At 40.9% G+C, this 266,475-nt stretch overlaps 13 protein-coding genes across 20 annotated transcripts in view; 5 read left to right on the top strand and 8 right to left on the bottom strand.

The window, feature by feature from the left end:
- Positions 1-962: 962 nt before the first annotated feature.
- On the bottom strand, positions 963-6,839 carry crsp7 (cofactor required for Sp1 transcriptional activation, subunit 7). Its single transcript, XM_080439061.1, has 3 exons — positions 6,187-6,839; positions 4,762-4,836; positions 963-4,679 (listed from the first exon to the last, which is right to left on the bottom strand). Exons 1-3 carry the CDS (start codon positions 6,256-6,258, stop codon positions 2,967-2,969), a joined length of 1,860 nt encoding a protein of 619 aa, XP_080295187.1. The 5' UTR covers positions 6,259-6,839; the 3' UTR covers positions 963-2,966.
- A 4,802-nt stretch (positions 6,840-11,641) lies between these two features.
- On the bottom strand, positions 11,642-31,563 carry crtc1a (CREB regulated transcription coactivator 1a). Of its 4 annotated transcripts, XM_080439065.1 has the most exons (15): positions 31,327-31,563; positions 27,020-27,136; positions 26,570-26,707; positions 26,289-26,350; positions 25,936-26,030; positions 24,711-24,796; positions 24,581-24,615; positions 23,993-24,183; positions 22,543-22,685; positions 22,260-22,352; positions 21,066-21,173; positions 17,766-17,870; positions 15,363-15,446; positions 14,922-15,090; positions 11,642-14,138 (listed from the first exon to the last, which is right to left on the bottom strand). In XM_080439065.1, exons 1-15 carry the CDS (start codon positions 31,450-31,452, stop codon positions 13,933-13,935), a joined length of 1,758 nt encoding a protein of 585 aa, XP_080295191.1. In that variant the 5' UTR covers positions 31,453-31,563; the 3' UTR covers positions 11,642-13,932. The 4 variants fall into 4 exon arrangements, with proteins under 4 accessions (XP_080295191.1, XP_080295193.1, XP_080295192.1 ...); XM_080439067.1 differs by lacking the exon at positions 21,066-21,173; XM_080439066.1 differs by lacking the exon at positions 17,766-17,870 and having other exon boundaries at positions 31,327-31,561.
- Positions 31,564-31,706: 143 nt separating this feature from the next.
- Positions 31,707-40,852, top strand: LOC308092925 (uncharacterized protein). Its single transcript, XM_080439072.1, has 4 exons — positions 31,707-31,808; positions 38,188-38,285; positions 39,196-39,534; positions 40,014-40,852. The coding sequence occupies exons 2-4, from the start codon at positions 38,212-38,214 to the stop codon at positions 40,162-40,164; spliced, it is 564 nt and encodes a 187-aa protein (XP_080295198.1). The 5' UTR covers positions 31,707-31,808; positions 38,188-38,211; the 3' UTR covers positions 40,165-40,852.
- Positions 40,853-43,649: 2,797 nt separating this feature from the next.
- Positions 43,650-45,840, bottom strand: gdf15 (Growth differentiation factor-15). Its single transcript, XM_080439070.1, has 2 exons — positions 45,538-45,840; positions 43,650-44,743 (listed from the first exon to the last, which is right to left on the bottom strand). Exons 1-2 carry the CDS (start codon positions 45,800-45,802, stop codon positions 43,962-43,964), a joined length of 1,047 nt encoding a protein of 348 aa, XP_080295196.1. The 5' UTR covers positions 45,803-45,840; the 3' UTR covers positions 43,650-43,961.
- An 8,121-nt stretch (positions 45,841-53,961) lies between these two features.
- On the top strand, positions 53,962-105,094 carry mast3a (microtubule associated serine/threonine kinase 3a). Of its 3 annotated transcripts, XM_080439050.1 has the most exons (28): positions 53,962-54,168; positions 56,718-56,749; positions 64,100-64,188; positions 65,980-66,052; positions 70,043-70,063; positions 70,274-70,352; positions 74,377-74,534; positions 77,862-77,937; positions 78,210-78,419; positions 81,179-81,280; positions 81,513-81,645; positions 83,644-83,714; positions 83,994-84,067; positions 84,741-84,949; positions 85,651-85,789; positions 86,061-86,193; positions 86,725-86,890; positions 87,494-87,595; positions 88,147-88,269; positions 89,796-89,914; positions 90,525-90,706; positions 92,541-92,662; positions 93,497-93,688; positions 96,161-96,384; positions 97,224-97,346; positions 97,475-97,611; positions 99,680-99,864; positions 101,715-105,094. In XM_080439050.1, exons 1-28 carry the CDS (start codon positions 54,130-54,132, stop codon positions 102,605-102,607), a joined length of 4,206 nt encoding a protein of 1,401 aa, XP_080295176.1. In that variant the 5' UTR covers positions 53,962-54,129; the 3' UTR covers positions 102,608-105,094. The 3 variants fall into 3 exon arrangements, with proteins under 3 accessions (XP_080295176.1, XP_080295175.1, XP_080295174.1); XM_080439049.1 differs by lacking the exons at positions 53,962-54,168; positions 56,718-56,749 and adding an exon at positions 60,547-61,029 and having other exon boundaries at positions 99,683-99,864; XM_080439048.1 differs by lacking the exons at positions 53,962-54,168; positions 56,718-56,749 and adding an exon at positions 60,547-61,029.
- A 1,358-nt stretch (positions 105,095-106,452) lies between these two features.
- On the top strand, positions 106,453-171,373 carry pik3r2 (phosphoinositide-3-kinase, regulatory subunit 2 (beta)). Its single transcript, XM_080439223.1, has 16 exons — positions 106,453-106,691; positions 117,633-118,564; positions 132,491-132,583; positions 144,339-144,410; positions 145,168-145,323; positions 155,192-155,402; positions 156,047-156,132; positions 159,544-159,646; positions 159,854-159,952; positions 160,751-160,931; positions 161,226-161,345; positions 161,610-161,752; positions 161,988-162,164; positions 162,660-162,731; positions 163,121-163,294; positions 163,701-171,373. The coding sequence occupies exons 2-16, from the start codon at positions 118,246-118,248 to the stop codon at positions 163,906-163,908; spliced, it is 2,214 nt and encodes a 737-aa protein (XP_080295349.1). The 5' UTR covers positions 106,453-106,691; positions 117,633-118,245; the 3' UTR covers positions 163,909-171,373.
- A 1,064-nt stretch (positions 171,374-172,437) lies between these two features.
- Positions 172,438-176,790, top strand: ifi30a (IFI30 lysosomal thiol reductase a). Its single transcript, XM_080441252.1, has 7 exons — positions 172,438-172,680; positions 173,649-173,840; positions 174,577-174,651; positions 174,860-174,946; positions 175,084-175,236; positions 176,189-176,257; positions 176,489-176,790. The coding sequence occupies exons 1-7, from the start codon at positions 172,558-172,560 to the stop codon at positions 176,555-176,557; spliced, it is 768 nt and encodes a 255-aa protein (XP_080297378.1). The 5' UTR covers positions 172,438-172,557; the 3' UTR covers positions 176,558-176,790.
- Positions 176,791-186,827: 10,037 nt separating this feature from the next.
- Positions 186,828-227,185, bottom strand: LOC308094051 (homer protein homolog 3-like). Of its 2 annotated transcripts, XM_080440500.1 has the most exons (11): positions 226,699-227,185; positions 226,377-226,425; positions 225,291-225,394; positions 220,071-220,227; positions 214,699-214,830; positions 213,481-213,585; positions 210,695-210,825; positions 194,574-194,730; positions 191,037-191,144; positions 190,098-190,178; positions 186,828-188,763 (listed from the first exon to the last, which is right to left on the bottom strand). In XM_080440500.1, the coding sequence occupies exons 5-11, from the start codon at positions 214,798-214,800 to the stop codon at positions 188,578-188,580; spliced, it is 870 nt and encodes a 289-aa protein (XP_080296626.1). In that variant the 5' UTR covers positions 214,801-214,830; positions 220,071-220,227; positions 225,291-225,394; positions 226,377-226,425; positions 226,699-227,185; the 3' UTR covers positions 186,828-188,577. The 2 variants fall into 2 exon arrangements, with proteins under 2 accessions (XP_080296626.1, XP_080296625.1); XM_080440499.1 differs by lacking the exon at positions 225,291-225,394.
- On the bottom strand, positions 201,860-202,676 carry LOC308092783 (kinesin-like protein KIF2C; the record flags this gene model as incomplete). Its single annotated transcript, XM_080438883.1, has 2 exons — positions 201,860-202,407; positions 202,532-202,676. 2 exons carry the CDS (start codon positions 202,674-202,676, stop codon positions 201,860-201,862), a joined length of 693 nt encoding a protein of 230 aa, XP_080295009.1.
- Positions 227,186-229,637: 2,452 nt separating the features above from the next.
- On the bottom strand, positions 229,638-252,116 carry LOC308094478 (regulator of nonsense transcripts 1). Of its 2 annotated transcripts, none has more exons than XM_080441170.1 (24): positions 251,769-252,116; positions 250,551-250,687; positions 248,479-248,568; positions 246,943-247,110; positions 245,484-245,664; positions 243,605-243,784; positions 243,159-243,246; positions 242,729-242,827; positions 242,339-242,447; positions 241,931-242,090; positions 241,294-241,412; positions 240,336-240,500; positions 240,009-240,123; positions 239,710-239,853; positions 238,162-238,375; positions 236,225-236,342; positions 235,859-236,015; positions 235,393-235,535; positions 234,794-234,968; positions 234,433-234,514; positions 233,442-233,603; positions 233,077-233,339; positions 232,661-232,783; positions 229,638-232,437 (listed from the first exon to the last, which is right to left on the bottom strand). In XM_080441170.1, exons 1-23 carry the CDS (start codon positions 251,943-251,945, stop codon positions 232,664-232,666), a joined length of 3,366 nt encoding a protein of 1,121 aa, XP_080297296.1. In that variant the 5' UTR covers positions 251,946-252,116; the 3' UTR covers positions 229,638-232,437; positions 232,661-232,663. The 2 variants fall into 2 exon arrangements, with proteins under 2 accessions (XP_080297296.1, XP_080297297.1); XM_080441171.1 differs by having other exon boundaries at positions 243,623-243,784.
- A 1,332-nt stretch (positions 252,117-253,448) lies between these two features.
- On the bottom strand, positions 253,449-256,963 carry pgpep1 (pyroglutamyl-peptidase I). Its single transcript, XM_080440098.1, has 5 exons — positions 256,831-256,963; positions 256,121-256,173; positions 255,792-255,908; positions 255,351-255,583; positions 253,449-254,492 (listed from the first exon to the last, which is right to left on the bottom strand). Exons 1-5 carry the CDS (start codon positions 256,859-256,861, stop codon positions 254,282-254,284), a joined length of 645 nt encoding a protein of 214 aa, XP_080296224.1. The 5' UTR covers positions 256,862-256,963; the 3' UTR covers positions 253,449-254,281.
- Positions 256,964-260,625: 3,662 nt separating this feature from the next.
- Positions 260,626-262,714, top strand: jund (JunD proto-oncogene, AP-1 transcription factor subunit). Its single transcript, XM_080439224.1, has one exon. It carries the CDS (start codon positions 260,921-260,923, stop codon positions 261,845-261,847), a length of 927 nt encoding a protein of 308 aa, XP_080295350.1. The 5' UTR covers positions 260,626-260,920; the 3' UTR covers positions 261,848-262,714.
- Positions 262,715-263,782: 1,068 nt separating this feature from the next.
- Positions 263,783-266,475, bottom strand: part of rab3aa (RAB3A, member RAS oncogene family, a) — a 9,728-nt gene continuing 7,035 nt past the window's right edge. Inside the window, exons 4-5 of the mRNA XM_080439225.1 lie at positions 266,366-266,475; positions 263,783-266,004 (exon numbers count right to left, since the gene is read on the bottom strand). The exon at positions 266,366-266,475 is cut by the window's right edge and continues 15 nt beyond it. Of these exons, the coding sequence (XP_080295351.1) occupies positions 265,814-266,004; positions 266,366-266,475 (301 nt within the window). The 3' untranslated portion in view covers positions 263,783-265,813. The remainder of the gene's footprint in view (positions 266,005-266,365) is intronic.

Here is a 266,475-nt window from a genome sequence, read left to right as displayed (position 1 = left end):
GGCTTGCTTACTTCAGGATATTCTACCACTGGAGAAAGTCCCCTGTAGTCTACAGACAGTTCTGACTGATTTTAAGCAGATGGTCAAAGGAGCACAAAGGGGGCAAGGATGAAAACACCTGTCTTGCTTTTCATATACTGTATACACCCACCATGGACAATTACACCATACCATTGCACACGCAAGTGTGATTCAGAGTCTGAAACACAGCATTCATGATGTCATGGCGGTACCTCAACTGGACACATCCACCTCCGACAGGGAGTACGCCTTGCCTCACATCACATCCCCTTGGCTTCACGCGATGTGACTGTGTGAGGGTCTCACAGGTGAGCCTACTGATGACACACCAGCCTCTGATGAAACACGCAGCAACATGCAGAAGGCAGGCAGTGACTGAGTCACAGCCACATTGTCTTGATTCAAGATCCCCTCTGTGTTAGAAGGAATAGCATTTTATGACCAAAATAAAACCAACACTGAAAATGCTACGAGCAGCTTTTCACTGGTTCACAGAAGAAAAACAAAATGCCTTTGAACATATGACAAAAAACCTACAGGGACACAGTTAATGAACAATATACTATAAGACTAATAATTGTTAAATATATTTAAAAAAATGTTTGTCTGGGGCTGTTTGTCTGTTATAGACAACAAAATACATTAATTTGCAAGTTTGCTAAGCCATTATTGTAATATGTCTCAATTCTCAGCTAAAACTCTTAGTTGTCACACATCCTCTATAAACAAGAACACATTTTCAACACTACATACAGGATACCAGGCTAAGTGCTCCCCCTTGTGGATGACTCTCTCCATGGTTGGGGAAAAACAAATCGTTCAACAATGCATGATGGGGACAGACAACAAAAATACTAACAAGCCAGCTCATACAGTCAGTTTGACTGCATACTGATAAGATAAAAAATAGAAAGAAAAATAAGAAAAAGAAAAATAGTCAATTGTGCAGAGGATTTAGATCACTTTATTTTTCAAACAAGAGATGTTGTTAAACACTGAACAAATAAAGATGCCCTAATCAAAAAAAAAACTCCTGATTCTTATCATCCATTGTTAGCACTTTCCTTTATTGCGAGCATTGCTGTTGTGCGGTGTCGTCATTGTCTGCAATTTCACCCATACTTAGTGTAAAAAAAGAGAACGGTGCATATTCCAGATTTTATAATCAAACATGGAATTTGGAATTCTCACACATAAACCTAGATCCAAGGACAGGCGTGTTTTATGCGGAAGCAAATCCAGATTTACCATTTACCAAGGCACATTGGTAGGGATGGAAGGGTCAATGAATGGATGGCTGGATGCATGAATGCACTGTTTGCACACCATCTGGTCTTGGGCTCATTACTGTCATTTGTGGGCAACAGTGGTAGTAACACATGAATACAAGAAGAAATAAAGGACTTATGAGATTTTTGTCACATGGAAAATATTGATGATGCACGCAGCTTTCTCTCCCTCTTGGCTCTACACTGGTCGACACATCACTTAGACAAATGATAGTTTTATAAGAGCGACAGGATATCTGGTGTCTATATTATGTACATTCAATTTGAACTTGTGGGTGGTAAAGATCATTCCCTATACACACAGTTATCAAGTCAATAAAATGACCAACAAGTTGTCAACTTATGTACATGTACAGGTCTGAACGCTGTACCCTCACTAAGGCTTGATTTATACATAGTTGTCGCAGGTGTTGTGGGAAAACAGCCGATCTACAAGGTTCACAACAAATTGAAAGCTTGTAAATCAGCTATTTGGGTATTCGACACCTGCACACAACCATGTATAAATTAGACTTAAGGGGCTTTTCTAAACATCATGTGATGGAATTCTTAGCTCTTATTCTCAATATCTTATTGAAATGTATTTTTTTCTGTTGTAGAAGCAGGCTATTGTAGGAGTTAGTAACACGCCGCTTAAACCTCGTAACTTCTTGGAAGAATTGAATTTGACTCTGAGACATGGACACATTGAAGCGCCGTGGTGGCAAGAGAGCGAGAGAGTGGGTGAGGGGTGGAATATGGAATGTTGGTGACCAATCACATTGACCAACCTTAAAGAAAACGGCATGCCTCTTTTGCATTGCAGAACAGGCCAACAACATTATGATGCAAACAGGGATGAAAAAAAGCTCGTTTTTTTGTTTTGTTTTTGAACATCTGTTTTGTTACACCTCCCACAAAAGAACTGGTCAAAATAAATAGATGCATACATGGTAAGAAAATTTATAATTTAGTCTTTTATATCTCACATAAAGCTTCTTGTAACTGCCAAATATGCAACAGTATTCCACACACTGGGCATGCTTGGCTTTACCTGTGCTAGAAGAACTCCTTTGAACACCTTTCTGGGTAACAAGTTAGTGGCCCAGACTGGACAGCTAAACCCTGCCTTCCCTCCAATAATATAGGACCCTGATTTATGATTTCTTCTTAGTAGCTAGAAGGAATATAGGATTTATAGTATTGCCATAGTAAACCACAAATGGCTATGATATATGTACTGTACACTGGCAAATTTCCTCATTTACGATAAGGTTGACCAGATCATTGAAAATTCTGCAAGCACAGGTATCATAGACCGATTTGTGGTTCCTGTGGATGATACTCTCCAGTTGTCCTTTTTACTTCCTAGAATAGTAGCAGCACTCTGCAAACAGGGCCTCATCATTCCTGTGGCTTTCATTTTGAAAAATAGAACAGAAACAGCCCTTAGTTCGACAAACGCAACTTTTTCTTTTATTAAACATCTCTTTTTTTAATCTTTCTATACCAAAACCTCAATAAGATTATCTTTGAAAAGAAGGAGAGGCATGGAGGGAGTTTAGCTGGTCTGGCTTTCCCCAAACTCACAGTGGACAAACAAAATCACAAAGTACCCCATCTCTGTGGAGATGCAGTGAGAAAGGAGTGGAGAGGACAGCCGCCTTCCCGAGCTCCTCAGTCTAGGCATACATATGGCAGGATGTTCAGTTTGCTTTCATCCCCATGAGGGTCCAACGATATGCACTCTGTCCAGTCATACCAGGTGCCGTTGGTGTCAGAACAACCGTTCACCCCCGACCAATGCTGTGTGTTTATCCTGACCATGTCCTCGTCCGTCACCTCTCGGCTGATGCCCGGCTTATCCACAACCGTGCAGTCCGTCTGCAGAACATGAGTCTTCCTTTTCTCCTTGATGTCGTGTTCCTCTCGTTTCAGGTACTCTGACATGAAAAAGTGTGCACTGGGGGCCCGGACCCCTGAGGAAGTGAGCACATTGCTCTGGAGGTTCAAGTAGGACTGAATGATTTCGTTCCTGGAAAGCTCCTTCCAGTTTGTCTGTTGGAAAGGGTTGGATGTGACTGCTTGATTGGAAACAGAGGGCTGCGGCACAGAGCTCTCAGTCCTCTGTCTAGACTCAGCAGGGTCAGGCATGTGGGCTTCCTCTGTGTGAGAGGGTTCTTTTTGTACCAGAGGTTTGATCTGACCTGTTACGGGGTCAAAGGTTATCCTGCGTTCTTTTAATCGTACAGGCTTAGTCATGTCCTCTATTTTCTGGCCATCTAGGTTGACGGAATAGTCTCTAGACCTGTACTTCTTTCTCTTCTTTCGGTCTGAGGAGGTTCCTGCTACTTCCGCATCAAGCTCTTCCCCGGCCACCTTGGGGGACAACAAAGAGGAGGGCGTGTGCAGTTCAGAGTTGTGTATTTGGAGCTGGGGGTGAGAGAGGGGAGGGGAGACTGAAGGGGATTCCAGTGTTGGAGTTGCGTCATGTGGGGCGCAGTGGGGAGGGGCTTCTGAGGAACTAGCCCAGTGCATTGAAGAAGACCTATGAGAAGGAGGCAGCCCATCACCAAAGGGCGTCTGGGCTGGGGAGGTTAAAGGCTTGGACGAGGGCATGGGGGAGCCCCTAGAAGAGGGGCTTGGGATAGATGTCCCTTTTGGTGCACATGTTGAGGAGCGTTTAGACATTGTTTCCTGCTTCACACTCCTTGGACTGTTGGTGGGGCCACGGGGACTTTTGGCTTGATAATTCCCCCCCCCTCCTCCAGCACCACCACCTCCTCCACCTCCACCCCCTTCGTCCATTCGGGCATGCTGTTGCATCACAGCAGCCTTGATCAAAACGGAAGTACTAGGTAGTTTGGCCACTCCAGGGGAGCTGGGGCGAGGCTTGACAGCGTTGATGGGGATTCTGGGGAGTTTATCACTTTCAACGTGTTCTGTCCGAGATAGATCAGGAGACGGCACAACCTCCTTGTCAGGGAGAGCCTCTGGACTGCCTGCGATCCCATTGGTGGGGGGTGTCAAGACAGAGTTATTGTAAGAAGAAATCTTAGAGATTTTGGCTGGTAAGTGAACTCCGCTATCTCTGTTCTCACCCCGACGCTTGCGGCTACTCGATTTCTCTGCTTTGGGTGAATATGTGTTGTGAACATCATTTCTAATTTTGACTTCAGGGAGGCCCTTGACTGGCACTGAACTGTCAGGGGGAGAGGGATCTGTCCTGCAGGGATGGGAACCGCCATTGGTAGAACCAGGGACACTGACAGCCGGCCCCGGCTCTATCAACTTCTGCCAGTTCCGTAAGAGTTTCTTCGCACGCTTGGCAAGGTCTTCATCCTTGGTTTTCTTCCTCACGTCATTGATTAGTTTTCCTAAGCGAGTCTCCTGCATGAATAATGTTAAAGAGAGAAGTCAGCCTATGAAACTTAATTAAGAACCACGCTCACACTGAGTCAAAGTTACTTACCTCTAGTTCTTCTTTGGTGATAGGAACCTTTTCCAGGTAGGTAATTACTTCTAATACAACCACCATATTGGAAATCTGGATGGAGATAAATAATATAAATTGTTATGCAATAGACAACATTACACACACACACAAAATGTAGCTAGGCTGCGATTTTCATAATGCAATAACAGACTACAGCAGAAATGTTGTATATAGCAGGCATGTTTGAAATCACAAGGCTAATAGTATATTAATAATGACAGTAGAAGATTTTAACTCATTATGGAATAGGGTGTTCAAACATCTAAAGTTAAGACACGAATTCAACACTATCCTTCCTTAAAGTGCATTCTTGAAACATATTTGACTAAGAGAAGTCTGCAAGTGAGCGAGCTTACTCACTAGCTTGAGAACCAAAGCGACGTTTAAAAGTGTAGGCTCACAAGTGTCAACTCTAGGGACCCATTTTACCCTTTGACAGCAGCTTGGAATTAATCGAAAAGTTGAACGTAAATGCGTTGTGATTTGGATTTACGCGAGTACAGTGCTAAGAAAGTCAAGCGACTTTTAAACGTTGGGTGATGCATGTACGTTTCGTTTGGCTGCTAACGTTTACGTTCAACTTGGAAAGGGAAAATCCGGCTACTTCCTGAAAGCTAGCTACCGTTGTAACAACTAGCACCTGCCACGATCACTCCGTCAGTGTGAGCAGTGTGCACATCTCTGTATCAGCAAATACAACAATCCTCGATCAATGACAAGAACTTTTTGATGTACATTATTTGTACAGCACAGATTCACAACACACAGCACGTTAACACGCGCATGAGACTTAACGCCACATGAACTTGTTCCTTTCCAGAAAATAGGCCAATCCCTCCTCACTCAGTGAGTTGGCTAAGCTAACAGTTAGCAGGCTCAGATACCAAGGGAAAGCCAATTACGTCACAAACAATAAGGAAGTGTGTGTATTAAGTGTCGCTGGACAAAATTACATTATTTTTAACAGAATAAATACACCCTTTCAGTTAAAAATGTGTCACTTTTTAACGAGCAAAAAGCTCCTGCGACGAAGCACAAAAGGTTGTCTTAATAACTTCACTTAGGGCCCCGTCAATCTGAAGCACTTCCGATCAGACGACGCTTAGTTATGACATCACCGTCGACTCCTCTGTTGGTTCACTCTAGCTAGCGGCTAACGGCTTTAGCTAACGCTGGATAAGCTGTCAACTCAGGAGCCCCGCGTCGCTCCTCTATTTATCAGAAAACATGCGGTGAGTCCTCGTGAAACTGTCAACGTGAAGAAAACAGTAACTTTTTGTCAACATTATCCACGTCACCAGGTTAAATGACTCGGGGGGGGAAGTTTGCTGTTAACAGCAGGTAAACAAGCTAACGGTGGCTACGGCGCTAGCTAACTAACGGGCATCGCTTTCTGCTCACATTGCTGTGACTGTCGATGGCCTGCAGCAGCCGGTCTCTCATCTGCTGCGGAGTTGCGGAGGCCGTTGTCATTGCCCGTTCGGTGTCCGGCGGATGGTTGGGGAGGAATCCTCCTTAAAAGCGAACAACACTGGCTCACTGGATGATGACACTCAGACGCCTTGGGTGAGATGTGCCAGGCGCCACAACTGCATACTTTTCCCCCGTCGTCGCGTGTGCGCTTAGAAGGTTGGTTAAATGTCACATGGAGTCGGGTGTGTGTGCTGTGCTGTGCCGCTGCCTGCTGCCTGCTCGGCGCCCTGCTCTCTGACTACCAGTAGCTGGATCACCAAGAACGGCCTCCTGCTGCATTCTGGGAGGCAATTAATTGGCTTGACGTCCTGCGCGTCGTAGACTAGTAAACACAGAGACCTGCTGCCCACCCACACGACCATGGAAATGTGTGCTTCTGGAACTATTTCATGTCAAAGACCCCCAAAACCCGTGATATGCGACGCCTTGTGAGCTTGTAGGTCGGCTATCTGTTTTCAAATAGGTGATGTAATATATATATATATATATGCTGTGTTGGGCAGAAACCAGCTAACTCCAAAATGTTACATTTTCAGGAAATGAAAAAACTAAATATTAATTTATCAGGAAAACCTTATATATATTTTTTAAAAACAAAGCAATACTGCCTCAACAAAGTTGATATTGTGACTTTATATATTGTCAGATACTTGTGATACTTGATACATGTGTCATTAGATTATCACCACTTTACCCAAATCCAGCTCAAGTGGAGTTTAGGAGGGTTTGTCCATCATTGATTGAGAAGAACAGCTGACAATGGATCTCCAAGCTCACAATGCATCACAACGCGTGAATTAATGCCCTGATGATTATGACACTGCTTATATAGGCCTACAATAATAAGCAGGACTTTAAATATTACAATAGCTTGAAATAATAACAATGAGAAGTTTTAACAAGAGCTTGTGACTAAATAATAACTGATGGATCCATTGGTTATTTTTTCCATTTCCTGAAAATAAACTGTTTTGGACATACAAGGTTTCCACCTGACAGCGATGATATTCTTTACTCTCAGAGGAGACTAATGTTGCATAATTCCCTGCTGAGGCTGAGGTGCAATGGAGCCATTAGAGGGCAACAAATGGCAAGACATGTTGTCAGTTTGTTTTCCCTTCTGTCAACCATGGGGAAACACACAAGGACTGACAAAATATTGTATTTTCATATGAAACTGTGGAGTGGTTAATGGGCAGAGTTGGCTTTAAAATAATGTTCTCTGACAACATGTGCTGTTCTGGTCATGCATTATTTAGTGCAACCTGCAATGTTAAGTTTTATATTGTTTATATTTTTGTGTTTATTTATTATTTTAACATTTTATTAATTACCTACAAGGCCAGGTCCTCCATATCAGATTTACTCACCCCCTATGAGCCATCCTGCAGCCTCAGATCTTTGGGCAAAGCACTGGTCATTCCAAAGTGTCGCTTGAAAACAGAAGGTGACCGTGCTTTTGCAATCACAGCTACGACACTTTGGATCAATGCCCCATCCGAGGAGATAAGGCTTGTTGAGTCTGTGCCCAGTGCCCTGTTTTAAATCCCTTCAGAAAACTCACCTTTATAAAGCTGCTTTTAACCCCCCACCCATCTCTGGCAGATGGAGACCTCCCACCAATTTGTTTCCCCTTATGCTAGGCTATTTATTTTTTATCACTTGCACACAAAATATTCATGTACTCTAAGTATTCTTCAACAGGATAAAAAAGCAATTTGTAAAAAAAAAAGTACACTGGCTCATACAGTATGTTGTCAAAGATTAGAAATACTGCATACCTCGGGGCCAAGGCTCAAAATGTCTTAAAAGTAATCAATAAATTCTAACACAAACAGTCAACTTTTCAGGCCGCGACCCAACATAATTATATTTGAACTGGGGACCCCCCCACCCTGACAAGCACTTGGAATTAAGGAGTCGAAGCATTACATTTTGTTTGACTCGGTTCCACAGATAAATATTGTGAAGATAGTCGATCTACAAGCTCACAAGGCGTGAGCTTGTAGATCAGCTATTTTCACAATTTATGCCTCTTTTTTAGGTGATATTTGACAATTTGGCCAATGTTTGACCATTTTTACATTTAGTATTTTTATTTATTTTTTATTTGAGGTATTAAAAGGGTCTTAAAAGTTCTTAAATTGTCACATTAGAAATGTGCAGATACCCTGTATACACTTATACTGTATGCTAGTTTGTTTACTGTTGAGTGAGAAAACAATGTTGCACATTAAGCAAATCATCTGGGACTGGATTACAACATGGCATCTTTGAGCCAGTAGAACATTTCTGATACAGGTAATGACAAATCAAAGTTCCAGATCAAATTGCGTTTTCAGGTATATTTAATCTCATTTCATTTACAAATAGTAATGCAAAGATACAAAGACGTAAGCTTTCACACAAGAAAAATACGTTAGTTACGATTTGAATAGAAGCTTATTTCATCCTTAATATAGCACACATATACAGCCAACTTGTGTTGTTTTTTTTCCTTTTCTTTTTTTAAAAGTTTTGGTCAGATTTGACATTTAGATGTAGAAAAAGCACAATTTGAAGAACAATATTTGATCCATTCATTTTAAAGGGTTAGCTCAAAAGTACAGGGTTACCAAGCTGTGCTGCAGAATGCTAGATTTTGCATATTTGATGAACATTGTGTTCTTTTGCTGTGAGTACACTAGCGGTGTAGCATACTCTGACATTGCAGTCAAATGCACGTGCAATATTTGGAAAAAGTACTGTTCTTAGAAACACATTTTACAATTTAGCTGCCATTGTATGAGGCTTGAACCAGCAGTGGCCTGTCCTCAAAATGCACACAAAGGACTCATGGTTGTTTGTCCTAAGCGGTTACTCTGAGTGATCACATGTAATAAACTATGAGACCATTTCATCTTTGTGGTTGAGTTTCCCTTTTTTACTTGCTGTGGCACCAAGATAGATTATACATATGGGTCTTTAGGCTGACTGAGCAGGGTTTTGATATCTGCTATTTCTTCTAACGCAGACTATAGTTGCAGAAGACACATACAGCGATACTCACAACTAGACAATTGTTTTTGACTGGAGGTTCAAGAAACCTAGAGCTAAATACTTTATTAAAGCAAAAATATGTCGTTACTTAAGAGACTAGTGTTTTTAAATTCGGTATCATGCAGAAGACATCCCCCAGGCATCGGGCAGGAAATATCAAGTACATCTTTGCTGTTATGCTGCAATTAACAATGTAAATAATTAAATAAATCCATTGTAAGCAATATTTTGGCAACGTCATATGGTATGTATCTAAATGATTTACCCTCATAAAATATTTTTGAATCAAAATGGCTAATGAGTTGCAACAGCTAATTAAAGCCCCATAGGTACCTTGCACATTGGGTTTTTGGTTCACCTGTTGCTTCCACACTGAACGTGAGGGAAAAGCAGTGTCATGACAGATCTACTGTAAAAACTAATTGTGTGGAGTGAAGGTTGTACCATGTCTCATTCCAGTCTCTCATTCAAAAATAGATTAATATTTTTTCACATTTGGATGCTAATCAGCTGTCACTAGGAAATTAACAAATGTAATTTTGGCATGGTGAAATCCTGCAAGTCAAATAAACCATGGGCTTCCAACAAGATATGTCTGCATGTTGAAGGTCAAATGGATACATTTCTTATCGAAAAACTATGGGAAAACAGTAATCGCCTATTAACACTGAGGACTTTTTCTGGACAGATTGAAATTACACAAGTGATATAGTATTACATTTTGAAAATGACATTCTGTAATATAGTCAAACAAAACAAAAACAATAATTTACACTGCAAGTGGTTAATATGTTTTCAGTATTCAACTATGCTGAAGCATTTAGTATGGCAGCGGGGCATTCGAAATTGCTCTGCTCTTTGTAAACGGTCTGTAAACTCTGGCATACAGTAATACCAATGACACATTGGTGCATAAAAAGGTGGCAGTAACAAGACAACACATCCGCATTGCCTATGCTATTACAAAAAGTTAAATAAAGAAGCACCGTAACAGAAAAAAGGGGTCTGTTATATGTATTAAATAACTAATCACCAGGAATCTATGGCGGAAAGGGGGGAAATATCACAATTGCATTTTGCGGTACATAAATTCTCAGTGCGTATTCTCACTTTGACACCAGGATCACATGAAGCACAAAAACTTTGTTCCTACTAAAAAGCAATATAAACAGCTAGATACAATTGTCATGACATAATCAAAGTATGTGGGCGTTGTACAGCACATAAGGACATACTATATTACAGTGTAAAAATGTAAGTACCAATGGATTGCATCTACATGTGCATAAAAGGCAGATTAACATATATCTGGTGCTTTTAGGTTTGACTTGCCAGTTCAATCAATATATTATGCTTAATCAAAGAGACGGAGGACAGCTTTACCAAACATGAAAAACGGAACACATAAGACACAATTCAGCATAACTCCACCATTCACTCTTAGCTTAAGTACATTAAGTCACTTAAAAACAAAAGATGTTTACCATACAGGGAAAAAAAGCCAAGCAAAACAGGGGAAATATAAGCCTTGAAATTCATGCTGTCACAACAGCATTTTTAAGATTTACACACAGGAACCTCTTCAGTCCTGCTCTAGAAACAGAAAAGAAAATATAGGTAACAGATGAGGAAAATGCATCACAAAATCAACAGTAGTGAAGTAAAAACTTTCAGGACGATAAAAGAGGAAAAAAGTAGTTGCATGCTTCAGTAACTCAGCTTCAAGTGATCTGTTTACATTAATCATAACAATACTGGTTCGAATAACGGAGGAATATGCTGGCACAGGATAATGGGATATATACTGGACAGAGCATTTTAGTTAACACATTGCAGCTAGAGACAGCCTAGTCGTAGTGTACATCATCTTTCAAAATATATATTTTAATGTGTTAAAGCACAAAACTCTTCACATTCCTTCAAATTAGGGGCATTTATTTTAAGAAAGGATTGAATTATTAATTGAATTTCTTTGAGATACTTTTAAGTGACTGTTCTGGTCTGATATAGTATGTTTTGTACTGTATCAGAAAAGGTTACACTTCACACTTGGCATATAATATACTGCTCAAAGAAATTAAGATAACACTGATTTGTTTTGAGCAGTTTTCATGAGCACTATATACTGCTCATGAATACTGCTCAAAAACATTAGGTGATCAAACAGTTCCCTTTATTCTTTTGAGGAATATATTTCATCTGTTGAAGTATTTATCTAGAGCCCGACTGATAGATTGGCCAATTATTTGACTTTTTTATCGGTATCTACAATTAAGCAGCCGATGCGTCCCGATTTTCAACCTGGCGTCTCTATTTTGGCCATGGCATTAAGGGCAAAATGTTCTTTATTTTCCTTTTTCTTTTTACAAATAGCCAATCTACTGGATCACGACACGACACGTGAGCTTGTAGATCGCCTATTTTTTTTAATGTTTAAATAGGGCTTAAGTGGTTAAATAAAACAAAGTTCAGTTCATATGTATTTAATATTTAATTGTTTGCTTGTTCATTGTTTAATTGAAGTTACATGTTCATATATTTAGGTTTAAAAAAATATCTATCAAAATGATTTGTTTATTTGTATTTATTTGTTTGATTATAAGTTAACTGTTCTCAAATAATTAATTTCAAGATTTTGCACTTTTTTCTATTTCAAAATATCAATCAGAAAATGGGTAACCAGTGGTCTAGGACTCTCCAAAATCTATATCACATCGTACCCAAAAATTTGACATTGGTCGGGCCCTATATTCATCTGTGACAGTAACGGTTTGATCGGCATGAATTGTGGAATTGTGGACGTGGTTCGTAAACATGCTTCCCAGGGCAGGAAAAGCTACAACACAGGACTGTAGCTGTACCTTATTGTCAACCACACTGTCTCTGCTGATCTCAGGAGGCATACAAAGTTTTGATTGGCTTTCCATAATTGAGGAAAAACTGTGTAACAATATTAGACAGATAACAAAAATATTCACTGATTAAGTAAAAACTCATCTCTTAAATAGACTGTATCTATATAGGATTTTCCAAAAAATATGCTTTCTTTTAGATAATTATATTTGTATATATTATTATATTTTTATGAAGGCAAGTCTGACCAAATATAAGGGGAAACAGGTCCAGTGCACATAACAGTCGCAGGGGGTTGAGAGACAGGCCAACTCGACAAAGACACGGAAGAGGGTATGCGCACATGACCAAGACACACACACAGATACATCATACTAGCGTAGAAGAAGCACACCCCCTTGGACTTTAAAGTGTAGTGAAAAATGGGATAGAGTTGTTGATGTTGTTGTTTGGTCCTACGTTAAACAATAGTTAGAAGCTGGACTGGAGGATGAAGAGATGGAGAGAACATAGTCTACATGTGTGGCCTAAATACATTCTGGTTGTATCTACACTGTTCTAATATAGAGGCAGTTCAAATGTCTTGGAAAAATAAAACTATTTTAGCAATACTGAACTCACATCTATGGGAGTTACACAGGGGAGAGCTTTAATGCTGCAGCACCCCTCATTCTTTTTCTCTTATGACTTACAAGTTAAGCTTACACACTGGCTTCCACTATGTACGTAGGAGTACATTTGTCTGCAGTATCTCATAATCCAAAATAAGTTACTTCAGTTTTGCATAGATATCATTACGCAAAATTGAATAATGTACTGTACATTTGAAATATAAAAGCAAGACCATAAACATCTTATTTCACAAAAAAAAAAGTTTTTCAGTTTTTTAAATGAACGCCTTAATTTGTTCCTTTCATCCATTCAAAGTTCACTGGCATGAATGATGATGAGTATGATTTAAATTGTGAAAATGACAGATGATGGATGAAGACCAGCACATCTTGGAAATGCATCTACACAAATGAAACTGCTTGAATTATATAGGCCAAACCACATTCATAATAGTAAAAATGTTTTAAGTTTACATCAGATTTGTCCTGCCCTGTTGGTTTATATAACATTCAAATCCTTTTCTGAAAACTGAATGTCAATCTATTAAGGCAAAAACAGGTAATCACAGTGTTTAGTGATTTCATGCATAACTGAAAACAGCTGTTTGACTTGAATTCTGAATTTTGCCACAGCAAATTGACACTTGCTATAAATACTGTTAGTAGAAAAATGGTTGTGATAACAAATCGTTTTAGGGTGTATTTGTAACGTCAAATCAGGCCTGTGACAAACCACATGGGAAAGGGAAGGATTATCACTCAGAATGATACTCGATATGTGAGTGTTGATGAGAACAAGAAGCTTGGCACAGAGAAGGAGATGAGACAAAGAGCAGTTTCCTATGAGTCATCATGATAATCTATGGTGTAGACAGGTGAGATGTACAGTTTGCTCTATAGCCATGGTTTCAGTCAACCGTTAATCCTTCTGTCAGCAATCCAATACCATCTTTCTGAAAAGAGATCGCAACCAAGCATTCTTCCAGTGCTCCTCTGTGGGATTGGGTTGGGTCATTGGGTGTGTGGCAACGGTGTAGGATGGACATTCTGCACAACTTGGGCCGCGAATCCCTCCTGCGCCATAGGAGTCTGCCGCTCCTCTTGAATATGGGCCCTCGCTCCCTCAGTGCAGCAGGGTTCACACACCCAAGGTGTGTGAGGGTGGCATAGTTTAGAGCCGGTCAAGGCGGAAGGCATCCTCCGTGGCCGGGTCGGTCAGGACCATGTCAGGATCATTGAGCATGTGCAATCCATCAAGGGTGAGCGGGTCAATCTTCAGATCGTCCAGTGGGAAAGGGCCTTCCATGTCGAAGCTGACATCGGTGGACAGGGAGCTGGTCAGGTCCTTGGGCGGGCTGGGTGGAGATTCACCACTCACTGCCGTGCAGAAATAAAACAAAGGAAGGACATCAGCAGTTTAAATAACCACATGAACCCTAGCGTCCCTATTCTCAGTATTCTGGGCATGTCATATACTGTAGGCATTCTGTGAATTGTGACAATAGGCCAACATTTGGCAAAAATAGTCGATCTACAAGCTCAAAACGCGCCACGTTGCGAAGATATTTGATTTAGAGGGGAAAAAGTTGGGAACCAAGCGCGAACCACTGAGCGACCACAGTCAACGAAGTATATCCTATCCTATATTAAAATTGGCTAATGGGAGGAACAGCCGGCTGGTCACTATGACTCAGCCATAACCATGTAAGGGGTTCCCAATGCAGCTATGCCCAAATATGGAGCGTGTTGTCTAACCTCAATGTGTCGTCATGGCATCAGGTGCAAAAAACATTTTTTTTTTAATATAGCATCACAATAATTTTAACCTTTTATACTTTGGCTATTCAAAAATAGCAGATATACAAGCCCATAGCGCCGCACAGAGTGCCGAGCTTCTGGGCGTCCCTGGAACAACATATTTGAGATGGGGGTCCGCGGCCGAATACATCTCATCTTGGGGGTCCTTGACATGAAAAAGTTTAGCTCTAGTACATCAAAAATGCATTACTGAAAAAAGTTAATTGACTGATTCTACAAAGACATTGAAATTCATATCAATGGCCAAAATCTACAAAAGTGGCTTTCATATGAACTATGTTTCTGAACACAGAGAACTCGTCCCTTATTTGGTTGGAGGGAGCGCCACCCGAGTCACAGCACCTGTGAAAATGATGTTGGGGATGTTGCCATGGCTACTGTAGCCCAGCTGCTGGGAGTCCTGCAGGTTGCCATGGCTACCAGTCAACCCCATCATGGCTGCCTGGGAATAGTTGAGCGTGGAGGCCTGGTTGTACAGGCTGTTGGAGTCAAACATGTTGAACTGCTCCAACTGATATACACAACAGACAAAAGAAATGATCAACAATACAATTCATGAAAATACGTTAGATCAAGAAGTATAGGATATATTATTTTATGAATCTTGCAAGACGGACTGGTGGGGATTTTATAATACCCCATTAAATATTCTTGATGGATGTAATTATTGTTCTTAAAAATCAGTATGTCCCACAAATTTCCTATTCTATATGATGTCTGTCTAAAGTGAATTAAAACATGCACTTTTAGGTCCCTGACTTGAATGCTTGGTACTGTACATACCTGTTGTGAGAGATCACTAGTCAGTCTGGATGTGAGCTGCTGATCATAGAAGTCTGCGAACACACTGCCCAGTATCGAGCTATGCTGCAATAAGAAGCAGACCCGCTCTCTTTGTTAAAACTAAAACACAATGTCAGATACAGAGCCATAAATATGAATCCTATACATATTGTGCTGACAACATATATATTATGGATGTTCTGGTGCAGGGATATGAATGGGAGTCGATGGGTATTTTTTCACAGTACTTTTTGGCTAATTCATGCACCATTTCATAAAGACAAAATTTGTTTCATTTCTTATACTGCAGCCAAAAGTTTATTCTGTTCAAACAAAATGTTTGTTTATAGGCTGTAGGCAACAGAAATGGCTCTACACACGCACACACACACACACACACACACACACACAAAACAAAACAAACATTAACATAGCATAAATGTTCTATATTTGCACTATAAAGCATGGCACATACAGGGCAAACAGTACAAGTTGTGTACGCATGGCTACCGGATGAGTGGTTTAGTGAATTAACTTGAGGCTTATTAGAAAATAAATTATTCATTCATAGAAAATCGCTTCAGATTAAATCTGAGACAGACCATTAGATCAATCACATGGATAACATCCTCCTATTCCTCTAGTGTTTGTGTGGACTGCATGAACATCTAATGGTAGTATACTGTGAATATCATGAAATATGTAGATCAAACGTGGTGCGGCCAGAGGGGGGCGTTCTTTCATTTTATTCCAGAGGAAATGAAATTCACATGAAATGGGGGGGGGGATTGAAAATGTGGGTTATGCTACCAGTATTGGGCTCTTACAGTGCAGAGTAAATTCTCTTGAGGTTTCTTATTTGAATCTTTTGATAGAACTGACAATAGAAATTCTCCTTTTCATCGCAGTCTCATAACGTATTAGTAATTGGATCATATCTCCTCCCTTGCCGTGCTCGAAACCAAATTATCTATGCATGCTGCCAGTCTCCCCGCAGGGCAAAGTGGGATAATAGAGAATAGCCTGTCAGTTGTGGTTTAACCCCTGTATATGATATAACCTCAGGACTGCCAGTGAGCCACTTCAACGGGAAAGGATCAGTGGTTAAAACAAACAACGGGACAACCACGTACACACACACACGCACACACACACACACACTCCCTCACTCCCTCTTCCGCTCTTTCACACGGTCAAACAGTCAAACTCGCACTCAGGATTCATGTACAGAGGAAGTGAAACTGAAGGGGGCCTGCTTCCCTCTGTGAATAAAGGCTAGAGGCGTTATAATAAATTAAATTAAATGCATAATACAGTTTGCTGGAACAAATGAGAATTCTACATTGTTACGACTTCTTTTGTTGTTGCTCAGATTCTGAAAAAAATAGTTTCAAGGTTGTGCTTTGAATGTTTTTGCCCAATCAGAAGGCTAGGCAATTAAAATAGTCAAAGCCATTTACAGTACTTGCTATCTAGTATATCTCCAAATCACCAAACTTGTATACCAGCCCCATCACAAATTATCAAACTGTAAGCCATGTTTACCTAAGGTGCGTTTACCTTAGCTAACAGCATGCACCGCCCTACTAGCAAGCGTTGACTTGTTCCAAGTTTAAAGGCCAAACCGCACCAATGCAACTAGTCGCAACTCCTTGCAACAAAACAGTTTTAAGGTCAACCGCACCAATCCAACTCCTTGCAACTGCCATTGGGGATAATGGTTGCAAGTAGTTGCAAGTTGCAAGGAGTTGCATGGCGAATCATTGGTGTGGAGTGGGCTTAATAACACACAATCACATATACTGTACATACATACAGACATTCTCCATAAAACCAAAGCTCAAAAGGAGGATTGTGCGTAAACCTTTGTAATTTAAATCGTACAATAATCCACACTCACAGTTACAACAAACAGTGCACAAACACTGTTAAGCATCTCTAAACACTGACTCAGATATTAATGCAAGTGACTGGACATACAGTACAGTATCGTATGTGGGGATACAGTGCAGTCACCACAGAAGCAGCAGCAACAGAGGAGGGTGGTCAGGGCCACAGTTACATTGCGACACATCAAGGACAACAAGGGCAGGAGATTACAGAGATTTGATGGTCAGACCTGGGCAAAATAGGAACAATATGCCAGTCAAGTATTTGCAAGAGAGGGGGAAAAGATATTTGATTTGCGATGCTGTCAAGTGTTCGATCAGCTTAGGCTAATAAAATACACGCCAAAAAAACTATGGATTTTAAAATATAATTTTTGCCCAGATCTGCTTTTGGCAACACAAGAGAACAGCTAAGAGAAGACAGCTACTCGGTGACGACCACAGAACTACGGTGCAAGGGACGTTCACGTATATACACAGTGAGCCAATGGTTAATTTGGTTCAACACCCTTACTTGAGGCGAGCCTCCGGGTGAGAAGCCTTGATTGGAGACGGGAGAGGTTGGAGACTGATTGGCAGAGGATCCAATCCTACTGCGGTACTGTTGGAGTGAAGAGGCCTGATACAGGAGGATATGTTGGCATTATTATTCTCTCTCTCACTCAGGTTATATGAACTTGTCCTTATTAGGAACTGAGGTGGAATCTATGGATATAATTTCCAAGATGAAACAAAGCAGAATGTCACCATGAGATCGGGTCATTGGCTCATCGAGCTGTCCTTCAGTTGTGACCTTCCATACCATTTTCCATTGAATGTTGTTGAAGCGTTTGTAGAAAATGTTGGTTATATGTCAAGAACAAGTCTTAGCTTTCATAATTTGTGGCCACATTTTGATGAGAAGTATGGTGTTGACGCTGGTAAATATTTGATTGCACAATAGTGGAGAACAGTTACAGGGTAACAACACATAGCCTACAACCATAGCATCCCTATTCTGGGCATGTCATACTTGGCGAACATGCAGCAAAAATAGGTGAACATTCAGCAAAAATAGCTGATCTACAAGCTCACAATGCATCAAGTGTGCATTGTGAGCTTGTAGATCTGCTATTTTTTGCGAAGAGATTTGATAAAGAGGGGGAAAAGGAGAGGACCAAGTATAGACCCTTGGGGGACCCCGGTCAACGAAGTACAGTATGTAGGGTTTAAGTCGTTTTAATGAGTCCATCAACAGCAAGCATGCCTTTGATGATTAGGCTGATATTTTTCTCTTCATTACCTTCCCCTTTCAGGCAGATACAAAACAAATTGTAGTCACAAATCAATGGGCATAGATAGGATAACAATAACGTGATATCCCACAGGGCTCTATTCTTGGACCACTATACTTTGCACGCATTTGTGACTTATTGTCACAAATCCTTTCACGAATGATGGAAGCAAAAACAGGTTTGCAAGAACATCTACAAAACCCAGTACATAATTAGTTTTGCCAAATTTTCATTGGGGTGAAAAAACAAGTAATACTCTCCTATAACTTGGGTGCCCTATTTCACAGAACAGACTCCCTGTCAAAGGGTAGAATACAATTGATTGATTGATTGATTGATTGATTGATTGATTGATTGATTGATTGATTGAATACTTTATTAACAGTTTGCAAATTGTACAGTGGTACGAATATAAAATGATGCTAAAAGGATAACATAAAAAGCCCTGAGGGCTTGTTTCCATTGTGGTCCTACTTTCCACTGTGGTCCTACAACACACACATGCTTGTGCTAAAACATACAAAGCAACAGGCTCCCTTTTGCTCTATTCCTCTATGATTTAATTTCCCTAAACAACTCCTTGCTGTTTTAAGCCTTGATTTATTATCATCTTTTTGATTTCTTGAGTTCTGTTTGTTTTTGAGGTGCATACAGTATTCTATCCAATCATCTATGAGAGTGTGAATAGATTGTTTTTACGCTACTTCATAAATTGGAGGCACAGGATTCTCATTCCGCTCCCAAAGAGGACCTAGAGATCATAATGAGCCTTTTGTGTTCAGAGTTGGACAATTGTGTGTGATGGTTGTAACAAAGTGTGCTAATAGTGCATTTACTAAAAAGTCTAATAAAATGAATATGAATGTCTTCTTTGACAATCGCTTTCAGATCAATAGTTTTCAGTTAAATCAGTTTCTTAGCTTGCTTTACTACCAAATAATATGTGGGCAAAAGATATTCAATACCAAACACAAAGTCACAGCGTTTTGCAAAGAAAAATACACTTGGCATCAGTGATCATATTTGTGGACAAAAATGAATAGGAAATATAAAATAATACAAATACTAGAGTACAGCTATAACCGAACTCCAGATCTAAAATGGTACAAAAAGATACTGATAATCTGATGGGCATATGAAGGCAGACTAGAACATTCATAATCTATCAAAATACAGAGATTAGAGAAGTGGTAAACAGCTGAAAGTCTCTGAGCAAAAATATAAACTAGTAGTGTGCATTAATGGGTTAGTTCAGATTGTTTGAGTATTTTCTGTAGGAAATACTTACCATTAATGTAGTGGTTGCAAAGGTATTAATTGATTGCCCGAGTCCCGTGGTCAGAGTTATGGTCCGGTTCTGATAAATATGAAGTAGTTCCGGTAGATTAGTAGATTTGGTGAAATTAATTAAAAAAACTAGCGTCATTTGTATTGTTGACCCATTTCTACCATATAAAGCGTTCAATTTCGACCCCTCTGTCACATGGTACTAATGTTTGTGTCCAGCATCACTGCGCCGCGGCAGCCTACTCACGCACAAAATATATGACACAAAAAATAGTACCATGTGACGAAATTGAACGAAACCTGCTCTATATGGTAGAAATAGGTCAACAATACAAATGACGCTAGTTTTTTTTATTAATTTATTTTTAATGAGCGGCCCCCACCAAATCTACTAATCTACCGAAACTACTTCATATTCATCAGAACCGGACCATAACTCTGACTACGGGACTCGGGCAATCAATTAATACCTTTGCAACCACTACATTAATGGTAAGTATTTCCTACAGAAAATACTCAAAAAATCTGAACTAACCCTTTAATGACTGCCACAGTACAATATTCTATTGACCTCAGGTTTCCCAACCTGGGGTCAAGGCCCTAAGGTGCCAAAGATTCCTGTAACTTTAACATAGCTAACTCCCACACATAACATCACTGTGAAGCACAGTAAAACATCGCTAACCACTTTCAACCTGGCATCCCTATTTTGACCATGCATTTGGCCTCTATATTATATTATAATACGCATGTTGTTGTCGTTTGAGAGAACCACTGCACTAGGTCTGGGCAAGTTGTCCTCAATCACTGTTGGGAGCTGGATTTTGGACCAGATTAAGACCTGAGGCCGCGTCTAAAAAAAATCTAAATCCTAACAATCTTTCGGAAAAAAATATAAAAAAATTATTTTCACGATTTTTCAAAAATAGCAGATCTACAAGCTCGTAGCGCGGCACTCGGTGCCGCGCTATGAGCTTGTACATCTGCTATTTTTGAATAGCAAAAGAAATCTAAAGTGACACAGATGCGTTCCAGGTCTTAATGGGTTAAAAACAAACGCCTATGACCACGACAGACCATGGCAGACTCCTCCTTCAGGCAAGAAGACAAGGCTCGTCATTATAGTTTTGGTGCAACTGATTCGGTCACTGCATGGCGACCAGCAGGAAGTTCGCCATGCCACATTTTGAAAGGAAAATCATCTCACATTGCGCTATATGCTACAAGAAGTATAAGTCACATTGTGCACTCACCGTGCTGATGTCCATAGCCATGCTAGTCTGAGGGGAGGTCTGGCTGCCTGGAGTGGAGGAGGAGCTATGGTTCTGGACCAATGAGGAGGACAGCTGGCCTAGGCCTGTCTATTGCAGCGGGAACAGTACAGTATATACAGTATGGTAAATCTAGCAAACCACTGGACCGATCAGTGCCAAATGTACTGTGCACACTCACACTGCCAACTTAGTACCTCCAATCTTTTTCATGTACTGTATGTTTTTGGAGATTATTTTATTATTATGTATTTTGGCTGGCTTCCAGTTTGACTGGCTTCCAGTCAAACACAGAGTTGTGAGTTGCATCCTCCCCCCGATACTACTAGGCCACTAAGATCAGCAGATCAGGGGCTCCTCAAGGTTCCACACACCCGCCTGAAGTCAAAAGGTGACCGTGCCTTCTCGGTCGCTGCTCCAAAATGATGGAACAGCCTACCGCCACTTATCAGGTCTGCACCCTCTTTGGGCATTTTTTAAAAACGCACCTGTTCTCCCAGGCCTTTTAAATAATACCTCCTGCCTTGGAGAAATGGTTGGACACTTGTTTATGTGCTCCTATTTTTTTCGTTTCCTTAGCTATTTGCCTTCCTGTTATGGTTTATATATTGATGCTTTTTTTGTATATATTGATGATCCTTGTTTTGTTTAGTTTTTTTTGCAGTTGTATGTGTATGTATTTGATACTTTTTGTTGTGTGTTTTTTAACCTTGATGTACAGCACTTTGGTCAGCATAAAATGTGCTTTATAAATTAAATTGACTTGACTATTTTGGAGATGTATACTGTATTTTTCAAGATGTATCTGGCAGATTTTTCAGATTCCATTCCGACTGGCTACGATTGGCTTTCAAGTTTGCGGGAAAAATCCCACAAATCACGAAACTTTGCATGCACACACTCCCAGTAGGCCAAGGAAGAACCGCCACCCTAAATCTTTCAATTCGGCCTCATAGTGGCGCTATAAGAGCCCATTTCACAGTTGGGCCTATAACTCTTGATCATATAATAAAAACCCTTTCCCCCTGGATTCCACGCCCCTGCCCGTTTGTGCCAGACTAAATGTTTCAGTTTTTATGTTTTCTTCAAAACAAACATTTTCAAAATTTTCGGAATTTCTACAATTTCAAAAATAGTTTTAAGATTTTATAAATAGAATGCTGGGGGACAACTCACTGGCTGGGTCTGCTGTGACTGGGACGAGGGCTCCTGGGTGAAGAAGGCATACTCGGACAGCTGCTGTTCCAAGGACATGGCATTGATGGCTGCCTGTGTAGGACATACAGAAACAGATAAAGAGTTTTTGTCATACATTCTGCAAATCCACCGCTTTGCTAGTTAGTTAGTTAGTTGAATGGGTCACCGTATCATCTTCACTGTATGGAACAATGATTCATTCATACCTCTCAAGGTAAATTAAATGTAAATTGAAGTTGTGCTGGGTTGTGCTGGGGGGTACCTGAGAGAGGGTGAGTGGTGGGGAGAGTGTGGGGGAGAGAGTGAGGGGTTGGTGTTGGTTGGAGTCTCCTGTCACGTTCAGGATGAGAGGAACCATGTTGTCCTGCCCGGCCTGCATCACCATACCTTGAGAGGTGTTCACTCCTACCAGGTACACAAAAAGTTGATACATATAGTTATCAGAGTAGAAACGGTAAAAATGTATAGTATGTTTCTTTAGTAGTACTATAGTATTTTTCTTCTTCAACTGTTTTAGTTGTTTTTACATTTTTCTCCCCAATTTAGTCATTGCATAGTTCCGTCTCAGCCAACCTCTACTTGTTGGTCTTGGGAAGGGTGTAGACAAACACATGGAGTCTGCTTCTTTTCACCTGACTGATTCACTGGCAGGTCATAATGCGTGCAGAGGAACACGCTATCCCTCCCAGTTATAAGCTACCTGCTGAAAAGGGGCCCGATGGCCTGCCCTGGTCGGCGTCCCACTCACAAACACATCCAATTGTGTTCATTGGCGCGTTTCGGCCAAGCCGGAGGCACTGTGGAGGAATCTAATTCCAGCCTCCACGGTGGTGGACAGGAACTTTACCCCTGCACCACCCGGACAATAGTATGTAAATGTTTAATGAGAAAGACAGATTGTCTGATTTCATAGAAAGTTATAGCCGGTACTGTGCGTGTATCAAAGGTGTTGGTTATTATGGGGTAATTGAAGCAGGGTGACTCATTCTAAGTAAAGCCTTATTTATAAAGCACCTTTCTAAACCAAGATTAGAGCTTCACAATTGGTTACCAAAGAAAAGACACACTGAATATGAAACATAGAATGGACTCGATCAAAACAGAGAAGCGCAGAAGGACACACCACAAATGGGGGCACAAATGACAGAATTAGAAATGTTGAGAGAAACAATCACAGGAGTGTTGTGCCTGAGTGTTGTGGCTGGAGTGAAGGAGGAAGGGACACACTTTATCATGCCATGTTTTGCTAATCAGTGAGTGGCCACCACAGGTGATGTGTCTTAAATAGTATCCATGTCATCTGTCCCCGTAGGGGTAAGTCCCTGTGCGTACGGATTATGTCGGGTTGATAGAGATATCGTCTTGACATGATAGAGCACAAATATATCTGGTAGTGCAAGATCAACCTTGAGATTTAGTTCAAACGAGGTTATTTGTAATGACAAGCTATAACTACCAAGCTAATAGTTACAGGCTCACCACGAGATTGATAAAGTGACCAGTATGCTTGGTCGAAAAGTAGGAAAAGGGAATCAAATCTCCATGACCTTTCCAAAACTTTATAGATAATTCATGATTTTCAAAAAGTCTTCAGACTTGGAAAATGACATTTTCCACATTGTCCACATTACTTTTCCAAGATTGTCATGACTGTGGGAACCCTTTGTTTTATCTGAATACTAGACTAACTCCTGCCCGATGGTGTGTGGTACCTTGTGTGTTATTCAGGTTTCCAGTGCTGTCAGAGGTGCTGAGTGAGGTCGCTACCGCATCGTCTGTGTCCAGTGGCGTCGGTAGAGGAGGGGGGAACTGGATGTTGGTCAAGTCTGGCAGTGAACCACCGGTGTTGTAGGCTGCTGGGATGAGTGAAGTCGTCAGCTCCTGATCCGGGGAGGGGAATATACTGACGAAAAAATAGGAACATGATCGCGAGGATGCTGGGCAGAGTGCAGTACAGTTTAAATCCTGTTACATGGGATCTCAAAAACAACGATAATATGAGGGGTTTTGCTTTGACTTTTTTCATTTTCGGAGATAGCCTGTGATTTAAATTAATCATTAATGTAAGCTAATTCAGGTTACAGTGTGTCGTGTCATCATAAATATAATTAGAACACAAATATATGACAGCTAATGAATGACATTTTTGTAACTTTAGTCATCAATGGATTTCCTTAAAGCCTGACACCACAGAAATAGCCGATCTACAAGCTCACAAGAGGTCACATTGTGATACGTTGTGAGCTTGTAGATCTGATATTTACTGTCTTCAAACTAAGAGTGGGCTGTCGAACACTCACTTGATCCCTGGCACTGGCTTGGACCTTGAGGCATTCTAAAGGAGATAGACACATAATAACCCAGTTAGAATACTGGGTCAGGTAGTAATGAGAGCTGCACTGAACATTCACGTGAGTGCTGAAATCTCACCTTCTTGCACTCCCAGTTCTGTTTTTGTCCGTCCTCATCCACCTCTTGTTTAACGGTCTCTGATCCTGGTACAGTGAGCAAGAGGACTGAAGAGAGAAGCAGGTTAAATAGTTTGAAAATATGACAATGTCAATGCGGTGTTCCATTTAAATGAGTGTATGATAAGCAATGAGCACATGTGCTTATTTCATATGGTCAATGAATAAACAGAAGGATAGAAATCATAACCTCCCAAGACCCAAACAATGACTATTTAGAGGAGTGTATGTCTGTAGAGTACAATAACAGACATATAATCAATCTAAATGTAACTATTTTATTTTATTTTATATTTTATTTATCTTTGGTTTTGTTCTATACAGTTACTCTTATCTGAAGCTCTGTGTTTTACTCTCTTACTACTGTTGCTGCTATGATACCTGAAAAGTGAATGTATCTGAATGTATTGCATCTTATAAAGTACGTTTAGACGACTCATTTAGTCAAAACTAACATTATGCTGCTGTTTACCAAATGCTGATATATGATTCATGAAAGAGAATCACATTCACACAGCCAATAGCAGTAAAAAAAAAACTGTGAGCTGTGAAGTGCTCAGATGGTCCCTGTGTTCTCACAAGTCATTTTTCTTCTCCCCTGCCTTCAAAGCCATGCTCTTTAGAATCTAAACCCTTTTATCTTGTACCAGAGGGCTCTCAGCTCAACAATGACAAGAAAGCATAAAAACACATTTATCAAATATCAACCAAATGTCAGTGTACGGCACACTACGACATACATGATAAGATGGATTTTTTTTCTTGAAATGTTCTCTTTAGTTTTATCTGAACTCCAGATCATTCAAGGTTCAAGGTGTTTACTGTTTGTTTGTTTGTTTGTTTGTTTGATTGAATTAATACTTATTAACACGATTGTTAACAGTACAGTTAGTAAGTACAGTCAAAGGTTATGCTAAAAGCATAACACAAAAAGCCTCAGGGGGCTTGTTCCCATTGTGGTCTATGGTACTCAATTCATCAGTCATACATACATACATTAAAATACAATACAAATACAAATACAAAACATATTGGAATAAAGCTCAGTAGAATCCTGTCACTTACTGTATGCATACAATGCAGTTGGTAGCAACATTATAGTCAGTGAAATTCTTGTACTTCAATATTCCTCAATAGTGTAGATAACAATAAAATAACAAAATAAAATAGGATAGGGTCGTCTGTACCTCGTTTAGGCTGGAGTTCCTGTGAGCCTCCTGCAAAGGCAGCCTGCTGTGCAGGAGTCAGAGTACTCTGATGGAGCGCCGAATCAGAGTTTGTCCTGCAGCATGACAAATTGCACATCACTGAGTGTGATAAATGTAAATAATGGAAGAAGGCATGTTACGGGTTAAGGTGTACGGCACACTGCATGGTCACTGCATGTACAGTACGGTGTACATTCGACACAGTCATTAGGTTCATTATTCTGACATCTGAGCAAATAGGAAATCCAACTTTTGGGTGCATGGGGCAGCAGTCAGGCAAGAATAGTATACACGCTGAAAAGTTGTCTTCTCCGCACAGCGCAAATTCTCACCTCCTCCAACTGGTATCGAGTGGTGGTGACAGGTATACTGCGGCATATGGACAGCTGTCAATGTGAGATCTCAGGTTAAGAAAATAAACCTGTAATTAATGAATTACTCTAATTCATTCAACGAACATGAACAAAAACATGGAACCCTGTAGTTGGTGGTTTTGGAAACGACATGTCTTAGTATGAACAACATTAGCAGTTGCTGGTAGAAAATAGCACACAGACTGGAGCCAGTCAACTTCAAGATGTTGAGAACCAAATAGATGTTGCTGAAAGGATATCTGTCGTCCGTGTTTGTCCACAGACAGGGGTCTGTGATGGGGTGACGTGATGCGGTTGCGGTCCCGGTAGACTCTGTCTACGAGACCATGGTGCCGTGTCGGTCTGTTTGTGTCCAGCCCTGAATTCTGAAATGGAGCCTGATAAAGAACAATACATTAATTACATTATATAAATCATTAATAGATGCTGACATATAAATAATACATTTGGGGGTTTTATTTCTCCTTCACTGAGTTGAATTTGCTTTGTTTTCTGTATTTTTTAATACACAACCCAATAATGTTGTTATATACATCTCATTTGGACCTAGCCATATTTATATGTATTGCTCTATGCAGGAATTGCTATTAATTGTTGTGAAAATCTCAAATCATAAATATCTGATGTTTTAGAGAATTATTTTTCTTTTTCTTAAGACTTTACTTGACCACAAAACCTGACACCCATACCTGAAAAGACATGTCAATAGTGCTGCTTCCAATCTGGTTAACATTTGGCAGAGACCCTCCATAGTACTGGCCACGGTTCTGGCCCAACTGCAAATACTGAGTCTTCTGTAACTGTAACTAGAAGCGTGGAAAAAGAAGAAAAAGAAGAAAAGAAGATAGTGATAAAATCATGAAAACAAATGAATCCATTGTTTTTCATGTTCCACATCATACATTTTCATTATTATTATTATTATTATTATTATTATTATTATTATTATGAGTAGTAGTATGAGTAGTAGTAATAGTAGTATTATGACTACAAATATGCTACTGTCACTGAGTGATGTTTTCTTCATTAACCATCCAAGTGGAAGGTTACTCCTGCCTGGCTGATTGTCAAGTGGGGGAACATCTAGTAGGGATGCCCCTACTAGATGACACCAACAATAGCTCAGAAAAACTGCCACTGACAGTGTTACTAACTTCCAAGTAAAGTCACTAAGTCAAATATGCATGCATTTGATGACAACAAAGAAAAAAGGGTTCAGGAAGGCAGCTTGTCTCTTATAATTTGTGCAACCGATAATTGAACTAATCAATTTAATGAATAATAAAAACGAAAAAGTAATCGATCATTTACAAAGATAATCGATTAATAATCAATCCCTATTTTGGGCATGTCATTTTATATATTACACTACACACACTAAACTAACAAGTGAAAATATAGGCAGCAATTTACAGTGTGCACATACAGTGCATGCATTTTATGACATTTAAAAAAAGGAAAATACATAAATTACATTTTCGAAACCAGTGCATGCCATTAATGTTTCATAGGGACAATGATGAGGTTCAAGGTGCTGTAAGTGATATTTTTGTTAAAACAAAAAGTTTTTGGTTTAAAAGTTAAAAGCTCTATATTTTGATAGTAATCATTGCTATAGATTGTTCAGTAACAGGGGTTTCCCTGTCTTTCCAGCTCTTTAGTAAACAGAAAATACATCTTTAGGTGGGTCAACAATTTCATCCAATCAGGAGACCCATTTATCAGCTTAGATTTTATAGTGTTCCAATTCCAATGTTGTCTGCTCAATAGTGATGTTCTATCATTTCACGGACACTTTGGTCTAATCCTGGGCTATAATTCAGTTGGTCTGCATAGCTTCTGAATTTAAATAAATCCTCTGGCAGGCCAGCCAGAGTGAACTAATGTGTGCAGAGACTAGGTCGAAGCGAAACATCTTCAGTAGCTAATCTTCTTGACAAGAAAGAATACAACTGTGGCCAGTTAATAAGCTTTTGTGGGCAGCTAGCTGAATTAGTGTAAGGTAAACTTAGTAAACCCACATGATGCCCTGTAACCATGTTTATTCCAAAACAATCTCAAGTTCCATTAGACAGACCTATACGGTCCAATTACATTTTCACATACAAGTCCAACATTGATGCAGGGCATGATGCCATAATAATAATAACTAGACGCGTCGCAATTCTGGGAAATTGCAAAGTGTGGTTGCGCCGACGCTGGTCGCGGGTCTCCGCCGCCGGGACTTGAGGAATACGCTTGGAGGAATACCGTCGGAGGCCGCGTGACGTGCCATTCGAATTTGGTGCTGATTGGATCCTGTGTTCGTGATACATGGTGTTTTGATTTTAAGAAATAGGCCCCTCCCACTAAAATAAATAAGCCCCTCCCACAAATGTAGCGGGCCAATGACATCGTCATGTCACTCCTGAGATCACCTGCATTTCAATTTGAGAGGAGTGATCCCCCCAAAAATCATGTTTTTGCATCAAACGGTTACGTTTTGCACAGTTGTGGCGCCCCCTATGGGTCAAAGTGAAAATGCTTTTGGGGATTCGTTGAGTAAGCCACCCTCGACATGTGATTCAAATTTGGGATTGACTGGACGTTTCGTTAGTGATTTGTGGCCTTTTTTGTAAAACGGTTCCCTTCCGCTAACTTTGGAAGCCATTTACGGACGAACGGTATGGACTATCAAAATTCTGTTTCGCTCCAGATTATCGCATGGGTCCAGAGATCATGTGTACCGATTTTTGTGAAATTTGGAGAAAATATGTGGGAGGAGGAGCTAAAAGTGTGTTTTGAAGAAAATTCAAAATGGCGGAAAATCTATCCTGACGCAAATGGGCGTGGCCTATATGGGGAGTTGCGTCATGACCCAAGGAATCTAGGGGAAAAAAGATTTTTATTCTAGGACCTACGGTTCAAGAGTTATAGGCCAAAACGTTAAGTGGGCTGTTATAGCGCCACCATGAGGCCGACTGGTGTAATGTTTTTTTTAAAAATAATTTCGGACTAAATCATGAACCTCCCCACCAAATCTGGTAACTATAGCTCTTACGGTTTCAGAGCAAAAAATATTTGAATTTGAGTTTTTTCACTTTTCCATTAAAGTGGATGGGGACATTTAATGCACTAATAAATCAATATCAATAAAACTCTGCAACCAATCTCTTAGCCTTATACAAGCGCACGATTCCCGGTGAGACACAGTTTGAAATATTGTTTATCTATAAAGAAAGAATAAAGTTTCTGTATAACAATAGTCTGGTTGCCCATTCGGGCAACCACACTAACTATAACTAAACGTGCATTATCAGTGCTGCATGTGACAAGCTTATACCGAGTTCAATACATGTATTCTTGACACAGGATTATGCTACAAATTGATCAGGAGGATCGCCCAGTGAATATACAGTAGCCTAGACCTACTGTAAATTTCTCCACCACAGTCAGAGTTATATAGGCACTGTGAGAGAATGATGGGGTGGACACAAGTTTATACATTTTGTAAAGCTACAAAGAATAAAATAAGTTTTATTTTCAATGGGCTTCAATGGGCTCAATTTATATTATATATATTTTCTGTAGACTGTAGCCTATGAAAACAAATAGCAAGCACTGTCTTGCAAGATGGTTGGTTTAATTTCATAATTTGGATTTAATAACAAACACATTTCCAGGGCTTCATAATTACAGTATAATAAGGAACATTTGCCACTGAGCAGGCTTATACTGACAATCAGACTGACTTGTCTCAGCTCCATTCATTGTAGTAGCCTTGTAGTTATTTTGAGGGCCTGTTTACAATCATCATAATCTGCTGGCTTTATCTTTGATGTGGTTGCTTGCTGCTATTACACAGAGGCCAAGATACCAGTCTGACAAGTTTCAGATCCCAACCTGTGTAGCTACAACGCATATGTATCACCACCACAAAGCCGCAATACGCGTGCGCTACGCCTTGTTTTAGCTTGGCTTCCGATCGGGGAAGTCGACGTGAAATCGATCAAATCTCGATCGATCTGAAAGGAAAGGACGACAGTGAAAACCAAACCAATGCTGCATTTTGATGCGCGCTGTCAACGCATCATGCACGCCCCTTTGATTCCCACCAGTCTAGTCTAGGACAACATGATATAGTGCAACTTTTCCCCACACGACATATCGTTGTCATACGTCTCTCTACACCATAGAACGGACACACCAGACTGTTTTAATACGTTGTCTGTGTGGAAATATGGGGAAAAACAGCTCGTAGCTGGCAGCTATGGAAGCGATCCGTTTGTTATTGTTTACCTTAGCTCTGGTCCAGAGCGTTAGCGCGTTCTCTCTAACGCTCTGCCAGCCGCGCTGCACTGACCGAACATTCCACTACCGTGCGAGGTGTCCAACTTTAGTCAAAATAAACAAAACTATTTCGCTATTCACTGAAACAAAAGGCAGTTTTGTGTTGTTGGAAGTCTATTCTCCAGAGTGGGAAGCCTCTCAGGACCCCACCTTCTCTGTATATTACACTTTTTGAGCAGAAACTAAAACATGTCCGCCAGACGGAAATTATTTTATTTACTCACCTGCGCCCTCTACAGATCTGGTCAAAGGTAATGTATATCGACCAGATCTGTAGAGGGCGCAGGTGAGTCATTAACATAATTTCCGTCTGGCGGACATATTTTATTTTCTGCCCAAAAGTGTATTATACAGAAAAGGTGGGATCCTGAGAGGCTGTCCACCGTGGAGAATAGTCTTTAAGCAACACAAAACAGCCTCTGTTTCGATGAGTAGCGAAACAGCTGTCTTTATTTTTTTTACTAAAGTTGGAGACCTCGCACAGTAGTGGAATTTTCAGTCCATGGGAATAGCACCCGCTCCTAGCGTTAGAGGGAACTCGCTAACGCTCTGGACCAGAGCTATGTTTACCTCCACGAGCAGCAGGCTGCGTGCCGCGCGCTGCACTGCTAGAGAGATGCAGATTTGACAGCTCGCCGAAACGGACAGAAAACAACACGTTTCTCACCCTGGCTGCTCTGGTGATGCTCAGGTCTTTCATCACCTCCTCGAACGCCGCCGTCTCCTCCGCCTGCTTCTGGTTGTGTAAGGCGATCTTCTCGCTGAATTTCCGCGGATTGCTCGAAGTCGCCATGTTTCGCCCTCCTCCTCTTTCCCTTCAATGAGACGCTGCGTGCTCTACGTCCCTGTGTGTGTGTGTGTGTGTGTGTGTGTGTGTGTGTGTGTGTGCGTGCGTGCGCGCGCGCGTGCGTGGGCGTCGTTAACGCGCACCGATCGGGACCGACCGGCCGCACATCTGGACTGTGGAGTGAGTGTGGATGTGGATAGATCCCTGCATTCTCCACTTTTTAACCACTTACACCCCATACATGGGTAACCGGAGTCCCTCGGGGCTCAATACTATGTCTTTTCAGTTATTGTGGGGAAAGCTTAAAATAGCCGATCGACAAGCTCAGAACACTATACCGATGCTGGGGCTAAGTGGTTAAGGTATATCTTCTTTTTTTATACCCTGCCCAGATTAATAGACAGTGTTGTTATATATTATAGCCTACTCCAAATTTAATAATAATTCATTTTGGCACAGAAATGACAGAATAGTACCACTTAGTCTTAGACAGTTGAGGTGAATTCATTGGCTTTGTTTCAAAGCATAGAAACTAGCCTATACTCTGTGTGTGTGTGTGTGTGTGTGTGTGTGTGTGTGTGTGTGTGTGTGTGTGTGTGTGTGTGTGTGTGTGTGTGTGTGTGTGTGTGTGTGTGTGTGTGTGTGAATGAACATGAATGTAAGGCGAAAGTAGTCATTCTTGACTGAGGTATGCTCAACAGCACAGGGTTGGTGGCAGTCAGTGGGTTGACTTGAGTTACATTACATGTCTCTCTCCATAGGATCACAAGAGACCCAGACAGATGCAGAATGCAGAAGCATAAGAGAATCAACACAAAGGTCCCTGCTAATTCAAGAGAAACAGATGCAGGTGTACAATTTGCTGTATTTGATAATAATGCCACAACTGAGATTGCTCTTTTCTTTCTCTTTCTCTCTTACACACTGTATTGTAAACAATGAAACAACATTGCTGTTTTGCCTGCCATTCACAGAAGGGGCGGGGGACTAAATTGGCTGTGTGTGAAGTAACCACCAGGCATCAATTGAAAAGGAAGGCATGCAAGGGAGTCTGTTTGCAGAGCTACCGAAGCCTTATGCTGTAAATGTTGAGGCTAGATAAAACGGTGAAAAACATTGTACATTCTTCTATCCAGCTGTCATTGGACAATCCTTGTTTGTGTTTGGTTTATATAAACACTCTCAGCAGTAACAGTAGCAAGCTGCTGAGTATACATCTCAAAAGCATGAGGCAGCACTGCGGGCATTCCTCTGGGAATACATACTCATCCACTCCATGGCAGGAATTAAACATTTCCTTAAAGTCCTCAGTTTTATTTTCTATCATACATTTTACAGTGATCAGTTGCATCCTAAATTATGGACCTAGCCTGTGATCATACATTTTAAAGGCTTTGACTTTTTACAGGGGCCAGTTCCGAATTGCAGCCACCTGTAAGTGCTCTTTTGCGGTTTTGAAGGAGAGTAAGGATTCACGTGTTTTTATAACTGTTGGTACTTGGTAGGGCATTCCACATTTTTGTCGGATAGCAGTAGAACAAATGGAATCCCTTGTTAGAGCCAAATCTGGGTTGAACATGATTTGTGGAGCTCCATCTGGTGTTGTGATTGTGGACGTCATTGACGTTTTTGAAGTAGTTTGACAGGTACATGGGTGTCTTTGTGGTGTAGTGTATCTTGTAGACCAGGCCTATTGCAAGTTGTTGTACTCTGTTAGTCCTGTAGCAGAGGCCCTCAGATTTTGAGATACCCCCACCCGAGTTAGAACAAAACACAACCATGTTTTTTCTTATCTTTAGGGTCTCCCATTAATGAAATGGATTGTTGTGAAATTTTATTTTGGGGCAAAATTCGTTTTTTTGGCTATTCTTTAGAACTACCCCAAACTCTGAAAAAGGCAAATCCGAATAGGGCAAAGGTGAACAAATATGCTATAACTTGAGAATGCTCACTCTTATCTTCATCAAATTTGCTGAGGTATGAACCAGGTGTCTACCCTACATCACCAAAGAGTCAGAATGCAATTTACATAAAGAAATACTGAAATATAGTCCTTTAAACATACCTTTAGTTTAGGCGGAAATTGTACTTTTGTAGTGAGGACTCCTACTTTCCCTCATTTAGAAAAACAACATAAGTTTGTCAAATAAGCTGTTACTGCATAGCCTAAGATGCTATTAAACAATAACCAGTGGTTGTGTGGAGAGATCTAGTACAGTTTTATTGCAAATGAGACTTCTTTAGACATACCCCTAATCACAGTATTCCATTTGTGTAATGCTTCTCTGTATTGAGGCCTGCAATTCTCAACAAAATCAATTAATCTATGCACCTTTGGTTTGGATGTGTATATAAAAAAGTTCTTACTGAAATCATAAATTCATATTTCCATTAATTAATGACATGGCTTCATGTTGCCCCTGCCACACACAGCAATCATGTGTGAGTTTGATTGAATATGGTGCTGTACTTTGCTCACATACATAATTGCCTCAACATTGCCCAAAATTTTACTGGAACAAGGCTTCAAGATATTCTCAAAACACAACAAAACTAATAGTCACAAATTACAATTTGCAGTAATTCAGAAGGTGGTGGCAGAGAATATTGTCAGTTGATAGATAGTATTGTTTTCAATATTGAAAGGTTTTGGATAGCTCTGTGGATCAAATTTAGCCCAAACTAAATTCATCTTTGACTATACACCCCACCCCAAAAAAAAATCTTGCATTATGAACCAATCTCTCTGCACCCCTCCCCTTACCCACCCAACTTCATAACTCCTCCCCTACATACACGAGAATATATATTTTTTAGCGCAGTGTCATCTTGTAGATACAAGATTTTGAAAAACATTAAATAGATGTTTTAACGCATTAGGAAGGCAATCAGTGTGAGTGTGCAAAGAGGGGTGGGGGTGGTTATGGAGGTTAGTCTAGAGCTGTCAGAACCGAGTATCTACTGGGTGCCTAGACAGAGGGGAGTATGGGGGGTGGGTCTGGTCTAGAGTTTAGTGGGCCTAGGGTTCCCCTCAGGTGGGTAGAGGGGAGTATGGGGGTCACTGGATTGTTCCCTGGGCACTTGGAGCGCAGAAGAGCAAAGTTAGGAGCCAAGGAGACCCTTAGTTTCTCCTCTCCCCCATGCCCGATGTGCAAAATCTCCAACAGAAATTATACGCCATTTCAACGATTTTTTTGCAAACGATACATGAAAGATAAACTTGTATCTTTGCCAGATCTCACTCCAAGTGGCTTAGGGAGCCTGCGCTCTCTTCTTTCTCAGCTCCTCCAAAAGCAAATTAGCATTTGGGATGCAAACGATTTCTAAGTCACGGCACGCTGGAGGACGGAGTGAGGAGGAGGCAGAAATTAAGGTATTGGAATTTAGCTAATGCGTGAGGCTGAGAGGAGTGTCCCTATGTCGCCTGGCTCACTGGATAGTCCCACTGGTCCCAAGTGGACCTCCACGCTGGCTCCTGAGATAGGCTCTCTTGAGTTAGCATAGGTAGTGAGGACAGTCCCCAGTGGTGGTGGTTGTAAGACCTCCACATATTGCAAGACTGTGTCATATACATATGTATGTATGCTGGCCCCAAATGGACCTCCTGGCGGGTTTGGCTGGCTCCTATGCCCGAGATAAGCGCTCGTGAGTGGGCATAGGCGTTCGTGAGGAGGGTCAGCCCCCCCATAGTAGTGGTTGTAAGACCTCCACGTGGTGGTGCATGACTGTGTGTCAGGCAGACAAGGGTGTATGTCGGACTGGCTCACAGGAGAGTCGGTGGTGGCTGACCATTAATATTCCCAGGGGCCCCCACTGACTTATCATTATGGCTCAGAGTGTCCTCTCCCCTCTCCAGAACAGCTCCAGAACAAAAACTTGGTGTTTGCCAAAAGCAATGCTTGTTTGTTGGATAGCAGCAGAGACACAGCCCCTTATGGGTGTGGAGGTCGGTTAGATTGGGATTCTATGGGGAGACTGGAGCCCAGGGCGTCATGGGCTGTCCCCTATACGTACCTTCTTGCTGTTAAAAAAAGATCAAGGTTCAAGCTTATTGCCAGCAGTACTAATCACAAAATAAAGACATGTGAAATTAATTTTGCACTAAAACCTCACACAACTACTAGTCTCAGGAATAAGGAGATGTTTGTGACAAGCACATCTGCACCTTATCCACGCCACACTCCACCACCCCTGCCTAGACACCCAGACACTAGATACATGTTGTGATAGCTCTGTACTGACTTGCACACCCTCTCTAGGCCCATAAGGGGCCATTTCTCTCCACTGTATCCCCACTGAGGAGTCCATCTTCTCCATAGACCAGACAAGTGGCCATCTTTTTTGAGTGTAGCGTTGTGAGCTTGTACATCGGCTATTTTCACAATGTTTGTCTTTTTCTTACCTAATATTTGAGATAATATTGAGTCTTAAGAGTAATTAAATTGTAACTTTAGAAATGTGTAGATACCCTGTATACACTTATACTGTACAGTATGTTGGTTTGTTTACTGATGAGTGAGAGAACAATGTTGCACATCAGGCTAACCATCTGGGGACCCCCCAAAATCATTTGGGGGACCCCCAGTTTGGGAACCAGACACCTTTACAAACAAATTGGTGAAGAAATTTCCCGGTAAGGAATTTCTTCCAAGATTTGTGTAATATTCCCAGTCTATCACATTGGCAGCCATGTTTTTACAAATGTCACAGTACCACCCAGTAATAATTAATTTATTCCTTATTGGTATCAAAAGAAAGCTTCAACAGAATGTGAATTACATGTATAGGTGATGAATTCACCAATCCTGGGCATTATGGCATGTAGAAAAGGTCAAATTACATTGTTAAATATGCTTATATCCAATTGCTTTAATATATAATTGTACTTATAATCACTTGACTATAATTTATATATGCTAATTGGATTCCTAGATCACCAAAACATGGGGTTAGGCACCACAATTACTTGTGTAGGGCAAATAATGAAGGAGTAATGGTCTTTTAAGGAACTGGTGGCGGCCATCTTGGAAATTTGACATTTCTAATGATCAGATTTAGGTAAACTTTTGATATGTTATTAAGTACACCCGATACTACAATAAACCATTGAGAAACCTTTTGTTCTAATAATGTTTGGGTCAAACCATATTTGCACCCGCCTATAATGTTTTATTTCCAGAGAAGGGGTATGTTTAAAGAACTCTAATTTGCAATAAAACTGTACTAGATCTCTCCACACAACCACTGGTTATTGTTTAATAGCATCTTAGGCTATGCAGTAACAGCTTATTTGACATAAATGTATGTTTTTTTTCTAAATGAGGGAAAGTAGAGGAGTCCTCACTACAAAAGTACAATTTCCGCCCAAACTAAAGGTATGTTTAAAGGACTATATTTCAGTATTTCTTTATGTAAATTACATGCAAATTTGATGAAGATAAGAGTGAGCATTCTCAAGTTATAGCATATTTGGTCACCTTTGCCCTATTCGGATTTGCCTTTTTCAGAGATTGGGGTAGTTCTAAAGAATAACCAAAAAAACTAATTTTGCCCCAAAATAAAATTTCACAACAATCCATTTCATTAATGGGAGACCCTAAAGATAAGAAAAAACATGGTTGTGTTTTGTTCTAACTCGGGTGGGGGTATCTGGGGTATCAGGGGTTAAATGAGTTGTAGATGTAAAAGCTGTAGCCTGACCAGTTTACTTTGGGATGCCTGGAGCCTTGTTTTTAAGGCCTTTGTGGTGCTATATGTGGTATATGGTACCATGAGGACGAGGTGCATGCGTAGTCGAAGTGACATTGAATGTGCGCCAAAGAGATCTCTAAATAGCAGTGATGAAGGACTGGGATGGTTCTATAAGCACCATTTTACATCCTATGAAGAATAATAGCTTGGTTGCACAGAGATCATTAAAATGAAAAAAGAATAGAGGAAGGCATCAACCTGGGGCTAAAATGATTCTGTGACCTGGGAGTGACATTGGCACCAGGGGGCAGTGTATGCCCTGCATATACTGACTTACAAAACCTTTTGATTTTCAGACTGTCACAAAGCTGAAAAGTCACACTCACTTTATAGTTTAGGGTCTGGGTTCGATTTTATGAGCTGGTGATTAAATATTGTATGTGTAAAAGGGTCAAAGGTCCTCATCCACACACACACACACACACACACACACACACACACACACGCACGCACGCACGCACGCACGCACACGCACACGCACACGCACACGCACACGCACACGCACACGCACACGCACACACACACACACACACACACACACTCCAAGAAGCTCCAGTGCAAGCCAGATGTTTGTCAGTGTCGTGGTACCCACCTGCTCTGCTGTGCTACGTAACCCTTATGTAATAGGTTTATGTGTAGGGCATCTGAGTCAGTAAATGACATGCATTATTTGTATTTATTTTTATTTTTATTTCTGTTTTTATTATGTGGTGTTGTATATTTGTTATATGGATCTCCCTGGGTTTGAAATAAAGATTGAATTGAATTGATTTATTAGCCATATAGAAAATAAAATAATAATAAATCAATCAATAAAAAAGCAATCCTAGTTATGAATTCCATAATTTGCTGGATTGTCTAACCCCTAAAACACAGATTTCACGGCACAGAATCATAGCCCTTTGCAGCTGGTTATCACCATATACCAATGAGGCCTTTACAGGAAATCTTAAGATAGACTTTCTTTTTCACTAAGTTCCTCTATTTCAGGAAAAGGGGGAACTACAAAGTTGCATGTGGTTTGTTAAAGATGAACTATATCAGACCAAAGACTCACAGCTTCACCCAGATCACAAGAGCTTTGTTTGGTAAGTCTTCATGCTTAAAATGTACCCATTCTTCTTGGTTAAATTGTTATTAACCTCTTAAGTCCTGGCATCCCTATTTTGGGCATGTCATTATACTGTAGATGAAAATGTTCAAAATAGTTGTTTTCGAAATGAGCAGATCTACAAGCTTACAACACATTGTATTGCAATGCATTGTGAGCTTGTAGATCTGCTATTTGAAATAGATAAAGTATAAAATTGGGCTTAAGTGGTTAAAGCAAACAACAGCATAAAGAGTGTGTTGAATTATTGACCTGTATTTTCTTAAATGATCAAACATGGGTCCTTTTTTTAAACTGTTCAGGGCCTATATACTCTGTTAAATAATATGTATTCTCAGTTTTCTTTGCCAACAAATTCATAGCAAGATGTCAATGATGATCTAGTAGTGCTCTTTTACAAATGGGAACTAATACAGTAAGAGTTATCTTCCTTAACCACTTAAGCCCTATTATATGCGAAAACAGCTGATCTGCTACAGTACAAGCTTGTAGATCATCTATTTTCAGAAGACAACGTTAGACTTTTCCTTTCCAATTTTGGGATGCCAGGGTAAAATTGGTTAATCTTTGTTCTTTCTAACAAATGTAAATTTGCCTGAGCACTCTACTGGTTATGAAAAATATTTAATATATATAAAAAATAGAAGTCCGCACACTGTGATTTTGCAAAAGCTCCCAGTCAAGGCTTTATTATAGAGAAACGTTTTGCAAAGTCACAGTGTGCGGACTTCTATTTTTTTATCTTGCTTTAACTCCACTGCTGGTCCTGCACCTGCCATCCAGCGGATGTGCTAGTTTTATTTTTTCTCTGTGAAAGATATTTACCACCATAGTTTCAACTAATTATTGCAATTTAAATAAAATGTCTTCTGCTGTTATTTTGACAGTGAACACATCATGAGCCTCAACTCAACAACTTGTTCCCTTGTCAACGGTACAGAAGTGTGCTCAGTTGAACCCTCCAGCTCTTCTACTATAGCTCTGGCTGTGGGACTGAGCCTGTTCTTTCTGTTGCTTGTGATCGTAGCTGCCCTGGCTGTGTACACACAGCGCACTAGATGTGGGAATATGTCTGGGAGCAGAAGCCACAAGAAAGAAGACAATGATGAGGATAATTCCCAACGTTACACTATGACCAGAGAACAGTCCAGTGGACAGGCTCCTATCTATGAAAACTTTAAGGTTCAAACTTCTGACCAAGGAAGGACAGCAATACACATGAACATGTGAGTTAACCTTGAGTGTATGTTACCATAGTCCAATCAAAGACCAAAAAGTATTAAATTAATGGAAAATTAAAAAAATCCCACTGAAATTTCCATAGGAAAAGCTAACATGTTGTCTGCTTGTCAAAGCAAGTGTTAAGAAAAAGACCACAGCGGATGTAGATTAGGAAATATTGTGCTTATGATTTCCCCATTTTGCACAACACACTGCTGTATTTCCACATTTGACCCATACATATATATAAAAAAACGATGAATCCACTCTGTCAACGAATGACTAAGTTTTGGACTTTTCTCCAAGCCAGAGATGAATGTTGACAACAAGAGGAAGAATAACTGTGCTTGTCAACCATTATTTGTCTTGTTGGCGTAACCGTGTTCAGGGACCTTCATGTGCCATAGCTGTACTGGGACACACATTCTGACATGCATCCTATCAAACTGCACTTACCACCCTGACCCCTGTCTCTCACCTACAGGTCACCCAGTGACCCCGAGGAGGATTTGTACCTGCAGTGTGATTCACCAGATGATGCAATATACAGCAATGACCTGGCCTGCAGGCTTTCCATGCTGCCGCCGGTCGGCCAGGAGGAAGAGGACCTTTATATTGTTCCAGATGCAGTATAAGCAGGAGAACAACAATGGGAAGTCTCTACCAATAAATCAGAGTCTCCAAATTACCTTCACTGTATACCTAGAGTCGTTGTTTTATTGTAACAAAAGAAAGGTGGAGGCAGAAGACTCCACTTTTTACTACGGCTGAGTTATGAGCGGAAAACAGCGTACAATTGTCTGTAGATGTATATAATCTGTACAATTTTTTAATTTAAATTCCATAGAATCTCAGATGAGAAAGGCTAAAAAAAAGTTGACATACAGTACTTTGTTAATATACTTTTGAAAACCACCCCTTTTAAATTATCACTCTGTTAATGATTACATTATAAAAGTTTAACAGCAACAACAACGACAACAGCAATTTGATAATTTTCTCTGTTAGCTTAAAGCTTAAATCCGTTTATGCCTGTTCATCATAGTGAAATTGATGAGTTTATACTTTAAAGCTTCTGCTTTTGTACAGGAATAGCACAGGAATGCATTTGAACACTCGTTCTGACCGCAGGTCATCCAGCGGGATGACGTAAAGTCATGTGTTTTACCGGATTCTAGAGAATCTGATGACCATGTGTGCTCCCGGAGTGGGAAAAATGGACATGGGGTGTCATAACTCACAAAGCCTGTACTGAAACTGATCAAGTGTATATGTATAGGCAATGTTCATTGAAATTATGTTTAAAGTGCTGTTCAAGATCAACACAAATCATTGTATTATGGTTGATTTCATTTTCAGTGTTGGCCCCCTGCCCCCATATAGAGGCTTATTGTTTACTACCTGCTGATAATATTGATAGACCCTGGACTGGTAAATATACATACTACATACTAAGAGAGACAAAAATAGAATAAGCTTTAATTTCTAGTTCACCAAGTTTTCAAGGGAAAGGTACAAGGTTAGAGCCACCGTGTTCAGATAATACTTGCCAAAAGATAAGGGCCAAGTAGCAGTTTGCTGAACACAGTGAAATCCTAGTAAGAGGAACAAAATCCAAGAAACAAGGTGGTCTTTTTTTTCTTCTTTTTTTTTACTTTCCACTTTTCATTTCTAAAGCTTGGTGACCTCTTCTTTCTTCCTTTTTTTCTTTCTTAATTCTTAGTTTCTTTCTTTCGTGCTATACTGTCATTAGTGGCTTGACTCCTTCAATACACATTTCCAGGGAGGCTATTTGAATAGCAGTGCTCAAAACCAGGAGACTGCTGTCTAACTCCTAGCAGAGGGCAGGCTGCCATAGATTACACTTGGAGGAGCCTGACAAATGTTTTTTTATACGTGTATACTTTGGGTGGCACTGCCACTCAAGGCCTTTCAGAATATAAGATTGAGAACGTTTACATCAGTCCGTGGTTGTGTAATTATGGAGGATGTCATCCTTGTAACAAAGGAATGAAGGGGTAGCAACCGGACAAAAACAAATGAATGAACAGTTACTGGCGTGCAGAGAAGAGGTAATATGGTAAACATTTGTGTCTGCAGTTAGCGATTAATTACCCTTTGACTTAGTTACCTTTTTATTTCATCAGTTAGGGTCACTTGAAAATGCCACACCTTTAAATTCATCAACTTTGTTAATGGAAAAACAAACTATATGCTTATATGCATGACCTTTATACATACTTTAACTGAGAATCAGCTGTTGGCCTGGGCTGCTGGCGTAGCGGTCCAGGCACCTCGGCTCAATGTAGCCTGACAGAGAATCAGCTGTTAGGTGTGGTGCCAGTCTAACATTAAAACATACAAATCCTTAAACAAGACTATTTAAAAAATATTATAAATACGGTTCGCCACCTTTTAGAAACATTATTTTCTTCTCCTTAGATCATAAACATACACAGTACAAATCCTCTGTGTGTAAAAATGGACATAAGGGAGTCTAAAGGGTCCAATGCCTGGGTCCCAAATGGACACTTTACACCTTCAGGGTAAAATTAACAATGAGGATTTTACTGTCTAGATATAAGGTTGTTTCTAAGATCCAACTCACTGAAAACAATATAGAATAGTTTTTTTTTCTTCTCATTTTGCTCTTTTTAATGATGCTGCTAATCATTTGTTGTATTCTTTGCCTTGTTCCAGATAAAACTAAGATATGGTGATTACACTTATCATATTATATCTCATATTATTTACCTATAACTTATCTCAGTGGCATTCAAAAGTAATTACCACAGACATAGTCTTTGATAATCTGCAATGAAAATACATTTACAGTATCTTCACAGATAGGTAATCTGAAGTTCTGGGTTCTAGCTTCTGAGTTTACACAGAACACATCTGTCTTGGATGTGTTTTACCAATTACACTTTTCAGTGTATAATTCTGTTAGCTTTGCTCCCTAGGTCAATGACTCAAGGCCGTGCTGGGAACAGCTGCGAGGTCAAGGCTAGGAGACATACTGTTCACTGCCGGGAGGGATATGCTATCATATCTTTTACGCTGTAGGTTCCTGGAAAACTCTGACCGAGGAAAACGTTGAAGTTGAAGTGCTTGTAAATGTTCCTAGCAGTCCAAGAGGTGCACACTGCACGCACATCCATTAGGCTATTATGACGGGTGCTGAATCACATAGGTATAACACTGTAGAGAAAGGAGAAGGTCTGCACACCGTCTTAATGCTCCGAAAATATGTATTTATTTATGTTTTTTACCGCTTAAATAAATACATTTATTTTGGGAGCATTAAGATGGTCTGCAGACCGTCTCCTCTTCTACACTTGGAAATGTTCTTCCAATCATTATTAGTGTTGTTTTTTCAGTATAAAGGATGAAACATAAGATTTGATCAAACCAAATATGTTTATTTCAACATGTACATATTTCTATACATTCGAGTGCAAACATTTTGCATCAATAATGCATTGCATTTTTATTCATCTGATCATATTTAAGGAAATGTATTAGACAGTAAACTAAATTACAATTTAAAAAAGGGTCTCAACAAAGTCTCACAAAATAATGTTTCAAGATCCATTATGAAGGGAATAATACATAAGTATATCAAATATTGTACTGTAACATAAAACCACAATACAACACACATATCGACATAAAAAAAAAGATAACTTACAATAAATATTTTTTCAAAGACAAGGTTGTGTAGTATACCTATTCTTTCAACTAACAAAAAAACAGCATCAGACATACAGTAGTGCTTCTTTTACAGTAACCTTTTGTGTATTTAAAATGCATTTTGTGGTGAACACCAATTCAGTTTAGTTAAGACTATGATGATCTGGCATGTTTAGGCCATGACTATGAACTCAACTAACAATATGCTTGACATACCTACTGCCGACCATTTTCCAAATAATGCCAATGGTTTGTTTGATTTTCAAGGAAGCCATTGGATTATGTTCATTTCAGTATGGTATGAAAATCTATTTAAACTATTGAAACTTAAGATATAGGTAATCCAACACACGACATAACTGTGTGGTTATAAGTTATGTTTTAACCCATTTTAAAGTGCAGGTTGATCTGAAAGGTCTAGCCAAAAATATTGCCTGGAGAAAAGATTCAATTGCGATGAAAATAAATATCAAAAGTTCCTGACCTCTTAAACATGCAATGATCTTTTGCTAACATTGATTTGATTATTCAAGTAAGTTTAGTAACATATTTGAATGATAGGAGAAAATGTAAACAAACCTAAAATCTAAAATGTAATGACGGGAAAATGGTGAATGTTTATGTATGTACACTAGATGACCGAAGCTGTGAATAGGCAATGACATACACTGTATTCAAGTAGTTCAACATTTCTGTTCTAATGTTAATTTGCTCATGCCTGTACTTGCCTCAAAGTGGTTCAGGCACAATGACATTTGCTGACAATCAAGTCGGCAAAGGGAGTCAGCTTCAACCTTCCCCTACTGTCATAATGCATGAGCACCATGGGCTCGTAGGCCGCAGGCACACAACAGGGCTGATGGATCTCTGTACTGGTCATCTGGTGCAGCCGAGATTTTACCTGTGTATGCATGCTAGCCGGTTTATAGTTGTGGGGGCAGGAACCATCGCAGAAATGCATGGTGTAGGTGGTCGGGGCCACCACCCAGTCTGACCAGCCAATGTCTCTGAATGACACGGTAATGGTCTTTCGGCAGCAGCGTCCTTGCTCATCACAGTTATCTTCTCTGTTAGAACGCGGCTGTCTCCTCCTCCCGGCTGGTTTTGGTTCTGTGAGATCCAACTCCAGATCAAGCCTCGGATTTGCCTTTGAGCCATCTCTTTGATCCCAAGGCAGCCCAACATCCACCACCAGCGACTGAACATCATCCCCCCGTCTCCACGTCTCTATCTCAGATTTGACATCCACTGTCAGAGTTTCGGTGGTTGACACATTTGCATAGAAAAGAGGAGTTTTCAGTGGCTTTGCCCCAGAGATTCTCACTTGGATCTTTTGCCTTATTTCAGCCTGATCAGGCACAGATTCATCTAAAATCTGCCTATAAACCTTTAGCTCTGCCCGCACTAGTGTCAGTTCTGTCTGGATGTTAGGGTTCTTTTGGAAAACAGCTCTGTACCATTGGATGTGTTGATGTGATTCTGTGTGTTCCCCCCTGCTGCCAAGATCTTTCACAGGGTCTACTGGAGAAAGAGAAAAACATAATACTGTGAACATTGATGTGGTCATTTCTGTGCCCTCACTTGCTATCTCTGTTTAAAAATGCACTTTGTCGAACAACTTCATGGCATGACATTTTAATTATAAAAAACTGGGGGGCTCCGATAGCTGAGTGATTAAGGCGCGTATCACATAGGCTCGGATGATGCCTGACAGTTTGATTCCTGGGCTGGGCAGACCATTTGTTTCATGTCACTCCCTTACTCTCTTCATATGACTAACTATATAAATTTAAAAAATAAGTAGAAAACCCCACAAATATTGTGATATAGCATGAAAATAACATCATTATCATGCTTTAACATCATAAAGCTTTGATACAATGTTTAGCTGCTCCTACGAAAGGCTGCCGAGTATGACCTCGAAAAGCTCCTTTTGTTTTCTTTGTTTGTTTTAGGGGCAACGGAATCTATTTCTAACGTTCACAAACGTTTAATCTATTCACAATTATGTTCCATACAGTCAGTTGATTCCTATCTTTTGTAAGTGCTGGAACAGACAGGATGGTATTTTTAGCAGAAACCAGTACTGTGCCTATTGTCTGCATCTGCATGGGAGGACTCACACAGCAAGTTTTCTTTTTTTTTCTTTTTACTAATTAAGGGTGAAATTTGCATGGTGCCAGTCCAAAAATAGATTTCTACTTCAGATCGCTCAGTGAAATACTCAGAGAAATACTAAAGTCAGATGTTTAGGGTTGTGTGATGAGGACCAAATCGGCAACTATTTTTCAATATGAAGTAAATAGTTGATTCACCTGTAGCTGGGTAGAGCACAGTGGACATTCTGTGTGGAGAATACTGGTATTCTGTCATCGACTGGGTTGAATTTCCTCTGAGCTCCCTCAGTTTTTCCCTGTAGAGCCAAAACATCCTCTTCAGTTCCGGGTCAGAGGCCTTTTCAGTTGGCCTGGGTTCTCTGTCCATGCCCAATGAGCTCAGAATCCCTGTCTTTACTGCCTCAAGAAGGAGGACTCTCTGGTTCTGCTCCTTGCCTGCATCAGGCGCTCCATCATCAGCCATGTGAGGCCGGCCCTCCCCTGAGCTGGATAATGCGAGAAGAAGGTGCACGCATGTGAGAAAAGAGTAGAGAGTAAGTGATCCCAGCATGATGAGTCAGCCAGGTAGGTTCGGTCTTTGACTGGTGGAGCTCACTAGAAGTGAGTAGTGTGTGGATATGAATGAAACTCTTGACATGCTTTCATTTATAGAGCATCTGTGTTGCCACACCCCTGGTTCGTCAGGTGAGCAGCACTCCTTTGGCTTAAAAACCATTTGTCATTAGAATTTATGCAACGAACATTGTTACATGTTCACAATATGTAATGCTTAATAAGCATCTCATATAAAACTGAATGTTAAACTGAATATTGCACAGCTCATATGAGAATTGAATGTGCACAATAAAAAATACATTCTTCCCATTTTGAAGGCAAATGTTTTTTTTTATATAAATAATAAAAGTCAATGACACAAAAACAGCGGCTCACTGATGTCTTGGGGTGAAGTTGAACCAATAACATGAATACACCTTTGTTATACATGAACATTTAATCAAACAAATGACCATATACTACAAAATCCTGTGTCAATTAATCTCTGAGAGTGTAAAAATGGTCATACATGTACCATATTATGTGTTATGATGATGGCCAGAAATATAAAGTACTGTACCTGTCTTTAGATAATTAAATAACTAAAGTATGCAGTATGCTGGTCACGTAAACCAATTTGATCAATTTAGAAACAGCATGTCTTTATTATATTGAATCCTTCAAGCACTAGCAGCAAGCTGCTCGCAACACAAGGGTGGGGGTCGGGGATGAGGTTAAGTACCTTACTCAAGAGCTCCTCAATGTAATTGATGAGTCAGGTGACAGAATTTCTAATTCACTTCTGCTATTAATGTAACCACATCCTCACATAACTAATAGATGGTGATGTAACATTGTAGAGTCCATCACTAGGACTCTACTGTGTTACATCATTATGACAGAAATGTACTTTCTGTCAAAAATCTGTTGTCAACATATCCTATTTTAGTGACTGGAATAATACAATGTAGAACCAAATTATTTCACTTTTAGTAATGTTTGTTGTTATTTTTGCTGTTTCTACCTAACATATAAATGTAGCCGACAATTCATCTTTTCCATCTCTTAGGTTGCCAAACAGCTGCCAGTGAAATAGAATCAGCGCTCAAGTACGTGTCTTCGTTCTGAATTCACTATCAGTTAACAAGATCAGTACAGTACGTGTTTATGGTGCGGAGTCCCCACCCTATGACGTGTCACACAGGCTAACATTGGACCTTATTCTTTTCACCTAATAATGGCTTTCCCCAATGTTGCCTGATAAGAAATGATGTCTCCCTGTACATATACATCTAGACATAATACTGTCATACAAGGCAGGGGAAAAGACACACAGCATACATATACTGTATAGTAACAATGAACTTCACCTATGACCTTGACCTTTGGTGCAGAATGTTGAGAAGTGCACCAGTTAAAGCTATGTTGCTACTGAATCCCTGTATGAACATTCATTCTAATTGGACCCCAAATTAGGGTGGTAGAGCAATGTCAATTTTCTATTAACAGTAACAATGAATGAATGAATTAATTAATTAATAAATGATTTTTTTCCCTCCGTGGGTCTTGGAACCTTGGGGAGAGATTACTACCCTCCCTCCCCATTATTTTCCTGATCTCTCTTTTCATAGCAGTTAAAAGAACAGTTTATCCCCAGCTGGTCTTCCGAAGTTCTCTTGATTTATTTATGGAGGTTTTCCTGATAGAAAGTAACAAAGCAGGTGTTTTCTAAAGCAGTTCCACTTTTACACTGATTTAACTGATGCTTAGACACATCATTCATATAAAATGGTCATCTAGTGAATTACAATGCCCTTGCGCTAGGATTTTTCTGTATCCAAAATATGAGTGTTATGCTATTTTAACTGTATTTATATGGTCATAAGCCATGCACAGGTTTCCGAACCAGTAATGTGTTTTATGGTTTAAAGGTACTCCAACGGCGATACAAGGTGATAAGAGTTGGAACATAGTTTTGTCCCTGATCCTCTCGCGTGCAGAGAGAGGATTTCTGAGCACTGAATCACTGAGGTGATGAAATAATGGTGCTCAACAGCGTGATCATACCTTGAGGGGTTAAGTGTGTGAAAGGTGTCCAGGTGTGTGATTCAGCCTGTTACTGTAGTTCACATAGACCTGTCTCTTTGCTTCTCTCTCTCATCATTTTAGGATTTGACTGATAATAAGATCGGTTTGTGCTCTAGACTCAAGGCTTACCAAAGATAGAGCCAGGTACGAGAGGCCAGCATTACAGTCCAGAATAAACAGAAAAGGCTCGCACACTGACAAAAGAAATTGAGGCTCTTAAGGGTTCAAAAATGCTGATTCACAAAGTGAATCAGCACTCAGCGTGCTGATGATGGTCTGATGACGAAACATCCACTTGTCAGAGTGTGAGTCTTTTCTGTTTATCCAAGATTTTACTGGTGACTTTCAAATCCTTGCCAGGCCAGGCTCCTAGTTACATTTTAGATAATTATGCTGGTCCCGTATATAGCCACACGTAGCTCCTGAGATAGGGCCCTCTTGGTTGTTCTTAAAACTTTTTTTTTTTGTTATCAATTGTTTTTATTATTATATCGACAATACAATCATGTTCGAATGGATACATTTTTCAACAAAAACAAGATACAAACACATACACAACGTAAAAACAACACAGAAGGTTAATTAAAATAATAATACAAATAATAATAATAATAATAATAAACCCACCCACCCCTCCCCGGACCAACAATGTCTCGAAATGCAAGGGCCAAACACCATGCCTATACCTGTGCAAGGTCACAACACTGTGTACAACACTTAAACCAAGTCTTTAATATATATATACATATATATATATATGCAAAGTTAGACCACATATCAATGTTCCTCTCACTTGCTGCATGTAACCTCGCCGTTGACAGTTCTAAATAAACAATATCTAAAAACGTTAAAGCCCATTGGCGAAATGTTAGGGTATGAGGAGGTTTCCACCTTGTAGCTAAAATTTTTTTTGCAGCTGTTAAGCCAGCAAAGAAGATGCGCTTGTGTGTGCAGTTCAGGTGTAGCCGGGACACATCATTTAAGATAAATACAGATGGAGAAGGTGTGATATCAGTTCCCAAAAGTAATGACAGTTTAGCTGCAACCATAATCCAAAAAGAGATTTGGACATTCCCAAACCATGTGAAAAAAGGTACCAATAACATTTGGAGTACAAAATGTGCAGTTGGGGCTATTTAAAATCCTCATAGCACATAATCTACGGGGGTTGTTCTTAAAACTTAAACAAGGCACCTACTGTAGGCTTTGGAACGCCCTACATGAGGATCTAAGGCTAGCAAAATGCAGTGTCATCTTTTAAATTATTTCTGAAATCTTTAGTTTATTTTATGTTTTAGTTTGTTTTTAATTTGTTTCTAATTTATGTTTTTCAATGGTTTTTTTTATCTTAATTGATGTTAACTGTTAGATCTTTACTTTGTAACCCTGTTTCAAAAAGTTATTTAGAAATAAAGATAATTATTTATTATCTGTCTTTCTCACACTCAATCCCTCTGCGTCTGTTGAGTAAAGACGGAAAAGACACAAAAAACCGCAGACTTCAGTCATCAAGACAAAAAGAAGAGATTTTTGTGTGACAGAAATTATGCAATAGTTTCATCACATGAGCTGGTGACAGAGTTGTTGGTCTTTCCCCATTGAGAGTGCATTCTTCCTTAGCTGTGGCAATGTCAAGGGAACAGAATATGTCACACAATTCACCGTCAAATTTTGTGTGTAGCCTACGTGTGTCCAAATGTTCCTAGAAAGATTAAGAGGTAGGAAAAACTGGAAAGTGAAGATATTTTGAAGGTTCTTGACTCTATTACGGTTATGGTTAAGGGCTGTTTAAAGTTATGTCAATGATTGCCATATTAGCCAAGTATTGGTGAGGGTTATATTTAGGGTTAGCAGGAGTTTGAGTTTGGGGATTACATGAAAAGTCCTCACAAGTAATATTACAAATGTATGCATGTGCACAAGTGTGGAAACACGTCAGAGATATATGCTTGAGCACGTACAGTATGTATGTGTTTGCTTGCATAAGTCCACAAATACAGTACATGCAGGTACAATCCTATGTGCTGTCCCATCATCGGGTATACTGTAGGCCAGGGATTCCCAATTTTTTTAGCTCAAGATCTCCCGGTACCCAAACTTACAAAACATTCATTAGGATTTAACCACTTAAGCAGATCTATGTGACACGTTGTGAACTTGTACATCTGCTATTTTCACAATTTCTTATGTTAGTTGTTTTATTTATGGAAATAATTTTGAAAGATGTCTGAATTTCTTCATAAAAGTCAAGTTTTTTTTAAGATCTTTTGAAATAATAATGAATGGAATTGTAGGAAAACATTATATATACTTATTTGTGACCCAAGAAAATGGGTCGACGACCCGAAAATGGGTCCTGACCCACTGTTTTGGAAACAGTGCAGTAGGCCACTGGTACTCAATGTGAGGGTCCTTGAGGGGGATTTACGGGGTCCCCTGCAACAATGACTGATAGTTACCAAATGGAGCCTTAAGTGTCTGTAACTCTGAGAATGTAGGTGAGGATTTTACAGTGTAGATTGGGTTCCCAGAGATAAAAAACAAAACAAAAAAAGGATCAAACTGGGGCCTTGGAATTAAAAATGTTGAGAACAAGTGCTGTATGGTGATACTCTGCACTCTCACATCAATAACTGTGAGTGCTTACCTCAGTGCTTCTCCACCAGATCTCAGACCCACCTTCAGACCCCACTGGTTGAGATATTCTAGCCAAGACTTTGACATAAGACAGATAGTCAACACAGCTCCAGGAGGCCCTCTAGTGATAATGAAGATGTCACGCACCCTGTGCATGGGGTTAACCTATTTTGGGTAATTTTGTCATTATAGACAAACATTTTTGAAACATTGCAAAAATAGCAGATCTACGAGATATACTATAGAGTGTTTCTCCAGTGACAGTGGTCTCCCTGTCTCTCCAGCTCTTTAGTAAACAGAAATAAGGTTTCCGGGTGGGATACCAGTTTTATTCAATCAGGAGAGCTCACAGGATACAGGATAAACAAGTGATTTTGGAACTGATGAAACCAAAATAATTTGCAGACAAAATTGGAACTGGATCACAAATGTTACTATAAACGCTATAAAAGTTGATACTGATCTTTGTGGAGTTCTCTCTCCTGATTGGTGATTGGATGAAATTGGTGGTGACCTGAAAATATATTTTCTTTTTACTAGAGAGCTGCATGGAGAGTCAGGGAAACCCCTGTTACAGAATAAAAACTCTATAGCAAAGATTACAATAGGAAGCATATAACAAATAATATCACTTACACCCCCTGGGTGTAAGTGATATTAAAGTTAAAGGGGTATAAAGTGTGATGAATTTACCCTAGATGCTAGTTTAATGGCAGTTCGTATTGTGTTTCCTATCATTTAATATATACATATTATGACATTGAATCCTGTGATATAGGACACACAAAGCTCACATAGTTCAATGAACAAGCATTGCAGATGAATAAAATGGAGGGAGACACTGAATGACTGAAACAAAAAGAAGGAAAAAAAGAGGAGAGGCTTTCATGCTTGGCTCCACTAATGAGCACTGATTATTTGAAGTTGACCTCCCCTGAACAGGAATGGACAAATACAGCACTCAACCACACCACTAAATATTATATTTCACGTATTATGTTTCTAAACACACAGTCAAATCCTCAGTGTTATATATTTGTAACTCCAAGAGTGTGCAACTGTTGGGTTACATCTGTACACTCTCTGAGTTAAATTAACACTCAGCATTTTACAGTGTATATTAGGCTACAGGAATTGGCCAGAAATGTATATGACAATATGTCAGACCCTGTTAAAAGGTTTCATGTTCAAAATCTGAATTTAAAATATAGTATTTTCTCCTATGTAGATAGATGTCCATTGGTATTATTATTATTATTATTGTTGCTGTGTATTTTAAAACTTGCAAAAATGTTTCTTAATTATTATTAATACTTTTTGTGTTGATGATCTGTGTACTCCTCTCAAAAAACATTGTTGTGAACACACAAATTACATTTATCTTTGTCACCTTGGGTTGATGGTTCCTTGGAAACCCCACAAGGAAGCTGGTTAGGGCCTTTGGTCATTGATTCTAATCTTGTTTGGTGATGATGCCTGGAAACAACATTGAAGGAAGTTTGATGGCGAAGAAATACAAAAGAAAGCATGTCAAAATGAGGGCGACACTGCCTAACCTAATAAATGATAGCAAACAATTTACTAAATGAAATGTTGAAAACTACAGTGACTGAAAAGTGGAGCAAGGAGCATGGAGCAAGTGCATAGAAATAGGCTGACATGATCTATCAAATCTCTTGACCAAGGCCTATGTGCTCCAATTTGACTTCATTTTGCAAATTTCGTTTTTTGGAGTACCCAGACAGTTTTATAGCCCAATCAGTGGACAAGCCCAAAGGCTTCTCAGTCAGACCCTAAAATGTGCTTAAAACAGAGAACAAGGGTGTATTCATGCTCCAGCCCTCACATCAGTGACATGTGACTCCACACAACAAGACACCGACCATTGTATGGAAAAACACGATGGTACCATTGAGTGACAATCATAAATAAATCACACTGATGCCCTTTGTAGATGACACCAGGCTCCATTATTCTTCGCCCTCTCTTTGGATGTGTATCCTACAGTACAAATACCACATTATTTCACACGATTGGAGAATAGTAGATCAACAGTATTGCATTAAACAGCTAAATGCACTGTACAGAGCAGACCACAACACAACACAACACAACACAACACAACACAACACAACACAACACAACACAACACAACACAACACAACACAACACAACACAACACAACACAACACAACACAACACATGGAGAGACAAGTGGAGAGCATATGCTGGAGGGCAGAGTGCAATAAGGACATGTTATCTTGTAGTTGTTGTTAACAGATGCTGTCTAGACCAGGTCACCAGGGAGTTATAACTACTTTTGGAGTTATGGGTCACATCTTACATGACGTGACAACATCACAACCTGTGGCATCATTGGTATAGCCTTGGAATCCCTGCCAGGAAATACCTGTTGAACGGGTAGCCTATTTCCTTGATGGAAATACCTGTTATGAAATTGATGCATATAGGCCTACAACATACATATGATAGGCAACTAAGCATAGTGGCAGAAGCAGCAGCAGCAAAATGCATGGTTCACCGAATTTTACAGTGGGTGGGATGATGAGTCCCACAGAGTTCAATACGCATGTCCTATCCAAATGAATTCCCTGGCTGCCTGTGAATCAGTGGTGTAAAGTAACTAAGTAAATGTACTCAAGTACTGTACTTAAGTACAATTTTGAGGTATTTTTACTTTATTGGAGTGTTTCCAATTTTCTGTACTTTTCTTCTACCCCACTGCACCTCAGAGACAATAGACAAATATTGTACTTTTACTCCAGTACAACTATTTGAAAACTTTAGTTGCTATAGTTACTTTTCGGTTTTGATTATTAATACAAAACAGTAACCACTTCAGCCCTATATACATTTCGGCTATTTGAAAATAGCAGATCTACAAGCTCACAATGCGTTGCGATGCGACGCATTGTGAGCTTGTAGATCTGCTATTTTCAAACGATTTTTATACATTTTTTACATTTGAAAACTTGTGCAATGGGACATTCTGCATAATGAGCACTTTCTACGTTTGGTACTTTAAGTACATTTTGATACCAATACTTTTGTAGCCTACTTTTACTCTAATTTACTTTAATTAATTAATTTAATTTAATTCCGGACTTTTACTTGTAACAGAGTATTTCTACATTGCAGTATTGATACTTTTACTTAAGTAAAACGTTTTCCACCACTGATGATGGGTCCCACAAACACAAGTCCTAATCTCAAAGGATTCCCTGGCTGCCTATGAATGCAGCAGCAGGGGATGTTGTGGTGGGAAGCTCCTCCCTGTGGTTCGTTCCAATATTCTCTCATTCGATCAGGTGATCAACCCGACTGGCAGACAAGCCATAGTGGGCACCAATTCGGGCAGATTATCATGTGGAAGTGTGGTGTGTGTGGCGTAAAACCCACCGAGACCGCTGTGCGCTGTGTGGTGGCGATGAGGAGGACTCTTTGCAGCGGTTGTGATGCCAGAATGGCTGGTTGAAAACAGCGGGACTTTGTATTGTATCGTCTTCAGCGATGGACGAGCCGAACATTCTGAGACGTCGTGGGCTGCAGGTAAATGATACATAAGAGTGCATTTAAGGTTCTATCCCAGTGGTTTTTAACCCTTTTCATTTCAAGGTACATTATTTATTAGGCATTTGAGCCCACCGTTTGCCCAACGGACCACCGATTGATGAGATTCAGACTAATCACAATATCAGATTCAAGACTTAGAATATTTTGTTATCGTTGGATACGATTTTGTCCATATTCCATGCTGTATTGATGTGGTAGTGGTACCATAGGAGACAACAGGCAAACGTTGATCAAAATAACAATTATTTAATTAAGTAATGCAGATGTTTGAGAATAATTTAACTCTTGAGAGCGTAAAATGAAACCAAATGGACCCCATTTGGTTTCATTGTACAGTGTACACTCTCACGAGTTAAAGATCTATTAAAGGGTCCATTTGGTTACCAACTCTCCATCATTTAGCTGGGGACCACCTGGAACCCCCTCAAGGACCACTGGTGGTCCCTGGACCCCTGGTTGAGAACCACTGTTCTTTATCATCCTTCATAACGCACGCGTTGCATAGCTGCCGCTTTTCAAGGCAAGTGGATTGATAATGGAGGGACAGACAGACTGAGTCTGTCAGTCAAACAGTGATTACATAAAAATGCCGTGCCAGTTCGACTAGCACTTGTAAATGGCACATAAAGAACATTTATCTGGGTTTTTGCCTGGGCGCAGCATGGGGTGGGAGGAGGGGATCTCCTCAAATGTTCCATTCACTCTTGTAACCAAATAATGTCCATTGTTTATTATTCCACTGAGATTTTGATCCGGCGATTATGTGGTATTGTTTTGAAACAGTAATGAATACTATCGATCCGTTTTCACCACACCATGAATGGAATGGTGTCCAATGTATTTGAGTAGGCTGTGGCACCGTGGCAGTGACAGAACCCTGGAACCACAGAGCCACAGACACTTGATAATGCCACTCTTATTTACTTATAGATTAGAATGAGAATATATTATATCAAAATCAAATGGATAATAGGCTACATTGTGATTTGTTTTTTTATGTTAGATATAAACCTAAAAATAACAATGGATAACATCATTAATGGTATATTATCCCTTTTCAATGCTACTTGAAGTAGCCTATGGCATAACATACTGACAAAGCTTGCACAATTGATCTAACAGATTACAGATACATTTTGCTATAGCAATGTCAGTATGTTACTCACAGTAAGTCTCTCTATTTTTAATTTATCTTATTTAAAGCAAGCAAAGCATTATCAGTTAGTTGGCTATTTTGATAAATAATACTTATCTGTACATTACTGCTACCCTGAATACCTTCTGTGTTTATTGAAGTATTCAGAGGTACATGGGTAAAAGACCATCCTTGGTTGCCTTGGTGATAGGAGCTCAAACCCAACGAATCAAGCCTGAGTGGTTGAGACATCTCTGTAATTCTTTCCTGTCTTGTTTATCATTGAGGAATGCCCGGAATGCTGATAAAATGTTTTTTCTATCGATCATTCATTTTCATCCTTAGATTGAATGGAGGAAGCTTGCTTCTCCTTTTGACACAAATGTAAAATAGTAATTTTGGTTGAATTATAGTGGTGGGTCATTGTCCAACTGTACAGCCTAACCTAATGCAATTAAGATTTATGTGCATGAGGTCCTATATTGCAGTATGTTGATGATGAAAGTGAAGGTTATGGTCTGTGAGGCTTTGATATCATTCAGGTTTTTAGAAACAACTCTTATGCTCCCTCAATAAAACACTCCATTTGTGGATTGTTCCGTTTAATGAAAACCCACTGACATCTATCAAGGGTGACCCAATTTTTGCATCTGTCATGATCACCACCAGTAAAAAATACCACGTAACATTATGTTCTGTACTCTGCTGCAATGACCCACCTTCTTATTCTAGTTAAGAACAAGTGAGGTTCTGGCTTGCCCAGGGTGCAAAGTACCCGGTACACAGCCTTCAGCAACTCATGACTGTGATGAGGAGAAGACCCATTTGGCACCTAAGAAAATAGGCCACACTATAGCTAATGATCTTTATGCTGCATGGAAGGAAGGCTGCAGGGATGGAGAGAAGGATTATCACGGGAAGATGAGGATATTACAGCAGCTGCAAAATACATATATTTTATATATTTTTAACCAATGTATAGCATTGGCTACTACAGTATTTGTTTACATGTCATGAATATAAAGCCACATTTATACTCCATAGTATGATCGTGTCACAACAAAAACCCTTAAAATTTGGTTCAGTGAGGAGGCGACCACCAGCCATACTTGGGCATTCATAGTGAGAGGAGCCTATGACACAAACAAGGAGCACCAGTCAGAGCATAATCTTTCCCTAATTCCCTTGTAAGGGAAAATGTTTTTCCTTGCATGTTCTCCCTGACACTGATGTGGAAATGAACCCTTTTGCCATGCTGCAGCAAACGCATCACGCTGCTACAATAACAAAGGCTGACATCTCCATATCAAAGCAATATTGTGGCTAGCTCGCAGCAGTATTGGTTATTATTCTGTTTAATCATGCTTTCATCTTCATTGTTCCTTTCCAGAAAGAGCTGAGTCTTCCACGCAGGGGAAATGTGTAAGTATTACCCCCTTCCTCCCTCTCTGCACATGTTGTTCTAGAGTATAGCACCACTAGAGCAGTGGTTCAGAACGTTTTTATGTCAAGGACCCCCAAATTGATATGTATTATGCCGTGGACATATATTATTTTTATATATTAGTATACCATTTTTCTTTCAAAAATAGCTGTTCTACAAGCTCAGACAACACATCATTTTGCTGGAGACCCCCTGGAACCCCTTCAAAGACCCTGGGGGTCCCCGGACCCCACTTTGTCAGAGTTAGACATTAAACTTAAACATATAATGCTAAGCGCTTCAGAGTCTGCATGTATCTGAGAAGTCAGAATCAGCCTCACCACACAGACAGGTTTTACAGGAGATTCAGAGTCTGCATGTATCTGAGAAGTCAGAATCAGCCTCACCACACAGACAGGTTTTACAGGAGATTTTTCGGTGACATAGGTTGCAATAATAATACTCTGAAATGACAAAGAAAGAAGTCATTTGGACAGGCTATGAAGAACGACAGTGGGAAACCCCACATGGGCCTTTGTGGAGTGAATCTGTGGCCTTATATTTTCTCCTGTGCTTGCCCCTTCCCACGACAAGAGAGCTCATAATCTTGTGCATGCAGGATCACTTAACCACATGGACCCTAGCACCCCTATTCTGGGCATGTTATAATAGGGGAACTTTTGGCAAAAATAGGCGAACATTCTGTGAAAATAGTACAAGCTCATAATAAAGCGCCACAGTATAGGCTCCCGGGATACTCCGGTCAGCGAAGCACAGTTTATTGGGTTCAAAAACTGCAAAAATAGCCTATCTACCAGCTCATAATGCGTCGTTCTATGGTGCGTTATGAGCTTGTATGTCTGCTGTTTTGACTATTTTTTTAAATGCTTGAAAGTTTATAATGACACGCCCCAAAATAGGGGTGCGAGGGTGAAGGTGGTTAATGACGTTTTTTTAAATACTATTAATATTAACATGCTTATTAACAGTACAGGTAGTGCTATTAGCAGGTTATGCTAAAAGGATAACACAAAAATACCCAGAGGCTTGTTTCCATTGTAGATGGTAGACGATCTGTACATGCACAAATGAATTTGATTTGATTTGACATGATTTGTGTGATGTTTGGACAAAATTTGTAGGAGCAATTAAACATTGTTTTTTTGCAGAAATCGGCCTCCTGGTGGCTCTATTATAGGGCAATGTCAAAAGGGTGGCATTTGTTCCTCGGCCTAGTGGGTATGTGCGTGCAAAACTTCACGGAAATCGCACGCTGCGTTCATGATTTGAGGCATTTTGTTCAAAACAGGGCACTCCTGCAAACTTAGGAATCTCCAATCTTAGCCAATCAGGATGGAATATGACAAATCTGAAAGACCCGTTTGTTTAATGACAATAGAGATACTGTGTACCGATTTGCATGATGTTTGGACGAAATCTGTAGGAGTACTGTAAAAATATCCGACTAGGTTGTTGTACCGAGCTTTGTTGTATTCCTGTAAAGTAGGGGGCGCTCGATGACAAAGTCAACTACGTCATTCCTGTATCCAGATCCTTCTAGTAGTCACTGTTTTCTTAAACACTTTAAGCCTGCCGTCCTATTTTGGGTTTGTCATTATAGATTAAAAATGTCTAAATGTGTTCAAAAAGTTGAACAATTTGCCAATCTACAAGCTCAGAAGGGCTTGCCTTAAATGGTTAATGTTTTTGTGGCTGGTTGGATGTATATTTAAACATTTTGATTAGGTGCACATATGGTGTAATATGGGTCCGTGCTCATTTAAGGCTGGCTGGATTAGTCAGACCCACATTTGGTCCATGGGAGTATGTGGTATGATGACCAGTTGTTTTCACTGAGGCTGAGTAAGAGGAAATCAACAGGAAAAGGGGGCAGTAAGTTCAGGTCATACTATCAGTGACTGGTATAGACTTACTGGTATCAGTATCGTAGACTGAGACAGAGGGAATTTACTACTGCTGACTACCAAGGCTATAATCGTTCTCCAAGTCAATAAACATGCTTCAGGCAATACGGACGGGTTTAATTTTAGCCGTGTTGTGAATGTGGTGTAATTGTGGACCATGAGCGTCAGACATTAGGGTCACTACTTAATATCTCTCTCTCTCTCTCTCTCTCTCTCTCTCTCTCTCTCTCTCTCTCTCTCTCTCTCTATGTCCTTTTGAATTAGAGTTTCATTCATTTTACAATTGGATGTTATTGAAATATAAACTGCCTCTAAAAATGTTCAGTGGTGGTAAGTAACTAAATACATGTAGGCTGCGTTGCCTAGATTTGAGGTACGTTTACTTAACTAAAGTATTTCCTTTTATTTTTTCAACTTTAGACTGTCTTCTACTCCACTACATCTCAGAGGAAATTTTTATATTGTACTTTTTAATCCACTACAATTATTTGACAGATTTTGTTTAGATTATTAATACAAAACATACATTACAACATTACTTTAAAAATGATGATTTGTTATAGTTTAAGCCACCAGCAGCACATAAGTAGGCTAATTAAAACAAGCCCCACCTTTACCAGCTGCAACATTAAAGTTATAAACACATTAATGCATTACTAATTAGTCATTACAAATCCCGTAACATGATTGTGTAAAGGGCAATTCTGCAAAATGTGTAGGCCTACTTCTATCTACTGTAGGCCTATTACATGATACATCTATACTTAAACCAATACTTTTGTATTTCCACAAGTAAAATATAGCATACAATACATCATGCCACCAGGCCCGTGTGAAATGAGCCTACATTGCTTGTTTTAATTAATTAGTTGAGGCTATAAACATGTAACTAAACTAATATTATGGAACAGTTGCAGGCAGCTCACATGAACCTACTGCATATGCCTAGAAATAAATCAATATAAACCCCATGATAGGTCGATCATATGTGTGAGCATGAGGAGACAGACAGACAGACAGACAGACAACATCATCCTTAATGACAACTTCCTCTCTCTCACCGGCGCACTACATTAGTCCCTCCTCTCGATCAGTGTTGCCATGTCCGCCTATTATAAGCGACTTTGGGCTTGTTTTTCTGTAAAATTGTTTAATTGGTAGTTGCGGGTCGCTGTTTTTTGGGCTTGTTTAAGTGTAGTAGTTGCTTATTTAGGCTTGTTTACACTTTTTTTTAAATTATTATTTAAACCACTGGTTCTCTTCTTGACATTTTCATGTCAAGAACCCCAAATGTTATGTGTATTTGTCCACGGACCCCCATCTGAAATTAATTTGTGCCAGGGACCCCTGTACCAGATTTGTGTTGATAAAATGTTTCAACAACATTTCACATTTTACACCTTTTTTCTCCACAATTTTTGGGCGGTGTAGCCACCCCTATAAGTGGGGTTGGGACACCTCATTAGTATTAGTTTCCTGCACTGTGATTGGCCCATTAGTAGACCCCTAGCTGTACTGTGATTGGCTGACTCTATTGGCTGACTCTATTCAGCACTGTGATTGGCTAGCGAGACACATGATGACATTAATAACCTATAACTAGGATTATGCACTTCCAAAAATCCATTTTTTTGGGGAGTGAGCTTCCATCACTATGAAGACCACTGTGATGACCACACCGCCCACTTCACACTGGGTGTGATTATTTTATTTTTTGATAAATAGCAGATCTGCTATTTTCAAATAGCCAATTTATTATAGGGCTAAAGTGCTCATGTGGCCTAGTTGCTTCTTTGGGGCTTGTTTTCATAGACCCACTTGTTTCTCTCGCAAAAGCTGGCAACACTGTCCTCGATGCGTTGCTGCTGCCGCTGACACACGATTGCGCGGCCGTTCCATTGCTGGAAAGTTTTGATCACTTTTTATGTGTCGGCGAATAGATCAGTCGATGATGATGGCACGGTGTCCCGCGGAACACGGAGTCCTGTACCGATCATTGTGTTCCTTGTAGGGGAAAGAGAAGAGACAGAGATGATGATGGCAACCTCGCTGGGTTTCTTCTTATCCGCTCTCCCCTGGCTGCGTTGCCAGTTTGTGCCAACAACCCTGAATGGAGTCTCTGCTTTCGGACACGGCGTACTAGGCTAGCCCTTAGCCTAACAACTACTGCTGCCGTATCATTCTAAAAGGAGTTTGATTTGATTTTGGCAAAAGTATAAGATCCTTTACGTGTCTGGATTGAATCGTTTACTCGCCTTCATCGTCATCATGTCGGACCAAAATTACTACTGGACCGTCTTGCCAAGCTACAAGACTAGTTTTGTGACCGGGGCGATGATGAAAAGGACAAAAGGGTAACTATCATGTTTTGGTTCACTTATTCTTCATCTTGATCTTAAAGCGAAGAAGATTCAGGATCAGATGGAGAAAAAAATAAAATCATTTTGTCTCCAGTCGTCACCTCTGGAGTTGTCATCGACTCCCTGCTGTGCAGTGGTGTAAAGTAACTAAGTACATTTACTCAAGCACTGTACTTACTGTACAATTTTGGTATTTTTTACTTAACTGGAGTATTCCCAGTTTTCAGTACTTTTACTTCTACTCCACTACATCTCAGAGGCAAATATTGTACTTTTACTCCACTACAAAATATGTGAAAACTTTAGTTACTTTGTAGATTTGGATTATTATTACAACACATACATTAACCACTTCAACCCGATCTCCAAGCGCACACTCAATGCGTCGCATGAGCTTGTAGATCTGCTATTTTCAAAAGATTTGTATATATTTTATACAATTTGAATACTTTTGTACTTTTACTCAAGTAAATTTTGAATTCCGGGCCTTTTACTTGCAACAGATTATTTCCACGTTGCGATATTGCTACTTTTACTCTAGTAAAACATTTGAGTACTTTTTTTTTTCCACCACTGCATGGTGAGCTCGCTGTCCCCTCCTTGTAATGCCGTTGTGTCCGACAAATAGCAATTTGTTGAACGTTTGTCCAGGGCGATGTCGTTGACGGTTAGCTCAGCAAAACAAATAGTAATCTGTGCTTGCAGAATTGTTATGGCTCAGTCAGTCTGGTGTCCCTTCGTAGGTCATATGATAGCCTGTGTTGGTTATACATCCGCCCTATTTTTTTTTTGTTTCCGACATAGAAACGTGGCCATTGTAGAGCTTATTGTTGTGGGAGCAGCAGCCTATGCATTGTCTGTCTTGCAGAGTTGCCAGCTGTCTGTCGCTTATAGGGACAGAATGTCCCGATCCCGATTTGGATGGACTGGACGTATATGCGTATATTTGTGTGGCAATTTGAAGAGAAAATCAATAACTGTTCATTCCAAGTCATGCCTTTTGATAGGCATATGTCATTTAGATTATAATTTCCCTAACCTCTGTAGGCCACTAACAAGACCCAATTGATCTGACAGATCAACCCATTGCCCACCTTTTTTATTTGGATTTGGGTAATGTCTATGCTTTTTAGAACAGTGATTCTCACACTTTTTAATTTCAAGGACCCCCAGTTTGATATGCATTATGCCATGGACCCTCATTTCCTACAATTTTCAGTCTCTGGGACCCCAATCTACATTGTAAAATCCTAAATCTGAGAGTGTACAGAATGTGTACACTCTCTCTTACAGACCCGTTACTTCTCAAGGACCCCTGGGGGTCCCTGGAGCCCACTTTGAGAACCACTGCTTCAGAATCATGCTTCCACTCTGGCGATATTAGTCACTCAACACATGATGACTTTGAATGGAACAACCAAGTGAATAAATAGAGACGTTTGACTAACAGACATGTAGGCTGTACAGTAGGCCTCTCACTGGCCCACATGCATCACAGCTAAGTACATAGTCATCTGTCAAGTCCTTCCAAACCTCTGTTGTTAGTTCTTCCACAACAAGAATAGCCTTATCACTGCTAAGTGTTGATAAGCAAATCACACATGGTGGTTTGATGTTTTGATGACGTATTGCCAAAGCTACTATATCTACCAATGACAACAAGTCATCCATTTATTTATTTCCTGATAAGGATAAGATGGGATGGTTAAAGTTCATGTCTATACTGGTATCTAGGAGTCTTCTTTAGCCAAATACGTATTGGCTCTCTGCAGTCTGTCTGTGCCAGTTTGCATCACTTTGATTTGAGAGGCGTACACTGTATGACTGCCTGCCCCAGAGCCAACACAGAAATGTCAGGCCTGGTTGTTGTCTAAGCTCTTCAATTATTTTAGGTCACTGCCAGAAAAAGGCAGCATCAATATAATACCCAGGAAGAACACCAGGAGCACAGAGCATGATGATGTGACCCGACTAGAAACAAGACAGCCTCTAATAACAGAGTGGCTTCTCTGATATCATGTTGATAATGTCAGTCTTGTCCAAATATGGAGGGGATGGTGGATCTGAGACCCTTCACAAAAATAATGTGAAAAGTAGTCACACAAAAAGAGGGAAAAAATATCAATGTGAAAAATATCTAGGGATTCATTTATATGGGGCGGCAGTGGCTCAGGAGGTAGAGCGGCCGCTTGGGAACCGGAAGGTTGGTTCCCAGTTCGATCCCGGGCTCCCCCAGAGTTCGTGCTGAAGTGTCCTTGAGCAAGACACTGAACCCCTTATTGCTCCCGATAAGCAGGTTGGTGCCTTGCATGGTTTCCTCCGCCATCGGTGTAGGAATGTGTGTGTGAATGTAATGCACAATCATTTATGTAAAGTGCCTTGGATAAAGGCGCTATAATAAATGCACCATTTACCATTTATGTCCTTAGCCTACTGGCTGCGTGCAGAAGAAATTTGGCGTTGTGGTTTGTGAGATTAGCCATGGACACACACACAGACCCTCTTCTAGGTGGCTCACCTCCCAGGAGCCACCTGACACCATAAAAACAATGAGGAAAATAATCTGAATTCTGCTCTGTAGATTACGCTCTAATCCCTATGGACCAGAATTCATATGGAAGCCATTTTGCTCTTTCATCACCCCACCCTGTCGAGTGAATAAGGTCAATTAGCAGGGAGGACAGAGGCCCTACTCTAACCATACTGACTACTGTGATAAATACACTGTGTTCCTATAGATCACTGACTGAAATCGGGGTTGAATAAAGTTGTCCACTTATTATGAATTATGATGATGTAATTACACTTTCTACTATAGATCTTTTGTTATAGAGCCAACACTCAGGTCATGTCTCAGTCCTTGACAAACTGGCTTCTCAAGAAAATGCCACAAACACTTGCTAAAATCTACTGTGAAGAGTGGCAACTTTATCTTTTAGAAAAATAACAATTTGTTAATGAAAATAAAACTATTGCCATCTAGGCTCTGGGCTTTCATGTCAGGTATTCTAATAACATTGTTTAAAGTAAATGCTTTTCTTTCTTGCTTTCCCCCCTCACATAGCGCCCGTAATAATAAAAGGAGGAGTCTGGCAGTTGGAACCCCTTCGCCCACACTCTCAAGACCTCTGTCACCTCTCCCACTTGCTACAGGTAAAGATGGATTGTTTACACATTTGTCTGCTGCTCTGCACACTGCGCGATAAACAGCTTATTCGTTAGTTTAGTTATTATGAATTACTAGTATTTATGCATGCAGAGAACCACACACAGGGAATAGGCAACCATGTCAAGACAATAAGGGTTGTTGTTTCTCTGGCATGTCACTGGACTAGATGGGTTGTTTAGTGTCCTACATATGACTTGGGTGTGGTATTAGTTTGAATGGGGTTTGTCACAAGACATATATTGTAAGTACAGTACCACCTGTCTGCTGTAGTGTTGCTGTGGTTTAGATTGCAATTGATTATAATCGCACACAGTGCTCATTTCACAGTGCTCATTTCTCAAAATGGTTTCTAATAGGTTTATTTATGCTACACTTACCTTGAAGTTGTTAATATTTGGCAAAATCCGGAGTGTTCGTTTGTAGGTGATTTGCTGGCCTGGTTTTACCTTTCCCTGCACCCACTGATATCTAAACCAGTGGTTATCAAAGTTTATTTTCTATTTCAAGGACCCCCCATAACTCAGAGAGTATACAAATGAAACCAAATGGTACCTTTGGTTCCATTTGCACACTATGTATGTATTTGGAACCCCCTCAAGGAATCCTGAGAACCACTGATCTAAACAGTTGTAATGGGACGGACTACCATTTGTAAACAGAGTATTTTTTATTGTTCAACTACCAGAGAAAGACAGTCACTGTCCAATTCATTCTATTTTGGCTGAATTAAAAATAAAAGGTAATGAATACCAGATTTAATATTTAAGCAAATTGCCTAAGTTAGGCAGTGGGTACTGCCTAACGTAGCGTGCATTGTGGAATGTGGAGGAAGTGCAATCTGTAACGCCACTCGTGCTGATGGTCAACCAGCGAGCTTGATGGCACTACAGTAATTGTGAGTGTGTTAATCAGCAGTTAATGAGTCAATGAGCTGCCCCTGTCTGGCAATTACTAAAGGGCAGCCAGTTGACTTTGTGCCAAAGCACTTTAGGTAGGCCTGTCCACAATTATTACATAATCGTCTCGTCGCAATTATTTGAGATAATCACAATTATTTTTGCATAATCTTCATAATAGTTTCCATGTTGAAAAAATTTCACACATTTTCAAATATTAAAAAAAGCAGAAATAGCAGATTACTAGGCGCTTGTAGATCAGCTAATTCAGCTATTTTTACATGTATACAATTATTTAAATAATGTATTTTTTATATATTTAAGTCATTTGTCATCTGCCTTGTGCAATTCTTTATTACGAAGCATAAAAGGCAAACAGAAATTATTTTCGTTAATGCGTTCCAATGTTCAATGCCAAACAAACATGTTCAACTTAAATTTGTAATCGTGACAGCCCTAACTGTAGGTCAAAAATGCTTGAATCCTCCACGGTGCATCTGGCTTGTTTTCTAACGAACACAATAGGCCGTGTTGGCAGGTACAAAGCCGGGTGGGGAGGGTGATTCCGTCTCTACTGGTTGGTCGCAGAACTGGGGAGGATAGCGTGTTCTTCCACACACGCTACGCCCTCTTGGTAAAACTCCTCACTGTCAGGAGAAGATAATTGGCTGGCATCTCCATGGTTGTCCACACACTATCCTCTAGAACAACAGTAGGGGTCAGCAGTGATGGAGACTGATTGGGGGAACAACAACAAAATAAAGAAAAATGGGGGTAATAAGAAAACTAAGGACACTCAGGATTCATGTATACAAGCCAAGTCAAACCCTTAGAAATATCTTATCCATTTCTTACTGTTTTTGTATTGTGTTTCTCCAGCTGGCAGCAGTCCCTCGGAAAGCCCCAGAAATATCTCTGCCAGCAGCTCTGCCAACTTTCAATTTGCCCGCAGGTAAGAACCAAGTCAACAGTTTTGTCTTGTTTGACTTTAATTGACTTCAGTTTCATGCTAATCCTGTGCTGTTTTCTCCCAGCACCTGGTTTAAAAACAACTACATCTCAGTTTGATTTGATCTGTTTGTTCTGTCAATAACAGTTATGCCCCTTTCCTACTGGACAAACCCCCCAATAACACACACTAACATCTGGCTTTTGTCTTAATGGGAAAGGTTACAATAGGCATTCATTCCTTGGATAAATTACTCATCGATCAGCAGTAATGGATGGAAACTTGACACCCGAGTACTGCGGGTAGACATGCACATTGTTGGCCCTTTTCCAGCACAATGCTATGATATGATGCCCATTAAAGTTCTGGACGTTGTAGTGGTGCGTAAATGGACAGGAACAACATGCAATGACTATTTGTCAGTTCTCATGAGTAAAGAAGGAATGGTCAGATACGTCATTGGAAGCGTTCTACATACCTCCCTGCCTGGCACGTAAACTGTTGGTGATGTGGAATGCAGTTCTATTAAAGTCAATGGAAGCCACAGTGAGAGGTGTACAAATGAACACAATACCGTTGAATTATTTAGACATTTGTCAAATAAATGTTTCAGGAAAATAAAAGAAAACTAATAATTAATAATAATTTCTTGACCTGTTTTTGTGTCTTGATGTGCACATCATTTAATCTTTTCTAGTTATCTAAAGAGTACATCTGACTGTCAGCATGTCAGTTTAGAACGCTTTTCTGTGGACAGTGACCTCTCCTTTAAACACTTTCTACCTGGCGTCCATACTTTGGGCATGTCATTATAGGTAATATTTGTAAAAAATGTTCTAAAAAGTCCCAAACTTGTGAAAATAGCTGAGCTACAACAAGCTCACAAACGGGTCACGATTCATTGTGAACTTGTATATCGGCTATTTTCACCATTCATCGTACGGCAAAGTATATAGTAGTAATTGGTTAATAGTCTCATATCATGCAAAATGCAATATTGGATATTTGGCATTCACACTGGAAACATTATCACCTGGCACAACATTTAATCCCTATCCAAGTGGATCAGATTTAGATTTGGAGTATTTCAAAAAGAAATTAAGCATTGGGATCACTTTGATATTGGATCTGTGATCATAGAATTATCTCAGCAAACATTATGTCAATAAGAAAGTTTGATTAATCAAATAATATCTTTAACAGCCAAAATCCTATTCTGATCCACTCGGATAAGGATTAAAAGCTTTGAACGCTGGGCATTCAAGCTATTTACCGACCCTTTTCTGGCACATTCATGATAAAACGTGTCACACCAGTATAAAGTACAGAAAGGCATAATTGTGAAATGGGAAAGTAGTTAATTGCCTATTTTTAACTATACAAAACTGCATATACATGGCTACTTTTGGTGTAAATTTGGGGTCTCACAACATGAAGTCCAACTGACCTGAAATGGATCACAATGGAAACATTGTGTTATACTTTTAGCATAATTGTTGTACTGCACTACCACCGTTCTCAAACTGTCTAATAAAGTATTCAATCAAAAATATCCAACCTAGACAACTAGAGATGAACAAGTTCAATGCATAAGGAAGAAATAGCCCACTCAAGTGCATTATAGTATATTTTATTGTATTTATTTATTTTATTTTAATTTATTTGTAGTCACCTCACAACAGGGCCAAGTTGGGTTTGCAGATAATATATAATAATGTTTTGCAAAAATATATAAATATAATTCCTAATATTTGGTGTTGGAGGAACTTTTAATGAGCAAGCCCTTTGCTGGTATTTTCTTCACCCTATAGTGGAAACAAGAATATATGAGGCATGCCTAAGCAGCCAAAAGGCCCCAGGGCCACTCACAGGACATAGGACTTGGCATTTGTCAAGCCAATTAAGGCAGGAAGTCAGTTCACACACTCATTACTTGGATATGTTGTGATTATGGAAAAACAATTCATGCATCATACCACAGTCCTCTTGTGCTTCTTCTTGTGGTTACTCAATGCGCTTAAGCAGAACACTAGAAAAGAACTTGAATGCTTTATCACTTGCTATAAACATTGATTTCAAGCCAGTTGGATTTTTAGGCTAGGAATCCACATAACTACACTGGCTTGGCACGATTTATGCATGTTGCTCCTTGGCCAATGAGTTTATTTAATAACAAGATTTTAGACTCCAGTACTAACATGTCGAGCATTTCACTTATAAGTACAGTAAATGCTTCAGGATTTAAGAATTTGCACTTAAGTGTTTCACATGAAGTAGTTTGTAACTAGTTATTGCAATTTCTACTCTGATACTGTATCAAGAGTTTTATAGCAGCACAGTACAGGGTACTACACCATAGGGTTCAGAGATGGGGGCATCTTTTGAAAGCATTTGCTTGGCACAAAGCCGCATGACTCATCTGAATTTATTGAGGCTCTTTAAGCTGCCAGTGTTGGGACAGATGCTGTGCCTGCACTTTTGAGAGCTCCACCGGCACTGGTTGTTATTCACAGCCTATATACCTCTGCTGTTTATGCAATTACTTTTTTGACGTAAACATTCTCATGAAATGGGAATATTTGCTGCAAAGAACCAGGAATGTTGCAAACTAAGGATGGCCATTTGGAGAAATGTACCCGAAACCCGAAATTTACCCGAACAAATTAGTTGGTTGGGAACTCATTTGTAATCGATTAATCATTGCACGCCTATTTATTTTTGTATTTTATAAAGATTTATGTATTGACAATGCACAATGTACACATATTAATTATGTTTCTCTCTTTTTTCTTTTTTTTAAAACAAGACATTATGAAAAAGACAAAGGAAAAAGACAAGATACACGAAAAACACCACAAAAAAAGAAAACCAAAAATATTGCACGCCTATTTCTGACTGGAGAAGGATTTCCAACACTCTGATTCACTGTCATGATTTTCTGTGGCTTTACACCCTAACCACCCGACCCAAACCAGATCCCCATTTTAATGTACGCCCCTTCCTCTTTAAGCTCGCAGGGACCTTAATACCTAAACCTAATGACTGAAGTCATGCATTACATTTAATAATGCATGCTGGATGCCACATAGGTTTGTTATGAAACAGACCACACACACACACGCACACACGCACCTACCTTTAATAAACTGATCTATTAACAGGACTAATCTCCTGGTTCTCTGGCCAACTCCATCCAAACACAGAACCCTTCCAAAATCAATATGTCCCCATCGATTTAGCTATGCGTTGTTCCAAGTGCTTGGCTCTACCAGGCGCTAACCTGACACACATTTGACCATCGGTGTCATTGCATATTGAATCTGTTCTCAGAGCTGTCAACAAAAAGGGGTGTGTATTCTTAGACTGATGCCATGCCGATATAAGATGGGGAATCAGGAGGAGGTTAAAGGAGGAAATGTGTGAACTGTGAGTGACAAGTATAGATTAACCACTTAACCACTTTATGTCATAGGACAAATAGCGAAAATAGTCGATCTACAAGCTCACAACGCGTCGTGAACGCACCACGTTGGATGAGTCGCATTGTGAGCTTGTAGATAGGCTATTTTCGTCTACGTTGGTAGCCGACATTGTCACCTATAATGACATGCCCAAAGTAGGGACTCCACACAAGCATGTGTGGTGTTATTGGGGGTACAGTGTGTATGAATGTATGTATGTTGGTGAATACAGGGGATTGCATGCAGTCTTGTGCACAACAACACATATTGTTGTTAGTGTGTGTAGGTGTCTACCATAGGATGTGTACAGGTATGTACAAATGAATCACAGTGTGTGGGACATGGTACTACAGTATGAGAGCTGCAGCTTGGCAGGTGTTTCAACAGCCCACTGCAGACAACCAGACATAGGGTGTCACTGTCATTAACCACGGTTTGTTCTCTCTCTCCCCCTCTCCCTCTCTCTCTACCTCTTCTCTTTCTTTTCTCGTTCTCTACCTTCCTGCCTCTGCCTCGGTTTGAATCCACATAGCCACCTGGCTCGTACTGAAAGGTAAAGATCGCTTACAATTTCCAACTACAATTTCCAGCATTGTTTAAAAGTTTTGTGTTGGCCTCACTCCCGTATTCCGAACATCAGTTGTTACAATGACAGATGAGAGGACGAATCGCCACTGAAGGTTGAAGAGGGGAGTGTCGCAGACAAATTTCCAGGTTTCTTACAAATCCACTAAAACAACATGTTATTGTATTGTCTCTACAGAGCGGACGGGCGAAGGTGGTCTGTGGCTTCCGTTCCCTCCTCTGGATACTGCACCAACCCACCCAGCTCCTCAGTATCTGTGAGTCCAGTTCTCTCTCTCTCTCTATGTCCGTCTCCATCTCTCTCTGTCTCTGTTCCTCTCCCTCTCCTTTCACGTCATCAAATATTCAACTTCTCTCTAAAACCCTACCATGGGACTATTTATCTCCCTGTGTCGCTAATACTCAGTGTGTCAGTCAGTCAGATGCTCAGTGGTCCACTGTGTGTCGTAAACTTGTGGTCGCTGCTGAACTGTAAATCCTGTTTAATAACATGATGGACTACAGAAAGATACCCATCTATAGACGTTGATTTAATCAGTCAATTCCAAAGGGGGTTGACTTGCCTTGAGTTGTTTCCTTCATGGACGTGTAAATTTACACATCTTAAATTCCAGGTTGTTGTTCTGCTGAATATACATTTTCGGATGCCAGTGGAAGACATGATAACAGTTTGAAATGCACCCAAATGGTCACGGTTGAATACTCTTTTGGTGGCATTCACTCATATTATAAAATATTTGATTGGAAATGGACGATCCAGGATGCACGACTCAGGGATTACAGGACAGATCCGATAACAAGTTGCATGCAGAACCCTTCCTTCCTCTCTCTCTCCTTCATGGGCCTTTCATCATGCTTTTTGCTGCAGGGAGCCATCGGGGGGTGGAAGTGGGGAAGGAAATCAGGATCAGTTTTCTGTTGTTACCAGAGTTATAGCTGCAATAGGGCTGGGCAATTAACCAAAAATATATCGAAACCGTTGTTTAGAACCAATATCCGACTTAATCTTGCTCATGTAGGTTGATCGAATAATCAAGAAGTAGGGCTTTTTTGACATTTTAAAATGTACTTTTTTAATACAGTATATCAACAAATCGGCATGACATGTTATATAATAAACTAAATTGATTATTCTGATTAACCACATAACCCTGTATTATACTTCGTTGTACAATAGTGGCTTACAAAAACAGCGGAAATAGCCGACTCACAACATGTCACGATTCGTTGTGAGCTTGTAGATCTGCTATTTTCACTGTTAAAGAAAAGACTTCATTAATAGTAATCAAGGCAAAAGTTTGAAATAATCATCATATTGATTTGAAGTCATATCGACCAGCCCTAAGCTGTAATGATTTATTCAGCGTCTCAGGATTAAAGAGTAGATTTTTAACTTGGAGGCTGTAAATATTTGTGGAGCAGGGGGCATCTTAAATAAAATCTTTATGAAGTAGCCAGGGTCTAAAATAGGATTTAAAAAATGCTAATTTATCTTTTTAATCAAGTTTTATGTTTTTGGTAGTATGCATAAAGTCTATAGCCTCTACTTATTGTTTGAGTTTTTACTACAAAAAATAATGATTTGTCAAGTTACTGTTTTTGTGAAAGATGCAGAGACAGAGAAAGTTTCGGATGTACGCCATTTAAATCAAGGCCTACTCTGTTCTCCTTCTCTGTATTATGTTCCCTGCTGAGCTGTAACGCCTTGCTGCCCTCGCTTGCCAAAGGAAAATACAGAAATCACTGGGCTAATCGCTACAATAACATTAGACTTGTGGAAAAGCAGCATTTTTCCCGAATGACATCACTGCTAAGCAAGAGACTGGATGACATTGCACATTTCCTTGTTCAACCCTTCCTCTCTGGAAGTCAAATGATGGGCATCCAGCCAGCTAGCTTGCTCGCTAGCTACTGTAGGTACAGTAACACCCATTAGCCGAATGTTGACGAGTACTGCGGTGATAATCTTAAAACCTCGTCTTGAAAGTCTTTGCTGAAAACTGCACCCGGTCATAAAAACAATGAGTGGGTCTTGTGTGCTGGCTGTAATTTTCTACAGCCTAACACATGGCTTGGAGACGGTGAGGTCAGGCCCTTGCACACAATGGCCTTTTTGAAGCCGTGCTGTCAGTGAGGTCTTTATGTTGCGCTTGCTTGACACTGACGCCTCTCCGGTTTCCTCCTCAGGTCTCTCTTTCTCTGGCTCTGTCTGGCTCTGTCTTCTCTCTCTTGTTTTAATTTATGTCCTTTTTTTGTTTCTTTGACAATCTCTTTTCTCCCTCTGACTCTGTTTCTCTATTTTCGTGTTCATTCTCTCATTTTCCTCTCTCTTTATCTCTTTCTCTAGTGTCTCTTTTCCTCTTCTGGTCAGAGGAGCCGCTCTGCCCCCCCTTTGCCCGTCCTTGAGCGAAACCCGAGATCCCTGCCAGACAGGGAGACTTGCTCATACATTCCAGGCCTTGTGTCACACATTTTGGTTCAGGGAAAACGAATGCCTAGCATCCCCGGTGGTCAAGAAACCTTGTATATCCGTATTTCATCTTATGTTGTTGTGCCCTTTTTTTAATACGTTGTCATAATAGTGTCATATAAGAGTAGTGAAAATAGTTGATCTGCAATCTCATAACACTTCTTTAGCTATTTCTGAAAAATTGTGGAAAGAACAGGGACACCAGGATGAAAATGGTTAAGTCTGTCTCTGGATTTTATTAATACTTAACTGAACCTGTTAACGAGAGCTTTTGACTAAATAATGATAAACTACATTGAATGCATTGGAACACACCTTTTTCCATTTCCTGAAAAGTTACAGTTTTGGACATACAAGGTTTCTGCCCGATAGTGACGATAGATAGCCAACACAACAGCCGCGTTTGCCTGCCTTCTGGGCATTCTGCAGAGGGCGAACAAAGAAAGAAATCCATGTTTCTGCAAAGTGGAGCAGGAAAGCTCACTGAATCACTTCTTTAACCTATTCAAACCAGGAACGCAACTGTGTAACCTCTTAAACCATTATTTTATACTTTGGCTACTCAAAAATAAGGCAAAAAAAAAAAGAAAAAGGGAAAGTTTTTGACTCAAATCTTTGCTGGAACAAAATAATTTCAGGGGGGGGGGGTTTGAGAACCACTGATATTATAGCAACATAGGTACAAAAAGAACAAAGCAACATAGCAGATCTACAAGCTCCGAAGCTATGAGCTTGTATATCTGCTATTTTTTTTATAGCCCAAAGAAATCAAAAAATGACACAGATGCGTTCGCAGTTTTAATGGGTTAAGACTGAAGAAGGGATTTATGATGTTGATGCTTCATTGCAGACTGCCGATGTCCTTGTTAACTGTGACATCTAATTTCAAACCATAGAGGAACATGAAAGCCTTTAAGCTTCTCAGTATTAGCAGGCTGATGAATTAGAGAGAGTGTGATTGTAGTCAGAGGAAGCTTTTCAATACAGGATGTCATGTCTCTTCAAAGCTGCAAAAGCAAAGCCTAAAGCACAGTAGAAAAGCAGATTAAAGAGACTAGAAATAATTTACCCAGAACATGTAAATGGGAAATGTGGCTGTCTGTATGTATTCAGTTACATTTTAACCCATTCAAACCGGGAACGCATCCGTGTCATTTTAGATTTATTTGGCTATTCAAAAATAGCAGATATACAAGCTCATAGCGCAAGCACCGAGTGCCGCGCTATGAGCTTGTAGACCTGCTAATTTTGAAAATATAATCGTGAAAATGTGTGCAAATCTTTGAATATAAATGCATTTTTTCAACTCAAATCTTTGCTTCTGGGGGTCCCTGGAACTAAATATTTTGAGATGGGGGTCCACGGCCAAATACAGATCATTTTGGGTGGTCCTTGACATGAAAAAAGTTTGAGAACCACTGATATTATAGCAACATAACATTTATTCCCCAAAAAAATGTTTATTTTTAGAAGACATTTGTAGAATCCCCAGAAGCAAAGATTTGAGTTAAAAATGTTCGCTTAAACATATATATATAAAAAAATGTGCAGATCTACAAGCTCGTGCCGTGCTACGAGCTTCTATATCTGCTATTTTTTAATAGCCCAAAGTATAAAATAATTGCTATAGCTAAGAATCTAAAATGACACTGTATGCGTTCCCGGATTGAATGGGTTAATTAAATGTATGTATTGGCTGTTAGTTATTTTAGCATATTCATCCCCGAAGGTTGCCGTCTTGCTTATTGGATGATCCGTTTATGTCTCTTGTTCACTAACTCACCCTCTCCATCTCTTCCTTCCTCATCCAGTCCTCCTCTTCCCAGGAGTTGTTGCATCACTTGCCGTCCCAGCCCACACAAGATGACCTCCATTTCCTTTTCAAACACTTCCGGAGCACAGAGAGTGTGGCCGACGAGGACGCCGCACACCAGCCGCCGCCCCCCAGGCTCCGCTCCCGCAGTCTCAGGTGCTTTGGATTCAAATGCTACATTTATTTTAATTAACCACTTAAAACCCCATATGGGTAACCAGAGTCCCTCAGGGCTCAATACTAGTGTCTTTTCTGTTTTCTGTTATTGTGGGGAAAGCTTTTGCTGAAAATAGCAGATCGACAAGCTCACAACACGTTGTGAGCTTGTCGATCTGCTACTTTCAGCGAAAGCTTTCCCCACAATACCGATGCTGGGGTTTAAGTGGTTAACCAATTAAACCTGTTGACCAAGTATAGACCACTGGGGTGCCCCAGGGGTCTGTACTTGGTGCCCTCCTTTTTCGCCTCTACACCAAATCTCTTTGCAGGAATATTGCTGATCTACCAGCTCGCAATGCATTGCACTTTACTGTAAAATCTGCTATTTTTGCTGACTGTTCTCCCCCATAATAGGAATGCGAGGGTTCATTTGCTTAAGATTATATTTAGTAGGTAGTTCAGCTTTATTTAGAATTGGACAGGACGCAAGGCACAGAGAGATGGACAAATAGAACAGGGAACATCATGTTGATGTTGTTGACCCAAAAATCGCAATGATAAATGATGATGCGGACACACTCTTGCATGCTTGTTGTGCAAAAACGATTTGATGCCTACCACCGTTCAGCGGCCACAGCCACCATTACAGCATCGTACAAGATCACAAGTGGTTGATGCGCAAACACAGAACCATCACTATAGACATGGAAGTGAGTATTTAAATGTAAACAAATTAGTTTTAAGCCGCGCTTAAACTCACTACAAGCTTAGAACTAGTCTAGAACTTTAGTTGGTGATCCCCCTGGATAAGCTCATGGCATTTACTCATCGCTTACCGTCACCACACTCATTACAGCAGCGATTCCAAACCTGTGGGCCGGGGCCCACTGGTGGGCTGTGAGGATATTGCAGGTGGTCCCTCAAATAATTGGCAAAGCACTAACATTGTATTGATAATATATAATATATATTATCATATATATATATAATAATGTCATGGAATTGTTTCTTTAAAACGTTTGTAAAAAGTTTTCATTGTGATCCCAATAAAGAGGAACTTAAAGTGTACACGTTTTAGTTCCACTGATCCAAGTTGGAGCACAATCGATCGATTGATCATTAAACTAAACATGTTCTGAAAATGCCTGCAGCCCTAAAGTGGTCAGATGGGTGGGCCGCAAACGCTTTTGAGGTGTTCAAGTGGGCCCCTGATCTGGAAAAGACTGGGACCCACTGCACTAAAGCTCACACAGCAGCACTCATCTCAGCAGTAGCAGTGACTGGAGCAGTGCTGAGATTCAAGCCTGTTGAAGACATTTAGGTGGGGCTGTGTGTGGAGGATGGTGGAATGGACTTGATGTGGTTGGGTTTATTTACTATGACGTGTTCCTGCTTGTGTAGGACACACACACACACACACACACACACACACACACACACACACACACACACACACACACACACACACACACACACACACACACACACACACACACACACACACACACACACACACACACACACACACACACACACAGCCTGTGGCTACTAGGAAAAGCTCTAGATTAACTTACTTGCTGCCATAATAAAGCAAACGGGTAGGAGTGTTCTCTTCCAGTATAACAATTGGTGTAAGACACCACAAAATGGTTTAATGAACTGAAAAGGAGTAAACCATGTGCTCTAGTGACCAGATCGCTACACAATTCAGCCCTTTTTCCAAAGTTTTGAACACTACCTTCTGAGGCAGCTCTTTCCTTTATAAATGTACTGTAAGTAAATAAATACATGGTGAATATGCTTTTCAGCTACAGGCTGCTGCATTATGTGTAGCGCACACACACTTATGCACGCACAGCGCACACACACAGAAGCAACTGCACATAGTTTTGAAAAAGTAGCACTATTTTTAAACGCCAGAGCTGACTAGTACGTGTAATTCACCAGCTTAAGAGGCTGATGAATTGGCTGGTGTCAATGTTCCCCGTTATATTAATGCCTAATGGGTCTGCCTTTAGGAAAATACAGAATATATAAATATTGCGAATACGATATAATTATATTAGGTAATAATAGGTTAATAAACAATTTTTATTCGGCAGAGGAGGCGGAACGCTGGTGGTAGTCAGGTGTTGGTGCCTCTGTGGGCCAACAGTGGGGCATACAGAGACCAGCAGATAAGAACAGCAGTTCTGCGTTTGTCTACTAGGGTTGTGATTGGACACCTGATAAAAAGCTAGTGCTCGTGGTAAGCGCCTTTTGGTCATTTCTCATAGGGTTTAATGTAAAAAGGTGCCTTTACAAGCGTAAAATAAAAAGGCGTTTAGCGTGAACATACCCTTAAGGCCCAGCTTACAGATACAAAAATAATGTATCCACAAAGTGCAATAGTTAAAAAATATGTGAGCAATGCCACTTTCTGAACGTATACTATTCGTACATACAGTACGGACCTGTTCATAACGGGAGTCTAAATGGGCCTTTCATCTAAATAAGACCTCCCAGGGATTCTGTCATACTGTTAGATTACGCAGATTATAACATTTATGTAACTGTGGTATCTGGGCCAGCTTTGAGTAACTGCACACATTTGCCTTTGTGAACTACCGCTGTCCTAGAAATAGTAGCAGAGGGTGTGTGCAACAGTTCTTGAGTACTTTCCAATTGCTCATGTGCAACTACTCATGTTGCCACTAAATAATAGCAGGGCGCATGTGCAACTGTTGATATTGCCCTGAACTAGCACCAGACTGTGTGTAACAGGTTGATGCTGTATTTGTAGCATGCAATATTATATGTGGACATACAGTATCACTATTTATATCATTGTTGACATTACATTGATTTATAATTGGTATGCAGTATGCGCACACATTCCCCCTTCTAACGGAACTCTTGAACCCATAGTAGATAAGGCTATGAATGCAGTACGTGAAATTGATCAGTATCATAGTAAAAGTATCAACTTCAAACATGGTACGTTGATGGCTCAAGTGACTAAACATAAGGAAACCATTGGTTGATTCCCGTGAAGCCCTCTGAATTTATTTTATGGAGATAAGAAATTGACATGAATTCGTTTTTTTTACACACACACACACACACACACACACACACACACACACACACACACACACACACACACACACACACACACACACACACACACACACACACACACACACACACACACACACAGTATATGTATGTAAAGTAAAATGAAATGGTAATATATATATAGTAGAACATAACCCATATTTCATCCTACTTTTTATGTATTTTTAAGCATTTTAATGACCATTTTGCATCTCTATCTCTGCATAGCCCTGGGCGGACCTGTGGGACATTTGACAATGAGATCGTCATGATGAATCACGTTTACAAGGAGCGCTTTCCCAAGGTATAGTACGTGCTCCTCTCATTGTTTAAATCTTTTGTTTTAATGTCTCCTGCTCTACTCACTAGATGAAGATATATTAGTGGCATCACATGTCCTGTCCCATATACTTAATTTTCACTGATCCATGTGTAGCCATCAAACAATATTAAACAAGAAAAATACTGTACACGAAGGTGTCGTATGTAACACATGTTTTTCTCAGGTGAAGGTATATCATTTAGTACATTATTTCTCTGTGGTAAATAAACTTTCCTATCTTTGGTATATCTCAGGCAACAGCCCAGATGGAAGGGCGTCTGCTGGACATCATTGCAGATTACTCCCCAGGCAGTGCCCTGCCACTGGCTGATGGTGTGCTGGGCTTCATCCAGCACCAGCTGGTGGAACTCGCAAGAGACTGCCTGGACAAGTCCCATAAGGGCCTGGTCACCTCGCGTTACTTCATGGAGCTGCAGGAGAAACTGGAAAAGCTGTTACATGAGGTGGGTTGTCATTGTTGCTATTAGCTACCTACTAACCATCAACTGGTTAATCAAATTGATTATACTGTACATCAAATGCATAAAAACAGAATATTATTTCCAAACTGTAGAAGAGATGAGTTTTAGGCTGTCTTTTGTGTGGATTTGTCAGAGAGACCGTAGTTTGAAATGTTCCCACCCCACAGATGGTGCTGATGGCTCTGGTTAAAATTCTGTTTTTATTAGACAGAAGAATGCATAAGCCAAGTGGGGCTGCAATTATTAGCAAGTTTTACTATTAACCATGATTTAAAACGTCACAATGAATTAACTGTATTACAACTGTAACTGCATTATTTGGCTACTGTATTGTTTGTGTTTTGAAAGGCAGCATCTGTTAAAATATGCCAGTAGTAATTTTGTGGGGAAAGTGTAATAAAACCTCAAATTTGCTATTTGCTATTTCTTTATACATCCACAGTGCTGTATGAAACTACAGATACTAAAATCGTACCCTCAAAATGTAGACTATAATCATTACATCCCTAAAGCCAAGTTGGGACCAAACCTTCTAAATGTATCATGAGCCTTTTTGGTTTGAGCTTTTCTTTGATCACTTATTGTTATTCATTTCCCTGCTGAGTTACATTTTCAGCTGAAGAATACGACTCCAATATTTACAAAGCAATATACATTATTTCAGTTCTGCATATAAAACAAGGTGACCTTGATTGTTTGGTGATTCTGTGTTTTCTCTTGTAAATTGTCCCACGTACCCCACCCCGTTTTTTTGCAAAAACAAAAGCTTGTTTTGTTTGGCCCATTAAGACATGAGTGTGTTGCTGATTGTTGCATTTTGACCACTGATTGGTTTCTCCCTGTGCTCTGACTCCATCCAGCTCATTAGCCAGTAATGGGGTTGTCATTTTCTATTACTACTTAGACGTTGACATTGCATAATGATTTATTACGTAACTTTCCATAAGAAGAACAATTCCTATCTCAACTACTGCTACTGTTCTATACTCCAGTCTCTACTTTTTCATGTCAAGGACCCCCAAATTAATATGTATTCGGCCGCGAACACCCATCTCTAAACATTTTGTGCCAGGGACCCCCATACAAGATTTGTGTTGTTAAAATGTTTAGAAAATATTCCATATTTTTAACAATTCCTCAAGATTTAAAAAAAATAGCAGATCTTCAAGATCTTTATTAAGATTTAGATCTGTTATTTAAAATTTAGTGGGGGACCACCTGGAACCCCCTCAAGGACCCCTGGGGGTCACCGGACTCCACTTTGAGAACCACTGCTCTACTCTATACTGGACAATGGATTGCCGTTATGGTCCCTGAAGGACCTTTTTTTTCCTGAGTCGATACTATGGCTTTCTTAAGCATTACAGTAGAGTCTTCTGAAAAGAAAGCCACATTTGAGAATCAAGTTATAATAAGATCACAGAGTTCATTTCTAACGACCCCATTGGTAGCAATTTTCCAGACCCTATATGTGCTACCCTCTTCTCCCAGCCCCCCAAATACATAAATAAACAACATTACTATAATTATTTTCAAGTCATGATGGCAGCAAATATGATTTTCCAGCTGGATGGTAGCTTCATTTAATCAAACAATGCTCCCAGTCCTGTTCTCTAAACAATCCCAGCCCAGCCTGGCCCCCTTAGGCCTTGTAGTGGAACAGTGGATACTGTTATATAAAACTGCTTTTATAAGTCAGACTTGTTTTGATAGTGTGTAAGATGACCATTTCTAAGCCCCAGAATCAGAACCAGTAATCGTTAAAGACCTAGAAATGAGCAAAGCTTGTTATGATTTGAATTTCTTATGAACATTCTTCTCCTTTGTTCCTTTGTTTCACTGTCCTGCTCGGTAATTGGTGTTTTCATTTGAGGTTTGATGTTTATGAAAGACTTATTTGGCTTGAGCAGATTTACTGTGATGGTTTTACACCAACCTTTAATAACCTATACACTCGGGACTCTGCAACCTTAGCAACCAATGTTGTAAAAATTTAGAATTGGTTTATGATTGGTCCTGTAAACCTCGTTCTGAAAACTGATTGGATTAGGAATATTAACCAGTAACACCCAAAGAAATCCCAGTGACCTCTTTCCTTTCAGTAGCAGCATTAGAACGCACGCTGATATGGCTGCTATTTGATAACGGAAAGGTAATGCTAGCTTAAGATAGGGGAACATTGTTGATAAGTTTATTCATAAACCTTTCCTAATATTTATTAGACACAGTCACATGGCCAGGCAAAGTGACCAAATGAGTCATTTCCCAGCAGAAAATGTTGGAATATGACTGGGTGCCTTAAGTGTAATGGGTGCCTAGAAGAATATGCCCCAAAACTTCAGTGAACCTACGGTATTCCCAACCTATGGGCCGGGGCCCATAGGTGGGATGTGAGAATATTGCAAGTGGGCCCCCAAATAATTGTCAAAACATTACGAATAATATAAATAGTAAAAAAAAAATATATATATATATATAGTTTTTCAGAAAACTTATGTCAGGATTTAGAAGGCGTTTTTAGAATCGGCCTCAGGTCTAAATGGGTAAAAAAAAATCTTTGATACCGATAAATAGGAACTTTTTATAAGTATACTGCGTCAGTCCTATTGATCCAAACACAATCGATTGATTGATTATTATAATAAAATGCACTTGAAGACGTATCAACCAGTTGGTGCACATGCCACATGAATCACATATCATTTACTTGACAATGTACTTTTTGGTCCTTCTCTCCTCAGGCGTATGAACGTTCCGAGAGCGAAGAGGTCGCCATCATCATCAAACTGGTTAGGAATATTCTCATCATCATCTCCAGGCCTGCCAGGCTACTGGAGTGTCTGGTAAGACCAGCTACTCGCTGCTAGCACTTTAATGACAAGCCATTAACATGCCATTCTCTTGCAGAGTACCTGTCAGTCATCCCAGGTGACTCATACATGGTGACAATATACTGCACTGTCCCAGGTGTAGGGCTGCAACAGTTAATCAAACTAGTTGATTTAATCAATCCCTATACTGTAGGTGAAATGTTTAATGGACTGCAACACTTTTGATTTCTTCTGTTTACTATAGGAGTTTGACCCAGAGGAGTTCTACCATCGTCTGGAGACAGCAGAGGGCCAGGCCAAGGGGAGCCAGGGAATCAAGACGGACATCCCCCGATACATCATCAGCCAGCTGGGCCTCAACAGGGACCCTCTGGAAGGTACCGCATTGATTCATTCTTTATTGTTGACTCATTAAAAAAAGATTTGTTTGTAAAAGACAATGGCTGTCAGCTGGTTTTGCGCTGGGCCCGAATGATTGGAATGTCCCAATTCAACCCAACATATACATTCCTTTATTAAAGGTTGTTGTTTATTGTCTGCAGACCTGTCAGCATATCCCACGATGACCCACTTTTAGGTCCTAGCCCCACTGGATGAAAGACCACTGGTTTACATTAATAGAGTGTTTCTCAATAACTGTGCTCCACTTTTGCCTCTCCGATAGCTTATGCTTCACCGAGCACTGATCTAGGAAACGACCAAGACAATTAGTTCTGAGAAGCTTAATGGTGGTCTACATCATTTTTCTCACAGATGTCATGTCCTGCATTGCATCTCCCTACCTTGCTTCAGAAAACATATTCTCGTGCTCCTGGAGCCCCTCCTGTTATTATGTCAGGATCTGAATTCCCCCTGTGGTTTCCCCAGCTGTGCTTCATGCCCTGCCTGACAACAATACACGGAGTGCTCCACCCCTCTGCTAAGTGTGCCACAGCCCATTTGATAAGGTTACCAACAGGACACCATATTATACTCCTTTGTGCAAGTGTAGAGTACATCTGGCACTCTACTGCGTTGTTAACTGAAAAGTCCTTGGCAAAGAAAAAAGAAAATCTTGCCATTTTCCAAACACGCAATTTCCTGATTGACTGAAATAAAATTGGGGCCTGGGGAAATCAGTCACACATGACACTTTCTCAATACGAACAGGTTATGTAGGTTGTTGGCCATGGTGGTTGTGCAGTATGTCCAGTGGTGGAAAAAGTACTCAAATTCTTTACTTAAGTAAAAGTACCAATACTGCACTATAAAAATACTTTGTTACAAGGATTAAAAATGCGCTTGAGTAAAAGTACAAAAGTATTGGCATCAAAATGTACTTAAAGTACCAAAAGTAAAAGTACTAAATATTTGAAAATAGCAGATCTACAAGCTCACAACGCGTCGCATCGCGACGCGTTGTGAGCTTGTAGATCGGCTATTTTCAAATAGCCTAGGTATAAAATAGGGCTGAAGTGGTTAATGTATTTTTCATTTTATCATAATTTATATCTGAAAAGTAACTAGTAACTAAAGTTTTCAAATAAATGTAGTGGAGTAAAAGTACAATATTTGCCTCTGAGATGTAGTGGAGTAGAAGTAAAAGTATTGGAAATTGGAAATACTCAAGTAAAGTACAAATACCTAAAAATGTTACTACAGTACTTAAGTAAATGTACTTAGTTACTTTCCACCACTGAGTATGTCACCATTGTCAGAAGTGACGAAGAACTGTTACATGTGTTGTTTAAAAAAAGATATACATTATTATTAATTATTTTAGCCTTTATTGACAGCGACAGTGGAGAGAGACAGGAAATAAGTAGAGAGAGTAGGGGGAAGACATTCAGCAAATGGTCCATCCATCCGGGAATCAAACCAGGGACTGGCTGATCATAGTAGTATGCGCCCTAACCACTCGGATATCGGGGAGCCCCAAGCTATGTGTTGTTGAGATGCTGATGTGACTTTGTCTTCTTTGGAACTGCAGCGTGGAATCCAGAGCAAATTTCCCTATGGTGACATTAAAATATATCTTATCTTATTGTCTTAAGGCCAGTCCACACCAATGCAACTCCTTGCAACTCCTTGCAACATGCAACTACTTGCAACCACTTGCAACCATTATCCCCAATGGCAGTTGCAAGGAGTTGCATTGGTGTGGACTGGCCTTTTATGATGAGCAAGTCATTTAAATGAAGCAGTTAAATTACACAATTGGACTTTACGTGACCATTTTGTTTTAGTTGAAAATAAATCATTGTTGTTGCGTGAAACATTGCGCTTGCACGACACTTAGCTTTAGAACCATACATCCGGCTTAAGAAGTCGTCTTGATACACTTTGAATAAAGTGGAACACAGTAGACTGACCTGGTATCTGTTCTCCTTTGTCAGATATGGCCCATTTGGAACAGACCAGCCCAGGCCACGGCGCAGCCAGCAGGGATCCTGATGACAACGGAGAGGTACTGTAAAACACTGAACCCCAAGGGGGCGTCCGTGAACGTTTTGTAAATTGTGGAGGGGGTCCTTGGGCCCAAAAAGGTTGGAGACCCCTGCTGTAAAGGGTTCTGACAGATTTTCCAGGCACGAAAGGAAGAACTACTAAAGGGGCTGAATAAATAAATAATAGTAATAAATAACTAAACTAAGCTTAATTGAATGCTGTGTGAAGAATTGAAATTCACAGGCCTCATACTAACTTACGTAATGTTTTTTGGTTTATATTTGTCTGTGTGTTGCAGGGTCGGGCTCCACGCAGGAAACCACTGGAGAGTGACTTTGAGACCATCAAGCTCATTAGTAACGGTGCCTATGGGTGAGTTTGCCTTTGATTGACTGACTCAGTCTGTCTGTGGAAACTACAGAGCCCTAATAAAAACAGACAATCGTGAAGAAGGGTTTGCAGTTGATTGGTTAGTTTAACATTGCTGTCTCTTTAACATTGTTCTCTCCTCATTTAAAGTTCTCTCCTGTCTATCAGTACTCCCTTCCACCCCTCTCGCCTCTTTTAACCAAGCCCATTAGGATCTCTGTCCAGCCCACCAACCATTTGTCCCCCCCTCACCAATATGCACATACATGTGTCCTACGTATTCTATCACATTGTGATACCCTACACATGAATTGTACTCTTCAAGTTTGACTCAAAGTACAATACTGGTGTCAATGTCATTGTCTATTCACAGCTTCAGCCGTACATAATCATAGACCACGCTTAGATGTTAATGGATTTCATTTTAAATTATGAATGTATTAACATTTTCTCCAGGCATTAAAATAACTGAAAAAAAACGATCACATTTTTGGCTAAAATGTTCAAATCAATCTACAATTGTAAATGCGTTAAAACAATAACGTAACTTTGCCCCAAAAAATAAAGGTGCCAAGAAGGTGTGTATAGTATACCATGAGTCATAGTCATTGGGCTAAACATGCCAGACCGCCAGCCTGGTCCTTTAATTTGACTCTGACTCTGTCTTTCCCTCCAGGGCTGTGTTTCTGGTTCGCCACAAAGACACGCGGCAGCGCTTTGCCATGAAGAAAATCAACAGGCAGAACCTGATGCTGAGGAACCAGATCCAGCAGGTCTTTGTGGAGAGAGACATCCTGACCTTTGCGGAGAACCCCTTTGTGGTCTCCATGTTCTGCTCCTTTGAAGCCAGGAGGCATCTCTGCATGGTCATGGAGTATGTGGAAGGTAGCGTTGCTCTGGATGTGCGTGGGCCATGGTACAAAAGTGAGACTTAAGGCGAGATTTAAATGTCGGTGGGGGCCAGCTTGATATGGGAGGGTGGCTCATTCCATAATTTGGGGTCTACTACCGAAAAGGCTCGGTCACCTCTGGTCTTTAAACGTGTCTTTTGGACGACAAGTTTCAGTTGGTCAGCAGACCACAATGACCTTGGAGGAGTATAGACATGTAAAAGTTCAGAGAGGTGCTGAGTCACCAAACCATTCATTGATTTAAAAACAAACAATTTCATCTTAAAATCAATTCTGAAGCGAATAGGGAGCCAGTGAAGAGTAGCCAGAATCGGTGTGACATTGGTCATGCTTGCTGGTTCCAGTTAAGAGACGTGCCACAGCATTTAAAAGTGCAATGGAGGCCTGGTTTAAGCCAGCATAAAGAGCATTACAGTAGTCCAAACGTGTGGAGATAAAAGCATGAATCACTCGCTCAAAATCATTAAAAGATAGCACAGATTTAATTTGAGCAAGCATTAGCTTAAATGCATTGTCCAATTTAACGCAAATAATAATGAGAAATCTTGGTGCAAGCCTTCAAAGCAAGAAATCTTGCTTTGATCTGTAAGAGCTGGATGTAGGCCAGAAAGTGGACCCGAAACAGCACAACAACAAACATAGAGATAACATGTTATGTCCTCTGGCCATCTCTAGGTGGTGATTGTGCCAACCTGTTGAAGAACATTGGACCTCTGCCCGTGGACATGGCCCGCATGTACTTTGCAGAAACGGTCCTAGCCTTAGAGTACCTTCACAACTATGGCATCGTACACAGAGACCTCAAACCTGACAAGTGAGTCCTCGACCAGACTTTCCCAGTGTCCGTTTGTCAAGAGATCGGTTTACTTTAAAGGGTGACATTCTCTTGCATTTCACAGAGCACATTTTGCATTCTGCTCTCCAGCTTCAGGCAGAGCCTATTGAGGCTATAGGACGTACTGCTAAGCTCCAAAATTCCAAAATTTGTCTCAGATACATTAACGTGTCTCAACGTGTTTGTTGGTTGTTTTTCTTAATTGTTGTGTTTTAGTTTTTCTGAATTGTTGTTTTTTTCTTCTTTTTAGTTTGTTAATCACTTCCCTGGGGCACATAAAGTTGACTGACTTCGGCCTGTCAAAGATTGGTCTGATGAATATGACCACCAACTTGTATGAAGGACATATTGAGAAAGATACCAGGGAGTTCATTGACAAACAGGTGAGCTGCTCCACTCCTCTCCTCTCCTCTCCTCTCCTCTCCTCTCCTCTCCTCTCCTCTCCTCTCCTCTCCTCTCCTCTCCTCTCCTCTCCTCTCCTCTCCTCTCCTCTTCTTGTCTCTATTCTTTTCTTCTCTTCCCCTTTTCTTTTCATTGTTGTCTTTACTCAATGTTCCTTTCTGTCCCAGTCTCAGTTTATCTGACTGTCTGACAGCATCACTTCCACTTGTGCTACACTTAGATCATGAGTTCCGTTAGGGGGCCATAGCTGAATGGGTAGAGAGGCCGTCTGGGAAACAGAAGTTCCCTGTTTCGTCTTCAGGTCCCGGTCTATGTGTCCCTGAGCAATACACCCAACCCCTAACTACTCCCCGGGCGCTGTATTAATGGTGCCCACTGCTCCTAATAGTTAGGATGCAAAAATGTAGAGGACACATTTTAAGTCTGTGCAAATGTTCTGTGACAGAAAATACCTCTAAGGGGTGGGGACCATATTAATATTATTATTATCTTTCATGTCCTCCTCCCTGTAGGTGTGTGGAACTCCAGAGTACATCGCCCCAGAGGTCATTCTGAGACAAGGCTATGGGAAGCCAGTGGACTGGTGGGCTATGGGCATCATCCTCTATGAGTTCCTGGTGGGCTGTGTTCCTTTCTTCGGAGACACACCAGAGCAACTGTTCGGTCAGGTGGTCAATGGTGAGAGATCCATTAGTTTGTTACTTTAGTATGTCTTGCCGTGCCTAGATGAAAGGTTATTTCAAATGTTTTGGTCTTGGGATATTTGTATTTTATACAGGTTTTAATTTCTTGTAAAGGAGCACTAAGTGATCTTTTAGGCCACCTTTTTTATGTTAACAAAATGAAAAGGAATAATATTCTTTAATATGTATTAAATGTATACTCACATGAGATGAATATTCAAATAGTTTCATAGGCTTAGAATGAACTATTTTAGTCTGCACCGTGCGGGTTGCCTTCACATGTAGGCTGCCAAGTTCCCTGCCACGTGCTGACTGGGGCGACGACGTCGTAGAAGAACGTTTTAGCACACAGGGAAGATCACTTAGTGCTCCTTTTTAATTCTGAACCTCTGTATTTGTCCAAAGGCAATATGACATAGAACAGAGACGTTGTCATCCTTTTGGTTTCACTGTGTGGAAAAACAGACGAGATGCACTAAATTCACAGAACACCACAAGACACGAGGACATCACATAATGGAGCCTCCGGTACACACTCATAAATCCAACCTGATTGATGACCGAGTCGACACACAAACTTTGTGTTTCTTTTCCGTAGATGAGATCATCTGGCCAGAGGGGGAGGATGCCCTGCCAGCTGACACCCAGGACCTGATCACCAGACTGCTGAGGCAGAGCCCAATGGAGAGACTGGGAACAGGTTGGTGACCACCTCCTCACTAACACTCTAGTAGACTGTTGTACTACTGGCTGAATGGAGGAAATCATGGATAGATGCTTATAGATACATACAATAGACCCGTGGTTTTCAAAGGGAGCCATTTGGAAAGGAGAGGAATTTGTTTGTAAAATTCAATTAAATTCATAAGATTGTTGGCATCCCTAATTTGGGATTTCTTTTTAAAATTTGGGATTCATTTTTTATTAAAAGAAATAGCAAAAATAGATAATCTTCAAGTTCACAACGTGTCAGTTGATTTGTTGTGAGATTGTAGATCGGCTATTTTTTTGGGTCATTTTGCCAAAGGGGACACTGCAGCCAGAGGTTATTGCTGTTTGGGGATCCTTGGCTAATATTAGAAAAGTCTGAAAATCACTGCAGTAGACTGCAGTAGCCTTGTTGGGAAGTATCCAGCATGTACAGGTAGGGGCTGGAGAGTCACGGTCCACAAATGGGCAAAAGGATTAGTCTTAGCCACCATATGCATGTGGCAGGGAACCACATTCATGCCGGTCTGTTGTCTCCTCCAGGGGGAATCAGTGAGGTGAAGACGCACATGTTCTTCCTGGACCTGGACTGGACCGGGCTGCTGCGGCAGAAGGCAGAGTTCATACCGCAGCTGGAGACGGAAGACGACACCAGTTACTTTGACAGTAGGTGGCACACCAGCTTACATGACCAAATAACGGTTCTGTGCCAGTGCCGTACACACACACACACACACACACACACACACGCACACGCACACACTCTCAGGTGGCTCCCCGCTGAAAGCAACAGATGACACAATCTGCTTTGACAGTGTGCCTCAGCTCCACTAGGATACAAAATGCACATCTGTGTGTGCATGCACATACACACAGAATGTTTTTAAAATCATATTGTGTAACTTTATTTTTGACATAATCTTTTACTGTTATATTTTTCACGTATTTAATTATTTATTTAATAAGATATTTTTGGGGTCTTTTTCTACCTTTCTTTGATAGGAAAGTAGACTGACAGGGAACGGGGAGAGAGATGGTTACGCCAACCGTGCGGGCCGCGTGTTTCATTTTTGACAACTTCTCTAAACACTTATTATACAAAACTGGAAGTGCATTTAACGACTTTAACTTTAAAATATCCTCAGACCCTGCAGCATTACTTTTTTTGAGCGGTACTTCCATATAGACAAACACTATACTGACAACCGAGCTATGAGAGGCGTCACCAAAAAGACTACCGAAATGAATGTTATACAGTATGACTTTAAGTAATGCAATGGATTCCATGCAAGTTCATAGTTGGCAGTAATCTTTGTGCTGAATTGTAAATCAGTCCACACTTCTAGGAAAAGGAACTCTGCCATGGTCTTGAGCATAATGATAATAAATCTTATTCACTGTTCCAGTGTCTAAAAAGCCTTCTTCCAGAGGCAGACCATAAAATGCCTTCTGTTTAACCCATTAAAACCTGAGGCGATTCTTTAAAAAAATCTAAATCTCAACAGTTTTTTGAAAAAAATCTGGAAAATATTTTTTCAAGATTTTTCAAAAATAGCAGATCTACAAGCTCGTAGCGGCGCTATGAGCTTGTAGATCTGCTATTTTTGAATAGCCCAAATAAATCTTAAAATGAGACGCAGATGCGTACCTGTCTTAATGGGTTAAACTGTAGATGGTTTGATTAGCTGCAAAGTTGCAAACCAATCTCAGCTTTATAATTGTGCTAGATTTCTCAGAATGCTAGAGCATTTCACTGCTTTCTGTTTTCATCTGTCCTTTGATGTGATAATATAAAACGCACCCAGCCGTGTTTTATATGTATTTTAGTTGTTAATGCATCCAGCAAGGTTAAAGGTTTCTTCATTGTTAGGTCCTGTGTACAGGTACATAAAAGTACAATTATTTTGTTCTCCATTACATTGTTAGCAAAGTGCTGTCTACTACAGCTACCTATTCAGTCTCTGGCTTTCTGGTTTTCTGTCGTTTTTTTTCTCACTCTTATTATGTCCAGTTTCTGGAAGGAACTGTTCGAGACAGTACATCAATTTTATTAGACCAACAACCTTTTCTGGGCAGAACTGTGTTTTCCTTCTCTTTCCTACCAGACCAGGAGATGATTCTAAATGTGGATAGGGAGAATAAAGTACCAGTGTTTTCCAGGGCCTGTTAACATGTGCCATGTGTTGTTGCAGCCCGTTCGGAGCGCTACAGCCACCTGGACTCGGACTCGGACGACGACGACGAGACTAATGACGACGAGTCGTCCCTTGAGCTGCGGCAGTTTTCCTCCGTCGCCCATCGCTTCAGCAAGGTACAGTAACCCCCGCGTCCGGCTCCACCAACTTTCTTTCAGTGGTGGAAAAAGTTCTCAAATGTTTTACTTAAGTAAAAGTATCAATACTGCGATGTAGAAATACTCTGTTACAAGTAAAAGTCCGGAATTAAAAATTGACTTGAGTAAAAGTACAAAAGTATTGGCATCAAAATGTACTTCCAAGTACCAAAAGTAAAAGTAGTCATTATGCAGAATGTCCCATTTCACAAGTAAAAAAAAAACTAAAATAGCAGATCTACAAGCTCACAATGCATTGTGAGCTTGTAGATCGGCTATTTTCAAATGGCCGAAATGTATATAGGGCTGAAGTGGTTAATGTTTGTTTGGTAATAATAATCAAAATCTACAAAGTAACTAGTAACTCACGTTTTCAAATAATTGTAGTGAAGTAAAAGTAAAATATTTGCCTCTGAGATATAGTGGAGTAGAAGTAAAAGTACTGAAAACTGGAAATACTCCAATAAAGTAAAAATACCTCAACATTTGACTTAAGTACTGTACTTGAGTAAACGTACTTAGTTACTTTACAGCACTGCTTTCTTTATCACATAAAAAGCCACTCATACACACATAATTGTCCATCTAGGTGTACAGTAGCACAGAGTATCTTTCCACCTCCACGCCATCCAATCAGAGCCTGTCTTCATCGGAGCGCAGCCACAGTGAGGAGAAGGAGGAGCGCTGGGAGGGAAGGGGGATCCTCTCCCCCTGCGATGGACACAAACAACCGGGGGCCGGCGACCGGAGGCCTGATGGACACAGAGGGAGGTGAGGAAGAGGAGGGAGGAGTCAGAGGTTGATCTGATGTGCCTATTCTTAACTACTTAAATCCTCTATACGTACTAGTCAAATGGACCCGAGTTGCACCTGTACTAGGTACAGTCTCTTTACACTCTACACCAAATGTCTTCGCCACGCGACCCATTGTTAGCTTGTAGATCGGCTATTTGTGGCTAATGTTCCCCCTAGAATATGGATGTTGGGGTTCAAGTGGTTCAAATAAATAATAATTTCACTTAAAAATACAATTATTTCTTTCCTAATCATGTTGACTGTATACATTCATTTTGGATGGTCGTTATTTTCGTTTTGGTTCGTCTGGACCCTAGCACAAGCCATTAGACATTAACACCAAACTATACATTTATAAACGTGACATCAAACATACCCCAAATCCCTGAGAAGACGAGGGTCAGTCTTTAATTAGACCCTTTGACAAAGTTTATAATGTAGATATTCATCAACGCTTGCACCAAAAGTAAGATAGCGTAATATGGCGCCGTCTTAAAATCACAGATATGTACAGTTGCTGAACAAGCATGCTGGATTTGAAAATAACTTCTCTACTGAATTTAAATATTGATTGTCACACTCGCACACACACATGACTAGGATCTCTTTACTGAGACTATGCTTTATGTCAAATTGACTGTCAACTTGTGTAGCTGTAATATCAATCACATTACAGAGCTTACAGAGAAATTTGAATGACAGAAATCTGAGAGAAAGAGAGTGGTAGACAATGTGCATGAGAGAGAGAGGGGAGGAAGATGGTAGGGATGATGTACAACGGATATTCAAATGCCACGCTACTCTTTCATGGCTATAGGTAGAAATATCACTGCATCACTATAATTAGGGCATGCCTCCTGGCGAAGATTTGCGCTCCACTGGGTGTACCTTTCTAGTTATTATTCCATTATTTTTCTTTTATAGCAGGGGATAAAGAATAATCAGCATATGGATTTTTCTGTCAAAGGTTTCCTCAGTGTAGGACCTTGATTTTCATTGAAATATAGAAATAATAATTTGTGGGACGCCGATAGCTGAGTGGTTATACTACATAGTCTCTGATGCCTGACAGCGAGTCCCGGGTTTGATTCCTGCTGCATGTCAGTTCCTGTCTCTCTTCATATGGTAGGACAGGTGAGATTGATGGTTTCCGAAACATCCCACCCCAAAAGAAAGTTTTGTTTCTGACTTTCTGTACCAAATAAAGGCTATACCCAATTATGATGTCCCAGCTTCAACTTTGTCTCTTCGTGACGTGTATCGCATGTCATCCTTTAATTCTTTCTTCACCCTCTTCTTCCGGTTTGTCTTTACAGTTCAGGGTGATAGTCAAAGTGCCTATAAAATAAACTACCAGAAAATTATAAGAAGAAATGGCAAAACATAAATATCAAGAAGGCAAGGAAAAATATTAGACAGGGGGGATTATGTTGTTGATCATCTGGTTTCTAAGAGACTGTCATCGCTCCAAGCTCAGCCTGCTGTGATGGGAAAACAACACAGCAGAGCCGGTAACACAGGAAAAACACACACGCCTGTGCCAGTTAAACTTTCGTCATTTGGGTAAATGTGTGTTATTAACACTGTTGAAAGGGAAATATGTTGTAGCGCCAACCCATACATAACTACGATCCCAATGAATTGTAAATGAAGTTTGCTATGCTTACACGCATTATAAATCACTGGATATGAGCATCGGCTAAATGCCAAAATCAAAATGATAAAAACTGACATTTTACCAGGGGTTCTACTTTTGTTCAGGGCATTTCTCCAAATAGTATCCTCTCAATTCTGTCTGTTTTCCTTCCAGCTTGCGACCCCGTGCCTCATCCAGCTCTTCCCAGTCAGAGCGCAGTGCCAGCCCTCTGGTGATGAACAGCACCCAGAGCCTGGACACCATGCCTCGTTTCGCCATCTCCGCAGAGGAGGAGGGTAAGGCTGACCGACATACATATGGACACACTAAAATGACTGCATCCTACTGTACTGCAAAGCCATAGATGGACACACTAAAATGACTGCATCCTACTGTACTGCAAAGCCATAGAGAGTACCAGAATGCTGTGCTTTGCCAACAGTGTAGCTGGTATTTAAAGGTAGGGTAAGTGATTTGCGTTGGTTAAAATAATTGTTAAATAGCTCTATATTCTGATAGTACTCATTGCTATAGCGTGTTTGTTCAGTAAAAGGAGTCTCCTTGTCTCTCCACCTCTTTATTAAACAGAAAATGCATTTTCGTTTCAGTTTCAGTTTCATTTCCAATTTTATCCAACCAGGACAGAGAACTCAATCAGGATACAGATTAAACAAGTGAAATTGGAAGTGATGACACTAAGAAATGAGCATGCAAAATTTGAACTGGAACACTATACAAATTAAGCTTAAAAATGGGTACTTTCTCCTGATTGGCTGAGATTTTGACACCTACCGAAAAATTTATTTTCTGTTTATTGAAGAGCTGGAGAGACAGGGAGACTCCTGTTACTGAAAAAACACTCTATACAGCAATGATTACTATCAGAATATAGTATTTTAACCTTTTAACAAAATACTTTTTGTTTTAACCAAAAAATATCACTTACCCTACCTTTAAGTTGATACTTTTTATTTATTTTAAAGGCATGATCTTTGTCTTGATTGTGACCATTAAACAGAAAAAAAGTTATTCCCTGCTTTAAATCTTTGCGAGGATTTATTATTACATTTTAGTTCAGAAGTCGAACCCAGTCACAAAAACACGCTCTCTGCTGCTGCTGCTTCCTCCAGATGGAATGGTCACCAATTTACGCCGCATTCGTTTGAGGAGCAACAGCACAGGCACCAGGCCGTCCTACAGGAGAGGAGCATCCCGACGCATCGCCCACCAGCTGGAGACGCCGGAAAACCCCAGACCCCCTGCTGCCTGCAAGCTCCCCAAGTCAGCCTCTGTCTCTGGTCTGTCCCTCATCATCACACCAGGTACAGAGGATACTGTTACTGCTTCTAGTTGTACTACTGCAGTTATGAATACGCTATTACTATGACTACTACTACTAGCACTACTGCACAGCTACTACTACCATTATTACTAATAACATATACTGCTGCTGCTGCTGCTGCTGCTGCTACTACTACTACTAGTAGAAAAAGCGAGGCTGCTACTACTACTACTACTACTACTACTACTACTACTACTACTACTACTACTACTACTACTACTACTACTACTACTACTACTAATGAAAGGGGTATGAAGTCATCAGAAGCCAGCATAGCCCTTTAATATAGCTGAATGGTATTTTTTTATACCTTTTGAATAAACTATAATTCATGTGTTTACAGTGCCCTCTGCAGCCTGATGTAGCCTTATTCACTATCAAGTTCACACTGACTGTACAGTGCCTACCTAGAGTACTGTTATAGCATAGATATGGCAGGGATTTAATACAGAATACATATTTATCATTCTTTCAGGTTTAAGGTTCCACTTCCTCGTTGCTTAGGCTGATGACATTAGTTCAAATTTGAATAACATTGTGGACTTACTTGACCTTGTTTGTATGACAGCACCCTTGAATGCCATGTTATCTACCCCCGCCCACTAACACTTACACATGCACACAATGGGCCTCATTCACTAAGCTTATCTCCATTTACGCCCCTTTCCACGTTAAGAGTCTGATTCATCAAAAAACAAATGTCTGTGGATTGTGACGGACGTACACTCTTTCTCACGTCTGCTCGGAGGCAGACTTACATGGCACCAAAGCTTGCGTATATGTCATTAGAATACCATGCAAAAACAATTACAATAGTGCCAAACCTCAAATAAAATATTCATGCGCCCAACATTGTCAAGATGTATTTTAAACAATCTATTGCTTGGATGTAGGCTATATGATACATATTCGAACCGATATTTATTTATTTATCAGTTGTATTTAGAGCTGAATTATTAGGTCCCTCAGCATGTTTGCCAGTGTCGGCCACAGTTTCACATAATGATGAAAATATACTATCATGCCTTAACACATTAACCGCCAAGAACGTAGTCCTACGGTCCGTTAAATCCAACTGTTAAGCGCCGAGACCGTAGCCCTACGGTCCACGGTCTTTTCGCGCTAAAAATTTCCGGGTGCACTTTCGGATTTTTTTTGATCCACTTCCGTTTCCGGTTTGATGACCGGAAACGGAATTATTTGGGATCCGGTTTTGACGATCACGTCCGCCCTCGTTCTACAGACGAAACTGAAACTCAATTCTCTTCCTGTAGTTTTTTCTCCTCGCATTTCACTGTTTAACGTAATCCGCTCTAACTACAACATGGATACCCCGTTTGACACGTGGTTTTCACTGGGAGATACAGTGGGATGTCGCGGATGTAAACAGACCGTGTACGGCTCAATCTTAAGGATTTTAACAAGATCTATGGCGACATGAAAAAAACAAAAAAACAACAAAAACACCTTGGCACTGGTGAGTACATTATGAGATTAACCTCTGGCGGTCGATGTGTTAATGTCGCAGGAGGCAACAGACGCGCCTCCAATGTCGCAGTATTATTTTATAATATATTGATCACATGAACGCCACACACAATAGCCTAATAAGTCTTATCATCTGATGAGGATACAGTATGGATGATATCTAGCTTGGTCCAGAACAGATCCATTTCCCATTCCGACGTAGGACAGTGATATATTAATCCAAAAGAGGAATTTCCCCTCAGTAATCAATAAAGCTCTGGTCCATAATCTATCGGATAGCAGCGTTCCACTATGCCCTGGATTCCAGCATCATCTTTTTACCTCAGTAAAGGTGAGCAATGTTCAGTAGAAAAAGCTTATATCATATCCTTTCCACGTTTTATTAGTCTATTTTTTTATTTATATTTTTATTTACATTTTTTGGGGCTTTTTACAGTAGAGGCCTATTAGCCTATTATTTGGTCGTGGCGTTAAACTTTGTAAACTTCTTATTCTCATTACACATGAGAGCATTACTTTATTAACGTTCAGCTGATCCATCGTGCAATCGGGGGATTCGCTCCCGACAGAACAGATGTGCAAGCTGTCAAGGCGGTGCAACACCGACGAGATCTGTTCTTTTTGACAGGAGACAAAGGTGAACTTCAGCATGGTGAAGTTGGTTTCACGTTGGGTGAAGTCAGTTTGAAGTTGGATATTCCCTGTTGCCTTTTATGGTATTAAATGGGGTGTGGAACAATGCAAATGATCTACTCGTAAACGCGCTTCTCTAATACGAGCAGCTGAGATTCATCATGCCATACACCTGCGGTACACACAAATCAAGGCTGTACACTCCCTTTCTTGAATTGCACGTCAGATTGTGCTTGGAGAGTATACACACCACTTTACACACTTTATTTACACACAATTTACGAACATCTTAGTGAATGAGGCCCAATAACTATCCTTCCCTCCAATTCAGACGACTCAGCAGGTCCGCCCACGAGTCCCAAGTCGTCGATGTCCCTGTCCTCCAACCCCTCGTCCCGAGACTCGTCCCCCAGCCGGGACCTGTCCCTCAGCATCAGCTGTCTTCGGCCGCCTGTGGTCATCCACAGCTCTGGGAAGAGGTTTGGCTTTGCACTACGGGCCATCCGAGTCTACATGGGAGACAGTGATGTGTACACCGTGCACCACATGGTGTGGGTAGGTGTTCTGAAATTAAAATGTAGCATAGAATATAATATAATAATATTTATTTAAATTGGTTTTACATTGGTTAAAATATCGGGTAAAAATGTACTGCTATGTTACTAGCAACAGTATGTACAGTGTATAATGGCATAGGCTTTATATATTGTTCACATGACATGTCAAATGTTATATTTCCAGTATCTCTAAAATGGTTGATAATAATTGACCCTTTGTGAAGTCCCGCCCGTGGTCCAGCCCCTTTTCGCACCCATTGGTTGCTGTTGCTTGGTTGGATAAAAATACTCTCTCTCCATCCATTACCATTGATAAAACGTGTTTTAACACATTGAGTGCCAGGGTTTTTTAAAAACAGGGTACAGTCTGCCTGGATTTTTAACCATTTTCGAACCTTTTTCAAGTAGTCACAAAATATTTTCAGTGATCACCGTCCTCACGGTGATCCCCTCATTACACACATAGAGGTCTCGTACAATCGGGGGGGAAAAATTATAAACATTCGGTAATCCGTTCCATAGTTGCAGCCAGTTGAAAATAGTCAAAAATAGTAAAACATTCACAGTAAAAAAAAATAGTACACAGGAGCCGAGATACAGGCTTTTGAAGTCATAAGTTAACCAGGAAGTGTTCTAAATCTTCGGAAAAAAAGTCTAAATCTTAGAAAAATTATATCTCCTGGTCCTTTTTTTTTTTTTTTCAAAAACGGTTATAAGCGTTTTTGGCACACCTCGTTTGGATTATGAAAAACGGTCCGGACCGTTTTTGGCACTCAATGTGTTAATTAGCCTCTTATTGATATTTAATGTATTCTATTCTTGTGTCTTTCTCTACAGTGCGTTGAGGAGGGCAGTCCAGCTCATGAGGCCGGCCTGAGGGCAGGTGACCTCATCACCCATGTGAACGGGGAGTCTGTTCAGGGACTGGTGCACACGGAGGTGGTGGAGCTGCTTCTAAAGGTACACACATCTACAACAAATGTTCCCCTACTCATCCTAAAATACATTTATTACGTATTTCATAATATACTGCTCCTGACAGCATATGACAAGAAAGAAACAGAATCTCTTGTAAATGTTTTCAATAGAGTGGCAGCAAGGTGACCCTGCAGACCACTGCTTTGGAGAACACCTCTATCAAGGTGGGCCCTGCCAGGAAGACCAGTTACAAGTCTAAGATGGCCCGACGCAGCAAGAAGAGCAAGAGGAAGGATGGAGCAGAGAGGTAAAAGCTCACATATTAATAGCCAACCGAATCCTGATGGACTGTCCATTACAGAGACTCGTAAGCTGCATGCATGCAATAGAGAATAAAGTTACGTGAACCAGCAGCAAATAACATAAATACCCCCAACAATCATGCTCACAAATATCAATAGCGTCTGTCCATTAGTACAGAGAAGCATACTGTATGTATGTATGCTGTAAAGCAGTGGGAACCAACCTTTTCAAGCCCATGAGCACTTTTTATTCCAATGTGTATGCCGAGATCTATCACTACCAAAAGAACACCATGAGTAAGACATAATATTTACTTTAGCAATTTCTGACAGGCTCAATCTATCTGCATACACCCACACAAAGGCTAGTGGTATAAATACGAATAAACAAAATGTCAAGACTTGGCTCACAGTTTCAGGAAGGCTGCAGCTAGCCAGAACTATTCATTGAAATTAACGGGTGCCGGGGGGTGTGTCCGTTGCCTCCTCTCCCAATACACAAACCTGTTTGTGATCGACTGTGACGGCTTTGTTGGTGTAAGAGATTCGCTGGGAAAAGCTCTTGTGTGCTTGCTGGTGGAGAGAGAGAAAGTGTGTGTGTGTGTGTGTGTGTGTGCGCGTGCAGTAGTGCTGCACGATTCTTGCTCAAATGTGAATCACGATTTTCCTCCATAAGAATTGAGATCACGATTCTCACACGATTCTCACACATTTTCTTTTTTTTAATTGAAAAAGAGATTGCATAGGTGTCTGAATCGAGATCACGATCTTTTTTCGATTAATTGTGCAGCACTAGCGTGCAGTGACGTGAGGATGTCACAGGTTCTGTGCATATTGGTTCGAGAGAAAATGGAACACAGTAAGAGGGAGCGTGTGTGTGAGAAAGCGAGGCAGCGTGCAACCGGAGAGAGATTCAGAGTCAGACAACTCTTGGATTGAATAATAAATGATTTGCCAACTCGATTTTACAGGGAATGGAATGAAATAGACCACCATAAGGGAATCATAGAAACAGAGCCCACAGGTGGATGCTGGGGTGGTGGTGGGTGCACAAAAAAACCTCATAGAGCAGAGCACAAAGTAGCAGAGCAGCAAGATGGCAGAGCAGCAGCAAGAAGAATGAGCTGTGTGCAGGGAGGTTTAACCCATTAATTTTTTCTAAAAATAGCAGATCTACAGTACAAGCTCATAGAGCTTGTATATCTGCCGTTTATCTGCTTTTTATAGCGAAAGACATCTAAAATTGACAGATTTGTTCCCGGATTGAATGGGTTAAATAGCCCCCCCCAATCAGATGGAGAGAGCCTGTGACTGATCAGCTGATCAGGAATTGGCGCTCCTTTGAGTTGTCTGCCTGAACTAGCTCCGCAGGCTTCACGTACATTATTTTTTTACTTGCATGCAGTATCTAACCACGATGTGAGTTATACAAGCAGTTTATTTATATATTGTGTGCGTAGGGACAGAGAGCAAGAGAGAGCTGTGACCAGAGCAGAGAGTTAGCTGGTCTATGAGCCTGCGCATGGGTGTTATTGTTTCTGTTCATACCAAATACATATTTGAAGGTGCTTTAGACACCTTATGCGAGCATGAAGTACTGAACCCATTACATTAGTCTAACGGGGGAACAGTGGTTCAGGGAGTTGCCTGAACCACTGCTTGGGAATCGGAAGGTTCCAGGTTCGCTCCCCTTGGGTTAGTGTCGAAGTGTTCTTGAGCAAGACACTGAACTGCTTCTGGTTTGTGTTTTGCATGGTTTCCTCCGCCGTCAGTGAGTGAATGTAAAATACTTTGTATAAAGACACTATATAAATGCACCATTTAACAGTCAAATGTTGGCTGGTTACCAACGAAATAAAACAATCAAAATGTATTCCGAAAGAAAAAGTTCAGAAAAGTGTCTCTGCTCCCTACACAGCAAAGTTTGGCTGCATTTCAGACATTGCATGGTTGCATGGATTTATCCCAACTTTACTGTATCCCAGTGGTAGCTATTAGAAGTGAGATAACATTGTGACTGATTAAATGCAAGTAAAGTATGTCGCTCAATTGCATTTCCTCTTCTTTCCTCAGCAGGCGACGAAGCATGTTGAAGAAGCTGACCAAGCACACGCCTCCTCCCCCCATGCAGAGCAGCCGCAGCTTCTCCTCAGGATTCCACCAGTCCTCCAGTGACAGTCTCTCCGGCTCCCCGACACAGAGCCTCTCTCCTGGGCCTTCCACACCCTGCCGTTCCCCTGCCCCGGATCACTCTGGAGGTGAGTGGAGATGACTTGCTAGGTGTTTTGTCCATGGGGAACAAAGAGCCGTAGTATGATTTACATCCCAAAAAAACTGGGAAAGTATGACAACATCTTGTATCAGGAGACTTTATGCTTTGGGAGTATTGTTTTTTTTTTCACCCATAGACCAGTGATTCTCAACCTTTTTTAATTTCAAGTGCCCCCTGATTGATATGCATTAGGACACAGACCCCCATTTGATGACTTTTTTATCTCTGGGAATGCTGTAAAATCCTGTTTGCTGGGGACCTCCTGGAAACCCCCTCAAGGACCCCATGTTGAGAACCAGTGTCTTAGCGCACCGAACCTACCAAAAAAGCACCGCACAAACGCTTTATTGATGGCAGATCTCACGAAGGTCCTACAGTATGTTTACTGGTGCTAGATCCCGCGAGAGTGTGTTATTGAGACAGAGAAAGGTTGTTAACAAAGTAGATTTTCTTCTGATTTCTTCTGATGTGTCAGAATGTTGAGAAGATGTGTGGCTTGTGAAGAATGGGTCCAATATTTAGTTCAGTGTCCATGGGGCTAAAGAAACATTTAGAAACTGTGTTAACGTTCACTCTCCCATTGGAATGAATAGACTCCAACCTACGTCACGCAGATACGGGAAGTAAACCGTAGATCTATTTGTCATGGGCACAGGTTTGCACGCGACTGTTCTTGCCAAACCCGGCCGAACCGAGATGTCTGCTCACCCTATATACAATGTATTTCTATGAGAATACGTGTGGACAAGCTTTTTTTCCCACACAGAGCGGAAAATAAATCTTCACGTGTGCGATCGGAGCTCCCGTGCGCGGCCAGTGAGAACGGCTGCATTCATTAACATGGAGCGGAAGAAAAGCAGCATCCGTGTGCTTATGCTTGTAGCAGCTACAGTCCTGCAGCTGCTGACATTGCTCTCTATAGATGCAGCCATGCTGCTCTCTGCTGGATAAAGAAGGAAATAGGATGTTATTACGCTTGTTTTTGTTTGTAATACATAGTACCACTACCTGTACCATAACACTGCAGGCAGCAGCAACCTAAATAGGGATGTCTTACCATGTCAATTATTTGCTCTTTAGTGTGGTATTATTAATTACATTTTTCATTTTGCCTTTATTTTTGCCAGAATAGTCTCTTAAGATCAAGATCTTTATTGAGAAAGTCCTGGTATGAACCATCAACAGGTTGCATGTTTTATTTGGAGTTTTATTGTCAACATTATAGATTTAAAAGGAACTTAGGTAAAAAAAATGTATATATTATTATACCTTTGCTCTGTCTCATTCCTAGAAAGGATACTGTATATGGGACTAGGACAGTTTCATTACAGTAGGAATCAAAAGTTTTAGGAAACATCAGCTTCCTTGGCTATGTAGGATATCCCATAAGGCTGTGTGGTTTGGCCAGCGACCCATACATCCAGTTATTTTAAAGGTTTATTTTGTTTATTTCAAAACTTCCTTAGCCTCAGTTTCAACCCCTTCCAAATAAAATACTCTGAAACATCGTCCATGAATAATTTTTTTTATAAAGATTTGTCGACCAACGTTGTTAGTTGGTCAGTTCCGTTAAACGCTTGATTAACATGGAAACCGAAGGCACAGCTTACGTAAAATAACATTAGTCACATGATGCTATACCGCTCTTAGTTTGGCTCAATTCATGTAACCTTTTGGACAAAACAGGTACCCGATGAGGAATGTTCCCAACTAGGTTCTAGGTGAAGCAAATGAGACACAGCCCTTATGTTCTAATTACTTTATAAAGTTTAACTGGCATTCACTTGGTAATCTAAACAGACTAACAATGGTTCTGTTTCATTCCCGTTCTGCTAGATTCCAGCTCCTCTCCATGCTCCAGCTCCCCCAACTCTCCAGTGCCGCAAGCCCGTCCCAGTTCCCTCCACGTCCTGGGTCGCTACAGCAAGGCTGGCCGTTGCAAGTCCACCAGCAGTATTCCCCCTTCCCCACTGGCCTGCATCCCCCCTCCCCAGCCTCTGTCTCCCCAGTGTTCACCATCGTCCCTCCCCAATCACCCAAAGGCCCTGCACGGTTTCCATGGCAAGACCCTATCCCCCCCCACCATTGCCCGCCACTCGGTGCGCCCCCGTAGTGCAGAGCCCCCGCGCTCGCCTCTCCTCAAGAGGGTCCAGTCAGCGGAGAAGCTGTCAGGTGGGTACCATGGTGACAAGAAGGCCTACGCCACCCGCAGGCACACTATGGAGGTGCCTTTGTCCGAGGGGGAGGGGCTGGAGGATCTAGAGAGCGACGCGGCTGCCGGGTTCGTCTGTGTGGGCGAGCACGGCCGTCAAGGGCTGTACATTGGCGGACAGAGGAGCCACCGGGATGCTGCCACAGGAGGCAACGGCGGGCAGAGGGGCCACCGGGATGCTGCCACAGGAGGCAACGACCACCACCTCCGCTCACCAGCCACACCACACCGCAGCAGCAACCATAACACCAAGGAAGTGGTGGTGATGAGGAAGCTAGCTCTGACAGAGCGGAGGGACTCCTTCAAGAAACAAGAGGCTGTGCAGGAGGTGAGTTTCGATGATCTAGAAGAGAAGGAGGCAACACCCAGCCCCACGCTTCCCACGACGCAGCCCAAGGCATTCAAGGCATCCTGGATCAACTCAGCCGAGTCCGAGTCCAGTCTTGCGCTGGTGGCTAGAGGACCACAGGGTGAAACGCAACAGAAATCCAAGCCAAAAGAGAAAGAGGGGTCTTAGTTTTTGTTTTAATAGGTCAAAATACAGTCTCATTCAGGAAAGAGATGAAAAATTCCTTTTTAATGACTACGGTCACGCTGACCTGCTACTGTATTTTAATTTTAATGCATTGCATGTGTCCAGAAAACTGTGTCCAAGCCCAAAATTGTCACAAGCAAATACTCGCAGAAGGACAGAAGAACAAAATAATTAGATGTTGTCTTTTTGAGTAACACATGCATCACTGCAACCACACTGTTAACAGAACATGTGCCAAAACTATGTTTACCTTTTTGGTGTTTTGGCCTCCTCTCTTTTGGTTCTCAAATCACTGTGGCACCTATAACTGATGTATTTTGTAAATATCTTCTTTTTTTTTATGAAGAAACTTATTTATGACTTTTTTTATGCTCATTAAATTAGTTTTTGGTTGCTGAAAATGCCTTGATGGTTCAGCTACTTTATTTCAGGAATTGCACAAACTGTATGCAGATGCTCCATTGTATTAATAATTTGCAAACCCGCAGAGAAACGTCTCCGGCGTTTTTTTCTTTTTAACTGTTAGCACAGTCGAGGGTATACAGTTAAATATCAACAGACATGATTCTATAGGGAAACGTAGATCATGACCCGACTCCTGAGTTGTGTGTTCAAATTTGGCCTTTTAAACAGAATAACGATGTTTTGCCTCTTGTATGTACTGTATTATAATGTCAGATGTTATTCTGTCCCGCCCTCTCACAAGAAATGTATGAAATACCGTGGTGGTGATCATTTGTATTCTTAGTTATTCTGAACATGTACTTGTAAAGCAGAAAGTTTTAAATAGTGAAATATCAAAATCAAAATACTTGGAAATCTAGCTGTGGCGCCAAAGCATGACTTAGCCATAGGAACCATTTGGAACAGGTACTGTAGTTGTATATAATTTAAAAGAGGCTTCATGCATGCATAGGCATTATACTGCCACATGCTGTCACACATGATTCAGTGATGCATTGGAACTAATGGGAACCCTGTAATGATTCAAATGACAGAGTGGTCGACAGAAGATGTAGATAAAGAGTTTGTGACTACCTTTGGAAACCACACTGTTGGCTCTGTCCTGTTCTGTCATATCATTGTCTACCTGCTTGTTGAATCAAGCTTCTTGGCCTCTCCTTACAAATCTAATCTAGCTGAAGTAAGTGTTTTGCACAAGTCATTGTAGGGTTATTATAATACATTTGGAGCACATTTATTTTTCAGACTATCTCTCTGGGTTTAAGAAATTGTACAGTGTACGAAAAAAGAAAACCGGCTCCATCGTGTTTTTATAAAATAAAATAAAAGTGTAGTGAATGAATGTTTACATGTTAAAACAAACGTGTTCATGTGTGGATTATTTTTTTGTCATGGTTTCTGATGATAAATTATTGTTTGTGAATGGCATAACACCACAGACCCTGATGAATGGTTGAAGGAATGAGTAGAAACCGTCTCCTTTTTTTGTATATTTTGATATGGAAGCAGTCTTGTTGCAGTACTAAATAACCTATGCTGTTGATGTATATTGTATACACAATGATGGACCTTATAACAGGTGTGTTGGTGGTGTTAAAAAAAAGAAGTGACCTTGTTTGTGTAGATGAGCTTAGAAATGGATGAAAGAGGTGATAAGTACAGTGCAGTATGTCGGGTGACCTGATCATTCTCAAAGAAACTCTTGCACCGCATATCCCAATGCATCACTCCCAATGACTTTTTGTTTTACATCTCTTGGGTTCGGTCATGGGTTTGATGTTGAATTGTTGAGTCTAACCCTAAGTTAAGTTTTGCTAGCAGATGAGGACATATATGGCTTGTTAATGCACAATGCATTTATCTTGTTTTCTTCCTTTTGGATCAACTGTTATTGCTTTCTTCTGTAGCCGTGGTTGATCAACTGAAAATGCTTCCATTCTTCATGGTTTCAAATTTGTTGTTTCATAGAACAAAGACGGTTGCATTTGGTAGTGATATCAAAGAATACTGCCGTCAGTAGTTGCAGGGACAGGAATCGACAATGTTAGAATTTAGAACAGCTGTTTAGCATATACTACTAACACTTCAACATGAGCAATGTGAAAATGAAGGGTTGAAATTGAAATGTCTTGTTCATCTCACTTTGTGGGCATACAATAATGATTCACATGTGACTCATCACAGGATTCTTTAAGGCAATATACATCCATATACAATATGAAGTACTCCTACCTATCTTTATGCTCCTCTCACCGTGTTTCCCTGTTATACCCAAGACATTTATTACCAAGGTGTATCTTGTTATAAAATGAAATTGTTTTTGTTTAGTTTTTTAAGTTCATTTTTTAGTATGGTGAATACTATACAGTATCAAGAAGATCCTAACTAGAAACCCACACAAGGCCAGGTTGGGGTAATTCAAAGAAGGGAATGTACAGATTTGATTCACATGAACACATATTAATCTCTCCTCACCACAACATTAAACTATCATTTTGGAAATGACCTGACTTGGGTTGTCATCCTTCACATTGGTCCAAAAGCTCTGTTTTGTATGTGTGTTAAAATGGTTACCCTCCCCAACCCTAATTGACATCCAGTAATTGGTCTTTACTAATTCCCTAGTCATGAGGTTGTGGTGCAGACTAGTGTGATGTTTCACATTTTCTATTGTCTTAACGGTGCTTGAAATAAATGAATGGCAGAAGAAGAAAAAGTAACGTGTGGTTTATTTTCATTTAACACATGGCATTTTTTTGTGCCACAATCAGATCCAACATGCATATTACTTCATAGGTTATAAGTACAATACATCAGTGGTTCTCAAAGTGGGGCCCGAGGACCCCCAGGGGTCCTTGAACATTTGAACCACACAAATCTTATATGGGGGTCCTTGCCACCAAATATTTTCAGATGGGCGTCCAGGGCCAAATATATTCATTTGAGGGTCCTTGACATGAAAAGGTTTGAGAACCACTGCTATACATAACATCTTCACACTTTCTCATATTATTCAAGAAAGAAACGTGCACACTCACCATAAAATGAAAACAATTTGCTCTGTCATTGTCAATGTATTCCTCCTAGGGGTTGGATAATGGTAAGTGCATTCTTATTTGCAATAGGATCTTGTTTTTTTATTTTATTCTATTTGTGTAATGTTTACAGCAGGGGTCTTCAATAGGGGGTCCGGGACCCCTAGGGGGTCCTCCGAGTTGCTACAGGGGGGTGGCCAAATTTTTGTGTCATAGGAACATTTTTATTTATTTTTTACATTAACCACGTCAACCCTAAAGCATCCCTATTCTGAGAGAAACATTAGCCGAAAATAGCAGATCTACAAGCTCAAAACGCCTGCGCTAAGAGGCGTTGTGAGCTTGTAGATCTGATATTTTCAGCAAAGAGGTTTGGTGTAGAAGGAAAAAGGAGCAAACCAAGTACAGAGCCAAAGGTCAAGTTTACTTGGTATTGAGGGTTTAAGAGGTTAATGTCTGAAAAAAACCCCCAAAAAAAAAACATTGATTAACACAACTGATAATAGTCAACGAAGCTATCTATGAAATCGATGAAAAGGTTTGATCTGCAACACAATTGTAAACAATGTAGTGGGGGTCCCTCATCTCTCTCTCTCTCTCTCAGCTAAGGGGGTCCTTGGGCTGAAAAACGTTGAAGACCCCTGGTTTAAAAGCTTATCTGAAAAGAAGAGAAAACTGCTGATAATTGTCAGTCAGGGTCAAGTTTTCAGCCACTCAATGACAAGTCTAGGAGGAACCAATTCGGTCTTTTCCGACTGGCTTCGTGTGTTTCCGCCTCTCTTCATATTAGTTCCCACGCACACTCTCCTTTTTGCTCCGCCGTGCTGTGCTGCTGGAAAATGGCTGTGTGTGTAGGGAGCTGAGAGTTATGTGCGGTACAAGAAGGAAAGCGAGAAAGAAAGCGAAGCAGAAGTAGTGAACAACACCGCCGGGCTTGGAAAGAAGTTTAATTAATGCACACAGAGACGTTATCGTTGGCGTATATATACGGGAAACACCATTTAGAAATTGTGTCAAAGCAACAGCAGCCACAAGTGAGAAGAAGAGAGGCAAGAAAATATCTGCGGGTGAGTTTTTCCAAGTTATTGCACATTTCCAGGGCTGCCACTGTACTGGAAAATGGTGGAAGCGCTTGCAAGTGTGTCCTGTATGCGCACTCAGCTAAGCGTTGCTGACTTGTGCCCTAGTTTTAAGTTTCAGCACAAGAAAAAGCTTTTTCCCCCCCACATTACGTTTTGCACTTCATATACTAATATATATATTTATATATATTAGTATTTTAACTGTAACCATGTTGCCTCTCGCTTGCTACTCGACGGGTTGACATGTATATCATCCTAAAAACCCGTTACTGTAATTTCTTAAAGACTTTTCATAGTGTTGCAGTTTTTGTCGAGAGATACTTGTTCTCAAATCCCAGTAAAACTTCACATTTCTGCAAAATGTGCAAAAGTTTTCCGAAACCCTGTTCTTGTGGTAAGTTTTATAGCAATTAAAACCAAAGTAACAATACCCCTTATTATATCCTCCTTTTGGGGACGCATTTTATTTTTGTGTCAGAACATGATAATGCACCAATAATGGCAAACGTCTGTGTATAAATTGTTACATATAGACTGAAGTTGCACTGCACTGTATGCAACAGTTCTAAAAAAGAAAAGAAGAAAAAAAAGAAAAATATTTTCAGAACCCATGTCCTTGCCTTGTACACACAAGCAGCCTTAAAAATAATATTATTTACACTTAATACACCTATTGACCACGCTTCTGTTTGTAATACCACTGTAATATTCTATGATATTAATATCTGCAGGCTACAGTTGGTTATGCAATATGGATGATGTGTTGGGATAATAGACCTATCTTCTACAGTATATAATTTGATGAGTTACATCTTAGGCTTGAAGATTTTGCATGCATCACAGATGAAGTAGTGGAACTTATGCTACTTGTGTAATAATAGGCCAAATCATTCAACTGTATGGAGAACCTGCTTACTAATGAATTGATGTTATGTAACTGAATATCAGTCTTGCATTGTACTGTGCTATCAATGTATGACTGGTTGCAAAGGCTTATTCATGCTTTTGAACACCCTATTATGGTTTAAATGACTTCCACAGCTAGTTTCTTGAAAAATAGATTTTCTAATGTTATCTGTTTTTTCCCCTCAGGAGGCTCAGGAAAAAAATGTTAATTTGTAATTCAACCTAATGTAAGATTATTATTTTTTTAAACTTTTCTTTATATATGTTCTTCAGCCCAAAGCCCTACTTGAACTGAACAAGAAAATTAAAGTAGAGCAAATGATTTGATCAGCATTAAGACTAGCTTAGGATGTAGCAGCAGGCTACACTATAACAGCCAGAGTGTGAACCCTGGTTTCTTACCCAGGGAACCAAAGCTCTGTTGGTGAGCCAAAGGATCTTAAGTGGCCAAAGGAGATATATGGAATCAGGGAGGGATATTCAGCTAAACCCAGCTGCTTTAGACTCCCCCACCATGAAGAAATCTGTGCCTGGTTGGGCACGTTACACTCACAAATCTTGGTTCATTACATACAGTGCAAATCAGTGAAACCATAGTCCCTAATAGGATCAGTCTAATACTTTTTCTGATAGTTCAACCTGGTTTTCACCATGTATTCTTTTATCGTGTTATGAGGCAACACAAGGTGTTGCTATCACTTTCATGATGTACAGTATGTCACCAAATTAATTTCCAGAATGCTACATAGGCAGTGGTGTAAAGTAACTAAGTACACAAACTCAAGTACTGTACTCAAGTACAACTTTGAGGTATTTTTACTTTACTGGAGTATTTCCAAATTTCAGTACTTTTTGTTTCTACTCCACTACATCTCAGAGGAAAATTTTACTTTTACCCCACTACAATTATTTAAAAACTTTAGTTACTAGTTACTTTTATTGTTAAATTTGTATTATTTGAAAATATTTTGAAAATATTTTTTATACATTCTAGACATATGATAACTTGTGAAAGGGGACATTCTGCATAATAAGTACTTTTACTTTTGGTACTTGAAGTTTATTTTGAAGCCAATACTTTTGTACTTCTACTTAGAAATTTTGGTTACCCAGACTTTTACTTGTATTTATACATTGCAGTATTGATGCCTTTACTTAAGTAAAACTTTTGAGTACTTTTCCCACCACTGTACATACATAGTTCTTTTCAGTTTGCAAAACGTGTATTTATGATAATAAGACTAGTGTGTTATGACAGACCGATGGACAGTTAAGTCTACAGAATACAAACAAGCCTCTTAGCTTGACTAGCTGAATTAATTTGCTGTAGATGGTAGTTACTCTGACTCTGAAACCGTCGTATATATCCTCACAAAGAAGTAAAAATCTGTCCAGTGGCGGATATCTTTAGGGCTGGTAAATGGTGTTAGTAGTATTTCATTGGACTCACTGTGACTGTAGGGAATAATAGCAGTTGCTACTGCGTGATATTTGTTTATGTTTACGTAGCAGGAATGGTTTTCTACTTTGTGTTTGTACATGTGTGTAGGATTAATGGATATTTTCTGTTCAAAGGGTAGGGGAATGCTATTTTTTAGGGGAATTGCTATGACTCTGTAAATCATGGAATAGAGCAATAACTACTGTGGTACAGTGGTTCTCAAACGTTTTCATGTCAAAGACCCCAAAATGTATATATACATTTTGGGTATATGTATTTGGACCCCCATCTGAAAATATTTTGTGCCACGGACCCCATACCAGATTTGTGTTGTTAAAAATGTTCAAAAATATTCCACTTTTATTCAAAAAAAAAATCAAGATTCTTTGAAAATACCTGATCTACAAGCTCACAACAGGTTGCACTGCGATGCATTGTGAGCTTGTAGATCAGCTATTTTCAAATAGCCAATGTATATGTGGTTAAAATTGTCAAACTGATTTTGAAGCTATATTAACTAATTTAGCTGGGGACCCCCTGAAGGACCCCCAGGGGCCACTGCTGTAGTAGAGCAGCTAAACACTCTTCTGCTAACAGCATAGCCAGTGAGCTAATGTCTGGTAACTAGGCATACTGCAGGATCTACTTATCAGATTGTGTTGCTTTGGTGTTGTGTAATGTTCAGACCTCAATGTGGACACAGGGAATTTGGTTGAAGGTAACTTAACCACATGAACCCTGGCGCCCCTATTCTGGGCATGTCGTAATAGGCGAACATTTGGCGGAAAAAAAGCTGATCTGCAAGCTTACAACGCGTCGCCAGCTTGTAGATCGGCTATTTTCGGCAAAGATTATGTGTAGAGGGGAAAAAGGAGCGGAAGAGTGTAGACTGGGGAACCCCAGTCATAGGGTTTAAGTGGTTAAGTGTTGTTCAGATCCCTCCATCTTGGTTTTAGAGGAAATAAATCTAACGAGTCCCCTCTAATCCTTGTTCTAGCCTATATTACACAGCCTTGTGGTGCTATACACTTTTCAGACCATTGTAAGCCTGGAATGTTAAATTAGGTATGTACAGTATCTGATCTTGCTCCATACCACAGTAAGCTTTTCACTTTCATGTGGAAAGATACAAATTCAGGTGGATACAAAAAAATAAGAAGAAATCATAAATGCCTCAAAGCCTTACAAACTCTTCGTTTGGCCTATGCTCTGGGTCTGTGGCGCAGTAGACTTTTCAGTTCCATGTGGACATATGGCTGCAGGCCAGGCTGCGTGCGTGGTGGCGTCTGTTTCAATTGCTGTTCTGCGTATGGCCAAGATAGATATACAAGAATTAAGGGTGGACGATATGGCCTTCAAATAATATTGATTTGAAGATTGAAATTTAATTTAATTTAATTTCATACAATATTTTATGATTTTATCATGATAATGATATTCTTGAGGATATGTACAAATCATTTTAACTGCCCTTTTGTCTGGGCTTGTTCTGCTTAACTGTCACCCGAACTGTACTGTAGATAGGACAGTTGAGAGCAAGGGGCAGAGAGAAGGGGAATGCAACAGAGGTCTCCGACCCAGAATTAAAGGGATATTGTGTTAGGTTGACACTAACTATGATGATAATAATAATAATAATAATAATAATAATAATAATAATAATAATAATAATAATAATAATAATAATAATAATAATAATAATAACAATAATGATAACAACAATAATAATAATAATAATAATAATAATCTTTATTTATATTGCACATTTATTAACTAGGTTACAAAGTGCTTTGTAGGTTTTAAAAAGAAGATTTAAAAGAGAATACTGAGCTGGCTAATATGAGCTCCTCACAGAGACTGTTCCAGAGCCTGGGGGCTCTGAATGCAAAGGCCGATCATCCCTAACGTCCCTAACGATCGTCACTAACCTGGACCTTACCAGTAAGACTGCATTAGGACTGGACGATATGGACTAAATGAAATATCGCAATATCTTTTTACCAAATATGTTGCTATCGACATTGTGACGGTTGTATTGTATTGTAACGATAACATACATATATATTTATTTTAGTTTTTCAAAAATGTAAAAGAAAAAAGGAAAAATAGCAGATCAATAAGCTCACTACGCTTCGTGATACATGTTGGGAGCTTCTAGATCGACTATATTCAAAAATTTTGAAAAAAAACAAGTGTAAAATAGGGCTTACAGTAAGTGATTAAAACGACAACACTTATGCCATATCACAATATGCAAAATCCCAGTCTCATTTCAGCGTATTTATTTAATATCCATATATTGCGCAACTCTACACTTTATCTGAGGATAACAGATTATGCACTGGCACTTAGGTGGTTAGGGTCTCAGTGAGGTAACTACTGTAGGTGCCAGACCCAACGCAACCAGACCATGACAAGCTTTGAAAGTTAACAATAAAATCTTTAAATCAATTCTAAAATTAACTGGCAGCCAGGGAAGCTCAACTAAAACTGGAGTGCTCATATCTCTTTGAATCAATTATATGCCTTGCAGCCACATTCTGCACCAACTGTAGCCAATGCAGAGAACTTTGGCCGAGGTAGAAGTACAGACAGATGCAATAGTCTAAATATTGAAGAGATGTGGGCATTCATTAACAACTATTCAGATCATCACTGGGTACAGAAGACCTCCTTTTACTTAGCGATGTACGTATCTCAGGTGAAGGTTGAAGATTGAACAACCATCTTCACTTAAGTATTATAACAGGGGCCTGAAATACACCCTGTTTTTTTGCCACTGGTTTCACACTACGACACTATGGGAGCACGCAACTAAGACTTAATTGAATTTGAGAAACTACGTTTCTATGTTTTTGGCTTGGCAATTCATCAGCTTAGATATTTTCTGTTCCAGCATGTTTCGCTAGATCTGATTAACATTACTACATTTACATTACCTGCAAAACAGCTTGCTTAATATTGGAGTGCAACAGTCTGCTGGCCTATTTACTCTTTGATTTTTGATCATTTGGTATTACTGTTCTATATACTGATTTTTTCCCAAAACTGTACATTTTTCTTCCAAAACTGTACATATTTTTGTGGACACATCCCAAATCACAAATCCATCACAAATACTGGATTACACTTTTTCGTAGTCTCACCAAAGCACTTCTCTCCCTACCTGTCTGTCTCCTTTGGTCAGCTAGCTAGCTTCACCTGAGGAAGACAAACCTTGTTTTCTATTTGCTTGTTTCACAGTAAAAATAAATATATTCTAAGGGTCAAGCTGTTAGTGCGACCTTTTATTTTATTCTGAAATGTCCTGCACCAGCGACAGATTACATGGATGTACACAACACTAACTTTTGAATTTCTAGCAGCAGTGCATCTGCTTTGGGAAGGCGTTATGACTTATGAGTATGACAAACATGCGGTGTTCACGGGATTGTGCTCTTATTTGAGGCGGGCATCACAATGTGTGTTTGAGGAGGCATGTGGTAGTTTACTCGGTCCCCAGGCTAAAAGTGGGGGTTGGCATTGACAGGAAGCAGTACCCAGGGGGAATTGGTAGTGACTAAATTGAAGAAAATGTAATACATTTAAAAGAACTTAAAAATAAAAAGATAAATTGACACCCACTGTTACTCATTTTTAAAAGCATTGTTTAAAATATACCAGGACTATTGTGTCACTGTCAGATATGATATCCTATATCCCTTGACAGGAACCTTACATCTATGGCTCAAGTTCGCCCAAATGTCAAGTCACCTTATTAACACCATATTGTATTTTTCTTTAACTTGATTAAAGTCATTTAAAGACAATCATAGTAAATTGCATGCTGTTTCAGACTTTAAACTGTCTACAAATGTGGTGGTGTGTAGTCAGTGGGTGTCCAGAAATGCACGCATGCAGAGATTTTGTGCATTTATAGACCTATTTATAGAACTATTATAGAACTATTCCCATTGGGAACGCACTCCCCTCTGGTTATGCAATACCCCTTATACCCCTTATCAGAATACCCGTTGTACCCATTGCCAGAGTACCCATTGTACACAATGTCAGAGTAACCGTAGTCAGTGTACTTAGTGCAGAACCATATAGTACTTCAAGGACAGTCTATGACGTCAGTACGATGACATCATATCAATGACATCATATGGCCAAAAAAGCCACACAGACAGACAGACGGGTACAATGGGTACTCGACAACAGCTACAACGGGTATTGCATTACCCAGAGGGGCGCATGTTCCCAACAGGCATCATTAAAACGGGCATCAGACTAGTACTGGAGGTTTAATAGCTAGTGGTATACAAAGTACTTAAGTCAAAGTATAGAGCTGAAGTACAGTATAGAGCTCACAACACTTTGCGACGTCGCGATCTGCTATTTTCACTGTTTGAAATTGTGCTTAAGTGGTTAATTTATAACATAATACACTTTCACTTTCTAATACAAGTACACTTTCCCTTCCTAGAAATGTAGTGAAGTCAAAATTACAATATTTGTCTTTAAAATGCAGTGGAGTAGCCAATAATACAAAAGTACAGATATTCACAAAATGTTCTAAATTATAGTACTCAAGTAAATGAACTTAGTTAATGTCCAGTGTCCACCACTGCTAAGAGCTAACATGTTTTGTCTGAAATCAACAGCTGATGACTACACTCTAGCAACTGAAAGAATTCCGTAGAAAATACACTGTTTTCATTAGTTATTACTTGCTTCCCATTATTATTACATTCCATTATTATTACTTTCCATCATAATGATGATGGGGCTATTACAATCAGTATTTCACCTTACAATCAGTATTTAACCTTGCCATCTATCTACTGCAATGAATGTTAAATGTTGTACATATTATTCTCCCCCACTCCCATTTATTTATCCAGACGTGAACAGTGTATGACATGCAGCACTAAAACAGGGTTAGGCATAGAAACAAAAGCAAAATAATCCACAATACCGTACCAGTGCTACAAACTCTTTGGGGGAACAGTCTCTGCTGAACAGTACCAGTAATATGTAATGCAAGATGTTAACCACTTGAACCCCAGCATCCCTATTCTGGGGGGAACATTTGCTAAAAATAGCAGCTCTACAAGCTCACGCGATGTGAGCTTGCAGATCGGCTATTTTTGCACAAGAGATTGTTTTTTATATACGTAGAAAAGCAGTCCAAGTACAGTTGCAACTCAAGTCCGTTTTCACTTAGAGGGTTTAAGTGGTTAATCGTGTTGCATTCAGTTCCAGACTTAAAATATACAGCATTTATGTACAGGAGTTGTTATTTGTCGTTTTTGAGTTGTAGTCTTATACAAATTATGGATATTCTAAAATAAATATGATATAGTGTAAATAAGACTTATAGTTATAGATCTATTAAATATATGACTTATATATTATTAAATATTACTTGTGATTTATAAATAAGTATGTCATAACACCATTTGTCAATATGTGATTGTGTAGTGTCATACGAATAAGACTGCAAACATCTTAGATCATGGAATAGAATAGAATAGGATAGAAAATAATAGAAATGCATTGTCTAAGATGGAAATGTATTTATTTATTTATTTTTGCTTTTGTCTATGAGAGAGTACAACGCACTACACTACGGTTAGGAGCAAATGTGATATGCGTCGCTGGTAGACTTGGATGAATACTAGAACTGACCTAGTGGAATAATGTCCTATTACAGTACATACGTGTATAGAGGACAGGAATATATTGTGTTGTATACACTAATTATGGTACTAAAATCTTTATTTCAGTGCAATCCTCTTGGTAGATTTTTTAAAGAATGTTGTGCTGCATCCTTATAAATAATCAAAATATTCACCTTTATTTCCTTTAACATGTTACAGTAGCTGAGCACCATTTGCTGATTCTTTTAACATTACACTCACTTCACAGTATCCATTTTCTCAATGTTATCCTCATTTTCACTGTCATGTTTATCATGAAACATGACAAGCAATCATCAAGGATTTGAAGATGAAAAAAAGTCAAGCATGTGATAAAAAGGCTGAGTTGTTTGGGTCCGATGCTTGATCACTGCCTAGATACATTTTCTAATATTAGAACATTTCCTTGATTTGCCCGGCTTCAGTGCTGACTCTGGAGCACATGGCCAGAGCAGCAGCCAATGGGAACGCAGGACTTGCTTTCCCTCTCTCTAGCAACAGTGAGTTACTTGCTGCCTATTCATTAATTATTTTCCTGTGGTATCCCACTCAGCCGTTTGGAGTCCGCTGATAGCAAAGTGCGCTGTGTCTCTCTTCTCTCTCTTCTCTCACTCTCCCCTTTTTCTCCCATCTCTTGCTCTCTTCTCGGACTGAATAAAAAGTATTTAAAAAAAAAAGAGGATGGATCCAGTGACAGGGAGCTTGCCAGCTGCCGTTGCTGCCTTGAACTGTGGGTTACTCCAGCACTATCAGACCAGGACTGTAACAGAGATGATTCTCCGTTCAACTCACAGTAGTTGCAGCACTTTTTCTGCCCTGGAACAAAGCAACCCACAGGACTATCAAATCAAAGTGCGGGGCAATTATTCGTCGTCATCTGCTTCTGCGACTACGTCTTTTTCGTTTTTTCCTGCTTTTCGGCAGCAACGTGGTGAACATAAACAAATACAAAATGGCAAGCGGAAAAACACAACTGGACTTTTTCCCTGGGTGAGGACGCAGAGGGGGGGTGGGGGGGGTCAGTTGGAGGCAGGACTGTGTGTGTGTGGGGGGGAGAACAGGCGGAGGGGTGTGGGGGCTATGGTGGTGTGAGGATTGTGGGCTGTGGTTGGGTATGCCAGTGCCACGTGTCTAGCCTGGCACCTCTCGCTTCTTGACTCGGAGGATGTTGGAGCGAGAGTCTGGTTGAGCCTATCCGGCTTCTCTGTGAACCAAAAGTGGGGTGAGTGTTGCACTCTGCTACATCCTGTTATCATGATGACTCTTTAATGTTTTCGGATGACGGCACTCTCGACTTGAGAACGTTTATGGTGAATGTTTACTCGGTTTTTGAATTCGGTGTGTGTATGTGTGTGTGTGCGAGCATGTGTGCGTGTGTGTGCATGTATTGAGGGGGAGCTGGGACGATGTAGGTTCTAATGAATATACCCCCACATTTGAAGATGCGCCACAGACGTGTGTTTATTTTCGTTGACTTTTATTTCATTTTGGCACACGGCGACACAAATTTGAAACCTGGTTCGACGATGAACGTATTTGAAATGATTGCACAACATCGGGCCTCAAAAACTGGGCCTGTAGTTATTCTGATTTGGACGTTTAGAGAAATGGCCCTGAAGAAAAAGCTCATCACTCCTCACATAGAAGGCCAACACTTTGATCCACTTTTCTCTCTTTCTGCATCTCATTCTTTCACTGTCATCCCTACAGAGGTTCACAGAATCATCGTCCTTGATTACGCTTTGGGACCACAGACTTAATCTGAAAACCCTAATCTCTCTCTCTGTCTCCCTGTCTCTCTTTCTGTTCTCTCTCGGAGTAGAGTTGCCATTTTGAGGGTGAACTTGGTATCTTTTTTATTTTCTTGCCTCATGTCTTGCTGAAGGCTCAGAAGGCAAGTGAAAAGGTAAATGAATAAGCGTTTTACCATGGGTGAAGTATTCCAATGCTTTGAACACATTTTTCCCCCCCGAACAATTGTATCTCTTGAATCAAACGAAATTGAACCCACGGATGTTAGTAAGGTATCCTTTGGAATAATTATAAAATTGTTTCACCGTAATAATTTTACATCTACAGTAACACTCGATGATTTATAAGGCCTTGTAGTGAATTTGCCTATTTCCAGTCCATGGGTGACCTTTTTACCATACATAGATAGTATGAATGACTGGATTAATGCCATTAATAACATTATACATGTGCTTGGGTGGTTGTTCGATTGATTGTTTGGTCAATATTGTCACATGCAATAGTTTTGGAACGGAGTTGGCTGCTTTTAAAGAATGCACCCTAAAACATTTGTGGGGGAATAGAGAGCACAGCCTTTTTTTCTTTCCTCACGGAGTGAGAGAGAACCGTTGCAAAGGGTTTAGCATCTTTCGAAATTTTAAGACGTTTGAGAACCATAGTGCAGCGGCATTTTCATTGCACGCACACAGTTTGCGCAGTTTTGTCGCATGAATTTGTTCGGATTCCGATAATTGTTGGTGGAGTCGATTTTGCTAATTTTATTTTATTTTGAAAGTTCCTTGTTTCTGTGAAAGAGGTGATGCGTCAGTTAAGGCTGTGAGTATATGACTGTACAGTGGAGGAAACAGAGGCTCCCGTCCAGGGACCCAGTCTGCTTTAGGTTATGACGCAGCAGCATCATCCGATCCCTCCATCCCAACCCAAGACTGCACAAACGCACTGAGCTGCCGCAGTTCGCCATTTTCATGCTCCGTTTTGGAGCTTTGCTCACATAGACGTGCGCCTCTGCGCTCACGACTCTTTCCGAATAACAAAGGTCTTTGCTCGATACAAATAATCTTATATTTTTAACAATTTTAGTTAAGTGTTGTTGTTATCGATTAGACTTATTGAAAGCTTTTTTTTTACTTTCATGTCCTGCAGGTTGGTCATAATCCCTGTCCAGAACATGTGGGAGCCTGTGAGAAGTGAAGAGGATTAAAGAACCTTCCCACTCTACCGTTCATCGTCCAATCGCGCCACGCGGTTCGAGCGGGGAGAGCAACACTGGTTGATGTTCTAGAAGGCAACGTAGAGCATTCTGGAAGGGTGCTCCGGCAGCGTCCAGCCAGTAGGTTTTTGCCGCTTGAAGGAGCATGTTGCCAATGCTCTCCCTCTGCTCCATCATTTGGCTAAACCGGGGTATCAAGCTGAGGAAAGTCCTCCAGTCCACCAACACTGGTCAGGTCTGAGTCAGCTGCCACAGTAGGCCTATCAGCTACCTACCTTATACTACTTCGGAAATGCTTCTAAGCTTCGGGTGATTTTTCTCCCCCCCCCCCCCTCCCTCTCCTCCCCCCCTCCCCTTTCTGAGTCACCATATCTCTACCAACAATCCCCCAGACAAAATCATCCCAAACCCTTTTTTTCCTCTTTTTTTTTCCTGGCGGTTGAAGTTCTGTGTTGCTGTACGTGAATAGCGTTGCATCGGGACACGGGGGGTCCGCCGTCTTATCCCTGCGTCGGTGGCCATTTTGACTTTTGCTCATCTTTCAAAATGGCGGTGGAGGGCTTCCAGTACCGTGCCCTCTACGCCTTTACCAAGGACCAGGAGGAGGACTTGGACCTGCAGCCCGGCGACCTCCTGACAGTCAGCAAAGCCTCTTTGCTCTCTATGGACAACTACCAGGAGGGGGTTGTAGAGCACCCCGAACGCCTGGGCTGGCTCCTGGGTTTCAACGAGCGCACCAAGCAGAGGGGTGATTTCCCAGGGACTTATGTAGAGTATGTAGGGCCCGTTCGCAAGGCGCTGCCCTCCAGCCAACCCAGGTCCCAGAGGCCCCTCCCTGCTGCTCCCAGGACAGATACGTCTCAAGGTAAGCAACCTTGAAATGTATTCATTTTAGTCTATTGCACCTTTTGTGTGAGCGTGTACATTTGGGGCACAATAATATTAAAGCAGATTTTCAGTAATCAGTAATTTGCTCATCTCACTAGTTTATAACTAAGTTATATAATAAGAATATTTTTTTATTATCACTTCCATAATACAGTGTGTATACATACACAGCACGGCATACATGGGAGCAAAATACCGCTCTCCGTAACTCTTGGTGCTTATCACATTAAAAACAAAAGACACATTAAAAAGAGGCAGAGGTATTAAAAACATAAAAAGAAGAGAGAAAGCAGCAGTAAAATAAGGAAAAACAACATTGGTAAAAGAAAGAAGTGCTTTAATATTGATGCTGAGCAAATGATGCAGTGTTTTGACAGTATCAGGGAACAGAAAGATTTTTTTTTTTTTACAACTTAGGTTTGTGCTACATGTTACTTTCATAAATTATCGTAATAAGATGTATTAAAATGACATTGAGAATAATACAGTGTTACTTCAGCCTGACACTGATACTGAGTTTTTAGCAATGCACATAATCTTATATTAAAATTGGCTTAGTTAAAGGAGAATTCCGGACAAATTAAGTGTTATCTTTGATGTCTCGTTACTCACCTAACGACATGAAAAGTGGCGTTCTTTTTTTCCATATATTCCCCTGTCGTCATTTTTTAAACCCCCTCCGTTGTCATAATGGGAGCGCGTGGGTAAGGGAAATTCGTCTATTATAACCGACGCAAAGTTGTTTTTTTCTCTACTAGCTAGCACTAACACTGGATGCTTGTTTCTTCCAGAACCTGGCAACTCGTGTTGCCAAATTCTGGAAACAAGCAACCAGTGTTAAATCGTTCGCCATTGACGGCAGCCTCGCAGATAGTTTCAACGCATGTTTGACTATCATGAGACTCTACTATGAATACTAGTAGAGAAAAAAACAACTTTGCGTCGGTTATAATAGACGAATTTCCCTTACCCACGCGCTCCCATTATGACAACGGAGGGGGTTTAAAAAATGACGACAGGGGAATATATGGAAAAAAAGAACGCCACTTTTCACGTCGTTAGGTGAGTAACGAGACATCAAAGATAACACTTAATTTGTCCGGAATTCTCCTTTAAGGGAGGACCGGCGGGCCGGCCGGCGGACAACGTCGTCACGCTCATGTCACTATTACTACTTTACTTTATTTGTTTATTTCTGGGACAATGCATGTTAAGGAAAATTCAATACATGTACAAGAAGTGAATCTTTCAACATGATGTCATGTAAACATGCCGGATTTGTCTAGAAGCGAATTTCCATCGGTAGTTCCACATATAAAAACATCACAACAACATGACATAAATAATTAATATGGTTAGTTTTTAATTTTTTCCCCACATATTTGAAAATAAATAAATGAATATATAAAAATTCATGTTTATTTATTTTTATGGACATTTGGCAGTGACCACAAATTGCACCCCCTGTTAAGAGGCGGCATAAGCCTTTCCTCATTGGAAACAGCTAACCAAATTCTATGGGCTGAATGAAGGCCTAATCCAGTTACTGACTGGACTCTCCTTTCCGTGTCTGGTCTTCATTCTGTCCGCCTGTGTGGCCCCCTTTACACCTAACATCAGCATGTGTCTCGGGCATCCAAGTTGCATCTGGAGAGGGCTTATCTGCACAAAAATGCATACCTCTCCTCCTGCATTATATTCAGTTCTTGACCCTCAACTCAACTCTGCTGCATTGTGAGGGGAAACGGGAGAGCTGGGGTGGGGGGTGGGGCAGGGGGTTGCAATAGCTGTGTTCAGCAGTGCAACTATGTGCCAAGACCAAGTTTAGTGATTTGAACAGGGCAACGGCTAATCAGATCTTCACAATGATTTTTGACGCTGAAAGTTAAATCAACACCCCAACAGAGGTGTTTTTTGTGTGGCTCTTGTCAAAGGCTGTGTTTGTGTTTGTGTGTGTGTGTGTGTGTGTGTGTGTGTGTGTGTGTGTGTGTGTGTGTGTGTGTGTGTGTGTGTGTGTGTGTGTGTGTGTGTGTGTGTGTGTGTGTGTGTGTGTGTGTGTGTGTGTGTGTGTGTGTGTGTGAGAGTGTGAAACAAATGGCTGTTGACTAGTGGTGAAAAGTCTCTCACTGATCCATTAGGAAATATTAGTCCAGTGTTCACAAAGTACAATATTGCATTTTTCTCTTAGAGATAAGTACTTTGATCTTTTAAGTCTCTTTGCAGTTTGCACCGCCATGACTTTGAAGCCTGATTTATACTTAGTTGCACACTGGTGTCGCCGCACAGTGGATGTCACACTGACAGTTGCGATCTACAAGCCCACAGCGCGTTGCGCTGCATCGCATTGTGAGCTTGTAGATCAGCTATTTTCAGCTTGCTTCACGATGTGTGACCGAGTATAACTCAGGCTTCAGAACACAGGCCCGATTGATATTAATTCATGATGGTCAAGAGAGGCTTCTTTCAACAGCAGCCACTTCCAAATCAAACATATACTTGGCATGAGCCCGGGCCTACCAAAAAGCAAGGCCAGCTTTAAGCTAAAACTTTTGATTTGCTACCAAAGTTCCTCCACACCCCCAAAGATTTTGTTCATTTCCTCCTCTTTCGAACTCCCTCCGCTTTTCCGCTGCAACCGGCCAATTTATTTCGAGGTAGAGCCACAAGTTCATTGGGCCAAAACGGATAAAAAGATGATATATCATACTGCTTATGTGATTTGTACCGGGATGAAACCATACATTCCTCCCTTGTCAGGATCCATATTCTCCACAGTTCTCCTGTGTTTTTTTATGACAGATAGGCTCAGTACCACTCTGAGCACGTAGGCTGTGAACTTTGAATTACCTCTGGTCGGGCTGATTGACTATTCGTCATGCACAACAAAGTACACTGGGCCTCATTCGCATTCATTAGTTTGATTTCATTTCAATTCACTCCCTTGCCATTTATACTGAGAAGCCTTGATATGCGGGGATGTCTAGTAGCTTCAGTGCAAGATAGAGCATGCATGCCCAAAACTCCCTTGGCTTTGTGTGCCATTGTCAAGAGGGATTTCTCAAAATGTCTGATAGGGAGAAAAATGTTAAAAGAAACAAAATACAAGCGCAACAAAGGAGAAAGGAGTTATGGAGTTATACAGGTAGAGAGGTAGGCTGTAACTAGAACTATGGAGGAATGGAAGCAATAATTAGTACCCAGACACAGTGGTGGAAAAAGTACTCAAATTCTTTACTTAAGTAAAAGTATCAATACTGCAATATAGAAATACTCTGCTACAAGTAAAAGTCCAGAATTAAAAATTTACTTGATTAAAAGTACAAAAGTATTGGCATAAAAATGTACTTAAAGTACCAAAAGTAAAAGTACTAAAATGTTTGAAAATAGCCGATCTACAAGGTCACAACGCGTCGCGATGCGATGCGTTGTGCTATTTTCAAATAGCCTAGGTATAAAATAGGGCTGGAGTGGTTAATGTATGTTTTATAATATAATATTTTGTATCTGAAAAGTAACTAAAGTTTTCAAATAATTGTAGTGGAGTAAAAGTACAATATTTGCCTCTGAGATGTAGTGGAGTAGAAGTAAAAGTATTGGAAATTGGAAATACTCAAGTAAAGTACAAATACCAAAAAAGTGTACTTAAGTACAGTACTTAAGTAAATGTACTGACTTACTTTCCACCAGTGCCCAGACCTAGCCACCTCCTTGCAGTCACCTCAGACTTTCCGACAGTAAAGCCCCCTTTCCACTGCAGCTTAAGCACCACACCACACTACACCACACCACACCACACCACACCGCATCAAAATATCTACCTTTTCCATTACACAAAAGTACCCCCTCTCAAATCCACAGGTATGAGTAGCAGACTCCGGTCATTGACACTCATTTGTAATGTAAACATAGATGGAGGTCATTGCTTTTTGTCTAACAATGTAATGTAAATGAGTGGCCAACTGTCCTGTATACAAATGCAAATCACCTGTGCACGTGTGGGTGAACCATTTGGTTCGGTATGAACCAAATGGATCCTTATAACTGTGATTATAATACAATATAAATTATAATGTATTACAACTATGCTAATTATAATACACTATAATGCATTATAACTGATTATAATACAATATAAATTATTATAATTTATTACAACTATGATATTTAGAACACACTATAATAGATTACAACTGTGATCATAATACACTATAAAGTAGTATAATGTTTTACATATGATAATTATAACACACTATAATAGATTACAACTGTGATCATAATACACTATAAAGTAGTATAATGTTTTACATATGATAATTATAACACACTATAATAGATTACAACTGTGATCATAATACACTATAAAGTAATATAATGTTTTACAACTATGATAATCATAATACACTATAATAGATTATAACTGTGATTATAATACACTATAAATTATTATAATGTTTTACAACTATGATAATTATAACACACTAGAATAGATTTTAACTGTGATTATAATAATATATAAAGTATTATAATGTTTTACAACTATATCCTGTTCTAAATAAAAAGTAAGTGAGTGATCAGTCATTATGAAGTGTTTGGCCCCGCTTGGCCTAGCTCTGGCCTAGCTCAGACCTACCCAGGACTGGGTACTTTTTAGGCACCAGTTTAGTACCACTTACACACCACTCTACCCACTTCATTGTAGTGGAAACCGAGGCACAAGTGGACGGTGTGGTGTGGGGTAGGGTGAGGCCATGCATATGGAAAGCCGCCTTAAGACAGACCAGTTGGGTAGAAGAGGTTTGTCTGTCTCAGTTGGATAGGAGGGGGCAGAGGTACCAAGTGAAGTGCAGAGGGAAGGGGAGAGGCCGGGTAATGGTCGAAGAAAAGTTTGGCCAAGCACCAACAGTGCATTGTAGATTAGATTTGGGTAGGCCCAGATTTTACAGATATCATCTACATTTCCCTGAAGGCAAAGAGACCCTGGTTGTCGGGTGAATAGCACTATTGTCAGTGTGCCCCACTTTGCTGTTCCACAGATTGCAACATTTGGCATTCGGGAGCAACATCGTGGCCTAGTGGTTAGGGACGTTGACCGACGGGTAAGATCTCTGGTTTGATCCCATGTCCCCTGAAGCTCATCCCCCAGCGGTCTATCGCTGCTCTTGCAACAACATACTTTGAATTCTTTTTTCAAGTAGTTTCGATTAACCAACTTTTCAAGTAGGAATTTGTCTGATATCAATTACTTTACTTATATAAGTAATTCAATAGTTTTACTTTCAGTATATTTCAGAACACACAACTTCATTATTAGACGGTCGATTGCTCTCAGGAGACATTGCTTCTGCAGTGAATTGATAACAATGTTAAAGAATTATGCAATAGAGGGCCTTCATGGAAAACATTTTCATTGGTGGCAGAAAAAACACAATCTAATGCATTACTTTGTGGCTAACATACACAAAAAACGCCGGGGGGGGGGGGGGGGGTAGATAGACCTTTATTGATCCCAATAGGGAAATCCAGGTGTCATAGCAGCATGACAAAGACAGAACAGATACAGGTAATAGTACGACTACAAAAAAAAGATGAATACAAATAAATCTAGGTAGATGGGTAGGTCTGACCTAGCCATCTGCTCTTGGAATCCTTACCATCAGCTTGCTGTTTCTCTACACTTTCCTGTCTAATGAAGATAAGGAAAAAAGACTGACCCAAAAAATCTAAATACAAATAAAATAAAAAGTTCAGGATTCTCTGCAGGCCAATGCCTGTTCTCTGATGTAATGTGAATATTTGATCAGATTGATTGCTGGAAAGAGCGTCCCTACATGATCCGGAGCAACTGTCTGTGTGACATCAACTGCGCTGTAGTTGTACCTGCGCTCTGCCGATATGTAGCATGTCACATGTGAATGCTATGTGTAGACTACATATGAGCCTAAGTGGCATGTGCAAAGAAATAGGCCTAAATTCCTTATTACCCTGTGTAATCTGGCAATGAAGTGGTTTAAATTCCCAACCTAAATAGTGCTTCAATAGTTTCTTTCACTATCAAAGTTTGTAAGCCCATCTTCGATTTAGCATTCTGGAGATGAGATTTTAATTTCAGCCAACGAGGAGGTCATGCATGCAGCACGATAACGTTGGCTCCACACACTGAAAACCATTTTCATGGAAGAGATTTTCTGGTGAACTACGGTACTATTTCACCATCTATTTGGTGCATGTTGTCTTTGATTGCAACTTTGATTGATAGCTGTAAATTACACTTTGACAGTCTTGCCAGATTGTGAATGAAATTCAACTCTGTGCCCCTGACACCGAGGTGAAATGTTTCTCAACTCGTGGCGCAGCAGAAATTATTTTACAAACCTAGAGAGGGATTTTTTTCTTCTTTCTTTCTCTCTCTCTCTCTCTCTCTCTCTCTCTCTCTCTCTCTCTCTCTCTCTCTCTCTCAATCCTCCCTCCCTTTCCTCTTCCTGGCCTCACTTTTACTGCCTGCTGAAGTGAACCATGGCTTGGCATTTTTGCAAACTCCTCCCTTCTCCTTCTCTGCCTCACTCACTCTGTCGCTCTCTTCTTCTCTCCTCTCTCTCACCCCCCCCCCCCCCCCCCCGCCTCTCTCTCTTTCCCTCCACTCTGCTTCGCATACATGTCTGATGCTGTCTCGGGGCAGCTATAAACCATGTAGCGGGGCCAGTTCTCAGAAAGGAGAGGCCTCGTCTCACTCTCCCAGCTCCACTCCCTGCTCCTTACCAGGAAAACGCTTTCAAAGAATCCATGGAGGGGGGGGGGGGTTGAGTGAAAAGGAGAGAGATATGGAGAGAGTGAAAAGGAGAGAGGGGAGGGGGGGGGGCTTCAGTGTGAGAGCCAAGGCCTCCCCAGCCAACTGCAAATATAGGAACCAGCTGTATTTGGTTTCTGCTCTATTGTTGCAGGACTCTTTTGGAGTTTAGAAAATGTGGCATAATACACAGCAAACTCTTCAGTGCTAATTTAGAATGTAGAACTAGAGCAACAAGTTAAAGTTACCGAGGATTTTACTATGTATGTTTGTTCATGGTATCAAGGATTGGCAAGAATTGTTAATTCAATAAATTCTATCATAATTCCCTGTTGTTTCTTCAGAACAATTCCTCAATTAAGTATTAACTGCTTGCTCTGATCACTGAAGCAAACAAGAAAGTGCAAGAGAGCGTTAAAATGTTTATAGCATTAGGGGACTGGTATCAAGTTAAGTGACCAAACTGGCTAGTATGGTCTTAAGAAGACCACAACTTGCCAGAATCCCTTGGATTTGCATGCTAGCATGGCAGTTACTTGACCTAAGTGTAACCTAATGATAATTTATTTCATATTTTAATCTACCTCTCATCAGCTGTTGTCTGAAGCACCTGAAAAAGCCTTGTGATGTTTTGCGTTCTCTGTTCCAAATTATTCGACAGATCATTAGGTTGCATTAAGCACACCTCAGCAAGCCTTCTACCAGCACATTTATTTCACTCTGTTGCACTAATAATTAATTCCTCTTGTGAACAGTGGCCTGGGGCTTGTGAAACTTGACCCGGGCTACTGTAAATATCTCTTGTGTTTGACAAGAAGCGAGGGCTCATCTTCTATACATGTGTGGCTTTGAAGCACGTTGTGACAGAAGAGCTGCCGATGTGCTGGGTCATGATATATCGCCAGTCTGCATTGTTGGGATGCTCCGAACACATGTAGTCATGAAACCTGACCAGCCGCCGTACATACGCTGTCTTTACACACACACACACGCACACACACACGCACACACACACGCACACGCACACGCACACGCACACGCACACACACACACACACACACACACACACACACACACACACACACACACACACACACACACACACACAAGCATACATACTGAGGCACAAACTCACTAACCTTGTCACCGCTGTACGTTATGAGTGCATACTGTGTGCCACCAACGTGAGTCCAAAAAAAACTTTTGGCCTTTTATGAATTTTCCATTTGTTTCCATGGGTTTGAAGTTATTATTAAAGGAATGCAATTAGAGGTCAATGAGTCCTTGAGTGGTGTATTCCAACATATAGGAATAATAAAGGTGTTAAAAAAAACTAATTAGAATGGCCTGAAACCTCACTTACCGTAGGTATAACGTTACTGTGAAGATGTTATTTAGTGTTTGCATAGAAATATGGGGGATTAGGGCTTTTAACGGAAAACTACAACCCGATATCTAATACAATGATGTTGCCTAGGGTACAATGTTAGGCAGCAAGAAATCTGGGAACCCAGAACCAAATGAGAAGGAAAAACAGCGCCCTCTGCTGTTTGTACTATCTCACTTGGCTCTGGGACAATGACGACGTAGCACCCGTGCGCAAGGAAACCGGGGTTTTGGTCTGCCTTCAGCGTTTCACTTCCGGTGGTGCGACTATGTTTTACAATATGTCTACACGGAACACTAACACCACTTCTCCCAGAGAACATGGATCGTTTTGGTTATAAGCCCACTTGTTTCTATGATAAAATAGCAAGTTAAAATGTGAATATCTTTTCGTGGTTTTGTCTGCTCCGCAGACGCTATTGTTAAATTAGTTTCGGTTGGTTTCGAGTGGGGAATGATCGGCGGACATGTAAATCCCGCCCACTACATTTGATTGGGTAAAGCGCGGCCTGCTTCCTGATCTGAAGGCACGCCCACTTGTAGCCCAGTGTGTACACGTTATGACGAACCTTCACGACAGATTCCAAGAGCAGAGCAGAATCTGTTCTTGAGAGATTAGGCAGCAAGTACTAGACAATTGCATCACTTGCTCCTTCCTACCACGCAAACTCTTCACCAAAAAGCTAATGGCATTGTGGTCACCAAGCACCAGTAAATACCAAAAGAGTGTCCACCGTGTCTATTATCTTGTTAAGCTTGTTGTCTTGTTGCTGATTTAAATTCCCAAAGCGGATTATGTGAGGCATTTCTCATTTAATAAAACCGTTTCCATTTTAAAACGGGTGACATCTCAGTGTTGTATTAGGCAGTCAGAAATTTGCGCTACACAAAAAAGTCCTGGGGACTTGTTTCCATTGTGGTCAATTCTTCAACATAGCATAAAAATAACACCAAAATACAATATCGTCAACAAATATACAACACTATATGTACAAAGTAGACATTTTGTCATGTCAAATGTAAGCAGTTATCACTGAATAACATGGATAAATTCCAATGCTGAGACATTGAACTACTGTAAAATCATTACTAATGCTAGTATTTCTTTATTTTAATTATTTCATTCTGTTCTACTTTTTCTATTTATTTATTTCCAGTGGTTTAACAGGACCGGCCAGACAGTGTGATCTTTTGAATCAATTATTATTTCTATGGAATTCTGCTATTCTTATTTACTACTATAAAATCTATTCTAATGCTAAGAATGCACTCCATTCTATTCTATTCTACCTTCTCCTATTTAGTTAGATATTTCCAGTGGCTTAACGTGACCCGCCAGACCGCCAGCTCCCAATTCTTATTTCTATGGATGGAGTGACTTCACTCCTGACCTTTGCACGACTATGTCGGATATGGAGGGAGAGAGAGATAGAGAGAGAAAATGAATGTGGGAGCGCCAGCCATGTCTTACATAAGCATTTTGATGGAGCAGATACAGCGGCAATATTTTGCTTCACATACTGTAGAGTCACCTTATCCAATGTACTTCTGCCTCGCCGCTGCCTTGCACTGAGTGGATGAAGTTAGCCAATGCAAACATGCAAGGACCACATCTGCTACACTTTGTCTGACCTTTGATATGTGGGGCTTCCAATGCAAGCATAATGTTCACTTTACAGGCTCATTTAAAATGGCTGAATGCCATCTTCGTGAGTGTGTCTCGGTCGAGTGTTTCTCTCGATCAGTCGTATCTAGCTGTCAAGTTTTAGTTTTTGCTACCATTACTTTATTGGGGCATTTCTGTAGCCTGACACTCAGCCTGAATTTTCATTTCGTTTCACTCCATTATTCAGTCTGAAAGCCCTCTCAATGCAGCGGAGTTCTGAGATGGGGGCGTGGCCAAAGTGGGACTCCACTATGAACCAACGCGATTGGTTCATACTGGATTGTCCCGATCCCGATTCGTCGTACAGATTTTCAACCGAGAAACACCCACCTTCGAAAGCGTCACCAGACCCTGAATGCTAGGCAAAGGATTCAGGGGGTGGAGCCAGGCTAGCATTTCTGAGCAGAAACTGACAACCCTGCCTTATAATCACTCATATACTCATTCAAAGTGCAACAGTGCAAGGCTACAATATACATTATATATACGTACATATACAGTATCTATCTTACTTTTCCTTTCTATAGCTTTCTTTCTCTCTGCTCACTCCCTATCATTCACTCGGTGGCTGTGTCCCAGGACATGTCAAGTCATAGGCCTGTCTGCCTGCCTGCAAACTGCTGAGGAGGTGGTTCTAATTTACTAATGATAAGTTGCTGTTGCTCCTCTCTCTCTCTCCTCTCTCTCTCTCTCTCTCTCTCTCTCTCTCTCTCTCTCTCTCTCTCTCTCTCACTCTTTCCAAAACCCTGAGAGAACTCCAGGACCACAGCTGCTTTCTAAAGGAAAGGAAAAAAAAGAAAGCGAAAATGAACTCTTCCTTTGCACGAAATTTGAAGTTTTGTCTAAGTGTTTTTTCCTTTCTATTAGAAGAGTACAGCTGATATGTGTGTGTGTAAGTGTGTGCGTAGAGAAAGTTCCTTCTCCTCTAGGAGAATCTGGCAACTTCTTATTTTTTTCTTCCCACCCACCTCCCTAACTTTTGGAATACATGTGTTTGGTGGTTTTATAGCCTATATTTGTGCTTATTTCCCTATTTCATTTGATTTCCCTATTTTATTGGCTGCAGCCCGCCCAAACCCAAGTGTATATGAGGTCCATGCAGGCCACGTCTGCGGACGGCGTTCAGCTCGGTTGAATTGAATAATCACTATATTTTACTCTCCAAAGCAATAACTTCTGCATTGTGCTGTTGCACGCCTGGCCTGTGCCTGTATTGTCTGCCTTTATGGCTATCCAGCCTCACTTGGGGCGAGTTTTTAATGAATCTTCATGAGGATTTAATTAAAGAAAGACTCGCTGTGGAAATAAACATAACAGAGTAGGAGGATTAAGTCGGACCATCAGTGCATCTGTCACTCTTTAATGGCTGTGTGTGAAAATAGACAATCTATGAAAATCCTATTCATTCCACCTGTGATCGTGCGCAGTGCACTCTATGAACATGTATTTTTGCAGTGCACACATGTACATGTATTTGTACGCGTATATAGTATGTGTGTGAAAAAGCCCCACTCAGGGGTGTGCTGCCCACTGTTGGTGGAAATTGTAGCCAGCCTAGTGGTGGTTTTGTGTATAGTTTTGTCCTTCGAGCTTGCCATAGTTCTTCGATTTGTTCAGTGCTTGCAAGACAGCAGATGAGAGCATGCTGAATTATCATTTCTTTTGGTTAAACCTTGGTCATATAGGCAGTCATATAAACTGTAAGAAAATTCCTTTATTTTTCTTGTAGTTTTGTCTTATTTTTGTTTTTAAATGTTAGAGTAGAGTAGACTATAATTTACCCCACATCTTTCTCCTAATTTCATGTCAGTTAGCCCTCCACACACATTTCTGTAATGCCACTGCTATTGTACCCTACTGGCTCCACCTGCCCGTGAGGAGCCCCCACCAGGAGGATGTAGCACCTCCGTCCTACTCCTCCCGTTCAACACCCCCAGGTGACAGGCACCATCCCAACCTGTAGGAGTCGCTAGCACAGTGACAAAGATGGTCCTCGCCACCTGGCTTCCCTCCCCCTAACACGGTCAATTGAGTTTGTATAAACGTTCGGCTAAGCCGGATGCACCGTGGTGGATTCGAACCCCAGGAGTCCGCGCTAGTGGACAGGTACTTAACCCCCTATGCCAAACCAAGGGACACATTTTGTTTTATTTAGGTAGTTGTAAGGATGTAAATGCTCATCTAATAATTTATACTAGCTGACTGTTTAAAGGTTAAATGTAAATAGCATCAAGCTAATCAACTACATTGTGTTTTTGCTAGTTGCATGGAATTTGTGTAGACTATGTTTGTTGGAACTGTAGCAGTTTGATTTGAGCTACATTGTAGCTGTTACAATGTGTTTGTAACCGCTACATTTTCTGTATTTCAGTTTTACAGCTTTACCCACGTATCAATGAACAGCCTCTTCTTAACATCGGTTTCATGTTCACTCGAAAGACCATTCGCTATCTGCCAAACTAGCCAGGCAGTTACACCTAGGGAGGTCAGACTTAGGGGCCATCCTGCCAAAATGTCCATGGGCGATAAAGGCAAGGCAGAGGGCTGTCTGTTTGGGTGCTAGCTGGGTGCTAAAGCTAATGAGAGTTAGAGACTCTGCCAAGCAAAGATTCCATGTTTAACAGGATGGCGTGGACAGGGGGCTGAAGAGAGAGAGAGAGAGCGACAGAGAGAGAGACAGACAGTGAAAGATGTCGGGAGAAAGAAAAGTTGGAAAAGAAAATTTATTTAAGAGAGCAAAGGACACAGAAAGAGAGAGAGAGAGATTAAGGCAGGCAGAGAGAAATGTGAGAAAGAACACGAGAGCAAAAGGACACAGTAAGAGAGACAGAGAGATTCTGAGAAAAAGAGAGCTTGAGCCAGAAAGAGACTGAGCGAGGGAGAGGGGGGGGGGGTGTAGCGGAATGTGCTGACGCGGCGTTTCTTGTCTGAACTCCCCAAATTAATAATCAGTGGTGGTTTAGCCGAGCCGTGCCAGGAGCAGCAGCCTGCTGCCAAAGCCCCGGCCAAGAGCAGGACCAGACCCTCCCTGTTCCCAGCCCCCACCTAAACCCCTCCCAGTACACGGGCCCCCAGCTCTGGGCCTGAACGTGGAGGCTCTGCTTCCCCCGACCCGGCCCGGGCCAGGGCCTGAAGCCTGGTCGGGGCCTGGCATGCTGCCATGGGGCTTTTGCTTGCTCAGGAGTTTTGATTAAATCCTTTATTGTACTCCGCTCACGCAAAGGGCCAAGGCGAAACGCTGCACAGGACAGACCAGAGAGAGAGAGAGAGAGAGAGAGAGAGAGAGGGAGAAAAGAGAGAGGGGGGGGGTATGAGGTCTCTTTCTCCCCCTTTCTTTCTTTCTTTCTTTCTCCCTCTCGCTTTCTCTCTGACTGAAAAGATGTTTGATTTAGTCTATGGGGAGCTGTAAAGTAGATACAAAGTTTTAGTTCACATCAGCAGTGCTGGATCTGTCTTCTCCCCCACTCTGTTTTCATTCTCCTGACCGAAGCCCCCGTTCTTTGCCTTTGTACACTATCTTTTGCTTTTCTTGTCTGTTTACTTACTGTACATGTTATTATTACATTGCAAATGGATGTCATCTGTAAAATGTATATACTAATATGTAGTTAACTGTGCATGAGTGTGTGTGTGTGTGTGTGTGTGTGTGTGTGTGTGTGTGTGTGTGTGTGTGTGTGTGTGTGTGTGTGTGTGTGTGTGTGTGTGTGTGTGTGTGTGTGTGTGTGTGTGTGTGTTAATGTCTTAACTTACAGTGTACTGTATTTGTGTTCAGGATTACATTTGGCTAGATACACTGTGAAGTATTGCCGGACAGTTTTACGTTGTAAAAAGACACTCTTTTCACAAAAGGGCCAAAAAGTAACTTTTTTTGTCTAACGACCAGTGAAGCCTATACCTCATACCACCGCTTCCTCTGATTTTGCAGATAAACAACGACTTTCTCTACAGACTGTAGAATATTTGATAAAGTGCCTCTTAGTTGACTGTGCCATTGTCAGAATGGACAATGTGGACTGCTGGAGGCTGCCTGTCAGAAGCATAACTGTGATCTGTGTGGTTGTTAACAGCTGTTCCGGTGGCAGACCTGAGCGAGCAGTTCACACCACCAGAGACGGCTCCCCCAGCCCTCGTCAGCTTCATCCAGGCCATAGAGAAGAGAGGTACAGCCATGAAAACCAGCCAACTTTCTCTCTCTCTCTCTGTTTTCCCGTCTCATCTTTCTGTCTCTCCTTCTGTCTGTCTGCTTTAGTTGCCTTCATGTCCTGAATTCTCACTCTCACGTGCACTCACACTCTTCTTAACCACTTGGGTCTATACTTGGCCCCTTCTTTTTTCCCTCTACACCAAATCTGTTTGCGGAAAATAGCTATTTTTGCCAAATATTCGCCCATTATGACATGCCCAAGAATAGGGAACGCTGGGGTTCATGTGGTGAAGAGTCAAATACCGGCATGTAGTATGTTGGGTCTGGCATGAGTACTGTATGCAGCGGTACAAACAGACCAACAGGAAGACACAGAGGTGCGTCTTCTTTATTCATTGTGTTTTGTAACCCAGGTTTCAAAAGGTTTTCAAAAGGTTTGTGTCACTGCTGTCTGTGTGTCGCTGACAGACAGACACACACACACACTCAGTCTCACTCAATCAATCAGTCACACCAGTGCTTGCAATTGCCAATCATTGCAATCACAGCCACACCCTATAAAACAGAGTCAGTCTGCAGTAGCAGAGTGAGGTGCACACCACTCTGAGGGACACCACTCTGAGGCTGCTGCAGGTCTGTACTATATTCCACCAAACGTTTTCATTTCCCAACTTATTACATTTGATCAATTGACTAAAAACACTTATTGTGGCTTTTAGACTTCCACCCACACTGATCGCAAACTGACTGCTGGCACAACCTGCTGGCTGTGACTGTATGAATCTGATTGAATTGGTGAGTGAAATGTTTGTTTCCCATTTGAACCAAGTTGGTTCAAATGTTTGTTCTAATTTGGTTGATTTTGGTTTGAATGTATTCTTTTTGAAAGTTATGCAATGCTTGTAGATAAGCAGTTTTTTAGTTAATCTGTGATCTTGTAGATCTGCTGTTTTTGTTTATTTGATATTGATTTGGCCTTTTCTATGAATCCAGGCCAGGTTACTTTTCTTGATAAGAAAAAGGATCATGATGGCGAGCCAACTAACCTGAACCCAGCTTTAAATGAAGTTTGTCCTACCAGGAGGGTAGGCCAAAGAGCAGCAGCCACACATTCATATCCCCTCAAGACACATTACACATTACACTGCCCTCGCACTGCCACTTCCCTCTGACTATTGACAATACCTCGACCATCGACAATTACCTACCTGCTTAAAGACTCTGTTGGACTTGGATACTCTTGATACCTTGATGAAAGTTACATTGAACTGTTGTATGTTTTGTTTTATTTTTAACAATACACAGTTTATTTTGCTTCAATCATGTCTCCTGCCTATTTAATTTAATGTTGCCATCAATATAATTTATTCCTCCACTCTTCACCTACCTCTGTCTGCAGTAAACTGGTCCTATAGCTATATTATGCTTTGCCCACTCTAAGCATATGCTACATAATTTTGGCGAGCCAGCTAGGAGGAGGTTTTTGATGTGCAACATTTAAATTAATATCAAGATTGTAATAATCATGGAGATATTTGACAAAATTTGTATAAAAATCCCAAATGCAGTTTTGGTGAATGGTGTAATTGAAACAGAGGATCATGAGGAGGTATTGGATGTTTTGAAGGGATATGGGGCTGTTAATAGGTCTGAAATAATCAAGGACTCTGAATCCGAATTTAACCACCATCTGGTTGTTGAATACTCCTCAGGGCGTGCTTTATTGTCTCTAGAGCCTCTTCTGCCATACAAATATCCCACAGATGACAAAACAAATACGTTCATCATTCAACTTCTGTCGGACATGTATACAGACAGTATAGGCAATACAAAGACCAAATCCTATTTGGCTGATTTTAAAAATGTGGCTCAAGTGAGTGGAAGGGACTACAAGGAAGTTCTTAAGGACATGATGTCTCAAATTGGTGAATCCATTGCTGACCTCAAGTCAACAGAGGAACCAGAGCCAATGAAAACACCCCAAACACTTTCCATTGCTCCTGATGCTCTCAACCCTCCTGAAATCCAGCGTTATGTTGTTGAGCACATAGTCAAAAGTGAGGACAAAGCGAGTCACATGTTTTCTTCTCAACGACAGAGCCTTTTCCGGCAAGGTACCTAGACCCTCTCAGGAAGCTGACTATGATACTTGGAGATCCAGTGTTGATTTAATCATGACAGATCCTGCTGTGTCTGATCTTCTGAGATCCAGAAAGATCCTTGAAAGCCTTCTTCCTCCAGCTGTAGATATGGTGAAGCACTTGAATCCAGACACTTTGCCTGCCATTTATCTGCAACTGCTCGATTCTGCTTTTGGCACAGTCCAAGATGGTGATGACTTGTATGCTAAATTCATGGATACTGTTCAAGATGCAGTTGAAAAACCATCTGCTTACCTGCAACGTCTTCATGTAGTCTTGAACCTCACTGTCAAAAGAGGTGGCATTCCTGTCGCAGAATTAGATAAACATCTTCTAAAACAATTCTGTAGAGGATGCTGGGATAAAGCCCTTCTCTCAGAGCTTCAACTGAAACACAAGAAGGCGGATCCTCCATCCTTTTCTGAGTTTCTCTTGCTTTTGCGTACAGAAGAGGATCGCGAAGCAGCAAAATCAATGCGCATGAAACGGCATCTGGGAACTTCGAAACAGAAAGTGGCATCTAACTGGCAGGTTGCCTCCAGTGACACAGAGGAACAAGGAATGTCTGCTACACTCAAAGCACTCACAAAGCAAATGGCAGAGATTCAAACCCAGCTAGCATCTCTAACAGCTAACCAGCAGAGAGCGACAAATTCCTTCTCTCCAAGGTCAGCTAGTAACAGTAAACCTTTTTGATAAAAAGAAATCGCATGCAACTGCTAAACAATCTGTGCAATCCCCACAGACAAACCCTCAGACCAAAACCCGGATACTGCTTCCGATGTGGAGAGGATGGTCACATTAAACCACAGTGTGACAATGAACCCAATCCTACATTAGTGGCGGAAAAAAGGAAACTATTAAATTCCAAGTGTGAGAAATGGGAGAGACAAAACCCGGACCATTTAAACTAAAAACAGTTCGTTGTGGGACAAACGGGGACTGTAACCGATCAAGGATGTCCTAAACCAAAACGCAAGCAGAGTGCAAAACTACTTAACATGTCAAGTGCAAAGAATTCAGTCATTAAGCTGCCAAAAGGACTAGTCGGTTCCACATGCACAGTAATAGTCAACATTGCTGGCATTGATTTCAACTGTCTTATGGATACTGGTTCTCAAGTAACCACAGTTCCAATGTCCTTTTATAAGCAGAACCTGTCTGATCAACCAATCAAACCTCTTGGTGATCTGTTGGAGGTTGAGGGTGCAGCAGGACAGGCTATTCCATATTTGGGTTATGTGGAAATTACTATTCGTTTTCCCAAAGACTTTGTGGGAACAGATATTGACATACCAACCCTTGCACTTGTAGTTCCATTTGAAACTCCATCTCCAGTTCTAATAGGAACCAATACACTTGATGTCCTCTTTGACCAATACTTTGGTTTCAAGACCATACGTCATCAACCCAGTCAATATGGATACCGAGCAGTACTCAAAACACTTGAGTTACGTCAACAACAGAACCGAGATGGAAGTGTTGGAGTTGTAAGGATGCTTAGTAAGACACCTACCATCATAACCGAGATGGAAGTGTTGGAGTTGTAAGGATGCTTAGTAAGACACCTACCATCATTCCTGCATGCCACAGTGTCATTCTTGAAGGCTCAGCTAAGGTCCATAGTCCATCTGGAGACCGTTGGGTGATAGTAGAGCATCCCACCCAGTCATACTTACCTGGTGGCCTATGTGTCAAGAGTTGTCTCAGCACTCTTCCTTCAAATGCACCTTACAAAGTTCCTGTGATGATTACAAATGAAACTGATCAAGACATTACCATTCCACCACACTGTGTCATTGCAGAGCTGGGCGCTTTCTATTGTATTCTTTCACAACACAATGTAAAAACGTCCCCAGTCTCTGAAAGTCAGAAATCGAACCTGAACATTAACTTTGGTGATTCTCCAGTGTCAGAAGAATGGAAAGAGCATATAACCAACAAGCTTCGTGCAATGCCTGAGGTTTTCGCTTTGCATGATTTAGACTTTGGGTGCACAGACAAGGTGAAACATCACATTAAACTGCATGATGAAACTGTGGTGGACTTCAGCAACCGCATCCTTCTCCCAGATAGTCCATGAGCCAGACAAGATTTCATTATCGAAAGAGTGGGCAAAACCATACCTATATTAAATTGTTCATAGGGTCAATATGAGTAAATAAATATATGATAACCTCTCCACAGGAGCAGCTTTTTCATGGTTATCACACATTTTGTTATTTTCCCCATACGTACAAGACAGGTGAAAAAATGACAATTTAAAAAGGAGTTATCATAATGAAACTTCCTGAGTTGATTACTTACATGAAGACAATGATTTATCGTATTACAAGTTTTCTGAAATTGTATATTTAAATATGCAAATTAGGCATTTAGTCCATGAGCCAGAGCCCCAAAATTGAGCCAGATATTGAATATTCCCTCGTTAAAAACCTTTGACTCCAACATCTTAACAAAATGAAATAAGTATGTTGACTCTGGCTTTGTCCAATGTTGATTCTGGAAAGTTATGCAAATGTGGGCATATTTTCCTAATGCCTAATTTGCATATTTAAATATACAATTTCAGAAAACTTGTAATACGATAAATCATTGTCTTCATGTAAGTAATCAACTCAGGAAGTTTCATTATGATAACTCTTTTTTTTTTTTTTTTTTTTTGACCCGTCTTGTACGTATGGGGAAAATAACAAAATGTGTGATAACCATGAAAAAGCTGCTCCTGTGGAAAGGTTATCATATATTTATTTACTCGTATTGACCCTATGAACAATTTAATATAGGTTTGGTTTTGCCCACTCTTTCGATAATCATTGCTCAATTTTGGGGCTCTGGCTCATGGACTAAGAGGGGAGCAGGGTGAGGAGGCCGTGGCCAGGGTGGGAGGGGTCAGCCATGATCTTTCTTGCCCTCCTCAGCGCCCTGGAGTCATGCAGGGACTTGAGGGAGGGCAGGGGACGGCCAATCACCCTCTCTGCGGAACGACTCACCCGCTGCAGCTTGACGAGATCTTTTGCAGCTGCAGCGGGGAACCAGGTGATGATGGCGTGGGTGAGGATGGACTCAATGATGGCCGAATAAAAACGGGTCATCATAGCCCTCGACAGTCTGTACTTCCTCAGCTGCCGGAGGAAGAACAGTCTCTGCTGTGCCTTTTTCAGTAGGGTCATGATGTTCAGTTCCCACTTCAGGTCCTGGGAGATGGTAATGCCCAGGAACTTAAAGGACTCCACAGAGTTCACCAGGGTGCCTCCCAGCATGATGGGAGGGGGAGGGGCTGCGTTCCTCCGGAAATCCACCACCGTCTCCACTGTCTTTTGGGCATTTAGCTCCAGGTTGTTGCTGCTGCACCAACTACGCAGCCGATCGATCTCCCTCCTGTAGGCCGTCTCGTCCTCCTTGGAGATCAGGCCCACCAGGGTGGTGTCATCGGCAAACTTGAGGAGCTTGACCGACGGGTGGAGGGAAACACAGCTGTTGGTGTATACGGAGAACAGTAGTGGGGACAGGACACAGCCCTGCGGGGAACCGGTGCTGGTGGACCTGGAGCTGGAAATGCTCTTCCCCAGCTTCACACGCTGAGACCTGTTGGTTAAGACATCCGTAATCCACCTGCAGGTGGAGGCAGGCACTTGCAGCAAGGACAGCTGGTGCTCCAGGATAGATGGTAGGATGGTGTTGAAGGCCGAACTGAAATCGACAAACAGGATCCTGGCATAGTTGCCGGCAGTGTCCAGATGTTGTAGGGCGTAGTGCAGAGCCATGTTCACGGCGTCCTCCGTGGATCGGTTTGCTCTTTATGCGAACTGCAACGGGTCCAGCACAGGATCGGTCATGCACTTCAGATGAGCCAGGACAAGGCGCTCCAGTACCTTCATGACCACAGAGGTCAGGGCGACGGGTCTAATAGTAATTTAGGCCTGTGACCTTGGCCTTCTTGGGGACGGGGATGATAGTTGAGGCCTTGAAGCATGCTGGGACATGACACAGCTCCAGTGAGGCGTTGAAGATGTTGGTGAACACCGGGGCGAGCTGGTCAGCGCAGTGCTTCAGGACGGAGGGGGAGACAAGATCTTATCAGAGTTATCTGTTGTTGATATGGTGTCTTGAGTATCATCTGAAAACAGAAGAACTGACTCCTCTTGAGAGCCTCTTTTCCACAGTTTTGGCAAACTCCACCTGGTGTTCCACACTCTCTTCCCTCGGGGGTTTTAAAATCGATGACAGGCATCGCTTGGGCTTTTTTGATCCAACCGTGTCACTGTAACTGTCATTCTGTGCCGCTTCATAATCGGGTTCCACAACGGGCAGTGCTATGCTCTTTGTGGCATTTGTATCCAAGGCCTGCTCCAAATGAGATACAGGTGTAGTGCTGCTGGCCATGGTCAACACTTTACTGGGCTCATTCTTAAGGCTTATACACTTTAACTTGGACTGCAGGTCTGCTAAAGTCAGTCGTTTGGTCTTGGCATCTGCTGAAGATCTCTCAACTGTGTGTAGTGCGGGACCAGAAGCTGATGAGTTCACTCAGGCATTCAAGTAGGCGCAGAGAAGAGCCTAAAAGATTTCAATACTCGCTAAGTTGGGCAACCCTTTTGATTAATGTTGTACAATCTTTATTTCAAAGTTTATCTACAGCATACACTGATGCTTAAAGTTAGAAGGGTGTGCCTAAGTCTTTTCCCAAACAACAAATCCATGTAATGTAACATGCAACGGGACGTGCATGGATTTAGGGGGGGAGGATGTAACCCGGTTTTCAAAAGGTTTGTGTCACTGCTGTCTGTGTGTCGCTGACAGAGACACACACACACACACACACACACAGACACACACACTCAGTCTCAATCAATCAGTCACACCAGTGCTTGCAATTGCCAATCATTGCAATCACAGCCACACCCTATACAGCAGAGTCAGTCTGCAGTAGTAGAGTGAGGTGCACACCACTCTGAGGCTGCTGCAGGTCTGTACTATATTCCACCAAACATTTTCATTTCCCAACTTATTACATTTGATCAATTGACTAAAAACACTTATTGTGGCTTTTAGACTTCCACCCACACTGATCGCAAACTGACTGCTGGCTGTGACTGTATGAATCTGATTGAATTGGTGAGTGAAATGTTTCCCATTTGAATGTTTGTTTGTTATTTGAAATGTTTGTTCTAATTTGGTTGATTTTGGTTTGAATGTATTCTTTTTGAAAGTTATGCAATGCTTGTAGATAAGCATTTTTTTTGTTAATCTGTGATCTTGTAGATCTGCTGTTTTTGTTTATTTGATATTGATTTGGCCTTTTCTATGAATCCAGGCCAGGTTACTTTTCTTGATAAGAAAAAGGATCATGATGGCGAGCCAACTTGAACCCAGCTTTAAATGAAGTTTGTCCTACCAGGAGGGTAGGCCAAAGAGCAGCAGCCACACATTCATATCCCCTCAAGTAACATTACACATTACACTGCCCTCGCACTGCCACTTCCCTCTGACTATTGACAATACCTCGACCATTGACAATTACCTACCTGCTTAAAGACTCTGTTGGACTTGGATACTCTTGATACCTTGATGAAAGTTACATTGAACTGTTGTATGTTTTGTTTTATTTTTATTTTTGAACAATACACAGTTTATTTTGCTTCAATCATGTCTCCTGCCTATTTAATTTAATGTTGCCATCAATATAATTTATTCCTCCACTCTTCACCTACCTGTCTGCAGTAAACTGGCCCTATAGCTATATTATGCTTTGCCCACTCTAAGCATATGCTACAGTTTTCTATACTGTATGATCTGGAGAGAATTTTACAAACTGTATTTTCACTACAGTGCCAGAATTTTTCCAGCAAAGAAATTTGCATAAGTTGCTGGAATGGCAATGGGAGAGACCGTTTTCACGTGCCCTCCTTGGCAGCAAAAGTTCTGGTATTGCCTGATAAGCGACCATTTTTGTTTGTTTATGTTCTAACGGTAGTAACTTTAGACTGGCGCGAGAGGTGACTGTAAGCACGCGAGACTGTAAATTTAATCCATCGAAGGAACAGAGGATAACAAAGGATATTTTCTCTCAATCATTCATTATCACGAGGATAAGGGGGTTAACAGGTGGAGCTGGCAGATATGTTTCTAGCCTAAAATCTCAAGACATATCTTGAATGTCAACTTAATCGATCGTTCTTTTTTTAAACGGCCACTTATTAAATCATATTAAAAACAGCTGTCTGCTGCCTGCAGGTGTTCCGACTTGCGAGCTCTGTGAGCACTGACTCTCTCTCCCTTTTCTCTCTGAGGGAGTGAGACGCTCACACCCACCCTCTGCCTATAACAGAGCTAATTTTACTTACATCGTAGTTGGACAAGCCATCCCCATGCAACATTTAATCTCAGAGTTATGTCAACATTGCTTTGAAGCATTTTTGTCACTGAACAGTTTTGGCAACCAGGTATGTACAGGCAGCCTGTCACTCGCTCGCTCTCTTGTTGAAACCAATGCTCGCTCGACCACGGTGACCGTTGGAACGTTCTCCCACTCGACGCTCTCTCTTTCTCTTTGTCAACGTCATCACGCTATCCCAGTACTTTGATTTCGAGCGTTTTCACAGGGGAAATTTTATTCCGCCAGGCCGCGGCCAGTACATTCCGGAAGAATTACTGGGAAGCTTCCGGTATCTACAAGTCAGACATTGTGCTAGATCACTATTTTCACACTTTCCTCAACTTCCTCCAACCCAGATTTGGGAAGAATTCATCCACCTTGACCCATTCCAAAAATCGCAAATATCAAGGATATATAATGATCTACTGTCTTTGGATGACGCCCCCGACAATAGAGTCAGGGAGGCCTGGGAGGCTGAACTTGGGCTGACTTTCGATGACAGTTGGTGGGATGCTGCCCTAAGTACTTTCCACACAAGCTCAACTTGTGCACGTCTCACACTTATAAATTTTAAAGTACTATTTAGAATTCATTACTCCAAAGCTAGACTATCGCAAATCTATCCTAATGTGACGGACAGTTGTGACAAATGTCATCATCCACCCTGTAACTTAACCCATATGTTTTATTCATGTCCGCTCCTGATTAACCTGGACAAATTATTTTTACACTGTCCAAAATATTCACAATCCCTGTAACCATTTCTCCACATACTGCTATCTTTGGGATTCCAGAAGACTATGCCCGGTTCACTCCCAGACAATTAGAGATTTTGGCTTTCACCTCTTTAATAGTAAGACGCCATCTTCTTCTCCAGTGGAAGTCTGCTAAACCACCCTCTAGTACCCAATGGCTGAGAGAAGTAATGTCCTTCGTAAAATTAGAAAGGATAAGATATTCTACCAGAGGTAATCTAACTACATTTCATAAGAAATGGGATCCTTTCTTGACATTTTTTAACTCCATCTAATCCCCATGCACTTTCTGAATGACTGAGCCCCCCCCCCCCTCTCTCTCTTCTTCTCTCTTTCTACCCCCCCCCCCCCCTCTACCTCCTTTCCTATATCTCTATTTCTATCTGGTCTTTGTTTTCATCTTTTCTGTTCTCAAAAGCGATATTATGTGCCATGCTCTTCTTATTGTTGTTATTTTAAATTGCTCCTTTTTCTTCTCTGATGTCTGTTTGTTATGTTTGTTAAAAAAATTAGAAAACATTTAAGGAAATAGGCAATACGAATGATCATATGCTGAAGATGGGCAGTTCTCTTTTCATGTATGCTTAAAATAAGCTTGATATATGTGATCATACTGAAGTGAACTGATCTTGTACCTAACTTCCAATAAAAATATGAATGGAAAAAAAAAAGAATTACTGGGAAGCATGCCGTAAAATTTCGAACACCAAAACTTCCGCCACACAAGATCAGTGCTTGTTTTCACATGAGATGAATTAAAAAATGTCCACTATACTTCCTTCACTTTGGCTAGTCAAATTATGTACTTAAGCTCTATTTTATACTTTGTTGCATGGCGGTGTCAATAGCAGACCCACAAGCTCACAAAGTAAGGTCTTGTTAGCATGTAGATGTACTACTTTTGGCTTTTTTTTTTCTTTTCTTTTTATAAATAATTTAAAGGTAGGGTTTTACTTTGGGATTTACTTTGGTTAAAATAAGTGTTAAATAGCTCTATATTCTGATAGTACTCATTGCTATAGAGTGTTTGTTCAGTAAAAGTAGTCTCCCATGTCTCTCCAGCTCTTTATTAAACAGAAAATGCATTTTCAGTGCTCTCTCCTGATTGGCTTAAATTTTGTCACCTACCTGAAAATGTTCTATATTCTGTTTACTAAAGAGCTGGAGAGACCCCTGTGACCGAACAAACGCTCTGTAGCAATCATTACTATCAGAATATAGTACTTTAACCTTTTTTATATATATTTTTCATATGAAAATATTTTCCTATGATGACATGGCCAAAATAGGGACACCAAGTTGAAACAACACTGGATTAGATAGTGGCGTAGATAGTTTTTCTTTCTAGGAAGTGCTAGTGTAACTGTAACTCAGCAGCATTCTCAGTCTGGTTTTTGCATCACTGAGTGCCCAGTAGCAGCAGCAGTAGTCCATTCACACTGCTTTATTAACAAATTACACTCAGGAGGACTCCATTCACAGTTTTTCTTTTTTTTCTCCCGCTCTCTCTTTCTCTCACACACACACACACACACACACACACACACACACACACACACACACACAAAGGCTCTTGGATACACAAGAACGTAGACTCAGATGAGTACGTGCACAGTGTTGTACCCCATCACACGCACAAGCTAGTGCATACGGTACAAACATACACACACACTCTACTCTTTTTTTTTGGCCCACAAGAGAAATACATTTGTTTTGGAAGTCATCATATGGCTTTTCTTACAAGGAAGTAGCCCTTCAACTGCACTCTCTCGGCCATTGCGGGTCTTGGGTTATATGTTTTAGGAATACAGAATTTAGACCGAGTGGTCTTGGTATTTAGCAAAATGTTCTCTTAGCAGCACTAAAACGTAAAGTCTCCTCTTCGGTCCCAGAGCTACAGCTGTAGCTAGCTATAGCTCTCCTGGGCGTAGTCATTTGCAGAGACATTTATTTGTATTGTGTCTCAGCTTTCTCAGTGCTATTAAACCACTTAAACCCCAGCATCTCTAGGGAACATGCGCTGAAAATAGCCGATCTACAAGCTCACAACGCGGTGCGTTGTGAGCTTTTAGATCGACTATGTTCGGCGAAGAGATTTTGTGTAGACTGAAAAAAGACCATTAAAATGTTTAGGATTAACCGTTGTACCTCTAAATGTCTGTCATCATGCTACTGCAAGTTATGTAGCCCAAGTCAAGGAGCCATGCATTGAGGAGGGGCCCACTTCACAGGAAGAAGTTTATGTCTTTAGTGTATAGCTTACATTCATGGATGTGTTTCGTCTTCTTAATGCATTGAATGCACAGTTGCGCCTTTAATTCCACATTATTCCTCCCTTCTTCTAGGAACTGTAATGCACTACTCTGCTCAGTTCTTCTCCTTTTCTTTTCTACTCTGCTTTGCTTGATTCTGCAGTTTATTTTTGTACTTTACACATCAAATATATCTAATGTTTTTTTTCCTATTATCTACCCTATTGTCTACCTTTTTTTTTAGGTCTGGACTCCAAAACACTGTACAGGACTACTGGCTCACCTCCAGACAGTCCAGTATACAGCCTGAGTACTGGTGAGTTGACAGTTCCATGGTAACATTACTTCACTAAGATAATAGATCACACTCTACTTTGTAGCCTGTAAATTAGTTTGCAGGTAGTTAATGGGTATAATAAGATAACAATTATTGATTGATAAGCAATACTGAGTTTTGAGTTTTTATATAACAATGAAAGTACATGTTAATTTAGCTTGTTACCAAGTAAACAGATCTACACTGCAGTTACATCTGCTGCGGGTGAGTGATAACTTGTATGGAGATGTCAACTATTCAGTAAAGATATCTGCTAATTGTAATACAATTGCAAGTAAAATGATCAGTAGTTCATTTGTGGCAGTGGTCATTTAAAGATATCGATATCCTGGTCAACTACCCTGTAATACCAATTAAAAAACAGAAATTACAATTTCAATAGCGTGTAACATGCTGCAAAGTTGAATCTGTATACTTTAGTGAACTGTCCTCGACTAATATAAAGCACCAATTACTGTATAAATAACATGTAATTACTCATAACTTAACATTTAACTTTTTCAACTTTTTCTCTTCCATTTTGGGTTAAGTAAGTCAAACCTTTCTGGTCAGACCTATATTGTAATCATTTTCACAACAGAAAAACATGACTTTCTATAAGCCTCTTCATTTATAAGATAGAAATGGCACCATGACAATGCATGCACCTCAATGTATACTTATTATGAATGATTGGTTTAGATTATTAATTGTCACATTTGAAACATGTGTGTATTCGTCTGTGCTGCGTTCACAGAGAGTGAGCTGGCTGAGAATGATATAGGCTACCTGTCGGGGTGCGTCCTGAGCTACCTGAGCGACCTCCCATCACCCGTCATCCCTGCCGCTGTCTACCCAGACCTGCAGGCTGCCGTCACGTTGCAGCAGCAGCAGCTGCTACAGCAGTCTACAGGTCAGTGTTAACCACGTTAACCCATTGAGACCTGAGAAGATTCTAGAAATGTCTTCTAAATCCTAAAAAAAAATTGAAAAAAACCCCCAATTTTTTTTTCCCTCGATTTTTCAAAAATAGCAGATCTACAAGCTCGTAGCGCGGCACTCGGTGCCGCGCTATGAGCTTGTAGATCTGCTATTTTTGAATAGCCTAAAGAAATCTAAAAGTGACACAGATGCGTTCCAGGTATTAATGGGTTAATATATATACCCCTGGCATCAGGGGAATAGTGGTCTAAATGTGCAGTATACAGCGTAGCGCTGGGCGATATGACTTCAAATCAATATCACGATTATTTCCTTTGCCTCCATTACGATTCATAAGTATATGCAGGCCTTAATGTGGTTAATCAGACTAATCGATTTAGTTGATTATAAAAAAGTCAATTTGAACTTTTTAATTTCAATATATTTTTGGTTAATTGCCCAGCCCTAATACCACTTATACCCACCTTTTTAGACCAGTGCCACGCACATGCTCATGCCCGCACATGCACGGGCGTGCACACACGTGTCCACAAGACTGCGTGTTCCCATACTGTCACACCGTTTTTGTTGTTTATGTACTGTGTAAGTATGGGGTGGAGGAGGAGGGTTGCAGGGACTGGGGTAACAACTCAGATTGATAGGGTGATTAAAGTTTTCTATTCACCCTCGAAAACCGGTTCCTCCAGTCTACGATGAACGCGAAAACCATTGCATTTCAGGTGTTAATTGTCTTTAATGTCTGTCTGTCTGTCTATTACAGTACAGTCATTTAGCAGACGCTTTTATCCAAAGCAACTTACAATTGTGTGCATTCAACATAGGTAGGGAACGAAAACTACTAATCACCAGAAGTCTTAAGTGCATTTTCTGCAAAAACAAGCAACCAAGAGTATACCTAGCGCTAAGGTAAAAGTGCAATATATCAGCTACCTATTTCCTTAAACAGATGAGACAAAATAGCTAAATCAAATGAGCAGGAGCTAAAACAAATAATTGTATCGACTAAACAAGATCCAATAACACAATACAACAATAAAACAAGCGTTCGTACAACTAGTTAACAACAAGTAGGCCAGGCAAAGAGGAAGGGGTAGTAGTATATCTCTTTTCTTTTGTCTCTGATCTGCTAGTTTTTAACCTGAATGGAAACCAACTGATTAACTGAAACTAAAATAGAAACAAGTTCAATAAAAAACTAATTGACAAGACTAGAATTACATACAAAACCATCTTTGTTTTTGTTTTTCCACCATCACATCTGTTGACATGCATTCTATTATCTTACCTTTCTTAGCAATCAAGGCAAAAAATTGTCCAACTAAAACTAATTTGCTTATGCACTCATAAATGTAACAAAAATGTATCAAACTAAAATGAATATTTCATAATGCTGGTCGGAGCTAGCCTGCATAAAAATAATAATTTTGCCCTCGGCAGATTTGGTCTGGCCCCACTCGATTGTGATTGGATTTCGCCTCCCCCTAAGTTGTGAGGCACCAATAAGGGCCCAGTATGCAAATGTAGGGCGAGTTTAGTACATCGGTTGCGTTCACCAAAAAACATGTTGTGACGAGTTGTGATTTGGTGTACTGTACAGACCCCTGGGGGCCCCCAGTCACTCAAATGTATACGATTTAAGTGGTTAACTATTAGCATGAGCAAAATATATTCTTTCGCACACATCTTTGTGCTTATGATCAAATACAAGCAAAACTGTGAGCATCCTTTATAGTCCAGGGGCCAAGCCAGATTTTGGTTTTTGCAAGTTTTTGCATTTTTGTCTTCCACATATAGTTTATATTTTGGTATGATAACCCTTCCAATCTTGTAGCTTAATGGCAGTTATCACTACCTACCCCTATAGGAAAATGTGATGTATGTGAATCATTTATATATGACTTCAATACTCAACTCAATACTTTTTGGAAAGCAATGGTCTTTTAAACAGTTGGCCCTAAGGTGATTTTACCAGTAGAATCCATTTCTGCTGAGGAAATGTTGGTATTGTGCATATTTAATGAGATAATTTGCATATTTGAACACATTTGTGGAAATAATTACATAATAAATACAATTACAGCTAGATATTTCAAAAAGTGTGATATATATGTGAGAAAAGAATTGTGGAGATTCGTCTGTGACCTACTGGCAATGTGCACAAGCAATTTGGTGTGGATCGGCCCAATGGTTTGCGAGATTAGCTAGGACAAACTGCTACAAGCTGTAGTTGTAATAGCTGGGAGGGAATATGTAAAACATCATAAAGATTGTGCAATTAGTGACAAGTTTGAGATTTTTGGCATGGTGTTAGGTGAGGGTGTAAGGTTTTCAAAAAACACAGCATAAAAGTTGGGCTGGCCCACTAGTGGCCAGTATGCATGCAGAAACTCCAATATTAGACGGGTCAGTATGGTTGAACCCCAAATAATTGATACAAATGTCTTTTTTTCAATGGATTATGTTACTATTGGGCATGCTAAATAGCATACTAACAATCTAGGATATTTTAAATTCCGGAAAGGCGCCATTTTCAAGATGGCGTCCACGACGGCTGCCGGGAGCTTAAAATGGCTATCTCAATAACTATTCAACTTAAAAAGGTGGTTTTGATGTCTAACCCTAGGGTTTAGGACTCAAGGAATGCAACTGAATCTGTGAAATTACCAAAAGTTTATTATTAATAGCCAAATCCAAGGTGGCGTCCCAAGGTGGTGTCCCATTCTACTAAATTACCCAAAAACAACAAATTAACCTTTCTTATTTTTATTTTGTTATTGAAAATGAACATTATAACTCAAATTCTGTCCCCATTTTAATATAGTCAAGTAAAGGTAAATGTTTTTGGAAGCATATTTATTTTACTAATGGCCTCTACACACTGCCCGACATTTGACCCGATATAGCTCTCGGGGATATTTTTTGGTGATCGCCGAGAAAACCACCGATCTCAGTCCAGATCGGGCGTTCCTCGGCGAGGTGTTGATCGCGCAGTGTGTAAGGTACTCCGAGAAGAAACACCCCAATAAATTGCGCTCGGCGAGCGGTTCCCGATAATTTTACTTTTCTACCATGTTGGATATTTGGGCTTGTCGGACCCGATGAGAGCCGTGCTACAGCCAATCAAAGCACAGTACCAGCCAGCGAGGTAGCTGGTGGGGAAACTATTTTATTATCAGCATGATTCACTGTTGAGTCTAATACAACAGAGACGCACCGTGGCTAGTCCTCCCGCATAGAACCGCAATATTACCGTACAGACAGTCCAGTCCTGCTGTATTAGTTTAAACATGGTAAACAGATTGATAGAGTGAGCGAGCCTGCACGACGATGGGGCTGTTTGAGGAATAGGGCTTGCAGACAGGTGTGTGTGTGTGTGTGTGTGTGTGTGTGTGTGTGTGTGTGTGGTATCTCTGAACAGTATTGCCAGGTTTTGCATGAGAAATAAGCAACCAGGTCTATGAAAACAAGCCCAACAAACTAAGGCTGCATGAGCACTTAAAACCTATATACAAATAAAATAGCCGATCTACAAGCTCACAACGCGTCGCAACTATTTTCAAAGAAAAAAAGCAACATTAAGAAATAAAGCCAAATAAGCCACTACACTTTGGAAATAAGCTAAAAAGAAACGCAACCACCAATATTTTTTTTTACAAGAAACTCTCTTATAATAAGCGGACACGGCAACACTGCTTCTGATCTGAATTGGACTCTGGTTGACTTTTGTTTTGAAACGTTTGTTTCAGAGAGGGAGAGTGAGAGAGAGAGAGAGAGAAATACAGAGAAATTGAGAATTATTTAATGTCAATCATTAGCGTCCTGTCTCGGTCTCGCGCATATATCACGGGAGCCTTTCACGTTTTCGTGAGACGTTTGGAATAAAAACAAATGTATGTATTGGGTCGGGATCACATCGTGGTGAAATATCTTGTAATCAGTGAACCCCTGTCGGCGACCAATCTATCGTGCGAGAATCACAACGATATATTTAGCCCGATTTCAAGAGAGAAACTCGTGCAATGTGAAATGCTTAACGACCTGTTCACTCACCGACCATTTCAAATGTCGGGCAGTGTGTAGAGGCCATAACCACAAAGTCGTCAAGTAATCCAGTAAGCCAGGTTAACCAGCCCATTATGCAGTAAGCACTTGTGTTATGCAGTCACTATTTATCATCATTCTCTGACTCCTCTGGAAGAAACTATTTCTACCGGAAGCGCCATGAAAGACGGCCGCATTCGTACAAGCTCCGTAGCATCGCAACGTTTTTCCATCTTTTTAGTATTTTTTAGCCTTCTCTTTTTTCCCTACACCGTTGCGTGTCTAAGGAGTTATGACAGACAAGCACTTATGGACATCAGCACAGCGATTACACACAGAATTCCGGACTTTTTTGCCGAAAACCTCCCGCTCGGCTGGGGGGGGGGTGGGGTACCCTTTGTTCCGGCCGGATCAACAACATACCCCCGTCGAAAAAGACCGTGGCGGCGAGGCACTAGAGCGGGTCTTCTCGTAAGAACAACAAAACGTGGATATAAACCTGCACTGCCTTCAATCCTGCTAGCGAACGTTAGATCTCTGTGTGAATCAAGAACAGTGACCACTATGGACGACTTACTGGCGCGCGTTAAATACAACGCAGAGACGAGGAGGACCTGTGTTGTTGTGCTAACAGAGACGTGGCTAACGGAGTTAGCATCTGATTCTTCTATCACTCCTCCTGGCTTCACCGCGTATAGGAAAGACAGAGACCCTGTACTGAGCGGTAAGCAACGTGGGGGGGGAGTTTGTGCCTTGATCAACAACAACTGGTGCAAAGATGTTAAAATCCTAGACAGTCACTGCTCACCAGACCTTGAACTTTTAATCATAGCCTGCCGTCCTTTCTACCTACCACGCGACTTCAGCATCGTGATTGTAGCCGTTGTTTACATTCATCCTGGAGCTAATAAGGACACAGCTATGAGGGAATTACACCAGGCGATCAGTGCACAAGAAAATCGCCACCCGGACTGCGCAGTCATCTGCCTAGGCGACTTCAACCGGACAGACTTAAAAAAGGTCTTTCCCAAATTCCACCAGCATGTCGCCTGCAGTACCCGTGGTGACAATATTCTTGACCACTGCTACACGCCCTTCAAGGATGGATACAAAGCTCTCCGCCGCCCACCGCTAGGAAGCTCTGACCACGACGCCATCCAGCTGCTACCTGCCTACAAACAGAGGCTAAAAAGGGAGCCGGTCGTTGAGAAGGAAATCCGAATCTGGTCTGAGGACACAGACGCTATGCTACAATCCTGCTTCTACCAGACTGACTGGGGGATGTTTAAGAACGCCGCTGGGAATAACATCAACGAACTCTCAGACTCAGTCACTGGCTTTATCAGCAAGTGCATAGATGACATAGTCCCAAAAAAGACAGTTCGGATCTATCCCAATCAGAAACCATGGATGGACAGCGGAGTACGTGCACATCTGCATGAACGGGACGCTGGTTTCAAATCTGGCGACGTGGAAACGCGCAACACGACGCGCGCGGCCCTAAACAGCGCCATCAGGAAGGCGAAAAAGGCCTACACAAAAAAGATGCAAGACAAACTCAGCAGTGGCGACATCAGGAGCACATGGCAGGCAGTACACACCTTGACAGACTGCAAAACAAGAACCAGAAGCGAGGTGAACCCGCCTGCCTCCCTCCCCAACGAACTGAACACTTTCTACGGCCGGTTTGAGATCAGCTCCAACCGCGGCAGCCAAGCGGGGCCATCAGCAGCACCAGCAGAGGAGAACCCTCCTCTAACCATCTCGGAGAGAGAAGTGCGTACAGCCTTCACACGGGTCAACATCCACAAGGCAGCCGGACCTGATGGGATTCCAGGCCGGGTCCTTAAGACATGTGCAGACCAGCTGGCGGGTGTCTTCGCTGACATCTTTAACCTCTCCCTCTCCCTGGCTGTGGTCCCTGCAGGGTTCAAAATGTCAACCATTGTGCCCATTCCCAAAAAGGCCAAAGTGACATGCCTGAACGACTGGAGACCTGTTGCTCTCACCCCGATCGTCAGCAAGTGTTTCGAGAAACTGGTGAGGGAATACATCAGCTCCACGCTACCTGCCTCGCTGGATCCGTGGCAGTATGCATACCGCAAAAACAGATCCACCGACGACGCTATTGCCATGGCTCTCCACACCGTCCTCTCGCACATGGACAACAAGCTGCTGAAGGACAAATATGTACGTATGCTGTTCGTGGACTACAGCTCAGCATTCAACACCATTGTCCCAGCAATACTTGACAAAAAGCTCAGACACCTAGGGCTACACCCAAGCATGTGCGACTGGATACAGGACTTCTTGTCCAACCGACATCAGGTGGTGAGAATGGGCAGCATCACATCCGACCCCCTGACCCTCAACACCGGAGCACCCCAGGGATGCGTGCTGAGCCCTCTCCTCTACTCCCTGTACACGTATGACTGCATAGCCACACATGTCTCCAACACCATCATAAAGTACGCGGACGACACGACAGTGATAGGCCGAATCGTCAACAACGACGAGTCTGACTACAGAGAGGAGATCAAATCACTGGCACACTGGTGTCGTGAGAACAACCTCTCTCTTAACGTCGACAAGACCAAAGAACTGATCGTGGACTTCAGGAGGCCGCGGAGAGACCATGCGCCCATCCTCATCGACGGTGCTGCAGTGGAAAGGGTCAGCGAGTTCAAGTTCCTCGGAGTACACATCGAGGAGGACCTCAAATGGGAGACGCACTCCACACACGTGAGGAAAAAGGCTCAGCAGCGACTGTACTGGCTCCGCCGCCTGAAGAAGCTCGGAGTAGGACGTCGCATCCTCAGGCTGTACTACAACAGTTCTGTCGAAGGCATCCTAACAGGCTGTGTCACGGCCTGGTACGGGAACTGCACTGCCCGAGAAAAGGTCAGCCTACAACGAGTAGTGCGATCGGCAGAGCGGATAATGGGAATCGAGCTCCCAGCGCTCCAGGAACTGTACAAAAAGCGGTGCGTGGTCAAAGCCAAGCGCATCATCAAGGACAAGCACCACCCAAGTCATAGACTGTTCAACCCCCTACAACGACCGCGACCGGGCAAGGGGCTCTACCGCAGTATCAAGAGTTCCACCACCAGATTTTGGTGTAGTTTCAATCCAGCCGCTGTCAGAATGCTGAATGGGGCATAAGCCTGGATGAGTTCAGCAGCCTGACAGCAGGCGGCGCAGACTTTTCTGGCTCTTCCTGAACACACCTGTGGATTATACCAGGGACAATGACTTGGACTTTAGCCCCCCCCCTCGGACACACCTGTGGACTACACCAGGTACAAATGACTTTTTGTTGCACTCCCTCATGGAGCTACATGCGGATTATACTAGGGTCAGTCCACTCTAGGTGGACACGCACTGACCTTTTGCACCTTAATCCCTTGTATAACGCACTGACTTTTTTTGGGTCTTTTTATTGTGCTCCTTAAGCACCTTAACGTCCTTGTCTATCATGCACAGTATAAGTATAACATGCACAGTACAATACATTGCTGCTATGCTCAGGCACCTTAGTTTAGTTTTTTTAGTTTTATTTATTATCTCAGGTAATTTGTAAATATGTAGATAACTTGTCTGGCCTTCTGTTGCTCTCTTGTTTTTGATCTCCTTCCCACCTGCCCCCCACCCTCTTCTTCTCCCCCCCCCCTCTTCTTTCTATGGAAACTAACGTTGCGATGGGAACGATGTACAAAAAAGAATTTCACCCACTTTTTTACCTTGTAAACCTGTGATGTGACAATAAAACTGATTCTGATTCTGATTCTGATTCTATTGTGGAATCGTCACATTCCTAAAGTACCAGACAAGTACCAGACAAGTAGTGCAATTTAGAGAAGTTGTGTCCAAAGACCAGCTGATGGCAGTTTTAAAGTGTATAAAATGGACCTTTTAAAATAAATACTCAGACATATCAAGTGTTCTCAGGGGATATTCATCCCTGCTGTGACTGGTTGTGACACAACTTCTCAGATTCTTGGTGTTTTTGGCAAAAAGACTGCTTTCCACAAGCTTGTAAAAGTTGACCCTCCTTCGGTCTAAGATGGTCATAGCTGAATGGGTAGAGAGTCCCCCTGGGAAACTTAAGGTCCCAGGTTTGATATCTAGCTGTAATTGTATTTATCATGTAATTATTTCCACAAATGTGTTCAAATATGAAAATTATCTCATTAAATATGCACAATACCAACATTTCCTCAGCAGAAATGGATTCTACTGGTAAAATCACCTTAGGGCCAACTGTTTATAAGACCATTGCTTTCCAAAAAGTATTGTCTAGAAGTCATATAAATGATTCACATACATCACATTTTAGAACATTAGAACGTTAGAACATTTAGAACGTTAGAACATGTTAACTAATTCACTGCCACGGAATAAATAAATTCATTCCTCCATCTACCGTCCCCTTGCCAGCGAAAACTTTTACTGTACCTTTGAAAAATCATGGAATATTCTCCGTGACCGCCGTCCTCACAGAGATCGGCTCATTACACGCACGGGGGTCCGGTAGAATCGGGAATGTGTCCGGCCGCGATCCTCCATTGCAGAGCTATGGTCGTTTGAATGTGGCTTGTTTTTTGAAAACAAAAAAATAATTACTTTTGTGAATCCTTTAATGTTTGCAAACAAACATTGACAAACATTTCTTTAGCGGAGTCCTGCATCCCTGCCTCCGCCATCTTTAATATTATTTAATGGCGTTACACCTCCCTCTAGTGGTGCACCTGTCGATGTAGTCACGCAATGCGATTTTGTTTGACAGGAAGTAATTAAGGTTGGACTTTTAGTGACATTTGATATGAAAAAAAATAAGCTTAGTTTAGCAGTTATTTTTCTTTTCTTTTTTTCACCATAATGCTAGATTTGTATTAAACAAACCATGATTTAATTGTAACTAGCCATGTAACCATGTAAATATTTCCCTGTCATAGCAGCCTGGTAAAGAAAGCACCGTGTCATGAGTAAACGGTACATCTCCAAGCTCCCGCCTCCCCCCACCACCACCACCACCCACATGCACTCATCAACTTCCATTATAGAATTGCACGGGACTCCTAAAAAAAATATGCCATGAGCTGCCGATGACGTGTTTGTTTTGTGCGGGGAGAATGTCGCCCCTTCATAGCTTCAATGCATCCAATCTGAGTAAAAGGTTTGCACGAGGCCCAGAAATGAGCTCAGCCATGAGCTGCTGCTGCTGCTGACTGAGGAAGGTTGACCCTCTCAGCCCCAGAGAATGGAGCCAAGTGTGGAGAGGCGATGAGCTCATCGAGGCATGTCAGCAATGCTGCAGCTGATTCTCCTGAGCACAGTACACGGCCATTATCCAGTTATACTTGACCTATTTACCTATTTCACCCCGGACAGGGTACATCGAGGATATCATCAGAACACACACCCCGCCTAATACTAATGACTTGAACCCTAGCATCCCTATTCTGGGGCTATTTTGGTTGAAGATATTTAGTGTTGAGCGAAAAAAGGAGGAGGCATAGTATAGAGCCCTTGGGAATCCGGTCAACAGAGCATAGGGTTGCAAATGCCCCTGGTAAGAGCCCAAACGTGTGCGCAGACCTGGCATGGAATACTAAGCGCAAATTCCTAATTTCTTTCTGTTAGGCAATTTGTGTTAGGCAATGCTATTGCAATGGATAAAACACCATCCATCAGGTACTGCCAAGCACTAAAACAATGTTACACCCACCTGCTACTTATATGAATTCAGCGTCATTGTAAGATACCATAAAATATGATTGAAATTCACCCCATGTCAGATGGCGCTGTGGCGGGCAGTCGGGGTCGAGAGGTGAGCCAGGTCCTGGAGAACTCCACCAGCGTGCCGCTCCACCACCACCTCACCCTGCAGTACCTCTTGACTCACCTGGCTAAGGTCACCCAGGGACAAGTCTGCAACGGCCTGGACACACACACACTGGGGCAGATCTTCGGACCACTGCTGATAAGGACAGACCCACCCAGCTCCGGGTGAGTTAGATGCAGTCAGTGTCATCAAGAGACCAGGAACTTAAAGTAACACTTTAGTAGCGGTTTGGGTTGTTTTGCGATGATATAACTCCAAATATTGGCAAATATATCTTCAATAGTTGCTCTGTTGATTCAAAATGGATAATGAAAAAAAAAACTCCCTATTGAGTTACAAACTGCAAACAACACAGGTATCGGCATTGAGTTTGTGAGACGGATCCTATACCATAAAGTGATATATATTTCTGTCGTAGTGTAAAACTACGGTTACGTGTTGTAGTGCAGGGACATGCAACAATGCCCATCTTACGTAAAATGAAGACGGGATGTCTACTTTTCCCAAGCCACGAAAAGGAGCCAAGAAGCACCTTTGTTGCACCTCCAACTCACTCATGTTGCCTTCCCCTCTTTACGTGTACTAGGGTGACATTTCTGTACAGTACTTAAAGTAAGCTCTACCAAAGTGTAATTGTGCTTTAAGGGTGGTTTAACTTTAGATGTCTGGGCTCTCCACCTTTAGATAATCTGTTAGGATGCAGTTGAGGTGGGGTGGGGGGTTAAATTCAGAGTAGGTGTTAATCTGATTTCTCAGGATGTTCTCCTGAAGCTGCTTTAGATTGACTGATTTGCTGATTGATTGGCAGGTTGTCATTGGAGGAGGACTTCCCTGCCCTGGCGGTGGAGAGGCTGCTGATAGAGAGGACAGCAGAGTATGATGTCACCCCCCCAGGTAACATGATGTACAGTAAACCAGAGCAAAATGTGTTTTATGCTACAGTACACCCAGCAATATCTAGGGCTGTCACGGTTATGACATTTTACTTCACGATTAATTGTCAAATAATTGCGATTAACGAATTAATTGCATTTCTGTCGTTAAAAATGGCTTTTAGGCTTTTTTTTTTATATCTTCATTTTTAACCCATTTTTTCACCCAGTGCCAATTGTCTATGTAATCCTGGGCGCTACTCTCCCTCTGCCAGCCTAGGGAGAGCCCATAACTGAGCTCATGCCTCCTTCAATGCATGAGCAAGCCGCTTCTTATCACCTAACGGGGGGGAGTTTCCCTGGTAGGACGTAGGGCGTGGAAGGAACACGTTATTCCAACCAGTTCCTTTCCTCTCCATCAGGTGCCCCGGCTGACCAGGGGGAGGCAGTATAGAGACCAGGATTACTGCATGTTTTTGTGAGGGTACCTACCCTAGGGGACATGGGGAGAACATGCAAACTCCACACAGAAAGGCCCTTTCGGCTGGTTTCGGCACGTTTTGAGCTTGTAGATCTATTTCCACAATGAAATGCTTGAAAATATGTCAACATTTTTAACATGGAAATGATTATGATGATTATGACGATTTATGCAATAAATAATTGTGATTATCTCAAATAATTGCAATTAGGCGATTTATGAAATAATTGTTACAGGCCAGCAAAATCCTGAGTGTTAATTTAACTCAGAAAGTGCAAACATTTACAGTGTATTTCTAGACTTTTAGAGTTCAGTTAACACTCATGGTTCTACTGTGCAGCACTGTTTGACAGTGTAGAGACACAAGCAAAGTAAGGGATAAGATGCAGGTCTCTGAGAGTTGGAATTGAACCAGGGACATTGTGGTTATGTGGTTGGCGCACTAACCCGTTGAGTCACCCGGGCGCCTCGCCAGTGATGCATATAACATGCACTGTAAAATCCTGAGTGTTCATTTAACTCTGAAAGTGTACAAATGTAACTAAATTACTGGTCCATTTGGTTACATTTGTACATGCTTGGAGGTATAAATGGGTAAATGAACACTGAGGATTTTACTGTGTACCCTTCTATATTTTATTACAGCTACTAAACAACCTCCATTTTAATCTGCATTACAAGGGTTCACTCACACCACATTAAATATGTTAGCACGGTGGATGACTCTTAATGATTCATATTTACTTAACACTTTCAACCTGGTGTCTGTTTTTCGGGCATGTCATTATAGTCGAAATCTAACCAAAAATGTCCGTACATTTCAAAGATTTTAAATTTGTGAAAATAGCAGATCTTCAAGCTCACAACACATCGTCATGCAATGCGTTCTGAGCTTTTTTCGAAATTGGCCTTAAAGGGCAAGACCACTTTGGTAGAGGTTTGGGTTGTGTAGTTACCTTGCCATGATGTAACTCCAAAGGTGGGCAAGAAATAAAAAATAATTGCTCCATTGATTAGAAATTGATAATTCAAAATATGCTCCTCATTGACTTACATTGTATGGTAAAACAGCTCTCAAAGACACTCTTTTAGCACATAAACGAACGCAAACAAAGTTGATTCAGACAATATAGAACATCACCAAACCCAGTACTGTTTTTTTTTTAAATAAAAATGTCAACTTCGTACTGATTTTGCCATTTTTAATAAGTAGAAAACCTGGACTGGATCAGCGGATCCGGATCCAGATCTTCAAATAGTAAAATCAACAGGAAGTTGACATTTTTATTAAAAAAACAAACAGTACTGGGTTTGGTGATGCTCTATATTGTCTGAATCAGCTTAGTTTGGGTTCATTTATGGGCTAAAAGAGTGACTTTGAGAGCTGTTTTAACGTACAATGTAAGTCAATGAGGAGCATATTTTCAATTATCAATTTCTAGTCAATGGAGCAATTATTTTTTATTTCTTGCCCACCTTTGGAGTTACATCATGGCAAGGTAAATACACAACCCAAACCTCTACCAAAGTGGTCTTACCCTTTAAAGCCATATTTGGTGAGTACCAAAATAACGATATTTAGCAACCTCTGCTGGTCACTATCGTCATTGCAGGTCTTTAGCTGATTCAGCGGACCCAGAATTCCATTCGTTTTCACCGGAAGGCGGAAGCGTCAAAAAACGTTATTTTTGTTGTTTTATACTATCTGCGGATTGTTTCTCTTAGCCAGTGGAGCTTTAGTTACTGTGAGCTGTGCTTTCTTTTGCTATTGTTTTTCCATCTTCAAATCCTATAAAGCCATAAAAACAGTGTGAAATTCCTTTTTGTTACTAGCGTGGTAGTTCCGGGACAAACACGAAACCGGTGCATTTCCGTTTCCGTTTTCTGGCCGGAGGAGTCATTTTCGCGGGAAAGACGCCCCTGTCCACTTTCAATAGAAAATATTGGCTTTCGGGGGTGAAATTCATGAAATAGGTGTTGTGAAACATTTGCCACTCACAAAAGATCAAAAAATCTAACTTTAGTTTTTTTGAAAAAGTTACCTAGTATTACTTTAAAGTCATACTGTGTTGGGATGTAAAGCTATACTGTTTTATGGTATACCACAGAATCAAACATTGGGTTTTTCCATGTCCACAATGCACAACTAGAACTGTTCACGACAGCTGAGAAAAAATTAAACTAGAGAACATTAATTATCTCACTTACTACCGATGGCCAATCAGAGAGAGAGAGAGAGAGAGAGAGAGAGAGAGAGAGAGAGAGGAGAGAGAGAGAGAGAGGAGAGAGAGAGAGAGAGAGAGAGAGAGAGAGAGAGAGAGAGAGAGAGAGATGAGAGAGAGAGAGAGAGAGAGAGAGAGAGAGAGAGAGAGAGAGAGAGAGAGAGAGAGAGAGAGAGAGAGAGAGAGAGAGAGAGAGAGAGAGAGAGAGGAGAGAGAGAGAGAGAGAGAGAGAGAGAGAGATGAGAGAGAGAGAGAGAGAGAGAGAGAGAGAGAGAGAGAGAGAGAGAGAGATGCGTACAGTTTAGTTTATCAGACTGTCAGTGAAAATACTGTGGTTTGAGACTCCTTCACCAGTACGACTCTCTTTTAAAGCTACATATCACACCTCCGTGATATCCATGGGCTCTGTTTGTAACTGTTTTAAACCTAAAGAGAACGTGCGTGTTATTCCCAAATTGACAATGTCACAAAGCTAACAAGCTAATGGCCTTTGTTTTATGCATCCTAATGTCATTTCATAATTGTGTTTCCTTTGCTTGATATTTTGTGTAAAGCACATTGAATTGCCTTGTTGTTGAAATGTGCTTTATACATAAAATTTTCTTGCCTTGCCTTGGACTGACCCTAATTCAACAAACTTTGACTTCTGTATGATCGCATGGAGCCATTAACTGAGAAACGAAATTACAGTTTTTAACGATTTTCATTTTGTGTGTGTGTAATCATTCAGCTCTCCCAGCCAAGCCATTGAAGTCTAAAGTTACGCCAACAGCCATGACAGAGATATGCAGCCTGTTGAATGAAGCTGAGTGGTACTGGGGAGAGATCTCTAGGTAACACACGCACACGCACACGCACACACACACACACACCTCTTCCCACAATTTCTATTTTGTGTGATATGTTTCTTTTTTCACAAACTCAAGTGTGCTCTATTATATGAGCATATTCTGTCACCCTCATGCAATAAAATCTCAGTTTCCTTCCTTGTGTAATTACTGGTAGTTTTAACAGTATGGTAATGTGGTGTCTGTTTTCAGAGAGGAGGTGAATGAGAAGCTGCGAGACACGCCTGATGGGACATTTCTGGTCCGTGATGCCTCCAGTAAACTGGAGGGAGAGTACACCCTCACCCTCAGGTCAGCTGCACACATTGTTGATGACAGTGTATCTAGTGTCCAATCTGGTCTGCTTCAAATACCTTTGTTGACATTGTCAAGTGTCTTACCCGACACCAGGCTCTATATTTCTAAATGGAAGAGTAGAGAGACTACCTCCAGCCACTGCGAATGTGGCAGTTATATTGTATTAATTTTTTTTTTCCATAAAAATAAGTTCCGGAATGTAGCTCTAAGTGTTCAGTCCAAAATAAGGCATTGATCAGTTGAAAAACTAATGTTTTCTAAATACGCAGCTCTTTGAAGCTTTTGAGATGCGTACACAATTGGTAGCCCTTTTGCGTACCATTTTGACAATGACGAATCATTTACTATTCTCTCCCTAGCTACAGTATATGCATCTAGAATGCCACTGAATTGGCAGAAGTGGACAAAGCACCACTCGGCTCGGGCACTCGCTCGGCTAGCGCATTGATCCGGCTGAAGTCCGCTTCTGACTGCCTGCCTCTTTTTGATGTTTTTAATGGTGTTTATTAAAGTTGAGCCTACATCGTCTGCATTATGTGCCAAGTGACGCGGACTACTAATTGATTCAAAAATCGATTTATTGTGATATACCAGTACATTACCCAGTGACACCAAGTGGGTCCTGACCAAGTTGCATGTACGCCGTAAAACAACTGCTCCTACTTGATAATTCCTTTGTTATGATGTACTATTACTGTTATTATATAAATACAAACCAATTTGACCCTTTTCCGTGTTTCCATCCCTTGCTCATTTGACCTCCTCCTCTCACCTCTTCTTCTTCCCCTGCAGGAAAGGAGGGAACAACAAATTGATAAAGATCTACCACCGAGAGGGCAAGTATGGCTTCTCCGAGCCCCTCACTTTCGTGTCTGTGGTGGAGCTCATCAACCACTACCGCCATGAGTCCTTGGCCCAGTACAACGCCAAGCTGGACACCAAGCTCTTCTACCCCATCTCCAAGTACCAACAGGTGAGGGGGGCTCATACACAGTGCTGGGCCACATCTTTAGATTTAACGGCTCCAGAACTAAAATACTCAAAACTCAAATCTCAGTCTGTGCTGATGAAGTCCATGCAAAGTCATACTTTGTTAGCTTCAGTGCAATGCCATGCACCTTCACGAAATAAGGACGGACATCAAGTTTATCTTTTGTAACTAACACCATCAAAGTCATCTTGCTTTCTGTGCTAATGTATGTGCGCAGACATGCATTCCAATGGAAACTGAGTCATTGTTGTGTTTTTTCCATGATGTGGCCACCAGTTGGTGAAGGAGACCAGCATAGAGGAGGTGGGAGAACAGCTGAAGGTCTACCATGAGCAGTGGCAGGAGAAGAGTCGCGAGTACGACTCCCTGTATGAGGAATATACACGCACCTCACAGGTATCTGAAGTGTCTCTTGCTCTCTCTCTCTATCTCTCTCTCTCTCTGTCTCTGTCTTTCTCTCTCTCTCTCTCTCTCTCACACACACACACACACACACACACACACACACACACACACACACACACACACACACACACACACACACACACACACACACACACACAGCATTCAGGGACTATAGGTGAAATTTAAGACACTATTAAATCTCAATCACATATGAATTTCACTGATCTCTCTCTGTACCTTTACCCTCTTCCGCAGGAGCTGCAGATGAAGCGGACCGCCATTGAGGCCTTCAACGAGACCATCAAGATCTTCGAGGAGCAGTGTGAGACCCAGGAACGCTACAGCCGAGAGTGTCTGGAGAGGTTCCAACGAGAGGGTAACGAGAAGGAGATCCAGAAGTAAGTGAGACAGGGCTTGTACAAAGTGCAGTCACCATGTACTTGACCACACATGTACAACTCATATATAATTGGCTTTCAGTCAGTGTTACAGCTGACATCTATTGTTGTTTTGATTGAATTGAATTGTTCAAAAAACATCAGTCAGGTTGATCTGAGTTTGAAGAGAGCTCAGACTAAACAAAAACACTGATTCTCTGTCTGGAACAAAACTCACTGGATTCTCTCAAATCAGGATCCAGAGCAACTCGGAACGCCTGAAGTCTCGAGTGACGGAGATCCACGACAGCAAGCGGAAGCTGGAGCAGGACCTGAGGCAGCAGGTCAACGACAACAGAGAGATCGACAAGAAGATGAACAGCCTCAAGCCCGACCTCATGCAGCTCCGCAAGATCAGGGATCAGTACCTGATGTAAGCTCGCCTTCGCCTGAAACCAAATATTCGTTTGTAATTTTAAGCCATTTACGAACTGCGCCCACACTCACACACAACGTTGTCTTACAATACAGGGGGAAGACTGTCCCCACTATTCAGTACCTCATGCCTAACTAAGTGTACAGCTACTTACCCAACTTTCACATTTAGCCAAACCTATCCCCATCTTTAAAAGAACGACCTTGAGCGAGTTTTTTTCCTCATATTGTGCTTTTTGTGATGACATTTGGGCATCACTGGAAACACACACACACACACATGTACTTCATTGGTTAAATATTTAACCAATGAAGTATTAACAAGAGCTTGTGACTAAATAATAACTACATTGGATCCATTGGAACCGGTTATTTTCTCCATATCCTGAGAAGTCATGGTTTTGGACATACAAGGTTTCCGCCCGACAGCGCCTATATGTGGTACATAGAGTAAGCCAGTAATGTCTAACCAGTGGTGGACTTCACTTTGCAGATGGTTGACTCAAAAAGGGACACGGCAGAAGAAGATCAATGAATGGCTGGACATCAAGAACGACGCTGACGAGTAAGTGTGTGACATTAACCCATTAAGACCTGGAACGCATCTGTAGATTTGAGCTAAAAAGCATTATTTTACACTTTGGCTATTTTTGAAAAAAATCGAGAAAATTTGTGCAAGTCTTTGAATATATATATTTAAAAAGCGAAAACCTTTGCAAACCTTGTGATCTGTAACTAATCATTTGTCATTTTAACAACTGAGAGATCCAGAAATGCCACTTGAAATTGAAGCACTGTACTCAGCGGGCTTCTGAGTTTGGCTTCAAACTGCCTCCTCGTTGCTGCAAGGCAATGATGGAAATGTCAAGAAGGTGGCAAAACAAGTTTCCTTATCTTGTGTTTATCTCAGGAATCTCAAAATAAATGAATGCTCCTTTGTCTCTGTGTTTCCAGCTCCTACTCGCTGGTGGAGGAGGATGAGGGCTCGCCCCACCACGACGAGTGCTCTTGGTACGTAGGCGACATCAAACGCACCCAAGCCGAGGAGATGCTGAGAGGAAAATCTGATGGGACCTTCCTCATCCGAGAGAGCCAGTCACAGAAGGGCTCCTTTGCCTGCTCTGTAGTGTGAGTTTTTGCAGTTTTCATTTAGTTTATGGAAGTTATGTGTGATCTTTTACTGTTACTCTTTATCACACTTTTCTTCCAATTCCAATAAGTTAACCACTTAAACCCTATATATACTTAATTGTCCGGAGTCCCCCAGGGGTCTATACTTGATCCTTTCCTTTATTTCCTCTTCACCAAATCATTTCGCCAAAAATAGCAGATCTGCAAGTGACCCGTTACGAGCTTGCAGATCTGCTATTTTCTGAAAATGTTTGCCTGTTATTCCATGCCCAGAATAGGGACGCAAGGGTTCCTGTGGTTAAGGATTCAATTTGTAGTATTTGTAGGAATACAACCCAGCTGTGAACACAACAGAAGTAGAGTGTCCATGAAACTGAACAACATTTCTCTCCTGGTTTTCCAGTGTGGAGGGCGACGCCAAGCACTGCGTCATTTACAAGACGGCCACGGGGTACGGCTTCGCCGAGCCCTACAACCTCTACTCCTCCCTCAGAGATCTGGTGCTCCACTACAAAAACGTCTCCTTGGTCCAACACAACGACCAGCTGAATGTAAACCTAGCCTACCCGGTTCTGGCCCGTTCACCCAATCAAAACCAGCACCCCAGATGAGCTACCCCGCCACATCCCTTCCCCCAGCCAGGGTGGGAAGAAAATGTATTTTTTTTTGTTCATTCACATTGAAAAAAAGAATAACAATAATCAACCTATGAACAGTGGTTATCAACCTGTTGAAGTGGCTGCTAGACTTGGAGGATTCACCAGCCATGGCCAGAACTGAGTGACGTTTGGCGGGTGCTTGACGGTGCTTTTCTTTTTTTCCCACTCTGGCCTCGGCCCAGCAGAGGGCGCTCCTCTCCGCTCACAGCATGGCATCAAAACAACATAAAGCACACAAATACCAACAACTAAGCACTGTACGGTTCATGGTGCGCGTGGCGCCTTAGCCAGTACGCCTATACAGTGTCAGTTACAGTATGAGAAAACTGTGAGAGAAGATGTCATTGATATGTACCAACAACAACAACAACAAAACAGCCTACACTAAATGTTGTTAAACAAGGTCACTAAAAGCACACAGAAAACAATTTAAGCCTCAGACTATTGTTTAAAAAAATACACAGATGTAGAGAGATGAAGGTGAAGGAGAACGGGCTGTCGGACGAGGGGGAACGCCAAAACAAAGTAATTTTTTTTCCTGCTTTGGCCTTGCCTGCTAACTTGCTGTAGACAAAGGCCCTGAGCTGTCATCCCCAGACTGCCTGCTAAAGTCTCCTTAGACAAAGGCCTGAGCTAGCTGTCAACCCCCAGGAAAAGGACTGGCTTTTGGCTAACCGGGCTGCTCGCATTGCTTCACACCACCGATGGGCGACTGAGAAACCTTGGACCAGCGGGGGAAGTAGTCACTGGAGCTTGGAGGAACTTGTGTTGTTTGGGTGAGGGGAGGGGAGGGGAGGGGAGAGAATGCTGCGGTTGTGGGAGTTAATTGTGTTAGAGGGTTCTAAACTGTTAGATTCGATTTAAAGCTTGCTTAAGTGCCATAGTAATAGCCTTGACTGACCACGAGCCTGTGTCACAAGAATGAGGGCCTACATCGGGGAACGGATGGAGAGAGGGAAAGACGGAAGGTAGGGGCTTTCTAGAGAAAGCTACAGTGTAAAAAAAAAAAACTGCTTATATATTTTTATTGAATAGATCAAGCTGCTGTGATTGGTTTCTCTCTCTCCCTTTCACTCCTGGCCTCTCTGTGAATTTGTTGATAAGGTACAGCATCATAGATTTACACGGTACAAGCTTTGGTGTATTGTGAGTATACGCACTGTAATCACAATACGCTAAAGAAAATGGTACATTGATGAATGCAGTTGACTAGGATTCAGGTTGAAATCATGGATCATTGAGAGACTCTGCACCAAGCGTGTTTTTTTTTTTTTGTTGTTTAAAACTTATACTTGCTTCTTCTTCTTCCTCTTAAATACTGTAGCCACCTGTAGCCACTGACTTCAGGTATAACTGTTAGTGTTGTTCTAAATGTGTTTATTTCTATATGCTAATGACACTTAAAAAGAGCATCTGTCTATGTGATTCTGATATCTTCAGTACTGTATGTGCTTTGTCTCTAGCTAGGAAGACTGTTTTACTGGTACAACATTCTTTGCAGATGTTTTTTTGTTTATATTTTTTTGGACACAGATTTACTCTCGGTACTTGGCCACAAAAACACACTGCTCTTGACTATTTTTTTTTGTACGCGTGCGAGAGGCCTGATTCACAGTGCTGGAGAATATTGTACAAAGTGAGAGAATTGAATTCTAAGTGTAACGTAGCGCAGGTAAACAGGAGCACGCAGTCAGTACAGTACAGTATGTGACACTGATGCATTTTGATGGCTATAATTTCTTATATTCTATCATTTTGCTATGCTCTCAGATTCTGCTCGGAGGACGCACAGTATCCAGCTAATGTGAGCCAAATGAAGGATGTCTTTTCATGTAGCAAGAGAAAAAAAGAACCTGTCCTTTTGCCATTTAGCACGGCCACACTTGACTGAGAGATTATCTGCTCTGCAGTATGCATGAACTCTATTCTTTTTGGATTTTCCCTTTTGTTTTGTGTTTACTTGGCACCTGTGCTCGATACTCGTGCTGTCTATATTTTCTTTCAGTGCTGTGTTGTGTTTTAGGATTAAGCACAAGACAGTAGTATGTGAATGAGACTAGGTTTTAGATACAGACACACTTCCGAGAGCAACTCCTTCCCCCATGTTCTGTGTTGTAGCAGTGACTTCCTGCTGTTCCTTTATGCCTGATTTATACTTGGCCGTGCATCGTGTTTCACGTGCTGCACGCAACTAAGTATAAATCAGGCTTTATGTTCATGTGGCTGGAGGCAACGCTTCCCCAACCATCTCTTTTGTTCTATCTCTATTTCAAAGCACAGTCCTTTCGCATGGAAATGGAACTATTGAGTAATTGTTATGTGGTCGATGAAAAGGTCACGCCGACAACAGGCATCACGTAATGACATTTACTAAATTTAATCTGGTGGGTTGATTTAAGTGGTGCTTTTTTTATTCCTGGAGATGAAAATAATTAATCTCCAGAGTTTCCCCACTTATAGTTGTCCCAGTTTGCCAAAAAAGAAAGAAAGAATAAAAAAAAGAAAAATGGTATTTTTGTAGAATGTGTGTAGAATAGTTTACAGTAGTCCGGAATGGGAAATTATGAAAAAGAGAGGAAAAAAAAGAATTATTTTTTTGAGAGTTGCATGTTTGGCATTTTAGACTTTCTTTTATTTTGGAGTTGGGTAGGGATGAAAGACATTTTGAGTTCAATCAAAAATAATCAACAGTACTGTACTGCTTTGCACAGTTCTTGGCAAGAAGAAACAACCAAGAATTAAACTAGAAGTGACAGCGGTGTTTCTGACAAGAGAGGGCTTAAAAAAGTTCAATCAGAAAGATTTAGAAGTGCCTTTTGTCATTAGAATTGAGCTCATCTCTTCTCCTCTGTTGTTGAGGCTTTGCTCCTGTAGATGGTGCCATCGCCACATGCTGTGCTCCTTGTTTCATACTGTATTTGTCAGTGATCTAGACTTAGAATAACTCTCAAATGAGCATACGTAGTTGTCGTGTGTGTGTGTGTGTGTGTGTGTGTGTGTGTGTGTGTCCAGGTTGGCATGTGGTTGTGTGTGCGTGGTTGTACTGTATGTGTGCATGAGTATGAGTGAGAGTATTTTTTTAGTTGTGCCTCTTTGTTACGTATTCAATAGCTGTTACATATTCATTTTTTTCATGGTGGGGGCTGTACCATAGCTTGATGGTCATTCTCGTGGAGTACACAAGCTAGCTTTTCTTTGGTGTATTGTTAGATACAGTTCATGATTGAATAAGAACCCACGTTATATAGAAATGTGAATAATACACATCGGTAGCCCAGAGCAGTTTGTTCGAAGCCTAAGCTCATTTGATAAGCTCCCAAGTGATACGCATGCAGTATTTCTCACAGTGTTTCATATTTCAAGTCAGTTCCCTCTGAACTTAATTATCTGGTTGAGCCATCCCCCATTTCTGACACGTGTACGGTACTGTCGGTCGGACCAACATGTTTGTGATTGCACTTTTATTTTCCGTTCCACACACACCCTCCCTGACCAGTGTATCTAACTTCCAACACCGTAAAGACTGACTTTAAGGAGCATCAGTGAAGCTCACTTGTCCATGATAGTGTTTTTGTTTGTTGTGTTAAGTTCTTACTTTGCAGTATGTCATCAATGGTTGACATTCTCACTTTGTCGTTATTAGTGTACACACTATACACCTTACATTTTGTTGGATGTGTGTTTGCCAGCTGTCACGTAGTTCTGGTCCTGTTGAACAAACCATGGCAGAATGATCGCCTCATCCCTAGTTCATTATAGAATTAGTTTTACAGTATACAACTCTCCTGTATAGTGCAAATGACCACATGTAGTAACTGTTCTCAAATCATCAAGAGCTACTGACTCAATGTACAATCAATGTACAATATTTAGTCCCATCTTAACGAGTCATTTAATCTCACATGAAGGCTCTTCAAAGTACAGTATACATTTATTTTAAATGTTGGCAGAGTGAGTTTGTTTCCATGAATCAGAGGTTATTATATTGAAGCAAGTTAAGGGATTTCCTTTATTTCAAGGCATCATCACTTGGTTCAAGAAAACTCTCAAAAGTTCTCTGTGGAAAAATGTAACAGCCATGAAAAGTGAATGGTAGATTTTATACCTTATCAAGATGGATGTTTGTTGAAATGGATTTGATTTGTCTTTGGCCTGTTTTGGATGCATTGTGGAGTGGACTGTACCACTCCTGTAGCCATGAAGCCATGGTTGCATGAGATGGACCCATTATGAAAACGTGTCATTGTGCTTGGACTCTGAGCCGAAATTCTAAGCCTGCTTTCGGTAGCTGCAACTCTCACCCGGGTCATCTTATTAGATAGGTGTTTGTGTCAGAGCTTCTTGGAGGAAAAAAACTAAACAATTTGCTTTTATGATACACCATTAGTAAAATTATTATTTTTTTCACTATCTTCAGTACACACTGTAAAAATATTTTTCTTGAAATGGCGTCAAACATGAAGCACATCTGTCGCTGAATGCAAGGAACAGGCGTACATTTGGTGTCTATTTAGGTGTGAAGAATGAGAGGCGTACTATAAAATAAAATATTTTGAAATATATCTTAAGATATCTATATTTTTGGATTCTATACTTCTGATTTGGATTATGCTTGAAACCAATCAGAAACGGAGGCTTTGATGTGAACGTGATCTGTCGACTTGCTCTGCAGCTGCTTTCATATTCAACAGGTCGAGCAGTTCTTTTTTGAAGCGCAGGCATTTATATTAATCAGCCACGAGCTTCATCCTGATCAGCAACAAACAGATCCAGTTGATCTATGTTAATATAAAGCAATGAGCATGATTATTGAGAGCATTCAGAGGATGAGGCGAGCTCATCTATATATGTTAATATTTACAGAGCTGAGTCTATTTGTAAAACAACAGTTTATTTTTTAATGCGGTCTTGGCTGCTTTGCATTTATTACAGACATTTGAGGGGAGTTGTTGCTTTCTTTCTCTTAACACGAGAATCTATAATTTTAAAATAAATTTCAGCTGAATGATTATAGGTTTGTGTTTGTGATGAGGCAATTTGAAAGTTTCACCGACAAGGTCTACACTTGTGGGTGGAACGAACATGATAGGTTTCCACCATAGAGATGTACCGTAGAGCAGACGCTAATGCTATTATGCCTCATTTTTACTTGATTGCACATCATGTCGTGCACCTTAACTAACAGATCTACAAGCTCAAAATGCATCGTACTGTGTTGTGTTGTGAGCTTGTAGATCTGCTATTTTAGTTGCGCGACACCAGCGCACAACGAAGTATAAATCAGACTTTACATTGTACAACGTACACACAACGTACACACAATGTACAGTAAGCCATTTTTAACATTGCATCCTACTCTGGTGTATTTCTATGGTAACTGTTTTCAAGAGGGGCATTCATTCTGGAGCAATACATTTTAGACAAACCAGCCAATACTAGGCAGATGATAAAACTAGTACAATAATCTGGCCAAACCTTAAATGCAACCGAGGTTCAGAAGCACTCCTTTGAAATACGTAGACCTTTGTACATGGAACAATGATGGCATTAGGAAGTGTTCATTTATGGTGCCTGAGTATTTTTTATTTTTTTTATTTTTGGCTTTTTTAAAAAGCTGATAGATTTGTCTGTCCAAATGTTTTTGTTTGTTTATATCTGTTAATGATAACCTTACAGAACCTATAAAGAAAAAAATAAGCTAGCTTGAATTTTTTCCTCCATACAGAAAAAATACAAATGTTTACGATATGTAATTAACCAAATAGCAAGTATGCATTTGAAAATCAATCTGTCTGTCCCTTAAAGTGGCTGCGATAGATTGATTTGATTTATATTTCTTTTTTTTCTTCTGTCATTTTAAACTTGAAAATGTTATGACTGCTTGTTCTCTTTTCTGTTCTCATTTTTTTACTCATCAAGACAGTGCTCCCTCAATATGACAGCATAGCAGTTGTTATCATAACCAATACATTCAACAAGATGTTCTTTAGAGTGTATGTGGAAGGTAGAATGGTCTACACGCATTGGTCCACCTCGTATAGATGTTTATTCATTCAGTTTCTATATTCTGTTCTGTACCTGACTATTTCATCTTACACTGAGCCTTGTATATGCCGGACTGAATCCTAACTTGGGATACATTTGAATACATCATGGTAGACTTATATGCAAGTTTTCCACTTGACATTGATATACATACAGTAAGTAAGGTGTGGTCTTAAAAAGAAAGAATCAGGACTCAGGCCAGAATTGTTTTCTTTCTTTCAAAATCCCCATGTGAACAGTCAGTAGAGGTTGCATGCTCAGTGAAAATGCCTGTGTATTTTTGGGACAATTCAACTGAGCAGGTATTAAGGAAGAGGCATTCTTTGTTTTTCACAAAACAACAAACCATATCAGAGAAGAACAGGGAGACAAAACAAAATGTTGTTATGTCAGATATTACAGTTCGTTAGAAAACCAAAAATCTTCCCAAATTCTTGACACACCCTTACTCAGAAATCATGATGACTCAGATTCAGACTACACTTTCATTTCCCTCTAGCAGCATTTGTCTAGTCTCTTCAATCACCCCAGCCGTCATGCTGAAAGGTTGCTTGCTTGTTTGATTTGATGTGACTGTCGTAGTATTTCTCACTGGTGTATAGTAGTACATATTCACAAACCCACCCAATACTACAGTATTGACTGGGATAGATTGAGCAGCTTTTTGGACACCACATCCTTGTCCAGGAACATGTCTCTATACTTACATGGCAACATCATTTACGTTTGATATACATACTTTGTATACTTTATTCCATGTCTCAGCTCAAAAGAACAGATTTTCAACCTTCAGTTGAAAATCAGAAAAATATTAAAGGAGCACTATTATGGGTGTATGATGGGAAGGTGGGAAGATCATTGGCTTGCTTCCTGTCTTGACACCCAACTGTTTCTCCTACGTTGTCCAAATATTTGCTCAGTATATCATAGTCTAAACAACACACATACATACATTGTGATGTATGTTTTCTTATTGTAGTGTGATGTGGTCTTCTCTTTGTTTTTCAAAATGGTGAATGGAAAATGAATGGGACAGTCAGATAAAGCTATTCTACACCAAAGTGCAATTGAACTCAGAGGGAGCACTGTCGTTACAGCCTGTGGAGGCCCACTGGCTGTGGTGTGCACAATCTATGTATGTATGATGATTCTTGTTCTCTTCCATCATGTTTTTCTTTCCTCTTTCAGTCTGTTGTTATTCAGATGCATTTCTCTCTCCTGTTCTTTCTTTCTTTCTTTCTTTCTTTCTCTCTCTTGTGTACAGCTTGCTTTGGAGTTGTGTTTGTCCCCAGACAGGTACTCTTACATCTGTACGGTTCTTTCTTTAGGTTGATGCAATGATTTAAAAGACAATAAAAGATGTATAAAATGAGGTCTGGTGTCTGGTGTTTTTTGCTTTGTTCGCTTTATTGTTGTCACCTTATCAGTGGAGCGCTGTAGTCAGGAATCATGTGAGAGTCATCATGTTAATCTTTCATAACTTGTAGAGGCATGAATGACTGATGTGGTGTGCACATCTCATGACTCTTCCTAAGGAAGGTGTTGGGTATCATGTTAACAGTAACAGTACTGAAATGAGGAACATACATACATGCATCACTGACCATCCATTGGCAACGACAATGTTTCTGAATAGACCTACTATATATAAAATAGTTTTCCCCCCCAGATTTACTTCCTCAGATTCACTTCCTTAAAATAGTTTGTGTGCCCCGAACATAATACGTAATGTTAAACAGGTAGTCACATTTGTAACCTAGGCTTGTCATGTTTGTCAATTGTGCACAAAGGCCTTTTCATTATGAGGGTTGGAATGATATAAGTCTAAACTATTAGGCTATTGTTTAGGCAAACAAAAAAACTAAATTGTTTCTTGTTGATGGTAAAAAAAAAAAAAAGCTCTTTGAGATCTTTGGAATCCCTTCATCACACTGTAAAAAGAATTACGTAATTACAAAGACCAGAAATGTTTCCCTTGCAACTTCATATCCTGATTCTGAGGGTTTTCTTTGCCACTGTATCTATATGCCTATGTAGCCTACAGTATGTCAGAAAAAGACTAGTGAGATATAATTTATTGCAAGAATATAATATAATAGCTGAGAGAGAGAAACCCAACAATTCAGCCCATTTTATTTCTATTCAGTGGTGTTAAGGATATATAGGCCTACCAGTGTGTGTATATATTTATTTATATGTGGATTCTATACTTCTGATTTTGATAAATCCAAGTCACCACCTTGACCAGTGTGACTGTCATGTGGTTATATGACTCATTAAAAAAAAATCCAGCCTTTAATGTCAATAACAGATTGAAAAGAATTGTAAAGACACTTTGCTTGCCTGCCGGAGTTAGGTGACGCTGTTGTCACCACATGACCCGACAGCCAATCAGAACACAGGTAACCTCTTCTTAAAGGCAAGCCCCGTACGTAGTTTCTGTTCAAAGAAGTTATCCTCATCCTGAAGTTGTTGTAGCCGACGGTGGTAGATTTTGGAGAGTGTGTTTGCACCTTTATTTTACTGTAGGGTCAGGGGTCCTCCATCGAGCTAGAGATGAAGGTCTTTTTGTTGTTGATGGTGACTCTGTGGTCATATTCGGATAGTGCTCACTGCTCGTCCTGCTCTTACTCCCCGGCGCAGTGGTGCTCATCTCTGGAATCTGCTATCGAATGTGGGGTAAGAAAGTTCATCGTGTGAGTTTGTTTATGGAAATAATGATGTATAGCACCCATAGCACCAACTTCAAAATGTTGGCTCAGCAAACGAGCCGAGAAAAATAGTGCTTTGAGGAAGTTCTCTAGCCTTGGATCAAGAGTCAGACTATCATAGATGTATTTTATCGAGTCTGACTTTTACTTTCGCATCTATGATAGTCTTGGGCTTCAGACATCAGCGCGGAAAGCCCCCCAAAAAAACATATAAAGTGCTGACCCTGTAGCCCCGGATGTAAACTCAACATTAGGAACCCGTATGCACTGTAGAAGCCCGTGTTTTTCAATAGATATGTGTTTTAATCCCGTCTGTGTCGTCTTCTGTAGGAAATTCCCTGTATTCCTCAATGGGCGGTAGTGACGGGGCGCTCTGGTAAAAGCCGGTATTACAGTCAATTTGAACAGGAAGTAAACGAGGGGTAAAATATGGCGTTCAGACACAGACGGGGTTAAAACGCAAAATACGGACTAATACAATGCACAAAGATTCCGAATGCTGAGTTAACACCCGGGGCTACCGGGTAAGAACCTTATATTTTGCATTTGTACATGTTTTGAGAAATGCGGATTTTACGGGTGGATGTCCAGTGACAGCTGGGGGGTAAAGGCCAAGACGATCATAGATATGCAAACGTCACAGCACCAAATTCAAAATATCGACTCTGCAAACGAGCCGAGAAAAATGGACCACCTATTGCTAAATACACGTTTGAGGAAGTTATCAGAATTGCTTCAGTGTCTCAGTCAGAATACACTTAGAGTACTTAGAGTACACTCATTCCTCAATTTACAGACATATAATTATGTTAACATCTGAAGACCCTTCCACAACAGGTCAGCGAGAGACATTACATCCCAAAGTCCAGAGTGAGATAAACATAGAGCACGCATATTATAACTTCACACATGTCTACATGCTCCTGCCTCCTGTAGGTCTTGAAGCAGTGCCTTGAGACCAATTTCACCAGGTCCCGTAGTGATGCACCACCAATGGTCCAGGTGGAGCTGTACTATGAGTCCCTGTGCCCCGGCTGCAGAGGTTTCCTCACTGAGATGCTCTTTCCTACCTGGACCATGCTCAATGAAATCCTCAATGTCACCCTGGTGCCCTACGGCAATGCACAAGTAAGTTGTACACCGAACAAAATAAGAACGGCAAGTATTCATTTAAAGTATTTGAAGTAGGCGTACCAATCACCATGATAGAAAATAGTTTACTATAGTATTTATGCTTACATTTCTTACAGTTTAAAACATATGATAAATAAATGGTATAGAAAACAAAATGTCAATAAAACAAATGCACCTGGAGGTGCAAACAATGCCCACACTATCTTCTATTGTTCTACATCTCTTTCCCTGAGATATATGACATTATGATGCAATTATGACAGTAGCTTAAACATTAGCTATCTCTTCAGGACAGTCAGCTGATTGTTCCAACTAAGCGTCAGGAAAATCTGCTTATGATGCACTTGCACTCTTGCACTTATTGTGTCCGCCAGGCTGCGATTTTTCATAGTCCATCCTGATTGGCGAATTTCAAACATTGCTGGCCCACAATAATCTACCTGACCTGGTCGGAGACCTGTGCTCCGAGGAGCACTTTTTCTAGTTTCTTATAAAATTAGAAACCTGATTCTGAAATTACTGAAATTTTGCAATTTTAAATACTAGGGTGTTTGTTAGTGTGGTTGCCCGAAAGGGCAGCACACTATACCGGTAATACTACTTGGGTGATTTTATTTAATATTCTTATTATAGATAAATTAAAGTTTGTCCCGCTACTCCTCCCACAGTTTTGGCGGCACACACTCGTTATATTTAATGTAATCAATTTTTTGATGACGTGATCCTCCAGGAAACATCTGAAGGACAGAAGCATGTTTTCACTTGCCAGCACGGGCCGGAAGAGTGTCTGGGCAACATGATTGAGGTAAGGGTTTTTCCTCAGGTGCTCACAGTGATTGCTCACCAAATCAAAATGGTAAAAGTCTTACGCTGGTACTCACTACAATAAAGGAGTATACTTCTTTCAACTCGATATACTCAATAATCCATTAGTTTTTAAAACCTTTTCTTTATTGTATACCAGGTAGAAATGAACCTAATGTTGGTATATTTATCCCTTTTCTCCCATTCAGACATGCGTAATGCACCTGTCAGAATATGCCTTCCAGGTCATCTACTGTATGGAAAGTGCTGCTGACGTCATCAAAGCCGCCCAGCCTGTAAGACTGTGTGTGTGTGTGTGTGTGTGCGTGCGTGTATTTGTGTGTATTACTGGTGGTGTGTTTGTTTCTCTGACATATCCCTCTATAGCAGAAGTTGATTAAGGTTTATTCACCCTCTTTCTTTTGGTTTTCAGTGTGTGGCTCTCTTTTCCCCTAAACTGTCATGGGCCGACGTGATGAGCTGTGTGAATGGAGACCTGGGCAACCAGCTGATGCATCAGAACGCCTTGAAGACCCAAAACCTGAAGCCTGCACACGAATATGTACCCTGGATCACTATCGATGGGGTAACCAATGCTTGTTTTTTTGCCAGAGTGTGCAACTAAAACTAGGCATGTTGGCTGCACGCGAAGGTTGCAAAGGACATCACGCACCAGGCCATTTTTTAAATCAATGCACAGCACACACCATTGTAGTTATGGCCACACAAAGGGATCAACCCCGCCTCCCCCAGCCCCACTGGTCAATTGCCGTAGGGTTTTGCCAACAAAATATTCATAAAAGCACTAGAGACATCAACGTTCAGGTTCATATGATGCACACTTGTGGAACTTGTTTGTTTGGCTTGTCAAGCCAAACAAACATGGTTACAACGTTGTGCTTAGATTAGCTTTATTGAAAGTCATGAGTTGGCAAGCTTCATGAGTCGGGCCAATCTTTATTTATAGAGCACATTGTTTTCGACAAGGAAGTTAATTATTCTCCAAGGCTTTGCCTTTGTTGAACTCTTTTATTTGCAAAAATTTGGTCCTCAAATAAGTGTGGTCCTGCAGACCGAGAGTACTGTTGGATTTCATTCTAGCCACTTAATCAGGGGCTGAATTAAACATGGTTTGGGACACTAGGTTATACCAGCTACTACCTAGTACCTGGTATAATAGAATAGTATCAGTATCACGGTTGAAAATGAGTGCTCTCTACTAGGTATCTGTGCACATTCCAATGTTATTGTCCTGTACACTGTAGATGGTGCCATTTCCCTGAATCTCAAGCTCAAATCAAGTCGATCACATTCTTTTATACAAGGAACCAAAGATAAAAGGAATGTGTTTAACAGAAAGGGGGGGGGGACAGCACCAAAAAAAACAATGCCAATGTAACATGGAGTTTATATTCATTTTATTGTTATTGAGTTGAATTTGAGTACAAATACGTATGAAAGGGTTTAAATGTTGGTCTTTACACTACATTGTTCTTGTGCAGTAGGTTTTAGGGTGTATTTGCTTAATTCTTTTACAGGAACACACAGATGACCTGCAGAAAAAAGCCATGTCTTATCTCTACCCTCTGGTCTGCAGCATGTACAAGGTACAGTTCCAATGGTATATGTGTGTATATGTAGATATAGTATATAAATATGCACGATTTATACTGTTTATATACTCGCACTGTACATAACACACACACACACTCAATCTACACACACACACACACACACACACACACACACACTCAATCTATACGCATAGGAAACAACATAGTTTCACAGGGTACAATCTCCGTTTGGCCTTGCCCTTCATCGTACACTTGTCTCTCCAGGGCCCCAAGCCTGAAGCCTGTGGAGCATCTAAGATGAGACGGTTCAGAAGCTACTGCCACAAGGAGTGAGGGACCAACATGGCACATGCCTTAATGTTAATTCACTAGTAAACAATACAAAAGGGAACATTATTATCACTCAGGTTTTTTAAACATTCATTAATGGCACTAATTGTTTTATTAGAACTGAATAAGAGTAAAAGGCTGTTATCTCTATTTTTTTTAATTGTTTTTTATAAAGGGATGAATTATTATCACTGTAACTTTAAAATTGAGGTGACATTAAAGCGAATTATTCTGGAGCTGTTTTTTTTTTACTCTGTTTTTCTTCGGAATGTGGTTTGTATGAGTTTCACTGTATTACCATTTTTATTGTGTAAATGAATGATTTGTATCCTCTAAACCGGTGACCCTCAAGCATGGTCCTGGAGACCCATGGTACTGCTGGTGGTCAATTGTAGACACTTAATGTAGGACCGTTTGAGACCTTGGTTGGGACTGAACACTGAAGCCTAATTTATGCTCTGTCGTACAACACTGCTATTTTCGAAGCGTGACACCGTTTTATGATGAGAAGTGGGCAGCTTCCAGCCTGAAAAAAAACTTAAACCTGTTTTATATCTTATGGCCAGCAGGGGGCAACTTCATTGGATGCAAAAGGTGTATTATGTAAGTCAATGGGAAAATGACCCTTTAATGACTTGATTTATTACCTCACAATGAATCAGGGTATGCTTTTAAGCGTGTCTACAGCGAGGCAGCACTTTGCAGCTCTCCAGTGCCACCCTCTCGCCCAAATATGGTAACTTCAATTTGCATGTGCAATGGTAGAAGCATCCAATATCCAACATGACGAAGATCAATTTATTTGAGGCTTCAAAACAGGACTCCACAAACCAATTAGTTTCACACTCTTTGGCTGGGACACAGTGATTTCTGCTAACTAACACCTGGTATAAATCATAGAATGGTAATCTGGGGCAAGGTCTACAGTTGAGAATGAGAAAAGGGCACTCAGTGGAGTACAAATCTCCACCAGGAGGCATGCACCGCCCTCCCTCCATTGTTGTATCTGTGTGGTGCATATGGTATTGTTTTGCCATTGTGTGTGTTTGAGAAAGGTATGATGCAATGCGGGGGAAAGGCTCTGATAAAGGATGCTGAATGCTAATGCCTCGTGTCAATTATATTTGTACAGGGCTAGATTGGGAAAACAAATCAGGACAGGAATGTAAATGTGAATACCTGTTCAAATTAAGTAGTTAAGGCAGGGCAAGCTGACAAAGTATGGCAACCAGCTGATGAGTCAGTCTATGAAAGTATTCATATATTGTATACAGTTCAGGGGTGAAAATTCTGGTACGGTCCAGTACCCACCACTAAAGGATTCAGTGCCGGTACACAGTACCAGGAAGAGGGGAGAGCTGTCTGTCAAACAGAAACATTTTCTCCAGTTGAATATTTTCTTTCCAGTCACCACTGTCCCAAAGCAGTCCCATTCCCCAAATGTATTCTTAAGAACAAATCTGCTGCTGAGCCAATCAAATGAAACTATGGGAAACTGAACCGGAACCGGAAACCCAGGACAGTTATGCATAGAACTATTTTTCTGTTTTATATTAATGTTGTGCTCTCTAGGCATCTGTGCACAGTCCAATGAAACAGTTTTCATAGAGAAAGATCAACTAGTTTTCATATTGTCCTGTAGATGGTGCCATTTCCCTTAATCTCACCCTGTAAAGCAACTAAGTACGTTTACTCAAGTACTGTACTCATAAGTATTTTTACTTTACTGGAGTATTTCCAATTTTCAATACTTTTACTTCTACTCCACTACATGGCAGGTAAATATTGTACTTTTACTCCACTACAATTATTTGAAAACTTTAGTTACTAGTTACTTAAATTATGATATTATAAAACATGCATTAACCACTTCAACCCTGGCTATTTGAAAATAGCCGACACAAGCTCACAGTTAACAGAGTATTTCTATTGTGGTATTGCTACTTTTACTTAAGTAAAATATCTGAGGAGTACTTCTTCCACCACTGCCGTGACGTGCCGTGCAATAATTGTATTCGGGCAGAATGAAACATGGAGCTCGTTAGTTCACTTATTTGTCATCAAATGTTAACGTTCAAGTTAAAGTGGGCTGATAACAAATACGTCACGGATCACGTGCGTCACCACTGCGTGCAGCGGTGGAAAAAAATACAACATTTATTTACTTAAGTAAAAGTATCAATATACTGCAATGTAGAAACACTCTGTTACAAGTAAAAGTCCGGTAATTAATATGTACTTGAATCAAAGTAAAAAAGTATTGGGATTAAAATATACTTAAAGTACCAAAAGTAAAAGTACTCATTATGCAGAATGTTAGACTATAGACCCCGCCCACTCTCTGAGGAGCTCCACGCAGCTTCAGTCTGATAATAATCAGGCTATAATGTTCCATTTGCCTCTGAGACGTAGTGGAGTAAAAGTAAAACTATTGAAAATTGGAAATACTCCAGTAAAGTACAAGTAAACCTACCTCAGAACTGTACTGAAGTAGAAGTATTACGTAAATGTTACTCTGTATTCAGCGGACCAGTGGCGCAATGGATAACGCGTCTGCCTACGGAGCAGAAGATTCCAGGTTCGAGTCCTGGCTGGTTCGATGTTTTCTCTTTTCCTATGAAGAATTGAATACACAGCAGGACCCTAATGGAAACAATTGTAGCCTACTTAATGCTTTCTTGGGTTCAATCCTTTTAGCATTGTATTTGTATTAAACAGTACTGTACTGTTTGTTTGCAAACTGTTAATAAAGTACTCAATCAATCAATCTAAAGTCTGACCGCGTGGTATTTGGTTTTACTCGAAAATATAAAGTCACTGTCCGAGTGTCCGTGGAACGGAACGCAAGAAAAGAAAACGTTTATCTGTCAATTTTAGATGATTTGTTTGTTGTCGTTAAAGTTAAGACCTTTTCCCCCCTGTCCAGCAAACAATACCCTTCCAGTTCATCAGAACCTTTACTGTACGTCTGGACCTTTACTGTTCCTGATATATGTGAACGATATGTCTTCAGCTTGCGACTGCAAACTGTCCCTGTTCGCAGATGACTCGGCTCTGCTGGTCTCGGACAGGAACAGGCTGCAGGTTGAGAAAACTCAGCTCTGAACTCAACAAGATCTGCATCTGGCTCTCCGACAACAAACTATCATTACACCTGGGTAAAACTGAATCCATCCTCTTTGGGTCCAGTCTAGCTGTAGTATACAACCCTCGCAGACGTATTTATGATTCTGACGTCTCTCGTAGATTGAAGACGTCAGAATCATAAATACGTCTACGAGGGTTGTATACTACAGCTAGGTCCAGTCCTAACCTTAGCAAGGCTGAGAGCTTCACGATCAAAGTGGGTGATGAAGTTATCACAAGAAAGGAGGAAATTACCTACCTGGGTTCCATCTTGGAGGCAAACCTCTCTGGTAACAGTAACAAAAACGCCGAAAGAGTGATCAAAAAGGTTAACCAAAAAACACGCTTTTTGTATAGGATTGGACGTCTAGTCAGTAAGAATACTCTGAAGATTCTTGCAGGGGCCCTCATACAAGGTTATTATGATTATGCATGCACTTCATGGTATCACAACACCTCCAAGGCCTTAAAAACAAGGCTCCAAACATCCCAAAACAAACTAGTAAGGCTACTTCTTGGCCTCAATCACAAAACCCATCTAACCCCTGCTCATTTTGCTAGGATTGGATGGCTTAGGGTTGAGGACAGAGTACAGCAACTTGCTATGGGCCTGGTCTTCAAGATACACCACAACATTGGGATCCCCCTGTATTTGTCTAAATACTTCCTAAATGTTAATGAAGTCCACGATCATAACACCAGAGGCAGCTCCACAAATCATGTTCAACCCAGATTTGGCTCAACAAAGGGAATGAACTCGTTCTCATGCTATTCATCAAACATGTGGAATGCCCTACCAAAAGGAGTAAAGGAGTGTAAAACGACCTTGGGGTTGTAAGGCACACGCTTATATATATATATATATGTATGTGTGTATATATATATATATATATATATATATATATATATATATATATATATATATATATATATATATATATATATATATATATATATATATATATATATATATATATATATATATATATATATATATATATATATATATATATGTGTGTGTGTGTGTGTGTGTGTGTGTGTGTTTTCTATTAATGGGAGAACAATGGCTTCCATTATAACATGCTAACTTTCCAGGAATAGAAAGCTATTAGCTTGGATTATCTATCGATGATGTCACTGGTAGACAGGTTTCTGAACTGTCCACAGCTAGCCCTTTGGATCGTTATGTCTTTCACATTTCAAGGACAAATATTGTACTATACATTCTTAGTCTTCCAAGATGTATCCACAGTGGCTGCTTTTCTCTCAGAGTGTTTCCCCATAATCTTTGTCTACCACTTTACCAGTGTGTAAAATAGGAAAACAAGTAGGATGGTAAAAATGATCATAACAAATATACCCTATATCAAATAACCCACTGTCTGAGTCAGCTGATTGAGAGATTTTGATGTCTAGGTGGCCTATTAGGCCTATTAGGCCTATGTCATCTTTCCAAGAAGCAGCGTAGGTCCTTATTTGTAACCTAAAAGCTTTTGTGCCTCTGTTCTGTTCTGTATTGATTAGACTATCCTGGCTATGATACATTGTCTGTTTGTCAGACACCAGAAATGCTGATTTTTGTGTGAAAACGCTGACAGGTAAAACTGTTATACCCAAGAGATGGAGACCTGTGACACTTGGAAATGAAAGACAAAATCCAAGACAAAGGAGGTACAGTAAATAAAAAATGTGCCAGTGTTGGAAGTAAGTACTGACTCACGTTAGTACTCACGTTTTCCACTTAAGTAAAAGTATCGATAGCACAAGGTAGAAATACTACAAGTGAAAGTCTGGTAATCTGGTAAGATTTACTTGAGTAACAGTGCCAAAAGTATTGGTATCAAAATGTACTTAAAGTACCAAAAGTAGAAAGTAGACTACTCATTATGCAGAATGTCCCATTTCACAAATGTATACAAATCTTTTGAAAATAGCAGATCTACAAGCTTGTATTATTTTCAAATGGCTGTATACAGAGCTGAAGTGGTTAATGTATGTTTTGTAATAATAATCCAAATCTATAAAGTAACTAGTAACTAAAGTTGTCAAATAATTGTAGTGGAGTAAAGGTATAATATTTGCCTCTGAGATGTAGTGGAGTAGAAGTACTGAAAATTGGAAATGCTCTAGTAAAGTAAAAGTACCTCAAAATTGCTACTTAAGTACGGTACTTGATTAAATGTACTTAGTTTCTTTACACCACTGCAATCTGCAAATGGTGTGTGAGAGAAATGTAGTAGTGATGTAGCTCAAGATAAGCGCTTTGACTAATAATCTGACCAAAAGCAGTGTTTTTCTAAATAAACTGATAATTCACACTGACAAAATCACTGGTACACTTTCTAGGTTAAATTAACACTAAGAATGTTTCAGTGTAGACTGGGGTACCAGAGATAATGGTATCAAATGGGGTCTATTGCGTAATGCCTATGAAACCGGGGATCCTTTAGATAAAACATTTGGAGAATCATTGCATTAAGCCTAAAAACTAAATTACAGACAGCGTGAAATTCTCTATGGGGTTTTAACACTATCCCTAACACAAGGTGTGATGCCCTGTTCTTTAACCACATGAACCCTACCTACTATTCAGGGAACGTCATAATAGGTGAACCTTCACTGAAAATAGGGGAACATTTGGGGAAAATAGGTGAAAATATAGCTCACAACATGTTGTGTGAGCTTGTAGATGGGCTATTCTTGCCGAAGAGATTTGGTGTAGAGGGGAAATGAGGAGCGGACCAATTATAGGGGGGATCCCGATCAACAAAATACATAGCCAACAAATATATAGGGTTTAAGTGGTCACTAAATTACAGACAGTGATAAAGCACTTCACCCATTTTCAAATGTATCCTCAAATAATTGGTTCTCATTATAAGAGGACCACATTTCCATCTATTCACTCTGCGTCTCATTGGTGAACTATGGACAGTTCGGAAACCTGCCTACATGACATCTTCGATGGGGAGTCCAAGCTAATAGAAACTACAGCCTTTCTCTTCCTGGTAAGTTAACATACTAACATACCTAATTTATAGAAGCCGTTATTCTTGCATTAAAAAAAAAAAACTGGTTTGAAATGACTGAACCTGTCTACCGATGATGTCACTGGCAGGCAGCTTTCTTAACAGTCCACAGTCCTCATCAGACACAGATGAGCATTAGTGAGGACCAATTATACGAAGATAGGTAAAGAAAAAGTGTGAAGAGGTCCTTTAACATTGTCCCTTGAGGCACAGTCCCAGTAACAAACAGCCAGTCTTGAATCACCCCCTGTATCTACTGTTCCACTTTGATGCCAGCTTCCTTCAGCTCCTGAATCAAATACTCGTTTTGTGTTATCAGCTCCCTTTTCTCCTTTTCCAGTTCCTCAATCTTCCAGCTCATCTGTTCCACCTCTGCAGAGAGTTCGGCATTCCAATGCTTCAGTGCCTCGTTCTCCCTTCTATAGAGGTTCTTATCAGGTTTATCCCAGGATTCAATTCTCTGCGAAGTTTGTCCGCTTATTGTTCTTGCTGGTTGCGCCAGCATTGGTGTAGTTCTTGCTGGTTGCGCCAGCATTGGTGTAGTTCTCGCTGGTTGCGCCAGCATTGGTGTAGTTCTTGCTGGTTGCGCCAGCATTGGGGTAGTGCTCAAACCATACCTGGAATTGGGTCGTGATTCTGCCTTTAGATGAACAGTAGGCCCGTACACCCGTCGTTGCCGGGCTAACTTATCCTCATTTATCATGTTGTTTATGCGCTGTATGTCTCTGTGATGGTCGGTCATGACTGATGATGCAGATTGAATAACTATTTCATGTGGGTATTCGTTTATATAAGGTTATTGCTCATGGCGTTTGGTGCTTCTTATTTGAAAAGCTCAAGCGCATATGGACATACTTGGTGACGTCAACGGCCAAATTAGTACAATGCCCAGCCCATCACTGTGCTGATTGGCTGCGGCCTCAGGCGAACTCCTGCCTCATGAGATTTGGATGGAGGGTGATTAACAATCTGTCACTCGCTCACACAGGTATAAGCAGTGGAATGTTGGTGTGGCATAAGGGTGCAACACTCAGGAACGGCGCAAGTCCGGAACAACGCAATGCATATCCCACCCGGTTATGCAATACCTGTACTTGTTGTCAGAGTACTCGTTGTACCCGAGTACCTAGTCCAATACACATTACCATTACGTAGAGGCCACACTGGGAAAGACCTAGCCTGTTGAATGTCTAAATGGAAGTACTGGAATTTGGCGTGATTGGTCGAAAAAGACAGCTTCTGGGGGAAGTGCATACAACGGAAGTTGTATGCATATAGACACTCTCTGCATAAGGTTCTTACCAGGCTTTTCTCCTCGGAGATGAGAAAAGGCTGGGAACAAAAAGGCTATAGTCTATGACGTCAGTACTACGACGTCATAGTGATGACATGAGGGATCTCCTATATGGGTATAAAATAGACAGAGACAGGCTTGCCCAACACCTCACTCACATCACCTGTATCTAGTCGATCGGTCAGATGGTTTTGTGCATTTATGTACTGTCCAGCATAACATGTCAAATAGCAACAACACTGTCGATTGAAGTAGATTGATCAACTCTTGTTCTATAAATGAGTTCTATTGTACATGCTATAAAACAAACATGACGCAAAGCTCGGCCGATTCGTGAAGCACATGGGTTGGGTTTGCCAATCAAGCATCAGCCAATGTCTGTAGACACAGACAGACAGACCTGCAGACAGACAGACAAATACAGACATTCAGGGATTTTTGATTCTGGACAACGGCCACTCGGCACAACACATCCCCAGATCAGCTGTGACACTGAAACACGTTTGAAGTCGATTGGTCGGATGCCCAGATGGTGACCAACTCATGCCTGTGACAGATACGCAGACACAATATCACAATATTCATCAGCAGTGTGACTGCTGATGAATATGCAGTAGCAGATTACATGGGGAACTTGTTTTGCTGATTCAAGGAGGAAATGCATTAGGGGAAAATGTTTTATAAAATGTATACAATTACTTTTGTCAGCCAACTCACCTTGATTTCTTGTCCCACATTGACAAGGTAGCAGGGGGCAAGTGTAGCTAGCCTGGCATCGTACATGAAACCTTAGCCCTCAGATTTGTTAGGTTTCCAGGCTAAATAGTAGCACTAGCATCGTTTGACAAAATCCAATTTGGCCCAAGACTGAGGGGGTTATAGATTTTGCTTAGTCAAGGAATAAAAAATCCCTCAGTGGGGAGGGCCTTCATTGACAAAATCCCTAAACCTACGATTGCACTTGCATGATCATTTAGATTTGTCTACTCTACAGTATGTGACAGAATTGGTTTTCGAGATCCAATAACCCTAGTCATTAAAATACAGCATTTCTAGGGTGCAGTTTATACAAGGCTGTAGAACAGTGTTTAGTCATAAGTAAAGGAGAAGACAGAGGTCATCAGCAGTATCCATCGGGTTGAACTTGTCCTCCTCCATAATCATCATAACGACATGGTTTCTTTTCTCTCTTTCGACACAAAGCTCCCATTCATTTCAAGGGTAAATTGGGTAACCCGACACTTCTTCACATACAGTATAGGAACACATTCAAATGTTTTTTCCTCCATGTATTCATCCTGAGAAGTGTCTCATCTTTGCTTGAGGATGGACAGACATTCCATTTAGCCATTGCTGTGAACATTGTGTTAACAGACTGTAAATCCATGTGAGCTACTATTTTACTTTTCACTACCTGAAGCATTCAATAGCATTTGTTTTTACATAAATCCTCATGCATTGACTTTTTATTTCACCTGGTTGTGTCTTTAGTCATTATCTCCTCTTTTTCCTTGTCTGAGAGGAGGTATGATTGAGCTTTCTTTGAGACAGCTCTGTGATCAAATGATCTGCAACAAGTATGTGCACACACCCACTGCATTCTTATACTGTAAATGCAACAGTGAACACGTTTATATTTTTCACTGCTTAGTATCATCAACATGGTTGAGTTCGTACCTAAAAGAACATTGAATTTAGATACTAGAGTTTCAAAAGTAGTTTGCAAGGATCCAAGCAATTTGCAGGAATGGTATTGTGCCTTCGGTAAATAGTACAGTGGTTTCGATGTGGGTAGAGGACCCAGTGATAAGGCCATGATGTCCTTGCTCGCGTACAGCCGGAGATACAAATTAAGCCATTGTAGCCTACTTATGTTTTTTTAAAGAGACTTTAGAGGTTAGCTGCCCGAACATCTAGAGTATGTCGCACCGCCGATCCGACCAATATGTCTGAGTCATGCGATCACCTGAGTCATAGTGTCGGGGCTTTGTCAGAGTACCCGTTGTACTCGTCTGTCTGTCCCTTTTGTGCCCATATATGGACATCCCTGATGTCATTAGTATATGCCCATACCCTGTATATTGGCATGCCCATGGCATATTGGTTGGATCGGTGGTTCTGGACAACTAGATATCCATATATGCCCATACTGTATATGGAGGTTCTGGACAACTGCATTTCCGAACGACTCTGCGGAGGGCACCGCACTCACTCGAGTCCTTGCTGATGCATGCTCCGAGTTTCAAGTTGGTCGGTCCCATATATGCACATATATATCTGTGGTTCTGGACAACCGGATCTCCATATATGTCTATATATGGGCACATCGGGTTTGTTTATGGTTATGTCTGAGTCATAGTGACATAACTATATATGGGCGTATATAGTTTGTTTATGGTTATGTCCGAGTCATACTGACCTGCCTTTATATGGGCGTATCGGGTTTGTTTATAGTTAAGTCTGAGTCCGAGTTATGGACTCAGACATATGGTTATGTCTGAGTCAGAATGATGTGGCCGAGGTCGTACCTATATATGGGCGTTTTGGGTTTGTCATAGTTGTCTGAGTCAGATTCACCCTCCCAGTGGTCCGCGACCCTCCCAGTAGCCAATTTTAATATAGGATGGAGAAAGACAAAGAGAGGGGTTGCTTACATTGGTGATACCGACATATACGGTTATTGTTGACAAACATTATCATGGGACTAACATTAACATGTCTTCATGCATGGTGTTATTTTCAGTTTAAAAAGAGTGTTTGAAGAAGACAAGATTAACTCCAATATTCTTATTGTCAATGATCCTCTTCTTGACTATTTATTTGTGCTGACATGGGTGCATTTTTTATTCTCTAGCATTCTCATGCAAGTGAAGCTTGAGGCCATGTTTTATTAAATCTAAACATCTGCCTTAGCACAGCCTCCCAATTATCATCACACTTACATCAGACACAGTGCAAATCCACATGACAACAGTCCAGTGTTCTGGACTTGGCATTACTATTCACATCCACTCCACATAAACATCCACATACTTTTGAATGGTTTCTGAATAAGGCGCATTGAAAATAATATTCAGTAGACTACCTTAACACAATCTGCGCAGCAAGTCAGAATCTTCATTATTTGTACAACACAACCACATCCACAAAGCCTGTATTTCCCCCAGCAGACGTATCAATTAAGGTGTCAAAAAATTATAGTTGGCATAAAAATGTCTAAACCCTTCCTTGAACACATCACCCTAATTAAAGTAAGCAGTGTATTATATTGTATTATAATACTCAGTGAGTTGATGGTTTAACAGCTTAAACTTAACAGTAATTTGTAGACTAATTCATTTCTTAAAACATTTCTTATAATTCCTTAGAAACACTAGCATACAGCCTATTCATTTGTATCAAGTGGAAAACATATTTGGCCTAAATTTGATAGCTTAATGTACCTTAATGTACAAACTACTGACAAATAACTTATCTTAGATTAATATTATGTGCCCTATGAACACTAACAAGCTTTTTCTACTGTAACTTTTATCAGTGACTGCTCTTGATGTGATCTTTGGTGTCTCTTACTTAAATGCGAAAGAAACAACTGAATGTACTTTAAGTTAAATGTCCATGCCTTACCCATACATCATACATTATGGTTAGCATGCCAATGACCCTAGACACTTATCATGACAACTTACATACAGGTCCTTGAATAACCATGTAGAACAACCTCTACACAGTCAATGTTTTCTTAATTGACCACATTCATTTAAAATGTAATTGGGTTGATGGGGTTCACACCGCCTTAATATAATGTAAAAGCAAAATGGCTGCCGTGTGACTATGGTCAACTGTGTACCACTACCAGTTTACCAGAATGAATTAATATTCAAAATGTAGGATTTAGACTGTAGAGGTTAAAGTCTGCATATTCCTTCATCAATGGGAGCAGAACTGCATGACATTTGTAGACAAATTTTAACTACTTGGATTAAAATGTAGTCTCTGGCTATAAAATACAGTAGGTGAATCAGAACACAACAGATGATTCTCTTGTAGGTTTCTTTTTCTCTATCTTGTCTGTTTCTCCATTTTTACAGATACATTTTCATTATCACTCATTCTTACACTATTATACATCCACATTCAGATTTTTTGTTTGTTTGTTTTTCTTAACAAAAGTCAGTTCCTCGGAAAAGTATGACAAACTAGAAGCACCAGTTCTCGACATTAAATGTCTAGCACTGTTAAGCACTTACCTTAGATTTAGTTTATTGCATTGGATGTCACTCATGAAAGCAACGTGAGAAATTTGCACTACATTAGATCAGACAATATCATTTATGCTGCTGCTGCTTGCTTGGGGCGATGATGCCACAACCTACATGTAAGGATGAGAAGTACAGTCAGCCACTGCTGCAACAGGGACATAGGGTGGCCACCCTCTTTCCACAGCCGAGGTGGTTCTTGTGCGTGAAGAGGACCTGGACCAGCTCCATCCTGATCTCCTTGTGTCCTCTCCCTAATGGCCACTGCTAATTGAATCCCACGTAATCTCCTATATGCCTTCTTTCTAGTTGATCCTATTTGTCGATGAGCTTGCATAGGCTCTGCCGGAGGTCGTTCAGGTCAAAGATCTTGATGTCCAGGATTTCGATGGCCCTCTGGATCTCTGAGTCCATACGGTCTCGGTCTTCAAGCGTGTTGTTAAGGTTTTGCTCCGTGTTTTGGATGCGCCTCTCCAGCTCTGAATTACGCATCTCCACATCCTGAGTTGGACAAGAGGGAAGAACGGGCAGAGAACAACTATGTAAAAGAAGTTGGTAACACTTTCTATGAAGCCCATGTCTACAATGCTATAATTATAAGCACTACATATACATATTCAAAATGCTTTATATTTTAAAGGCGCCCAGGCCACTCTGACACAAAGAAAATGCTGGACGGCGAGGTCACTGAAACGCAAGGCTGGGAAGAGGGGTGCTCCTTACCGTTACCACAGAAATGCATAGCAGAAAGGTATTAATGACTGAATAAACAATCTACACACTAATGCTATTAGCAGCAAGAGCTGGCAGCCCGTATAGCCCATAACTCTATGGTATAGCCCCGTAGCTTTAAGCATATCCCATAGCCTGGGGGACCGTAACCGTGACAACAGACGTGGCCACGCATGCACAGTAACGGCGAAAACTGCTGCCGTAGAGTTAGACAGAGTTTCTAAACAGCTTGAATTTGTGAAAAGTGAAAAACAGGCTTCCTCACGGTCTGCATAACGTTAATGGTCAATGCACGTTCAAGTTCAGATCAATTGCTCAAGCCAGTGAGGAGAAAAATGCGGATCAGAGAGTGTGACTTTCCTTAATTATATGTAGGATGACCTCAGACTCTGCGTGTATAGACTGAGTCAGCTGTGATATCACCCATTGGCTTCTACAGACCCGTTTTGAAGGCACAATTTCAGCTAATTCAAATCCACCATCTTGGAATTTCAGGTCCCGAAAAGCAGGTAAGAAACGTTTGTGCTGCCGGCTTAACTGATTGGCTAAGCTTCGCGTCACATTTGTGCACCGCCGCCAATATAATTAGCAGCGTCAGCAATGGAACAGAAAGTACGAGCACTATAGTCATGGGTGAATGAAACCGCAGCGACAAAAAGCGACGGCGCGAAGCAAAACACGATGTGCATCATCATTCCGGACTTGCATGGCCCCAAGTAGTTAAACGATTATAATGCATTATATGTATGCTTATAATGCATTATAGACATAGGCTTTATAGAACATATTACCAGACTGGTAGAGAAAACATTTGTACTCTTAAGCTCCAAACTTTTGACAGCAAACTGCAAGAAATCTGCTGCTTGCCAGCCAACCGCTCTGGCATGATCCTCCATTTGTAACTCAAATGTAACCAAATATAACCAAATAGACCCGTATACAAAACCCGTACATTTGCACACTCTAAGAGTTAAATTAATGCTCAGGACTGTGTAATTGCCGATCCTGTCAAATCATATTAATAGAACTGATGTATTTTGTTATTGAGCATTTATACTAGTATAAATTGCGTAATGTAAGAAAGAGTAGTCTTTCACTTGTACCTGTAATCTGTGCATAGCCTCATCTCTCTCCTGCTCCATCTCATGGTATTCTGCTTTCTTACTCTGCAGACAGTGGATCTCCTGGAAAAGCAATAAAGTAGCATGTTACATGATGCATCTCTCCATCGGTAGGCTACATAATATTCCATTTCTATTTTAATTTGACATTGTGTGCCAATTAATTATTAAGCCATAGCATATTTCTACATTTCTCACTTCTGCTTTATAAAAATGTAAATTTGTACAAGTGATACCAGGTGAGTAATTTAATACATACATAAATAATAAATAAAACTGTGTGTTGAAGTGGTAGTCCTCAAACCCTGAAAATAAATTGTGCAACTGTTGATACAATGGTTAAGAAGAAATATTTATATAAGGAACACGGAGAAGAAAGACTTAGTGAAATGTGTTGGTGAAATGTGCACCATACATGACATTTCACACATTCTAGGCTGTGACCAATGACCATTGCACAATCTGAAATAATTATGTCTGAAAACAACTTATAAATGTAAAAGAATGTAAAATATGTTTACATTTACATTTTTATAAAAGAGAAGTGAGAAAAAATTGGAATATGCTATTACTTAATACATTGTACTGTATTTTCTATAGGGCTACTGAATGAAGCATTCATCAAAACATTTAATAATTGAATGGTTATCTACAGTGAAACCTTTATTATTTGAGCCTTTTGATTACACATGTTGTATTTAGAGCTACTGAAGCAATGACATGTATTAAAATTCAAGACAAAGGCTTACTATTAACATGATATGTTAGATGCTGTGGAGCGTGGTCACTGGGAGAATGGGATTTTTAAGCAGTATAAGATAACAGTGCATATTCAACATTGGTGCCATGGCAGAGGTCTACAAGAGGTTTACAAGACTGAGCTTTGGTAAAGAGAATGGTGTGCCCTACGACAACACAAACCTCATCCTTGGCCTTAAGCAGAGCCTCTAACTCCTCAAGTGATTGGGTCAGCTCATCCTTCAGCAGGTCACTGGGGCCTTGGCCTCCATGGGCCTCCAACTCAGCCACCTTATGTGGATAAGCATATATGAAACACGCACGCACGCACGCGGACACGGACACACACACACAGGAATTGGACAGATTTCAAAAGCTGTTGCTCGCCGGTACTCGTACAGTAGCTACTACTACAGTGACGGTTATCTCTCTCTATCTCTTAGACTTACATAATTGCTCCAACGGTGTGAGTATCTCATGACAACGAACTTGTAGCTTGCCAAGTTTTCAAAAGATGATGAAGGGCTATCTTATAAGGCACTAATACAGTAGTAGGGCAGTGAAACTTCATATATACCTTTACTATATATACATTACTGGAACGTCTGTGAAGACTAGCCTCCCCTACCTCCTTCTGTACCATTTTACCTTCCCTACTGCATTCTGTAGCATCTAACCTCCCCTACTTCCTTACATAAGCTACCATCTAACCTCCCCTACCTCTTCCTGCACCTTCTAACCTCCCCTAGCTCCTTATATGTACCTTCTACCTACTTACTGTAGTCCCCTTGCCATTAAAGCATTGCCACCCACTTTTCATCGTTGTCCTCCAAATACTCCAAATAAGTACCAAACATGTTCTCCCTGCGGGCACAGTTAATATCTTTATAACTGAACTGGAGCACCTGGAACATGGACAACTAAATATGGGAAATGTCTCTCTAACTCATCACAGGTTCACTATTAGAGACAGTGAGTGGTATGAGTGATCTCTGTGCATGAATAAAACAGGAAACTGTAATAATCTGTACCCTCTGAGATTCACTCACTCTCGATTTTTCAACAATTTAATTCCATAAAGCTTATGGCATTATTACAGGAAGACAGCTAATGGCCCTGGATTGGCTTACTGGCATACTGTGCTGTTTCTTACATAAAATTAGATCAGTCGGTTATGACACTTTATGCTTTTCATGCTTTTTTTGTGATATGACTCAAACTGTTTTATGGGGACAATGTGACTTTTTTTTTAAACTCTACTGTACGGTATGTGAAAATGAATGAATACCTAAACCTCCCCTGCTTAGTGAATGGCTCAGACCACCTCCCAAAGCAGCAGGCAGGGCTAGAGACACACCACCATTATCAAGTAACTGGGAATTGAATCCTCACTGCAGTGTCAGTTGGGCCCCATAAAACAGAACCAAACTAGAAGGACACCTCTAAAAGGTCCCAACCTATGAGACGGTCTTGAGAGAGAGAGAGAGAGAGAGAGAGAGGAGAGAGAGGAGAGAGAGAGCGTACAGTATGTGTGTGTGTGTGTGTGTGTGTGTGTGTGTGTGTGTGTGTGTGTGTGTGTGTGTGTGTGTGTGTGTGTGTGTGTGTGAGAGAGAGAGAGCGAGAGAGAAAGAGAGAGAGAGAGAGACAGAGAGAGAGAGGGAGGGATGGAGGCTGGATTATTTTTAACTCTCTATGGGCAAGGAGAGGAGTGCTAGAAAAATGAAGGAAAAAAAGGGAAGAAGAAATTAGTATGGCTGCCAGCTCCCTCTAGTGATTTCTCATTTCTCCTAACTGGGACATTGAAAGTAGGATATCGCTGTCCTACAAACCCCTCTCCCTCTCACAACCCCCGGAGACGTGAACCATTTTCAGCCACCTGGTCGTCATCTTAAGCTAGAAAAAGGAGAGCATGCCGCAAAGCAGACCAAGGCCTCACTTATTTGAATTTGAGGATAATTTGTTAATTGTAATGATGATAATTCATTGCTGACATTTACAAAGTGATAGAAGAAAATAAATTGGGCATAAATACTATTACTACAGTAATGGGGCTGTAATGGAAAAGATATGAAAGTCCTAAAAGACAAAATAGGAGGGGTTTGTAGCCATCAGCTTAAATGAGCACCCCCTTCCCATACCCCCAAAATGAATTAGCTGTCCAGTAAACCTTAAAATCCCTTTTATTGATGACCAGAGGTACCTGCAACCAGTCTCAGCTTTGATGTGACTTAAAGGTAAAAATGTGGACAGAACATGGATAGTCACTGTATTTACAGTATATGGCCTAAAGTCCCTCATGATAAAAGTGACATGTGCATGTGCATATTTGGTACTGTATATTTGATGTCAGACTGGTTCAATTGTTCAGAAAAAGATATTTTCGGAAAGGAGGAATTGAATTGTCTGAAAATGATGGCCCAATCAAAACCTGTGTGACCTCTCTCGGCAGATAAAGGCCACACGCCTGGGACATCCATCTCTGTCATTATTGAAAAGCAAAGAGACTGAGGGAGAAAAGAGAGCGACACACACTGACTCATCAGTGTCACATTGTTCTTGTTTGGCTAAGGCTTTGCTCCTGCAGTGACCTGACCGTCTGCTGTCACTACAAAGTTTCACCGCACTGACACTGAAAATTGGATATGTGTCCCTGACCATCAACTTCTGCCCTGCTTCTTACAACAGGAAGAGATAAGACAATGATGGAGGACTGTATTTAGCTTGGCTATGACCAAGGGCAAAACCAATTCAACTTTTCTTCAGAGCATCATGAGGAAGGTCTAATTGGAGGATATACTGTAATACTTAGTGTACCGTATTGGGGTCAAAATATTGACGTTCATTCTCACTGTATGGCAAAAAAGGTCCCAAAATCGCAGTTCTAGCTCATAAACAAATGCAGAGGGGATTTTGCCAATATTTTAAAAACTAGTCCTGGTATGTAATTTGGGGAAAGTGAAATGTCTTTATTTATGCTGTATTACCCTTGACGGAATTTCTCTAGTGCAACAAAAGTGGATGCAGTAGTTCACAATATAGGCACAATACGATCATCAAAGACAATGCCAAAGAAGTACAAACCAGGAATCATTAGTTTTTATATATAGGCAGAAACCGCCTTCTTTGCATTCATTTACTGTAGGTGCAAGCATTTTGATTTCAAGAACTTTTTTGCCATACAATGAAACAGTGAAAGGAAGTATTCGGTTCAGAAGCAACAGATAAAGATTATATTAGAACAATCCGATATTTTGACTTATATCAAGCGTAGGTAGCTTCAACAAGTTGAACATAACTTTAAAAAAAATTCTGTCTCATCTTTGAACTTCTACATTCTAGTTGTACCTGTTGTCTTACACAAGCTAAATATGTCAATATGAAAATATACTACATCCTCTAGTCTACACCGACCTTTGCTGGGTTATTGGGTCGAAAGTCATACTGTGTAACTTATTCAATTAAACAAAAGTTGTTTTTGATATAATCTTTCACTGGCATATTTTTTTCCACAACCATTTGAACTTTTCTAAACACAATTCAACCAAATTTTACATGAATATCAAACATCTAATACATTTCCCGAAAGGATTCAGTCTGACCAGAAGCAGGGAAAAAACATATCCCCACAGGCAATAAAAAAGACCAGCGGAGGGGATATCAAAAGCAGAGACATGGATCCCCCCGCCCTCGGCAAATGGAACCCTGTTTGTAGGTTCTCACCTGGTCTCGTAGCCTGTCAGTCTCTTCCTGGTAGGCTGCCAGCTGTTTCTTCCACTGCTCAACATTGGCGTTGGCCTCGTGCAGCGCTGCTACTAGCTTGGTGTTGCTGTCCTGCAGAGTGAACAGCTCAGCCTCCAGGTTCATCTCACAGATCGATCTGAAGAGAGAGACAGACACGCACACGCACACACGCACACACACACACACACACACACACACACACACACACACACACACACACACACACACACACAGGCAGTGAAATGACAGTGGATGTGTTGGATGCAGCTCAAAGTGAACTTTACTCAGGTATCTAGTTCGTCGCCGTCCGGCCTTCCTAGCCCGTGTTATTAAAGAAAAAAACGGGCGACAATGGACAAAACTTAATCGAAAATCGGCGATCGATGCGTGACTTTGAGGACATTAGGTATGCAATGACAGCTTTTCTTTTTTTTCAGGTTTTCAGGCCTAAAAGTATGGTAATCGGGTCGGCCGGCAATAGGTGCCCTTTTGAAATTCCAGCCCCTGCCTCTCCAAATCCCTCTGCACGTCCCTGACACACACACAATGTAAACAAACGATATTTAGAATTGCAAAAATACACAAAAATCTCTGTATCTACTACAAGTACAACTAGAATATAGAAGTTCAAAGATGAGACAGGAACATTTCTAAAATTCAAGCATTAGATGGATTAATTCATGTAATGTTTAAGAGGAAATGTCAACGTATGGCACAGGCAGCAAGATACATGCTGCTCATATTTTTGGGGAAACACTTGACAAGAATAAAAAAGTCCAGAGCAGTGGTTCTCAGTGTTTCAAATATAGTCCTTTTATGAACCGGAATCAGTCCTCTTCAAGTGGACCAAGAAGTGGACCAACATAAAACGGAAAAGTGTTTGCTTTCACATTGTCAGTTAATTTGAAAGAGGACTCTGTTCTCTTTCTGATCAACTTCAGCTCTGATGGGGCCTCTGTCCTCTTTCTGTTCTGTTCCCATTATAGTGCATTTTTAGGGTTGCACTCTCGACGTCTACGGCAAGCATGGAGGGTTAAAATACAATGGCATAGAAGATAGAAGTGAACCTGGAGCCTTTTGTGTTCACAATGCACAAGTTAAGTGACCCACAAGGCAGACTATAAGTGAGTCATACTTAAGCCCTCTCCAGACCAATCCGAGTCGGCCCGATTTTGGGCCGAATTGGCTTCGGGAAGCGTCGGCCAGTCGGTTAGGGGTCCGTCGGGGGGTCCGTCGGGACCTTTTCGGCCGACCCAGAGCCGACCGAACATGTTCAGCTTTTTAGCCGACTGGTAGCGCAGTGGCAGTGACAACAGAGGGCTGTCGGTGTTGCCAGATTATGTGAGAGAAACAAGCGACCATGTCTAAGAAAACCTACATTCACTGTTTCTCGTGAGGGAGAGGGGGAGAAAGAGAGAGAGAGAGGGAAAGAGAGAGAGGAAGGGAGAGAGGGGAGAGAAAGAGAAAGAGAGAGGGGAGGAAGACAGAGAGAAAGAGGGTGGGAGAAAGTGGGTGAGAGAAAGGAGATACCAGGAGCGAGGGAGAGAGGAACGGAGAAAGCGGGAGGGAGAAAGAAAGGGAGAGAGACGGAGAGAGAAACTGAGGGAGGGAGAAAGAGGGAGGGAAAAAGCGGCAGAGAGAGAAGGAAAGAAAGAGAGAGGGAGAGACAGAGGGAGAGAAAAAAGGGAGAGTGAAAGATTGAGAGAGAAAGAGCGAGCGAGAGATTGAGGAGACGGAAAGAGGGAGAGAGAGAACGAGCAATTAAGTGAATTGCTTTCACCTGCTGCTGCTGCTGCTGTGCGGAGTGTGCTACAGGGCATATCTCCGCCAAGCCAGGGTGACCTACCCAGGCTCATGAAATTCATATTCAGGCATAGTAGCCAATTAGAATGAAATCTGCAAAAACGGACTCATATACTGATACAGAACCATATATTGGCTATATATTATGGCTGTCGGGTGGAAATCTTGTATGTTCCTTTTTTATTATTATTTAAAAACCATTTAAAATCGTGAAAATAGCCAATCTACAAGCTGTAATTATGAATAATTAAGAAATACTATATTTTAAAGAGTGAAAAATCAACTAAAGTCATTATTAGTGCAAGTTCATTCACATTTCATTTGAATGAAAATAACTTGTGGGTAAAATACATTCTGTGAATCTAATGTGATTAATGTGACCCCTACTTCAGTCAGTAAAGTCCAGGGCTGAATGTGACATATTGAGACCTATATAACTAAATATTGGTCATTTGCCAACACATTATTTTGTGAAATAAATGGGTAATATTTCACAGATAGTTATACTATTCTTATAATATATTAAAATACAATCATCCTTAACCTTCAAGTTAAATGCATTATTTCCGTGGACTTAAAAATCAAAAATCTTTATTATTTTTTTGGATGGCCTTCCTGCCCTGGCAGGAAGGCCGGGCAGGGCCTTTGTGCCCTCCAAAAAATTACAACACCAAAGGCCAAGTGGCCTTGCCCCTAAAATGACGAAATTCCAGGCTTGAATGCAATAGATGTACTCTGAGTCTGTTACAAGTAAAAGTCCGGAATTCAACATTTACTTGAGTAAAAGTACTAAAGTATTGGTACAAAAATGTTTGAAAATAGCAGATCTACAAGCTCAGAACGCGTGCATCGCAACACGTTGTGAGCTTGTAGATCTGCTATTTTCAAATAGCTTATAGGTATAAAATAGGGCTAAAGTGGTTAATGTATGTTTCATAATGATTTATATCTGCAAAGTAACTAGTAACTAAACATTTCAAATAATTGTTGTGGAGTATATAGACAATTGGAAATACTCCAGTAAAGTAAAAGTACCTCAAAATTGTACTTAAGTACAGTACTTGAGTAAATGTACTAGTTACTTTACACCACTGCACGTCAGTGAAGAAAAAACGCTGGGAACATAAGTGGCTTTGCAGGGAAACAAGCCCAAAGTCGCTTATAATAAGCAGACCTGGCAACGCTGGCAGGCTAAAAGTCAAATTAGCACATGAATGGCCAGTCGGCTGACAGACTTAAATGGCAACTTTTGCCAACCGAATACCAGTCTGTTGCAGTCTGGAGTAGTCTGCAATAGTCTGGACGAGTCTGTTTGGTGCGGAGTTGCCTTTAGACCACGAGTATGACTCACTTCAGAGGGGTCGTAGTTTTTTTGGAGTGTTCACATATGTGTGAAAAATAGCTGACTCATGATCTGAGTCCACTTCAGGGGCTGAAAGGGTCCAAGTACAATTTCAAGGACTCCCAGTTTGGTATGCATTAGGCCACAGCCACCCCATAGCTCCAGAAAGTGTAAAAATTGAACCAAATGGACCCTCAGGGTTAGGGTCCATTCTCAGAGTTACAGACCTGTAAGGGTCCTTTGGGTTCCTATTCCTAACTATCAATAATTTAGCGAGGTACCCCCTGGAAACTCCTAAAGGACCCCCAGGGGTCCCGGGACCTCATTTTGAGAACCACTGGTGTAATGTATAAAGATTGCTATATGAAACAGATCTTTATACATACTGCCAAGCTGCTCTACATAGCAGTGTGCATGCAGAGCATGCACAGAGCATAAACATTTCAACTGCTACAGTAGTATAGCAAGTGTTTGAACATAAGAAAACTGTTGGCCTCAGGCTCCAATCAACACACACACACAACTATGACAGCTCTGGCAAAGACAATAGGGGCTGCATGAGAACACCTATGGCCACGACTCTGAATGAAGGCTGCTATCATTAGATCGTCATTAAAATAATCAAAATACAGCACACAACTCTTTCAACATCGTATGTGATGTTGGATAGAGAACTCCCGATTTGAGTATACAAGAGTATCGCAAAGCCAAAAGACAAGAAACATCATTGTCCATACACTACTCTGATATTCAAAGACTGCTTTCGGGAAGGAGGGGGGAGACAGACTCTGCATTCATGGCCAAGTTGAGCATTTTGCTCCACAAAATGCTTGTGTAACCCAGGCTTGAAATTACCCTGCCTGAATTTAATAATAATTCATGGGATAAAATAAGTTAATTTTAGTTGACTTATAAAGTGCTAAAAACGATTAAAATGCCTTTTGAAATACACACATTTAAGTTATACAAGTATACCTAAAATGTTGCTCTACAAGTCTGTTTAAAATGCAAAACAAGCTATATACATGAAAGGGAAAAAACGTTGCCAAACAAACAACAAGGTGCCTTACAGGTTTCTGCGAAGGGTTAAAACTACCTGGCTCTACCTGTTGATTGCCTCCCCAAGTGGCCAATCAGTGAGCCTGTGAGCCTTTTATGACCAGCCTACTAGTGACTACTTCCTGTTACTATATAAGCAGAGAACTTCCTTTTCCTGTTCAGATACACATGGTGATTCTTCATTGTGCTGTTGTTTACACAGACACAGAGACAATCTTTTGCAATCCACTTGGTAAGACTAAAAAATGATCTTCCAAATCATCCACATTCTTAATGTTGTTAGACAACTTCTGATATGTATATTGTGTCATTTAAACTTTGTAGAGCAGTGTGAGACCAAGGTGTGCAAATCACTGACCAGCCAGGTGAATTTGCAGTGTGTGCCCATTCATTCATTGATCAGCGGTGAGTGAGACAATGTATAACTGTTTGGTTGATTTAACTCAGCTGATGGTTATGTTAATAGTGTTGTAGCCACAAAAGTTGGCAGGATTTATTTTGTATTCATGTTACATGTTGAAACTGTGATTATTGTATTGTTTGTTACTGAAGGAACATGCTGTTTAAAACACACATGTAGTATTTTGGGTTATAGTGATTGAAGAGGTAATATTTAGTGCATCTTTCACCTGTTGCTAGCCAGGTGGGAGATATTAAGCATGTTTGAGCCGTAAATACCTCCAAGTTTCTCCTCAAAACAACCCTTTATGGACATTTGAAGTGTACTTTATATACAATTTACCTCATTTCATTGTAAAAGTTAAAGGAGAATTTCATAATATTTTTATTTTTGTGTAAAAAGAACAGTTCATTGAATGTTCAATGCCTGAAAGATTGTAAAAGAGAATAAGCGCTTTAAAAGGTTTTCAATGTATATTGATGTACATGATTACTAAAAGAGAACATGATTAAGCTAATTAATGCAAGTTAAAAAGTGTTGATTGTTGCTATTTCATGGGGATTTAAAAACATGATCTACACAGAGTGTGTGTGAATAACACAAGCTATTGGGTCTTGTCTGATCTACTATAGGTCAGGTTTTTTTTATTATTGGGTGATTCTGATTCCAACCATCATCATCTCCTGAGTGCTTCACGTGGAGAAGAGGACAGCGCTTCCCTTCCACTCACTGAAGAGCCCAGGTGCATGTGAGACTCCAGTCTCCATACCCAAAATCAACGATTCCCCAGATCCATAGATTCCCAGTTCATACTGGGTGGCGAGCTAACCAACCTACAGAGTCTGGACACTGATGGTGATTCCCCTCCCTCACGGATTGTTTGGTAGGACCAGTCAGAACACTGTCACGATTCAGATAAAGGGCCCCAACGAGAACAAAAACCTCAAACTTTGGGAACAAAGGGTTTTCATATCTTTTGCCGGCTTTTCTTTTAGTTTATTATTTTTCATATGCTGCAGCTGTTGTAAATTTCCATGTGCTTTGGTTGTAATAATAAGTGGCCACTCAACAAATTCAGTTCATCGTTGTCTGTGTCATTATTGATGTGCAACACTGGCTCTTAAAAACACTAGAGTTTTCTGATATTAGCCCAGATATTGACATAAACACTATTGACTACTACTTACCTGTTTTCTCTATTACTAGTTCCGTAACTAGGGTTACAGAATTGGCGAGCTAGCCAGGAGCCAGTAATTTGCATAGCAATACTGAAATTACTTCCAATATGGATTTTGTACAAAGGTCTGGTGTTAAAATCCCAAATGCAGTCATTGTTAGCGGGGAAACCCGAGTAACAGAACAGAATGACGAGGTCATTGATTTTCTTAGAAAGTACGGCACTATTGAAAGATCCATTTATGTTGATGATGATTCGTCCCAATTTTACCAAAACCTGATCGTTGAATACTCAAACAGCGAAGCTGTAGAAGACCTAAAGGCAATTTTGCCATACAGAAATCGTACATTGCAGGGTGAACACAGTATTGTTTATACTGTCAAAACACTAAGCAGTGTGTACACTACTGAAATGGGCAGTGACATTATCAAAACCTACTTAACTGAGCTTAAAACCTTAGCCAAGCTAAGCGGCAATGAGTTTGAGGAGGTGCTGAAAGAAATGATGTCCCAGATTAGCAAAGATATTGGAGCTGTGACCCCTGTGACCAAAGAGGCCTCACCCGTGCATGTCGAGACCACTGTTGTCACCCCACAGCTTCTTTCCCCCAATGAACAGCCCCCCATTTCATTCTCAGATGCCCCTCAGAGAAGAATTGGCCCAAATGTCACTGACTCAGTCCCGATTACTAGTGAGAGAAGAGCCCCCTCACTTTCAGTAAGCGACATGAACCCCCCAGAAATACAGAAGGTCGTGGTCGAGCATATTGTGAGAAGGGAAGATGTAAGCTCACACTTGCAGTCTCCAGCAAGGCTCCGTTCCTTCTCCGGCAAGACTCCCAGACCTAACAATGAAACCGATTACGACACTTGGCGCTCACATGTCGAGCTGCTTCTGAACGATCTTAGCATTTCCCCTCTTCAGATATCCAGAAGGATTCTGGAAAGCTTGCTTTCACCCGCGGCTGATGTAGTTAGAGGGCTACGGCCTGATTCACCACCTTTAACCTACCTGCAGCTGCTCGACTCAGCTTTTGGCACTGTCGAAGAAGGTGATGAGCTTTTGGCTCAATTCTTGAACACTTACCAAGATCCTGTTGAAAAGTCCTCCACTTACCTCCATCGGCTACAGGCAGCTCTTAACCTTGTCGTGAAAAGAGGTGGCATTTCACCAGAAGAAGTAGACAACCATCTCCTTAAGCAGTTCTGTAGGGGGTGTTTCGATTTTGCTCTGCTTTCTACTCTGCAACTCGACCAAAAGAAACGCAGCCCACCTACATTCTCAGAACTCCTGCTAATTGTGCGCACTGAAGAGGATAGACAGCAGCAGAAAGCTAGTCGCATGAAAAAACACTTTGGTGCCACAAAGCAGCGAGCCCAACTGCAGTCTCATGGTGCATGTGCCTGGCCGCAGTCAGAAGAGGAACCAGAAGTCAGTCCCAATGCTATTGAGGATCTTAAGAAGCAGATGGCTAGTCTGCAAAGTCAATTAACCACCTGAACCTGCTGCCGCTCATCCTCCAGAACGCGCAGCCGGGACTTGTTGTTCAACAAGTCATAGACCTTGCCGTTATAGATCTCAAAAAAGGCGACATATGGACAGAGATCCAGGCAGGCGTACCTCCGGCTGTTAATGAGGGTGAACACATCCTGGGCTGCCAAGGCGTAGATGCCTTTAGTGCTGTTCTGGCGCTTCCCAGAGAAGTCACCTCCCATCGTATGAGTCTTTCCACTGCCGGTTTGTCCATAAGCAAAGCAAGTTGCCATGGCACCTTCAAAGATAGACTGGACCAGGGGTTTGGCCGTGAACCTGTAGACCATGTCATTAGTGACGCTCTCGTCGAAGGAGTAGTCAAAGTTGAACTCTTGATTCTCCAGGTACTTGGTGAGGTCCACCTTGGTCTTGGGTTCGTGGACCAGCACAGTTCCATTGCCGGGCACAGAGACCACATCTATCTCTTTTCTAGCCAGTTCTTTGCTGTTGAATGGCCGCTTGCGAGGGAAGCATAAGATTTCAGACAAATGGGAGTCAACTATCCATGTTGTGGTGAGCAGAGCAGGTACCCTCCCTGTCTATACAGTCAAACCTGAAAACAAGGATGGTCCTCTCAGGACGCTGCATAGAGACTTACTTCTCCCATGTGGATACCTACTTACAGAGGAAAGCAATGAGTCTGTCCAACAGCCTGCAAGGCGCAGACCAGCAACTCGTGCAAATCCGGCTGTAGATGCCGATCACTCCTCGGAAGAAGTAGAAGAGGACGATGATCTCGTTCCAGTCTACTGGTTCAGAGAATTGCATCCTTTTATCAATGCAAATCAGTGAGTTGGCCAGACAGTATTGTGTGATCACTGACAATGGTTATTAGGTTTCTTTACTACATATATTGTACTGATTTTTATTTTGTTCTTTTAATAAAATTGATTTAAAAATATGGCTTATTGGTGTTATTATTCATAATGTATACTGTTCTGAGGCCAAATATTATTCATAATTGATCCGAGGCCAAATAATAAACCATATAAATGAATCATTGAGTTGTTTTAGTGAAGTAATTACACATTTTCCATGTTATCCATAAAAATGGCCTATAGGAAATTTTGCTATCTGATAGACCCAACGTTGCTAAATGTCAACATTTGCATAAAAACTTACCAAAACATTTTTTTAAAAACATTATATTTTCCTCTTCAAAATACTCCTACAAGACCATCTGAAAGTTTTTTTTTTTTTTTTTGCAAGTACAAATATATCCGGGTCTTACAGGGTTAATGTTGTTAGACAACTTCTGATATGTATATTGTGTCATTTAAACTTTGTAGAGCAGTGTGAGACCAAGGTGTGCAAATCACTGACCAGCCAGGTGATTTTGCAGTGTGTGCCCATTCATTCATTGATCAGCGGTGAGTGAGACAATGTATAACTGTTTGGTTGATTTAACTCAGCTGATGGTTATGTTAATAGTGTTGTAGCCACAAAAGTTGGCAGGATTTATTTTGTATTCATGTTACATGTTGAAACTGTGATTATTGTTTGTTACTGAAGGAACATGCTGTTTAAAACACACATGTAGTATTTTGGGTTATAGTGATTGAAGAGGTAATATTTAGTGCATCTTTCACCTGTTGCTAGCCAGGTGGGAGATATTAAGCACGTTTGAGCCGTAAATACCTCCAAGTTTCTCCTCAAAACAACCCTTTATGGACATTTGAAGTGTACTTTATATACAATTTACCTCATTTCATTGTAAAAGTTAAAGGAGAATTTCATAGTATTTTTATTTTTGTGTAAAAAGAACAGTTCATTGAATGTTCAATGCCTGAAAGATTGTAAAAGAGAATAAGCGCTTTAAAAGGTTTTCAATGTATATTGATGTACATGATTACTAAAAGAGAACATGATTAAGCTAATTAATGCAAGTTAAAAAGTGTTGATTGTTGCTATTTCATGGGGATTTAAAAACATGATCTACACAGTGTGTGTGAATAACACAAGCTATTGGGTCTTGTCTGATCTACTATAGGTCAGGTTTTTTTTTATTATTGGGTGATTCTGATTCCAACCATCATCATCTCCTGGAGTGCTTCACGTGGAGAAGAGGACAGCGCTTCCCTTCCACTCACTGAAGAGCCCAGGTGCATGTGAGACTCCACAGTCTCCATACCCAAAATCAACGATCCCCCAGATCCATAGATTCCCAGTTCATACTGGGTGGCGAGCTAACCAACCTACAGAGTCTGGACACTGATGGTGATTCCCCTCCCTCACGGATTGTTTGGTAGGACCAGTCAGAACACTGTCACGATTCAGATAAAGGGCCCCAACGAGAACAAAAACCTCAAACTTTGGGAACAAAGGGTTTTCATATCTTTTGCCGGCTTTTCTTTTAGTTTATTATTTTTCATATGCTGCAGCTGTTGTAAATTTCCATGTGCTTTGGTTGTAATAATAAGTGGCCACTCAACAAATTCAGTTCATCGTTGTCTGTGTCATTATTGATGTGCAACACTGGCTCTTAAAAACACTAGAGTTTTCTGATATTAGCCCAGATATTGACATAAACACTATTGACTACTACTTACCTGTTTTCTCTATTACTAGTTCCGTAACTAGGGTTACACTTGTGAGTATCAAGGACATACAGTAAACAGGCAGGGGCTAGAGGACATGGACAAAGTGTGCAGGAAGACATGGTTGTCACAGTTTAAGGCAATCATCACTGTCATTACAATCTGTGTTCCTCCATGTTTAATCAACAATGCTGGTAAAATCTCTATGACAGTCAAACAGAATTTATCTTCCGGGCTGTATGTAGATTTTCAAGGCTTAGAATATGGGTTTATTTCTCCCTACAGCTATCAGTGCCCTGAACAAGGACAAGAAAAAATATATATATATACTTGCAAAAATGTACATAGGCAAGTCCAAATGATGTATGCCATCTGCACAATCGATAAATCATGATTGTAACTACCCCCCCCCCCTTATTCTGCACATTCCAAGATATTTTACCATACCTGCCTTAAGAGGTTTTTATCATACCTGCTTTTATTACCTTTATACCATATAACGTTTTCTGTATCCATATTATTTTCTTCTACTTCCAGTATAATAATAATACTATAAAATAAAAAATATATAAAATATAATACTATATAATATAATTATTATTATCTTTATCATATTTATCGTGATTCCAAAGCAAAACGTACAAATGATAAAAATGTGTAGCTGCTTCCATTCCTTTCTCTGTGAACTGATGTTAAATGTCAACTATATATAGCTTTATTATCTTAAGAAGAAGCTGCTAAACAGAGAGCTGTCGAAGTTATCGAAGTCAAACAGCACAGGTTACTATCTGCTGTAAGGTTTTTTTTTGTCCAGAAAGGTCCAAAAGAAATGTCTCGTCGTCCCTGAACCTTTGCCCTGATCATTCCAGAAAGGTTGAAATTTTACCATAGCAACAGGTCACCATGGTAACTACTTGAAGAACAGCTTTCAGTAGTAATAATGGCACTGTGGGGTAGGAGAGCTTAGTGGGTGGATCATACAACCCTTCTTCCAGGTTATGTAGAGACCCTTTTATACTGTACACACATCCCACAATATTGCCGTAAAGGACATGGGTCAATATGCTGGCTTTGCTTTGTACAGCTCTGTAGGAGGGGTGTGTGTGTGTGTGTGTGTGTGTGTGTTTATTTCTCACACCGCTAGACCGATTAGCACCATATTTCTTGTGCACAGAGTCAGTAGGCCACAGAAGTACCTCCACACATATTTGTCTCCGCCAGAGGTGGAGAGTATGTTTTCGTTCCCGTCCCGCTGTGTCCCCCCCCCGCCCCCTAGCCAAGCTAACATTGGTCAAGCCTCACGTGACACGTGACAATATGTTGTCACCAATGCTTTTGATTGGCTAGCGAGACGCATGACGAAATAAAATCCTATAAATAGGTGTGTCACTTCAAAAAGCCATTTATGTTTTTGAAGTGAGGTAACATTGGTCAAGCTAACATTGGTCAAGTGACACGTGACAATATGTAATATAAATAGGTAAGACAGGATTAATCAGGAACAGTACTGGCGGAGACCTGTGCTCCGAGGAGCACATTTTCTATTTCTTCACATGTTTTTATTTTATTTTATTGTCTTCGTGGCAGACTGAGGAGTTGTTTTGAACCGAAACATGTATCTGTTCACCGTTTTTAACACATTGGGTGCCAGAGGTTTATTAAAATATTATACGTTGAGTGCCTGCATTTCTTCCATCCACTTGCGTTATACGTTTCGTGCTGCAGAAGCCCCGACGCGGAAGTGCATGTAAACAAAGCGTGCGTGCGAGACGGCGGAGGGTCCCGACTAACGCCTGGAACAATAATATTTCCAACGCGATCCTCCATTGCAGCGTGATCGCCGATCGGAAACGGCTCGTTTCCACCACATTAAAAAGAAATGGAGATATTAAGCTTTTAGTCAAGGAGATAACATTGAAAACGCCGACCGGAAGGATTTTTGACATGGAGCCTCATCCAGCCTCTTCTTCTCAGAAACTCCTTGGGTGATGTCAAAGTTTCGTTTTAGCGCCCCACGTGGGCCACTCGTATAAAAATAGAATTGGGTCAAAAACGGTCCGGACCGTTTTTGGCATTCAATGTGTTAATAGCTTTTACATTTTGTCTCACTATGATCATTAAAATAAAATAAAAATTGCATCTTCTTAGTCTTTTGTTTGGCTTACGCACCTGAACGGAATACCTTTTTCGGATAATTCGACAAGAGCACAAACTAATGTTATATATTTTTAGAAATATTCTATTATTATGTATAAGCCAATAGGACTCGAATCAGGCTGAAATCTGCCCATATTTGGAGTCATACATCATAGATGTCACAGGCTGGCCACATGAAGTCTGAGATCCACATGAAGCCACGCCATTCCCATGTGGCTGTTGAGATTCACATGATCCAATTGTGTGCCATGCCAAGTGCCATGTATAACATACACGCCTGGCAGCGGCATTGTTTTCTAAAATGCTTTCTAAACAATATTAGTGTTGAAATGCTTTTGCTATCCGTGCACATTTATACTTTAAATACCCTTAAAATGCAAGAAAAGTTGCAGAGCATGGTAGCATAACATTACAACGGCAGATTCATGTGAGCAACGCATGTATGCAATCAGAAATCCATTGGTGCGACACACATAACACATCATCAGAAGTGATTCTGCCAGTCCGCCTGTGCCTTTTACACAGATATCGATTCGGCTCTGAGACTACCTACACGACTAGCTTAACGGTGGAATAACAATGCCCCCCAATCTGTGTCTGTACCTATTATACAGAACAGCGAGGCTCAATAACGACGCAACATTCCCAAACTGAATTGGCTGTGTAAAATGGGCTTATGAGTCAGCAAATTAGCAACGATAATTTGCTATGTGAGTGTGTTTCCTATTCAACATGCCTGACTTTAATGTCCTGTTAAAAGCCTCATGAAGTCCCCCCTTATTAATTTCATATCTTATTACACCAGAGTATCAGAAGTGAAGAATAGGCTGAGTCTCAGTGTTTATCATACCTGCTTTGACTCTTGCTTGCTTGGTGGAGCAACGATGTGGACACGACAAGAAGAAGAAGGTGGACAATGGTGGAGGGTTTAAAGTAATTAGTCCTATTTAACAAATTAATTAATTAATTTAGTCCTATTTTGATAAATCTACACAACATGAATTCATATGGGTCATCATCCATTTTCAAAGTTCAGAAAACTTTATTATTATTGGCAGTGAAGGTTGTCTTCAAGAGCAGCATTGAGACTGCTCTAAAGGTCTTCAATGACATCCACTCCAACACAGACAGTGGCAGAATTTCAGTCTTAAAGGTCAGGTACTACTTTGTGTCTATATAATTACAATACACATCTGAGCAGGAAAAAATTAAATGCTGAGCTCTCCAAGGCTTCATTCAGAGTCCTCTTCTGTTAAACATCGACATACTCCTGCACTGGCTCAGATGATGAAATACAACAATATATGTTACCATAATAGAGCACCGAAGTCTGACGTCACTGCCGCTAGAGGGCGCTAACAGGTGTTATTTTTTGTGTTGAAATCCCCATAAAGGAATCTTTATGGGGATTTGATACAGCCTGTTTATGGAGAAAATGTAATGAATTCTGCCTTAAAAGTCTTAAAAACTACACTTCCGGGTCTGAAATCACTGTCCCTGCAGCAGCCGCTCCTCGTTCATGGGAAATGTGGTCTTTGGGTCGTTTGACTCGTTTCTAGCATTTATTGTTTTACTCTTTGGGTAAATTTGTACATTTCCACCTTCAGTCGATGCTTCATATCCATATGATTACAATCGTTGGGGTGGTGTGTTTATTTTTCAAACACAGTTCTTATATGAGGCAATCTATGATTCCCCACAAGATTTCAACACAAAAAATAACGCTGCGACCCAAGGGGATAGCTAGCGCCCTATAGCGGCAGTGATGTCAGGAATTCTGTGCTTTATATCACCAGGGGGAGGGACTATGATCCACTACAAGTACTGAGCAAACGCATTGAACTAATCAATGATTGAATGTGCCATAATTTTCTAAAAAACTGAAGTAATTTGTTTTGGAGCCAAGGAAGAATGATTAAAATTCAGTGCTCGGCTTCAATCGGTGATGTTAATAAAAACACAACCCAAGCCAGAAATCTTGGTGTAGTCATTGACCCAGACCTAAATTTCGACGGCCACATTAAGACAATTACAAAGTCAGCCTACTACTATCACCTTTAGGAATATATCAAGGATTAATGGTCTTATGTCTCAGCAGTATTTGGAAACACTTGTCCAAGAATTAATCTTCAGTAGACTCAACTACTTTAACAGCGTCTTCACAGCACTGGTTCTCAAAGTGGGGTACAGTGACCCCCAGGGGTCCATGAGGGGGTTCCAGGGGGTCCCCAGCTAAATTATTGATAGTTAGGAACCAAATGGATCCTTACAGGCCTGTAACTCCAAGAGTGAACAAATGGATGTATATGTCACAGGGTGAATGGAGAACCAGGTAGATTGAAGACAGAGCGCTCGTTTTTAGGCACGGGGCTTCGGGGCGAGGCGGGGCTTTTCGAGATAGGGTTTATTAGCGAGGCTCGCGAGGAGGAGGAGGACGCGGCGCTGCGAGGCGGGGGTTTATTACGTGAGGCTGAGAAATAAACCGTCCTCCTTCTCCTCCTTCTCCTCCGATTTATTTCGGTTTATTTCGCGAGGAGGAGCTCCTCCTCGCGAAATAAACCGTCCTCCAGGAGGAGGAGAAGGAGAACGCGGAGAGGCGGGGCTTTGATGTGCCGACACGGACCTGTCTTTTGTTGTTCCCCCCCACATAGCAACCAGGAAGCTACGCTAGGGGAACGCTGAACACGCGTGCACACGCACACGCTTGTCCACGACGGAGGCGCGCCGACTTAGTGGAGCTTGAGGCCGAGGAAGCGCGCCCTCGCGCCTCCGGGCGCGAGTGCCCGCGCTGACCGGCCGATGCTCTACTAGTCGACTCAGCGCCGTTTGAGTTGTAAACCGATAGGGACAGAATAGTTCTTTTCATGGATCACTGTATGTGTGTGTGTGTGTGTGTGTGTGTGTGTGTGTGTGTGTGTGTCAGGGAGAAAGTAAAACAAAAGCCAGAACACAATAAAAGTATCTTAACAGTCCTGCTTTCAATAAACCAAAAAAAGCATGAGCGTGTGTGTGCGTGTGCGTGTGTGTGTGTGTGTGTGTGTGTGTGTGTGTGTGTGTGTGTGACTGACTGTGTGTGTGTGGTCGCAGCCATATATGTTTGTGCACAAGCCTGGCTTGTGGCTCCCTCTAGTGTTGCTTCTACAGAATTGCTGGGTGGGTGGTAAAAACGAACGCGCCTTCTTCAATCTACCTGGTTCTCCATTCACCCTGTAACATATACACTCTCAGAGTTATGGGGGCCCGTGGCCTAATATATAACCAAACTGGGGGTCCTTGAAATTAAAAAGTTTGAGAACCAGTCTGCTCGAGTCCTTACTAATATCAAGAAAGTGGATCATGTCTCAGAATGGCTTCCTGTCTGTCAAATAAATTATTTCAAAAATAATACTGTTGGTTGATAAAGCATTGAAAGATTTAGGGCCAAAATACATGTATGATCTTGAGTTACATTATTAACCATCCAGACCTCTCTCGTCATCTGGGACAAGTCAGCTTTCTGTCCCCAGAATCAAAGCTAAACCTGGAGAAGCAGCGTTTAGTTTTTATGCACCATATGCTATCTGGAATAAACTCCCAGATCAAAGCTTAAGACTTTACAGTTTGCTGCTGGCTTTTACTGAGGTTTTTGATTCATTTATTGTGCTGCACTGTAATTCTATTCTCTCATTTTAGTTTTATTTGAGCTTATCCTTATTTTATATTCTCCTAACTCTTTAATAATATTTTTGGGGGCATTCAAACGTCATTTTATAATGTCTTAATACCCTTAATGTTTTGTGTAAAGAACTTTGAATTGCCTTGTTGAAATGTGCTATGCAAACAAAGTTGCCTTGCCTGTCTGTTCCCAGCTCAAAACCAGGGTGACCAGGCTCTTGCTGTCAGGGCTCCTCAGCTGTGCAACTCTTTCCTGAATTTCAGGCAACTAAGTCAGTATTATCTTTTAAATCTCTTCTTGGAACTTACTGTACAGAGAAAGACCTTTTCATTATCCATTTATTATTGCTACGTCTTCTTTATTACTATTGATTTCAGTTTGCATGCGTGCATGCTTGCATGCGTATGTTTGTTTGTGCGTGTGTTTCAATAGGTTACCCTTCAGAGAGCATTTTTTTAATGCGTTCCTTCTCAGCAGAGAGGGTGATATCTGCACTCTGGCTTCGGAACATCTTGTCTTCAGGCCCATTCGAACACATCTGTGGAGACTGGAGTTCATCTCCGAGGTCCTGAGACAAGCACCAGTACACAAACATTAATAAACAGACCTGCAGTACTAGATAAGATACTGTGATAGCCATTGTAGCACTCATCCTCTACTTCTGCATTTATTTCGCCTTACTACTGCAGACACTTCTGCAGACTAGTCTCCAGATCATTTCTTGTAACTTTTGTTGGCAGTAAAAGAAAGGAAAACTAAACTTTTTGGGGGAGGATGCAAAACTGCAGTAGTTCAAAAAGTATACAGTAAAAAGAGGGACTTTATACATAAAGCGGATTTTATATATATATATATATATATATATATATATATATATATATATATATATATATAGTACAGCCCTGTGCTATTGCCCATCATCACAGTAATAAATACATACCTTGAAGGTCTCAGGAATAATAGTACAGAAACATGGGGTTATACAGCAGTATAACACCACTAATATTAACTTCTAGTCAACAGATAATTGTCAAACAGTGTCTGTCAAAAGTAAAAAATAAATAAATGAATATGAAAGACCCACCTGTGAGAACTACAGCAGTAACCGACCAGTAGCAGAAAAAGATAGAAAGACACATCTCTCAGTGTAATTCAAGCACGCAAGATACATTGCACACTTAAAGAAATGGTAAAAGTCATGACATGTTTAGCTCTGCAGTACTATGTACTAGTTCAAGCACAGAGCAACTGAGCAGGCATAACATACATTTAATTGATGCAGTTCACCTTCATTCAGGGAATTGGGATTTTCAGTGTTCAATAAATCGCTTAAATTGCTAGACCTGAAATTTGAGACAAACCACTTGAAATCTATAGAATTGAGAGAAATGGACAAGCTTGTCACGGCTCAGGCAGATGTGACTGATGGATAATTGTTGTCTATTGATCGTGAAAGAGGCCAAGTACTCAGCTGACCACGTTTTCATCATTGCATCGGTCCGGTCGGAGACCTCTCTGCCCCGTGGTTAGTGAACGCCGATGCAGGAGTGCTCTGCACTGCTGGACAGCCCAGGATAATTTTATCATCGCCCTACTTTTCATCTCTTTCTCTTCCCGTGGAGACGAGTGACCCAGCTCACTCTCATCTGGTCTCCGTTCCCTCTTTCTCCATATTCTTTCTTCACCTTTGTTTTGATTTTTGACTGCGATTTGACAGGCTTCAGAACAGCCTGTCAAATCACTGATCCTCAGACAATTTAAGTATTGACATGACTGCATACTAAATGTATCCAACTTGACCTGGGCACCTGTCCTGGTTGAATAGCTAGGTTCAGATTAGCGATAAAATGTCATTCAATCTATGGGGGTTAGCAATTTAGCAGCCACAGAGGCTTGCAACTCTTAAGAGGGTTCATACTGTAACTCAAATATCTGTATTGCTAAATAGAAACAATAACAATCAATAGTCATAGATACAGGGTCACTCCTTAAACTGAAACTAAGAGAATACCTTTCATGGTAAGAAATGCAATCTCAGCACTCACAGAATTTCATCACAAAAGTAGGTTATAGATTAATAATAAATATAATCAAAACAATGTATTAGAGATACTACACGTGCATGAGTATTTTGTACAGTATCTCTTTTTCTTTGCACTGTGATGTTTGTGAAAAATAAAGTGTCTAGTATAGATTTGAGGTGGCTGGTCAAATTTGGCCATCTTCCAGCTACTGTGGCTGGTGGGCCAATAACATAATCATCCAGCCTCACCATTCTCCTACAACAACTACACTGTTCATTTAACTTTGAGAATGTACACATTTGTAACTCTCAGAGTTACAAATTGGATTTTACCGTGTACAGTATATCTAAAGAGCAAAGTAGAAACGTAGCATGCAACTCTGATCCTAATTTAAGATTACTCATGGGTGGTTGTCGAACAAGCAAGACCAGATGTCTGCTGTCAGACTCTTTCAGACAAAACTATTAATTGCAATCACAGCGGTTAGACTTCCTTTTGTTCAGCTGTCCCCATTGTATGCCTAATGCCTCAGCTGACTTCTTCCTGCATGTAACAATGCCATTTCCTGAACACATGTAGTCTTTCTAAAGGATGTAAATACTATGAGAGGAAGTGACTTGCATAGCAATCCCCCATTCTGCAAGATACCAGGAAAGAGAAATCTGTTCTCAGCATTTAGACCAGAAAAGTATTTGAATTGTAAGTGCAATTCTTAATAATAAGGCTGTCCCCTTATAGTCAAATAATCGATTAATCGGTCAGTTTGGTCTTAGTTGATTAGTCGTTTTTTTTCCTGATGCTGAATTTATTATTTCTTGAAAAATGATGAGCACATGTCTTAGATACTATCCTTTAATTCTACCAGTCTATAGGCCAATAGCCAGTAGGCAATGAGAAATCAAAATTAGACAGTTCAATTCTAGTTTTGGCAAATGTTCGCCTATTTTCGCCCATGAATAGGGACGCTAGGGTTCATTCATATTGTTAATGTTCATAGAAACTTTGTTTTTTCTGTGGTGTACTACCTACACTCCCTCCGACATACTAGCGCCATGTCCAGGTGGTGTACTTGTCTTGTACATCAAGCCGCCTCACACTACAGAAACAGGAGATAGGCTCCTGCCCTGTGGGCCACATGGCTCAGCAAGGCTTACTTTACTACCTACAACACTGTGCAATTCATGTAACATTCAACTCACTTGAGGAGCAGCGATGGTGAGGGCTTGGCTGGCCAACTCCTTATCCTGTGACTTCTCTCGCGCCAGACGAGCCGCATCTTTCACCTCCTTAAACTTCTCGGAAAACTTTAAAAGGTCAAGAGAATATTTCTGATTTAGTCCAAGGTACACAGCAGTATATAACAACGCTGAACTCAAATCACATGACTTCACCTGGACTCTGACTGAAGCTGCAAGTTCAAACCTGCAATCCGGGACTTTTAAAATGAATAAAACATAATTTTAGGATAATAACAGTATTTGTACCGTACCCATTTGCAACTTTTCAGTGTGTATGAAACAAATGGAACCGAATGGACCCATAATGGTCCTCAGAGTTGAATTAACACTGAGGATTTTACTGTGTAGAGGTATGGGAAATAATCTTTTGTCAACTTTATATTCACATGATACATTTAAGTGAAAACATGAAATGTGTCACAACCCCCCCCCCCCCCCCCAAAATAAAATACTGTCAGTGTCTGACCTGACACCAGAGTCTCCATTTATGGAAGATTAGGGAGACCACCTTCAACCACTGTAGATGTACTAATTAGGGGTCTTGCACCCTCCAACATTTCGGATTTACTTGACCCTTATGTACCACTCCGCAAACTCAGATCTTCGAACAAAGCACTGTTGAAGGTTCCAAAGTGCCGGTTGAAAACAAAAGGTGAACGTGCCTTTGCAATTAGAGCTCAGACACTTTGGAATGCCTTGCCCGAGGAGATAAGGCTTGCTGAATCTCTGCACTGTTTTAAATCCCTTCTGAAAACTCACCTTTATAATGCTGCTTTCAACCCCCAGCACTCTTAATTTTGTAATTATTTCTTGTTATTGTGATGTATTGTTTTTATCTTTGTATTGTAGATTCTTCTGTCAAGCACTTTGTGACTCTGTTCTTAAAAAGTAGTATACAAATAAAGTTTATTATTATTATTATTATTATTATTATTATTATTATAATTGTAATGGTTAAAATAACGTTTTATTCACTTACAGTATCCCTGTTGACCAGAGTCCCCCAGGGGTCTATGCTTGGTCCCCCTTACATCTGCTATTTTCAATGAATGTTCACTTGTTTTTGCCAAATGCTCCCGTTATGAAATTTCCAGAATAGGGATGCTAGGGTTCATGTGGTATTTAAAAAAGAATCCCGGATTGCAACTTCAACAGTTTACGGATGACAGCTTAATTCACCTGATGCAGCTGCTGCTCTGTAGCGAAGCCCAGGCCGTAGACCGTGTTGGCCCTGCTGTCAGCCCACTGGCCGAACTTCTGGGACGTCTTGGTGAAGGTCATACTGGGTGTAAGGCTACAGTTGATGATCGCCTGCAGGTGCAGAGATGAACAGAGTAGTCAACCGTTTGTGTGCAGTTTACAGAGGCTGATAAGAAAGACGCAGGCAGCAGACACATCAAGAACAATCTATGCCTGTGGCAACACATTTGCTCTGTACGTTAACTAGCACGTGGATTTTTTAAATATATTTCATATGCGTATAGGCCACAGACCCCCATTAAAAACTTTTTTTGACTGGGATAACATCCCATGCCCAATATCTGCCTGTGGAAAAGTGTTTCGTCTAAATGTTTCGTCTAAATGAGTTTCGCGTGACTTTTTGATGATTGGTTCAAATGGTTCGAGGACAGACTTGTTTTCCCATGCCCTGGAGGCGCGGTCACAGATTTCGATGTGGCGGACAGAGTGCTGTGAAGTTAAAATTGCAAATTTCACTGAACAGGATAATAATAGCAATGATGTCATGAGATGTCGGAAGATCGCCTGCAGGCCGTCAAAAACTTTGTATATCTCAGGTATGTGTGCTTGTATAGCTTTAGCATAGACGTTAGCAAGTGAAGCAATGCTAGTGTGCTACCACATAGTCTGGATTAATGATAAAATCATGGATATAGAGCTATTCTGGCCACAGTGGCCGGCCACAGGGCTCCTAAGAGTGGACATTAGAGTGGACACATAACTCTGAGAGTGTACAAATGTACACTTGAGTTACAAACCTGGGTCAAGGACCCCTGGGTGTTCCTGGTCCCCACATTGAGAACGACTGCTCTAGATAATATGCGTGTATCAACTGGTTTTACATTTAGATTCAAAACACAGAAAGGATCCACAGTAAGCATCATCTGACTGAAACAATGGATCTTTAACCATGCAGCGTATGTATATTGGTCAGTTGCTGCTTGTACCTGTATGAGTAAGTGACAAATAAATCCCTCTTGATTCTCATTCTTAATTGTATATTGGATTGGCTCTGTGCCTTCCTGTTATTGTCTCCGCCAGGCCGAAAGGCATGGCGAGAGAGTATGTTTTGCACCCCGTCCGTCCGTCCGTGTGTGTGTGTGTGTGTCCGTCTGTGACCAGCTAATCTCCGGCACCGTTGGCTTGATCGCAGCAAAACTGTGCACACACACTACCTGGATGCCAATTCAGAACCTTTGCCCCAAAGTTTTCACATGGGCCTGTTATAGTGCCACCAGGAGGCCGTTCTTTGCAAAACACATTTCTGGACAGTACTCCTACAGATTTTGGCCAAACGTCACGTAAATCGGTACACAGTATCTCTTTAGTCATTAAACGAAACTGGTCTTTCAGATTTTTCATATTCCATCCTGATTGGCTAAGATTGGCTTCTACAGTTTGCAGGAGTGCTCCGTTTTGAACAGAATGACTCAAATCATGAACACAGCATGCAATTTCTGTGAAATTTTGCACGTACATTCCCACTAGGCTGAGGAAGAAATGCTTTAAATGTTTGAAATCGGTCTTATGGTGGCGCTATAACAGGCCGATTCGTGTTTTTACCCGTAACTGCACCAATCTGTGAAAAACCTTTGCCCTGCATTTTCCATTTTTATAGCGCCACCTGGAGGCCGACTTATGTAAAACCCATTTTTGGATATTAATCCTTCAGATTGTATCCAAATTTCACACAAATCGGTACACGTGATCTCTATAGTCATGTGATCAAGAAGGTTCTGTTTGATTTTTCATATTACATCCTGATTGGCTAAGATTGACATCTAAAGTTTGCAGGAGTGGCCCGTTTTGAACAAAATGCCGCAAATCATGAATGCAGCGTTCGATTGCGGTGAAACTTTGCACGCACATTCGCACCACGTTGAGGAACTAATGCCACCCTTTCAACACTGCACTATTATAGCGCCACCAGGAGGCCAATTGTTGCACAACCTTTTTTAAATATTTTTCCTACAAATGTTGTCCAAACATCACGCAAATCAGTACATATTTTCTCTTTAGGCAAGTGATCAAGACGGATCCGTCCGATCCGTCCGATTTTACACATTCCAGCCTGATTTTCGAATTCCGAACATTGCTGGCCCACACTAACCTACCTGACCTGGCCGGAGACTTGTGCTCCGAGGAGCAGTTTTTCTAGTTTGACTTGTTTCTTTTCCTGTCCATTCTTTCTTTCTCTAATCTAACTCTGAAACTTTGCAAACTTTGAAACTGCAAATGTGGAGAGCTTGTATGAAAAACAATTTTACCCATTATTTTACATAAATTGTTTGATGTGACAATAAAGTTGATTCTGAAATTCTGGTGTCAATTATCCTCTCTTATACAGCATTGATTCTCCTTTATACTCCTTTATAATTCCTATGGATGTTGTGATTCATCATTTGAACACCGTACTTGTATTGAGTAAATACTGCAGCCTTGCCAATAGTGACAGAACCTGCTTCATACTGTAGGAACAAGGGAAGAACAGGGTAAAAAACATCTACACAAGAAAACGGATTAAGGAATGCACGCCCGACGTACAGAATGTATATTTGAGGCGTATGACGCCGATGACGCAAAACAGCGCGTTAAGACGTAATAATTTCACGACAAACATTACACCGAGAAATTCACAGAAGATATAGAGTATTTGTTTTCCACACGCAATCTCCTCCCATCAGAACTATAGGATTTACTTTCAAAATAGTCCAAATGTTATCACATCACATGCTCTTTATTTTACACTAGAAAGAGTTGATACAGGTTAAAACACAACTGATTTCTCCCAGGAAGAAAGCAGCCAGCTGCGAAAGTTAGGAAAAGCCTAAGAAAGGTGGCTGATGATGGCACCTCATTCCCTTCATCACACAAGGGGGGGGGGGGAACACATTAAGAGTCTGTCCTATTTATAACCTTTTTACGTCATCTCAGGCATAACGATAATGGAATTGATTTAAAATTCCAGAATTGGAGGGCAACGGCTGCTTATGAGGAAGGTTTGTGCCTCCTTCCCTTCCCTCCATCAAATTGTTACAGGACCCTATACTACAGTAAAATCCAGTGTTAGTTTATCCAGTTCAGAGTGTGCAGACGTAGTCAAATGGACAATGAGGATTTTATTTTTGCATGGTGACGCGTTTGACACAGCATGTGGGGACGGGTGACAACATCAGTGGAGATTAACGCCAAGCCAGACACCAGTTCTGGGGGGGATTGGGCTGCTAACCAACCAACTGCCACCCCGCACTGCATTGTGGGAGACAGGAATGTGGGTCAGTCGAGATGGGCTAAGACCACCTCATATACATGTCCCCCTTCGCTTGTTGTCTCCCTGTAATCTAAATCCGGACTCCAGTGAGGTCTCTCCTTCACAGCCGCTGTATTTTGTTCATTGTACACAGAAAAAATCTGTCTTCATTTAACTGTGTACAAATGCAAAAAATAAAGTGTCTAGTAATTTTTTGGAGGGCTGGTACAATTTGGCAATCTGCCAGCCACTGTGGTTGGTGAGCCAAAACATTTATCATCCACCCTGAATGCAATGCATCTCCATTCCCCCACAATAGCTATACAGTAAAATCCAGTATTCATTTAACTCTGAGATGGTACAAAATGTCACCACATTGTCCTTTACGGGTTCATTTATTTGTACCCTGTCAGAGTTACAAATGGATAAAGCAACGCTGCAGATTTTACTGTGTATGTATTTATTAATTTGGAGTGCAGTTAGTGGAAGGAGCATAGTTGTGTGTAGCTATACTGTTTTCTGTTTTGCCTTTGCCTTCTAAGGCAAAGTGCTGTCGGCCTTCAAAACACCAAATAAGGAGCTAAATACCAAAAAGCCATAAAAAAACAGACATCCTAAAACAGAATTCCTTTTTCTTATGTCATTTGTTTTGAGTTGTGAACACTCTTGATCTCTCTAATCAAGAGGCCACACTATTTATACTGTACTATTATCACACATATAAGGCACGCATTTCTATTCCAAAAACTCGACCGAATGGAGGAACAGTGGACAAGAGCCAACTTTTGTCATAGAACGATGCAGTCTCTACGTTCACCCGCTTTCTAGATAGATAACTAATAGATTCTTTACTAGTCCGTAGCATAAATTCATTTTGCGCCAGCCAGAAGGACACGAAACACACAAACAATACAACAACACAAGACACAGAACACACAAACAACACAGCAATACACTTAATCCATTAAGACTGGGAACACATCCGTGTCATTTTAAGATTTCTTTGGCTATTTTAGAAAAGTCGTGAAAATTCGTGCAAATGTTTGAATACGTATTTTTTTAAAGCGAACATTTGTAACTCAAATCTTCCCTTGGTCCCTGGAACAAAATATTCTGAGACAATTTTTAGGATTTAGAAAAACAAAAATTAATCGGTCTCATAATACCTGGAACTGTAATTTTTTTTATTTTAGCTAAAAAGCATTATTTTACACTTTTGGCTATTCAAAAATAGCAGATATACAAGCTCATAGCGCGGCACCGAGTGCCGCGCTATGAGCTTGTAGATCTACTATTTTTGAAAAATCGTGAAAATGTGTGTAAATCTTTGAATATATATATTTTTAAAGCAAACATTTTTAACTCAAATATTTGCTTCTGGGGGGTCCCTGGAACCAAATATTTTGATGGGGGTCCGCGGCCAAATACATATAATTTTGGGGGTCCTTGACATGAAAAGGATTGAGCACCACTGATATAGAAACATACGTTTTTATATATGTTGAGATTTAGGAGACATGTAGAATCGGCTTCAGGTCTTAATGGGTTAATGGGTTAAGTAACAAGTTAGCTACCACAATAAACATCCTTCACACACAGTACTACTGTAGGAAGGTTGTGATGGATGAGCAAAGACAGCATTTACGCACAGAACTGAGACGTTAGTTCAGAAGTGGTATACTTGAGGGGACAAATGATCTCTGAGCCAGAGTTTGCAACCTCAGTAGAGAATGCTGTCGTCCTGATAGCATACGGTCATATTCATTGTATAGTGGATGCATTGCGTCATTGGTAATAGCTTTACATTTTTTTAAGAACCCGGGTTGACGATCTTATGGAGTTTGTTTTTATCACTCACAGATAACGAACCTGGTATGGTTCATTATCTTTGAATAATAAAAACAAACCCCATAAAATCACCAACATTTCCAGCAAGATAGCACAGGGTACAACTTGGCATTGGCAGTATGACATCAAGGTACAACACTATTTATGTTGTTACATCTACTTAACCACCATGCTCATCAAACACCATCACTCTCCTCATCCTCCATGATCTCACCTTGGTCCCGCCCACGCTGATGATGCGGTAGACATTGCGGTTGGCGTCATAGAAGAAGGAGACGGTGACAGCATGCTTGCTGGCGGGGATCCAGTTTCTCTTGGTGGCGGGGTCGATCTGGAACACGTGGGCCCGGACGCTGAAGATCGGCTGCTCCCTGGAGGAGGAACATGCAGGCAATGAGGGAACAATACACCTCAGCAGCGTTTGACCTAGGGCTGGGCAATTAACCAATTATATTAAAACCGAAATGTATAGCCGCTAACCGACTTAATCTTGCTCATATAGGTTCATTGATTAATTGAGAGGCAGGGTTTGTGTGATAATTTGTAAATAATCAAAAACCTTCTAATACACTTTTTTTAAATAATCAACTAAATTGATTAGTCTGATTTGTTGTACAACGGTGGCGTGCAAAAAAATCATTAATCGTACTTGAGGCAAAAGTTTGAAATAATCATATTGATTTCAATTCAATTCAATTTTATTTAAGTGTCAAATCACAACAAGTTGTCTCAAGACACTTTACATGTAGAGCAGAGACCCGCCATTGTCCCACCCTGAGCAAGCAATTTTGCGACAGTGGCAACGAAAAACTCCCCCTTAACTTTTTTAGGTCATATCTTCAGATTTGAAATCATTCTACTGAGGCAGTCAAATGGTTTGATTCATATCTAAGAAATAGGAAGCAAAGGGTTCGTATTGGTAACAAACAGACAACATATCTTAACAGTAACATTGGAGTTCCTCAGGGATCAATACTGGGCCCTATCTTGTTCAGTTTGTATATTAATGATCTGCCTTCTGTCTGTCCATCTGTCTCCATACAAATGTATGCTGATGACACAGTTCTTTATATACATGCTGAAAACAAACAACTAGCAGCAGATAAACTAACTGCAGCCATGGTCCATGTATCTGATTGGTTGAGGAACTCATGTTTACACCTGAATACAAACAAAACTGTTTGTATGTTTTTTTCACGCAACTCCACAGACAATGTTTATCCTGACATTATCGTCAATGGAAACATTATTAAGGTAGTATCTGAATTTAAATATCTTGGAATCACACTAGACTCAAACTTATACACATACAAAATGTAGCCAACACAATCAAATTCAATCTGTCTAATTTCAGGCACATAAGACCATATCTAACAACAGACGCAGCCAAACTCTTCATGCATGCTATGATTTTCTCCCACATCACATACTGTTTCACAACCTGGTCACAGACAAAACTCTCAAACCCATAGAATCACTTTACAAACAGACATTAAAAACACAAAAACCCAACCGTTACCACCATTGCCAAACAAGTTCAAAGGTATAATTTATTTAATTTTGATGGCTTCAAACATTTTGCAGATGCTTGTCTCATCTTTAAGGTTTTAAATGGGCTTGCACCTCCACCACTATTACAGTTCATAGAGCGAAGAGAAAGTGGTGACAGAACAACAAGGGCAACTACCAGAGGGGACTGTGAGGTACCATTCAGACAGAGTGTGTTTGGTGAAACAGTCTTCTCTGTTAGAGCCTCCCATCACTGGAACAGTCTCCCTACCGAAGTAAGATAGACCAACAACTATCTAACCTTCAAATTCAAATTCAAACAAATTTGCAATCATGGGTAATTATCAGCTCAACTAATCACTGGTGTGTCTTCTCATATTTTACTGTATTTGTTTTGTCTTTTGTACTATGTCTTGTCTTGTATTGTTGATGATGATGTCTGTTTTTGTATGGATAGCTATATCACAATTTTTTTAACAGCCTGCTCAGGGACTACAGAAGAAAATTAGCCAACTCTGGCTAACTCTGGCTCATTTACGTGGACGTGATAAACTGACATGTTGATTAATGTGCACTGTCCCTGGTAAATAAATACATAAATAAATAAATAAATATCGCTTAGCCAGCCATTGACCATTAGTTTATGGGGGAAAGCCCCATGTGCAAACCCTTCAGCAACGTTCCATATAAAACATAAACCCTTTATAGTTCGTTGTCCGGGGTCCCCTAACGGGTCTATACTTGGTACCCTCCCTTTTTCCCTCTACACCAAATCGCGTCTCCGAAAGGTTTGTGGTTGATCTACAAACTTGTGTCATGTGTCGCTTGTGACATATCGTGAGCTTGTAGATCGGCTATTATCAGCTAATGTTCGCAAATTGTTTGCCTACTATGACATGCCCAGAATAGGGACACTAGGGTTAAAGGTGTGTGTTTTAGGTTACTTATTTAAGTTTGTGATGATTTTTTCAATGGTTGCTTGAAAGTCCGTACCTTCTCTATAAAGCCATAAACATATGTCATTTCCTTCAAATCGTGATTATATGGGAAATTGTTCCCCCCCTACCATCGTCCACCTCTTTCTTTGACTTTGTCTGAAGGCCATTGATCCACAGATGTTGGAATTGCCGCTGGCATTTCTCACCCACGGAGAGCCATGCTTGGCTGAAGTGTATGCTCATCATCACAGTTGACTAAAATGCTCTAAACCCTCCTCCAAATGCCATTCACCCTCGCTCTGCTGCTGCCAGTGTTTGCTGCAACGTATCCTAGTTACGAGGTAAATATTTCAAAGCAACAATGTCACTGGTGTTCTAGAAATGTTTTGACCACAGTAGTGCAAGTTCCACCCTCTCGTATGTTCTCTCTCTCCCTCTCTCTCTCTCTCTCTCTTTCTCTATCTCTCTCTTTCCCTTGCTCCTCCTTAGTTGGATTTGTGTTTATGTACTACTACTGTAGTGTGTACAGTATTGTATGCCCCACTTCAAATGCAAATGTCCACTGAGGAAAATGACAAAATACTTCTTGCCAAGAAAACAGATAAAAGCATAGAGGAAGTCACAGATCATGGCCTTGGCAATAAAACTGAGGACACACTAGCTTGGTTATTTATGATTTAAGTATTGGGCATATCATTGAAACAGCATATTATGTTGTCACTGACTACTCTACTGTCCAACACACCAAAATTAAAATGGGTTTCAGAATTAATAGACTAAATGTTGTGAGTTTAGTCTCTCTCTCTCTCTCTAAATACATTTTAATGCTTTGACATTCTGATAAGAGCTGACAAAACAACAGTATGTTGTCACATTCAAAGGGCAAATATTATTACCAACAGGGGTTGCACAAGACACAAGGCTGTGCAAAATAGATAGGTGGGCACTGTGCAATTATCTAAGCAGGTGTGAACATATCAGTCGGAATGTCTGCCTCAAATCTTTTGTTTCTCTTATTTAATTTTAATATTTTTTTGATTGGAATTCACAACAAGTTCTACTTTACAATTTTTCTGCCGAAAAAGCCAAATAAAGATAAAGAGTAAAATGGCAGCCCCCCTTTCAATCTTAATATTGACCCTGTATTACAACATTATGAGTCAAGTTTATTCATGTTCTTCAAAAATGGAAATGGTTCGAATCAGGGCACTCCCATTTCTATGCAGCATTTTTGCATCGCTGCGGCTGTTCCTGAAAGAACCGTATCACTGTATATTTATATCTGACCTCTTTAGTGGCACACAAATCCAGTAATAGATGCAAGTTAAATAATGCTGTGTCTTTGTAGGGCAGGCAATATCCCTCTGAACATTGGACACAAACAGGCAGTGCAGCGCTGAGGTGGCCAGGTATTGATATCCTGCAATGCATCCTGCATGGTGGAGTACCTTCTTCCATGAAGACACATGAAGAAATCCTCCCCCTATTTATGATATAGAGAAACATTATCACCTCCCTCCCCCACACATACACACACACACACACACACACACACACACACACACACACACACACACACACACACACACACACACACACACACACACACACACACACACACACACAGATATTCCAAGGACCCACTCTCCATACATTGTACTGAACAGTGGCATTTGGATGCCTGTCCCACTCAAGTCTGACAAAGCCTGTGTTATAATTCTCCTCATTGTCTCACAGTAAACCCCCTCCCCACCTCCTGTCAGTAGATCTCATGCTAAGCCAGCCTCCGCAGACCACTAGACACACAGACAGTGATGTAGGGCCGGGCTGGGCTGGGCCAGGGGATGAGGGCACCGCACTGTGACAGCTAGCGCCTATTGACTTTGGCCCATTTAGTTTGAGATTTGTGCAGTGGCTTTATGATAATAGGATTTGACAGTCGTACAAAGATATGACAATTACAAGGATTGTAAAGGTGATATATTCAGTGTACAACAACACATTTCTGGTTATGTAGGAATGTTACGTTATTTTGCGGACCATGTAATAGAACTTCTGATGCCTGTGAAAGAGATGGTAATCTCTTTCCTTGCCTTAAAGGTAACATAAGAGCATATTGTGCCAAATGTGAGAAGACTACAGTTGCATTCATCTTTAACTGTAAGCCATCCCTCACATGTGTGATGAAGGCCCCATGGGGTAAGTGGCAGGCAGTTGCATTTCAAAACAAATACAACAAAGCATCACCCGATTCACCAACGACACGATTTCAACCTGTATTGAGCAATTTCTTCATTGCACCATGCCGATGAGGGAGGAACAAGGGAAATCCATAAAGTTATTCCATTATATAGGCAGGGTCAGGGGACATGTTTCAACCTTGCCTGAGGTCTGAATCGCCGCGTCGTCTACACTGAATATTTGGCAGCAGCGTTGCACCCTTCCATCCTGCTGGGATCACCTTGCAGCACAGGAGCCGACTAGATCTGCCTCTTTTTAGCTCCCATTACATTCCCCGAGTGCCCGAGAGCAAGCTGCACACTCACAGACCTGAGGAACCTGCTCAGGTTCACCCTCACTTGTGACAGACAGGGAATTGAACCTGCGGTCGGTCCCCGGCGGTACGGTCCGGCCGGTAGCGTGCATAAACTCAAAGCGGGCGGATGTGACACACAGTCAAAAGAAAGATGACGGACTGCAAGAGGATCGGCTGAAAGAGGACTGGACACATACAGAGGATTGTGTACTGTATATATACACACATGTTCAATGTGTGTAAGGGTGTATGTGCAAGTGTGTGTGTGTGTGTGTGTGTGTGTGTGTGTGTGTGTGTGTGTGTGTGTGTGTGTGTGTGTGTGTGTGTGTGTGTGTGTGTGTGTGTGTGTGTGTGTGTGTGTGTGCGCGTGTGTGCGCGTGTGCGTGTGCGAGGATACAGGGTTAAGTGGATAGAACTTTCAAGAATCTTCAGTAACCCTTCAGTAACCCACCCTTCATCCCCAGCAGATGGATGCACAGCCTCCGGGGCTTAATGGGGTGTTTCTTAGCACAACAAGGCCTGATGATCATGATTAGATGACAGCCCAGCCAGCACCTTAGGATCACACAGCCTGGTAGTGTGTATATCTACAGTCTACCGTTACGCTAATGCTCGAACAGTATGATTTGACCTTCCAAAAACATTTTTGCACACTTTTTTTTTCTCAAATAAAGTGTGGCTCATTTGACCCTTGGATGTATAATAATTGATTTGTACAGTTAAAAGACAGCACACAACAATCAATTACAGTACGAGTAGCAGACAAGATTTTGTCTGTGGCCATTCACCGCTGACTTACAGTATTTTCTACTGCACTGCTAATTCATTTGAACTTTACAAACAGGAACAACAAAAGCTACAATAGAGCTCTAGCCTTAGGATAAAGAATACTATCAGATGGCAGAGTTTTCCCTGAAATAGTCAAGTACAAGATATCACCAGTTGTTTCCTGACTTGTGCCATGTTGTGAGCTGTCTCTCCCTCTATCTCTCTCTCTCTCTCACACACACACACACACACACACACACACACACACACACACACACACACACACACACACACACACACACACACACACACACACACACACACACACACACACACACACACACTAAAGCTGTTGGTACTCTGCTCTTTCTGAATTACAACTGAAACAGAGACTTCCTAAACAGGGGTCATTACAGAGAAGTATGGATCAAATATTCTCATCTCTGGGAGAATTACTGCCGTAATTTAAATATTAAATCAAGTTTTAAAAGGCTCAAGTTGCCATGACCATATAACTGCAAACATTTTGTACAGGTATAGAAAATGTAAAAATAAATATATAATGTATATATTTAGATGTTCAAATTTCAGTATGTGTATTACCGCCTGAGTGTACTCTGCTCCATATATAAATCAAAGTAAGCTTGTGCTCATGTGTGACTGTTGGGAGGTTGACATACCAAGGTCACAAGGGCAACAGCAAAGTGTTAAAATATTTTTTCCCCAAACGAGACAAGTTGGATAATGGTTAAAAATGCATGTTTCTTACCTTTCTCTGTGGTGAGAAAACATCTTACACGGAGATTGAGACTTCTTGTCTATGGAAGAGAATAAAGAGAGAGAGAGAGAGAGACACTACATGCATGACTTATAGGTTTGGGGGGGGGGGGGGGGAATTGCAGGCAAAAATAAGGTAGGTCGTGTACCCTCGTGGCATAAAACTGTACCAAGGTACCGAACATCCAGGCACAGGACAGGCTGGTTTAGTGTAAAAGAAAAACTTTGCTCTTCCACACATAGCCTAACTAATCAGATCAGTATTTAGTGTAGGCTATCTAATTCAAATGTGCCTTAATTTTCCTGACACTCACCCCATTTCGATGTACAAGAAATTGTTGATTATCTTAATTTTCAGGAGAATTTCTTCTCTTTTTTTTTGCGTTCAGACACACTGCTGCCTGATGTTGCAAAGTAGACTGCTGCCAGTGCTGCTGTCCCGAACTCTTCTGTTGTTCCCAGTCCGGATCCGGATGCCTACCCAATTAATTCTCCACGGTTTTTTTTTTTTTTTTTTTTTTTTTTTTTACTGCAAAGCGCTATTTCGCCATTTGACTATAATAGCGCTTTGCAAACAGACGCGAAATGACAAGAAACGTCCTGAGTCCCGACTTGGGTCACCTATTGAGTCCGATCGCCGCGTCAGAAGAACCAGACAGTGTCTCGCTGACTAAAGTGACTGCAGCAGTCAGTCCCGTCCATCGTTCATGGTCAATAAGCAGCTGGGTCTTCTTTTCTTTTTCTTCGCGACTGGATCAGTTTACTTTGAAACCTCCGCAGCTTGCGGCTGCTTCTTGTCTATTAGAGATCAGCCACTACTATGCACTGGTTTAAATTCCTGCTTTCTGACAGCAGCACGAGGAGCGCGCCGGGGTCTCCGGTTGGCTGCAGCTGCGCTTCACAACCGTTCAATGGGCTACATTTGTTGCCACTGTCAGTCAGTCAACACTATACTACCACCTGCTGGCTCCACAGAGCTGAGGATCAAGTGACCAATCAATTCAATTCAATTCAAAGGAGCTTTATTGGCATGAGAACACTTTACGTTTACTTTGCCAAAGCAAATGTTAAAATACAATAAAACATCACACCCTGTGTGAAGTGGGCGGTGTCTTGCTAGCTAATCACAATACTGAATACTGAATGGAGTCAACCAATCATGTACAAAAGATAAATACATTTATTGAAACACTCTTTATGATGGACGAAACCATAACTTTAAAAAAAAAATCACACCCTGTGTGAAGTGGGCGGTGTCTTGCTAGCTAATCACAATACTGAATGGAGTCGATCAATCATGTACAAAGGATAAATACATTTATTGAAACACTCTTTATGATGGACAAAACCATAACTTGAAAAAAACAAATTTTTTGTTTTTTTCAAGTTATGGTTGCTTATATAGGGCTATGCACATGTGTCATGTGACACTGGCCAATCACAGTCCTGAATAGGCTGTGATTGGCCAATCACAGCGCAGGATAATTCTACAAATTTCCTGGGCCCAGATCACAGCGCAGGAAAATGTACATTTTTCCAAATCTCACTTATAGGGGCGGTTTCACCGCCCAACAATTAATGTTTTTTTTAAAGTTATGGTTTCTTATATAGGGCTATGCACATGTGACACTGGCCAATCACAGTCCTGAATAGATTGTGATTGGCCAATCACAGCGCAGGATAATTGTACAAATTTCCAAACCTCACTTATAGGGGCGGTTTCACTGCCCAAGATAATTGTACAAATTTCCAAACCTCACTTATAGGGGCGGTTTCACCGCCCAAAAATCACACCCAGTGTGAAGTGGGAGGTGTCTTGCTAGCTAATCACAACAAAGTGTGTGATTCACTTTAAAAAAAACATAAATGTGTTTTTTTTTAAGTGCATAATCCTATTTACAGGGCTATGCACATGTGTCATGTTTCACTAGCCAATCACAGTCCTGAATAGACTGTGATTGGCCAATCACGGTGCAGGGTTAGGGGGGTACACTGGTGGCCAATCACAGCGCAGGATTGGGGGTGCAAATATCCAAACCTCACATATAGGGGCGGTTTCACCGCCCAAAAATCACACCCAGTGTGAAGTGGGCGGTGTGGTCATCACAGTGGTCATCATAGTGATGGAAGCTCACTTCCAAAAAAATGGATTTTTGGAAGTGCATAATCCTATTTATAGGTTATTAATGTCATCATGTGTCTCGCTAGCCAATCACAGTGCTGAATAGTCAGCCAATAGTCAGCCAATCACAGTACAGGAAAGTGGGCCAATCACAGTGCAGGAAACTAATACTAATGAGGTGTCCCAACCCCACTTATAGGGGCGGCTACACCGCCCAAAAACGATTTAAGAAGAAAATGGGGAAGGTATGTCGAGTTTTGGTTCACTCTGAACTGTATATCAATAAAGCATTCAAAATTAGAGTAATTTTCTGTCATTCAATCTTCGAAAATAGGTAGCCAATCTACAAGCTCACAATGTGTCACATATTGTACCACCACTGGTTGGTTACGCCTCTTGCCAATACCTTTGCACTTTATTTGTACTTGCACTCTAGTACAATTTTTAATACATGATTTGTAACAGATATCTCTCAATCAATCTCTAAATTCAATGGAGCTTTATCATATAGGACCATCTTCTCACTCCATTTGACACGTCATAACAGACTGACAATATAGGCTGCTAGCCTATAAAACGCTGTTATCGAGGCATGTTAGCCATTATTTTATCCATTAGCAAATCGTTTTAAATATAAATGTAGTAAATACATTTCTGCTCCACTTTTCCGTGTGTGTATGGAACGGTAACAAGGCACCTGGGCATCTCGATGTAAAATTGGCTATTTTGTCCAAAATGTTAAAAAATTTAATATTAGAAAAATGGTCTTAAGTAAAATAAAGTATACATGATTAGAACATGCTTAAACATTCGACAAGGTCTAATATTTATACAATTGCAACAAAACCTGTATATCCAGTCATTTTGGGGCAACAACAAGTTGAAGGATAAAATAGTCTGATAATGATGTACCGTGGATCACATCATCATGTATACATTATGTTTGCATCGAGGTGCCCAGATGTCCCTAGTGCCCACTGCCCAGCTATCCTGTACATAGCTGCTCTAACCGTTAAACATAGGCCTATATTCTAATAGAAACCCAACATCACCTAGCCACCAGAGGATGAGCTGAAAGGCTGAGCTGGAAGTACTAAACCATTTCAAAAGACAACGGAACATCACTTGAAATGAGCAAAAAGAAACTGACTTTATTGTTTTCCCCCAATGATATTAACAGATTAACACAAAATAACAATCCCTAAATGAGTAATACTCAAAATCACACAAAGAGAAAAGCGGAAAACGCCAAAATCAGAATACAGAGGCCTCTATAAAGTCACATCTAAAAATGTTGGTAGGAGTAGCTACAGTATCACTTCCAATCTGAACCATGCACATTGTAATCAAATCAGTCAACACGGTTAGTGTGTTTTCTTTACAGAAGCAAATAGTGTTTTTGCCTCTAATGGATACCATGTAGCAAGTAATGATAATTTCATACAAGGACAGAAGGTAATGGAGTATGGAAATGTAGTCTAGATTCGGTCAGGCAGTTCTATTTCTTCCATCGCTACACTGCTTCATATTTGTGTATGCCAATTAATTAGCAAAACAAGGTATACAAATGTATTTTGGGTCAGATATAAATGGTGATAAATATGCAGCTACTGTTAAGATGGCCTTAAAGTGACCTGGGTTGATCAGTATTTCAATTTGGAATAATGATTCAAAGCCATTGAGCCTACATTAATAATCTAATGCAGAAGAACATTTTAGTACCACTGAACCAGGCAGCATTCAAACACACTTGTTGAATGGATATTAAGCCTCATATACTTTGTCGTATGACATGTCAGTTGTCAAAAGTAATTGATTTCCAACTGAAAAACATAAAACATAAGTTTAATTAAACACTTAAACACCATTCACCCTTATGTTTAAACTAAATAATGTCATTTAGTGTACATTGTGGTGACAATGGTAACTAATCGTGTCGGTCTCACAATTCAGTGGCATAGAAGCATGCCACATAGAAGGCAAAGGGTTAGGATGAATTGGAATCAAATGGTAATTGTGGATTAAACAAGTTTCATCATAAGGTTACATGTTACAATGCATGTGTTTTTTCAGGGCATGGGAAATGAAAACAAAGCAAGCATAGCTCACTTAAAACTACAGTTCTTCAAATTTCACTATACTGAAGTTCAATATAGGACAAGTTGTACTGTTGTGAAACAGATGCACATTTCTTTGTCAACAGTAAATCAACTACTAAGCAAGAAATTATGCATTCTTTGGGGTAAAGTGCTACCTAAATCTATACAACAACCTTCTGAGGGCCATCCTGATAAAGAATAATTTACATTTATAGATGATCCTTTGTTAGACATCTAAGTGTAATGTATGTTCTAAAGCAGAATCAAAGAATTTCACATCTATTTCACATCAAATCAAGATTTCTCAAGAGGCTCAAACACTGTCAAAAGCTATGGCCACCCTTTATCTTCAATCTATTCTTTTTCAGATGGGACAGAAACCATTTTATGAAATGTTGCAACATGTAATGTTGCCAGCTGTCTCTCTTTTTAAACTTATTCTTGCTTATCGATGATTTCATTTGACTGTAAAGGGAAATCTTTTCTTGCATTCAACTAAAGACTTACTGGGCAAGTGTCTTAGGAATGTACCACTCTTCTGTATCGAGTTATTTTATGGATATAGTCACGCTCAAGATGAGGCCAGTCTGTTGTACTAGCTTGTGTAGGTTCAGAAGCTTGTGGGTTGGCTGTGAATCACGTGGGAAGCTTTTAATTTGGAAATCATCAAGGACAAAATAGCCTCACTGCTTCTTTCAATTAGAAAATGGTTACTGTATGTCATTTTACTCTTTTTACCTACAGAAAGATACATTTGGAAGAAGAAACCAAAAACAACATTGTCTCACTCACCACAGACCTCTCAGGGTCCGTCACCAATTTGTCTTGAGACAAAAATGTTTTTCTTTTAACACATTTTGTTCTCTTTTTTTCCATTTTTCTTTTTTCTCAAAAGCAAATTCCACCACTTGCTTCTTTGCAGACCACCTTGAGAAGACCCGGTTGAAAGACGGCCACCCTCGCTCGCTTCCCGTCTCTCAGAGAACCTCCATGAAAACAGACTTTGTGGAGAAAACCTTCCAACTCAAAGTTCAGAATGAAAAGCAAAGGATCCGCGGCTACTTCCCGCCCCCGGAAATCATTTGATCTGTCCTAGGGCACGACCACCCAAGTACATTGGAACACCTTGTGTTTTCACTCTCTTAACGTTCTCTGTGTAGAAACACAAAGCGCAAGCCCCAGAGTCAAACTTTGAGTTTAAAAAAAGTTCCCGTATCGACTGACTGCTTCAAGAGTTGAATGCCCCATTTTGTTCCTCTCGCTCTCCTATGCATATGGGACACAATCGGTGGAGTGAGCTTGGAGGAGGTTGATGAGAGAACAACTCTCCTCCGTCGTTCTCGGCTTATGGAGCAAGGTCCCCAACCGTACTACCAGGAGATCCCTCAATGGTGTGGAGGGGGGGAGGGGCACTGGAGGAGAACATGGCAACACTGCCCCTCCGACCCACTGAAAGATCTTTCTGACCCTTCACCCCCCCTCCCTTGACCCATTTCAGGTCTTTCCTCTCCAACTGCACTACTCTGACCAACAACACCTCCACCTCTTCGACGTGTTGTTGTGTGCGAGCGGCAGCGCCCTTTCTGGCTCTCTCCTTCCGTCTCCTGCTCGTTCTCTTGCTCGGTCTTCCTGTCTAGCTCTCCTCATTTTTTCCCTGTCTCACTCCTGTGATTGGTTTGGCTTCTCTTGGTCTCTCTCCTGTCACTTTCACACAGTGGTGCTTCAGTTGTAGCAGTGGAAAACGGGTATCCATGTTTGTTCTTTTTTGTTATTACCCAGATTAAAATGCAGACGAACTAAGCTCAACACAGGCCTAGCTCCTTTCCAGCAACCTGAGAAATAAATGCACAAAAGGCTTATTATTAGAATTGAACAGATTTGACAGTTTTGTCAGGCTGTATTTAAAAAGTGTGTTTCTTAATATAACATAATAGGGAATTATTATTACTACAAGGAATGTTATTTGCTTACAAGTAAAGTTACAAAAACAAAAACAAAAAAAACAAATGCATGTTAAAAAGTCAAGGGTTCCAGATAAAGTTGCAAATGCCTTACAGCCTAGTACTGGGACAGTCCAGTTACACCAGCGTGTTGGTAGGCCCTCTCCCCCTGGTAGGTGGAGTCTTGGGACAGAGCCACGTCAATCTGGGACTTGAACTCATCTCCGAGGTAACTGTCCTGTAAAGGGAAAAACGAAAATCAAAGGGAGGAAAAATGAAATATTGAAGCACGTCTTTTGTTCTTCACTCATCACTTCCTTTCTAGACAGGACGAGAGAAAACATTTACAATAGTCTGAAGACGACGTGTAGTTTGGGTGTAGTTTAGTGATGGGCACTGCTATTAAGCAATAAAGCAGCTCGGCTCGTAAAATAAATGGCTTCTAGCTCTATATAAATCGGACAATCAACACAGTTTTAACAGAATCAAAGTTCAATTCCAACACTTCAAACCATCAAGTATCAAACGGACCTGTGAGAGTTCAGGCTGGGATAGGCCAGGCTGGCTCATTTGGGATGGCTGGCTCATGGTGATGTAGCCCTGGGTGAGAGGGCCCTGGGAGAAAGGCTGGGAACCCAGGTCCTGACTGGCCTGGCTGCCGCTCAGTCCGCGGTCCGCACCTCCGTTCCCCCCGCTGTGGTTCCCCATCCCACCACGGTTTCTCTGACGACCGCCTCGTGACCCTCCGCCACCTCCGCCGCTGCCAACTTTGCCCTTCATACCTCCACCACGACCTGGAGAGAATTAAAAGTTCATAAATGACTTGGATTTGATTTGTACAATATGGACAGCATAATTGTTTCCGTGAGAGAACTGGCAGTGCTTTTTTTTCTCACCTGTTGCAGGGCCGTTGATTTGACCCAGGTATCCGGGCGGAGGCATGGGTGGCATCACCAGGTTGAAGGGAATGGGGATGTTCATGGAATTCATGGGGTTTGGGCCTGTGCCTATCATTCCAATCTGGTCATGGGTCTGGAAATACATGTTGGATGTACGGCCTGTGGTGGAAATAACAGTATTTTACTCTTAAAGCAAATTAAATTTATAGAAATACATTGAAGGCATGTGTACATTGTGTCATTGAACAGAAAAGCTTACCAAATTTTGGTAAGCTTTTCTGTTCAATGACACAATGTACACATGCCTTCAATGCATTTCTATATGCAAGTGATATGAGGTGGTCATTATTGGAAAATAAACCTTGATGTTGGTCCGGCTTTGCCCTGAAGGGGTTTATTTTCCAATAATGTCCGCCTCACTGTACATTATTCTGCTTATTGCACAGGTACTTACAAGCAAAACCAATACTTCAAATTGTTACAACAAACAAATGATTATAATATAAATATTATAACAAAATATTTCTATTAGGTTACAAGTTCCTTTTCCATAGCAACATAAGAGGCAGGGCAACGGTTTGTTATCGATGATTTTCGATTCTGTAACTCGAACTATGCCGAGTCGCCTAATGGCTCGCTCAGAGTGCCGCACGAGGCTCAAGTCCACTTCATCGGGGGGCTGTAGTCTGTTCTTACCAACTTCCGCGCCAAATGGGGAGAGTGGTACCCGCTGGGGGCGAGAGTTCTGTGCAAAAAATGGGGGCGAGTGTGTTTTGGGGCGAGTGTTCCGGTTACTGTTGTGCATTGCATAGTTATGAGCATAGCCTGTGTCTGATATTTGGCTGAATATATTGCCCGATATTTGGTCAGACGGTGGCCGTTGGGAATATTTTTACATATCGCCCATCCCCATTAGGAATATATACTTTAAACATAATTATAGCATTGATTAGCAGCATGATTGTTAAAAGTATGAGGCATCACTTACCATTGCTGCTGCGGTCATATGCAGAACCAGGAATGAGGGCCTCCCTGGCATCATACATAGCAGTGCTCATGAAACGACCCCCCTATGAATCAAGAGAACACACAATGCTATTCCACTATGTCTACACAACTTCTGGAAACATATTCTGATCCTTTTCCTGTGAGCTCAGCGAGAGCCAACACATTTTATTTATTTATCGGGACTGGACTTTTTTTATCAAGTCCAGTCCCGTTATTTTTAATGTAATTTATTTTATGAGGGTGAAGATCAAGGACATTTCATGGGATGTTCTCTGTTGGTGACTTGACAGAAACAGTAGTAGGTTTTAATGAGTCCAGGGTGCCACTGTCTCTTAACTCACAGGGTTAATGGAGTTTACTAGCTTGCGGGGTTTGCTGAACTGCATGAGGCTCTCTCTCAGGTTGTTGAGGGGTCCTTCTACAAGGACCTTCTGCTCCTTGTAGTAGTTCAGCAGGTGGTTCCACAGAGGCTGCTTGGACAGCGCTTTAGGGTTGCCCACGATGATCACACCGTACCTTGACAGAAACAATTATTTTAATCCCTTTAACCCTGGTGTCCCTATTTTAGGCATTTTGCCATTATAGCTGAAAATGTTTTAACTTCTTTCAAAATAGGGCTTAAGTGGTAGCAGACGGAGAGAGAAAAAGGGTTGAAAGCAGTTGCTCATAATAAAAGCGAGGACGAGAAAAAGAATGGTGATGAACCACAATCACTCATATTTATAGTTAAATACCAAGAACCGCCAATGTTATTGAGAGAAATCTTTTAAGAGCAATCAAGGCATGTCCAAAGCAAGATGATCACGTTGATAACTGAAAAGTTAGACCTGAAAGGAGCTTGTGTCTCATGTTGGTTGAATTACAATGAAAGCATTCAATTGCCACCCCTTGTAAAAATAGAAGTAACTTAGGGCTATTCCATTTCTCAGTAAAGTGTCACCTGGCTCGGGTGAGAGCAACGTTGAGACGCCGGGGATCGTTGAGGAAGCCGATGCCCTGGTGCTCGTTGGCCCTGACGCAGGACAGGATGATGAAGTCCTTCTCTCTCCCTTGGAATGCGTCCACACTGGCAATCTCCACCTCCTGGGGAAAGGATTGGGAAGATCTTTACAGCTTGTGGAAGTAGTTTTGTCAAGCTTCGAGGGACGCATGCAATGCGCCGGTAACGTATTACTTCAGGTAGAGAGAATCAAACATGGGTTTCATGTTTTATAATTATTTCAAGAACCACATAGTACAACAGAAGGAGTACTCCGGCTGGCTCAACTACCATATGCATGCACCATATTACCGCAATGTCCTGGGTTCAAAGACCTCAAGACCTGTGTTGCATATTGTCCCCCCCTCTTTACTGAGATGTCTAATCAAAACAAAGCTGCCTTGAAAGATTAAAAAAGTGATTATACCTGGTAGAGCTTGGTGTGGAGGGAGCCACTGAACTGCATGTACTGAACCAGATAGGACCTCTGACCCTCATAGGGGGTGATGATGCCAATCTGATCTGGCTTGGCTCCGGCTTTCAGCAGCCTGGTGGTGATTTTCTCCACGTTGGATGCCTCAGTCCTGGAGTCACAAAATAACAGGCATTACATTACAGATAAGTGGCTGTCAAGTCATTAAGATTTCTGAAAAAAAATAAGAATATATATATATATATATATATTTAGTTTTATCACTTTAAAATAGATTTCATGGAAACAAAACTTCCTTGATTGAAGACTTTGAGATCAGGTGCAATTATTACATCACAGAACAATCAAGCCATTTGAAACCTGTTGAGATAGGAAGTTCCAGAGCTGGCAATCTCCTCCTGGCCTTGTGTGACATAAAAGAACATGGGTTTGTCAGGCTGGGGCCACTGGAAGTCAAAGCCCTTCTTCACACGGTCCGCTGTGGGGTGAGGAGAGATAATAAACCAGAGATGACTCAGACAGTGACTGATGTAGAACAAAGAAAACAAAGTGTGTGTGTGAAGTGTGTGTGTGAGGTGGAAGATGGTGGGCTTGTAATGCTGGTGGCTGCCAAAGTCTGTCTTTATACAGTCAGCTGAGAAAAGAGAGCAGACAAGGCGTTTTCTACATTTTATGGTGTGGGTGGTAGGCCAAGCCATCTAGAACAGGGTTTGTCTGTATTTCTGTACGTATTTTATGTACAGTATGTCTGCATGTCCACTCAGACATAGACCAATAACTGCTCATTCCAGTACATGTATTACGTCACGAAAAAGAAGCATCTCTGACCAGGAAGGCCTGAAATACCTGGTGAAGTACAAGTGAAACTTAATACCTAATTTACTTATACAGTGTCTTGCACCACAAATAGTAGTGCTACAAGACTCACTCTGCATGTAGATCTTGTCGACATGCTCTACACCAATTCTCAACCTTTTCAGGCCGCGACCCCCCAAAATAATCATATTGGAACTGGGTACCCCCTATACTATGCAGATTTATCTTGGTTACTTGTTCTCATATTTTAGTTTTTTAGATTTGTTTTCCCTCTACCACAAATGTTAACTGCTTAACTGCCAAAGACGTTTATAAACGTCTTTGGGCATTCAGCTATTGCCTGCCAAAGACGTTAAAAAACGTCATGAAAAAAAAAAAAAAAAAAAACTTTTTTCAAAAAAAAACATTTCTAAAAAGATTCTCTAATTATTTAGTATTGACACTCTTTCGATATTCCAAACGAATAAGGAGATAACAATTTCCAAAGATTTGCTGCTCCATCCACTTCAATGTTAAAATTCAAACGGACAAACAATTCACATTGTTTTTTGGTTTGAAACTACTGGTTTTGAGCTATTTTCAAACATCAAACAACACATGACAACAAGGTCATAATGACCTCGTTGACATTTGTGAAACCACACCTGAATCTCATCTGTGATTAGAAATTATCTGGGATCAATCATACTGGAGGAAAATATTCTGTGGCTATGCGAAAAGGTACCAAAATCGTTCAAAACCCTGGCAGAGGCTACAGACTTTTCTGAAAAAGTCAATGTGTTAAGAACTAGATGTTCAGGCCGCTACGTGACCTGAACATCTATGAGTGCCGATCAGAGCACTAGGTCACGTGAAGCTTGGCCAAACTAATTCGGATGTTATATTTGTGACTTTTGTTGGCCAATCAAACGCACACTCACCTACGCACCCACTGTAAACCCATAAGCCAATTGCCAAATTGTAATTGCTTTTATCCGTGTGAGACAGGATGCACATCCAAGTATAAATCAGGCTTAAAAGTTGGGGCAGAATTGAAAATCTTTAGTATGCTTGCAAAAACGTGTTTTTGTCAAATCTCTTAGTTACATAAACATTGTTCTTGGGAAGCGGTTTCGTTGTTACTGGTGAAGTATGGTACACTAGGACATCCACACAAGCTGTTGTTTGGCACTGAACACTGCATTATGATTTGTGTAGCTTCCTTCACAAACTGCACACATATCAACTTAACTATCGATAGTTCAAGACTGAGTTGACAGGGAGGTCACAATGTTATAATGTTTTTACAGTCTACGTCATGGCAGCCCCTTCAGGCGTTACAGAATCAATTAAAAGGTTGAAAATGAGACTATACAAGGCGAGTAACTCTTGTTTTGTCCACTGATTTCAATCGTCCATCAGTTCTTTTCTTTATGCCTTAGACGTTGACTTGCCTCCGCGTCCTCAAATAGTTTCAATGGACTGTCATCTTCCAGACTCACCAGCAGTAACTCCGTTCTGTAGGGAGCCCTCATAGAAAATGTTGGAGGGGAAGGCACTGAGGGCTGGATGCATGCGGTACTGGACCTGCAGACGAATGGGTCGGATCCCTAGAACCACCAGACGCTCAAACAGGGACTGGGAGAGGCCGGCCTTGGCCGCCTTCTTACACATGACGACAGGACCTAACTGGCAGTGGTCACCCACCAGGATCAACTAGGAGGAAAACATGACATAATACATGTAATATCTAGAGGGAGGAATGAAGGGGTAGACATTTTACAGGGCCATAACAACTGCAGTATGACACAGCAGTTAAGGGTTTTCAACTCTGGTCATTTGTCTTGTAAATATAACTAGCCACTGTGCACAATGCATACTCCCAGTTCTGAGCTTCTTTAGGCATGCTGCCCACTCTGTGTTCTTTCCTTCTAGAGCATAAAGTGTATGCTTCTCTCCACACAAACGCAGACAGAGTGGCCTGCATTGTCACACTCACAATTCAACGGTGCCTCTTCACACATTCTCTGAAAAGAGCCTTCAGCTCTTGCATTACATTGGATAGAATCTCTTTTGGCATCACTGAAGATGGCCATGAAGGAATGGTATTCAGTGAGCTCTTTTAACTCATTCAGTGCCAGAATAAAACATAGTCTATAGCCAACCTTGCGATTCTGAGTGTTTTCACAAAAAAAATCATAGAATATAGTTTTTCACAACGATTCAAACACGTCATTGGGGGTGTGGCCGTTGGAAAAAAAACATGTCAAACACGTCATTGGCAGTGAATAAGTTAGAGGGCAAGACCACGTTGGTAGAGGTTTGGGTTGTGTAGTTACCTTGCCATGATAGAACTCCAACGGTGGACAAGGAATAAAACATAATTACTCCATTGATTAGAAATTGATAATTCAAAATCCTCATCGACATATATTGTACGGTGAAACAGCTCTAAAAGTCACTCTTTTAGCACATAAACAAACACAAACAAAATTGATTCAGTAAAAATAGAACATCACCAAACCCAGTACTGTTTGTTTTTTTAATAAAAATGTCAATGTCCTGTTGATTTGACTAAGATCCGGATCCGGAGATCCAGTCCGGGTTTTCTTCCTAATAAAAATGGCTAAATCAACAGGAAGTTAAAATTGTATTAAAAAAACAAACAGTACTGGGTTTTGTGATGTTCTATATTGTCTGAATCAACTGTTTGTGTTCGTTTATGTGCTAAAAGAGTGACTTTGAGAGACATTTCACCGTATAATGTCAAGTCAATGAGGGGCATATTTTGATTTATCAATTTCTAATCAATGGAGCAATTATTTTTTATTTCTTGTCCAGATTTGGAGTTGGCAAGGTAACTACACAACCCAAACCTCTACCAGAGTGGTCTTGCCGTTTAACAAGTGCTTTCAAGTAGTGCAAAGAGTCCACTGAACAGAATTGTATTAAGAGTGGTCAGATGGCTAGAAATGGGAAGGGAAAAACATTTTTATTTAATCATTTTTAACACCTAAATGCATTTAAATAGGACACTGTAGTGGCCATACCTGCTTGGCCCCCAGAACGACAGGCACCATGCATTCTGGCTCAGTGGCCTGGGTACTCTCATCAATCAGAATGGAACGGAACTGCATCTTAGCCAAACGGGGGTCACCAGCACCCACACAGGTACAACAGATAACATCAGCATTCTGTATGGGCAACATGGAGGGTTGAAGGGAGAGGTTCATGTAGTTACGTATATGTGTAATATAAAATCTCTTGTTTCACAAAGAAATCAGAGGTTTATCTGCTTACTATTGCCACAAAGTACTCAATATTTACTCAGTAACATAGGTGTCATTACCATGAGCAGCTCCCTCTCAGCAGTGCGTTTCAGCGCCCTGTATCGCTTCTCGTCGGAAGAGGACAGCTCTCCAGTCTCATCCTTCAGCTGCTGTAATTTCTGAAGCTCTGGCATGCTGCAGGTACAAAACACATAACAGTTGGAGATCAGTGATGGCAAGCAAAGTCTTGAATCTACTAAAACGTTCTGAATGGTCTGACAAATGGGACATTCAAAAAACAGTCTTTCAATCAACAAAAGAGAAGCCAGCTAACTCTAACCTGAAAAGAAATAAAACCATTTCTTAAATAAAAATGGTGGCACTGATCTGTAGTCAGCCACTGTTACCTGTCCATGTTGCGGATCTGGTTGTGCAGAGCCAGGAAAGAGACAGGCGAGTCTATGGCCTCCCTGCTCTTAGCACACAGCCTCACCACCTTCAGTCCTGTCTGATGGATCTTCTCAGTTAGCTGGTCCACAGCAATATTACTGGGAGCACAAACCAGCACTGGACTGGAGAGACACATGTTGTTGCATTACTTTGGTGACCAGATACTCTGTTATTTAGCTGTGAAGTAAACACTATTACCAAGTATTCAAATCCAAGCACCAAGAATGTATTTTAATAGTGCAGTGCAGTCCGAGTACAAACACTAAATAAATACACTTATACTGTGGCCCCAGAGAATACACAATTCTGATCGGTTGGGGTGTGCAATAGTTTCAGATAAACTGTAAAGAAAGAGAAGGTCCGCACACCGTCTTAATGCTCCCAAAACAATGTATTAATAGAGCGGTAAAAACACAATGTTTCGGCCTCTGCGGCCTTTGTCTATTGTACTCAGTACACCTGACGAAGGCTGTAGAGGCCGAAACATTGTGTTTTTTCTATTAATAAATTGTTTTGGGAGCATTAAGACGGTGTGCGGACCTTCCCTTTCTTTACAGTTTATGCATTTTGATCCAGCACTGTTCTAAATTAATACACATAAATGTTAAGTCCATATTAGCTACAAACTTGATTAAAACATGGATTTTAAAATAACTCATCCTTCTGGGGAAAATTAAACAAATGTGTTGATACGGTGTGTGTGTGTGTGTGTGTGTGTGTAAAAGACGTGACTATTGTCAGCTGACTGACTCAGTTGTTAGTCGTTTCTAGGTTGTTACTCCAACTTCTCCCAATTCGCCTCGACATCATGCATTATTCTACGATAATTGCATGGTTTCGTCATTGATTATGCCTCACTTAACACAGACCCACAAAAGCAGAGGAGAAACCACAGAAGCAATCCATTAGTCTTACCCATTGCCCTGTCTGGCGAGGTGGTAGACTATGGTGGCAGAGGTGACAGTTTTTCCTGTGCCAGGAGGACCCTGGATCAGACTGAGGGGACGCTGCAGCACTGTCTTCACAGCGTACACCTGCAAGAAAAAAAGAAACAGCATTTACTTCAGGTAATGCCCAGGGAAGTCTAATGTGAAAGAACTTAATAGAAGTGGGGTTATCTCTACAAAAATAGTCATCTGAAAATCATCTCATTGTTTTCTAAAGGCACTTCACATCAAAGCTTGCACGTGGGAGAAAACACTGGTTCCAGCTGTATGCTACAACTGGAAGAGATTAGGGAACGCCTCAGCCTTTGTGTCTAATATTATACAAACTCTTAACCACTTACAGCATATACTTAGTTGACTGGATTCCCAAGGGCCCTATACTTAGCCTGACCAGATTTCCAGGGGTTCTATATCTATTCGCCGAAAATCGCTGACAAGCTCACAACATGACACGTTGGCAACTTATAGATCAGCTATGTAGATCTGCTATGTTCGCCCCAGAATAGGGACATTAATGTGGTTAAACTGTATTGGTGGATTACACGTGATTGAGATTTGCCTGCTAGTATGATCTTTGTAATTAACTGCTTTGATAATTTTCTCACCTGCGAGTGGTTGAGGTCAGGGAGACCCTGGGCGGTGAAGCGTTTGGGCAGCTGACATTTGATGATCACATCCTCCACCTCATGGCCCAGCAACTTGTGGTAGATGTAACCAGACACAGAGGTCTCATCCACAGCAAATGTCTTCAGGGCACTTTGCATCCTGATAGTGGAAACACATGAGGATGATCATGCATATGATAAGGCTCATCCTACAGCCCTGGACCAACTTGCTTACACTAATAAATACTAAATAATGATTACGATTAGGTTGACGGATGTTCATTGACCTTAGTGACTAAATGATTGAGGATTACCCTAAAATTCCACATACTAGGCATTAAGGTTTATATTCATTCAGTCCGATTTTTTTTAAATGTATTATTTATGGTACTAATTATAATTAGATACCTGTCAAAGGAAGTAGACTTCCACACAAAGTCGACCTGGAAGTTATGTGGGACTTCCACCGGTGCCCCAGCACTGCTCCTGAGCTCTATGGCAATTTCATCACCATAGTCTGGTACAGCCAGTCAAGGAGAACATACAGTACTGTAGTATCCTACAGCATAACATTATTCGATAAGTTTGTACCTGCTGTGTCACCGCCCTATAAATGGAGTACAAATGTAATGAGGAGCAAATGATTTAAGTGAACCACAGTTTTAAAATGCAACATGAAGCTAATCTTTGACAAACGTGTTTGCCCGAGTACAATACACAAATAGCAAATGGAACAAAACAACAGAGATAGTCTGTTAATATCTGTGTGACATGAGTAAGTAATGATAGTAAGGATACTGTCAGGGACTTTGATGACATGTCCAATGCCTTTCCAGAGAGGGGCCAAGTCTCCTTTGTACCTCAGGCAAATCTCATCTCCCTGCATCAGACGCATATCTACAAGACAGAAGAGAGGGCATAGTCCGAGTAGACACATGAGTTCTGAAATATACACATTGCTCCATGGAATATAGATGCCTGATTTGTGGTTGTAGTTTTTATATACAGATTAAAACAAAAAATATGAATAACAAAACTAAAAGTGAATGGCACGCACACAAACACACACATACATCAGTGTCTGATATGATACAAAACTATTTTGACATAAAGTATATCTGTGTACTCCGGTAAAAAGAAAATTGTCATAATGTAATGACACAGGCCACTGATAGACAAACCATGGTGATGACAATGACCGCGAAGATGAAGAAAAACTAGGAATTACCACCTGAGTCCGTCTTGGGAAGGGAGAAATAAGCAATCCGCTTTTTATTCAGCCCCAAGTCCCACCTCACTGTTATATTGTCCTGAGTCTGATTAAAGGAAACAAAAAAAGAAAAATGAACCACTTGGAAATAGTGTCAGTTTTCATACTGTTAAACCTTTCTAGAATGAAAATACCTGCAGGGTATATACAGTACATAAAAAGAGAATAAGAATGAATAGTGTCACTTAATGCCATTTGCAAAAATCCCAACTCACACAAAATAATTTAGGTAACAGAAATTAAGTAATTTAAGCAATCTGTTTTGTCTGACAACCAAGAACTTCTAGCTTTTCTGTATGCCTCAACTATAGTTTGCAGTTTGTTCATCCGATCAGTGTATTAAAGCAGTATATACAGTACAACGGAACTGCTCATAACTTGAAAAACTCTTCACCCAGCCTCACCATATCAGTTGTACAGACCTGAGACTCTTTGAGTTTCTTGTCATAGTCTGCCTCCAGTTTGACCAGCGGTCCGAAGATGTTCTGGTACTGGTAGGCATCCTCGTAGCGCAGCAGGACATGCTGGGGCTCCTCGTCCACACCAGGCTTCTCCAGGTCCTCCAGGGTCGCTGTGGGGTTTTCCTAGCGACAAGAGACACACAATTAACCACATTAACCCAGGTGAACCCATTTTGAGCAACTTATCAGTTTCATAGCTTTAGAAAATAGCCGATGTGCTTACATCAAGCCGCCTCACGCTACAGAAACAGGAGATAGGCTCCAGATGGGCCACAGGCTACTGGGCCACAGGCTTGTGTTGCATAGTGGCACGTCATGAGCTTGTAGGTCGGCTATTTTCAAATAAGTGAAATATAAAAGAGGGCTTAAGTAGTTAAGGAGGAAATTAAGCACTGAGATAAATGAATATTAAGATGTCAAATACAGCTATACTGCAGCTGTGTTAGCTTGACACTGTTAGGGATACAGTCAGGGTCAGCCAGGGACAGGCAGGGCTTGAATTAGATAAAAGAGACATTGACCAGAGCTTGAAGGGATAAATGTTGGAATGATAAACACTGTATCCACAGAACTAGTGAGATAAGAGGCACATTGCCATTATATATACAGATACTGTATAAGGGGTTAAGTAAGGACATGCAAAAACATAGCTCAACCAACATTAATAATGGGTGGATAGTGTATGAGCATAATGATATACTGTAGCAGCTCTTTATGGCATTGTGTTACACATAAAACTATACAAGTTTAATAAAGTTAGCTGGCTTCTGCAAATCTACAGTACTAGTCTAAAAAAACACTATCAACTAACTTTTGACCAAAGTGTGACACTAGACTCGAGGAAAGGCCAGAGATTCACCAAAATCAGTCAATTCATCCTGCAATCTGTCTATTAAGCCCCTTTCCACTTGCACATGAAGCAGGCATACAAACTGCTTAAGGATGCATGACAGAAACCCACCAGTGGGGTCCGGGGGTAAATCCTCACTGCGTTGAAGGCTGTTGGCTACACTGTGTCATTATGACATGACATTATAGACTTTCTTCCCATGCAATACATATCTAGACTTTCTTCCTGTGCAGTGTGCATGTTGGTTTTCCAATGTGCCAGCAAAGCATGGCTACCCTTGCTTGCATAGTTTATGTCTTTGTGGTAGAGAATGAACCTTGCATGACCTTAATCACATCCCATAGAGGGAATGTACTGTATTTTCACATCCCATAGAGCAGGGGTGGGTGACCTTTTCAGTCACTTGCTCACACTGTTTTCCAAGGCTGGCGTGATCACCCAGTGCCAGACAGTCAAAATTATTTGAAGGTGAGGTGAAAGTCTGTTTTCTTAGTCAATTTACACTTATCCAAACACGCATCACTATTTCACATTGAGGTGGCTCAATAAAATCCTATTGACACAGCAAGTCTATAATGTCATAATGATGATAGTTTAGCCAGTAGTCTTCTACCCAGAGATAGTCCCAGACACCTCTAGGTATGCATCATCACACTCTTTCACTATGAGTAGGCACACGTCACTCTTTCACTAACCCTCGAGTAGGTATGCATCACACAATTATGGTTGACTTTTTGCATGTATGACCATCAATTGTACAATTTTGAAATAACTAACAGCAAATGATATGGCACTGGCCATATGGCAATCCAGTGACTAATTTTCAATATATCGTGCTTGGGAGTAAAGTGACCAGAATTACCATCCAACATAGCCATCCTAAGAGGTAAAAAGTTAATCCATGTAATAAGCATTACAACAATGTGGTAGCCAATCAGAGGCCATGTTGAAAAATAGTTGGATGGAAGTTACCTTCCAGAGCTCCTCTAGCTTGTTGATCTGCTGGGCTGTGATCTGACGGGCCCTGAGCTGCTCCTGTTCCGACGGGATCTTCACCAACCAAGAGAGGAAGCAGCGGTCCTGGATGAGGGGCTGCCATTGGGAGCTGTCCCAGTTGATGTCCTTTAGGCTGCTTTGGCTGGCACATGGCTGCCTGTGGGTTCACCCAAACAAATGTGTAGCAACGCTTCATCAACACTCATTATGAAGATTAAATGTTGGGAACTATATAGTAGTGTTTGGAACTATTGGTCACCTAATAGCAAGCGTTACTTCCGCTTTGTTCTTCTTCTCGTCATCTCTGAGCACACCGAACTAATTCTAAAAAAAACTGTAACCCATTTAGACCTGGAAAGCCTATACATTCTCATACCCTTCAATCCGGGAAAGCATCTGTGTCATTTTAGATGTTGCTATGTATATAGCAGCAACATGATTTTTATTTATTTATTTTTGAATTTCAAAAAATCTAGTTTTTCAGAAAAGGATTTAAAAAGTGTTTTTAACTCTTTCAGTGCCAAGAGTATTTTCATAAAGTACTCCCAAACTGCCAGGAATTTGCGTTTTTTTAAATTTTGTAATTTTGTAATTTTTCATTCAAATAAATGATCTGATTGGGGTTTTAAACCCATAATACAGTTCTACCAGTAGAGAGCAACAAATCGACACATTGATGATCTCGCTGGCTCACTCGCCCCCTCCCAAACAGGCTCACGTCATATCCGGTCAGAACCGGATGTTGACATTTTTGACAATCGTTGATCGCGCTAAATTACGATGTAATACACGACTACGATGACTGATCGTCACCCAGACCAAAGAGAGTAGACGTGGACCTCTCCGTTTGTTTTTTATAACGTGTGAAAAACCGTGACTTTCCCTATTCTGGCCGAAAATCACCGGAGAAAAACAACGTGACCCGGAAATGAATTTTTTTTTTTCACATCCATTTCCGGGTGAGTCTGATGTAGTCAGGAAGCGAAAGTGATCATGAAAAATACACAGAATAGCGCGACCACAGTCAAAAGTAAAAACTCGGGATTTCTCGTGCTGGCACTGAGGGTACTCGGGAAAAACTCGGGATATGTCGGGGCGTGGCACTGAGAGAGTTAATATCAGCCTCAGGTCTAAATGGGTTATGTTGATTTTGGCAATAAACAATTGAATATTATATGAATGTTTATTGCTTACTGTTTTCTCTACAATGGAAGTCTATGGGAGTGTTGTAACTCTCTCTCAATAGCTCTGGCTTGAACCAACCAGTTTCAACCAATAATATCATGACATCCATCTCCATGTTTATTCAATATTCAAATAAAAATTCCTCTCAAAGTTATGTCCCGCCTTCCTATCCTGTTTCACTAAGAAATACCATGCAGAACTATTATTTTCTAAATGATAACAAAAAGGACAGGGTTACAGTACACCCTACCTGCACAGCAACACTACCACAGAGTCCGCCTTGGCCGGGATGAATCCCAACAGGAAGACGTTACGACAGCCACAGTTGTAACACTCCAGAACCGTCTCCCCTAGAGGACCATCCTTATGCAGGGTCACCTCCTTGGACTTGGCTCTGACCAGATGGTTCACAATGTGGCTGAAAGAAAAATGCAACCATCAAGAAAGCACATAATAATATGGTCCCCACTCCTTTTGGATAATTGTCACTGTATATTTGCACATAATGCATTTAATGCATCCAACTTGGCATTTAACCCATCCTAAGTTATCAGGAGCAGGGGGAGGAGTTAGGGGTAAAGTGTCTTGCTCAGGGATTCTTCGACACAATGACCGGGGACCTTCGGTTTCCCAGGCGGCCTCTCTACCCATTCAGATTCAGCTATAGCCACCCACCTTTCCACCTTTCATGTGTCTTGGACCACCATGTATTATTTAAGAGACAGTTAACCATTTGAGATCTTGTTTGTAAAAAAAAAATTGACAAGCCTCAATAATACTTTGTGGCCTGACATATTACCACATCAAAAAATGTCTAAACAAGTTGCTGTGTGTTTTTAGTCATCTCAGGAATCAAGCAGAACCAGTATAAACTAGGCCGAAACTGATCCCTGGTACACCACATACAAATATGTAGCTAACCCATTATCCAGTCACTGACAAGATTGATACTTCTATGTTCAAAATGGTGTTTTTAAATTACACCACACTAACAAGCAACAGACAGAAAGCTCTTTTAACATAAAAAGAGGAAGTCCATAGATCTCCATAGTATACTGTAGTCCTGTCATGCTGAAACTGCAGTATTATCCTAATTGTGTCGACTTGTGAGTCGAGTTTACTGAGCGAATGGGAGTTACCCCCCATTTACACATAAAAACGTGGCACTGAGGACTAACTTCAAGTTTAATTGCAATATCTATGTAGACGAGTGCTTCACGCTTCTCCTTAGCGCCATGAAGCTAGACAGAACAGTAGCTTCAAAACTGGTACATGCTGAACTTTGAAGATAGTGTGTGTGAAGCTAGCGCACTAGCGTCCAGCCAATCACTGAACTGCACTCCAGGGAGCAGGGGAAAAGTACTGACAGGTCGTTTAGGTCATTTGGCAGCTTATACTTAACAATCTATTAATTTTAGCGGATAAATAGGACATGCAGTCAACCAATATTGATTCCTTTCCCATCTATGCGCTCCTGTCCATACAGTCTGTTTGTACAACAGGCACACATGCAGACACATGTGACAGCTGTCACTCATAACCTCGGACACGCCCAATTATTGCTTTTAGCGTCACACTAGACCATGAAGCCATCATGGTCTAGTGCCACGCTTTTATGTCAGTGTAACTGTGATCTGGTTGTGTTGTTTGGTACTTTGTACTGTATTCTGTGACTCTTTTTGTACCAACACATTGGTAAAAACAAATGTGTGTTGACTCATGTTCATTTAGCTAGGTAAACCACAGAGGGATTTTTTTTTAAATCTACCTTGTTATTAAAACCTACCTGCCAGACGTATTCCCACGGCCATTACAAAACCACTTCTTGCTGGTGTTGCAATAGACCACACAAGCCGGATCATGGATGCCACAGTAGCTGTGGAAGAAAAAATGTGAATGATGAATAAAAAGTGAAGGCTAACATTGTTTGGGGCATGGACACATTTAAATGCACCCGTCAACACCAACATTTCAGAGGGTAGGAGAAAAACTGTGCCATCTCACATTTTTGTGACAGTACTAGCCTCACAGTGCTAAAAGTTACCACACAAACTGATCAGGTTAGACTGCAAGCAAGCATTAAATGTTTATCACAAGCATCACATGTTTCTTTACCAAAGACACAAAGGTAATGTCATATAGATAAACCGGAACAACAAAATTGCAGTTGCTTGAAATATGGAAATTGTATTAGTCAATACTGCAAATTCAATGTTGGCAATAAATTCTACAGTGCAAATTCTATAACCAATAAGGATACTATAGAACCTTGAAAAGGCAATCACCATTATATCTTGTTATCAAATAACCACGCTATTGATACTGTAAGAAAAATAAATACAAAAAAAAGGCGAAAAAACTATTAAATGAATTTTAATACAGAGAAATATTGTAGACCGCGGAATTTACCATACCACTGTGAAATTTCATACCGTTTCCTCCCTGCTCACCATTATATAAGTCCACAGAACTTCATGTGTATGTTCATGTGTGTGTGTACATGTGCTAGGGGAAGGCCCTAGCACATGTGTACACACACACACACACACACACACACACACACACACACACACACACACACACACACACACACACACACACACACACACAAGACATAACACTCCTGAATGTACTTGTGGACAATAGAATGTAAATCAAATTAACATACCATTGACTAAAGTCAATACCACAGGTTATGTATAAACTGCAATTTGCAATTCCTTCCATAGACAGCCCTCTTGTTGGAGATAGAGAAGTCCTATCTGATTGTATTTAAAAGCGATAGACTAACAATATTGCACTTTTATAGACAGCTTGGGTTTATTTATTCATGTTTATTTAACACGAACAATACAAAAAAACGATGTATCAGGTTGTAAAACATGACTGTTGCATTTCATTTAGGGTTTTTAGCCAAGGCTAATTTGTGAGCCCTGTCCCTGGTTAGGCCTTTCTATACCAGATGTTATCCACTTTGCAGCTGCAAGCCATTGGTTTCACAAAAATCCACTGTTGGCATGTTATGAGTAACATTCTTCTGTCAATAAACTCTGAAGCGTTTAATTTGTCTAAATGTTTTTCTTTTGCTGCGTTTTACACCTGCATTACCTGTGTGTGCTCATTGTCACCAGGTGCTTGAGCGAAGTTGTTTTGGGCAGCGCTCGCTTTGCAACACTCAACTTCCTGCATATGTGCAACTTAAAAATAAAATAAAAATGTCCAAGTTGAAAAGCAATGGTGGACCTAACAGTTCATCACCCGTTTTGAAATTTCACATACGCAGGATATTCAGTGATGTGAAACAAGTGCTCCCGAAAACAACTTGTTTGGTTCACAAGCTGGCAATAATGAGCGCACAGATAAATGCAGGTGTAAAACATGCAGAATTCCACACTTCACAGTTTGACAGAAAGTTAATAACATAACAGTGGGTTTTTGTGAAATCAAACAAAGCTTGCAGAGATTAAGAGGAAACCCATGCTGTCCATAGAGGTGCAATATTGTTAGTTTATTGCCATTAAATACAATCAGGTAGGACTTTTCTATCTCACTAAAGAGGGCTGTCTAGGGAAGCATTTGAGACTTAAAGCTCACATAAGATAAGATCAGATAAGGCCTTTATTGATCCCTTGAGAGAAATTAAGTCGCCATGGACAGCGAGCAAACATACCCTGAGTCGCTTGCAGTTAAAAAAATCAGATCATGACTTGTTATTTTTGTGTAGGCTCTTTACCTAATATGGCTATATGTTTGGCCATCCTCATACTCATTTCACTTTATTTTAAAACATAAGACAATTTAATTCAAGCTAAATTCACTAAATATGAAGACAAAAACAACACCTGTGTGTCCTCTTACCTGCATGCATGCACAGGGAGGTCCTTAGTGTAATATGTGTCCTCCTCGTCTTCCTCAAAGTTCAACTCGGCCAGCAGCTGGCTGGCTTTGACCACGGGGTCGTCTCCGTTCTGCAGCACACCCTCAGGTCCATTCACCTGAAGGCAACGACAGTTGTGCTGAATACATTTACTTAGTTACTTTACACAGTGGTGGTAACTAAGTACATGTACTCAAGTAATGTCCTTTACTTTTCCAATTTCCAATACTTTTACTTCTAATCCACTACATCTCAGTGGCAATTATTGTACTTTTACTCCACTACAATTATTTGAAAACTTTAGTTACTTTGTAGATTTTGATTATTATTACAAAACAAACATTATAAATCACTTCAGCCCTATATATTATACATATATATTTTGGCCATTTGAAAACAGCCGATCTACATCGAACTAGATCTGCTATTTTCAACAGATTTGTATACATTTGAAAACTTGAAATTGGACATTCTGCATAATGAGTACTTTTACTTTTGGTACTTTAAGTACATTGTGAAGCCAATACTTTTGGACTTTTACTGAAGTACATTTTCTAGTATTCACTTCAGTATTTCTATATTGCAGTATTTATACTAAAAAAATGTAGTACTTTTTCCACCACTGGCCAACATAATGGGGAGGGGGGGGGGGGCAGCAGCACACAACACACATGTTGACCTGGTGACAGATGATGAGTCGCAGGTGCACACACTGTAGACAGCCAGGCATAATAAAGCTTTGACTTTCACAACAACAACAAGGTTGTATCGTCAAGACAGTGGTCCGTTTTCCAACAAAAAACATCCCGCTTATAAATGCTGGTACTGACGGCCAAATCACACGTTATTATCTTATGGAAATATGTCAACAGTACGGCCATGCTAACCGAATGAGCTGTACCAGTGGTTTTCAAACCTTTAAATTTCAAGGTCTCCCCTCAACTCTAACAGTGTACAAATGGGACCAAATGGACCCGTTGGGGTCCATTTGTATTTTGTACACTGTCAGAGTCACAGACTTGCAAGGGTCAATTTAAAAACCCCTAAAAATGAACCCAGAGAGTCCCTAGAATCCACTTTGAGAACCACTCAAGCTATAGGTTAGCATGGCCATACTGTTGACTATAGTTAGCTAGGTTAGCATGCTAGCCAATTAGCACCGTATAGCTCCCCCAGCCATGCAAAAACGCGCTGCTGACCTGGCCGTCCAGCTGGCTCTGCGTCTGGCCCTGCGTCTGCGTCTGGCTCGGCAGGGTGAAGTCCGTGAAGTCGTACTCGGAGCCCTGGGTGTCCGCGCCGCCTCCCAGCAGCTCCGCTTCCTCCACGTCCAGGAACGTCAGAGTCTGCGAGCTCGGCCCGTACGCCTCAACACTCATTTTTTTTAACACAAAACCAAAACAGAAGGCGACGACGGCCGCTGCTTCACGCTGGTTGCAAGAGTCGGGGAGCAGGGTTCCCTTCAGGCAAAGTGTCTCTGTCGTAGCCGAAATGAGCGGATAATAACCGGTGCAAATGGATGTGGAGGCTTGACAACACAAGGCGCGAGATACTCGACTCCCACTCGAAATGATGACGTAACGCCTTGCTTCGCATATCTAATGCTAGGAGGAAGCACGTTTAGGGGCGTGTCCGTGACGTATACAATAAAACCCCTTTTAAGCTGCATTTATTTAACAATGCATAATAATCAGCGGTGGAAAAAACATTCACATTTTGTACTTAAGTAAAAGTATCAATACTGCAATGAAGAAATACTCTGTTACAAGTAAAAGTCCGGAATTCAAAATGTACTTGAGTAAAAGGTACACAAGATAATTTACTTAAAGTAGAAAGTACTCATTATGCAGAATGTCCCATTTCACGAGTTTTAAAAGGTATACAAATATTTTGAAAATAGCAGATCTACAAGCTCACAATGCATCACTATGCATTGTGAGCTTGTAGATCGGCCGAATGGCCAAAATATATGGCTGAAGTGGTTATTGTATGTTTTGTAATAATAATCCAAATCTACCAAGTAACTAAAGTTTTCAAATAATAGTGGAGTAAAAGTACAATATTTGTCTCTAAGATGTAGTGTAGAAGTAAAAGTACTGAAAATTGAATATACTCAAGTAAAGTAAAAAATATCTCAAAATTGTTGTTGATCTAGTTACTTCACACCTCTGATAATAATCATATAATAGGTTTCACTACAGTAACAAATATAACAGCAGAATAATAGGACAGAGGGTGACCTAAATATTTGTATCCTCATGTTCCTTGTGGTAAATTGGTAATTATCGTTCCTTACTGTAATGCAGTTTTTTTCCAACTCTTTGCCCACGGCACACACTAATGCAATAGTAGTAGTCCTATGCATGTCATTTTCAAGTAACACCTGTATTCATAGCAAATTTATTACATGTCAATCTATAAGCTCACGTGTTGCGTTGCGATTGCGGCGCATTGAGCGTGAGCTTGTAGATGTTATTTTTGAAAAAAAATGAAAATGTTTGCCTATAAAATGTCCAAAATAGGGACACTAGGTTGAAAGTGTTTTAAAAAGATACATATTTCTTGTGTATATAAGTTTCCTCTCTATTGGGAAATGAGTGCTCGCAAAGTAGCCTACTGATAAAGTAAATAAAAAAATATAATTCATAACTTTTTGTATATGTAGTTGTATATGTTACAATAATAATGTGTCAAAAAAGACACTCAAAAGACACCGTTTGGGTACCACTGCTCTATTGTACAGTATATATAATCTACCAATATAACAGTAAGTGGAATGGAAACACAATCGTGCAGATAGCCGTCAGTATGCAAACTGGGGTGTTGTTGGGAGTGGGGATTAAACTGAGAAATGAGGTTGTGCAAAGTGATTTAATCACATCTTTAATATTGCTTTGAGCACTTTGTATAGACGACAAATATGTTTTTTTTTGTATTTTCATCAATCAACACAAACTGATTGCACGTGCAATAAATTCCCTGAGATTAAAACATGATTATTAAGTGTTGATCTTTCAAATACTTTAGATTCTGCCATTTTCAAATTCGTCACATCTCTCTGGAACAAACACACAATACAAGGGAAAGAGAGGATACTTGCACACAATGCACAGTAATAACCCTGCAATATGAACAGGAACTGAGGCTGGGGAGAGCTGATAGAAAATCAAGCATGGAACAGTAGAATAGTGAACAACTCAGCACACTCACAGCTGGTATGGGGAAGGATGTGGTTTAACGCACCAAAACAGCAAATCACATTTACTATAACTGTAAGGGTCACACTTTATTCTCAGTGTTACTACTTAAAATATGGAGTGAATAATTCCTTCCTCTCTTCACACTATTTAGCACTGGAATGAAAACACAGTAGTTTAGTGACATATTAATATGATAAAGTGTTCATATTCTAAGTGTTTACTAACAATGCTACCTATTATATATATTTAGCATTGTATATTTTTGACACATCATAATGTGTCAAACATTTTATGGATATAGGCTACTGTCAAGTATATCAGTTTTCAGGTTTGAGTTATGGCTTAGCACACTTTTCAGTCAGGAACTCAAATGAAAGTCACCTCAGGACCAATGGTTCATTACCGCACATGCTGCTGTGCATGCGGGGCGTGGCTGGAGCAGTGTTGCATCTTGGACTGTTCAGTCTGTTGGTCAAGTGACTTGTACAGTAGTTTAAGAACGCCAAGCTACAAGTCTATGATGAGTGGGTGTGATGGCAGTGGTCACAATGTTTGTGCTCCTCCTCAGTGTGTTTCAATAGCTCTAACATTTCCAACACTATGGCCTGCAGGGCCCTGCCCAGATCCTGGCTGCTGAATGGTTTCCCCAGCGGAGGGACATGGACAAAGGCAGCCCGGCCCTGCCCCAGGAACAGAGACGTGTAGTAGGTGTAATCACATAGATACCTGCAGGGAGGCAAAGGATGGCAAAGGTGTGTTGTTGTTATTACATAATCTTGGCTTGTATTTCCACTCCACATACTACAAAAGGCTTAGTTGTGGGGGAGGTTTATGGGAATAGGATACGCCTATTCCTATATTTATATTTCACAGCTATTTGATCTCGCTTGAAAAAAGGCAAGGCTCAATAACAGTGTGTAATGTGACCTGAGAACTTCTGCTAACAGTGCACCACATCAAAATGTGTATGATTACCAAACATCCCACATAATTGTCTGGTGTAAAAGGGAACAGTTCCTTTTTTTTGTGTTATGTCTCAGACATTTATTTGGGTCAAAGGTTGACAGGCATTTCACTTTCAGTTAGTTTTTTCCCCTGGGCTTTTGTTCTCACAGTAAGAACTACTGTACAAAAGTACCCTCAGCACGTACCTGTGTGTGGGCATGTGACAATCCGCATGAGATGGAGATTGGAGAGACAGATAAATCTTTCAACCCATACACATGACACATTTAATGTTAAAATCAGTAGGAATGTCCCAAACCAAAACATGTTATTTTCTAATCCAGCGTGCTGGAGTGTTTGGCAACTCTACATGACTATGATTTCAAGACAGCGCTGTATTAGGCTATATTGTTTTTTGTGCATGTTTTGGCGAATGTCATCACTCTAAAGTCTAAACTCTGTCAAAGGGGCAAAGGGGCTGACAAAAGACAGCTCGGACTGAGATTAATGTGAACAAACCCTAAAACTCTCTTAGGATATGTCGTTACCTTTACAAATGTATATTTTTGTGTCAATCTAAACTACAGTATGCATGTTATTTATGGGTGTCAGCGTCACACTGCACATCACATCACTAACCTTCCAGCATCCTTAGACACAGACACAGCCACCCCAAGGCCTGAGCTATTCACTTTCTTGCAGACCTCATCCATGTCCAGGGCTGAGTCTAGGCAGTCAGGCCCATTCTCCATGCAGCACTGGGAGGCAGGGCAGAAGCTGCAGTTGTCCATCCGTTTGTAGCCCTGGTTGTGTCCACACTGCTCCAGAGTGACTGTTGTGGCTAATCCAGAGACACCAACGTGGACCACCAGCTGGAGATCAAAACAATGAACATGCAATGGAAGTGAAGAGTAGAAGGGACCATTTTTGGTATATAGTTTTATTAACGGATAAGATTTTTTGATAATTTAGTCAATTATGCAAAACAAATATGTACAGTATGTTATATATATTTTTAAACATACAGTATATTATGTACAAGCGGAAAATATTTTTGCACATGAAGATTTCCTTGACTACCTGTGGTTGGTGCTGTTTCCATAATGATGGGACTAAACTCTGAACAGCTTGGTATTCAACAGGCACTTCACATACTTGAAGATCCACTCCGTCCCCTAGCCCCAACAGCTCTAGTTCCTGTATGCACAGGAATCATGCAGTGCACAAAGAGACAACATACATTATTTGATGCAGTTTTTGTTGATTTTTTTATTGACCCCTAGGAAATAATACTTTATCCACAGAAAATGTATTAGAAATATATTGATAAAAGTGAGAAGTGTCTCCTATACATCTGATATTTTCCCCTACACCACTCCTTAAATAGGAACAAATAGATCAATGATTACCTGAACTGCAGCCCAACTGGAGTTGATTTTGTGCTCTCCAAAAGGCTCAAACCCTGCCATCAACAAACCAGTCTGTCAACAACTGACAATAATTATAGGAACTAAAATAGCAGCTGCTGTTGCTTATCTTTTATGAGCAGAACTGGCGCCAATAGCCCTACTCTCTGTGTCACACAAAAGAAACTCTTAATTCAAAGTCTAAAGGTTGGATCAAGTTAATGATTAATTTTAACACTACTTAGTCAATGTCAGCACATGACAAGACAGCACGATCACAAGATTGTTTTTTAATCAAAACCAGTTAACACAAATACTTTCTTCCTGGCAACAACATTTAAGTGAAGATATGTTTAGTTTTGTTTAGTTTTGAGTGACATTACCCGGGTTCAATGCATAGCAAATTGTTATTACATATTTATAGGTGACGTATAATTTACACAGTAAATGTTCGCTATTCTATTCTATCTCCCATCGGCTATTTGAAAATAGCCGATCTACAAGCTCCCAATGCGTGGCGATGCAAAGCGTCGTGAGCTTTTAGATCTGCTATTTCCAAAAAACTCTTGCAAAAAAAAAAGTGGCATATTTGGAATATTTCTGAAACATTCAAAATGTTTACAAGTGGAACTCATAGAAAACAACATATAGGCTATTATATAATTTATTAGATAACTGACAACATTTCCTTACACATTTTTTGAACTGCTTACCTGTTACGATCACTTTCTTCTTAGACGCCATGGTGTGGTTTATTTGATGGGAAATCGCAAAAAGCTATATAACTATTAATTATATCGTAGAACTGTACACTGGATTGTCGACTCGCCACACTCTTCCTCTACCGTTTGGCTTGGAAAACAAAACACAAGCCGAACACAACGCACCCAGACGGATTATACTGCCACCTACTGTACCGGCATGCATCGTGCTACAGTAGGCTACATTCTATAATCTATACAGGTCTAATTTGAAGACTGGATAATATATATATGATACTGGATAAACAAGTGAAATTGGAAGTGATGATGACACAAATACATGAGCTGACAAAATTGAAACTGGTAAATGGGTACTCTCTCCTGATTGGATTAATTTGGCAACCCACTCAAAATGTTTTTTCTGTTTATTAAAGAGATGGAGAGGTGAGGAGACCCCTGTTGTTGAACAAACACTCTATAGCAATGATTACTATCAGAATATAGAGCTCTAACCTTTTCACACAAAAAAAACCGTTTTGTTTTAACCAAAGAAGCTTACTTATTATTAATAATGATAATAATAATAGTCTTTATTGTCCCCTCAGGGATATTCATCTTCACAGTCTGGTCCAAAAGAAAAACACATAACCATATAGCGCAAAACAACATAACACCAAGACAATACACAGAACCATCATATCAGCGAGGCAGTTTGTTTAGTGCAGCAATGGCTGAAGGGACAAAACTCCTACTAAAACAAACTTTTTGCCATTTCAATGTTCTGTATCTTCGTCCAGAGTCTGAAGTGACGATGTAGGGGATGATCAGTGTCATTTGCTATTGTGAGTGAGTGCTAAACGTGTGATGGCTTTATTGTTCATATCAGAAAATGTGGGAAGTCTGATGATCTTAGAGGCAATACGGGTAATACTGAAAAGTTTGTTTTTGTTAGACATGGACAATAGTGAAAAAAACATGGGGAACAGTACAACAGAACAGGTTGAATAATGCTTTTGTACAGTAATAACAGAAGGTGAGGGGCAACAGACAAAGATCTTAACTTACGGATAACAGGAAGTCTTCGCTGAGAACGTGTATGGATAGATATAATGTGTTGATCAAAACTGAGTCTTTTGTCCGAAGTGGGTCCAAGATATGTGAAACTGTCAACCTGTTCTACTGTTTTACCATGAATGAGGAGTAGGTTGAGTCCGGTGTGGGTTGTTTTAATGACCAGTTCAATTCAAATATATAGTCAGTGCACCACTGTGTAAAAGGAGAAATGGTGTTCTGGTAGTCCGTTACAGAGTTATTATCATGAAGCAGTCAGAGAATGGGAGTGTCATCAGAGTATTTAAAGTATGTGAAGTTACATTGCCTTTAAATCAAAGCTTAATTTACAGCTGGCCACATTGTCTTAAAGAACTCCATACAACCCTTTATGTATTCAGATAGGCAGGGCCGATCTGATATCTTGGTCAAGAATAACAACCTATGTTTTCTGTTCAGACCGTTCTGAAGTCCACACCCCTGTTGTGAAATGACTCACACTCTTTGGACACAGTGCACTCTGCGAGGGAGGCTCGAAATTGTCTACAGTAAAATCTTCAGTGCTAATTTAACGCTGAGTGTACAAATGTAACCAAATGGACCCTTACAGATCCATGTAATTACATTTGTACACTCTAAGAGTTACACATGGATAAATGAACACTGAGGATTTTTACTGTGTACACAAAGAAAAGTACTGCACTGAGAGGAAGGCTCAAATTGACTACATTAATAAACATATGGGTGGAGAAAATTGCTTCTTTTACTTCTTCCTGTGAAGAATACAGGAGGTAATATCTTCAATGAAAGGGTTCTTTTGTCCTATTTGTGCTTGTGCTTCACGTCACAAAATCAGCACAGATTGTAACATACCGCTCCGTCTCACTGAATGAAAAAGTATGCGGTCAGCCACGCACACGCACCTACATAGGCTTCTTGATCGCCCCCACTGACCACCCACGCAACCTGCACTGCAGTCCTCCTTGACAACAGCCTCCTCCCCCCCCCCCACTCCATTCACCTGCCTTCGTCGCTGTCCTGCGTCACTCCCTATGTCAGCGTTTCCATGGAAACTAACGATGCCCTGTGCGCTCTGTGGTGCTGATGCAGACGGTGTGCTGACGTCGTCACACAATCCCAGGGGTGGAATAACTACATGCTAGTTTCCACCTCGGGCACCGAGCAACAGCTAATAGCCATGGTCCCAATCTGTCTCCGTTTCTATCCCAAAGTGTTATTTTCCTCTCAAAATCTGAGATGATTTCACAAACACCAAAGTACTGTAAATGTTCAGTGCTTGTGATTTGGCTCTGACATACTATAGTGGTTATTGGTTATTTCAGCTGTCTGTCAACCTGTTGTAATTGTCTATTCTTAGAAACAGCAAGAGAGCTAGGCTGGAGCCATTTATTTTCCATAAATATTTCATATCTTTGCTGTCAGGCAGAAAACTTGTATCCATATTTCAATGTTTTATGCCTTTACACAGCTATTTTCACTATTTTAAATCATTTTTAAAATAATAAGGACTTACAAGGTTTCCACTCGGCAGGAACGATATAATGGTGAAGGCAGAATAATGTGCCCTTCCTGCAGATTTTGTATTGTATTCTATACTATCCTGTTCTCTGTCTGCAGCTGGTGGGCAGCTCAACATGAAAGTAAAAAAACGATAGCCTGTAAATTACAGAAACAAAACATGGTTTCCTCAGTCCCCTCTCAACGCTTCCTTCCCCTTTTCAGTACAGACATGAACTCTTCTCCAATAACACTTTCAGACCTTTTACTGACCCATTTCAGTTTTCACTTCTCCTGTTTATGAAGGCTGAATGTTTTCATTCAGTGGGTTGTGCATACCAGGGATGGTTGAACACAGCTCAGAATGTGCCTTGACAAGCTGAAGTGTATCAAGAGATGTCATGTTTGTTTCCATGCCACTGATAAATAGTACATTAAATAGATTAGTGGGGATAGGTTCTGCCTAAGCTTCACCACTTATAATAAACCGCCACATTATAAACAAATGTAGGATTCTATTCTACTCAGGCTCTGGATCATTTGTAGAGTCTAGGTTTCTTGTGTAGGCCTACTTGGAGCAAAGTATTGTTATTAGGGCTAAGTCCATTTCAATTGCAACATATTCAATACTTTCGATTCTTAGAGAGTTACTTATTCCCTTATATGAAGCAGTCAATAAGTTAAGCAAGTACACTTTATGGTAAAATTCTACTCTATTCTTTAGCTTTATGAAGCTACCAAGTTAAGCTAGTAAACTTTAATTCTATTCTATTCTATAGCTTTATGAAGCTATCAAATTAAGCTAGTACACTTTAATTCTATTCTATTCTATAGCTTTATGAAGCTATCAAGTTAAGCTAGAACACTTTAATTCCATTCTATTCTATTGAACTCTACTCTAGATATTCATTCTATCACTTTCAAGATGGCGTGAGAACTTTGTCCAAAGTTCTTCTTAAGACCGGCCTTGTCTGAGATGAAGAAATATTGCTGTAGGCCTGTTCTTCTATTCTTCCCTCCTTAGCCTTCGCCTCCTTACCTTCCCCGCCCAGTCTCTGCTCTCTTTTAGCGACCCTGAGCTTTTTTATGCTATGACATCAAACCACAATGCACTGCACTGTTTGTAGTTTACCTAGAGTCTCCATGGCAATAGAGACGGGCTCTGCCCCCTATTTAAACGAAACCGGAAACAAACGTCATTTTGGGCCAATCTCAGCGCTCTGAAGTGACATAATGGAATTTTTAGGGATAGAAAGCGAGCGGAGGGTTGGGTGTGCGCATAGCAGTCGTGCCATAGGGGAAAGGCGAGCGCTTGGTCGGGTGCGCAGGAAAGACAAATCCTGAAGGCAAGAAGAATAGCTCGCGAAGTCCGTCGATAGAATTTGATATAAAACAAAAGTGAAAATAGGGAAACGTCATCACGTGAAGTAAGGATCACCTGGTGTATGTTTTTTTTTTCCCTGCTTGGATTTTCCTGTTCGACTGGTCGTTGTTCATGCGTAACGCTCAACATTCCCTCATGTGAGGGGAGAGAATGGAAACAACCCTCTACCCAGGCACCGCGCTCAACACTCGAGGGATCTACAGCATCTATTCCCACAGCAGCATGATGAAGAAGGAAATTAATCTGAACCTGGACAACCAAAGCTCCGAGCTCAAGTCGAACCCGCTCCGCGACACGGATGGCATTCTGAACTCCCCGGACTTGGGACTCTTGAAGTTGGCTTCCCCGGACCTTGAACGCCTTATCATCCAGTCCAATGGCATGGTAACCACCACCCCGACGTCCCAGTTCCTCTACCCGAAGTCCGCCAGCGACGAGCAGGAGTTCGCGGAGGGCTTCGTCAAGGCTCTGGAGGACTTGCACAAGCAGAACCAGCTGAGCGAGGCGGCGTGCGTCTCGGCCGACAGGCTGGATCTCATCGGATCCAACGCGGTCTCCGCGGGGCTACAGAATTCGGACCTCCCCGTTTACACGACTCTGAACGGCTACGCAGCCAGTCCCTTGGGGACCACAGTGAATTATTCCACAGATACCATTCCGTTCCCGCCGCCGCCATCTCATCTGCTCAATGCGCAGCAACAGGCGGCCGCTGCGGCGGCTCTGTCACGACTCCAGCAGTCGCACGGGCTGAAGGACGAACCTCAGACGGTACCAGACATGCATTCAAGCTTCGGCGACAGTCCTCCCCTGTCTCCCATAGATATGGACAACCAGGAACGCATCAAGGCGGAGAGGAAAAAGCTGCGCAACAGAATAGCGGCGTCTAAATGTCGCAAGAGAAAACTGGAGAGAATTTCTCGCCTGGAGGACAAGGTCAAAAGCCTGAAAACACAGAACACTGAGCTGGCATCCACGGCCAGTGTGCTCAGGGAGCAAGTGGCCCAGCTGAAGCAGAAGGTGATGAACCATGTCAGCAATGGATGTCAGCTTCTCCCAAACCAAGTCCAGGCATATTAGAGAGGCAATGAGGCATATATCCACTAATTTTGTATTCTGTATGGATCTCTTTGGCAGTTGTAACTAAGCTATGTGGGTTCTCATTCTCTGAGGATCTAGGCCTGTGATCAGTTGAGACAGATATACCTTTTCTCATGTAAAAAAGGAATAGTCCCTTGTCCTTGAATATATCAGAGGATCAGTGTAGGGCCTTTATCAATGCAACGTCCAGGTAAAAGCCATGACTGACTGAAAAACACCTATTTGCATTTATTATGTAAAAAGGATCAGGCCTTGATGATAGCCTGAATGTACTGGGGCATCACAGGTCAAGTGACAGCAGATGTAGGCTGTAGCCCCTTGTTTAATGAAAATTGGGCTACAAAACCATTGTTATGCAGCAAACAGGCTAATTTTGCTGCCCTCCATAGGGGACCATCCATGTAGCAACTCAGCTATCCAGTGGAGTGGAATACAATAGCCTTACCTGCATGTAAAATGGACAATCTCAACAGTGCAACTTAACACCAGGGTGTCACAGAGTGCTGTCATCCACCGTGTAATATAATGCCTTACTTGTTTACAAGCACTTACCAATGACAAATGTATATTTTATTTACCGAAACGTACATGTCTTATTTTACATTATACTGTCCTAGTACTTGTAGCTGCCCTTCCTTTGCAAATATGAACAGTGCATGTTGTGTAGCTCTTGTGTACAGTAACTAATTGTATTTTCATGATTATGACTATTGTGTAGCTGTGTTTCTTTTCCAGTACGATCTCTTCATGAATGTATATCTGTGTACGTGTTGAGAAGCCCCATATAGCCATGTGTAATGGACTTTTACCTCCCCAAAGACCTTTATTAAATTCAGTGCATTATTACAGCTGGCTGTGTGTTTCTCTCTACCTCACTGAAGGGCAACTTACTGCAAAACAACAAAACAAAACAATATGCCATACTTGATTCATGTATCAGGAAACACGGGACTATTCTGCAAGATGGTAGTAACTGAGTTCTGCAGGACATTTGAGATGAGAACCAAACCATAAATGGTCAAACAAGGCTGTATGGGTGGAAAATAGTTAAAAAAAAAAAAAAAAGCAAACTGCAATATTATGCCCTCTGGTGGGCAGAACTAACAAATCCTCTGGGTTGTCATTTTCTAAGCCAACAGCAGAATATTTTGTCACATTTCTGTCTTTTTCAACACTGGGACAAGGTGACATTTTTACAACTCATTTATTGATTCCTCATCCTTTGCAAACCTGGCATTACAGAATTACAGCACAATTCACACAACTAAAACCCAACAGGGGGAGGGTGGGGGGGGCTTATTTACAGTGAGAGGGGGAGAGGGTAGGAGAGAAAAGACATGTTCCTAAATCAGAGGCAAGTTTACAGCTGTAGCAAAATGCAATATGCAATAACAAAATGAATGACTGATGCAGCGAAAACAGCATTATTCTCAGGAAGTGTTCAGACTTTGATTACTTCCAAAACATTTTCCCTTTTTGAAAACTACTGCAAAGTGTAGACAAAACTAGACATAGTGCAACCATTGCTTTGCTTCTCTAGGCTTCACTTCTACCAGACATTTGTTTTAAGTTGGTGGCGGGTGCAACTCTAAAATGTGTTGACTCTGAGCAAGCACTCTTCTAAAGTGTGCGTATGGTTTATCTGGAAACCGCTTTGGGAGGAATGATAAGCCAAACGGGCCAAGGCCCTTTAATCAAACAGTATTTTAAAACAGAGAAAGCCTTTAGGCAGGGTTACTTGCTGCTGATAGGCAGGTATTATATAGTACAAAGGCTGCTATTGCTGTGAGGAACACAGAATATATCGTTTTACCAAGTCTTAACCTCTTAAGAGTAGGATATGCAGCTTGTTTGAAAAGTACAGAAAAATCCAAGTACATACTGTCCAAAAAAAAAAAGAAACTTGGAAATGTATTGGAATGCTTTACTGTTTTAATTTAGGAAGTCTTGCTAGGTTTTATGTTCAGCTACAGTACATTAAAACACAAACATGAATTGGGAAACTCGGCCCATTGCTCTAGCATGGCATACAGTTGAAAATGTGTTTTGAACATTAATGGAGCACCATCTCAAAAGTCAATAAATAAATAAGTCATAAATACTGTATATAAATAGATTTCTGAAGTAATTTAGGTGCATGCATTCCCATGCAGTGTGGGAATGTACAAAGTTCAAAATGTTCTGCATCGTATACGCAACACTATTCCCTACTTGTAGAACCAGAAAGGGAGAGAGAAAAAAATATTAATCACACCATATGACATTTACCATGCTTAGAAAAAACAACCATACCTTTCCTCACAAAATGAAAAGAAAACCTGTATCTACTGATTGCATGGGAGGCTATCTGGAAGTCAATAGCAAAATTGCAGATTTGTAGTGTACCAGTGCATACACAGAACTTCTTGTGTCTGCATATATCTTTTGCAGTGCACATTGTGCGCAACTGTGAACAGTGAGTGAGTACTTGTACACATAAGAGGGAAAGTTTGGGCCTTAACGTTTGCTCCTGGACGTTGAGCACCGCTCGCTAGCTTACAATACTAAAACTGCAGGGAAGAGCAGGGTTCACACCTCAGTACGCTCACACCAAACACATGATCATCCAATCAATCAACCGTGGAAACAAAACAAAAAGCAGACAACAAAAACATCACCAACATGCACCTCTCACAAAGCACAGGAATGCATCCATGATGTCATATATATTATCTCGTCACAATAGTTATCTATTAAATCTTTTTTTACATACATCTTTTCCTCATGAAAGAAGCCTGTTTTCCATCAAATTTTCTCTAGTCAAGGTTTACTTTGAAAACCCCCCAAACAAAACGATTATTAAATGTAAGTTTAAAAAAAAGGAGAAAAAAAAAGCTGGAAGCGAGTGCAATGTCCTATGCGTCCAAACAACAGAATGTCTGATGCTCTTCTACAAGTCCAACTAAAATAAATAATCGAACTGATATGCAAGATTTTGGTCCATTTTCTTCCCCTTATACTTAAAATTCACAGACAAATGTAAAGACAATCTGGCAAGCGACCCTGTTTTGACATCAGACTTGGACCAAGGCGTCTGCAGAAACTCACATACACGACTGGGATGTAGTGGTGATTTAACATGTTTCAAACCACACCCAGCCAATTCGACCAAATGTAACTCTATCTGTAACGACCTGTATTTCCGAAGGGACTAAGATGACGCAAAATGTGATTTGGTGGCCTTTTCACTTGAGGCCCTGGTGCTTGGGGCGGAGGGTTAATGAAGTCACTAACGGCCAACTAACATTTTGGACTGGGAGTAAAAACACATATGAATAAGAAATTACATAATGCCCTGACCCGGCCTTGTACAACTTTGTAAAATAAATAATGAAAAATACATGTTTGGTTGGTGTGGGAAGCCCTGTGTAATGCCTGATAGAGACAGTGAGTTCAGGGTTGTACACTGTACACAGTTCTTAAAACGCTCTACTATTATATTTAATGTCTTGAACCAAAGAACAACAATAAAAGAAAAAAGCTTACATCAGCCTAAAAATCTTAGGGGATTGACAGCTCACTCCGACAGTGCATGTGACGTAGTGTGAGGGGTAGAGAGTCTCTTTATGTATGTGTGTGTGTGTGTGTGTGTGTGTGTGTGTGTGTGGGGGGGGAGGGGAGGGGAGGGGGCAGCAGTGTTTGTATGTATGAGGGAAAATGAAAACATAAATTGCACGTGTATTAAGGAGAGATAGAAAAATAGACAGAGAGAGTAGACAGGAGGAGAGTGAAGAGAGAGTGTAACTACTGTAGGTCTGAGAGTGTCTACAGTGTGTGTGTGTGTGTGTGTGTGTGTGTGTGTGTGTGTGTGTGTGTGTGTGTGTGTGTGTGTGTGTGTGTGTGTGTGTGTGTGTGTGTGTGTGTGTGTGTGTGTGTGTGTGTGTGTGTGTGTGTGTGTGTGTGTGTTTAGCAAGCACAGTCTTGGGAAGACCTCTGAGGCGTCTCGTGGAGCTGTGGGCCCTGTTTGGACCCCGTGACAGTGGGGTCTGCGTTGTCCAGACTGTCTGACATCCTCTCACAGATGATGTCCACCAGCCGCTCAAAGGTCTGCTTCACATTGATGTTGTCCTTGGCACTGCACTCGAAGTGCTCGAAACCTGGAGAGAAGAACAACATTTTGCGGACATTTTCGTGAATGTGCTTGTCTGCATGTGTGTGTGTGTGTGTGTGTGTGTGTGTGTGTGTGTCAGAGAGAGAGTTTGTACAACAGGAGAGTGGTGTTGCGGACACTGGGTTTGCTTGAAGTCTTTCAAGCAAACCCTATTCTAATTTGCATGGGAAGTTTTGATTACATGGCAATTATACTCGAATGCCAGTGTCTCTTGGTGAAAATAACAGATCTCCACAAGCTCAATACATCGCATTGCAGTGCATTGTGAGCTTGTAGATCGGCTATTTTTGCTGTACGACGGTGTCAGGCTTAAGTGGTTATGTGAGTTGGTTTTTGACTTGACTTACCCAGCTGTTCAGAGAGCTGTCTGCCCCTCTCTGCAGCCACCACTCTCTCGTCCTCCATGTCACATTTGTTCCCCACCAGGAGGACTTGGGCGTTGTCCCACGAATACGTC

This window comes from Gymnoscopelus braueri (genome assembly GCF_963280865.1).
Source record: "Gymnoscopelus braueri genome assembly, chromosome: 10".
Classification (NCBI taxonomy): Eukaryota; Metazoa; Chordata; class Actinopteri; order Myctophiformes; family Myctophidae; genus Gymnoscopelus; species Gymnoscopelus braueri.
The sequence above is the reverse complement of the archived record's forward strand: the minus strand, read 5'-3'. Positions and strand labels throughout refer to the sequence as shown.

What these genes read in the sequence shown, in the direction of transcription:
- crsp7 (XM_080439061.1), bottom strand. Translation starts at nt 6,258, where the DNA reads ATGACAACGGCCTCCGCAACTCCGCAGCAGATGAGAGACCGGCTGCTG. An exon ending in CCATCGACAGTCACAGCAAT is followed by an intron (nt 4,837 to 6,186) that starts GTGAGCAGAAAG and finishes ATCTCCATCCAG; the next exon opens with ATTTCCAATATGGTGGTTGT. An exon ending in TCACCAAAGAAGAACTAGAG is followed by an intron (nt 4,680 to 4,761) that starts GTAAGTAACTTT and finishes TTATTCATGCAG; the next exon opens with GAGACTCGCTTAGGAAAACT.
- crtc1a (XM_080439065.1), bottom strand. Translation starts at nt 31,452, where the DNA reads ATGGCGACTTCGAGCAATCCGCGGAAATTCAGCGAGAAGATCGCCTTA. An exon ending in CTATTGACATGTCTTTTCAG is followed by an intron (nt 26,708 to 27,019) that starts GTATGGGTGTCA and finishes GTTCTTTATCAG; the next exon opens with GCTCCATTTCAGAATTCAGG. An exon ending in CTCGATACCAGTTGGAGGAG is followed by an intron (nt 26,031 to 26,288) that starts GTGAGAATTTGC and finishes GTCATGCTGCAG; the next exon opens with GACAAACTCTGATTCGGCGC.
- LOC308092925 (XM_080439072.1), top strand. Translation starts at nt 38,212, where the DNA reads ATGTGGTTTGTTAAAGATGAACTATATCAGACCAAAGACTCACAGCTT. An exon ending in GATCACAAGAGCTTTGTTTG is followed by an intron (nt 38,286 to 39,195) that starts GTAAGTCTTCAT and finishes TTATTTTGACAG; the next exon opens with TGAACACATCATGAGCCTCA. An exon ending in ACAGCAATACACATGAACAT is followed by an intron (nt 39,535 to 40,013) that starts GTGAGTTAACCT and finishes TCTCACCTACAG; the next exon opens with GTCACCCAGTGACCCCGAGG.
- gdf15 (XM_080439070.1), bottom strand. Translation starts at nt 45,802, where the DNA reads ATGGCTGATGATGGAGCGCCTGATGCAGGCAAGGAGCAGAACCAGAGA. An exon ending in TGTGCTCTACCCAGCTACAG is followed by an intron (nt 44,744 to 45,537) that starts GTGAATCAACTA and finishes CTCTTTCTCCAG; the next exon opens with TAGACCCTGTGAAAGATCTT.
- mast3a (XM_080439048.1), top strand. Translation starts at nt 60,944, where the DNA reads ATGTCGGACCAAAATTACTACTGGACCGTCTTGCCAAGCTACAAGACT. An exon ending in ACCTCTCCCACTTGCTACAG is followed by an intron (nt 64,189 to 65,979) that starts GTAAAGATGGAT and finishes GTGTTTCTCCAG; the next exon opens with CTGGCAGCAGTCCCTCGGAA. An exon ending in TGGAAAAGCTGTTACATGAG is followed by an intron (nt 78,420 to 81,178) that starts GTGGGTTGTCAT and finishes TTCTCTCCTCAG; the next exon opens with GCGTATGAACGTTCCGAGAG.
- pik3r2 (XM_080439223.1), top strand. Translation starts at nt 118,246, where the DNA reads ATGGCGGTGGAGGGCTTCCAGTACCGTGCCCTCTACGCCTTTACCAAG. An exon ending in AGTATACAGCCTGAGTACTG is followed by an intron (nt 144,411 to 145,167) that starts GTGAGTTGACAG and finishes CTGCGTTCACAG; the next exon opens with AGAGTGAGCTGGCTGAGAAT. An exon ending in GAGTACACCCTCACCCTCAG is followed by an intron (nt 159,953 to 160,750) that starts GTCAGCTGCACA and finishes CTTCCCCTGCAG; the next exon opens with GAAAGGAGGGAACAACAAAT.
- ifi30a (XM_080441252.1), top strand. Translation starts at nt 172,558, where the DNA reads ATGAAGGTCTTTTTGTTGTTGATGGTGACTCTGTGGTCATATTCGGAT. An exon ending in AATCTGCTATCGAATGTGGG is followed by an intron (nt 172,681 to 173,648) that starts GTAAGAAAGTTC and finishes TGCCTCCTGTAG; the next exon opens with GTCTTGAAGCAGTGCCTTGA. An exon ending in TGGTCTGCAGCATGTACAAG is followed by an intron (nt 176,258 to 176,488) that starts GTACAGTTCCAA and finishes TTGTCTCTCCAG; the next exon opens with GGCCCCAAGCCTGAAGCCTG.
- LOC308094051 (XM_080440499.1), bottom strand. Translation starts at nt 226,399, where the DNA reads ATGTTTTCTCACCACAGAGAAAG. An exon ending in CAGAGCAGCAGCTGCATCAG is followed by an intron (nt 213,586 to 214,698) that starts GTGAATTAAGCT and finishes GACCTTTTAAAG; the next exon opens with TTTTCCGAGAAGTTTAAGGA. An exon ending in CTGACAGGCTACGAGACCAG is followed by an intron (nt 191,145 to 194,573) that starts GTGAGAACCTAC and finishes TATCCACATAAG; the next exon opens with GTGGCTGAGTTGGAGGCCCA.
- LOC308094478 (XM_080441170.1), bottom strand. Translation starts at nt 251,945, where the DNA reads ATGAGTGTTGAGGCGTACGGGCCGAGCTCGCAGACTCTGACGTTCCTG. An exon ending in TCCACACCAAGCTCTACCAG is followed by an intron (nt 235,536 to 235,858) that starts GTATAATCACTT and finishes TCCTTTCCCCAG; the next exon opens with GAGGTGGAGATTGCCAGTGT. An exon ending in GTTGCTCTCACCCGAGCCAG is followed by an intron (nt 234,969 to 235,392) that starts GTGACACTTTAC and finishes GTTTCTGTCAAG; the next exon opens with GTACGGTGTGATCATCGTGG.
- pgpep1 (XM_080440098.1), bottom strand. Translation starts at nt 256,861, where the DNA reads ATGGCGTCTAAGAAGAAAGTGATCGTAACAG. An exon ending in CCAGTTGGGCTGCAGTTCAG is followed by an intron (nt 255,909 to 256,120) that starts GTAATCATTGAT and finishes CTGTGCATACAG; the next exon opens with GAACTAGAGCTGTTGGGGCT. An exon ending in GTGTCTAAGGATGCTGGAAG is followed by an intron (nt 254,493 to 255,350) that starts GTTAGTGATGTG and finishes GCCTCCCTGCAG; the next exon opens with GTATCTATGTGATTACACCT.
- jund (XM_080439224.1), top strand. Translation starts at nt 260,921, where the DNA reads ATGGAAACAACCCTCTACCCAGGCACCGCGCTCAACACTCGAGGGATC.